Source organism: Callospermophilus lateralis, unplaced genomic scaffold, assembly GCF_048772815.1.
Source record: "Callospermophilus lateralis isolate mCalLat2 unplaced genomic scaffold, mCalLat2.hap1 Scaffold_331, whole genome shotgun sequence".
Lineage (NCBI taxonomy): Eukaryota > Metazoa > Chordata > Mammalia > Rodentia > Sciuridae > Callospermophilus > Callospermophilus lateralis.
The window spans coordinates 630113-918470 of NW_027513865.1; the positions used below are offsets into that span (position 1 = coordinate 630113).

The following is a 288358-nucleotide window of genomic DNA, read 5'->3' on the forward strand; positions in this document are numbered from 1 at the left end:
AGTCGGGTTTAGGTAATTGTTTAGTTTATGATTTCACATAATTTATGCCAGAGAACTTAAATACTTAGGATGGAAAACTAAAGAACTCTACTTCCAAGTTGGCAAGTAACTTCCCAATCATTCAGTCTTTTATTTCACCTATTTTGAATTGGGTAGCCTGGGAAAATGTCACTGTGTGTACCAGCGCATTAATTTGGACAAAGATAGTAAATCATTTTATGGTATCTGTTCACAAAACAAGATGTAAAGATATAAAATTTTGTGAATTGTATCTTAAACTTGTTTCATAATTTTCAACATCCTAACCTGAAAATTATGGTTAAAATACCTTAGGCCTGATGTGTCTGCTCTGAATAGCAGTTTTTTCCTGCTCCTTCCTGACCTCAGCCAGGACTTATTTTGAAATGCAAATAAAAGAAGCCTGCAAGCTCAGTAGGAGACTGATCTGAGGCCTAAGCAGAAAAAAAGGCAAATTGTATGGTTTTTACTAATTACTGGCCAGTCCTTTTTTCTAGGACTCTTATTTTTTTTCCTTAGATTCTTTATTTTGTTTTTTTATCTCATGATTTTGATCCTACAGACCTAAGTTAATGTTTTTCTGATCAGTTCTATCTTTGACCAACTGTGGAGTTTTTTAAACATTGCAATGGAGATTTCATCTATGAAAAGCTATAAGGCCTTTACTATTTTTATGTGTGCACACTTCTGTTATGTGTTGTATGTCTATGTATACATATATCCATATATCAAATATATGATACAAAAATTTACACATATAAAGAACGCTCATAAAAAAACGCTCATAAAAACAAATTTTAAAAAGTGGATCCAAGGATCCTTAATTCACGTGATTTAAATGGTTCAATTTAAATTGGATAAACAGATAAAAATAAATGTCTTTAAATTTAAGCTTACAAGTTTTTCTAGGTCTTCAGATATCTAATAAAATATTAATGTCTACAAAATATCTAATATGACTGGTTGTAGGACTTTTCCTTCAACAAAAAAATGGTTTACAATCTTCAATACATTTGTCTAATATTTTGATAAATAAGTAAATTAAATTTGATATGAGATTACTCATTCATGAGTACTTTTGTTAGATAGCTGATTGATTAACTAAGGTCTGTACAAATTTGTACTAAAGTCTGTATAAGATTGTAAAAATCAGTCATGTGTTAAAGAGACAAAAATTTCTTAAAACATAAGTTTACCCATAATATTGTGTTTATTAAGTTTTATTTTTTCTAGAGCTAGCAACCATAAAAATTAAACAACTGATTAAATAAGAACTGCTATTTTAGAGAACTGTACTGCAATTACTTTAAAAGCTAAACTTGGTTAATGTGGAAACATCAATGTAATTATGATGCTATTAATGTGCTCATATCTTCAATGTAATTATGATGCTATTAATGTGCTCATATCTTCCATGTACAAGTCTGTAAGATAGAAACTTAAAAGAGCATTATATCATGCTGGCGTTCTTAAGTTGTATGGTAAAAATATATATTGGGAATTTATTTATCTGTTATCATAAAGATAAGTAAAGTTTTATGTTACTTTTTACATTGGGAACAATTTAAATGTATTTTTAAGTTAATGAGAGCCTAATCTATGTAAAGGTTAAAAACTTTCAGCCTTTCTTTAATTCATGTTTTAAATGTGATATCATATGGTGTTAGCTAATGTTCATGTGACCTAAAACAATTTATGTAAACTTTGTAAAATGATATTTAAGAAAAAAAGATCAGCTTTAGAACTAAAACCCTTAAGATTTATAAAGAGACCTGCCTTACCTGAGATAAGGCTCTGTGTCCCATCTTAATACATGTGAGAATGACTATGAAAACAGTAGGTTAGATTATGTTTCATTTAAAGTTTTGTTCAAAAGTTGTTTTTTTTTTTCTGTCAAGATTACTAGGATCTATAACAGGGGATATAATTATAACTAAGCAAAAAAATTCAGGGTAGCTATTATGCAAACTAAGTATATTTACTCTTGTTAAAAAAATTTATTTTGTAATTTCCTTATAAGTGATCTAAAGATTCTCTGTTAGTGTTTTACAGAAGTGTTGCTTTAAGAACACAACATGGGTTAATTTAAGATAATAAGTCATCACCTACAAGACAGACAGAATAACACAGATTCCAATTAATAAAAAGATAAATAATTATAAAGTTATAGACATTAAAGCCCAGTACTCTTAACATAAGGCAGTTAAAATTTATTTGCTGGATATTTAAGATTAGGATTTAAAATTAAAGTTAAATGAAAAGGGACAAGAAAACTAATATTTGGCTCTTGCCCTCTGAGTCAGTCTGAATCCAGGGAACAGGGGACTTCTCTAAAGAGCTTTTCAACTCTGGGCCATATAACCTCCCCATCAGGGGGATTAATGAGACCACTGGAGAACAGAAAGCCAATCAGTGCATTTGCTAAGAAGAGGAGAGTCATCAGAGAAGGGAGACATGCCTGATGCTGCCGAGGGAAGCCACATGGTCAAGGAAGACCTGGACCCACCTAGCCCAAATGGCACTAGCAGAACTGAGAAGCTGCTCTCAAGTTTCCCCAGGAATGACAACCATAAAAGCTCAGCTGACTGTTAAGAATAGATAGAAACAAAAGTCAGTTTGACTGCTTCATCTTAAACACTTAGCAAAGACAGTTGAAAGCAAAATACAGCCATTCCTGGACATTTTAAATAATAATAATAATAATAATAATAATAATAATAATATTAATAATAATATTTTAATGTATACACTTTATATTAGCCTCCCAAAATAAGTAAGACTGGAGGCTACAAAGAAGGATTCTCAGACAGGAATGCCTGATAACTATAAAAAGACATTATCAAGAGGAGCTGCCAGAGGCAGAAATTTTTAGTTTAAGGCCTCAGATATTTCTAACCTACACGGTTAGGCTTGGTGTTGGCTAGTACGATTATCCAGCACTGAGTAACAGAATTAAAGGTTTTTCTATTAGACACAGAGGTCATTCTAGTAAAATGATTTTGCAAGATCAGATGACATTAAATTATTAAACTGTGTCTTATGGGGAGGAAAAACTGTAACACTAAATGTTAAGTATTAAGTTGACAGTCCTGATAACTGGGGATATTAAAGACTGGTGAGGGAATTTCTGTACAGTGACATGTTCTAGCTGTTGCAACATTTATTCTGTACTCATGTTTTTTGTTTCTATCATAGAAGAACCCATCCCCAGATGACTTTACAACCTGTTCTTCCCCAATGAGACTTCAAACCGAACTGACCTCTAAAAGGCAACTCATGTCCCTCATGCCGTTCCCCCTCACGTCACCCTCTCGTAGCTCAGAAGAAGCCAAAATGAGTGATGCCTCTCTTCTTACAACAGTGGAGCCCAAAATAAATAGACTATCAATATACATAATTAATTAAGTCAGGTAAAATCAGGGAGACCGGTTTTGGGTGATTTTAAAAAATAGGGAGACTGTTACATCAGAGAATAAAATTCCCTCAGTGCTCTTCACCTACCATATGAAAGATATGAAAGGGACACATTAGAAAAGGGGGGAATGATAGACCCAACCTGATCTTTTATTAAAGTTTGGAGCCATCTTGCCACAAAGCCAAGAAAGGATAATTTTTCTTAACTATTAATTACAGCAAATTTCGAACCTGTTTGGAATGCCTGCCCGTGCCTTGAACTCACCCATGGCTGGGTCTCTGACCAGATAACAGCCCTCTCTGAAACTTTGTTGACACCTCATAAATATTGGCCTTCCCTGGTCAGATGACACTCTCTGAGGCTCTAATGGTCCCCATTAATTCTGATGTTTGTGCCAGCAAAAAAAAAAAAAAAAAAAATGTAAACTACCATTAGTGTGATGCTTGTCAGAATTCTGTTATCTGTAACCCCCATTTTGTGTAACTTTCTGGGCTATAAAGCTGGGCTTTATATAAAGAAAAATGGGGGTACACTGACAAGGAAATTGTCTTCTTCTAGTGTAGAGAAAATATGTATGTCGTGTTTAGTTTTATCTGCTAAATCATTGCCCAAACTAAGGGCTCCAGGCAATCCTGTATGTGCTCTAATATGTCCTATAAAGAATGGATCTTTTCTGTCCCAGATTAAACTTTGTATAGTGGAAAACAAAGAGAAAACAGTAGAAGAAGGATTCCTCCACTTTGAACTGCTCACAGAACTTGCCTAGACTATGTGACTATCGTTTGGTACAGCGAATTGTGGTAATGCTGGCATATCTTTGCTGATGGTGTCACCAGTGATTTTTGCTGATGATGTCACCAATGATGCAATTTTTCCAAAGGAACTGTCAATTGTCGTGGCATTTCTGTATCCTCCTCCCTTCTGCTAGTGATGGTCTAAATTTGGGGGCCAATGGCTATATGCTGGACCGGTAGTCAGTGACGGGTATGATCCAATTGCAGTGGTATCAACCTAAGAGAGGAGGCTGATGCCTAAATGTCAGTTGCCTAAAGGTCAGTTTTCCGATGACGGGTAAGAACCATATGTTGAATTGGACAACCAACCAGGCACCGTCCTTAAGCCACATTAACATCACTCCCCCACTGGCACCAAGGCCAAATTTGGGGGCCAACAGAGGTGAGGCAAAGAACCTCACCCCCCCACTGGTGCATAGACCTATCCACAAATATGGCTGTATGCTGGACCGGTAGTCAGTGACGGGTATGATCCAGTTGCAGTGGTATCAACCTAAGACAGGAGGCTGACGCCTAAAGGTCAGTTTTCCAATGACGGGTAAGTACCATATGTTGAACTGGACAACCTACCTGGCACGGTCCTTAAGCCACATTACTTGTTGTTTAATCAATCAGAAGGGGGGAGATGCTGGGAGCCATCAGTCAAGTAGGTATGACAATTTCCTTGCCAGCGTACCCCCATGTTTCTTTAGTGGAAGGACTCATGGAAATAGGACATTCTGCAGGACATTGCATGTAAGGTGACCTTGCTCAAGGACCAGGGCGGATCCATGTTTAGGGTGTTCCTGGTTTAGCATAATAGGAGATTAGGGTGTTCCCCCTTTAGAATATGGCGGTTTAGCATAATAGGAGATTAGGGTGTTCCCTTTTAGAATAGGGCGTATCCTGCTGCTGAGTTCCTCTTGAGTTCTTAGGGTCAGACAGTATATTTGGGAGACAGAAGCCCAGGAGTAGTGGATTTGGGCAGAGAGTGGATTTGGGCAGAGAGTGGATTTGGGCAGAGAACATGGATTTCCCCAGAACGTGTTTGTAGACGGCCGGTGTGATTTCGGGAATAAGGAATTGCTGTTTGAATCTACAATCTGTGTGGAGACTAGTGATTTGTGCCCAGCCAGAGACTGAGGCATCTGACCGCAATTAAAACCAAAACAGTCCCACATGACCCTCATCTTCTTCCATATAGACGCTCATAATAACCTCTGACTAAAGTTTTCCATGAGGGGTGCAGCCTTAGACATTGTCCAAAATAAGCACCATTGCCCCTTATTTGCCTAAAGTGAGGGTGGCCTGGACACCCTTCCTGTGAACCAAGAGTGATCAAATATGCTGGCTATATAACTGCTCTGCTTCTCCTGAATGAGGCTTACTGACTGTATGGTATAGATTCTTTATGTGAATTGGTGTCATGAGAAAACCTAAGCACATATCGACTAGCCTCTGCAGGGTTTGAAGAACTGATTTGACCCAAAGGATACATATTCTCACTTGATGGAGGTCAGAAAGCTAACAGAGGAAGGCGAGAACCTTCATCCACAATGACTGCTCTTTTGGCCATTTTGGTTTGGATGCACACTTGGAAACTTTCTTTAGATCCATCAGGTGCTGAGAATCTGAGCCACTGTCTCACACAGGGCCAAGAGGCTGATTCAGCCACATCCCTTTCCAAAGCAATTAAGCAAAGAGCCACAGGTGATGCCCATTCATTTCCATTTGAAAACTGTTTTCTTCAGGCTTCACAAAGGGGTGGCCTGAGGCAAAGACCTTCCTGACATTCAGGACAACACAACAATAGGTAAGCAAAAAGCCCAAAGCAGTGTTTCTCCACTGAGACTTTACTGGTCACACTGATATCTGAGTTTTTTGAGATGCTCCCATTCCCTTCAGCTATCCAGTACATGGTCATGTCACAGAGATTGGAGGTGGTACATATATTGAAAACAAAACCATGAGGCTATCCTGGAGAGTGGCCAGTATTCAGGAAGAAAAGAGGAACTTAGGAAGGTAGTAGGTGTTGCCCATCCATAAGGCAAGCCACTTTCCATTCTTAAATTGGGCGGGATGAATGCTGGGTAGATTTCTACTACACAGGACGCAACCATTGATGCATTCGCTTTTCAAATGTCTACAACCACGGATACAGTGGGATACACAGACATAGAAACACTCGTGTTATCAAACGACTTTCTCGAAACATTCCAGTCCAAACAAATAAACCGCCATTCCTACCTATTCTCAGAACCTGAGACAAAACCACAAACTAACACGGACACCCACAACGGCACCGTCTTCCCCCAAGTATGTCTGTGACTATCTTGAGTGTCCTCTGACTGGTGGGCCATACTATGTTCCCCCAAAATTGCGTGTCCTGTCTCAGATCTGGTCTTTTTGGCCAACTCTTTGAAGTTGTCAGGAGTCATGGTTTAGCCACTACCTGCTTTCCCAGAAAAGGCCCCTCTTCAAAGCTCTCCTGGCATTTGGCCATCATCACATAAGTAGGTACCAAGAAAGACTGACTCTGTCCTTGGTAAATCCAAACAATTGAGACCACAGGGACTGGGACTGGGCCTTGCTCTGGGTGCCTGGCTTCCCGGATCCCAAATTCAGAGAGTTCCATCACCAAGAAAGTGTGGTAGGTCACTTCCTTCAGGAACTGAACGAGGTCACTGCCTTGGCAATCACTTTGTTCTAACAATTGCTTCCAAGGGTCCCATGAGATGGAGGCTGCCCCTACTTCATGTGACACTTTCACAAGTTAGAATGGTATATCAACCATAGGCCCCCAGGAACATCTCTCCACACAGGCCTTGTTTGGTCCATTTAATCTACATTAAGAAGAGAGAGGCTGATTCAGACACATTCCTTCATTCTGACCAGGTTGTTTAATATGGAAGTTGACATGGAGTTGACTTTTGCTCTCTCAGGTCTTTGATAGGTGAAAAGGTCGGTCGAATGTCGGAGGAAAAGACCACCAAGAGACTGTCTCATGCCACAGCCAAGGGTTTTTTGGGGGTCCAGCATGCTGGGGCTCAGAGCTCACTTCAGAGCAGCAAAGAGCAAAGAGCCCGAGAACAACTTGAGCAGGGTTTATATACATTCTTTAGAGAGGGCAGGGACTTTACATACATTCTAGCCTCCTTTTGCAAATCATCATATACCACGGGAAAATCAAATAACAACTCTAAAACATGATTAGCACATTCATTGATGGGAACAGTTCGGGCAGGGGGTGATTGGTCAGGCCTGAGAAGGGGTATACATTTAAACTGATTGGTTGAAGCCCTGAGATGTATACGTGCTGAGATGCACGGTTTCTGGGAAGGGGTTGTTAAGTAATTAGGTGGTCAGGGAAGATTTCAACACACATCTAATGGGCAGTTCCGGGAAATGTCTTAACTGCCACCGGAATTTCAGGTTCTGAGTGCAGCTTGTAAACTTTACAAAACCTGGTTCTTTACGTTTCAATTTCAATTTCTTTTATTATTTAATTTTCCACTGCGTTTTCTGACAACTTTTAATCTTAAAAATAATGAATCATAATTATTGCGGGGTCTCACATTCTATTTCTGCCAGTGGAGCGTATTTCTGTCTGATTACAATGAGTTTTACATGCCCAATCTGAGCCTGGAGAAAGGTAAATATGCTATTAAGCAAACAAGTTCCCACAGCTAGCAACACCATAAGGATGATCAGGGGTCCTGCTAAGGCTGATAGGAGTGTAGTTAACCAGGGGGACTGGGTAAACCATGACTCAAACCACCCTTGTTGAATCTCCCTTTCTCTCTGGTGCTCTTCAAGGCATTTTCTCAATTTACTCAAGGATTCTTTTACAACTCCAGTATGGTCAGGATAAAAACAACATTCTTCTCTCAGTGCAGCGCAGAAGCTCCCCTCCCTCATGAAGAGGAGGTCTAATCCTCACATGTTCTGTAAAACCACTTCAGAGAGAGAGGTTAAGGATTTCTGGAAAACTGTGATGCAGGTCTCTAACGTCTTCAAGTCTTGAGATATTGCTGTTTCTAATTGAGCCATTTGTTGTGACCCACGGATCATAGCAGCTGTTCCTCTACCAACTCCTGCAGCAGTTCCTATCCCCAATAAGATGGCTAGAGTAAGGGACACTGGCTCCCAGGGAAATCGGGTTTTTTGTCCCCCTAGTAGACCTTCAAATGTTTCTGCATCATGATAGAGCACCCTGGGGAGTATCTGCACCATTACACAATATTTTAGAGAGCTGTCCAATACCTGGTCTGAAATGCAAGGAGTTCTGACTATGTGGAGTTCAGTACAATAAAAGTTCCTTTATTTAGTTCCCAGGGGGAGGAGTCACCTGTACTCTGGACTGGAGAAGTAGGCAAAAACGGATACTGGGAAGTATGAGATGATAGAGGGGTTCTGGCAGATCTAGGCACTGGGTCCTCCACAGGGTTGGGCCTGTTTGTGACTTCGGATATCAGCTGGGCACACATAAAAATCAAGACTGGCCAGTTTACACCTGGGCTGGGGAAGATGACATCCATAATTCATGGGGTAAGGTGGTCTATGTTGCCCTGGTTTGGGTTTGTGTGGGATCTGTGTGGGGTCCTCTATGTCAGGGAGATCTGAGTCAGAGAGGCCTATGGCAAGCTGACAAATGTCCGGGTGGAGAGATGGCCACCAAGTCCATAAGGGGGCTGTATGTGAAATAGACCACACTACTTGCCCAGTAGGATTTATAACTTGCCATTGTTGCTGAACAGGCTGAGGGGGATTAGGACTGCTGGTGGTCAGGGGAAGAATCCATAGCCCTACCCACAAGACAGACACGCAACTTGAGAGGGTTACCAGTCTGTTCCAATTTCCAGCCGGAGTCTGGACAGGGCGCAGGCTTGAGATGGGAGGCATTGATCCAGGAAGTGATCCCATCCACTTTCACCACTGTAGGTGTTATAAGCAGCACCTGGTATGGTCCTTTCCAGCTGGGTTCCAGGGATGACACCTGATGCCGTCTCACGTAGACAAAGTCTCCAACTTGATATTGATGTGGGGTTCCCTCATCTCCAGGCTGATAAGCAGTGGCCAACTGCTTCCACAGGTATCGCTGGGTGCTGGGTTTGTTCAAGGGCTTTACGTCTGTCAAGCAAGGGGGTGTGAAAAAAATCATTAAGTCTCAGAGTTGGGGTTAGGTCCCTTACTGGAGGAGAAGCACCATAGAGTATTTCATAAGGGGTTAAGTTACACAAAGAGGCAGAGAGGTTATTTCTTGCACGAAACATTTCATAAGGTAGGAGCATAATCCAATTTTTTATGCCGGTCTCCAAGCTTAATTTTGTTAAGTTCCCTTTGATGGTTCTATTCATCCTTTGAACCTGTCCTGGGCTCTGGGGTCTATAAGCACAATGTAACTTCCAATTAATCCCCAGGGTCCTGGTGAATCCCTGACTTACCTGGGCTTCGAATGCTGCTCCGTTATAGGACCCTAGTACCTTAGGCAGGCCAAACCTTGGAAAATGTCTTCTAGGATCTTTTTGACCACTTTTTGTTCTCCCCAGTGTGGAAAAAGTTAAAAGAGTCACTCCGTTTAGGGCTGCCAATTAAGCTTCCTCATCTGCCCTTCTGTTTCCAACCGCCACGGCGTCGTTTCCCTTCTGGTGCCCTGGACAGTGCACTATAGCTAGGTCCTTAGGGCCCTGCACTGCTGAGAGAAGTTGGAGGATCTCATTTTTGTTCTTTATTTCTTTCCCAGCGGAGGTTAATAGCCACCTTTGCTGGTAAGTAGCCCCCTGCACATTTGCAGTGACAAATGCATAGCAGCTATCAGTGTACATGGTGGCCCTATTGCCTGTTGCTAGTTCCAATGGTTTCGTAAGGGCAATCAGTTCTGCTTTTTGGGCTGATGTCCCTTCTGGGAGACCAGAGGACCAAATGACATTAGTTTCACTAACTACTGCTGCTCTAGCCTGCTGCTTACCATCTTGGAGGAAGCTGGTGCCCTCCGTAAACCATACGACTTCAGGGCGAGGCAGTGGCTGATCCTTCAAGTCTCGTCATATACTGGTTTCCTCTGCCAGTATGTGTTGACACTCATGAGTGACGGGTCCTGATGATACTTCTGGCAGCAGTGTAGCCGGGTTGAGTGGAGCAGGGGGTCCCAACATTATTCTGTCTTTGTCAAGCAAGAGGCTCTGGTAGTGGTTTATTCTGAAGTTTGATAGCCACCTCTCTGGAGGCTGACAGATGATGCTCTCCAGGGCATGGGGGGCTATAATGGTTAGCTTCTGTCCCAAGTTCATATAGAAGCATCTTTTATTAGAAGGGTTGCCGCTGTTATAGCTCTTAAGCAATGGAGCCACCCGCTAGCCAATGGGTCCAGTTTTTTTGATAAGAATGCTACCGGCCTTTTCCAAGTTCCCAAAGTCTGAGTGAGCAGTCCCAGTGCTATTCCTTTCTTTTCCTCGATGTAGAGAGTGAAGGGTGGGAGTGCTAAGGCCGGAGCAGATAGCAGCACCTTTTTTTTGACATTATAAAAAGCTTGTTGGTGCTCAGGTTTCCATTGGACGTAGGCATTCCCCTTTATCAGTGGGTATAAAGGGGCAGCCAGAGATGCAAACCCATTAATCCATAACCTGCAAAAGTCGGCAGTCCCAAGAAACTCTCTGAGTTGTCTCTTATTATATGGGGGCGGTATCTGCACAACAGTTTGTTTTCTGCGCTCAGTGAGCCATCGTTTGCCACCCCTAAGAGAATAACCAAGGAAGATTACTTCTTGCTGACAAATTTGGACCTTATGGCAGAAGCCCTATATCCAAGCCGAGCAAGCTCAGATAATAGTGCTTGGGCCCCAGACTCATAGTTCTCCTTGGTGTCGACTGACAGTAGGAGATCATCCACATATTGGAGTAGGGCGACTTCGGGGTGTGCAGTTCTGAAGTCGTTGAAGTCCCTGTGGAGGGCTTCATCAAAGAGAGTGGGGGAGTATTTGAACCCCTGTGGGAGTCTAGTCCAGGTTGCTTGGCCAGATGTTCCAGTTTCTTGGTCTATCTACTTGAAAGCAAACAGGAACTTACTGTCCTTATGTAGGTGGAAAGCAGAAGTAAGCATCTTTTAAGTCCAGCACAGTGTATCATTCCCGCCCCAGATTCAGAGTGCTAAGCAAATTATATGGAGTGGGTACTGTGGGGTGAATGTCCTGCACTCTGTTGTTCATCTCTCTTAGGTCTTGAACAGGACGGTAGTCCCCAGTTCCTGGCTTTCCTACTGGTAGCAGGGGGGTATTCCTGGCTGATTGACAGGGCCTTAGGATACCAAGAGCCAGGTATTTCTGAATATGGTGCCTTATCCCATCCTTAGCTTCTTTGCTTGGAGGATATTGTTTAACACTGATTAGAGAGACAGAGGCTTTTAATTCTACTACTATTGGAGGTTGTTTTATGGCTAGACCTAATCCAGCAGTTTCTGCCCAGGTATTAGGATAATCTTTTATACATTTCTGTGGTAGTTTGCCTGTTTGATCAGTCCTAGGGAGCGAGAAGAGTTGTTGTTCATCTTCTGTGGACATAGTCAAAGCCGTGACTATGGGAGTTTTTACTGAAGGCTTTAGAAACTTCACTTGGGGACCATCAGAGTTAAAGGTTATTCTATCCCGGAGTTTGGTAAGCAATTCCCTGCCCATCAATGGGGCTGGGCATTCTAGGACTACTAGGAAAGAGTGGTGGACTTTTCTTTTTCCTACATCCATAATTCTCTTAGTTTTCCAAGCCCGATATCTACTGCCATTAGCCCCTTGAACAAGGGACCATTTATTTGATAGGGGGCCCAGTGGGGTCTTAAAGGCTGAGTATACTACTCCTGTATCCACTTCAAAGTTCACTGGAGTCTCCTCCACTTCAAATGTTACCCTGAGCTCGGGGAGGAGATCCGAGCCCCAACATTCCTAGTCCTCTTCTAGAGTCAGCATGGCAGGCTGGGGTGGCTGCTTCTTTTGTGGCACTCTTTGGCCCAGTGTCCTTTTTCTTTAAAGTAGGCACATTGATCTGAGGCCAGGGGCAGCCTTTGGCATGGGACCAGGTATCCCTTCCTGTCTCCCTGCTTGTTAACTTCTGGCGTATTTGCTGCTGTGAACAAAACCTTAGCCAGTGCTTTAGTCTGCCTTTTTCTCATTTCATCCTCCTTTTGTTCTCTTTCCTTCTCTCTCCTCTGTTTTCTCTCCTCCTCAGTTTCTCACTTATAATATACTTTCTCAACTTCTCTGAATAAATCTCTTAAAGTCATATGTTGTAATCCATCTAGACTTTGTAAATCTCTCCTAATATCTGGGGCAGCCTGCTCGATAAAGGCCATTGCAACAGATGCTCTTTGGTCCTCTGCCTGAGGATAAAAAGGAGTATATTTCCTATATGCTTCCATAATTCTCTCAAGAAACATAGAGGGAGACTCATTAGGCCCTTTGATAATCTCTCTTACTTTGGCCAAATTTGTCAGCCCTCTGGTGGCCACTCGGAGACCTGCTATTAGAGCCTGGCTATAAGTGGACAGATGCTACCTACCTTCAAAGGTGTTGGGGTCCCTGTTGGGTCATTTCATTGGCCCGTAAGGATGGAGAGGGAGCATCACAGGGGCTTCCGAGTTTTCTATTATCCATTGTTGGCGGTTTTCTTTAGGTGGCCCAGCTTCCTCCAGGGTCGTAGGGGCAGCTGCTACTGTGGGGAAGTCCCCTGGAGGGCTTGGGTCCGGACTAAATGCCTCTAGTGGTGGAGAGGCTGAGTCAGCGGCGGGAAGATCATCAAGAACATGTTGGGGGTTGGGGGGCAACGGTAGAGGATAAGGAGGGGGAGGAGTGTCCAGTCTTGTGACTCAGGGAGAATGAAGGGAAGAGGGGGAGGGGTGGAAGTTTTGAATGATAGGATCGTGGGGGAAGGGTTATATGGCTGTTGATCTGGGTGGACACGTGGCCCCGGCTGAAAGACAATATCTCTGACTTTTCGGGTTCGAGGGAAGTGGAAGGATCATTCTGGGGAACATCCAACTCCGAGAATGGGCTGTTAAGGTGTGTAAACAAGTCAGGATGGCATCTGTTATTTTGCCAGAGAAATGTTAGAGTCTGTAAACAAGTCTTCATGGTGCCTGGCAAAATGCCAGAGGGAGTGGTTTGTGAAGTAACAAAAGCGAGCCATTAAGTGTGGAGATTCCTTATTGGTTGACAGCTGTATCTATTTTATGCTAATTAGATTAGCTGTGTAAAATGCATAAATATCGCTCAGATCCTATAATAAATGGCTCTCATTCCTGCTGCATCAACGTACACAAGTTATTCGTCACCTCCCCGGTTATTCTGCTGCAGCTGGACTGCGGCAGATGGTGGCCCATTACGGGGAGCCCCGGGACACTCGGGGGAAAGTGACAAAAAAAAGCTGCCCGTCCATAGATAGGACGGGAGCAATCTGCTCGTCCCTAGGCAGATAGGGCGAGAGGAAAAATGGCCATTTCGAGAAAATGGAGAAGATTGATGCAGTATGTTTGTGTCTTGTTTTGTCTAGAAATGTTGTATTGTCTTTGTGACGAAAATTATGGAAGGGGTGAGATGTAAATTGATAAGGGAGAAAGGCACCCCAGTGGAACCAAGAATAATTAGGGAATGTGTTGATAAAAGCCCAGAAACTCTAGTCAGAAAGAAAAAGAAAGTTCAGAAGAAGAAAGATTATCAGGACAAAAGTTGCAGCAAAAGGCTATTACTGAATACTTTTTGTTACCGGAGAGTGCGTGAAACGACAAGGTGGCTGCCACCTGCCCAAGCTGATCATGGTGCAGCAAGAATTTTCCAAGCGGCAGTTGCTGGCTCTTCCCCACCCCCCTGCCCGGGGGAGCGGATGGCCACTGGGAGCCCAAATGTAGACCTGACCTGGAGGCACAGTCTCGCAGGCTCTTGCTCCATGTGCCCGGAAGCAGTTTGAGTCTGGGACTCTCCCCAGGGCCATCTGGGGCTGCCCGGGATGCTTCAGCTGGCAGAAGACACTACTGGCATCCCTGAAGTTTGATCATTTCCAAGGCCAGTAACTACAATGGGTCTCCCACACCAGGAGACTGATGAGTAATGAGTACTATTAAGGCTTATTTCAAATGTAAAAAACCTTGAGATAATGTACTAAATTGTTCCAAAGTTTGGTTTCTTAGTGAAATGCTACAGGATTTTCTTTAGCCATCCGGAGTTCCTGCCTTCGTTCCAGTGCTAGTGAAAACAAAGGTGAAAGAATTTACAGTGTTGCTGAGAACCAGAGGAAACTTCGGCTGAGAACCCGAGGAGACTTCGGAGTATTGCTGTTTCTGCTGCTACAACTTAAGCTAGCTGCCTGCAGAACTTACCTGGACTGTGATTTACCTAGACTATGAGTTAATCTATTGAGACACTGCTTTATCTGGACTGAAATAACAAACTGTAATCTACAACAAATTGTAACTCAATATCTTTGCTAATGGTGTCATTGCTGGTATAATTTTTCCAAGGGCTTCTTGCATGGAGCCATCAATTGGCTTGGAATTGCAACATTTTGTATCCTCCCTTTCTGTTTCTAGCAGGTTATTTATGGTGTTTCTGTAAAAAACACTATGGTCATTATTTAAATTAAACAAAAGGGGGAAATGTTAAGGTCTGTAAACAAGTCAGGATGGCACCTGTTATTTTGCCAGAGAAATGTTAGACTCTGTAAACAAGTCTGCATGGTGCCTGGCAAAATGCCAGAGGGAGTGGTTTGTGAAGTAACAAAAGTGAGCCATTAAGTTTGGAGATTCCTTATTGGTTGACTGCTGTATCTACTCTTTGCTAATTAGATAAGCTGTGTAAAATGTATAAATATCGCTCAGATCCTACAATAAACGGCTTCTATTCCTGCTGTATCAACGTACACAAGTCATTCGTCACCCCCCGGATATTTTCCTGCAGCCGGACTGCAGCAATGGGCCATTCTGAAGCACAGACAGTCTGCCAGGTACAGCGTTTTACTGAAAAAAAAAAAGATTCTGGGCCCTTGAGCGGACATCAGTCCAATGATCATGGGTAAGGTACAGAGGCGTGCAAGTACTTTGTCCCATAATGGGAATTACTCAAACAGGGACAGTGAATACACAAACACGACACAGACAAAGACAAACAGTAAACGTTTAACATGAGTCCAAGACAAAGATTAGAACTGAGTAACTGGCAAAACCTGATGGGTTAGACGATAAAGACAGACAGTAAACTCAACATGAGTTTCTGACAATGAACAAAACTAAGTAGCCGGAAAAACCAGATGGGCTGTCAAACCGAATCCTGAAGCAAAATATAACTGAGTTGAGGAAACTACTATTCCTCGAATTCCCGAGTCCTCTGGAGTGTCCTCCAGGGACGTGACCTGTGGCTCTGTTAAACATCTGTCAGCCACCGTCAGAGAGAGCTAACGCTCTTCACTGACAGCCACTTAGCCAAGCCCTAACCTGAAACCTGAAACCAGAAAGAGGCACCTTACTTACCCCGAGAGTTGTGGTAATTAAGGTGGGGTCTTTCGTCCGCCTCTGCCAGATGTCTCACCTGGGGCCTCCAGATGAAAAGATGGGCGAATGTCCGAGGAAAAGACCATCAAGAGACTGTCTCATGCCACAGCAAAGGGTTTATTGGGGGTCCAGCATGCTGGGGTTCAGAGCTCACTTCAGAGATGCAAAGAACAAAGAGCCCCGAGAACAACTTGAGCAGAGTTTATATACATTCTTTAGAGAGGGCAGGGACTTTACATACATCATAGCCTCCTTTAGCAAATCATCATATACCACGGGAAAATCAAATAACAACTCTAAAACATGATTAGCACCTTCATTGGCGGTAACACATTGGGCAGGGGTGATTGGTCAGCCATGAGAAGGGGTATACGTTTAAAATGATTGGTTGAAGACCTGAGATGTATATGTGCTGAGCTGCACGGTTTCTGGTAAGGGGTTGTTAAGTAACTAGGTGGTCAGGGAAGATTTCAACACACATCTAATGGGCAGGACTGGAAATTGTCTTAACTGCCACAGATTTTCAGGTTCTGAGTGCAGCTTGTAAACTTTACAAAACCTGGTTCTTTTGTTTCAATTTTAATTTCTTTTATACTTTCAGAACCTTACAAAGAAAGGTGTGAGACTTCATCCACAATGACTGCTCTTTTGGCCATTTTGGTTTTGGGTGCATGCATGGGATATTTATTTAGATCCATATGGTGGTGATATTCTAAGCCACAGCATCACTCAGAGCCTAGAGGCTGATTAAGACACATCCTTTTCTAAAGCAATTACTTCTCTTAGGTCAGTTACAGAACTCAGTCTCTGAGCAGAATCACACCAGAGTTCAAGCCCAGGTGTACCCAGTCATGTCTTCCAACCGCCACACAAATGGCCACAATTAAAACCAAAACACTCCCCCAAGGCCCTCATCTTCTTCCATATAGACACTCATCATTCCCTCTCGCTGGAGGTTTCCATGAATGGCACAGCCCAAGAGAGTGTCCAAAATAATCTCCCTTGCCCCTCATTAGCCTAACCTCAGGGTGGCCTGGACACCCTTCCTGTGAAACAGGATTGATCACATAGGTCTGACGTTAATGCTGCTCTGCTACTCCAGTTTGAAGCCTACTGAATGTCAGGTATAGTTTCCTTATGTGACTTGGAGTCATGAGGAAACCCAAGCACCTCTGCAGGGCTTGGAAGAACTCATTTGACTCAAAGTATCCATATTATCACTTGATGGAGGTCAGGAACCTAACATAGGAAGGCGAGAGACTTCATCCACAATGACTGATATTTTTGCCATTTTGGTTTTGGATGCACACATTAGATCTTTCTTTAGATCCATCAGGTGCTGAGAATCTAAGCCACAGCCTCACACAGATCCAAGAGGCTGATTCAGACACAACCATTTTCAAAGCAATAAAGCAAAGAGCCACAGGTGATGCCCATTCATTTCCATTTGAAAACTGTTTTCTTCAGGCTTCACAAAGGAGTGGCCTGAGGCAAAGAACTTTCTAACATTCAGGGCAACAAAACAATAGGTTTGCAAAAGGCCCAAAGCAGTGTTTCTCCACTGAGACTTTCCTGGTCACACTGATATCTGAGTTTTCTGAGATGCTCGCCATTCCCTTCAGCTATCCAGTACATGGCCATGTCACAGAGCTCGAAGGTGGTACATATCTTGGACACAAAACTATGAGCCTATGCTGGAAAGTGGCCAGATTTCAGGAAGAAAACAGAAACTTAGGAAAAGAGTAGGTGTTGCCCATGGAGAAGGCAAGCTGCAGTCCATTCCTAAAATGGGCAGGGATAATGCTGGGAATCTTTCTATTAGACAGGACACATCCACTGATAGATTCTAAATTCTAATGTGTACAACCATGGACACAGTGGTATACACAGACACAGAAACACTCGCCTTGTCAAAGGACTTTTTAGAAAGAGTCCACTCCAAACTGAACAAACCGCCTTTCCTACCTATTCTCAGAACATGAGACAAAACCACAAACTCACTCCCACACTCAAAAAGGCACCTCCTTCCCCAATAAGTCTGTGACTATCCAGAGTGTCCTCTGACTCATGGGCCATACTGTGTTCCCCCAAATTGGCCTGTCCTGTCTCAGATCTGGTCTCCTTGTCCAAGTCTGTGAAGTTGTCAGGAGCCTGTGCTGACCAGTACCTGCTTTCTCAGGAAAGGCCCCTCTTCAGAGCTCTACTTGCATTTGGCCATCCTCAAATCACTAGGTACCAAGAAAGACAGACTCTGTCCTAGGTAAATCCAAACAAGTGAGACTACTGGGAATGGGACTGGGACTGGCTCTGTGTGCCTGGCGTCCTGGATCCCAAGTTCAGCGAGTTCCATCACCAAAGAAGTGAGGTAGGTCAATTCCTTCAGGAAGGGAATGAGGTCACTGCCTTGGCAACCACTTTGTCCTAACAGTTGCTTCCAAGGGTCCCTTGAGATGGAGCCTGCCCCTACTTCCTGTGACACTGTCACAAGTTACAATGGTATATCTACCATAGGCACCCAGGAGAAGCTCTCCACACAGGGTTGGTTTTTTTCCATATTTTTATATCAAGAGGAGAGAGGCTGATTCAGACACATACCTTCATCCTGATCAGGTTGTTTGCCATGGAAAATGACTTTTGCTTTCTCAGGTCCTTCATAGCTGCCTACATCTTCTCCAGGGATCATTTCTGCATGGACCTTTGATGTTCTCAGCAGGTGGAAGATCCCCTACATTCCTATATTGTAAGACCAACTCTGTCCCTGCTCTTTTGGAAAGTTAGATCGAGGGAAGAATGTATGGTTAGGGTTAATAATATATTCTATTTGGGTTAGAAATCATTCTGCAGGAAAAATAATGATATTGGGAACCTGCGATATTCACAAGAATATTTTGGTAAAATATAAGTATGAAACCAGAAATCTAGGAACGATTTGAAGCCCAGAAGGACATTGGGCCCTTTAGTGGGATACTTAGCTTTGAATTTTGTTCTGCACAGATGTCTCAGATGAATAAATATGCAAAGGCATAGGACCTTGTACCTTGAAAGATTGAATGTCCAAGAGAACATCCAGTCAGAAAGAAATAGTTGGTAGGATTAGGAAGATAGTCAGTAGGTTTAGAAAAAAGAGTGAGTATAGGATTTGGATGAAACGTTCATTAGCAATAGGGTTTCAGGTAGAGAGTGAACATAAATTTGAGCACATATGAAGAGTCAGTCACAATGATGAACTGGGGAAAATATGTAGGAAAGCAGATATCAATAGAGACATTAGGAAATCAGCAAAGTATAATGTGAGTGATAGGATTAGACATTTTCAACATGGTTGAGGTGGAATATATAATCTTAGAAAGAAAGGAATGTGTAGTCACCAATAGGATTGACATTTGAGAGCATTAGGGAACCTGGACATGGTTGTTTTAAGTAATCCATGCTCACTTTCCATTTTGCTTTGGTTAAAGGTTAATAAAATAGGTATTTGTCTCTTCCTGTTTTTCTATATGCTTAACAAAACACTGTTGAAATCTGGAGAACTGTTTGCTCATTTTGTTCCCAGAATGTGCTGTCCCCAACTGACAAACTGCAGAATGTACTCCCTCACCCGGTTGGACGCAAACCGCCCACTCGCCCTGACCCATCAATAAATTTCTCTCCCTGCCCTCGCCAAGGAAAGTATAAAAGCTCTGTTAAAGCTGTTCTCAGGGCTCTCTGCTCTATTCAAGTGAGCTCTGAGCCCCAACATGTTGGACCCCCAAAAAACCCTTTGCTGTTGCTGAGTGAAAATGGTATACTGTTCTGTACTTAAAAGATGCTTTCATTTGCTTGCCTCTGCATAAAGAGTCAGTTGCTGTTTGCTTTCGAGTGGGTAGACCCAGAAACCAGAAAGTCTGGTCAACTAACTTGGACTAGACTCCCACAGGGGTTCAAAAACTCCCCCACTCTCTTTGGTGAAGCCCTCCACAGAGATCTCAACAACTTCAGAACTATGAACCCTGAAGTCACCCTGCTTTTATATGTGGATGTCCTGCTACTGGCAGCCAGCACCAAGGAAAACTGTGAGTCTGCGATCCAAGCACTATTATCCGAGCTTGCTCAACTCGGATATAGAGCTTCAGCCAAAAAGGCCCAAATTTGCCAGCAAGAAGTAATCTTCCTGGGGTCTTCCATTAGGGGCGGTAAATGATTGCTCACTGAGCCCAGAAAACAAACCGTTGGGCAGATACCACCCCCATCTAACAGGAGACAAAACAGAGAGTTTCTTGGACTGCTGGCTTTTGCAGGTTATTGATACCTGGGTTTGTGTTCTCAGCTGCTCCTTTATACCCGCTGTTAAATGAGAATGCCCAATTCCAATGAACCCTTGAGCACCAGCAAGCTTTTGATACCATCTAAGGACACTGACACACTGAACTCCTCAACTTCACTGAGCCCAGCCTGCAATTTCAGAAAGCCCTACACTACATTACAAATGTACATCAACTCACTCACCTTTGTTCAAAGAAACTGCGGCCATTCCTGAAGGATCAAGTACAGAGTTTTCGACTAACTCACTCACAGCAAAAGGAAATAACTGAACAGGTAACAAAAGCCTGTCGGTTCTGTCAATTGGTTAAAGCTTACCCTTCCAAGCTTCCTGCAGGAAAGCACCTACGAGGAACCATACCAGGACAATTCTGGGAAGTGGACTTTACTGAAATTAAGCCAGGAAGATATGGACATAAATATCTTTTAGTCTTTGTAGATACATTTTCAGGATGAATTGAAGCCTTTCCCAAAAAAAATAAAAAAAAAAATAACACAGCACAAATGGTGGTCAAGAAGAGCCTGAAAAATATTAAGATATTTTTCCAAGACACGGCCTTCCTAAGGTAATAGGATCTGATAATTGAACGGCGTTCATGGGCCAGGTAAGTCAGGGGTTAGCCAGGACCCTGGGGATCATTTGGTAGTTACATTGTGCTTATAGACCCCAAAGCTCAGGACAGGTTAAAAAAAATAAATAGAACCATTAAAGAGACCTTAACGAAATTAAGCTTAGAGACCCACATAAAAGATTAGACTATGCTCCTGCCTTATGCACTATTTCATGCAAGAAATACCCCCTCTGTTTCTTTGTGTAAACTCACCCCCTATGAAATTCTCTATGGTGCCTCTAGTGCAGTAAGGGACCTAACCCCAACTCTAAGACCTAAGCATCCCTTCCACACCCCCTTGCTTGACAGACTTAAATCTCTTGAAAGAACTCAGCGATACGTGTGGAAATAGCTGGCGACTGCTTTCCAACCTGGGGATGAGGGGACTCCACATTGATATCAAGTAAGAGACATCATCTACATAAGACGACACTAGGTGTCATCCCTGGATGCTACTTATAACACCTACAGCCGTAAAAGTTGACAGAATCACTTCCTGGATCCATGCCTCTAATCTCAAGCCTGCACCCTGTCCAGACTCTGGCTGCAAACTGGAAAAGACTGGTAACCCTTTCAAATTGTGTATTCGTCATGTGGATAAGGCTATAGACTCTCCCCTTGGCCATGAGTAGACCTAACACTCATCAGCCCGTTCAGCAGCAATGGCTGATCACAAATCCTACTAGATAAGAAGTATGGTCTACCTCGCATACAGCCCCCTTAGTGATCTTGTGGCCATCTCTCCACCCAGATATCTGTCAGCTGGCTATAGGTCTTTCCTATTAGGATATCCCAGATGAAGAGGATCCCACTAAAATTCCATTAAATCCTTTCCGTACGATAGATAATGGAAACAAACATTATGGATGTAGGGACACGCGAGCCAGATGCAGGTTGTCTAGCCTAGATTAGTATGTATGCCCGGCAGACTATTGAAGCCTCAAAGAGCCATGGCTGTGTGGGGGAAAAGCCAAAATCTTCTGTAAGTCATCGGGATTTCAGCATAGAGGGGTTGCCTGGTGGAACCCAAAATCCTCATTAAATTCAGTACACAGCATTGGCCATATTACCAATTAGACAACCAAAACCAAACGCCCAGAGGAGTCTCTAGATCCTCAAATTCTGTGTGACCTTTTTAACTTCTGCAAGTGCTCAAAAGGGTGAAAGGAAATTCCCCTATGTGAAGGCCTTTTCCCTCTTTCGCTCACATCCTGAACTATGCTTCTCCAATAGATCCTCACCCTCAGCCTTCTGCTCAAGACTCTCTGCTGTCAGTCCCAGCTCACCAACCTGATTTCTCTCCTCCAAATACTAGATCAAACACCCAAACCTCTGCTGGTTCTCAGACCATTGCCCCCTTGCTGAGGTAGCAGGTACTGAGGTACCCCTCCACCCACTCACTCCTCTCTTCTCCTGTCAGTGCCTGTACCGAGTCCAACCAGGTCCTCTTACCAGCTAACACAAAGCTCAAACCAGCTTAGGAGAGCCCTCAGACCCCTATCGAAGATGTAATAAAAATGGCCTTTAAAGTTGCTTTGTCATCACTAAAAACAGGTTACTTAGAATTTAAAGTACCTCACAGGCTTTTTGGGATACTCACTCCTGTCTTCCCCTCTGCTCTACCTGTTCTACTGCTCAAGTTTTAGTTGCTAGGAAAATCCCAAACCCCTTTCTCATTATTCTTTTACATCTCACCTGCCTCATTCTCAGATCCACGGAGCTGCTCTCACTCCCCGCCTTCCCCATCTTCCCCCTCTGTACCAGGCCCAGAGAAAAATCTTAACTGAACTTCTCCAGAAGTCTTCACCATGGCTGACTTTAGGACTTTCAGCAAAAGAGTCCCTACAAAAGAATTCAGTGTAGATAAACTCCCTCTTTTTCTGTTGCCCTGTTCTACTTAGCCATTGGCTGGAAAAATCAGCACTCCTAAGCTAGACACCCCCTTAATAGTTTTTCACACAATATGTGAACAAGGCCTCTGGCCTTGAGCTGGGGCTTCACAGAGATGGCTACATTTCAAAGATAAAAAATTACCAGCTGGGCTCCATGGTAACAGCTGAAGGGGGATAAAAGAAAATGAAGAAAAAGCTCTCTCCCTCCCAGGTGTCCTTGAAAAGTTAACTTGCCCAGAACAGAGGAAAAAACAGAAAAAAATTTCTTTTTGTGAAGTTCTGCACACTATGAACTTCTGAGCCTTTTCCCTTTCATGTTGGGTACAAAATTCTGAAACTACATAAACGTGGGGTTAAGGGAGTTAATTGATTACAACAGAAGCAATGCCCTCTGAATCCAGCTGCAACCAAATAGGACTTTTTCCCTGTCTTCAGTGCTATCTTATGTGCCTTGCCTTGTCCACCCCTACAATAGTAAAATCTATATACTTAAACATTTTTTTTATGTTTTCATGAAATGGTCAACAGATGTGATTAATTATGTAATGGTGCAGATGTTTCCCAAAGTGCTCTATAATGATGCAGGTTCATTAGAAGTTCAAACAGGGGGGCATAGAACCCGGTTCCACTGGGAACATATTTCTCTCACTTTAGCCTTCCTATTAGGAATAGAAGTTGCTGCAGGGGTGGGCACAGGAACCAGTGCCCTGCTCCATGGGACACAACAAATGACCCAATTAGAAGCAGCAGTAGACCAAAACTTAAAGATATTAGAAACCTCCACCACAGCTTTGCAGGAATCTTTATCCTCTCTCTCTGAAGTAGTTTTACAGAAGAGTCAAGGGTTGGACCTCCTCTTCATGAGAGACGGGGGCCTTTTGCTGCATTGAGGGAAGAATGTTGTTTTTATGGCGAACAAACTGTACTTGTAAAAAAATATTTGAGTAAATTAAAAAGACACCTTGAAGAGCGTCAATGAGAGAGACAGGCCCAAAAAGGGTGGTTTGAGTCTGGTTCATACAGTACCCCTGGTTAACTACGCTTCTATCAACCCTGGTCGGTCCAATAATAATCCTCATATTATTGCTAACTATGAAACCCTGTATGCTCAAACGTGTAATTTGTTTTCTCCAAGCTCAAATTGGAGAATTTAAACTTTTGGTAATTCCCCACTTGCAGACATAGAATGTGACACCCACCAATGATCACTTTTATGATTAAAAGTAGCCAGAAGAAGTGGTAAAAGAAAGGTTAATAAAATAGGTACTTGTAATTTCCTGTTTTTCTGTATGCTTAACAAAACACTGTTGAAATATTGAGAACTGTTTGCTAATCTTGTTTCCAGAATGTGCTGTCCCCTAACTGCCAAACTGCAGAATGTATTCCCTCACCCGGTTACACGCACACCGCCCACTCGCCCTGACGCATCAATAAACTTCAATCCCTGCCCTCTCCAAGGAAATTATATAAGCTCTGCTTAAGCTGTTCTCAGGGCTCTCTGCTCTGTTCATGTGAGCTCTGAACCCCAGCATGCTGGACCCCCAATAAACCCTTTGCTGTTGCATGAGACACTCTCTTGGTGGTCTCTTCCTCCGATGCTCGCACGAACATTACTTGGACGATTGAATGTAGAAGAGAAAATCCAGTCGAAAAGGGATAGTCAGTAGGATTAAGAAGATAGTCGGTAGGTTTAGGAAGAAGAGTGAGTATAGAATTTGGAACAAAAGTTCTTTAGCAATAGGGGTTCGGTTAGAGAATGAATGTAAATGTCAGCACATGTGAACAGTCACAATAATGAACTGGGAAAAATATGAAGGAAAGCAGATATCAATATATCAGGCAAAGTATAAAGTGAGTGATACAATTAGACATTTTCAAGAGGGTTTACTTAGAATATATAATCTTAGGAAGAAACAAATATGTAATCACCAATAAGATTGACATTTGAAAGCATTAGGCAACCTTCACATGGATGTTTCTTGTAATCCCTGCTCACTTTCCATTTAGGCTTTGGTACAATCATAAGTGTGACATTTGCGTTTTGTGTCCAGAATATTACACTGATAAAATGCATATGTAGATCTGGTGACATGAGTATTTCTTCCACCATTTCTGGGAGCAATATTTTAAAGACATATAAATGGGTATTGTGGGTACAAAGAGGTGTACACTGTGTCTATGAATATAGAGATAATGCATGAATAGACCATACAATGAATAAATAATATAAGTGTTTCCACATTAAATAATGGATTGAATTGATATCTGAAAATATATAAAAAATCTTATATTGATATACAATCATTCATTCCAACCAGTTATACATATAATATTAATATTAGGGTTATGGTTTATCATGAAGATATGTTAGTTTTGGTACAAAAGTGATTATGGAAATCGAAAATAATGTGTTTGGAAAGAGTCAGTCACAATGCTGGCAATATGTGAACAAGGCCTCTGGCCTTGAGCTGGGGGTTCACAGAAATGGCTATATTTCTAAGATAAAGAAGTTACAAACTGGGCTCCATGGTAACAGCTGGCAAGGAAAAAAGAGAAGAAAAAAAGCTCTCCATCTCCCAGGTGTCCTTAAAATGTTAACTTGCCCAGAATAGAGAAAAAAAACCGGCTTTTTGCGAACTTCTGCAGACTGTGGAATTCTGAGCCCCTCCCTTACATGTTGGGTACAAAATTGTGAAACAACCTAAACTTGGGGTTCAGGGGATTAATTGATTACAACAGAAGCAATGCCCTCTAAACCGTTAAATGGTGAGGAAGCTCATTTCAATGAAAGCTCTGGACAACAGTCCAAATAGGACTGTTTCCCTGTCTTCGGTGCTATCTTAGGTGCCTTGCCTTGCCTTGTCCGTCCCTTTTCTCATGAAAAGACCAGTCAAGAAATATGGAGGAATACATGTGTTCTGAAGCAGGAAGTGATTGATAGTGAAAGAAATGCCTATAAATTTCCTAACTTGTGGATGAAATATATATCCTCTTATGTGCATAAATTAAAGAAATAGTAATCTACCAGTGTTGAATAAAAATAAACATCAAAATACACATCATGTATGATTGGAATCTACTTGCATTGATGTTAATCTGGGTCAGTTACTGTAGAAATATTAGGATTTGTATGCACCATTCACTGAATTACTTTTCAGTACTAGGAAACAAATATGTATTTCAGGTGAATGAATATTTCTAAGAATAACCTTGTGAAAAGTTGGTTATAAATCCACATACATGAATATGAATAAATTTGGTGAGTGTAAAATAAGACACACATTTCATATTCTGAAAAATCTGGAGAGTGTATATATAAATATATGTGTGTATATATATATCTATATATCTATATATATATATATAGATATATATATATATATATATAGATATAGATATAGATATAGATATAGATATAGATAGATAGATAGATAGATACACACACACAGATACATTAAAAATAGCAATATATATGCCAATCAAAATTTATAATGAAATATATATCTTCGACAGATCCAAAAATATTTATTTTACTGAACATGGATTTATGAATAATATTGTTCAAGTAAAAAGCTCACAAATAATTTGAATTTTCTGTTCCAACATCGTTTAGGAAGAGTGATCCCTTACAATTTGTATCTGCCAAGTTAGCCACCTCACAAGAATGTGCGTGTGGTCCCAGGTAGGATTCTATGTGTGCATATAAAAATACAGGTGGTGAATAGGGTACAGAGAAAGGGAGACAGGAATTCACACAATGGTTTACTTTAAAAAACCATGGAGAACGATTTCAACAAAAAAATTGACTAGATTTATAACTCCTACCATATTTAAGGCAAAAGGCAAGTCCAACTATACACCATGCGTCCTGTAATGCTTGTATTTTTATTCTGTTTGGGTTATTTTTGTTCATCTCATTAGTATTAGTAGTCAGGGTGTAGTAGGTTAGGGGATAGTGTCAGGGATTCAATATTTCGAATGGAAAATTAGAAAATGAATCCAATGTGTATGTAAATATGTGCTACAAAAAAATGTTCCCACTCTCATCCAGAATAATGCCTTGACAGTACTTTCACCCCAACTAAAACACCAGTAGAGGAGAAGAGTTAGAAAATCAGTGTATACATATCTGGATGGAATATGCTCAGGGTTTTGAAAACTTGGAGGTGGTAGAGGAGTTTTCAAATGTAAAGGACATGCTAAACACTCCACAAACATGGAGCTCTGCTGGCCTAAAGACTTCATGAGAAACTGCCTGTGTGGTTGGGCACTTGAAATATATGTAGTTGTCAGGAGCTTTAGCTTCACTTGTAGTGAGACCATCAAAGCTGGGTCTGCATCTATGTGACCTGGAGGACATGGTTTCTTATTTTTCAATGAAAATTAGGAAGCAGTGCTGAATTCTCTCTTAGTAGGTAACCTGTGGACACTGGGGGCTAAGTGTCTCCCAGTGTGGACTGTGAAGCCATTTGGTCATCCTGCAATTTTTGTGGTGTCTCTTACTGCTGCACTGGGAGTTTGGTATTTGCTTCATGAAATACAAGGAGTTCAACTGTGTCACAGTTCTGGAGGGATTTCTGTCTGAGTGGTGGGTCAGGGTCTGCAGGAGAATGCACCAACCAGGCTTCAATCCCACATAGTTTGCTCCCTTGACCATAGCAACCTGTTTCTGAACATTGCCCTGAAACCTCTCCATATAACAAGATGCCTTTACAAAGAAGGGTCTGCTGTCTGCACCATGTCAGTCACAAGCCATTTGGAAGCCAAAAGGAGATCCATATTGCCCCACCACATGTTTTATCACACACCTGCACAGCACTGTTCTAGCCCCACTACTCAGCCGGCTCCAACTTACTGGCATCTCTGTTCTACACCACTTTCATGAAACCCAGTCAATCAAGGCACTGTCTGGCATACTCAAGATCAGCACCAGGACATCCAAAGGTTCTCCAGTGCGACCTGGTCATGGGAATTTGAAAAAATTTATGGTATCTATCTAGCCATTTTTCAAGGATGATGTTGGAGGCACTGTGGGTTTCAATATATTAAGGAAACGTTAAACGGTGAGGAAGCTCATTTCAATGAAAGCTCTGGAGAACTCTCACAGGCAAGGCTTCCAAAGAGTGGCCAAAAGGTCACATGAAGCCAGACCTATTGAGGTCTACAATGTGAGGTCCATGTGATTTTTGACTCTCAACTATGGCTGCCAAGTCTTTCAGAATAAATTCATTTGGTATCCTGGCTGAGATTCCCAGTGATATGTGGAAAGCTAACCTGGGCCTAGATCTCAGTTTACAAGGGCGACTCTCATATGTGGCCTCCTAAAATCCCAACACAATTCATGGCAATACTTCTCTGATGTCGGTTCTAGAACTAAGTCTCTAAGAGGAATCACACCAGAGTTGAAGGCCAGGTGGACCTTGTCATTTCTTCCAACCACCACACAAATGACCACAATTAAATCCAAAACACTCCACACGGCCCTAATCTTCTTCCATATAGACACTCATCATAACCTTTGGCTGGAGTTTTCCACTAGGGGTGCAACCAAAGACAGTGTCCAAAAAATGCTCCCTTGCCCCTCATTTGCCTAAAGTCACTGTGGCCTGGACACCATTCCTGTGAACCAGGAGTGATCAAATAGGCCTGCCATTAATACTTTTCCACTTCTTCAACTTGAGGTCTCTGACTGTGGGGTTTAGATTCTTTATGTGAACTGGACTCATGAGAAAACCCAAGCAACTATGGGCTACCCTCTGCAGGGCCTTGAAGAATTCATTTGATCAAAGGATCCCTATTCTCACTTGATGGAGGTCAGGAACCTGACAGAGGAAGGCGAGAGGCTTCATCCACAATGACTGCAATTTTTGCCATTTTGATTTGGATGCACACATGGTATCTTTCTTAACATCCATCAGGAGTTGAGAATCTAAGCCACAGCCTCACAGAGGGCTAAGAGGCTGATTCAGACATATATCTTTACAAAGCAATTAAGCAAAGAGCCACAGGGGATGCCCATTCATTTCCATTTGAAAACTGTTTTCTTCAGGCTTCACAAAGGTGTGGCCTGAGGCAAAGACCTTCCTGACATTCAGGGCAAAAGAACAATAGGTAAACAAAAGGCCCAAAGCAGGGTTTCTCCACTGAGACTTTCCTTGTCACACTGTATGTAAACAAAAATCTAAGTAAGATTTGAGGCCCAGAAAAGTATGAGGCCCTTGATTGGGAGACTTAGCTCTGAATTATGTCCTGCACAGATGTCTCAGATAAATTAATATACACTGGCATTGGACCTTGTACCTTGGGTGATTGAATGTTGAAGAGAACACCAATTCAAAAAAGGATAGTCAGTAGGATTTGGGAGATAGTAGGTATATTCAGAAAGAAGAGTGAGTATAGGATTTGGACCAAAAGTTATTTAGAAAGTGGGTTTCAGGTAGAGATTGAATGTAAATGTCAGCACATATGAATAGTCAGTCAAAATGATGAACCTGGGAAATTATGTAGGAAAGCATATATCAGTAGAGACTTTAGGATATCAGCAAAGTATAAAGTGAGTGATAGGATTAGACATTTTCAACAGGGTTGAGTTTGAATATATAATCTTAGGAAGAAACACGTATGTAGTCACCAATTGGATTGACATTTGAGAGCATTAGGCAACCTGGACATGGATGTTTTAGAAATACATGCTCACTATAAATTTAGGCTTTGGTACAATCAGAAGTGTGACCTTTGCATTTTGTATCCAGAATACTACTGTGATAAAATGTATATGTAGATCAGGTGACATGAATAATTTTTCCACCATTTCTGGGAGCAATATTTTTAAGGTTTATAAATGAGTATGGGGGTACAAATAGGTGTACCCTGTGTCTATGAATATATAGAGATAATGCAAGAATAGACCACAGTATGAATAAATAATATAACTGGTTCCACTTTAAATAAAAGATTGAATTGATATCTGAAAATATACAGGAATTCTTATATTGATATACAATCATTCATTCCAACCAGTTATACTTCTAATGGTAATATTAGGGTTATGTTTTATCATGAAGAGTGTGTGAGTTTTGCTTCAAAAGTGATTATGGAAAACGAAAATAATGTGTTTAGAAAGAAGTCTCATGAAAAGACCAGTCAAGAAACAAGGAGGAATACATGTTTTCTGAAGCAGGAAGTTATTGAAATTGAAAGAAATGCCTTTAAATTTGCTAACTTGTGGATGAAATATATATCTTATGATGGGCATCAACTGAAGAAATAGTAATGTACCAGTGTTGACTAAAAATGAACATCACAATACACATCATGTCTCATAGGAATCTACTTGCATTGATGTTAAACTGCATCAGTTACTGTAGAAATATTAGGATTCGTATGCACCATTCACTGAAGTTAGTTTTCAGTTCTAGGAAACAAATATGTATTTCAGGTGGATGAATTTTTCTGAGAATAATCTTTTGAAAATTTGTTTATAAATCCACATACAGTGAATATGAATGAACTTAGGGAGTGTACAATAAGACACATATATTTCATATTTTGAAAATAAAAAGTAGCAATATATATGCCAATCAAAATTCATCATGAAATATATATCATCCACTGATCCAAAAATATTCATTTTACTGATCATGGATTTATTTATCATGTTGTTTATCTATGAAGCTCACCCATAGATTGAATTTTCAGTTCCAACTGGGTTTAGGAGGAGTGATCTGTTATCCCAATTTGTATCTGCCCAGTCAGCCACCTCACAAGAATGTACATGTGATAACAGGTATGATTCTATATGTGCATATGAAAATACATGTGCTGAATAGGCTACAGAGAAAGGGAGAGAGGAATTCACCTATTTGCTAACTTTAATGTCACATGGAGAACTATTTCAACAAAAATTTGATTAGATTTAATACTACTACCTTATATAATGCAAAAGGCAAGTCCAAGTATACACCATGCCTCCTCTGAACTGCTTTTATTTCTATTCTGTTTGGGTTATTTTTCTCCATCATATTTGAATTAGTAGTCAGAGTCTAGTAGGTTATGGGTTAGTGTCAGGGTTCAGTATTTTGAATGGAAAATAGGAAAATAAATTCAATGTGTATGTAAATATGTGCTACATAAAAATCTTCCCACTCTCATCCAGAACAATGACTTGACTTTACCTTCGCCCCAAGTAAAACACAATTAGAGTGGAAGAGTTAGAAAATCTGTGAATACATATCTGGAATGGAATATGCTCAAGAGTTCACAACCTTGAAGGTGGTAGAGGAGTTTCCAAAAGTAAGGGACAGGGTAAATACTCCACAAACATGGAGCTCTGCTGGACTAAAGACTTCTTGAGAAACTGCCTCTGAGTTTGGGCACTTGAAATATTTGTTGTTTTCAGGAGCTTTAGCTTCCTTTGTAGAGAGACCATCAAAGCTGGGTATGTATCTCAGTGACCTGGAGGACATGGTTTCTTATTTTCTAATAAACATGAGGCAGCAGTGCTGAATTCTTTCTTTGTAGGTAAACTGTGGCCACTGGGGGCTAAGTCTGTCTCCGTGTGGACTGTGAAGTCTTTTGGTCATCCTCCACTTGTCTTGGTGTTTCTTGCTGCTGCAATGTGAGTTTGGTATTTGCTTCACAAAATACAAAGAGTTCAACTGGAACACAGTGCTGGAGGGAGTTCGGTCATGTGTGGTTTTTCAGGGTCTGCAAGAGAATGCACGGAACAGGCTTCTATCCCACATAGTTTGCCCCATTGACCATAGCAACCCGATTCTGAACAATGCCCTGAAACCTCTCAATATAAAAAGATGCCTTTACATAAAAGGGTCTGCTGGCTGCACCATGTCAGTCACAATCCGTTTGTAGGGTAATGGCAGATCCCCATGAACCCACCATGCTTGGTTAATCACACACCTCCCCACCACTGCTCTAACCCCACTACTTAGCATGCTCCAACTTCCTGGCATCTCAGTTCTACAACATCAAGGCACTGTCTAGTACACTCTTGATCAGGAACAGGACATTCAAAGGTGCTCCAGTGCCACCTGGTCATGGGAAATTAAAAAATTTCATGGTATTTATCTATCCATTTTTCAAAGATAAAATTGAAAGCACTGTGGTTTTCAATTCATTTAGGAACCATTAAATGTTTAGGAAGCTCATTTCAATGAAAGCGCTGGAAAACTCTCCCAAGCACGGCTTCCCAAAAAGTGGCCAAAAGGTCAAATGAAGCCAGGCCCATTTAGGTCTACAATGTGAGGTCTATGTCTGTTTTGACTCTCAACTATGCCTGGCAAGTCTTTCAGAATAAAATCATGGGATATCCTGTCTGAGATTCCCAGTTTTTTGTGGAAAGCCACCCTGGGCATAGATCTTAGGTTCCAAGGGCGAATGTCATGTATGGTCTTCTAAAACCACAACACAATTCATGGCAATATTTCTCTGAGGTCAGTTCCAGATCTCAGTCTCTAAGTGGAATCACACCAGAGTTCAAGCCCAGGTGGAACCAGTCATCTCTTGCAACCGCCACACAAATGACCACAATTAAAACCAAAACACTCACACATGGCCCTCATCTTCTTCCATATAGACACTACTCATAACCTCTGGCTTGAGTTTTCCATGAGGGGCGAAGCCCAAGACAGTGTCCAAAATAAGCTCCATTGCCCGTCTTTTCCCTAAAATCAGGGAGGCCTGAAAACCCCTCCTGTGAACCAGGTGGGATCAAATATGCCTTCCATTAATTCTGCTTTGCTTCTCCAATTTGAGGCCTACTGACTGTCGGATATAGATTCTTTATGTGATTTGGAGACATGAGAAAACACAAGCATGTATGGGCTACCCTCTGCAGGGCTTTGAAGAACTCATTTGTTTCAAAGGATCACTATTCTCACTTGATGGAGGTCAGGAACCTAACAGAGGAAGGCAAGAGACTTCATCAACAATGACTGATCTTTTTCCATTTTGGTTTTGGATGCACACATGGGATCTTTCTTTTGATCCAACAGGTGCTGAGATCTAAGCCACAGCCTCACACAGGGCCAAGAGGCTGATTCAGACATATCCGTTTCCAAAGCAATTCACAAAGAGCCACAGGTGATGCCCATTCATTTCCATTTGAAAACTGTTTTCTTCAGGCTTCACAAAGGAGTGGCCTGAGGCCAAGACCTTCCTCACATTCAGTGGAAGAGAAGAATTGGTTAGCAAAAGGCCCAAAGCAGGGTTAGTCCATTGAGGCTTTCCATGTCACTCTGGTATCTGAGTTTCTGAGATGCTCGCCATTCCTTTAGCTATTCAGTATATGGCTATGTCACAGAGCTTGGAGGTGGTACATTTCTTGGACACAAAACCATGAGCCTATTCCGGAGAGTGGACAGTATCAGGAAGAAAACAGGACCTTAGGAAAATAGTAGGTGTTGCCCATCCATAAGGGAAGCGACAGTCCATTCATCAATTGGGCAGGATGAATGCTGAGAAGCTTTCTACTAAAGAGGACACATCCATTGATGCATTCTATTTTCTAATATGTACAACCATGAACACAGTGGGATACACAGACATAGAAACACTCACCTTGTCAAAAGACTTACTAGAAACAGTCCATACCAAACCAAATAAACCTCCTTTTCTACCTATTCTTAGAACATGAGACAAAACCACAAGCTCACACCCACACCCACAAAGGCACCTCCTTTCCCCAAGTAGGTCTGTGACTATCCAGAGTGTCCTCTGACTGGTGGGCCATACTACGTTTCCATGAAATGGCCTGTCCTGTCTCAAATCTGATCTCATTGGACAACTCTGTGAAGTTGTCAGGAGTCAGCGGTGAGCCACTACCTGCTTTCTCAGGAAAGGCCCCTCTGCAGAGCTCTCCTGAAATTTGGCCATCCTCATATCAGTAGGTAGCAAGAAAGATTGACTCTGTTCTTGGTAAATCCAAACACGTGAGCCCACTGGGAATAGTACTAGGACTGGCTCTGGGTGCATGGCTTCCTGGATCCCAATTTCAGAGAGTTCTATCACCAAGGAAGTGAAGAAGGTCACTTCCTTCATGAACTGAATGAGGTCACTGCTTTGGCAACCAATTTGTCCTAACATTTGCTTCCAAGGTTCTCCTGAGAAGGAGGCTGCCCCTACTTCCTGTGACACTTTCACAACTGCGAATTGTATATCAACCATAGGCACCCGGGAACAGCTCTCCACACAGGCCTGGTTTGGTTCATCTTGTCAACATTAAGAAGAGTGAGGTTGATTCTGACACATCCCTTCATCCTGACCAGGTTGTTTGCCATGAAAGATGAGTTCTGCTCTCTCAGGTCCTTCATAGCTGCCTACATCTTCTCCAGGGATCATTAATGCATGGAACTTTGAGGTTCTCAGCAGCTGGAAGATCCCCTACATTCATATATTGGAAGACCAATTCTGTCCCTCCTCTTCTGTAAAGTTAGATTGAGGGACCATTGTATGGTTAAGGTTAATAACAGGTTCCATTTGGGTTAGGAATCATTCTGCGGGATGAATAAAGGTATTATGATTTTGCAATATTTACAAGAATATATAGGTGAAATATAAGTATGAACACAGAAATCTAGGTAAATTTAAAGCCCAGAAGGGCATTGCGCCCATGATTGGGATTCTTAGCTTTGAATTATGTTCTGCACAGGTGTCTCAGATAAATCGACATAGAATGGCATAGGACCTTGTCCCTTGGATGATTGAATGTCAAAGACAACATCCAGTCAAAAAGGGATAGTTGGTGAATTAAGATGATAGTCGGTAGGTTTATAATGAAGAGTGTGTATAGGATTTGGACCAAAAGATCTTTAGCAATAGGGGTTTGGGTAGAGAGTGAAAGTAAATATCAGCACATTTGAAGAGTCGGTCACAATGATTAAATGGGGAAAAAATATAGAAAAAAAGATATCAATGAAGACATTCAGAAATCAGGCAATGTATAAAGTGAGTGATAGGATTAGACATTTTCAACAGGGGTGAGGTTGAATATGTAATTTCAGGAATAAACAAATATATAGTCACCAATAGGATTGACATTTGAGAACATTAGGAAACCTGGACATGGATGTTTTTAGTAATCCATGCTCACTTTCCATTTAGGATTTGGTACAATCATAAGTGTGACTTTGCTTTTTGTTTCCACAATATTACTGTGATAAAATGTATATATAGATCAGGTAACATGAGTATTTCTTCCACCATTTTTGGGAGCAATATTTTGAAGACGAATAAATTAGTATTGGGGGTACAAATAGGTGTAGTCTGTGTTATATGAATATAGAGAAAATGCATGAATAGACCATACTCTGAATAAATAATATAACTGGTTCCAAATTTAAATAATGGATTGAATTGATATCTGAAAATATACAGAAAATCTTATATTGATATTCATACATTCATTCCAACCTGTTATACATCTAATGGTAATATTAGTGTTATGGTTTATCATGATGTGTATGTGACTTTTGCCTCAATAGTGATTATGGAAATCCAAAATTATGTGTTTTGAAAGAAGTCTCATGAAAAGACTAGTCAAGAAACATGGAGGAATACATGTGTTCTGAAGCAGGATGTGATGGAAAGTGAAACAAATTCATATAAATTTGCTAACTTGTGGATTAAATATATACCCTATGATGTGCATAAACTGAAGAAATCGTAATTTACCAATGTTGAAAAAAAATGAACGTCAAAATACATATCATGTCCCATAGGAATCTACTTGCATTGATGTTAAACATGGTCAGTAAGTGTAGAAGTATTAGGATTTGTATGCACAATTCACTGTAGTTAGTTTTCAGTACTAGGAAACAAATATGTATTTCAGGTGGATCAATATTTCTGAAAATAATCTTGTGAAAAGTTGATAATAAATCCACATACATGAACATGAATGAATTTAGGGAGTGTATAATAAGACACATATATTTTATATTTTGAAAAATCTGGAGAGTAAATATATATATATATATATATATATATATATATATATATATATATATATATATATATATATATATATATTTATACCTACACACACACACACACACACACACAGACATTTAAAAGTAGCAATATATATGCCAATCGAAATACATCATGAAATATATATCACCCACAAATCCAAAAATCTTCATTTTACTGAACATAGATTTATGTATAATGTTGTTCAACTAGGAAGCTCACCCATAGTTTGAATTTTAATTTCCAACAGCGTTTAGGAGGAGTGATCTCTTCTCACAATTTGTATCTGCCAAGTCAGCAACCTCATAAGTATTTACTTGTGATACCAGGTAGGATTGTATATGTGCATATAAAAATACATATGCTGAAGAGGGTACAGAGAAATGGAGACAGGAATTCACATATTTGTTAACTTTAAAAACACATGAAGAGGGGGAGGGACAGAGCCACCATCCGCGCCTGCAAGGTAGGCGGACCCTCCACCCACCGGTAGAACAGGCCTAGCGGCCCGCCAATCATAAAAGACACATCCCACTGGTTGGGGAAAGGGCAGAGCCACCGCTCCACTGCAAGGTACGCGGACCTGCGACCCACAGGCACAACAGGCCCAGAAAACCGCAGTGGGGCAGAGGCGCCCCTTGCGACATCAAGGTTGGTGAACAGCAACCCACCGGCAGTACAGGCCCAGCGGCCTTCAGAGGGGCAGAGACACCCCCCGCACCTGCGAAGTAGGAGGACCTGCGAACATGGACAGACCAGGCCCAGGGGCCCGACAGGATGGTAGACACATCACCAGGTTGGGGGAGGGTCCGAGCTGCCGCCCGTGCCTGCAAGGCAGGTGGACTTCTGACCCACCGACACAAAAGGCCCTGCAACTTGCCAGTGTGGTAGACACATCACCCTGGTTTGGGAAGGGGCAGAGCCCCCACCCGCGGCTGCAAGGTAGACAGACCTGCAACCCACAGACAGAAGAGGCCCAGCGTCGTGCGGAGTGGCAGAGCCGACAACCGCGCCTGCAGGGTAGGTGGACCTGTGACCCACTGGCAGAACAGGCCCAGCACCCGCAGAGGGGTAGAGCCGCTGCCTGCTCCTGCAAGGTAGGCAGACCTGCTACCGACCGGCAGAACAGGCCCAGCAGCCTGCTGGTGAGGCAGGCACATTGCCCCATTTGGAGGAGGGGCAGAGCCACGACCTGCGCATGTGAGGGAGACTTTGCAACTATAAAATAGAAGTGTAAATATTTAGGGGTAAAATTCAATAACACAAAAATTTGAACAAGCAGAAAGAAACGCGAACAGTATGAAAAGACAAGGAAAGAAAGGACAACAAGCAATGAAGGTCAACTCAATATTACAAGAGGTAATACCTGCAGCAGGTGATATGTCAGATAAAGAATTCAAAACATACATGCTTCAGATGATCTGGAGTCTCAAGGAAGTCATTAGACAGCAAAATCAGACAATGAAAGATCACTTTGACAATGAATTACATAAACAAATCCAAGAAGCAAAAGATCAACTATACAGGGAGATAGAGGTTATAAAAAACAAACAAACAGAAATCATAGAAATGCAGGAAGCAATAAACAAACTTAAATACTCAATTGAGAATACTACCAGCAGAGGAGATCACTTAGAAGATAGAACATCAGACAATGTATTTCAACTTGAAAAGAACAGAGACAGGTAGCAAGACTGTTAAGAAACCATGAGCAGAACATCCAAGAAATATGGGATAACATAAAGACACCAAACTTAAGAATCATTGGTATACAGGAAGGTATAGAGGTCCAAACCAAAGGAATGAGAAATCAATTCAATGAAATAATATGGGAAAACTACCCAGACTTGAAGAATGAGACAGAATCCCAAATCCTAGAAGCCTACACAATGCCGAATGTGCAAAATCCTAAGAGATCCACATTTAGACATATTATAATGAAGATGCCAAACATACAGAATAAGGAGAGGATTTTAAAAGCTACAAGAGAAAGGAAGCAGATTACATTTAGCGGTAAACCAATCATTATAACAGCTGATCTTTCAACACAGACTCTGAAAGCTAGAAGATCCTGGAATAACATTTTTCCAAAACTGAAAGAAAATGGGTTTCAACCAATAATTGTGCATCCAGCGAAATTAAGCTTCAGGATGGAAGATGAAATTAAAACCTTCCATGATAAACAAAAGTTAAAAGAATTTGCAGCTAGAAAACCATCTCCTCAAAACATCCTCGGCAAAAGATGATAGGAAGAGGAAATGGAAAATAACAATGAAAACGAACATTGGGAGGTAGTACAGTAAAGGGGGGGAAATAATCAAAGAAAAACAAACCATGTTTAGTAACATAAATAAACAAATATGGCTGGAAGAACAACCCATATCTCAATAATAACCGTAAAAGTTAATGGCTTAAACTCACAAATTAAGAGACACAGGCCAGTAGAATGAATCACAAAACAAGACCCAACAATATGCTGCCTACAGGAGACGCATTTGATAGGAAAAGACATACATAGACTGAAGGTGAACAGTTGAGAAATATCATATCACTCATATGGACTTCAGAAACAAGCAGGAGTGTCCATACTCATATAAAATAAAATATATTTCAAGCCAAAGTTTATCAAAAGGGATAAAGAGGGACACTACATACTGCTCAAGGGAACCATACACCAACAAGACATAACAATCATAAATATATATGCCCCAAACAATGGTGCAGCTATGTTCACTAAACAAACTCTTCTCAAGTTCAAGAGTCTAATAGACCACCATACAATAATCATGGGAGACTTCAACACAACTCTCTCACTACTAGACAGATCTTCCAAACAAAAGTTGAATAAGGAAACAATAGAACTCAATAACACAATTAATAACTTGGACTTAATTGACATATATAGAATATACCACCAAACATCAAGCAGTTACACTTTTTTCTCAGTAGCACATAGATACCTCTCAAAAATACATCATATATTATGTCACAGGGCAACTCTTAGACAATATAAAGGAGTACAGATAATACCAGGCATCTTATCTGATCATAATGGAATGAAACTGAAAATCAACGGTAAAATAAGGAAGGAAAAATCATACACCACTTGGAGAATGAACAATAGACTACTGAATGATCAATGGGTTATCGAAGACATCTAGGAGGAAAATAAAAAAATTCTTAGAGATAAATGAAAAGACAGACTGAACATATCAGAATCTAGGGGAAACATTGAAAGCAGTTCTAAGAGGAAAATTCATTGCTTGGAGTACTTTCCTTAAAAAAAGAAAAAGACAACAAATAAATGATCTCATAGTTCATCTCAAAATTCTAGAAAAACATGAGAAAACAACAACAAAAGAAGTAGAAGGCAAGAAATTATTAAAATCAGAGCTGAAATTAATAAAATTGAAACTAAAGAAACATTTGAAAAAAATTGACAAAACTAAAAGCTTATTCTTTGAAAAAATAAATAAAATCGACAGACCCTTAGCCGTGTTAAGGAAGAGAAGAAGAGAGAGAACTCAAATTACTAGCATACGGGATGAAAATGGCAATATCACAACAGACACTTCAGAAATACAGAAAATAATCAGAAATTATTTTGAATCCTTATACTCCAATAAATTAGAAGTTAGTGAAGGCACCAACAAATTTCTTAAGTCATATGATATGCCCAGATTGAGTCAGGGGGATATAGATAACCTAAACAGACCAATATCAATTGAGGAAACAGAAGAAATCATCCAAAGACTACCAACTAAGAAAAGCACAGGACTGGATATATATACAGCAGAGTTTTACAAAACCTTTCCTGAAATATCTTGAAAACCAATAGTTTTCAAGATATTTCAGGAAAGAGAAAAAGAGGAACAACTTCCAATTTTATTCTAGGAGGCCAATATTACCCTGATCCCTAAACCAGACAAAGACACTTCAAAGAAACAAAACTACAGACCAATATCTCTAATGAACCTAGATGCAAAAATCCTCAATAAAATTCTGGCAAATCAGACACAAAAACATATTAAAAAATTGTGTAACATGATCAAGTAGGATTCATCCCTGGGATGCAAGGCTGGTTCAATATATGGAAATCAATAATTGTTATTCACCACTTCAATAGACTTAAAAATAAGAACCATATGATTAATCCCGATATATGCAGAAAAAAACATTCGACAAAGTACAGCATCCCGTTCTGTTCAAAACTCTAGAAAAACTAGGGATAACAGGAACATACCTCAATATTGTAAAAGCAATCAATGCTAAGCCTCAGCCCCGCATCATTCTAAATTGATAAAAACTGAAGGAATTCTCTCTAAAATCTGGAACAAGATAGGGATGCCCTCTCTCAACACTTCTGTTCAACATAGTTTTCGAAACACTGGCAAGAGCAATTAGACAAATGAAAGAAATTAAAGGCATAAAAAAAAGGAAAAGAAGAACTTAAATTATCACTATTTGTAGCTTGCATGATTATGTACCTAGCAGACCCAAAAGGGTCTACAAAGAACCTATTAGAGCTAATAAATGAATTCAGCAAAGTGGCAGGATATGAAATCAACACGCATAAATCAAAGGAATTCCTGTATATCAGCGACAAATCCTCTGAAATGGAAATGAGGAAACCACTCCATTCAGAATATCCTCAAAAAAATAAAATACTTGGGAATCAACCTAACAAAAGAGATGAAAGACTTGCACAATGAAAACTACAGAACCCTAAAGAGAAAAATAGAAGAAGATCTTAGAAGATGAAAAAATATACCCTGTTCATGGATACGCAGAACTAACATCATCAAAATGGCGATATTACCAAAAGTTCTCTATAGGTTTAATGCAATGCCAATCAAAATCCCAACGGCATTTCTTGTAGAAATATAAAAAACAATAATGAAATTTATATTTAAAAATAAAAGACTTAGAATAGCAAAAACAACTCTAAGCTAGAAGTGTGAATCAGGCGGTATAGCAATACCAGACCTCAAACTATACTACAGAGCAATACTAACAAAAAGAGCATAGTACTGGTACCAAAACAGGCGGTTGGACTAATGGTACATAATAGGGGACACAGAAACAAATCCACAAAACCACAACTATCTTATATTTGATAAAGGGGCTAAAAGCATGCAATGGAGGAAGGATAGCATCTTCAACAAATAGTGCTGGGAAAACTGGAGTTCCATATGTAACAAAATGAAACTGAATCCCTTTCTCTCGCCATACACAAAAGTTAAGTCAAAATGAATCAAACAGCTTGATATCAAATCAGAGACATGGCATCTGATAGAAGAAAACCTTGGCTACGATGTACATACTGTGGGGTGGGGCTCCAAATTCCTCAATAGGACACCCATAGCACGAGAGTTAATAACTGTAATGAACAAATGGGACTTACTCAAACTAAATAGATTTTTCTCAGTAACAAAAATAATAAGAGAGGTAAATAGAGAGCCTACATCCTGGGAACAAATCTTACTCCTCACACTTCAGAGAGAGCCCTAATATCCAGAGTATACAAGAAACTCAAAAAATTAAACAATAAGAAAATGAATAACGCAATCAACAAATGGGCCAAGGACCTGAACAGACACTTCTCAGAGGAGGACATACAATCAATCAACAAGTCCATGAAAAAATGTTCACCATCTCTAGCAGTCAGAGAAATGCAAAACAAACCCACCCTAAGATACCATCTCGCTCCAGTATGAGTGGCAGCCAATATGAAGTCAAACAACCACAAGTGCTGGCGAGGATGTGGGGAAAAGTGTACACATGTAAATTGCTGGTGGGACTGCAAATTGGTGCAGCCAATTTGGAAAGAAGTATGAAGATTTCTTGGAAAGCTGGGAATGGAAACATTATTTGACCCAGCTATTTCCCTTCTCGGTCTATTCGCTAAAGAAGTAAAAAGAGCATGGTACAGGGACACTGATAAATCGATGTTCCTAGCAGCACAATTCACAATAGGAAGACTGTGAAACCAAACTCGATGCCCTTCAAAAGATGAATGGATAAAAATAATTGTGGCATTTATACACAATGGTGTATTACTCTGCATTAAAAAATGACAAAATCATACAAATTGCAGAGAAATGGATGGCATTAGAACAGATTATGCTAATTGAAGAGAGCCAATGCCTAAAAAAAACAAATGCCATATGTTTTCTTTGATATAAGGAGAGTAACTAAGAACAGAGTTGGGAGGAAGAGCATGAGAAGAAGATTAACATTAAACAGGGGTGAGAGGTGGGAGTGAAAGGAAAGAGAAGGGAAATTGCATGGAAATGGAAGGAGACCCTTATGGTAATACAAAATTAAATACAAGAGGAAGTGAGGGGAAAGGGGAATAAAACAAGGGGAAGAAATAAATTACAGTAGGTGGTGTAGAGAGAGAAGTTTGGAGGGAAGGGGATGGGAGATAGTAGATAGGAAAGACAGCAGAATACAACAGACACTATAGCAATATGTAAAACAGTGGTGTGTAACCGATGGGATGCTGCAATCTGTATACGGGGAAAAATGGAAGTTCATAACCCACTTGAATCAAAGTGTGAACTATGATATGTCAAAAACTATTTAATGCTTTGAAGATCCAACAATAAAAATTAAAGGAAAAAAAACTCATGGAGAACTATTTGAATAAAAATTGACTAGATTTATAACACCTACACTTTATCATGCAAAAGGAAGTCCAACTATACACCATGCCTCCTCTGAACTGCTTGTATTTCTATTCTGTTTGGGTTATTTTTCTCCATCATATTATGAATAGTAGTCTGAGTCTAGTAGGGTATGCGTTAGTGTCAGAGATTCAGGATTTCAAATGGAAAATAGGAAAATGAATCCAATGTGTATGCAAACATGTGCTACAAGAAAATCTTCCCACTCTCATCCACAACAATGCCTTCACATCACCTTTCGCCCCAAATAAGAAACAATTAGAGGAGAAGAGTTAGAAATTCTGTGAATATATATCTGCAATAGAAAATGCTCAGGAGTTCACAAACTTGGATGTAGTAGAGGAGTCTTCCAAAGTAAGGGACAGGGTAAACACTCCAGAAATATGGAGGTCTGCTGGCCTAAAAAAATTCTTGAGAAACTGCCTCTGAGGATGGGCACTTGAAATATATGTTGTTGTCAGGAGCTTTTGCTACCTTTGTATAGAGACCATCAAAGCTGGGTCTGCATCTATGTTTCCTGGAGGACATTCTTTCTTATTTTCCAATGCACATGAGGCAGCAGTGCTGAATTCTCACTTTGAAGGTAAACTGTGGCCACTGGGGCCTAAGTGTCTCCCCGTGTGGACAGTGAAGCTTTTTGGTCATCCTCAATTTTTCGTGGTTTTTTCCTGCTGCTGCACTGGAAGTTTGGTATTTACTTTATGAAATACAAGGAGTTCAACTGGGACACACTGCTAGAGGGAGTTCTGTCACATGTGGTTTTTCAGGGTCTACAAGAGAATGCAACAATCAGGCTTCATTCCCACATAGCTTGCCCCCTTGTCCATAGCAACCTGATTCTGCACATTGCACTGAAAATTATCCATATAACAAGATGCCATTACATACAAGGGTCTGCTCACCGCACCGTGTCAGTGTCAATCCATTGGGAAATCAATGGCAAATCCACATGGCCCCACCACAGATGATTTATCACACACCTTCACACCACAGCTTTGGCCCCACTACTCAGGAGGGTCCAACTTACTGGCAACTCTGTTCTACACAATTTTCCTTAAACCCATTTAATCAAGGCACTGTCTAGTACACCACAAACTCACACCCACACCCACAATGGCACCTCCTTCCCCCAAGTAGGACTGTGACTATCTGGAGTGTCCTGTGACTGGTGGGCCATAATATTTTCCCCCCGAAATGGCCTGTCCTGTCTCAGATCTGGTCTCCTTTGCCAACTCTGTGAAACTGTGAGGTGTCAGCGGTTAGCCACTACCTGCAATCTCAGGAAAAGACCCTCTTCAGAGCTCTACTGGCATTTGGCCATCCTCACATCAGTAGTTACCAAGAAGGTCTGACTCTGTACTTTGTAAATCCAAACAAGTGAGCCCACTGGTACTGGTACTGTGACTGGCTCTGAGTACCTGGCTTCTTGGATCCCAAGTTCATAGAGTTCCGTCACCAAGGAAGTTAGGTAGGTCACTTCCTTCAGGAACTGAATGAGGTCGCTGCCTTGGCAACCACTTTCTCCTAACAGTTTCTTCCATGGGTCCCATGAGATGGAGGCAGCCCCTACTTCCTGTGACAATTTGACTACTTAGAATTGAATATCAACAATAGGCACCTGGGAACAGCTGTACACGCAGGCCTGGTTTGGTCCATCTTCTCTATATTAAGAAGAGAGAGGCTGATTCAGACACATCCCTTCGTCCTGTCCAGGTCGTTTGCCATGGAAAATGGCTTTTGCTCTCTCAGGTTCTTCATAGCTGCCTACATCTTCTCCAGGGATCATTTCTGCATGGAACTTTTAGGTTCTCAGTAGTTTGAAGATAACCTACATTCCTTTATTGTAAGGCGAACTCTGTCCCTGCTCTTTTGTAATGTTAGATTGAGGCAACAGTATAGAACTCAATAATACAATTAATAACATAGACTTAATTGACATATACAGAATAAATCACCCAGCATCAAGCAGTTACACTTTTTTATCAGCAGCACATGGATCCTTCTCAAAATAGATCATATATTACGTCACAGGGCAACTCTTAAACAATATAAAGGAGTAAAGATAATACCATGCATCTCATCTGATCATAATGGAATGAAACTGAAAATCAATGATAAAAGAAGTAAAGAAAAATCATGCATCACTTGGAGAATGAACAATAGGTTACTGAATGATCAATGTGTTTTAGAAGACATCAAGAAGGAAATTGAAAAAATTTTAGAGATAAATGAAAACACAGACACAACATATCAAAATCTATGGGACACATTTAAAGCAGTTCTAAGATGAAATTTCATTGCTTGGAATTCATTCCTTAAAAAAAGAAAAAAAACAACAAATAAATGATCTCATACTTCATCTCAAAACCCTAGAATAATAAGAAGAAAACAACAGAAAAAGAAGTAGAAGGCAAGAAATAATTAAAACCAGAGCTGAAATTAATGAAATCGAAACAAAAGAAACAATTGAAAAAATTGACAAAACTTAACGTTGGTTCTTTCAAAAAATAAATAAAATGGACAGACCTCTAGCCATGCTAACGAAGAGGAGAGAGAACTCAAATTACTATCATACAGGATGAAAAAGGCAATATCACAACAGATATTTCAGAAATACAGAAGATAATCAGAAATTACTTTGAATCCTAATACTCCAATAAAATAGAAGATAGTGAAGGCATCGATAAATTTCTTAAGTCATCTGATCTGCCCAGATTGAGTCAGAAGGATATAGACAACCTAAACAGACCAATATCAATTGAGGAAATAGAAGACACCATCCAAAGACTATCAACTAAGTAAAGCCCAGGACCGGATATGTATACAGCGGAGTTTTAAAAAACATTTAAAGAGGAATTAATACCAATACTTTTCAAGCTATTTTAGGAAATGGAAAAAGAGGGAGAACTTCCAAATTCATTCTACGAGGCCAACATCACCCTGATTCCTAAACCAGAGAAACTCACTATAAAGTAACAAAACTACAGACCAATATCTCTAATGAACCTAGGTGCAAAAATCCTCAATAAAATGCTGGTGAATCGGATACGAAAAAAAAAAAAAAAATTGTGCACCATGAGCAAGTAGGATTCATTTCTGGGATGCAAGGCTGATTCAATATACAGAAATCAATAAATGTTATTTCCCACATCAATAGACTTAAAAATAAGAACTATATGATCATCTCAATACATGCAGAAAAAGCATTCAACAAAGTACAGCATCCCTTTATGTTCAAAACTCTAGAAAAACTAGGGATAACAGGAACCTACCTCAATACTGTAAAAGCAATCTATGCTAAGCCTCAGGCTAGCATCATTCTGAATGGAGAAAAATTGAAGGCATTCCCTCTAAAATCTTGAACAAGACAGGGATGCCCTCTCTCACCATTTCTGTTCAACATAGTTCTGGAAACACTGGCCAGAGCAATTAGACAGTCAAAAGAAATTAAAGGCATAAAAATAGGAAAACAAAAACTTAAATTATCACTATTTGCAGATGACATGATTCTATACCTAGCAGACCCAAAAGGGTTTACAAAGAAACTATTAGAGATAATAAATGAATTAACCAAAGTGGCAGGATGTAAAATCAACATGCACAAATCAAAAACATTCCTGTATATCAGCGAAAAATTGTCTGAAATGGAAATGAGGACAACCACTCCATTTACAACATCCTCAGAAAAAAATAAAATACTTGGGAATCAACCTAACAAAAGAGGTGAAAAACTTATACAATGAAAACTACAGAACCCTAAAGAGAGAAATAGAAGATTTTAGAAGATGGAAAAATATACCTTGTTCATGGATAGGCAGAACTAACGTCATCAAAATGGAGATATTACCAAAAGTTCTTTATAGGTTTAATGGAATGCCAATCAAAATCCCAACGGCATTTCATGTAGAAATAGAGAAAGCAATCATGAAATTCATATGGAAAAATAAAAGACCCAGAATAGCAAAAACAATGCTAAGCAGAAAGTGAGAATCAGGCGGTATAGCGATACCACACATCAAACTATACTACAGAGCAATAGTAACACAAAGAGCATGGTACTGGTACCAAAACAGGCGGGTGGACCAATGGTACAGAATAGAGGACACAGAAACCAATCCAAAAAACTACATACTATCTTATATTTGATAAAGGGACTAAAAGCATGCAATGGAGGAAGGATAGCAAATTCAACAAATGGTGCTGGGAAAACTGGAAATTCATATGAAAAAAAAAATGAAACTGAATCCCTTCCTCTCGCCATGCACAAAAGTTAACAAAAAATGGATCAAGGAGCTTGATATCAAATCAGAGACATGGCGTCTGATAGAAGAAAATGTTGGCTACGATCTACATACTGTGGGGTCGAGCACTAAATTCCTCAATAGGACACCCATAGCACAAGAGTTAATGACAAGAATAAAGAAATGGGACTTAATCAAACTTAATTTTATTTTCTCAGCAAAAGAAAGAATAAGAGAGGTAAATAGGGAGCCTACATCCTGGGAACAAATCATTACTCTTCACCCTTCAGATAGCGCCCTAATATCCAGAGTATACAAAGAACTCAAAAAATTAGACAATAAGATAACAAATAACCCAATCAACAAATGGCCCAAGGACCTGAACAGACACTTCATAGAGGAGGAATACAATCAATCAACAAGTACATGAAAAAATGCTCACCATCTCTAGTAGTCAGGGAAATGCAAATCAAAACCACCATTAGATACCATCTCACTCCAGTAAGATTGGCAGCCATTATGAAGTCAAACATCAACAAGTGCTGGCGAGGATGTGTGTAAATGGGTACACATGTACATTTCTGGTGGGGCTGCAAATTGGTGCAGCCAATTTTGAAACCGGTATGGAGATTTCATGGAAAGCTTGAAATGGAACCACCATTTGACCCAGCTACTACTCTTCTCGGTCTATTTCATAAAGACCTAAAAAGAGCATGGTACATGGACACTGCTACATTGATGTTCATAGCAGCACAATTCACAATAGCAAGAGTGTGGAACCAACCTAGATGCCCTTCAATAGACGAATGGTTAAAAAATGTGGCATTTATACACTATGGAGTTTTACTCTGCATTAAAAAATGACAAAATCATAGAATTTGCAGGGAAATGAATGGCATTAGAGCAGATTATGCTAAGTGAAGGTAGCCAATCCCTAAAAAACAAATGCCAAATGTCTTCTTTGATATAAGGAGAGTAACTAAGAACAGAGTAGGGATGAAGAGCATGAGAAGAAGATTAACATTAAACAGGGATGAGAGGTAGGAGGGAAAGGGAGAGAGAAGAGAAATTGCATGGAAATGGAAGAAAACCCTCACGGTTATAAAAAATTACGGTCAAGAGGAAGTGAGGGGAAAGGGAAAAATACAAGGGGGAAAATAAATTACAGTAGAGGGGGTAGAGAGAGAAGATGGGAGGGGAGGTGAGGGGAGGGGGATAGTAGAGGATAGGAAAGGCAGCAAAATACAACAGACACTAGTATGACAATATGTAAATCAATGGATGCGTAACTGATATGATTTTTCAAACTGTATACGGGATAAAAATGGAGTTCATAACCCACTTGAATCAAAGTCTGAAATAGGATATATCAAGAACTATATAATGTTTTGAACAACAAACAACAAAAGTTAAAAAAAAACATGGAGAACTATTTCAACAAAAAATTGATTAGATTTATAACTCCAATTCTACATAATGCAAAAGGCAAGTCCAATTATACACCATGCCTCCTCTTAAATGCTTGTGTGTCTATTCATTTTGGGTTATTTTTCTCCATTATATTAGGATTAGGAATCAGAATATAGAGTCTAGTAGGGTATGGGTTAGTGTCAGTGATTCAGTATTTCGAATAAAAATTAGGAAAATGAATCCAATGTTTATGCAAATATGTGCTAAAAATAATCTTCCCACTCTCATCAAGAACAATGCCTTGACATTACCTTTGCCCCAAGTTAGACACAATTAGAGGAGAAGAGTTAGAAAATCTATGAATACTTATCTGGAATGGAATATGCTCAGGAGTTCACAACTTTGGCGGTGGTAGAAGAGTTTCCAAAAGTAAGGGATAGGGTAAACACTTCACAAACATGGTGCTCTGCTGACCGATAGACTTATGAGAAACTGCCTCTGAGTTTGGGCACTGGAAATATATGTTGTAGTCAGGAGCTTTAGCTTCCTTTGCAGTGAGACCATCAAAGCTGGGTCTGCATCTATGTAACCTGGAGCACATGTTTTCTTATTTTTTAATGAACATGATGCAGTAGTGCAGAATTCTCTCTTTGTAGGTAAACGGTGGCCAATGGTGGCTAAGTGTCTTCCTGCGTGGACTCTGAAGCCATGTGGTCATCCTCCATTTTTCATGGTCTTTCTAGCTGCTGCAATGGGAGTTTGGTGTTTGCTTTACGAAATACAAGGAGTTCAACTGGGACACAGTGCTGGAGGGAGTTCTGTCATGTGTGGTGGGTCAGGGTCTGCCAGGAGAATGCACCAACCAGTCTTCTATCCAACATAGACTTCCCCCTTATCCCTAGCAACTTGATTCTGAACATTGCCCTAAAACCTCTCCATATAACAAGATGCCTTTACATACAAGGGTCTGCTGGCTGCACAATATTAGTCATAAGCCATTTGGAAGCCAATGGCAGATCCACATGACACCAACACAGATGTTTAATCACACACCTGCCCACCACTGTTCTAGGCCCACTACTCAGCAAATTCCAACTTACTGGCATCTCTGTTCTACACCATTTTCATGAAACCCAGTGATTCAAGGCACTGTCTGGTACACTCATGATCAGCAACAGGACATCCAAAGGTTCTCCAGTGCCACCTGGTCATGGGAATTTCAAAAATTTCATGGTATTTATCTAGCCATTTTTCAAGTATCAAGTTGGATGCACTGGTTTTTCAATTCATTCAGGAACCATTAAATGGTGAGGAAGCTGATTTCAATGAAAGCTCTGGAGAACTCTAAAAGGCAACGCTTCCCAACGAGTGGCCAAAATGTCACATGAAGCCAGACCTATTGATGTCTACTCAATGTGAGTTCCGTGACTCTTAACTATGGTTGCCAAGTCTTTCAGAATAAAATCGTGTTATATCCTGGTGGAGATTCCCAGTGCACTGTGGAAAGACACCCTGAGACTAGATCTCAGTTTCCAAGGGCGACTCTCATGCGTGGCCTCCTAAAATCCCACCACAATTCATGGCAATACTTCCCTGTAGTCAGTTCCATAACTCAGTCTCTAAGGGGAATCACACCAGAGTTCAGGTCCAGGCGGACCCAGTCATCTCTTCCAACCAACACACAAATGACCACAATTAAAACCAAAACACTGCCACATGGCCCTCATCATCTTCCATATAGACACTCATCGTAACCTCTAAATGGAGTTTTCCATGAGGGGCGAAGCCCAAGACAGTGTCCAAAATAAACTCCCTCCCCTCATTTTCCTAAAGTCAGAGTGACCTGGACACCCTTCCTGTGAACCAGGAGTGATCAAATAGGCCTGCCGTTAATACTGTTCTGATTCTCAAATTTAATCCTACTGATTGTCAGGTATAAATTCTTTATGTGATTTGGAGGCAATAGAAAACCCAAGCACACATGGGATCTTTCTTTAGATCTATCACGTTCTGAGAATGAAAGCCCCAACCTCACACAGGGCCAAGAGGCTGATTCAGACACATCTCTTTCCAAAGCAATTAAGCAAAGATCCACAGGTGATGCCCATTCATTTCCGTTTGAAAAATGTTTTCTTCAGGCTTCAGAAAGGGGCGGCCTGAGGCAAAAACCTTCCTGACATTCAGGGCAACAGAACCATAGGTAAGCAAATGGCCCAAAGCAAGGTTTTTCCACTGAGACTTTACTGGTTACACTGATATCTGAGTTTTCTGAGATGTTCCCATTCCCTTCAGCTATCCATTACATAGCCATGTCACAGATTTTGGAGGTGGTACATATCTTGGCCACAAAACCATGAGCCTATTCTGGAGAGAGGCCAGAAATCAAGATGTGAACAGGACCTTAGGAAGATAGTAGGTGTTGCCCATCCATAAGGCAAGCCGCAGTCCATTTATAAAGTGGGCAGGATGAATGCTGGGAAGCTTCCAACTAGACAGGAAACCTCCAATGATGCATTCTCTTTTCTAAAGACTACAACCACGAACACAGTGGATACACATACATAGAAACACTTGCCTTGCCAAACGACTTCCTAGAAACAGTCGACTCCAAACCATACAAACCACCATTCCTACCTATTTTCAGAACATGAGACAAAACCACAAACTCACATCCACATCCACAAAAGCACCTCCTTCCCCCAAGTAGGTCTGTGACTATCTGGAGTGTCCTCTGACTGGTGGGCCATACTATGTTCCCCCAAAATGGCCTGTCCTGTCTCAGATCTGTTCTCCTTGGCCCACTCTACGAAGTTGTCAGCAGGCAGCATTGAGCCACTACCTGCTATCTCGGGAAAGGCCCCTTTTCTGAGCTCTACTGGCATTTGGCCATCCTCATATCATTAGGTACCAAGAAAGACTGACTCTGTCCTTGGTAAATCCAAACAAGTTCGACCACTGGGACTGGAACTGGGACTGGCTCTGGGTGCCTGGCTTCTTGGATCCCAATTTCAGAGAGTTCCATCACCAACGAAGTTAGGTAGGTCACCTCCTTCAGGAACTGAATGAGATCACTGCCTTGGCGACCACTTTGTCCTAACAGTTGCTTTCATGGGTCTCATGAGATGGAGGCTGCCCCTACTTCCTGTGACACTTTGACAAGTTTGAATGGTATATCAACAATGGCCACCTGGGAACACCTCTCCACGCAGGTCTGGTTTGGTTCATCTTCTCTACATTAAGAAGAGAGAGGCTGATTCATACACATCACTTCGTTATCACAAGGTGTTTGCCATGGATGATGGCTTTTGCTCTCTCAGGTCCTTCATAGCTGCCTACATCTTCTCCAGGGATCATTTCTGCATGGAAATTTGAGGTTCTCAGCAAGTGTAAGATCCCCTACATTCCTGTATTGTAAGACAAACTCTGTCCCTGCTCTTTTGTAATGTTAGATTGAGGCAACAGTGTATGGTTAGGGATAATAACAGGATCGATTTGGTTTAGGAATCATTCTGCGGGATGAATAATGGTATTGGGAACCTGCAATATTTATAGGAATACAGAGGTGAAATATAAGTATGTAAACAGAAAACTAGGTGAGATTTGAAGCTCAGAACTGCATTGGTCAATTGATTGCGATACATAGCTTTAAATTACGTTCTGCACACATATCTCAGATAAATCGATATACAATACCATAGGACTTGTACCTTGGATGATTGAATGTAGAGGAGAACTTCCACTCAAACAGGGATAATCAATAGGATGAGGAAGATAGTCGGTAGATTTCGGAACAAAGGTGAATTTAGTATTTGTACCAAAAGTTCTTTAGCAATTGGGTTTTGGTTAGAGAGTGAATATCAATGTCAGCACATGTGAAGAGTCAGTCACAATGATGAACTTGGGAAAATATGTAGGAAAGCCGATATCAATAGAGACATTAGGAAATCAGGCAAAGTATAAAGTGAGTGATAGTATTAGACATTTTCAACAGTTTTGAGGTTGAATATATTAGGAAGAAAGAAATATGTAGTCACCGATAGGATTGACATTTGAGAGTGTTATGCAAGCTGGACATGGATGTTTTTAGTAATCCATGATCAGTTTCCATTTAGGCTTTGGTACAATCACACGTGTGAATTTTGCATTTTGCGTCCAGAATATTACTGTGATAACATGCATATTTAGATCAGGTGACATGAGTATTTCTTCCTCCATTACTGGGAGCAATATTTTGAAAACGTATAAATTAGTATTGGGGGTACAAAGAGGTGTACCCTGTGTCTATGAATATAGAGATAATGCATGAATAGACCATACTGTGAATAAATAATATAACTGGTTCCACTTTAAATCATGGATTGAATTGATATCAGAAAATATATAAGAAATCTTATATTGATATACAATCATTCATTCCAACCAGTTATACATCTAATTGTGAAATTATAGTTATGGTATATCATGAAGGGTGTGTGAGTTTTGCTTCAACAATTATAAAGAAAATCGGAAATAATATGTTTGGAAAGAAGTCTCACGAATAGACCAGTTAAGAAACCTGGAGTAATACATGTGTTCTGAAGCAGGAAGTGATTGAAAGTGAAACAAATGCCTATAAATTTGCTAACTTGTGCAAGAAATATATATACCCTCTGATGTGCATAAACTGAAGAAATAGTAATGTACCAGTGTTGGATAAAAATGAACGTCAAAATACAAATCATGTCCCATAAGAGTCTACTTGCATTGCTGTTAAACTGGGGCAGTTACTGTAGAAATATTAGGATAATGCCGCAGTCTTCCTGGGCACAATCAGGAGCCACTTGTCAAAAGAAACTAACTTTATTTTTAAAACCACACACGCCAAACAAAACAGCCTCTCAGGATAAACCCTCAGAGCCCCAACTGCCACCACTGGCTTCCCAAAAGCCTCTTCCTCCCACACAAGCCTCTCTCCACCTCCCACAATCCTCCTGCTCTTAAGGCCGATTGGCTGGGTCATGTGGGCAGAGCCAAAAAAGTCCCCTAATGAGCAACTCCGTGGTCTGAAAGGGCAGGGAAACAGCCCAATGAGCATCACTGCAGAGGAGCCAATCAGCTAGGTGTTGCTGGGGCCGCTGTGATCCAATCATCAGCTGACAGTCTGAAAGGGCGGGAAACATCTCAATGAGCATCTCCATTGAGCATCACCGCAGAGGAGCCAATCAGCTATATGTTGCTGGGGCCACTGTGAGCCAATCATCAGCCAGCAGCTGGAAGTTTGCTGGCTTCTGGAATTTTGCTGGGGCCCCTTTGGATGTGGCTCTCAACATCTCCCCCTCTCTGTTCAAACAACACACATGTGGCTTAGGGACAGTGCCTGCCTTAGGTTGTCCAATAGTACATATGGTCCTTACCCGTTAAGTTGGTACCATTGCAATTGGATCTTACCCGTCACTGACTACCGGTCCAGTATACAGCAACACCTGTGGAGAGGTCTTTGTACCACCGGGGGGTGGTGAGGTTCTTTGCCTCACCTCTAATGGCCCCCAAACATTAGCTGAACGATAATGACACACAGAAGAGAGGAAGATACACCAAGCCAATTGATGGCTCCTTTTGGAAAAATTGTACCACAGATGACATCATCAGCAAATATACCCGAACACTACCACAAGTCGCTGCACAAACAGATAGTTTACAATGCATACAGGTGAGTTCTCAATGTGTCTAGGCAAGTTCTGCAAGCATTTCAGTGATGGCTATTGCAGAAGCTGTAGATCGGTTTTATCTTTGATTTCACCGGCACTGGGATGAAGATAGTAATTCTGGCAATAATGGCTAAAGAAAAATTATGTAACATTCCAGAAGGCACTGAAAGAAAACAATTTTCTTAACTATTTACATTGTCTTGAAGACAATTATTAAATATAATGAAAAGGAAAGGCGAAAGAAAGGAAACAGATCTGTTAACCTCCTTTTTTTCACATTTTAAAACAAACCTCAACAGCTCTTTACCAATTTAAATTAAACCATTTAAATAATGTGAATAAAAAAATATTTGGATCCATTGTTTTATGAGCGCTCATCATATATGATATATGGACATACGAACATTCAAACATATAACACAAAACACAAGTGTGCACACATAATATAATACATACAACACATAACCTAATAGTAAAGGCCTTATAACTTTTTACACGTGAAATCTCCATTGCAATGTTCAAAAACTCTTTTGTCAAATAATAGAACTGATCAGCAAAACATTAAACTAGGTCTGTATGAGCTCAAAAAACAAAATAGAATGTGGGAAAGGGCAATAATAAAATAGATAATGAAAAAAGCATCCTGGTTCTATCTCAGATGTAAGGATAGCCAAACTGGAATTTTGGATATCAGCTGATATGGACTTGAGTCAAATCATCTTCTTTTTGGATGTGCCCTGATATGTCTTATAAAGAATGGATCTTTTCTGTCCCAGATTAGACTTTGTATATTGGAAAGCAAAGAGTAAACAGTAGAGAAAGGAGAAATCTTACAAGCATCTTCAAGGGATACTATAGCATTAACTATATACTGACTATCGGAAAATAAATTAAATACAGAATATTTAAATATCTCAAAACCTTGTAATACTGCATTAAGCTCTACCTTTTGAACTGATTGTTTGGGTACTAAAAATGTATAAGTTTTATCAGGTATAACTATATCTGCTGTACCATTATTTGATACATCAGTGAATATATTTGGAGCATTCATGATAAGTGTTTTTCTTCTCAATTTTGGAAAAATTACAGGATGTTATGACCAAAAAGACAATAAAGGGTTAGATGGTAAGTGGTTATCAAATGAAACATTAGATTGGACCATGATTATTGCCCAAGTATTTAACTCATTAGCTAACTCATCAATTTGATTCAGAGTATATGGAGTAAAAATTTTATTGGAAGAAATTCCAAACACTCCCTTTGCTGCTTTAATTCCTTTGAGTATTAATTATCCTAAAGCCTCAGGATACCTAGTAAGAATAGTGTTAGGAGAATAAGATAAATATATCCATAATAATGGACCTTCTTGCCAAAATACTCCTGTAGGAATATTTTTTGTTGGTAGTACAATAAATAATAAATTCAAACTTATATCAATTCTATCCAAAAGCATATTTTCCATATATGTTTCATTGATTTTTAATGCCTTTCTTGCTTTAGGCGTTAACATGCGGGGTGAATTTTTATCTGATAGACCTTTTAGGATATCAAATAAAGGTCCCAACTCTCCTGTTGGTATACCTAGATAAGGCCTTATCCAATTTATGTCTCCTAATAACTTTTGAAAGTCGTTATGTGATTTGAGTTGATCTACTCGTATTTGAATTTTTGGTGGACTGACCATGGTTGAGGATAATAAAACTCCTAAATAATTAATTGGAAAATTTAATTGTACTTTATCTATTGCTATCTCTAGATTATAATTTTTAATAAGTTTGTAAGTGTGGCATAACTTTCTAGCAATGTGTTTTTAGCTTTGTGTGCTAATAATACATCATCCATATAGTGAAATATTTGTAGTTCAGGATTTTGATTTCTAAGTGGCTGGATTACGTTGTTAACATAAATTTGACACATAGTTTGGCTGTTAGCCATCCCTTGAGGGAGTACTTTCCATTCATATCTCTGATCAGGACCTTCATGGTTCAGTGCAGGGATAGTTAAAGCAAAACCTGGACTATCCTCAGGATGAATTATAATTGAAAAAAAAAACAATCTTTAATATCTATAACTAAAACATACCAGGTTATTGGCAAAGCAGACAATTGAGGAATCCCTGATTGAGCAGGTCCCATAATAACCATCTCATTATTAATGGCTCTAAAATCTTGCAATAGTCTCCATTTACCAGATTTCTTTTTGATGACATAAATGGGAGTATTTTGGGGATATACAGTCGGTTGTATATGACCTTCTGCTAATTGTTGTTTAACCAGGTAATGGACTGCTTGTATCTTTTCTTTAGTCAGGGGACACTGAGGAACCCATTCTGTCTTTCTGATTTCCAGGTAATTTTTATTTTCTCAGTGGCCCTTTCTGAAAATCCAACCCATGTCTGTCTGTTCCTTGATCTATTTGTATTGGTGCTGCTATGCCTTGTTCTTGTTTTTCTAATCTTTTTCCTTTCCTAAAACCTTGTCTAGTCATAATAGTGGCTGCATTTTTGTTGATGTTATTTGTTAATGTCAAACCTAATTGATCTAGGACATCTCGTCCACATAAATTTATGGGAAGATGATCCAATACATATGGCTGTATAGTTCCTTCACATCCTTCAGGATCCTTCCTATCTAATACCATTGCACTTCTATGGGGATTAGTCGCCACTCATAGGCCTCGAAGCGTTTGAGTGGCTTGTTGTAATGGCCAATGTTTTTGCCATTCTTGACGAGAGATGATGCTAATGTCTGCATCTGTATCCAGTAGCCCATTAAATTCATGCCCTTGAATATTAAGTTTTAGCATGGGGTGAGACTCTAAATTTAAAGAAAGCATAGCCAAATCTACACCTGTGGAGCCTAATCCCTTGGAACATCTTTCTACAGTACGACTGGAAAATTTATCATGTAGGCTGGGTATTATTAGTAACTGTGCTATTCTATCTCCTTGTGAAATTACTGATATACCCATTGGAGAACTGGCTATAATTTTTATTTCACCTTCATAATCGGGATCAATCACCCCAGGACTTATCATAAGTTCTTTTAGAATAGAAGAGCTGCATCCCAATAATAAGCCTACGGTTCCTTTGGGAAGAGGTCCTTTTACCCCTGTGGGAATGATTTGAACTCCCATCTCTGGAGTTAGTACTGATCTGGCAGAGGCGCAGATGTCCAACCCTGTGCTCCCTCTGGTTTGTCTGATGAGGGATCTGATGGACAATGTGTCCTGCGCACTACCCTGATGGGGTTGCTGGGTTCCTCCAGTGCTCTGTATATTTGTGGTTTTGGGCCCCGGAGCATTGGAACACCCTGTCCATTTTTTTGGCAATTGAGCCCAATGCCTTTCTCCATGATGTCGTGGATAAACACCTGGTCCTTGTTCATTTTTTGATAATTGAGTACCCTCTATGGTGGTTTGAGAAGAGCACTCATTAGCCCAATGTCTCCCTCTATGGCATTGTGGCCAAATACCTGGTATTCTACTCCTTTGATACCTAATTTTGTTAAACCCTCCACCTATGGGCCAATTCCTTTTAAAATGTCCTGTTTCTTCACATTTGTAGGATGTTCTTGGTCTGGCATCTAAAGCCTGTTTTACTGCAGCTGCCACAATTTGCCCTTGTTCATTAATGTCTCTGGTAACTAAAGCCTGTTTTACTGCAGCTGCCATGACTTGCTCTTGTTCATTAATGTCTCTACATAATTAAATAAATGTGTTTAAATCTTCATGTTTCCATGGTCTAATGATATCTCTGCAACAACAATTTGCTTGCTCATAAGCCAGTTGTTTTAGTAATGGCATTGCTTGTTCTGTATTCCCAAAAACTCTGGTAGCTCTTTGAATAAGCCTATATACAAATTCAGCGTAAGGTTCATTAGCTCCTTGTATTACCTTAGATAATTGACCTTGTAAACCTCCATGTTCTTGAAAAGTCTTCCATGCCTTAATTGCATCTACAGCAGTTTGTGCACATACACCATGATCATATGCAGTTTGTTGCTGCTGATCTTCAGAAGGTCCCTTTCCTAATAACATATCTAGATTTCTCTGAGGATAACCAGCTCCTGCATTTCGCCTAGATGTCTCCTTGCAACATTCCTCATTGGCAACCTTCCATAACATGTATTGTCCTCTATTTAGCACAACATTACACATATTAGCCCAATCCGCTGGCTTCATGTTCAAGTTGTTAATGGATTCGACCATGATTACAGTGAAGGGTGCTTGAGGACGATAGGTTGTTACAGCCTCTTTTAGCTGCTTCACTGTTTTGAAATTTAAAGCATGGTAAACACGCTGCCCTCCTCCCTCAAATACAGGGCATGTTAATATTTGAGATCTTGTCTCAGGATCCCAACTATCAACTGCGGGAGTTGGGGGCCTCCCAGCATATGAAGGTGGCCTTGTTAGTTGGACACTTATGTCATCTGGTGATAGAAAGGTGTTAGTAGCAGTCTCCTGTAGAGGTGGTGCTGTTGGTTGCACACTTACACCCTCTGGTGATAGAAAGATGTTAGTAGCAGTCTCCTGTTGTAAATTTCCCCTGATGGTTTTTACTGTTTTACACTTTCTTTCTCTGTCTAACTAGCTTTAGAGGCCTTCTCTTTTACTTGAATTTTTTCCTCTGTCTGACTAGTTCGAGAGACGTTCTCTTTTACTTGAATAGTTTCCTCTATCTGACTAGCTCGAGAGACCTTCTCTTTTACTTGAATTTTTTCCTCTGTCTGACTAACTTGAGACACCTTCTGTTTTACTTGAATCAATATGTCTTCTCCTTCCTCTACCATTGACTGAACTGAAGGCTTTGGACTAAGCAAACAAGATATGAATGTCCACAATGGCAATGTGCCAACTGGCAGAGTCCCTGGGCTTTTCTTTTCTATTATTTTAAAATCAGCACCATGATGGTTCCATTGTGATATATTTAACAACTCCTCCTTAAAAAGCCATGGTCTACATTTTTGTATTGTATCAACAATTGCCATGACTGCTCTTGATTTTACTGGGATGCCTCCTTCCTCTAAAAATTTACTTAACACTTTTTTGGTTTGTTTTTTACTAATTTTTGATGCCATATTTCTACTATAATACAAACCAACAAGATAACACGAAACAAAAAAAGAGATAGAATGAAATAAAAATGGAACAACAAAAAATTATTATAGCCTTTCTCCCTATCTGTTCCTCAGACACAAATAGTTTTTCCTCAGATGTGAGCGGTTTTTCTTCCATCTCACTCATCTCCAGGGACAGGCAACTTAAAACAAAAGAGGAATCATAAAATGGCTACCCATCCTCTCGCCCTGCCCTCATGAGCGAGCAGTTTACTTATCAGTTACCCTCAGTCGCTCCCCATGCGAGCCACCAAATGCCGCAGTCTGGCTGGGCACAATCAGGATCCACTTGTCAAAAGAAACTAACTTTATTTTTAGAACCACACACGCCAAGCAAAACAGCCTCTCAGGAAAAATCCTCAGAACCCCAACTCCCAACACCGGCTTCCCAAAAGCCTCTCCCTCCCACACAAGCCTCTATCCACTTCTCACAATCCTCCTGCTCTTGAGGCAGATTGGCTGGGTCACGTGGGCAGAGCCAAAAAAGTCCCGAATGAGCAGCTCCATGGTCTGAATGGGCAATACCTAATGATGTGCAAATCTTTAGAAATATTAATGTACCAATGTTGAATGAAAATGAACATCAAAATACACATCATGTCTCATACAAATCTACTTGCATTGATGTTTCACTGGGTCAGTTACTGTAGAAATATTAGGATCTGTAAGCATCATTCACTAAAGTTAGGTTTCAGTACTAGGAAACAGTTATGTATTTCAGGTGGATGAATATTTCTGAGAATAATCTTGTGAAATGTTAATTATAAATCCACCTACATGAATATGATTGAATTTAGGGAGTGTATATAAGACACATATATTTCATATTTTGAAAAATCTGTAGAGTGTATATATATATATATATATATATATATATATATATATATACACACACACACACAAACACACACAAACCACACACACAGACATTAAAATTTAGCAATATATTTGTCAATCGATATTCATCATGAAATATATATCATCCGCAGATGCAAAAAAATTTATTTTACTAAACATGGTTTTACGTATAAGGTTGTTCTTTTAGGAAGCTCACCCATAGGTTAAATTTTCAGTTCTAACAGCATTTAGGAGGAGTGATCTCTTCTCACAATTTGTATCTGCCAAGTCAGCCACCTCACAAAAATATATGTGTGATTAATGTAGTATTCTATATGTGCGTATAAAAATACATGTGCTGAAAAGGATACAGAGAAAAGGTGTCAGGAATTCACATATTTGTTAACTTTAAAAACACATGGAGGACTATTTCAATTAAAAATTGACTAGATTTATAACACCTATCCTTTAACATGCAAAAGGCAAGTCCAAATATATACCATGCCTCCTCTGAATGGTTTCTATTTCTATTCTGTTTGGGTTGTTGATCTCCATCATATTAGAATTACTAGTCAGAGTCTAGTAGCGTATGCGTCAGTGTCAGGGATTCAGTATTTCGAATGCAAAATAGGAAAATGAATCCAAAGTATATGAAAACTTATGCTACAAAAAAATCTTCCCACTCTCATCCAGAACAATGACTTGACATTTCCTTCGGCCCAAGTAAGACACAATTAGAGGAGTGGAATTAGAAAATCTGTGAATACATATCTGGAATGGAAAATGCTCAGGAGTTCACAACCTTGAAGGTGGTAGAGGAGTTTCCAAAAGTAAGAAACAGGGTAAACACTCCACAAACATGGAGCTTTCCTGGAGTAAAGACTTCTTGAGAAACTGCCTCTGAGGTTGGGCACTTCAAATATATGTTGTTGTCAGGAGCTTTAGGTTAATTTCTAGTGAGACCAAAAAGTTGTGTCTGCATCTATGTGACCTGGAAGAGGTTGTTTCTTATTTTCCAATGAACATGAGGCAGCATTGCTGATTTCTCTCTTTGTAGGTAAACTGTGGCCATTGGGGGCTAAGTGTCTCCCAGTTTGGACTGTGAAGCCAGTTGGTCATCCTCCAGTTTTCGTGGTGCTTCTTGCTGCTGCACTGGGAGTTTGGTATTTGCTTCAGGAAATACGAGGGTTTCAACTGAGACACAGTGCTGGAGGGAGTTCTTTCAAATGTGGTGGTTCAGGGAGTGCAGGAGAATGCACCAACCAGGCTTCTACCCCACATGCTTGCCCCCTTGACCATAGCAACCTGATTCTGAACATTGCCCTAAAAAATCTCCATATAACAAGATGCCTTTACATATAAGGGTCTGCAGGCTTCACAATGTCAGTCAATATCCATTTGGAAGCCAATGGCAGATCTGCATGGCCCCAACACAGATGTTTTATCACACACCTGCACACCACTGCTCTTGGCCCACTACTCAGGAGGGTCCAACTTACTGGCATCTCTGTTCTACACCATTCTCATGAAACCAAGTGAATCAAGGAACTGTCTGGTACACTCATGATCAACAACAGGAGATCCAAAGTTACTCCAGTGCCATCTGGTCATTGGAATTTTAAAAATGTCATAATATTTATCTAGCCATTTTTCAAGGATGAAGTTGGAAGCACTGTGGGTTTCAATTTATTCAGGAACCATTAAATGTTGAGAAAGCTCATTTCAATGAAAGTTCTGGAGAACTCTCAGAGGAAAGTCTTCCCAAAGAGTGTCCAAAAGGTCATATGAAGCTAGGCCCATTGAGGTCTACAATGTGAGGTCCATGTGTGTTTTGACTCTCAACTATGGCTGCCAAGTCTTTCAGAATGAAATCTTGTGATATCCTTGCTGAGATTTCCAGTGCTCTGTGGAAAGCCACCCTGGTCCAAGATCTCAGTTTCCAAGGGTGACTCTCATGCGTGGCCTCCTAAAATCCCAACACAATTCATGGCAATACTTCTCTGAGGTCAGTTGCAGACCTCAGTCTCTAAGGGGAATCACACCAGAGTTCAAGCCCAGGTTGACTCAGTCATCTCTTCCAACCACCACACAAATGACCACAATTAAATCCAAAACACTCCCACATGGCCCTCATTCTCTTCCAAATAGACACTCATCATCACCTCTTGCTGGAAGTTTCCATGAGGGGCGCAGCCCAAGATAGTGTCCAAAATATGCTCCCTTGCCACTCATTTGCCTAAAGTCCGGGTGGCCTGGAAACCCTTCCTGTGAACCAGGAGTGATCAAATAGGCTTGCTGTTCATACTGCTCTGATTCTATATTTTGAGGCCTACTGACTGTCATGTATAGATTCTTTATGTGATTTCGAGTAATGAGAAATCGCAAGCACCTATGGGCTAGCCTCTGCAGGGCTTTGAAGAATTTATTTGACCCAAAGGATCACTATTCTCACTTGATGGAGGTCAGGAACCTGACAGAGGTAGGCAAGAGACTTCATCCACAATGACTGATTTTTTTACCATTTTTGTTTTGGATACACACATGGGATCTTTCTTTAGATCCTTGAGTTGCTGAGAATCTAAGCCATAGCCTCACACAAGGCCAAGAGGCAGATTTAGACACATCCCTATCCTAAGCAATTAAACAAAGAGCCACAGGTGATGCCCATGCATTTTCATTTCAAAACAGTTTTCTTCAGGATTCCCAAATGGGTGGTCTGAGGCAAAGACCTTACTGACATTCAGGGCAACCGAACAATAGGTAAGCAAAAGGCCAAAAGCACGGTTTCTCCACTGAGACATTACTGGTCACACTTATATCTGAGTTTTCTGATGCTCCCATTCCCTTCAGCTATCCAGTACATGGCCATGTCACAGAGCTTGGAGGTGGTACATATCTTGGACACAAATCCATGAGCCTATTTTGGAGGGTGGCCAGAATTCAGGAAGAAAACAGTGACTTAGGAAGATAGTAGGTGTTCCCATCCATAAGACAAGCCACAGTCCATTCACAAATCGGGCATTATGAATTTTGGGAAGCTTTCTACTAGACAGGACACATCCTTGATGCATTCTCTTTTCTAATGTCTTCAACCATGGACATAGTGGGATATATAGACAAAGAAACAACTCGTCTTGTCAAACGACCTACTGTAAAGAGTCCACTCCAAACCAAACAAACCGAATTTCCTATCTATTCTCAGAAAATGAAACAGAACCACAAACTCACACCAACACAAAAAGGCACTCCTTCCCCTAAGTAGGTCTGTGACTATACAGAGTGTCCTCTGACTGGTGGGCCATACTATGTTATGCCAAAGTGGCCTGTCCTGTCAGAGATCCGTTCTCCTTGGCCAACTCAGTGAAGTTGTGAAAAGCCAGCGGTGAGCCACTACCTGCTTTCTCAGGAAGGGCCCCTCTTCAGAGCTTTTCTTGCATTTGGCCATCCTCACATCAGCAGGTACCAAAAAAGACTGACTCTCTCCTTGGTAAATCCAAATAAGTGAGACCACTGGGACTGGGACTGGGACTGGCTCTGGGTGACTGGCTTTCTGGATCCCAAGTTTAGAAAGTTCCATCACCAAGGAAGTGAGGTAGGTCACTTCCTTCAGGAACTGAATGAGGTCACTGCCTTGGCAACCATTTTGTCCTAAAAGATGCTTCCAAGGGTCCCATGAGATGGAAGCTGCCCCTACTTCCTGTGACATTTTCATAAGTTAGAATGGTATATCAACCATAGGTACTGGGGAACAGCTCTCCACACAGTCCTCGTTTGGTCCATCTTCTCTACATTAAGAAGAGAGAGGCTGATTCTGACACATTCCTTTATCCTGACCATGTTGATTGCCATGGAAGATGACTTTTGCTCTCTCAGGTCCTTCATAGCATCCTACATCTTCTCCAGGAATTATTTCTGCATGGACCTTTGAGGTTCTCTGCAGGTGGAAGATCCCTACATTCCTGTATTGTAAGACCAACTCTGTCTCTGCTCTTCTGTAAAGTTAGATTGAGGAACAGTGTATGGTTAGGGTTAATAACATAATCAATATGGTTTAGCAATCATTCTGCAGGATGAATAATGTAATTGGGTACCTGCGATATTTACAAGAATATATAGGTGAAATATAAGTATGGAAACAGAAATCTAGGGAAGATTTGAATCCCAGAAGGGCTTTGGGCCCTTGAGTGGGATACATAGCTTTGAATTATGTTCTGCACATATGTTTCAGGTAAATCGATATAAAATGGCATAGGACCTTTTACTTTGGATGATTGAATAAAGAAAGAACATCCAGTCAAAAAGGGATTGTTTCTAGGATTAGGAAGATAGTCGGTAGGTTTAGGAAGAAGATTGAGTATAGGATTTGGACAAAAAGTTCTTTAGCAATAGGGTTTCGGGTAGAGATTGAATATAAATGTCAGCACATGTGAAGAGTCAGTCACAATGATGAACTGGGGAAAAAAGTAGGAAAGCAGAAATCAATGGAGATTAGGAAATCAGGAAAATTATAAAATGAGTGATAAGTTTAGACATTTACCACAGGGTTGAGATTGAAAATGTAATCTTAGGAAGAAACACATATGTAGTCACCAATATGATTGACATTTTAGAGCATTAGGCAACCTGGACATGGATGTTTTTAATAATCCATGTTCACTTTCCATTTAGGCTTTGGGACAATCATAAGTGTGACCTTTTCTATTTTTTGTCCAGAATATTACTGTGATAAAATGTATATGTAGATCAGTTGACATGAGTATTTCTTCCACCATTTCTAGGAACAATATTTTGTAGATATACAAATTATTATTGGGGGTACACAGAGGTGTACCCTGTGTCTATCAATATAGAGGTAATGCATAAATAGACTGTACGGTGAATAAATAATATAACTTATTCCACTTTTAATATTGGATTGAATTGATATCTGAATTTATACAAGAAATCTTATATTGATATACAATCATTCATTCCAAACAGTTTTACATCTAATGGTAATATTAGGGTTATGGTTTATCATGACGGGTGTGTAAGTTTTGCTTCAAAATTGATAATGGAAATCGAAAATAATGGGTTTGGAAAGAAGTCTCATGAAAAGAGTAGTCAAGAAACATGGAGGAATACATGTGTTCTGAAGCAGGAAGTGATTGAAAGTAAAACAAATGCGTATAAATTTGCTAAATTGTGGATAAAATATACATCCTATGATGTGCATAAACTGGAGAAATAGTAATGTACCAGTGTTGAATAAAAATGAATGTCAAAATACACATTATATCCCATAGGAATCTTCTTACATTGATGTTAAACTGGGTCAGTTACTGTAGAAATATTATAATTTTATTGGTGTTGTAATACAATTTATTTTAGCACTAGCATGCCACGGAATGTAGAGGAAAGAGCAATGGATTTTTAGTTATAGGACTAATAATCTAACATTTTATGACTATTTTGCGGAGTCTAGAAATTACATAAGGCTATGCAACATAATTTTTTTATTTAACATTCATAAAAACTTGGAATTTTGGTAATATTTCTCCTTTTTTATTTTTTATTTTTTCAGTTGTTGATAGACCTTCATTTTATTTATTTGTTTGTGGTGCTGAGAATATAACCCAGTACCTCACACATGCTAGACAAACATGTTAACACTGAGCCACAAACCCAGCCCCTCCACTTTTATCTTTTCATCAAACACTCCTCTCCCTCTTCTTTACTCACTTTCTTCCTCATTTTCCCCTTCTCTCTCTTCCTTTTTCATTTTCCCTCCATATGTATTTTTCTCTCATAGCATTACAAACAGTACTATGCTATGAAATTTACATTTAAAACTGTTTTTATAGTCATTCTTTTTTCTTGAGAAAATTTAAAAATTATAACCACCTGATAAATATATTACATTTATTATGCATATGTATCTATATTCATGCATATGTGTTACATATATTATATGTATACATATATATTTAAAAGTACTTTGATTAGCCTGTTAGAAATAATATAGACCAAGTCTTTCTTAATTCTCAAGTCTTCCAGAATTAACATCTTACAGTGAAAATCAAATAAACATATTTAAGTAAACAGGTATCATTCTTATTTATCAATACTGATAATTTAAGGTTTTATATCACATTTAGCTGTAATATGGCATATTAACTCTTTTGAATTAGAGAAATTTTTTTTGAACAACCTATTATTTAATGACCATATGCACTGACATTTTAAATGGCTTTCTTGTGACTTCACTTTCTATCAATTGTGTATTAATTGCCAAATATTTATTTTAGTAATTTTCATATTCATAATTGATATAAAGTCAATTGTTTAATTCTTTTTGTAAGTAGTTACTAATTACAGTAGGGACAGTATTAATAATTCTAAATCTTTATAAAAATGGTACAAAAATATTTTCATGCAAAATTATGTATAATTGCATGCTCTAAATGTTTGATTGTTGATACATATAATAAAGAGCTTTTGATGAGTCTCTTCCCCAGTAAAACATAAAATGCAAAGATATAGTTGGGTATGTATGTCCAAAGAAAGATAAGGAAAAATACACATTATCATCTAGAAACTATTAAATAAAAGATGAAAAGAACAATCCAACACATTGTACCAACTTGTCAGATGAGGTAGTATTCTGGAAGAATAGCCTAAGTCTAGACCTGGTCCATGTCAAAATATTCACAAAAAAATAAAATATGAAAAATATAAGAAATGCTATGAGTTTTTCATGAAGGTAAGTGGATTATCCTTTAATCTCAATTATGTGCATTTTTAAAGCCAGTTTTCTGGTAAAATAAATTTGTGATAGTTACAACACAAAACAAAGTTTCTGCTTACCAAAATGAATGCATCTCAACTCTTTTTTAGCTGATTTCTTCCCACTCAATTTTAAACCTTTATTTATTTATTTTTTATTGGTTGTTCAAAACATTACAAAGCTCATCATATATCATCTTTTATACATTTGACTCAATTGGGTTATGAACTCCCAATTTTCCCCAAATACGAGTTGCAGAATCACATCGGTTACACATTCATATTTTTACATAATGTCATATTAGTGACTGTTGTATTCTGCTACATTTCCTATCTCCTACTATTCCCTACTATCTCCCCTCCCATCCCCTCCCATCTTCTTTCTCTACCTCCTCTGCTGTTGTTCACTTCTCTCCCTTGACACCCCTTTCCCCAATTTTCCCTACCCCATTGTTTGAAGATGCTATCCTTCTTCCATTGCATGCTTTTAGCCCCTTTTTCAAATATAAGAAAGTTGTAATTTTGTGGATTGGTTTCTGTGTCCTCTATTCTGTACCATTGGTCCACCTGCCTATTTTGTTACCAGTACCACGCTGTTTTTGTTACTATTGCTTTTAGTACAGTTTGAACTCTGGTATCACTATACCTCCAGATTCATATTTTCTGCTTAGAGTTGCTTTTGCTATTCTGGATCTTTTGTTTTTCAATCTTCTAAGATCTTCTTCTCTCTCTCTCTTTAGAGTTCTGTAGTTTTCAGTATATAAAACTTTCACCTCTTTTGTTAGGTTGATTCCCAAGTATCTTATTTTATTTGAGGGTATTGTGAATGGAGTGGTTTTCCTCATTTCCATTTCAGAAGTTGTGTTGCTGACATACAGGAATGCCTTTCATTTATGCGTGTTGATTTTATATTCTGCCACTTTGCTGAATTCATTTATTAACTCTAGCCGTTTCATTGTAGACCCTTTGGGGTCTGTTAAATATATTATCATGACATCTGCAAATAGCGATAATTTAAATACTTCTTTTCCTATTTTTATGCCTTTAATTTCTTTTGTCTGTCTAATTGTTCTGGCTAGTATTTCAAGAACTAAATTGAATAGAATTGGTGATAGAGCGTATCCCTGTCTTGTTCCAGATTTTAGAGGGAATGCCTTCAGTTTTTCCACATTTAGGATGATGCTAGCCTGAGGTTTAGCATATATATCTTTTACAATGTTGAGGAAAGTTCCTGTTATCCCTAGTTTTTCTAGTATTTTGAACATAAAGTGATGCTGAACTTTGTCAAATGCTTTTTCTGCATCTATTGAGATGATCATATGGTTCTTGTCTTTAAGTCTATTGATGTGGTGAATGGCATTTATTGATTTCCGTATATTGAACAAGCCTTGCATCCCAGGGATGAATCTTACTTGATCATGGTGCACAATTTTTTTGATATGCTTTTGTATTTGATTCGCCAGGATTTTATTGAGAAGTTTTGCATCGAAGTTCATTAGAGATATTGGTCTATAGTTTTCTTTCTTTGAAGTGTCTTTGTCTGGTTTCGGGATTAGGGTGATTTATCCTCATAGAATAAATTTGGAAGAGCTCCTTCTTTTTGTTTTTCTTGAAATAGCTTGAAAAATATTGGTATTAATTCTTCTTTAAAGGTTTGTAGACCTCCGCTGTATACACATCCGGTCCAGGGCTTCTTTTGGTTGGTAATTTTTGATGGCTTCTTTCATTTCCTCCTTTGTTATTGGTCTGTTTAAATTGTGTGTGTCTTCCTGACTCAATCTGGGCAGATCGTATGACTTGAAATATTCTTCGATATCTTCACTATCTTCTATTTTATTGGAATATAGTGTTTCAAAATACTTTCTAATTATCTTCTGTATTTCTGTAGTGTCTGTTGTGATATTGCCTGTTTCATCCCATATGTTAGTAATTTGAGTTCTCTCTCTTCTTCTCTTCATTAGCATGGCTGTGGGCCTGTCAATCTTATTTATTTTTTCAAAGAACCAACTTTTTGTTTTATCAAATTTTTTAATTTTTTTGTTTCAATTTGGTTGATTTCTGCTCTAAATTTAATTATTTCTTGTCTTCTACTACATTTGCTGTTGTTTTGCTCTTCCTTTTCTAGGTTTTTGAGGTGTAGTGTGAGTTCATTTATTTGTTGATTTTTTTTCTTTTTTTGAGGAAAGAACTCCAAGAAATGAACTTCCCTCTTAAAACTGCTTTCATTGTATCCCATTGATTCCGGTATGTTGTGTCTGCATTGTCATTTGTCTCTAAGAATTTTTTTTATCTCCTCCTTTACGTCTTCTGTAACCCATTGATCTTTCAGTAGCATGTTGTTCATTTTCCATGTGATGTAGGATTTTTCCTTCCTTCTTTTATCATTGATTTCGAGTTTCATTCCATTATTATCAGATATAGTGCATGGTATAATCACCATGCTTTTATATTTACTAAGAATTGCCCTATGGCATAATATATGGTCTATCTTTGAGTAGGATCCATGTGAAACTGAGAAGAACGTGTATCCACTTGATGATGGCTGATATATTCTATATATGTCATTTAAGTCTAGGTTACTGATTGTGCTGTTGAGTTTGATAGTTTCTTTATTCAGTTCTTGTCTAGAGATTCTGTCTAATGCCGAGAGTGGTTTGTTGAAGTCACCCATAATTATTGTGTTGTAGTATATTTGACTATTGAACTTGAGGAGAGTTTGTTTTATGAACATTGCAGCTCCATTGCTTGGTGCATATAAATTCATAATTGTTATGTCTTGTTGGTGGATGGTTTCTTTTAACAGATTATAGTGTCCTTCTTTATCCCTTTTGATTAACTTAGGTTTTAAGTTGATTTTATTCCACATGAGTATGGCCACTCCTTCTTGCTTCCGAGGGCCATGTGAGTGGTATGATTTTTCCCAACCTTTTACCTTCAGCCTGTGTATGTCTTTTCCTATCATATGAGTCTCCTTAAGGCAGCATATTGTTGGATTTGTTTTTTTGATCCAGGTTACTAGCCCATTCTCTTGATTGGTGAATTTAGGCCATTAACATTTAAGGTTACAATTGAAATATGATTTGTACTTCCAATCATGTTTATTTATTTATTATGTTTTAGTTTGGCTAGTTTTTACTTTTTTGGTTATTTTCCTCCCCCTTTACTGAGATACCTCCTGCTGTTAGTTTTCGGCACTATTTATCAATTCCTCTTCTTGTAGTATTTTGCTCAAAATGCTTTGCAGTGCTGGTTTTCTGGCTGTGAATTCTTTTAGCTTTTGTTTATTGTGAAAGACTTTAATGTCGTTTTCAAATCTGAAACTTAATTTTGCTGGATACAGTATTCTTGGTTGGAATCCATTATTTTTCAGCATTTGAAATACATTGTTCAACGATCTTCTCGCTTTCAATGTCTGTGATGAAAAATCAGTCATTAACCTAATTGGTTTTCCCCTGAATGTAATCTGCCTCCTTTCTCTTATAGTGTTTAATATTCTCTCCTTGTTCTGTATGTTGGCTATCTTCATAATTATATGTCTTGGAGTTGGTCTATTATGGTTTTGAATGTTTGGGGTCCTGTAGGCTTCCAGGATTTGAAAATCCGATCCATCTTTCATCTCTGGGATGTTTTCTAGAATTATTTTATTTAATATGTTGTCCATTCCTTTGGTTTGAATCTCTATGCCTTCTTCTATCCCGATGACTCTCATTTTTTTTTATGACATCCAATATCTCTTGAATAGATTGCTAGTGGGATTTAAGCCTCTTTTCTGTGTTGATTATATTCTTTTCAAGTTGATAAACTTTGTCTTCATTATCTGATATTCTGACTTCTACTTGATCTAGTTTATTTGTAATATTTTCGTTTGAGTTTTTAATTTGGTTAATACTTTCCTGCATTTCTAGTATTACTGTTTGATTTCTTTTAAGATCTCTATCTCCTGGTAAAGCTCGTTGTTTGCCATTTGAGTTTGTTTGTTTAATTCATTTTCAAAATATACTTTTATTGCTTGGACTTGCTGCCTCATGTCTTCTCTAATATTCCTTTCCATCTGAGTTAGGTATGCCTTAAGTTCTTTCCCTATCCCTGTTTCTGATGCTTCTAGGTCCTCCTGTAGAATTAAGTTTTCCTGCATTGTTTGTACTCCTTTCTTTCCCTTGTTTTTTCATGATGTTCACGTTACTTTCCAGCTCTATTTGATTGCTGTGCTTCTGCTTTATTCTATAGATTTGTTTTGGTGTTGTGTATCTCTGTTATCTCTCCTTTGTGTTGGTAGACTATGCCTGCTAAAGTGGATTTCACTTGTAAGGAATTCCGAAGGCCGAGCTCCAGTGACGTCACCTCTCTGCTTTGGCGGGCCCAGGCTCCTTGCCAAAATGTTCGAATACGGGGATGGAACTGGACTGTCTCCAGTTGGTTTCACCTCTAGGTCACTGGCGGGTGGGCAATCACTAGCCACCCAGTGGCGCGGTCCGTCTCCTGTGGGCCGGTGTTCTCTAGACGCCCAGTCACGCGGACAGCAGGTGGACTGTCACCTGCGGGTCTGTGTTCTCCAGCTTCCCAGTCACAAGGGCAAGGCCTCTAGTCCCCTGGTTTCTCCTGCTAGTCCTGGTTTCTCCTGCTAGACTAGATTTCCCCTGAGTGATGCTTCTCTGCACTTCAATCTGTATTCTGGTCCTGTCATTTGTTGGGTGTGGAGGGTGTCTATTGGGCAGCCAGACACTCTATTGTTTTGAGGATCGGTCAGACCGGATCTCCGGTTGCACATTTCGCTTGTTTTTCAGACCCAATTACCGGATCTCAGTGCTAAAAATCTTTCTTATAGGTTTCGGTGCACCCCCATTTTGCTATAAGTTCTTAACAAGATAGTTTTTTGTGGTTCTAACTCATTATTCACCTGTGCAGTGGCGCGTTACACTGGATGTGATGCACTCTATTCGTGGCCATCTTGCAATGATGAAATATTATGATTTGTATGCAGCATTTACTGAAGTTAGTTTTCAGTATTAGGAAACAAATATGTATTTCAGGTGAATGAATAATCTGAATTTCTGAGAATAATCTTGTGAAAAGTAGATTATAAATCCACATACATGAATATGAATGATTTTAGGGAGTGTATAATAAGACACATATATTTAATATTTTGAAAAATCTGGAGAGTGAGATATATATATATATATATATATATATATATATATATATATATATATATATATACACACACACAGAAACACACACACAGACATTAAAAAGTAGCAATATATATGCCAATTGAAATTCAAAATGAAATATATATCCTTCACATATCCAAAAAAATACATTTTACTGAAAATGGATTTATGTATAATGTTGTTCAACTACGAGGCTCACCCATAGGTTGAAATTTCAGTTCCAAAAGGGTTTAGGAGAAGTGATCTCTTCTCACGATTTGTATCTGCCAAGTCAGCCACCTCAGAAGAAAGTCTGTGTGATACCAGGTAGTATTCTATATGAGCATATAAAAATACATGTGCTGAATAGGCGACAGAGAAAGGGGACAGGAATTCACATATTTGTTAACGTTAAAAACACATGGAGAAATATTTCAATAAACATTGACTATATTTATAACTCCAACCCCATATAATGCAAAAGGGAAGTCCAAGTATACACCATGCATTCTCTGAACTGTTTGTATTTCCATTCTGTTAGGGTTACTATTCTCCATCATATTAGGATTAGTAGTCAGAGTCTAGTAGGTTATGGATTAATGTCAGAGATTCAGTATTTCGAATAGAAAATAGGAAAATGAACCCATTGTGTTTGCAAATATGTGCGTTACAAAAATCGTCCCACTCTCATTCAGAACAATGCCTTGACATTACCTTCTCCCCTAATAAGACACAATTAGAGGAGAAGAGTTAGAAAATCTGTGAATACATATCTGGAATTGAATATTCTCGGTGTTCACAAGCTTGGAGGTGGTAGAAGAGTTTTCAAAAGTAAGGGACATGGTAAACACTCCACAAACATGGAGCTCTGCAGGCCTAAAGACTTCTTGAGAAACTGCCTCTCAGTTTGGGCACTTGAAATGTATGTTGTGGTCTGAAGCTTTAGCTTCCTCTATAGTGAGATCATCAAAACTGTTCTGCATCTATGTGACCTGGGGGACATGGTATCTTATTTTCCAATGAACATGAGGCAGCAGTGCTGAATTCTCACTTTGTAGGTAAACTGTGGCAACTGGAGGCTAAGGGTCTCCCTGTGTGGACTGTGAAGCTAATTGATCATTCTCTACTTTTCCTAGTGTTTCTTGCTGCTGCACTGGGAGTTTGGTATTTGCTTCACAAATACAAGGAGTTCAACTTGGTCAGAGTGCTGGAGGGAGTTCTGTCACATGTGGTGTCTCAGGGTCTGCAAAAGAATGCACCAGTCAGGCTTCTATTTCACATTGTTTGCCCCCTTGACCATAGCATCCTGATTCTGAACATTACCCTGAAACCTCTCCATATAACAAGATACCTTTACATATAAGGGTCTGCTTGCTGAACCATGTCAGTTACAAGCCATTTGGAAGCCAATGGCAGATCTACATGGCCCCAACACAGATGTTTTATCACACACCTGCCCACCACTGCTCTAGGCCCAATACTCAGCAGGCTCCAACTTACTGGCATCTCTGTTCTACACCATTTTCATGAAACGCAGTCAATCAAGGCACTGTCTGGTATACACGTGATCAGCAACTGGACATCAAACGGTTCTCCAGTGCCACCTGGTCATGAAAATTTCAAAAAAAATCCATGGTATTTCTCTAGCCATTTATCAAGGATGAAGTTGGAGGCACTATGATTTTCAATTCATTCAGGAACCATTAAATGTTGAGAAAGCTCATTTCAATGAAAGCTCTGAAGAACACTCACAGGCAAGGCTTCCCAAAGGGTGGCCAAAAGGTCACATGAAGCCAGGCCCATTGAGGTCTGCAATGTGAGATCATGTCTGTTTTGCCTCTCAACTATGGCTGCCAAGTCTTTCAGAATAAAATCATGTGATATCCTGGCTGAGATTCCTCGTGCCTTTTGGAAACCCTTTCTGGGCACAGATTTCAGTTTCAAAGGGCGACTGTCATTCATGGCCTCCTAAAATCCCAACACAACTCATGGCAATACTTCTCTGAGGTCAGTTCCAGAACTCAGTCTCTAAGGGGAATCACACCAGAGTTCAAGACCAGGTGGAGCCAGTCATCTTTTTTAACCGCCACACAAATGACCAAAATTAAAACCCAAACACTCCCACAAGGCCCTCATCTTCTTCCATATAGATACTCATTATAAACTCTGGCTGGAGGTTTCCATGAGGGATGCAGAACAAGACAGTGTCCAAATTTAGATCCCTTGCCCCTCATTTGCCAAAGTCGGGGTGGCCTGAACACCTTCCTGTGAACCTGGAGTGATCAAATAGTGTGCCGTTAATACTGCTCTGCTTCTCCAATTTGAGGACGACTGACTGTGTGGTTTAGATTCTTTATGTGAATTGGAATCATGAGAAAATGCAAGCACATTTGCACTTGCCTCTCCTTGGCTTTGACGAATGCATTTGACCCAAAGAATCCCTCTTCTCACTTGATGGAGGTCAGGAACCTTACAGAGGAAGGCTAGAGACTTCATCCGCAATGACTGCTCTTTTGACCATTTTGGTTTTGGATGAACACATGGGATCCATCAGGTGCTGAGAATCTAACCACAGCCTCACACAGGGCCAAGAGGCTGTTTCAGACAAATCCATTTCCAAAGCAATTAAGCAAAGAGCTACAGATGATGCCCATTCATTTCCATTTGAAAACTTTTTTCTTCAGGCTTCACAAACAAGTGGCCTGAGGTAAAGACCTTCCTGATATTCAGGGCAACAGAACAATAGGTAAGCAAAAGGCCCAAAGCAGGGTTTCTCCACTGAGACTTTCCTGGTCACACTAGCTACCCACTACATGGCCATACAGCAGAGCTTTTAGGTGGTACATGTCTTGGACACAAAACCATGAAGCTATTTTGCATAGTGTCCAGAATTCAGGAAGAAAACAGAAATTTATGAAGATATCAGGTGTTGCCCTTTGATAACAAAAGTCACAGTCCATTTATAAATTGGGCAAGATGAATGCTGGGAAGCTTTCTACTAGACAGGACACATCCTTTGATGCATTCTTATTTCTAATGTCTACAACCATGGACACAGTGGGATACACAGACATAGAAGCACTCGCCTTGCAAAACGACTAACTAAAAACAGTCCACGACAATCCAAACAAACAGTCTTTCCTACCTATTCTCAGAACATGAGAAAAGACCATGAACATACACCCACACCCACAAAGGCACCACCTTTGACCAAGTAGGTCTGTGACTACCCAGAGTGTCCTCTGAATGGTGGGCCATACTATATTCCCCCAAAATGGCCTGACCTGTCTCAAATCTGGTCTCCTTGGCCAATTCTGTGAAGTTGTCAGTAGCCATGGGTGAGCCACTACCTGCTTTCTCAGGAAAGGCCCCTCTTCAGAGCTTTTCTGGCATTTGAACATCCTCACATCTGTAGGCACTAAGAAAGACTGACTCTGTCCTTGGTAAATTGAAGCAAGTGAGACCACTGGGCCTGGGACTGCGACTGGCTCTGGGTGCCAGTCTTCCTGGATCCCAAGTTCAGAGAGTTCCATCACCAAAGAAGTGAGGTGAGGTCACTTCCTTCATGAACTGAATGAGGTCACTGCCTTGGCAACAACTTTGTCCAAATAGTTACTTCTAATGGCCCATGAGATGGAGGCTGTTTCTACTTCCTGTAACACTTTCAAAAGTTAGAATGGTATATCAACCATAGGCACCTGGGAACACCTCTCCACACAGGCCTGGTTTGGTCTATCTTCTCTACATTAAGTTGATAGAGGCTGATACAGACACATCCCTTCATCCTTACCAGGTTGTTTGCCATGGAAGTTGACTTTTGCTCTCTCGGCAACTTCACAGCTGCCTACATCTTCTCCAGGGATTATTTCTACATGGACCTTTGATGTTGTCAGCAGGTGGAAGATTCCCTAAATTCCTGTATTTAAAGAGAAACTCTGTCCCTCCTCTTCTGTAAAGTTAGATTGAGGGAACAGTGTATTTTTAAGGTTAATAACATGTTCGATTTGGGTTAGGAATCTCTCTACCGGATGAATAATGGTATTGGGAACCTGTGATATTTACAAGAATATATAGGTGAAATATAAGTATGAAAACAGAAATGTAGGTAACATATGAAGCCAGAAGGGCATTGGGCCCTTGAGTGGGATACTTAGGTTTGAATTATGTTCTGCACATGTGTCTCAGGTGAATTGATATAAAATGGCATAGAACCTTATACCTTGGATGCTTGATTGTCGAAGAGAACATCGAGTCAAAAAGTGATAGTCAGTAGGATTAGTAAGATAGTCAGTAGGTTTATAAAGAAGAGTGAGTATAGGATTTGGACCAAAAGTTCTTTAGCAATAGAGTTTCGGGTAGAGAGTGAATGTAAATGTCAGCATATGTGAAGTGTGAGTCACAATGATGAACTAGGGAAAATATGTAGGAAAGCAGATATCAATAGAGATATTAGGAAATCAGGCAAAGTGTAAAGTGAGTGATAGAATTAGACATTTCCAACAGGCTTGAGGTTGAATATATAATCTTAGGAAGAAACAAATATGTAGTCATCAATAGGATTGACATTTAAGAGCATTAGGCAACCAGGACACGGTTGTTTTTGGTAATCCATGCTCACTTTCCATTTAGGCTTTGATACACTCATGAGTTTGACCTTTGCTTTTTGTGTCCAGAATATTACTGTGATAAAATGTATATATAGATAAGGTGACATCAGTATTTCTTCCACCATTTCTGGGAGCAATATTTTGAAGAGGTACAAATTAGTAATGGGGGGACAAATAGGTGTACACTGTGTTTATGATTATAGAGATAATGCATTAATAGACCATACTGTGAATATATAACATAATTGGTTCCAACTTTAAATAATGGATTGAATTGAAATGTGAAAATATACAGGAAATGTTATATTGATATGCATACATTCATTCCAACCAGTTTTACACCTAATGGTAATATTAATGTTATAGTTTATCATGAAGAGTGTGTGAGTTTTGCTTCAAAATTGATTATGGAAATCGAAAATAATGTATTTGGAAAGAAGTCTCATGAAAAGACCAGTCAAGTAACATGGAAGAATTCATGTGTTCTGAAGCAGGAAGTGAAACAAATTCATATAAATTTGCTAACTTGTGGATGAAATATATGTCCTATGATGTGCAAAAACTGAAGAAATAGTAATGTACCAGTGTTGAATTAAAATAAAGGTCAAAATAGACATCAAGTCCCATAGGAATCTACTTGCATTGATGTTAAACTGAGTCTGTTACTGTAGAAATATTAGGATTTGTAAGCACCATTGATTGAAGTTAGTTTTCATACTGGGAAACAAATATGTATTTAAGGTGGATGAATATTTCTGAGAATAATCTTGTGAAAAGTTGATTATAAATCCACATACATGAACATGAATGAATTGATGGAGTGTATATAAGAGACATATATTTCATATTTTATAAAATCTGGAGAGTGTATATATATATATATATATATATATATATATATATATATATATATATACAGAAAAACACAAAAATACATTAAAAAGTATCAATATATATGCCAAACGTAATTTATCAGTAATATATATCATCCACAGATGAAAATATATTTATTTTACTGAACATGGATTTATGTATAATATTGTTCTACTGGGAAGCTCACCCATAGTTTAAATTTTCAGTTCCAACAGCATTTATGAGGACTGATCTCTTCTCACAACTTGTTTCTGCCCAGTCAGCCAACTCATAAAAATGTACGTGTGAGACCAGGTAGAATTCTATATTTGCATATAAAAATACATGTGCTGAGTAGGCTACATAGAAAGGAAGACAGGAATTCACATGTGTTAACTTTAAAAACACATGGAAGACTATTTCAATTAAAAATTGAGTAGATTTATAATACCTACCCTCTATCATGCAAAAAGGAAGTCCAACAATACACCATGCCTGCTCTAAACTGCTTGTATTTTCATTCTGTTTGGGTATTTTTCTCCATCATATTAGGATTAGTAGTCAGAGTCTAGTAGGGTATGAGTTAGTGTCAAGAATTCAGTATTTCAAATGGAAAATTGTAAAATGAATCAATGTGTATGCAAATGTGTGCTACACAAAAATTTTCCCACTCTCATTCAGAACAATGCCTTGACATTACCTTCCCCCCAAGTAAGACACAATTAGAGGAGAAGAGTTAGAAAATCTTTGAATACATATCTGAAATGAAAAATGTTCAGGAGTTCACAACCTTGGAGTTGGTAGAGGAGTTTCCAAAAGTAAGGGACAGTGCAAAATCTCCACAAACATGGAGATTTACCAGCCCAAAGACTTCTGGAGAAGCTGCCTCTAGGTTGGGCACTTGAAATATATGTTGTCGTCAGGAGCTTTAGCTTCCTTTCTAGTGAGACCATCAAAGCTTGGTCTGCACATCTGTGACCTGGAGGACATGGTTTATAATTCTTCAATGAACATGAAGCAGCAGTGTTGAATTCTCTCTTTGTAGGTAAACTATGACCACTGGGGGCTAAGTGTCTCCCTATGTAGACTGCTAAGCCATTTGGTCATCCTCCACTTTTCAAAACGTTTCTTGATACTGTACTCGGAGTTTTGTATTTGCTTCATGAAATACAAGGAGTTCAACTGGGACAAAGGGCTGGAGGAAGTTCTGTCACATGTGGTTGGTCAGGGTCTGCAGGAGAATGCACCAACAGGGCTTGTATACCACATAGGTTGCTCCCTTGACCATAGAAACCTGATTTTGAACATTGCCTTGAAACCTCTCTATATAACCAGATGTCTTTACATACAGGATCTGCTGGCTGCATCATGTCAGTCACAAGCCATTTGGAAGCCAATGGCAGATCCACATGACTCCACCACAGATGTTTTATCACACACTTGCTCACCACTGCTCTAGGCCCATTTCTCAACAGGCTTCAAATGACTGGCATCTCTTTTCTACACCATTTTCATGAAAACCAGTCAATCAACGCACTGTCTGGTACACTCATGATCAGCAACTGGACATCCAAATGTTCTCCAGTGCCACCTGGTCAAGGGAATTTCAAAAATTTCATGGTATTTATCTAGCCAATTTTCAAGGATGAAGGTGGAGACACTGTGGGTTTCAATTCATTCAGGAATCATTTAATGGTGAGGAAGCTCATTTCAATGAAAGCTCTGGAGAACTCTCACAGGCAAGGCTTCCCAAAGAGTGGCCAAAAGGTCACATGAAGCCAGGCCAATTGAGGTCTACAATTGAGGTCCATGTGTGTTTTTACTATCAAATATGTCTGCCAAGTTTTTCAGAATAAAATTATGTGATATCCTCCTGAGATTGCCTGTGCTCTGTGGAAAGCGACACTGGGCCCAGATCTCAGTTTCCAAGGGTGACTGTCATACGTGGCCTCCTAAATCCCAACACAATTCATGGCAATATTTCTCTGAGGTAAGTTCCAGAACTCAGTCTCTAAGGGGAATGACACGATAGTTCAAGCCCAATTGGATCCAGTCATCTTTTCCAACTGCCACACGAATGACCACAATTAAAACCAAACCACTCCCACATGGCCCTCATCTTGTTAAATATAGACACTCATCATAAACTCTGGCTGGAGGTTTCCATGCGGGACGCATCCCAAAACAGTGTCCAAAATATTCTCCCTTGCCCCTCATTTGCCTAAAGTCAGGGTGGCCTGGGCACCCTTCCTGTGAACCAGAAGTGATCAAATAGGCCTGCTGTTAATACTGCTCTGCTTCTCCAATTTGAGGCCTATTGACTCTCAGGTATAGATTCTTTATGTGATTTGGAGTCACGAGAAAACACAAGCACCTCTGCAGGACTTTGAAAAATTCATTTGACCGAAAGGATCCCTGTCTCACTTGACAGAGGTCAGGTACCTAACACAGGAAGGCAAGAGACTCATCCACAATGACTGATTTTTTGCCATTATGGTTTTGATTGCACACATGGTATCTATCTTTAGATCCATCATGTGCTGAAAATTTAAGCCACAACCTCATACAGGGCTAGGAGGCTGATTCAAACACATTCCTTTCCAAAGCAAAGTACCACAAGTTATGCCCATTTATTTCCATTTTAAAAGTGTTTTATTCAGGCTTCACAAAGGGGTGGCCTGAGGCAAAGACCTTCCTGACATTCAGGGCAACAGAACAATAGGTAAGCAAATGAAAAAAAATATGGTTTCTTCACTGAGCGTTTACTGGTCACAATGATGTCTGAGTTTTCTAAGATGTTCCCATTCCCTATAGCTATCAAGTACATGGCCATGTCACAGAGCTTGGGGGTGGTATGTATCTTGGACACAAAACTATGAGGCTATTCTGGAGAGTGGACAGAATTCAGGAAGAAAACAGGATCTTAGGAAGTTAGTAGGTGTTGCCCATCCATAAGGAAAGCCACAGTCCATTCATCAACTAGGCCTGATAAATGCTGGAAAGTTTTCTACTAGACAGGACACATACATTGATACATTCTCTTTTCGAATGTCTACAACCATGGACAGAGTGGGATACACAGACATAGAAGCACTCGCCTAGTCAAACGACTTACTAGAAACAGTCCACTCTAATCCAAACGAACAGCCTTTCCTACCTATTCTCACAACATGAGACAAAACCACAAACTCACACCAACATCCACAAAGGCACCTCCTTAACTCAAGTAGGTCTGTGACTATCCGGAGTGTCCTCTGAATGGTGGGCCATACTATGTTCCCCTAAAATGGCCTGTCCTGTCTCAGATCTGGTCTCCTTGGCCAATTCTTTGAAGTTGTCAACAGCCAGCGGTGAACCACTACCTGCTTTCTCAGGAAAGGCCCCTCTTCAGAGCTCTTCAGGCATTTGGCAATCCTCATATCAGTAGGTACCAAGGAAGACTGACTCTGTACTTGGTAAATCCAAACAAGTGAGACCACTGGGATTGGGACTTGGACTGGCTCTCGGTGCCTGGCTTCCTGGATCCCAAATTCAGAGACTTCCATCACCAGGAAAGTGAGGTGAGGTCACTTCCTTCAGGAACTGAATGAGGTCACTGCCTTGGCAACCACTTTGTCCTACCAGATTCATCCAAGGTTCCCATGAGATGGAGGCTGCCACTACTTCCTGTGACACTTTCACAAGTTAGAATGGTATATCAACCATAGGCACCTGGGAACAGCTCTCCACACAGGCATGGTTTGATCAATCTTCTCTACATTAAGAAAGGAGAGGCTGATTCAGACACTTCCCTTAATACTGACCAGGTTGTTTGTCATGGAAGATGACTTTTGCTCTATTAGGTCCTTCATAGCTGCCTGCAACTTCTCCAGGATATCATTTCTGCTTGTACCTTTGATGTTCTCAGCAGGTAGAAGAGCCCCTACATTACTGTATTGTAAGACAAACTCTGTCCCGGCTCTTCTGTACAGTTAGTTTGAGGGTACATTGTATGGTTAGAGTAATAACAGGTTCGATTTAGGTTAGGAATCATACTGAGGAATGAACAATGGTATTGGGAACTCGCAATATTTACGAGAATATATAGGTGAAATATAAGTATGAAAACAGAAATCTAGATAAGATTTGAATCCAAGAAGGGCATTGGGTTGTTGATTGGGATACTTAGCTTTGAATTATATTCTGCACAGATGTCTCAGATAAATTGATATACAATGGCATAGGACCTTGTACCTTGGATGATTGATTGTCAAAGAGAATTTCCAGTCAAAAAGGGATAGTTGGTAGGATTAGGAAGATAGTTGGTAGGTATAGAAAAAAGAGTGAGTATAGGATTTCGAACAAAACTTCTTTAGCAATAGGGTTTTGGATAGAGAGTGAATGTAAATGTCAGCACATGTGAAGAGTCAGTCACAATGATGAACTCAGGAAAATATGTATGAAAGCAGATATCAATGGAGACATTAGGAAATCAGGAAAAGCATAAAGTGAGGGTTAGTATTAGTCATTTTCAACAGGGTTGAGGTTGAATATATAATCTTAGGAAGAAACAAATATGTAGTCACCAATAGGATTGATTTGAGAGCATTAAGCAACCTGGACATGGATGTTTTTAGAAATCCATGCTCACTTTGCATTTAGGATTTGGTGAAAGGTTAATAAGATAGGTACTTGTCACTTCCTGTTTTTCTGTATGCTTAACAAAACACTGTTGAAACCTTGAGGACTGTTTGCTAATCTTTTTCCCAGAATGTGCTGTCCCCGACTACCAAACTGAGAATGTACACCCTCACCTGTTTGCACGCAAACTGCCCACTCGCCCTGACCCATCAATAAACTTCTCTCCCTGCCTTCTTCAAGGAAATTATATAAGCTCTGCTTAAGCTATTCTCATTGCTCTCTGCTCTATTCAAGTGAGCTCTGAGCCCCAGAATGCTAGACTCCCAGTAAACCCAGGGTAACTTTTGATGTGGAGGGGACCCCAGTAAACTTTGAAGTGGATACAGGGGCAGTATATTTAGTCCTTAAGGCCCCACTGGGCCCTCTATCAAATAAAAGCTCTCTAGTTCAAAGTGCTAACACCAGTAAATATGGGAATTAGACAACTAAGAAAACCATGGACATGAGGAAAGGAAAAATCCATCACTCCTTCCTAGTAATCCCAGAATGCCTGGCCCCATTGATGGGCAGAGATCTGCTCACCAAACTCCGGGCCAAAATGACTTTTAACCCCGAAGGCCCCAAAATGATATTTCTAAATCCTTCAGTATAAACTCCTATATTCACGGCTTTAAATATGTCAGTAGAAGATGAACAGCAACTCTTCACACCCCCCAAGACTGATCAAACAGGCAAGCTACCCCAGAAATGGATAACAGATTACCCAGATGCCTGGAAAAAAACTGCTGGGTTAGGCCTAGCCATGAAACAACCTCCAAAAACAGTGGAGTTAAAAACCTCAGCCTCCCCAATCAATGTCAAAAAATATCCTCTGAGCAAAAAAGCTAAAGATGGGATAAGGCCCCATATTCAGAAATATCTGGCCTTAGGGTCCTAAGGCCTTGTCAATCATCCTAAAACACTCCCCTGCTACCAGTATAAAAAGCCAGGAACTGGGGACTATCCCCCATTAAAGACATAAGAGAGACCTACAACAGAGTGTAGGACATTCACCCCAGTGTACCTAATCCGTACAATCTGCTTATCACTCTGAACCGTGAGAGGAAATGGTATACTGTTATGTACTTAAAAGATGCTTTCTTTTGCATGTCTCTGCATAAATATAGTCAGTTGCTGTTTGCTTGCTAGTGGGAAGACCCAGAAACTGGAACGTCTGGTCAACTAACTTGGACTAGACTCCCCAAAAGGGTTGAAAAACTCCACCACTCTCTTTGATGAAGCCCTCCACAGAGATCTCAACAGCTTCAAAACTACGCACCCCAAAGTCACCCAGCTTCAATACATGGATGACCTGCTACTGGCAGCCAACACCAAGGATATCTGTGAATCTGGGACCCAAGCAGTATTATATGAGCTTCCTCAACTCGGGTATAGAGCTTCTGCCTAAAAGGCCCAAATATGCCAGCAAGAAGTAATCTTCCTGGGCTATTCCTTTAGGGGCAGTAAACGATGGCTCACTGAGCCCAGAAATCCAACGGTTGTGCAGATACCACCCCCATCTAACAGCAGACAACACAGAGAGTTTCTTGGGACTGCTGGATTTTGCAGGTTAAGGATTCCTGTGTTTGGGTCCTTAACTTCTCATTTATACCCGCTGTAAAAGGGAGATGCCCAATTCTAATGGACCCCTGAGCACCAGCAAGCTTTTGATAACATCTAAGGACACTGACACTGTACTCCTCAACTTCACTGAGCAAAGCCTGAAATTTCAGAAAGCCCTACACTACGTTAAAAATGTACATCAGTTCACTCACCTTGGTTAAAAGAAATTGCAGGCATTTCTGAAGGATCAAGAACAGAGTTTTCCACTAACCAACTCACAGGGAAAGGAAATAACTGAACAGGTAAAAAAAGCCTGTCGGGTCTGTCAATAGGTTAATGCTTACACTTCCTAGCTTCCTGCAGGAAAGCACCTACGAGGAACCAGACCAGGACAATTCTGGGAAGTGGACTTTACTGAATTTAAGCAAGCATGGTATGGACTTAAATATCTCCTACTCTTTGTAGATATATTTCAGGATGGATTGAAGCCTCCCCCCCCCAAAAAAAAAGGCCCAAATGGTGGTCAAGAAGATCCTGAAAGATATTTTTCCAAGGTACGGCCTGCCTAAGGTAATAGGGTCTGATAATGGACCAGCGTTCATGGCCCAGGTAACTCAGGGGTTAGGCAGGACCCTGGAGATTAATTGGAAGTTACATTGTGCTTATAGACCCCAGAGTTCAGGACAGGTAAAAAAATTAAATAGAACCATTAAAGAGACCTAAACGAAATTAAGCTTAAAGAGTAGCATAAAAGATTGGACTATGCTCCTGCCTTATGCACTGTTTCATGCAAGAAATACTCCCTCTGTTTCTTTGTGTAACCTCACCCCCTATGAAATTCTCTATGGAGCCTCATCTCCAGTATGGGACCTAACCCTAACTCAAAGATCTAACGATCCTTTCCACACCACCTTGCTTGACAGACTTAATGTTCTGGAAGGAACTCAGCAATACCTGTGGAAACAGCATGCCACTGCCTACCCCTGCTGAAGAGGGTACTCCACATCTATATCAAGTAAGAGACTTTGTCTACATAAGACGACATCAGGTGTCATCCCTGGAACCCGGCTGGACAGGACCATACCAGGTGCTACTTATAACACCTACAGTGCTAAAGTTAGACAGAATCACTTCCTGGTTCCTAATTCTCATCTCAAGCCTGCACCCTGTCCAGAATCTGGCTGGAAAATGGAAAAGACTGGTAACATTTTCAAATTGCGTATTCGCCATGTGAATAAGACTATAGACTCTCCACTTGGCCACCAGTAGTCCTAACCATCATCAGCCCGTTCAGCAGCGATGGCTGATCACAAATCCTACTAGACAAGAAGTATGGTCTATCGCACATACAGCCCACTTAGGGACCTGGTGGCCATCTCTCCAACAAGAAATTTGTCAGCTGGCTATACATCTTTCCTATTGGGAAATCCCTGATGAAGAGGATCCCCAAAAATTTCATTAAATACTTTCCGTACAATAGATAATAGAAACAAACATTATGGATGTAGGGACACGCGAGCCAGATGCAGGTTGGCTAGCCTAGATTACTATGTTTGTCGGGCGGACTACCAAAGCAAAAAACAGCCACGACTGTGTGGGGGAAAAGCCAACTTCTTCTGTAAATAATGGGGATGTGAGGATACAGGGGCTACCTGGTGGAAGCCAAACTCCTCATCAAATTCAGTACACAGCATTGGCCATATTACCAGTTAGATAACAAAAACCGATGGCCCCCAGAGGGGTCTCTAGATCCTCAAATTTTGCGTGACGTTTTCAACTTCGACAAGTGCTCAAAAGGGTGGAAGGAAATTCCCCTACGTGTAGGCCTTTTCCCTCCTATGCTCAAATCCTGAAATATGCTTCTCCAATAGATCCTCACCCACAGCCTTCTGCCCCAGACTCTCTGCTGTCACTCCCACATCAGCAACCTGATTTCTCAGCTCCAGTTACTAGATCAAAAACCCAAATTTCCGTCGGTTCTCAGACCATTGCCCCCTTGCTGAGCTTGCAGGTACTGAGGTACCCTTCCACCCACTCACTCCTCTCTCCTCCTGTCAGTGCCCGCACCGGGTCCCACCAGGTCCTCTTTCCAGCTAACCCAAAGCTCAAACCAGCTAAGGAGTGGCCTCAAACACCTATCCAAGATGTAATTAAAATGGCCTTTAAAGTTGCTTTGTCATCACTGAAAACAGGTTACTAAGAATTTAAAGTCCCTCACAGGCTTTTTGGGATACTCACTCCCGTCTTCCCCTCTGCTCTACCTGTTCTACTGCTCAAGTTTTGTTGCCAGGAAAATCCCAAACCCCTTTCCCATAATTCTTTTATATCTCTTTTTCCTCATTCTCAGATTCACAGAGCTGCTCTCATCCCCTGCCTTCCCCGTCTTCCCCTCTGTACCAGGCCCACAGAAAAGTCTTAAATGACCTTCTCCAGAAGTCTTCACCATGGCTGACTTTAAGCCTTTCAGCAACACAGTTCCTATAAAAGAGTTCAATGTAGATAAACTTCCTCTATTCTTGTTGCTCTGTTCTACTTGGCCACTGGCTGGAAAAATCAGCACTCCTAAGCTAGACACCCCCTTACTAGTTTTTAACAAAATATATGAAGAAGGCCTCTGGCCTAGAGCTGGGGCTTTATAGAGATGGCTACATTTCTAAGATAAAGAAGTTTCCAACTGGGCTCCATGGTAACAGCTGGCAGGGAGGAAAAGAAAAAAAAGAAGAAAAAAGCTCTCCCCATCCCAGGTGTCCTTAAGAAGTTAACTTGCCCAGAACAGAGGAAAAAAAAAAAACAGAAACAAAAACTGCTTTTTGTGAACTTCTGCAGACTGTGAACTTCTGAGCCCCTTCCCTTACATGCTGGGTACAAAATTCTGAAACAACCTAAACTTGGGGTTCAGGGATTAATTCATTACAACAGAAGCAATGCCCTCTAAATCCGGATGCAACCTAATAAGATTGTTTCCCTGTCTTCTGTGCTATCTTAGGTGCCTTGCCTTGTCCGTCTCTACAGCAGTACAATTCTATATACTTAAACATTGTTTATGTTTTCATAAAATGGTCAACATATGTGATTAATTATGTAATGGTGCAGATGTTTTCCAGAGTGCTCTATCATGACGCAGGTACATTTAAATATCAAATAGGGGGAGGGCAAACAACCCGGTTCTGCCAGGAACCTGTATCCCTCACTTTAGTCATCCTATTATGAATAGGAGTTGCTGCAGGGGTGGGCACAGGAACCACTGCCCTGGTCCATGGGACACAAAAAATGACCCAATTAGAAGCAGTAATAGACCAAAACTTAAAGATATTAAAAACCTCCTTCACAGCTTTACACGAATCCTTAACCTCTCTCTCTGAAGTTATTTTACAGAATAGTCAAGGGTTGGACCTCCTCTTCATGAGAGAAGGGGCCTACGTCCTTCATTGAGGGAAGAATGTCGTTTTTATGCCGACCATACTGGAGTTGTAAAAGAATCTATGATTAAATTAAGAAGATGCCTTGAAGAGCATCAACAAGAGAGAGAGGCTCAAAAAAGTTGGTTTGAGTCTTGGTTCACAAAGCCCCCTCGTTAAATACGTTTTTATCAGCCCTAGCCGGTCCATTAATAATCCTCATATTATTGGTAACTGTAGGACCATGTTTGATCAACCGTGTAGTTTCCTTTCTCCATGCTCAAATTGGACAAGTTAAACTTATGGTAATCAAAAAACAATATACCACACTAGCAAACATAAAATGTGACACCCCCAATGATCATTTTTATGATTAAAAGTAACCAAAAGAAGAAGTGGGGAATGAAAGGTTAATAAAATAGGTACTTGTCACTTCCAGTTTTTTGGTATGCTTAACAAAACACTGTTGATATCTTGAGAACTGTTTGCTAATCTAGTTCCCTGAAAGTGCTGTACCCAACTGCAAAACTGGAGAATGTACTTCCTCACCCATTTGGATGCAAACCGCCCACTAGCCCTGACCCATCAATAAACTTTCCTCTATGCTCTCTCCAAAGAAAGTATATATGCTCTGCTTAAGCTGTTCTCAGGGCTCTGTGCTCTATTCAAGGGAGCTCTGACCCCAGCATGCTGGACCCCCATAAATCCTTGGCTGTTGCATGAGACAGTCTCTGGTAGTCTCTTCCTCCCACGCTCGCCTGACCTTTACATTGGTAAAATAATAAGTGTCATCTTTGCTTTTTGTGCCCAGAATATTACTGTGATAAAATGTATATGTAGATAAGGTGACGTGAGTATTTCTTCCACCATTTCTGGGAGCAATATTTTGAAGATGTATACATTAGTATTGTGAGTACAAATAGGTATATCCTGTGACTCTGAATATAGAGATAATGCATGAATAGACCATGCTGTGAATAAATAATATAATGGGTTCCAAATTTAAATAATGAATTCCATTGATATCTGAAAATATACAGGAAATCTTATATTGATATACATACATTCATTCCAACCACTAATACATTTATTGGTAATATTAGGATTATGGTTTATCATGAAGAGTGTGTGAGTTTTGCTTCAAAAGTGATCATGGAAATTGAAAATAATGTGTTTGGAAAGAAGTCTCATGAAAAGCCCAGTCAAGAAACCAAGAGGAATTCATGTGTTCTGAAGCAGGAAGTGATGAAAGTGAAACAACTGCCTATAAGTTTGCTAACTTGTGGATGGAATATATATCCTATCATGTGCATAAATTGAAGAAATAGTAATGCACCAGTGCTGAATAAAAATGACCGTCAAAATACACATCATGTCTCACTGGAATCTACTTGCATTGATGTTAAACTGGGTCAGTTACTGTAGAAATAATAGTATTTGTATGCAACATAAACTGAAGTTAGTTTTCAGTACTGGAAACAAATATGTATTTCAGGTGGATGAATATTTCTGAGAAAAATCTTGTGAAAAGTTGATTATAAATCCATATACATGAACATGAATGAATTTAGAGAGTGTATATAAGCACATATATTTCTGGAGAGTGTATATATATATATATATATATATATATATATATATATATATATATATATACACACACACACACACATACACACACACACAAAATACACACACACACAGACATTAAATTAGCAATATATATGCCAATCGAAATTTATCATGATATATATATCATCCACAGATGCAAAAATATTTCTTTTACTGAACATGGATTTATGTATAATGTTGTTCAACTAAGAAGCTCACCTATAGGTTGAATTTTCAGTTCCAACAGCGTTTAAGAGGAGTGATCACTTCTCACAAATTGTATTTGCCAAATCAGCCACCTCACAAGAATGTACATGTGATATCAGGTATGATTCTATATGTGCATTTAAAAGTACATGTGCTAAATAGGATACAGAGAAAGGGAGACAGGAATTCACATATTTGTTAACCTTAAAAACACATGGAGAAGTATTTAAATTAAATATTGACTAGATTTATAACACCTACCATTAATCATGCAAAAGACAAGTACAACTATACACTATGATTCCTCCTAACTTCTTGTATTCCTATTCTGTTTGTGTTATTTTTCTCCATCATATTAGGAGTAGTAGTCAGAGTCTAGTAGGGTATGGTTTTGTGTCAGAGATTCAGTATTTTGAATGGAAAATTTTAAAATGAATGCAATGTGTATGTAAATATGTGCTACAAAAAAATGTTCACACTCTCATCCAGAACATTGCCTTGACATTGCCTTCGTTCCAAGTAAGACACAATTAGAGGAGAAAAGTTAGAAAGTCTGTGAATATATATCAGGAATGAAAAATGCTCAGGAGTTCACAACCTCCAAGGTGGTAGAGGAGTTTTCAAAAGTAAGGGACAGGGTAAACATTTCTCAAATATGGAGCTCTGCTGGTGTAAAGACTTCTTGGGAAACTTCCTCTGAGGTTGGGCATTTAAAATATATGTTGTTGTAAGGAGCTTTAGCTTCCTTTGTTGGGAGACCATCAAATCTGGGTGTGCAACAATGTGACCTGGAGGATATTGTTTCTAATTTTCCAATGAACATGAGGCAGCAGTGCTGAATACTCTCTTTGTAGTTTAACTATGGTCACTGGGTTGTAAGTGTCTCCACGTGTGGACTGTGAAGCCATTTGGTCATTCTCCAATTTTCGTGGTGTTTCTCACAGGTGCACTGAGAGTTTGGTATTTGCTTCATGAAATACAAGGAGCTAAACTGGGACACAGTGCTGGAGAGAGTTCTGTCCCGTGTGGAGGGTCACGGTCTGCATGAGAATGCACCAACCAGGATTCAATTCCACATAAGTTGCCCCCATTTCCATAGCAACCTGATTCTGAACATTGCCCTGAAAACTCTCTATATAAAAAATGCCTTTGCATAGAAGGGTCTGCTGGCTGTACCATGTCAGTCAAAAGCCCTTGGGAAGCCAATGGCAGATCCACATGTCACCACCACACATGTTTTATCACACACCTTCACACCACTGCTTTAGGCCCACTAATGAGCAGGATCCAACATACTGGCATCATTGTTCTACACAAATTTCATGAAACCCAGTCAATCAAGGCACTGTCTGGTACACTCATCATCAGCAACAGGACATCCAAAAGTTCTCCAGTGCCACCTGGTCATGGGAATTTCAAAAATTTTATGGTATTTATCAAGCCATTTTCAAGGATGAAGTTGGAGGCTCTGGGGGTTTCAATTCATTCAGGAACCATTAAATGTTGAGGAAGCTCATTTCAATGAAAGCTCTAGAGAACACTCACAGGCAAGGCTTCCCAAAGAGTGGCCAAAAGGTCACATGAAGCCAGGCCCATTGAGGTCTACAATGTGAGGTCCATGCGTGTGTTGACTCAACTGTGGCTGCAAAGTCTTTCAGAATAAAATCATGTGATATCCTGGCTAAGATTCCCAGTGCTCTGTGGAAAGCCACTCTGGGCCTAGATCTCAGGTTCCAAGGGCAACTCTAATGCATGGCCTAGTAAAATTCAAACACAATTCATGACAATGCTTCTCTGAGGTCAGTTCCAGAACTCAGACTCTAAGGGGAATCAGACCAGACTTAAAGCCCAGGTAAACCCAGGCATCTATTCCAAGTGCCACACAACTTACCACAATTCAAAACAAAATTCTCCCACATGGCCCTTATCTTCTTCCATGTAGACACTCATCATAACCTCTGGATGGAGTTTTCCATGAGGGGCACAGACCAAGACAATGTCCAAAATAACCTACCTTTCCCCTCATTTGCCAAAAATCAGTGTGGCCTGGAAACCCTTACTGTGAACGAGGAGTGATCAAATAGGTCTGCCATTAATACTGCTTGGCTTCTCCAATTTGAGGCCTACTGACTGTGGGGTTCAGATTCTTTATGTGAATTGGAGTAATGAGAACACCAAAGCGCATATGGGCTAGCCTCTGCAGGGCTTTGAATAACTCACTTGACCCAAAGGATCCCTATTCTCACTTGATGGATGTCAGGAACCTTAGAAAGGAAGGCGAGAGTCTTCATCCACAATGACAGCTCTTTTGGCTATTTTGGTTCTGTATGCATCCATGGGATCTTTCTTTAGATCCATCAGGTGCTGAGAATCTAAGCCACAGCCTCACACAGGGCCAAGAGGCTGATTCAGACACATCCATTTCCAAAGCAATTAAGCAAAGAGCCCTAGGTGATGCCCATTCATTTCCATTTGAAAACTGTTTTCTTCAAGCTTCACAAATTGGTGGCCTGAGGCAAAGAACTTCGTGACATTCATAGCAACAGAATAATAGGTAAGCAAAAGGCCCAAAGCAGGGTTTCTCCACTGAGATTTAGTGGTCACACATATATCTGATTTTTCTGAGATGCTCACAATTCACTTGAGCTATACAGTACATGGCCATGTCACAGAGCTTGGAGGTGGTACATACCTTAGAGACAAAACCATGAGACTATTCTGGAGAGGGGCCAGAATTCTGGAAGAAAACTGGAACTTAGGAAGATTGCAGGTGTTACCCATTGATAAGGCAATCTGAACTCCATTCATAAATTGGGCAGGATGAATGCTGGGAAGCTTTCTACTAGACAGGACGCATCCATTGATGCATTCTTTTTTCTAATGAGTACAACCACGGACACAGTGAGGTAAAGAGACATAGAAACACTCGCCTTGTCAAATGACTTACAATAAACAGTTCATTCCACACCAAAAAAAAAAAAAAAAAAAGCGCCTTGCCTACCTATTCTCAGAACATGAGACAAAACCACAAATCAACACACACAAAGGCAGCTCCTTCCCCCAAGAAGGTCTGTTACTATCCGGAGTGTCCTCTGACTGGTGGGCCATATTATGTTGCCCCGAAATGGCCTGAAATGTCTCAGATCTGGTCTCCTTGGCCAACTCTGTGAAGGTGTCAGGACCCAGAGGTGAGCCACTACCTGCTTTCTCAGGAAAGGCCCCTCTTCAGAACTTTTCTGGCATTTTGCAATCCTCACATCAGTAGGTAGCAAGAAAGACATGCTCTGTCCTTGGTAAATCCAAACAAGTGAGACCACTGGGACTGGGACTGGGACTGGCTCTGAGTGCCTGGCTTCATGAATCTCAAGTTCTGAGATTTCCTTCACTAAGGAAGTGATGTGAGGTCACTTCCTTCAGGAACTGAATGAGGTCACTGCCTTGGCAACCACTTTGTCCTACCAGTGGCTTCCAAGTCTCACATGAGAAAAAGGCTGCCCCTACTTCCTGTGACACTTTCACAAGTTAGAATGGTATATCAACCATAGGCACCCGGGATCAGCTACCCACACAGGCCTGGTTTGGTCCATCTTCTCTACATTAAGAAGAGAGAGGCTGATTCAGACAGAACCCTTCATCCTCACCAGGTTGTTTGCCATTGAACATGACTTTTGCTCTCTCAGGTCCTTCATAGCTGCGTATATATTCTCCAGTGATCATTTCTGCATGGAACTTTGAGGGTCTCAGTAGGTGGAAGACCCCCTACATTTCTTTACTGTAAGACCAACACTGTCCCTTCCCTCTGTAAATTTAGATTGAGGGAACAGTGTATGGTTAGGGTTAACAACATGTTTTATTTGTGTTAGGAATCATTCTCCTGGATGAATAATGGTATTGGGAACCTGAAATATTTATAAGAATATGTATTTAAAATATAAGTATGAAAAGAGAAATCTAGGTAAGATTTGAAGCCAGGAAGGGCATTGGGCCCTTGATTATGATATTTAGCTTTGAATTACATTCTGCATTGTGGTCTCAGGTAAATCTACATACAATGGAATAAAACCTAGTACCTCAGATGCCTGAATGTCGAAGAGAACATCCAGTCAAAAAGAGATAGTCAGTAGGATTAGGAAGATAGTAGGTTTAGGTTGAAGAGTGAGTCTTTGAGTTGGAACAATAGTTCTTTAGCAATAGGGTTTCGTTTAGAGAGTGAATGAAAATGTCAGCACATATGAAGAGTCAGTCACAATGATGAACTGGGGAAAATATGTAGGAAAGCAGATATAAAATAGAGACATTAGGAAATCAGGCAAAGTATAAAGTGAGTAACAGAATTAGACATTTTCAACAGGGTTGAGGTTGAATATATGATATTAGGAGAAACAAATATGTAGTCACCAATAGGATTGAAATTTGAGAGCATTAGGTGACGTGGACATGGATGTTTTTAGTAATATATATTCACTTTCAATTTAGGCTTTGGTACAATCATAAGTGTTACCTTTACATATGTGTCTAGAATATTACTGTGATAAAATGTATACGTAGATCAGGTGACATGAGTATTTCTTCCACCATTATGAGGAGCAATATTTTTAAAACCTATAAATTAGTATTGGGGAAAAAATAGGTGTACCCTGTTTTGATGAATATAGAGATGATGAATGAATAGACCATACTGTGAATAAATAATATAACTGGACCCAACATTAGAAATTGGAATTGGAATAAATTGATATCTGAAAATATACAAGAAATCTTATATTGATATTGGAATACATACATTCATTACAACCAGTTGTACATCTAATGGTAATATTAGTGTTACGGTTGATCATGAAGGGTGTGTGAGTTTTGCTTCAAAATTGATTATGAAAATCGAAAATAATGTGTTTGCAAAGAAGTCTCATAAAAGACCAGTTAAGAAACATTGAGGAATACATGTGTTCTGAAGCAGGAAGTGATTGAAAGTGAATAAAATGTTTTAAATTTTGAAATTTTGGATGAAATATTTATCCTATGATGTGCATAAACTGAAGAAATAGTAATGTACCAGTGTTGAATAAAAATGAATGTCAAAATACACATCATGTTCCATAGGAATCTACTTGCATTGATATTAACCTGGGTAAGTTACTGCAGAAATATTAGGATTTGTATGCACCTTTCATTGAAGTTAGTTTTCAGTACTAGGAAACAAATATGTGTTTCAGGGGGATGAATATTTCTGAGAAAAATCTTGTGAAAATTTGATTATAAATCCACATACATGAATATGAATGTATTTAGGGAGTGTATAATAAGACATATATATTTCATATTTTAAAAAATCTGGAGATTGTATATATATATATATATATATATATATATATATATATATATATATATATATATATACACACACACAGAACACACACAGACATTAAAGAGTAGCAGTATATATGCCAATCGAAATTCATGGTGAAACATATATCGTCCACTGATCCAAAAATATTAATTTTACTGAACATGGATTTATGAATAATGTTGTTCAACTAGGAAGATCACCCATAGGTTGAATTTTAAGATCCAACAGCATTTAGGAGGAGTTATCTCTTCTCATAATTTTTATCTGCCACGTCAGCCTCCAAACAAGTATGTACATGTGATACCAGCTAGGATTCTATATGTGCATATAAAAATACATTTGCTGAATAGGCTACAGAGAAAGGGAGATAGAAATTCACATATTTGTTAACTTTAGAAACACATGGAGAACTATTTCAATTTAAAATTATCTAGATTTATAACACCTACCCTACATAATGCAAAAGGCAAGTCCAACTATACACCATGCCTTCTCTGTACTGCTTGTATTTCTATTCTGTTTGGGTTATTTTTCTCCATCATATTTGGATTAGTAGTCAGAGTCTAGTAGGGTATGGGTTCGTGTCAGGGATTCAGTATTTTGAATGGGAAATTGGAAAATGAATCCAATGTGTATGCAAATATGTGCTACACAAAACTCTTCCCACTCTCATCCACAACAATGCCGTGACATTACCTTCACCCCAGGTAAGACACAATTAGAGGAGAAGAGTTAGAAAATCTGTGAATGCAAACCTAGAATGGAATATGCTCAGGAGTTCACAACCTTGGAGGTGGTAGAGCAGTTTCCAAAAGTAAGGGACATGGTAAACACTCCACAAACATGGAGCTCTGCTGGCCTAAAGACTTCTTGAGAAACTGCCTCTGAAGCTGGGCACTTGAAATATATGTTGTATTAAGGAGTTTTAGCTTCTTTTGTAGTGAGACCATCAAAGCTGGGTCTGCATCTATATGACCTGGAGAACATGGATTCTTATTTTCCAATGAACTTGAGGCAGCAGTGCTGAATTCTCTCTTTGTAGGTAAAGTGTGGCCACTGGAGGCTAAGTCTCACCCCTTGTGGACTGTGAAGCCATTTGGTCCTCCTCAAATTTTTGTGGTGGTTCTTGCTGCTGCACTGGGGCTTTGGTATTTGCTTCACAGAATACAACAAGTTCAATTGGGACACAGTGCTAGAGGGAGTTCTGTCACGTGTGGTGGGTTAGGGTCTGCAGGAGAATGAAACAACCAGGCTTCTTTCCCACATAGCTTGCACCCTTGACCATATCAACCTGATTCTGATTATTACCCTGAAAGCTCTCCAAATAAAAAGATGCCTTTACAAAAAAGGGTCTGCTGGCTGCACCATGTCAGTCACAAGCCATTTGGAAGCAAATGGGCGGATCACATGGACCCACCACACATGTTTTATCACACACGTAGCCACCACTGCTCTAGGCCCACTACTCAGCAGGCTCCAACTTACTAGCATCTCTGTTCTACATTATTTTTATAAATTCCAGTCAATCAAGGCACTCTCTGGTATACTCATGATCAGCAACAGGACATCCAAAGATTCTCCAGTGCCACCTGGTCATGGGAATTTCAAAAATTTCATGGTATTTATCTAGCCATTTTTCAAGGATGTAGTTGGGAGGCACTGTGGCTTTCAAGAACCATTAAATGTTGAGGAAGATCATTTCAGTGAAACTCTGGAGAACTCTCATAGGCAACGCTTCCCAAAGAGTGGCCAAAAGGTTACATGAAGCCAGGCCTATTGAGGTCTACAATGTGAGTTCCATGTGTGTTTTGACTCTCAAGTATGGCTGCCAAGTCTTTAAGAATAAAATCATGGGATAATTTGGCTGAGATTCCCAGTGCTCTGTGGAAAGCCACCCTGGACCTTGATCTAAGTTTATAAGGGCGACTCTCATGCATGGCTTCCTAAAATCTCAACTCAATTCATGGCAATACTTCTCTGAGGTCACTTCCAGAACTCAGTCTCTAAGGGGATTCACACCAGAGTTCAAACCCAGGTGGACCCAGTCATCTCTTCCAACTGCCACACAAATGACCACAATTAAAACCAAAATACTCCCACATGGCTCTCATCTTCTTCCATATAGACACTCATCATAACCTCTAGCTGGAGGTTTCTATGAGGAGCGCAGGACAAGACAGTGTCCAAAATATGCACTCTTGCTCGTCATTTCCGTAAAGTCAGAGTGGCCTGGACACCCCTCCTGTGAACCAGAAGTGATCAAAAAGGCCTACCATTAATACTGCTCAGCTTCTCCAATTTGAGGCCTACTGACTGTGGGGTTTAGATTCTTTATGTGCATTGGGGTCATGAGAAAACCCAAGCACCTATTGGCTAGCCTCCGCAGGGCTTTGAAGAAGTCATTTGACCCAAAGGATTCCTATTCCCACTTGATGGAGGTCAGGAACCTTACAGAGGAAGGCAAGAGATTTTATCCACAATGACTGCTCTTTTGGCCATTTTGGTTTTGGATGCACACATGGCATCCTTCTTTAGATCCATCAGGTGCTGAGAATGCAAGCCACAGCCTCACACATAGCCAACAGGCTGGCTCAGACACATCCCTTTCAAAAGCAATTGCTCAAAGAGAGACAGGTGATGCTCATTCATTTCCATTAGAAAACTGTTTTATTCAGATTTCACAAAGTGGTGCCTTAGGCAAAGACCTTCCTGACATTCAGTGCCGCAGAACAATAGGTAAGCAAAGGCCCAAAGCAGGGATTCTCCACTGAGACTTTCATGGTCACACAGATATCTGAGTTTTCTGAGATTCTCACCATTCCCTTCAGCTATCCAGTACACGGCCATGTCACAGAGCTTGGAGGTGCTACATATCTTGGTCACAAAACCATGAGTCTATTCTGGAGAGTGGCCAGAATTCAGGAAGATAACAGAAACTTAGGAAGACAGCAGGTCTTGCCCATCAATAAAGCAAGCCTCCGTCCTTTCATAAATTGGGCAGGATGAATGTGGGGAAGCTTTCTCCTAGACAGGACACATCCATTGATGCATTTTCTTTTGTAATGTCTACAACCACGGACACAGTTGGATACACCGACATAGAAACACTCGCTTTGTCAAATGACTTACTAGAAACAGTCCACTCTAAACCAAAGAAACCGCCTTTCCTACATATTCTCAGAGCATGAGACAAAACCACATACACACACTCATTCCCACAAAGGCACCTTTTTCCCCCAAGAGGGTCTGTGACTATCCAGAGTGTTTTCTGCCTTGTGGGCCATACTATGTTCCCCCGAAATGGCTTCTCTATTCTGAAATCTGGACTCCTTGGCCCACTCTGTGAAGTTGTCAGGAGCCAGCGATGAGCCAATACCTGCTTTCTCAGGAAAGACCCCAATTCAGATGTTTCCTGGCATTTGGCCATCCTCACAACTGTAGGTACCAAGAAAGATTGACTCTCTCCTTGATAAATCCAAACAAGTGAGACCTCTGTGACTGTTATTGGGCCTGACTCTGGGTGCCTGTTTTCAGGGATTCCAAGTTCAGAGAGTTCCATCACCAAGAAAGTGAGGTAGGTCACTTCTTTCATGAAGTGAATGAGCTCACAGCCTTGGCAACTACTTTGTCCTAACAGTTGCTTCCAAGTGTCCCATGAGATGGAGGCTGCCCCTACTTCCTGTGACACTTTCACAAGTAAGAATGGTATATCAACCATTGGTACCGGGGAAAAGATCTCCACACAGACCTGGTTTGGTCCATTTGCTCTATATTAAAAAGAGAGAGGCTTATTCAGACACATCCCTTCATACTGACCAGGTTGTTTGCCATGGAAGCTGACATTTGCTCTCTCAGGTCTACATCTTCTCTGTCAGTCTACATCTTCTTTGGGGATCATTTATGCATGGATCTTTGATATTCTCAGCAGGTGGAAGATCCCCTACATTCCTCTTTTGTAAGACCAACTCTGTCCCTGCACTGCTATAAAGTTAGATTGAGGGAACAGTGTATGGTTAGGGTTAATAATATGTTCAATTTTGGTTACAGTCATTCTGCTGGATGAATAATGGTATTGGGAACCTGTGATATTTACAAGAATATATAGGTGAAATATAAGTATGGAAACAGAAATCTAGGGAAGATTTGAAGCCAAGTAGGGCATTGGGCCCTTGAGTGGGATACTTAGCTTTGAATTATATTCTGCACAGATGTCTCAGATAAGTCAATATACAATGAAATTGAATCTTGTACCTCGGATGATTGAATAACAAACAGAACATCTAGTCAAAAAGGGATAGTCCGTAGGATTACCAAGATAGTCAGCAGGTCTATAAAGAAGAGTGAGTATAGGATTTGGACAAAAAGTTCTTTACAAATAGGGTTTCGGGTAGAGAATGAATGTAAATGTCAGCACATGTGAAGAGTCAGTCACAATGATGAACAGGAGAAAATATGTAGGAAAGCAGACATAAATAGAGAAATTAAGAAATCAGCAAAATTATAAAGTGTGTAATTGGTCTAGACATTTTCAACAGGGTTGAGTTTGAATATATAATCTTAGGAAGAAACAAATATGTTGTCACAAATAGGATTGAATTCGAGAGCATTAGGTAACCAGGACTTGGATGTTTTTTTGTAATCCATGTTCACTTTCCATTTAGGCTTTTTTAAAATCATAAGTGTGACAATTGCATTTTGTGTCCAGAATATTATTGTGATAAAATGTATGTGTAGATCAGGTGACATGAATATTTCTTCCACTGTTTCTAGAGCAATGTTTTGTAGATGTATAATTTAGTATTTGGGGTACAAATAGGTGTACCCTGTGTCTATGAATATGCAGATTATGCATGAATAGACCATACTGTGTATAAATAATATAACTGGTTCCACTTTAAATAATGGATTGAATTGATATCTGAAAATATAAAAGAAATCTCATATTGATATGCAATCATTCATTCCAACCACTTATACATCTAATGGTAATATTAGGGTTATATTTTATCCTGAAAAGTGTGTGAGTTTTGCTTCAAAAGTGATTATGGAAATAAAAAATAATGTGTTTGGAAAGAAGTCTCATGAAAAGAATAGTCAAGAAACCTGGAGGAATTCATGTGTTCTGAAGCAGGAAGTGATTGAACGTGAAACACATGCATATAAATTTGCGAACTTTTGAATGAAATATATACAGTATGATGTGCATGAACTGCAGAAATAGTAATGTAGCAGTGTTGAATAAAAATGAACATCAAAATACACATCATGTCCCCTAGGAATCTACTTGCATTGATGTTAATCTGGGTCAGTTACTGTAGAAATATTAGGATTTTTATGCACCATTTACTGAAGTTAGTTTTCAGTACTAGGAAACAAATATGTATTTCAGGTGGATGAATATTTCTGAGAATAATCTTGTGAAAACTTGATTTTAAATCCGTATAAATCACAAAACATTATAAACACAAAACACACACAGACATTTAAATGTAGCATAGTATATGCCAATTGAAATTCATCTTGAAATATATATCATCCACTGATCCAAAACTATTTGTTTAATGAACTTGGATTTATGAATAATGTTGTTCAACTAGGAAGCTCCTCCATAGTTTGAATTTTCTGTTCCAACAGTGTTTAGGAGGAGTGATCTCCTAAATGTGTATGCAAATATGTGCTACACAAAAATCTTTCCACTCTCATCCAGAACAATGACTTGATATTACCATCGCCCCAAGTAAGACACAATTGGAATAGAAGAGTTAGAAAATCTGTGAATACATATCTCGAATGTAAAATGCTCAGGAGTTCACAACATTGGAGTTTGTAGAGGAGTTTCCAAAAGTAAGGGAGAGGCTTGATAGACCCAACCTGATCTTTTATTAAAATTGGGAACCATCTTGCCACAAGGCCATGAAAAGATAATTTTGGCTTTACTCTAAATTACTGCAAATTCTGAACCTGCTTGGAATGCCTGCCCGTGCCTTGAACTCATCCACACCTGGCTCTCTGAACAGATAACAGTGCTTTCTGAAACTTTAGTGACACCTCATAAATGTTGGCCTTCCCTGGCCAGACAACGACCCTCTCTGAGGCTCTAATGGTCCTCATTATTTCTGATGTTGGGGTCAGCAAAAAAAAAAAATGTAAACTACCATTAGTGTGATGCTTTCAAAATTTTGTTATCTGTAATCCCCCGTTTGTGTAACTTTCTGGGCTATATAGCTGGCTGTAGGAAAGGTGGGGTTGCTGTCTTGTTCCTGCCATTTTGGAAAGGAGAGGCAACCCAGCCTCTCCTAATAAGCTTGCCTTAATTTGATTTTAATTGGAGTCAGTGGTCTTTTCTTGCATGCTAGTCCAAAATTTTGGAGTTCCCCAGTGAGATGACCCTGCCCGAGCAGATCACAAAACCAGACTGCTGAAAATTCTGAAGCTGGCCTTCCCTCCAGTGCACTGGGCTGGAGAACCACTCTAGAGGGTGCACAACTTGAGATGTTCCAAGGCCTTGGAGTGAGCCGTCAGTCTGGGGAGCACTGCAGTGAACCACCACACTAAAACTATTATCAAGCCCCTGTTGGAGGAGGCCTCCATAGGTAAGTGGCGCCTTTATAACATCTGATATCTGGTAAAGGGAGATCTCTTCTGATGACAGAGAGGTGGCCTGGGGAGGCTCACATACACTCCTGTCCAGGATAGTAATGAGAATCATGCTGTCCTCTGTTCTGTTCTGTAGGGAATTGCTCTGGAAGGGTAGAGAGGTGCCGATGGGCACACACGCGCTCCTACCCTGGAGCTTTAGGAAGATGTTGCATTGCTCCTCTGTTTTTCTGTTTCGGCACTAGGATTCTGTTTTTCTGTGTTTTGTTCTGTGGTCTATAAGTTTTTTGTTGTTTGTTTTTGGGCGTTTTTTGTTTGATTTCTGTGGTAAAATCTTAAGGATATTGGACGTGAAAAAGGGTAACAAAGCAAGTAAGCCTGACACCCTTTGGACTGTGTTTTAAGGAACTGTGATGAACTTTACCCACCTTCATTAAGCAGGATGAAAGAAGCCCCTAGCTGGCTGCCTGGAGCACACCCACTGCACAGGGCAATGCCTGCTGGGGAATGAAGAACTGAGTATATCCCAGGTTAACAAGTGAAACTCTTTAAAATCCCTTGTCCCTCCAGATCATTTGAGTCACAACCTTTTGGTAGAGTCCCCTTGTTTTTCCTTTGTTAGCAAAGCAATAAACCTACATTTTCTTTTTCTCAAAATCCTGTCCTCATTATTAAATTGGCATTAATTTGCTTCAGGGTCAGAAACCGAACTTTAAGTTACAAATTTTGATACCCGCCCCCGTCCCAGAACTTTTTGAGAGCTGACGACTGAAATGTTAGGAGATGGAGCATGCTTGGAGTGGACCCGAAACAGAAGAGCTAATCCTGTAAGTAAAAGGAGGGACTGAGGGACCCCAGCAACTGCCAAAGCCCTGTTGCTTCAGGGAATTCCCTCCTTCCTTCCCTGCACTGTAAGCATTATGCCACCTCTGTCTTCTTTTAAAAGAGAAAAATAAAAAGGGGACACTAAATGCAGTAAAGTCACCATGGAGACCCTTGATTTTACATTTCAGGTAGCTCCTCTGTGAAAACATCTTGTCCCCTTGTGGGGACATCTGTGGTGCCACTGGTGTAGGAGATTTTTCTCTTATCTGCTCTGTTTTAAAGGCTTCTGTCTGTCAGCCATAGTCTGGAGTTCCTTTCTGTCTGCCTTGTGCCTTTGTTTCTGGCCCTTTAAGACATGTGCAATAATGTGTTTATATTATAAATTGTTTCTTGAGAATGATCTCAGCTGAATGTGTGTCTAAATGATGATGTTTTATTGTAACAATCTGGTATCTGAATGCGTTTTTTGAAGCATTGCACAATCTTGCAGTTAAAAGTCGGGTTTAGGTAATTGTTTAGTTTATGATTTCAGATAATTCATGCCAGAGAACTTAAATACTTAGGATGGATAACTGAAGAACTCTACTTCCAAGTTGGCAAGTAACTTCCCAATCATGCTGTCTTTTTTTCACCAATTTTGAATTGGGTAACCTGGGAAAATGTCACTGTGTTTACCAGTGCATTAATTTGGACAAGGATAGTAAATCATAGTATGGTGTCTGTTGACAAAACAAGATGTAAAGATATAAAATTTTTTGAATTGTATCTTAAACTTGTATCATAATTTTCAACATCCTAAGCAGAAAATTATGGTTAAAATGCCTTAGGCCTGAGGTGTCTGCTCAGAATAGCAGTTTTTTCCTGCTCCTTCCAGACCTCAGCCAGGACTTCTGTTGAAATGCAAATGAAAGTCTCCTGTAAGCTCAGTAGGAGACTGATCTGAGGCCTAAGGGAAAAAAATGGTAAATTGTATGGTATTTACTAATTACCGGCCAGTCATTTTTTCTAGGACTCATAATTTTTTCTAAGAATCATTTTTTTTTTTGAGTTCATGATTTTGATCCTACAGACGTAGGTTAATGTTTTTCTGATCAGTTTTATCTTTGACCAACTGTGGAGTTTTAAAAACATTGCAATGGTGATTTCACGTGTGAAAAGCTACAAGGCCTTCACTATTATTATGTGTGCACACTTTTGTTATGTGTTGTATGTCTATATATATATATATATATATATATATATATATATATATATATATATACACACACATATGTCCGTATATCATTCATATGATACACAAATTAACATATATAAGGAGCACTCATATAAAAAAGTGCTCATATAAACAAATTTTAAAAAGTGGACCACAGATCTTTAATTCATGTGGTTTAAATATTTCAATTTAGATTGGATAAACAGATAAATATAAATGTCTTCAAATTTATGTCTATAAGTTTTTCTAGGTGTTCAAAAATCTAATAAAATATTATTGTCTACCAAAGGTCTATATGGCTTTGTTCTAGGACTTTTTCTTCAACCAAAAAAATGGTTTACACTGTTCAATATATTTGTCTAATATTTTGATTAAAAAGTAAAGTAAATTTGATATGGATTTACTCATTCATGAGTGCTTTTGTTTGATATCTGATTGATATACTAAGGTCTATCAATTTTTCATACAAAGTCTGTATAACATTTTTACAATCTTATATAGACTTTCTAGTAAAGTCTGTGTAAGATTGTAAAAATTAGTCATGTGTTAAAGAGACAAAAATTTCTTAAAACATAAGTTTACTCATAACATTATGTTTATTAAGTTTTATTTTTTCCAGAGCAAGCAACCATAAAAATTAAACAACTGTTTAAAACAGAACTGTTATTTTAGAGCACTGTACTGCCATTTCTTTAAAAGCTAAACTTGGTAAATGTAGAAACATCAATGTAATTTTGATGCTATTAATGTGCTCATATCTTCCAGTTATACAACTCTATAAGGTAGAAACTTTAAAAGAGCATTATAACAAGCTGGTGTTCTGAAGTTGTATGGTAAATAAAATATATATTGGGTATTTATTTACGTGTTATCAATAAGATATGTAAAGTTTTATGTTACATTTTACTTTGTGGAACAATTTAAATGTATTTTTAAATTAATGAGAGCCTAATCTGTTTAAATGTTAAAAACATTCAGCCATTCTTTAATTCATGTTTTAAAAGTGATATTATATGGTGTTAGCTAATGTTCATGTGACCTCAAACAATTTATGTAAACTTTGTAAAAGGATATTTAAAAAACAAAGATCAGCTTTAGAACTAAAACACTTAAGCTTTATAAAGAGCCCTGTCTTACCTGAGATAAGGCTCTGTGTCCCATCTTACTACATGTGAGAATGACTATGAAAGCAGTAGGTCAGATTTTATTTCATTTAAAGTTATGTTCAAAAGTTTTGTTTTTTCTTTTTTTTTTCTCTCTCAAGTTTACTGGGATCTCAAACAGGGAATATAAAGTATAACTCACCCAAAAAATACAGGGTAGCATTACATTAACTAAGTATTTTTACTCTTGTTAAAAAAATTTTATTTTTTAATTTGCTTATAAGTGATCTAAAGATTCCCTGTTGGTGTTTTACAGATGTGTTGCTTTAAGAACACAACATGGGTTAATTTAAGATAATAAGTCATCACCTACAAGACAGACAGAAAAATACAGACCCCAATTAATAAAAAGGTATATAATTATTAAGTTATAGACATTAAAGCCCAGTACTCTTAATATAAGGCTGTTAAAATTTATTTGCTGGATGTTTTAGATTAGGATTTAAAAATTAAAGTTAAATTAAAAGGGCCAAGAAAACCAATATTTGGCTCTTGCCCTCTGAGTCAGTCTGAATCCAGGGAACAGAGGACTTCTCTAAGAGATTTGCAACTCTGGGCCACATAACCTCCCCATCAGGGAGATTAATGAGATCATTGCAGAACAGAAAGCATATCAGTGTATTTGCTACTAAGAGGAGAGTCATCAGAGAAAAAAGACATCCCTGATGCTTCGAGGGAAGCCACATGTTCAAGCAAGACCTGGACCCACCTAGCGCAAATGGCACTAGCAGAACTGAGAAGCTGCTCTCAAGTTTCTCCAGGAATGACTCCCATGAAAGCTCAGCTGACTGTTAACAATAGATAGAAACAAAAGTCAGTTTGACTGCTTCATCTCAAACACTTAGCAAAGACAGTTGAAAGCAAAATACAGCCATTCCTGGTCATTTAAAAAAAATAAATAATAATAATAATATTTTAATGTATTCACTTTATGTTAGCATCCCAAAATAAGTAAGACTGGAGGCTACAAAGAAGGATTCTCAGACAGGAATGCCTGATAACTATAAAAAGAGGCTATCAAGAGTAGCTGCCAGAGGCAGAAGTTTTTAGTTTAAAGCCTACAGATATTTCTAACCTACACAGGTAGATTTGGTGTTTCTAGTACGAATATCCAGCCCTGAGTAACAGAATTAAAGATTTCTCAATTAGACACAGAGGTCATACTAGTAAAAGGATTTTGCAAGATCAGATGACATTAAATTATTGAACTGTATCTTATGGGTGGGACAACTGTAACACTAAAATTTAAAAATTAAGTTGACACTCCTGATAACTGGGGATATTAAAGACTGGTGAGGAAACCTCTGTACAGTGACATGTTCTAGCTGCTGCATCATTTATTCAGTACTCATGTATTTTGTTTCTCTCATAGAAGAACCCATCCCCAGATGACTTCACAACCTGTTCTTCCCCAATCAGACTTCAAAACGAACTGACATCTAAAAGGCAATTCATATCCCTCAACTGACTTCAACAAGGCAACTCATGTCCCTCATGCCGTGCCCCCTCACGTCACCCTCTCTCAGCTCAGAAGAAGCCAAAATGAGAGACACCTCTAAACTTACTACAATTGAGCCAAAAATAAATAGACTATCAATATAAGTAATTAATTAAGTCAGGTAATATCAGGGAGACCAGTTTTCGGTGAGTTGTAAAAATTTCGAGACTGTTACCTGAGGGATTAAAATTTCCTCAGTGCTCTTCCCCTACCCTATCAAATATTTGAAAGGGACACATAAGAAAAGGGGGAAATGATAGACTCAACCTTATCTTTTATTAAAATTGGGAGCCATCTTGCAACAAAGCCATGAAAAGATCATTTTGGCTTTACTATAAATTACTGCAAATTCTGAACCTGCTTGGAATGCCTGCCCATGCCTTGAACTCATCCATGCATGGCTCTATGACTAGGTAGCAGCCCTCTCTGAAACTTTAGTCACTCCTCATTAATATTGGCCTTCCGTGTCTTGACAATGATCCTCTCTGAGGCTCTAATGGTCCTCATAAATTTTGAAGTTGGGGCTAGCAAAAAAAAATGTAAACTACCATTAGTGTGACACTTGTCAGAGTCTGCTATCTGTAACACCCCTTTTGTGTAACTTTCTGGGCTATAAAGCTGGGCTGTAGGAAAGGTGGGGTTGCTCTCTTGTTTGTGCCATTTTGGGAGGGAGAGGCAGCCCAGCCAATGGAAATGAGCTTGATTTAATTTGATTTTAATTGGAGTCAGTGTTCTTTTCTTACATTCTAGTCTAACAGGTAAACACTCCACAAACATAGAGCTCTGCCGACCTAAAGACTTCTTGAGAATCTGCCTCTGAGGTTGGGCACCTGAAACATATGTTGTTGTCAGGAGCTTTAGCTTCTTTTCTGGGTCTGCATCTATGTGACTGGAGAGCATGGTTTCTTATTTTCCAATGAACATCAGGCAGCAGTGCTGAATTCTCTCTTTGTAGGTAAACTGTGGCCACTGGGGGCTAAGTGTCTCCCCGTGTGGACTGTGAAGCCATTTGGTCATCCTTAGTTTTCGTGGTGTTTCTTGGTGCTGAACTGGGAGGTTGGTATTTGCATCACGATATACAAGGAGTTCAAGTGGAACAAAGTGCTTGAGAAAGTTCTGTCACGTGTGGTGGGTCAGGGTCTGCAGGAGAATTCACCAACCAGGCTTCTATCCCACATAGCTTTCCCCTTGAACATAGCAACCTGATTCTGAACATTGCCTTGAAACCTCTCCATATAACAAGATGCCCTTATATATAAGGGTCTGCTGGCACAACCATGTCAGCCACAAGACATTTGGAAGTGAATTGGACATCCCCACCTCAGATATTTTATCACACACCTGCACACCACAGCTCTGGGCCCACTACTCAGCAGTCTCAACTTACTGGCATCTTTGTTCTTCTCCATTTTCATGAAACCCAATCAATCAAGGTACTGTCTTGTACCCTCATGATCAGCAACAGAAGATATAAATGTTCTCCAGTGCCACCTGGTCATGGGAGTTTCAAAATTTTCAGGGTATTTATCTAGCCACTTTTCAAGGATGAAGTTGGAGGCACTGTGGGTTTCAATTCATTCAGGAACCATTAAAAGTTGAGGAACTTAATTTCAATGAATGCTCTGGAGAACTCCAAAGTCAAGGCTTCCCAAAGAGTAGCCAAAAGGTCACATGAAGCCAATTCCATTGAGGTCTACAATGTGAGGTCCCTGTGTTTTTTGACTCTCAACTATGGCTGCCAAATCTTTCAGAATGAAATCATGTGATATCCTGGCTGAGATTCCCAGTGCTCAATGGAAAGCCACCCTAGGCCTTGATCTCAATTTCCAAGGGCGACTCTCATGTGTGGCCTCCTAAAATCCCAACACAATTCATGGCAATACTTCTCTGAGGTCAGTTCCAGAACTCAGTCTCTAAGGGGAATCACACCAAAGTTCAAGACTCTGTGGACCCAGTCATTTCTTCCAACCACCACACAAATGAACACAATTAAAAACAAAACACTCCCACATGGCCCTCACCTTCTTCCATATAGACACTCATCATTACCTCTAGCTGGAGGTTTCCAAGAGGGGCACAGCACAAGACAGTGTCCAAAATAAGCTCCCTTGCCCCTCATTTGCCTAAAGTCAGGGTGGCCTGGACACCCTTCCTGTGAACCAGGAGTGAGCAAATAATCCTGGCCATAGTACTGCACTGCTTCTCCAATTTGAGGCCTACTCATTGTCAGGTATAGATTCTTTATGTGATTTGGAGTCATGAGAAAACCAAAGCACATATGGGCTAGCCTCTCCAGGGCTTTGAAGAACTCATTTGACCAAAATAATCACTATTCTCACTTGATGGAGGCCAGGAACCTATCAGAGTAAGGCAAGAGACTTCATACACAATGACTGATATTTTTGCCTTTTTAGTTTTGGATGCACACATGTGATCTTTCTTTAGATCCATCAGGTGCTGAGAATCTAAGCCACTGCCTCACACAAGAGGCTGATTCAGACACATCCCTTTCCAAATCAATTAAGCAAAGAGCCACAGGTGATGCCCATTCATGTCCATTTGAAAACTTTTTTCTTCAGTCTTCCCAAAGGGGTGGCCGGAGGCAAAGACATCCTGACATTCAGGGCAACAGAACAATAGGTAAGCAAAAGGCCCAAAGCAGGGTATCTCCACGGAGACTTTCTAGGTCACACTGATATGTGAGTTCTCTGAGATGCTGGCCATTCCCTTCAGGGATCCAGTACATGGCCATGTCACGGAGCTTGGAGGTGGTACATATCTTGGACACAATACCAAGAGCATATTCTGGACAGTGGCCAAAATTCAGGAAGAAAACAGGGACTTAGGAAGATAGTAGGTGTTGCCCATCCATATGCAAGCCACACTCCATTCATAAATTGCGCAGGATGAATGCTGGGAAGCTTTCTACTAGAGAGGACACATCCATTGATGCACTCTCTTTTCTAAATTATAAAACCATGGACACAGTGGAATACACAGACATAGAAACACTCACCTTGTCAAAAGACTTACTAGAAACAGTCCACTCCAAACCAAACAATCCTCCTTTCCTACCTATTCTCAGAACAGAGACAAAACCACACACCCACACTCACAAAGGCACCTCCTTCCCCCAAGTAGGTCTGTGACTATGCAGAGTGTCTTCTAACTGGTGGGCTATACTATGTTCCCTGGTAATGGTCTGTCCTGTCTCAGATCTGGTCTCCATGGCCAACTCTGTGCAGCAGTAAGGAGCCAGCGGTGAGCCACTACCTGCTTTGTCAGGATAGGCCCCTCTTCAGATCTTTCCTAGTATTTGGCCACCCTCACATCAGTCGCTACCAAGAAGACTGACTCTGTCCTTGTTGATTCCAAACAAATGAGACCACTGGGACTAGGACTGGGACTGACTCTGGGTGCCTGGCTACCTGGATCCCAAGTTCACAGAGTTCTATCAACAAGGAAGTGAGGTAGGTCACTTCCTTCAAGAAATGAATGAGGTCACTGCCTTGGCAACCACTTTGTCCTAACAGTTGCTTCCAAGGGTCCCAAGAAATGGAGGCTGCCCCTACTTCCTTTGACAGTTTCACAAGCTAGAATTGTATATCAACCTTAGGCACCCGGGAACAGCTCTCCACACAAGCCTGGTTTGGTCAATCTTCTCTATATTAAGAAGAGAGAGGCTGATTCCGACAACAACCTTCATACTGACCAGGTAGTTTGCCATGGAAGATGACTTTTGCTCTCTCAGGTCCTACATTGCTGCCTACATCTTCTCCAGGGATCATTTCGGAATGGACCTTTGAAGTTCTCAAGAGGTGGAGGATCCCCTACATTTCTGTATTGTAAGAACAAATCTGTACCTGCTCTTCTGTAAAGTTAGATTGAGTGAACAGTGTATAGTTAGGGTTAATATCATGTTCGATTTGGGGTAGGAATCATTCTGCTGGATGAATAATGATATTGGGAGCCTGCAAGATTTATAAGAATATAGAGGTTAAATATATGTATGAAAACAGAAATTAAAGTAAGATTTGAATCCCAGAAGGGCATTGGGACCTTGATTGGGATATTTAGCTTTGAATTACTATCTGTAAAGATGTCTCATATAAATCAATATACAATGGCAGAGGAACTTGAACGTTGGATGATTGAATGCGGAAGAGAACATCCAGTCAAAAGGGAGAGTCAATAGGATTAGGAAGATAGTCGTTAGGTTTAGCAAGTAGAGTTAGTATAGGATATTTAACAAAAGTTCTTTATCAATATTTTTTCGGGTAGAGAGTGAATGTAAATGTCAGCACATATGAAGAGTAAGACACAATGATGAACTGGGGAAAATATGTAGGAAAGCAGATATCAATAAAGACATTAGGAAATCAGGCAAAGTATAAAGTGAGTGATAGGATTAGACATTTTCAAAAGGGTTTAGATTGAATATATAATCATAGGAAGAAACAAATATGTAGTCACCAATAGGATTGACATTTGAGAGCATTAGGCAACTTGGACATTGATGTTGTTAGTAATCCATGTTCACTTTCAATTTAGGCTTTGGTACAATCCTAAGTGGGACCTTTGCATTTTGTTTCCAGTATATTACTGTGATAAAATGTATATGTAGATCAGGTGACATGATTATTTCTTCCACCATTTCTGGGAGCAATATTTTGAAGGTGTATAAATTAGTATTGGGGTTACAAAGAGGTGTACCCTTTTTCTATGAATATAGAGATAATGCATGAATAGACATTACTGTGAATAAATAATATAACTGGTTCCACTTTAAATAATGGATTGAATTGACATCTGAAAATATATAAGAAATCTTATATTGATATACAATCATTGATTCCAACCACTTATCCACCTAATGTTAATATTAGGGTTATGGTTTATCATGAAGTTTGTTTGAGTTTCGCTTCAAAAGTGATTATGGAAATCGAAAATAATGTGTTTGGAAAGAAGTCTCTTGAAAAGACCAGTCAAGGAACACCGAGGAATTCATGAGTTCTGACGCAGGAAGTGATTGAAATTGAAAAAAAAGGCGATAATTTTGCTAACTTGTGAATGAAATATATATCCTATGATGTGAATTAACTGAAGAAATTGTAATGTACCAGTGTTGAATAAAAATGAACATCAAAATACACATTTTGTCCCATAGAAATCTACTTGCATTGATGTTAACTGGGACAGTTACTGTAAAAATATTATGATGCGTGTGCACGATTCACAGAAGTTATTTTTCCGTTTTTTCAAATTTTTATTGTTGGTTGTTCAAAACATTACCTAGTTCTTGATATATCATATTTCACAATTTGATTCAAGTGGGTTATGAATTCCCATTTTTACCCCGTATACAGATTACAGAATCACATCACCTACACATCCATTGATTTACATATTGCCATACTAGTGTCTGTTGTATTCTGCTGTCTTTCCTAACTTCTAGTATCCCCCCTCCCCTCCCTTCCCCTCCCATCTTCTCTCTTTACCCCTCTACTGTAATTCATTTCTCCCCCTTGTATTATTTTTCCCTTTCCCCTAACTTCCTCTTCCTGAGGGTCTCCTTCCAATTTCATGCAATTTCCATTCGCTCTTCCTTTCCCTCCCACGTCTCATCCATATTTAATGTTAATCTTCTTCTCATGCTCTTCATCCCTACTGTATTCTTAGTTACTCTCCTTATATCAAAGAAGACATTTGGCATTTGTTATTTAGGGATTGGCTAGCTTCACTTAGCATTATCTGCTCTAATGCCATGCATTTTCCTGCAAATTCTTTGATTTTTGTCATTTTTTAATGCAGAGTAATACTCCATTATGTGTAAATGCCACATTTTTTATGCATTCATCTTTTGAAGGGCATCTAGGTTGGTTTCACAGTCTTGCTATTGTGAATTGTGCTGCTATGAACATCGATGTAGCAGTATCCCTGTAGCATGCTCATTTTAGGTCTTTGGGGAATAGACCGAGAAGGGGATTAGCTGGGTCAAATGGTGGTTCCATTCCCAGCTTTCCACGAAATCTCCATACGGCTTTCCAAATTGGCTGCACCAATTTGCAGTCCCACTAGCAATGTACAAGTGTACAATTTTCCCCACATCCTCGCCAGCACTTGTTGTTGTTTGACTTCATAATGGCTGCCAATCTTACTGGAGTGAGATGGTATCATAGGGTGGTATTGATTTGCATTTCTCTGACTGCTAGAGATGGTGAGCATTTTTTCATGTACTTGTTGATCGATTGTATGTCCTCCTATGAGAAGTGTCTGTTCAGGTCCTTGGCCCATTGGTTGATTGGGTTATTTGTTATCTTATTCTCTAATTTTTTGAATTCTTTGTATACTCTGGATATTAGATTTCTATCTAAAGTGTGAGGAGTAAATATTAGTTCCCAGGATGTAGGCTCCCTCTTTACATCTTTTATCGTTTCTTTTGCTGAGAGAAAAAATTTTTAGTTTGAGTAAGTCCCATTTGTTGATTGTAGTTATTAACTATTGTGCTATGGGTGTCCTATTGAGTTATTTGGAGACAGACCCCACAGTATGTAGATCATAGCCAACTTTTTATTCTATCAGATTCCATGTCTCTGATTTGATATGTAGCTCCTTGATGCATTTTGAGTTAACTTTTGTGCATGGCGAGAGAAAGGGATTCAGTTTCATTTTGTTGCGTATGAATTTCCAGTTTTCCCAGCACCATTTGTTGAAGATGCTATCCTTCCTCCATTGCATTCTTTCAGCCACTTTATCAAATACAAGATAGTTGTAGTTTTGTGGATTGGTTTCTGTGTCCTCTATTCTGTACCATTGGTCCACCCACCTGTTTTGGTACCAGTACCATGCTGTTTTTGTTACTATTTCTCTGTAGTATAGTTTGAAGTCTGGTATCGCTATACCACCTGATTCACACTTCCTGCTAGGCATTGTTTTTGCTATTCTGGGTCTTTTATTTTTCCATATGAATTTCATGATTGCTTTCTCTATTTCTACAAGAAATGCCATTGGGATGTTGATTGGCATTGCATTAAACCTTTAGAGAACTTTTGGTAATATCTCCATTTTGATGACGTTAGTTCTACCTATCCATGAACAGGGTATATTTTTCCATCTTTTAAGATCTTCTATTTCTCTCTTTAGGGTTCTGTAGTTTTCTTTGTATAAGTCTTTCACTTCTTTTGTTAGGTTGATTCCCATGTATTTTATTTTTTATGAGGATATTGTGAATGGAGTGGTTGTCCTCATTTCCATTTCAGAGGATTTGTCACTGATATACAGGAATGCCTTTGATTTATGCAGGTTGATTTTATATCCTGCCACTTTGCTGAAATCATTTATTAGCTCTAATAAATTCTTTTTAGACCCTTTGGGTCTGCTAGGTATAGAATCATGTCTCCTGCAAATAGTGATAATTTAAGTTCTTCTTTTCCTATTTTTATGCCTTTAATTTCTTTCGTCTGTCTAATTGCTCTGGCCAGTGTTTCCAGAACTATGTTGAACAGAAGTGGTGAGAGAGGGCATCCCTGTCTTGTTCCAGATTTTATAGGGAATGCCTTCAGTTTTTCTCCATTCAGAATGATGCTAGCCTGAGGCTTAGCATAGATTGTTTTTACAATATTGAGGTGTGTTACTGTTATCGCTAGTTTTTCTAGAGTTTCCCCCTATATATTTATATTGCTCTTGTATAGTGGAAAAGTCTCCATTGCAGGGGCGGTCGGCGGCTGTGCTGCTACTCCAATTGGGGTTATCTGTCTACCATGCTGACCGGCCACTGGGCCTGTTGTGCCGGTCGGTCGCAGGTCTGCATACCTTGCAGCCGTGGGTGGCAGCTGTGCTCTCCCCCTCCTCCAATTGGTGAGACGTATTTACCACACCCTCGAACCCCTGGGCTTCTTCTGTCAGTCTGTTGCAAGTCTGCCTACCTTGCAGTCATGGTCTGCGGCTATTCTCTGCACTTACTAAAATTGGGGTGACGTGTCTACCACACCAGCGGGTCACTCTGCCTGTCCTGGGCGCGTGTGGCAGCTCTGCTCTTCCCCTACTCCAATTGGGGTGATTTGACTACCACGCCGGTGGGCCTCTGAGCCTGTTCCGGACGTGGGCGGAAGCTCTGCTCTGCCCCTATTCCAATTGGGATGATGTGTCTACCATGCCGGCAGGCGGTTGGCCCTGTTCCCTCAGTTGGTCGCAGTTCTGCCTACCTTGCGGGCACGGGTGGCGGCTCTGCTCTGCCCCTACCTCAAATGGGGTGATGTGTCTGCCGTGCCAGCAGGCCGCTGGGCCTGTTCTGCCGGTTGGTCCCAGGTCTGCCTAACTTGCGGGCGTGGGTGGCAGCTCTGCTCTGCCCCTACTCCAATTGGGGTGTTATGACTACAACGGCGTCAGGTCTCAGGGCCTGTTCCGGGAGCAGGTGGTAGCTCTGCTCGGACCCTATTCCAATTAGGGTAACGCATCTACCACGCCGGCAGGCCGCTGGGCCTGATCCGCCAGTCGTTTGCAGGTCTGCCTACCTTTCAAGCACGGGTGGTGGAGCTGCGCTGCCTCTCCTCCAATTGATGTGACGTGGTTACCACGCCTGCGGACCCCTGGGCCTCTTCTGCAGGGCGGTCGCAGGTCTGCCTACCTTGCAGGCTCGGGAGGCAGATCTGCTCTGCCCCTACTCCAATTGGGGTGACGTGACTACCATGCCAGCAGGTCATTGGGCTTATTCCAGATGCGGGCGGTGGCTCTGATCGGGCCCTACTCTAATTGGGGTGACGTGACTACAACACCTGCGGTTCGCTTGTCCTGTTCCAGGCACAGGCGGCAGTTCTGCTCTGCCCTTAGTCCAATTGGGGTGATGTGACTACCACGCCGGTGGGTCGCTGGGCCTGTTCCAGGCACGGGCGGCGACTTTGCTCTGCCCTTCTGGCTTGATGACAAAGTGAGAGAGACTCAGGTGTTTGTGACTCACTTGCTCTGCCCTTCTGGCTTGATGACAAAGTGAGAGAGACTCAGGTGTTTGTGACTCACTTTCTTTACCAGGAGACCAACTGTTTCTGTTGCCGCTGGTATCGATAAAGTTACCTCCCCCGCCACTTTCTAACACCAGATCTCTGCCATGTTGGTATCCCATGTGAATGGCAGCATTTCATTCTTTTTGCCGGGTTACCAAAGCAATGGGTGAGTCCTGACCGGCCCTCACAAGCCCTGTCTCAGTCCTGTTGCCACTGCTTATGAAGGCTTGGTTGATATTTAACTCCACAGTATTCAGCAGGACCCAGACTGAGAAGCAGTTTCCGCAGGTTCTTTAGCCCTGGGCCAGAGCAGTTCTGGGACCCGGAAATCAGCCGCTCCGTGTTAGGTGTATGTTCTGATAGGAGCAGGCTCCAAGAAGTAATTTCCTTGGGTTCTTTAGCACTGAGCCTTAGTAATTTTTCTGCAAGATGCAGGCAAATGGCAGCCAGACATTACATATTCTATATCTGAATGAGCTGCGATCAGTCGAAAACAGGGATGGTGATGTCAGCTCTCCAAGATGGTGGCCGCTGGCTTCCTCTGTGGTCTGACTGGTGTGCAGAACTGAATTGGACAGCTTCTTTCCCCCGTCTCAAACCCAGAATTCAGCACTGAGCACAGTGACTGCACAGCTGGCAGGAGCCCACAGAATCCACAGCACTGTATATTTGCGTTGCTATCTCGTCGTTTCCCAGCAGGCACCGCAGACTCTAGCCGCGGGGCAATTTGCTGAATAAGCAGCGTGACCCTCCGTGCAGAAAAATCGCTCGCATTTGAGCCCCCGTAGCTGGTCCTCGTGCGATAGAAATCCTTCTTCTAGGTTCTGGAGGACCCCAATTTTGCTGGAAATTCCTAACAAGATAGCTTTTAACCATTCTAACTCGTCATTCTTCCACAAAGTGACGCAGTACACGGGGGTGATAAACTCCCTTTGCCGCCATCATATGATCCCCTGAAGTTAGTTTTCTGTACTAGGAAACAAATAGGTATTTCAGGTGGATGAATATTTCTGAGAATAATCTTGTGAAATTGGATTATAAATCCACATACATGAATATGAATGAATTTATTGAGTGCATAATAAGACACATATATTTCATATTTTGAAAAATCAGGAGAGTGAATATATATATATATATATATATATATATATATATATATATATATATGTATATATATATATATATATTTACACACACACACACACACATTAAAAATTTGCATTATGTATGCCAATCAAATTCACCATGAAATAAATATCATCCACAGATCCAAAAATATTCCTTTTACTGAACATGGATTTATTTTGTTAAACTAGGAAGCTCACCCATAGGTTGAATTTTCAGTTCCAACAGAGTTTAGGAGGAGTGATCTCTTCTAAAAATTTGTATCTGCCAAATCAGGTATCTCACAAATATGTACGTGTGATACCATGTATGATTCTATATGTGCATATAAAAATAGATGTGCTGAATAGGCTAAAGAGAAAGGGAGACAGGAATTCACATTTTTGTTAACTTTAAAAACACATTGAGAACCATTTCAATTAAAAAATGACTAAATTTATAACACCAACACTTTATCATGCAAAAGGCAAGTCCAATTATACACCATGCCTCCTCTGAACTGCTTGTATTTCTGTTCTGTTTCAGTTATTTTTCTCCATTATATTAGGATTAGTAGTCAGAGATTAGTAGGGTATGGGTTATTATCAGGGATTAAGTATTTTGAATAGAAAATAGGAAAATGAATTCAATGTATATGCAAATATGTGCTACACAAAAATCTTCCAACTCTCATCCACAACAATGCCTTGACATTACTTCGTGCAAAGTAAGATACAATTAAAGGAGAAGAGTTAGAAAATCTGTGAATATATATCTGGGAATGAAAATGCTCAGGAGTTCACAACCTTGGAGATGGTAGAGGAGTTTCCAAAAGTAAGGGACACGGTAAACACTCCACAAACATGGAGCTCTGCTGGCCTAAAGACTTTGGGAAACTGCCTCTGCACTTGAAATATATGTTGTTTTCAGGGGATTTTGCTTCATTTCTAGTAAGACCATCAAAGGTGGGTCTGCATCTCTGTGACCTGGATGACATGGTTTCTTATTTCCCAATGAACATGAGGCAGCAGTGTGGAAATTTCTCTTTGTAGGTAAACTGTGGCCACTGGGGGCTAAGTGTCTCCTCATGTGGACTCTAAAGCCATTTGGTACTAATCCACTTTTCGTGGTGTTTCTTTATGCTGCACTGGGAGTTTGGTATTTGCTTCATGAAATACAAGGAGTTCCACAGGAATAAAGTGCTGGAGGGAGTTCTGTCACTTGTGGTGGGTCAGGCACTGTCTGGAATACTCATGATCAGCAACAGGAATCCAATGTTTCTCCAGTGCCACCTAGTCATGGGAATTTCAAAAATTTCATGGTATTTATCTAGCCATTTTTCAAGGATGAAGTTGGAGGCACTGTGCGTTTCAAATCATTCAGGAACCATTAAATGGAGAGGAAGCTCATTTCAGTGAATGATCTGGAGAACTATCACAGGCAAGGCTTCCCAAAGAGGGGCCAAAAGGTCACATGAGGCCAGGCCAATTGAGGTCTACAATGTGAGGTCCATGTGTGTTTTGACTCTCAACTATGGTTGCCAAGTCTTTCAGAATAAAATCATGTGATATCCTTGCTGAGATTCCCTGTGCTCTGTGGAAAGCCACCCTGGGCCTAGATCTCAGTTTCCAAGTGTGACTCTCATGCGTGGCCTCCTAAAATCCCAACACAATTCAGGGCAATACTTCTCTGAGGTCAGTTCCGGAACTCAGTCTCTAAGGGGAATCACACCAGAGTTCAAGCCCAGTTGGAACCAGAAATCTCTTCCAACCGCCACACAAATGACCACAATTAAAAATAAAACACTCCCACATGGCCCTCATCTTCTTCCATATAGACACTAATAATAACCTCTGGCTGGAGGTTTCCATGAGGGGCACAGTCCAACACAGTGTCTAAAATAAGCACCCTTGCACCTCATTTTTCACAACTCAGGGTTGCCTGAAAACCCTTCCTTTTAACCAGGAATGATCAAATACCCTGTCATTAATACTGCTCCACTTCTTCAATTTGAAGACTACTGACTATGGGATTTAGATTCTTTATGTGAACTGGATTCATGAGAAATCCCAAGCACCTATGGGCTAGCCTTTGCAGGGTTGTGAAGAACTCATTTGATGCAAAGGATCCCTATTTTCACTTTATGGAGGTCAGGAACCTTAAAGAGGATGTCGAGAATCTTCAGCCACAATGAATGCTTTTTGGAAATTTTGGATTTGGGTGCACACGTGGAATCTTTCATCAGGTGCTGAGAATCTAAGCCACAGTCTCACACAGGGCCAAAAAGCTGATTCATACACATCCCTCTCCAAAGCAATTAAGCAAAGAGCCACAGGTGATGCCCATTTATTTCCATTTGAAACCTGCTTTCTTCAGGCTTCACAAGGGGTGGCCTGAGGCAAAGACCTTCCTGACATTCAGGGCAGTAGAATAGGTAAGCAAATGGCCCAAACACTGTTTCTCCACTGAGAATTTCCTGGTCACACTGATATCTGAGTATTCGGAGATGCTAGAAATTCCCATCAGCTATCCAGTACATGGCCATGTCACAGAGCTTGGAGGTGGTACATTATTTGGACACAAATTCATGAGCCTATTCTGGAGAGTGGCCATAACTCAGGAAGAAAACAGGAACTTAGGAAGATAGTAGGTGTTGCCCATTGATAAGGGAAGTCACAGTCCATTCATCAATTGGGCTGGATTAATGATGGGAAGCTTTCTACTAGACAGGACACATCTATTGATGCATTCTCATTTCTAATGTCTACAACCATGGACACAGTGGGATACACAGACAGAGAAACAATCGCCTTGTCATACTACTTACTAGAAACAATTCATTTCAAACCAAACAAACCGCCTTTCCTACCTATTCTCAAAACATCAGACAAAACCACAAACCCACACCCACACCCACAAAGTCACCTCCTTCCCCCAAAAAGGTCTGTGACTATCCGGAGTGTCCTCTGACTGGTGGGCCATACTGTGTTCCCCCGAAATAGCCTGTCCTGTCTCAGATCTGGTCTCCTTTGTCAACATTGTTAAGTTGTCAGGAGCCAATGGTGAGCCACTTACCTGCTTTCTCAAGAAAGGCCACTCTTCAGAGCTTTCCTGGCATTTGGCCTTCCTCACATCAGCAGGTACCAAGAAAGACTTACTCTGTCTTTGGTAAATCCAAACATTTGAGAGCACTAGGACTGGGTCTGGGACAGAATTTCGGTGCCTTGCCTCCTGGATCCCAATTTCAGAGAGTTCCATCACCAAGGATGTGAGGTGAGGTCACTTCCTTCAGGAACTGAATGAGGTCACTGCCTTGGTAACCACGTTGTTCTAAAAGTTGCTTCCAAGGGTCCCATGGAATAGAGGCTGCCCCTACTTCCTGTGACACTTTCACATGTTAGAATGGTATATCAACCATAGGCACCCAGGAACAGCTCTCCACACAGGCCTGGTTTGGTCCTTCTTCTCTATATTAAGAAGAGAGTGGATGATTCAGACACATCCCTTCATCCTGACCAGGTTTTTTGCAATGGAAGATGACTTTTGCTCTCTAAGTTCTTTCATAGCTGCCTACAACTTCTCCAGGTATCTTTTCTGCATGGACCTTTGATGTTCTCAGCAGTTGGAATATCCCTTACATTCCTGTATTGTAAGACCAACTCTGTCCCTGCTCTTCTGTAAAGTTAGATTGAGGGAACAGTGTATGTTTAGTGTTAATAACAGGTTCGATGAGGTTTATGAATCATTCTGCTGTATGAACAATGGTATTGGGAACCTGTGATATTTATAAGAATATATAGGTGAAATATAAGTATGAAAACACAGATCTAGGTAAGATTTGAAGCCCAGAAGGGCATTGGGCCCTTGATTGCAATACTTAGCTTTGATTTACTTTGTACACAGATGTCTCAGATAAATCGATATACAATTGCATAGGACCTTGTACCTTGGATGATTGATTGTCAAAGAGAACTTCCAGTCAAAAAGCGACAGTCGATAGGATTAGGAAGATATTTGGTAGGTTTATAAAGGAGAGTGAGTATAGGATTTGGACCAAAATTTCTTTAGCTCTAGGGTTTCAGGTAGAGTGAATGTAAATGTCAGCACACGTGAAGAGTCAGTCACAATGATGAACTCTGGAAAATATGTAGGAAAGCACATTTCAATAGAGACATTAGGAATTCTGGCAAATTATAGTTGGTAGTGAAAGGTTAATAAAATTAGTACTTGTCACTTCCTGTTTTTCTGTATGCTAAACAAAACACTGTTGAAATCTTGAGAACTGTTTGCTAATCTTATTCCCAGAATGTGCTGTCCCCAACTGCCAAACTGCAGAATGTACTCCCTCAACCGGTTGCACGCAAACCGCCCACTCGCCCTGACCCATCAATAAAATTCCCCCCCTGCCCTCTCCAAGGAAAGTATATAAGCTCTGCTTAAGCTGTTCTCAGGGCTCTCTGCTCCATTCAAGTGAGCTCTGAGCCCAAGCATGCTGGACACCCAATAAACCCTTTGCTTTGGCATCAGACAGTCTCTTGGTGGTCTCTTCCCCTGATTGTCACTGGACCTTTACATATGGAGGTTCCACTGAGATCCAGCAGCAGCGGACGAGAGACCCCAATAGACTCCTCTCAGGATAAGAATGGTGCCTCTTTCTGGTTTCAGGTTTCAGGACAGGGCTTGGCAAAATGGATGTCGATGAAGAGCATTCGCTCTCTCTGACGGTGGCTGATAGTCATGTCACAGAGCCACAGGCCACGTCCCTAGGGGACGCCACAGAGGACTTGGGAAATCGAGGAACAATAGTCTCCATGACTCAGTGATATTTTGTTTCAGATTCGGTATTGCCAGCCCATCGGGTATTTCCTACTACTCAGTCCTGGTCTCAGTGTTGGACGTCCATATCCTTTCTTTATTGTCTTGTCTTGTCTGTGTCATGTGTTGTTGCTTTTACTGTTTGTGTATCTATCAATATGGGACAGAGCACTTGAATGCCTCTGTCCCTGACCCTTGATCACTGCACCAAAGTTCGCTTAAGGGCTCAGAATCTTTCTTTTTCAGTAAAACGCTGGACATGGCAGACTCTCTGTTCCTCAGAATGGCTCACCATTGGATTTGGATTGCCCCTAGAAGTATCTTTCTACTTCCCACTAATTTAAAAAGTCAGAGATATGTCTTTCAGCCAGGGCCACATAGATACCTGTGAAGATGGCCACTGCCTATCAACCTGGGGACGAGGGGAATCAACATCGATATCAAGAAAGAGACTTTGTCTACATAAGAAGACATCAGGTGTCATCCCTGGAACCCCGCTGGAAAGGACCATAGCAGGTGCTAATTATAACACCTACAGCAGAAAGTTTGACAGAATCTCTTCCTGGATCCATACCTCTCATCTCAACCATGCGTCCTGTCCAGACTTTTGCTGGAAAATTTAAAAGACTGGTAACCCTTTCAAATTGTGTATTTGCCATGTGGATAAGGCTATAGACTCTACCCTTGACCACCAGTAGTCCTAACCCTCATCAGCCTGTTCAGCAGCGATGGCTGATCAAAAATCATACTGGACAAGAAGTATGGTCTATCTCGCATACAGCCTACTTAGGGACCTGGTGGCCATCTCTCCACACAGACATTTGTCAGCTGGCTATACTTCTTTCCTATTGGGATATCCCTGATGAAGTGGATCCCACTAAAATTCCATTAAATCCCTTCCATACCATAGATAAAGGAAACAAACATTATGGATGTAGGGACACGGGAGCCAGATGCAGGTTGGCTAGCCTAGATTACTATGCTTGCCCGAAGGACTATCAAAGCCACAAACAGTCATGGCTTTGTTGGGGGAAAGCCGACTTCTTCTGTAAGTCATAAGGATGTGAGCATACACGGACTGCCGGATGGAACCCAAACTCCTCATCAACTTCTGTACAGAGCAATGGCCATAATACCAATTAGATAACCAAAACCGAATGCCCCCAGAGGGGGTCTCTAAATACTCAAATTCTGCGTGACCTTTTTAACTTCCGCAAGTGCTCAAAAGTGTGAAAGGAGATTCCCCTATGTGGAGGCCTTTTCTCTCCTTTGCTCACATCCTGAACTATGCTTCTCCAATAGATCCTCACCCTCAGCCTTCTGCTCCAGACTCTCTGCTCTCACTCTCACCTTAGAAACCTGATTTCTCCCCTCCAATTAGTAGATCAAAAACCCAAACCTCTGCCGGTTCCCAGAACATTGCCCCCTTGTTGAGGTAGTAGGTACTGAGGAACACCTCAACCCACTCACTCCTCTCTTCTCCTGTCATTCCCCTCACCTGGTTCCACCAGGTCCTCTTACCAGCTAACACAAAGCTCAAACCAGCTGAGGAGAGCCTTCAGACCCTTATCGAAGATGTAATGTAAATGGCCTTTAAAGTTGCTTTGTCATCACTGAAAACAGGTTACTAAGTATTTAAAGTCCCTCTAAGGCTTTTTGGGATACTAACACCCATCTTCCCCTCTTCTCTACCTGTTCTACTTCTCAAGATTTAGTTGCAAGGAAAATCCCGAACCCCTTTCCCATTTTTCTTTTATATCTCTCCTACCTCATTCTCAGATCCCCGGAGCTGCTCACAGCCACGCATTCCCCATCTTCCTTCTCTGTACCAGGCCCACAGAAAAGTCTTAACTGACCTTCTCCAGAAATCTTCAACATAGCTGAATTTAGGACTTTCAGCAAAAGAGTCTCTATAAAAGATTTCTAAGTAGATAAACTTCCTCTTTTTGTGTTTCCTTGTTCTACTTGGCCACTGGCTAAAAATATCAGCACTCCTAAGCTAGACACTCCCTTACTAGTTTTTCACAAAATATGTGAACAAGGCCTCTGGCATTGAGCTGGGGCTTCACAGAGATGGCTACAATTTTAAGATAAAGAAGTTACCAACTGGGATCCATGGTAACAGTTGGCAGGGGGAAAATATAAAGGGAATTAAAAGCTCTCCCTCACCCAGGTGTCCTTGAAAAGTTAACTTGCCCAGAACAGAGGAAAAAAAACAGAAGAAAAACTGCTTTTTGTGAACTTCTGCAAACTGTGAACTTGTGAGCCCCTTCCCTTACATGTTGGGTACAAAATTCTGAAACTACCTTAACTTGCGGTTCCCGGGATTTAATTGATTAAAACAGAATTAATGCCCTCTGAATCTGGTTTCAAACAAATAGGACTGTTTTCCTGTCTTTGGTACTATCTTAGGTGCCTTGCCTTGACTGTCCCTACAACAGTATAATTCTATATACTTAAACATTGTTTATGTTTTCATGAAATGGTCAACAGATGTGATTAATTGTGTAATTGTGCAAATGTTTCCCAGAGTGCTCTATCGTGACACAGGTTCATTTGAAGATCAAATAGGGGGGCATAAAACCTTGTTCCAATGGGAACATCTATCCCTCACTTTAGCCATCCTATTAGGAATACGTGTTGCTGCAGGGGTGGGCAGAAGAACCACTGCCTTGGTCCATGGTACACAACAAATTACCCAAATAGAAGCAGCAATAGACCAAAACTTAAAGATATTAGAAACCTCCATCACAGCATTGCAGGAATCTTTATCCTCTCTCTCTGAAGTTGTTTTACAGAACAGTCTAAGATTGGACCTCCTCTTCATGAGACAAGAGGGCCTTTGTTTTTCATTGATGGAAGAATGTTGTTTTTATGCCTACCATACTGGAGTTGTAAAAAAAATCTATGAGTAAATTAAAAAGACGACTTGAAGAGCGTCAACGAGAGAAAGAGGCCCAAAAATGGTGGTTTGAATCTTGGTTCACAAAGTCCCCCTGGTTAACTACGCATTTATCAACCCTGGCCGGTCCAATAATAATCCTCATATTATTGCTAACTATAAAACCCTGTTTTCTCAACCATGTAATTTATTTTCTCCAAGCTCAAATTGGACAAGTTAAACTTATGGTAATACCCCACTAGCAGACATATAATGTGACACCCCCCAATGATCACTTTTATGATTAAAAGTAGCCAGAAGAAGAAGTGGGGAATGAAAGGTTAATAAAATATATACTTGTCACTTCCTGTTTTTCTGTACGCTTAACAAAACACTGTTGAAATCTTGAGAAATTTTTGCCAATCTTGTTCCCAGTATGTGCTGTCCCCAACTGCCATACTGTACTCCCTTACCGGGTTGCATGCAAACTGCCCACTCGCCCTGACACATCAATAAGCTTCCCTCCCTGCGCTCGCAAAAAAAGTATATAAGCTCTGCTTAAGCTGTTCTCAGGGCTCTCTACTCGATTCAAGTGAGCTCTGAGCCCCAGCATGCTGGACCCCCAATAAACCTTTTGCTGTTACATGAGATAGACTCTTGGTGGTCTCTTATTCCAATGCTTGCCCGACCGTTACTTGGATGATTGAATGTAGAAGAGAACATCCATTCAAAAAGGGATAGTTGGTAGGATTAGGAATATAGTCTGTAGGTTTAGGAAGAAGAGTGAGAATTGGATTTGGACCAAAAGTTCTTTAGCAGTAGGGTTTCGGTTAGAGAGTGAATGTAAATGTCAGCACATGTGAAGAATGAGTCACAATGATGAACTGGGGAAAATATGTAGGAAAGCAGATATCAATAGAGACATTAGGAAATCAGGGAAAGTATAAAGTGAGTGATAGGCTTAGACATCATCAACAGGGTGGTGTTTCAATATATAATCTTAGGAAGAAACAAATATGTAATCACCAATTAGATTGACATTTGAGAGCATTAGGCAACCTGGACATGGATGTTTTTAGTAATCCAGGTTCACTTTCTATTTAGCCTTTGGTACAATCATAAGTGTGACTTTTGCATTTTGTGTTCAGAATATTACTGTGATAAAATGTATATGTACATCAGGTGACATGAGTATTTCTTCCACCATTTCTGGGAGCAATATTTTGAAGACGTATAAATTAGTATTGGGGGTACAAAGAGGTGTACACTGTGTCTATGAATATAGAAGTAATACATGAATTAACAATACTGTGAATAAATAATTTAACTGATTCCACTTTAAATAATGGATTGATAGAATTGATATCTGAAAATATATAAGAAATCCTAAATTGATATAGAATCATTCATTACAACGAGTTATACATCTAATGGTAATATTAGGGTTATATTATATCATGAAATGTGTGTGATTTCTGCTTCAAAAGTGAGTATGGAAATGGAAAATAATGTGTTTGGAAAGAAGTCTCATGAAAAGACCAGTCAAGAAACATAGAGGAATGCATATGTTCTGAAGTAGGAAGTGATTGAAAGTGACACAAATGGAAATAATTTTGCTAACTTGTGGATGAAATACATATCCTATGATTTGCATAAACTGAAGAAATAGTAAAGTACCAGTGTTTAATGAAAATGAACATCAAAATATACAACATGTCCCATAGTAATCTACTTGGATTGATGTTAAACTGTGTTAGTTACTGTAGAAATATTAGGATTTGTATGCACCATTCACTGATGTTAGTTGTTCGTACTGGAAAACAAATATGTATTTCAGGTGGATGAATATTTCTGAGAATAATCTTGTGAAAAGTTGATTATAAATCCACATACATAAATATGAATGAATTTAGGATGTGTAAAAGAAGACACATGTATTTTGTATTTTGAAAAATTTGGAGAGTGTGTGTGTATATATATACACACACAAAAAAAAACATACACACACACACACATACACACATAGACACACAGAGACATTAAAAAGTAGCAATATATATGCCAATCGAAATTCATGTTGAAATACATATCATCCACAGATCCAAAAATATTTAATTTACTGAACATGGATTTGTGTATAATGTTGTTCAAATAGGAAGCTGCCCCATAGGTTAAATTTTCAGTTCCAACAGCGTTTAGGAAGAGTGATCTTTTCTCAAAATTTGTATCTGCCAAGTCAGCCACATCACAAGAATGTACATGTGATACCAGCTAGGATTCTATATGTGAATATAAAAATACATGTGCTGAATAGGCTACAGACAAACGGAGACAGGAATTCACATATATGTTAAATGAAAGAACACATGGAGATCTATGTCAACTAAAAATTGACTAGATTTATAACTCCTACCCTATATAATGCAAAAGGCAAATCCAACTATACACCATGCCTTCTCTGAACTGCTTGTATTTCTATTATGTTTGGATTATTGTTCTCCATCATATTAGGATTAGTAGTCAGAGTCTAGTAGGGAATGGGTTAGTGTCAGGGATTCAGTATTTCAAATGGAAAATTGGAAAATGAATCCAATGTGTATGCAAATATGTGCTACAAAAAAATCGTCCAACTCTCATCCACAACAATGCCTTGACATTACCTTCACCCCAATTAAGACACAATTAGAGGAGAAGAGTTAGAGAATCTGTGAATATATATCTGTAGTGGAATATGCTCAGGAGTTCACAACTTAGGAGGTGGTAGAGCAGTTTCCAAAAGTAAGGGACAGGGTAAACACTCCACAAACATGGAGCTCTGTTGGCCTAAAGACTTCTTGAGAAACTTCCTCTGAGGTTGGGCACTTGAAATATATGTTGTTGTCAGGAGCTTTAGCTTCCTTTGTAGTGAGACCATCAAAGCTGGGTCTGCATCTATATATCATAAAGGACTTGGTTTCTTATTTTCCAATGAAACTGAGGCAGCAGTGCTGATTTCTCTCTTTGTATGTAAACTGTGGCCACTGGGGGCTAAGTGTCGCCCCATGTGTTTGGTTAGGGTTAATAACAGGTTCGATTTGGATTAGGAATCATTCTGAGCGATGAATAATGGTATTGGGAAAGTGCAATATTTACAAGAATATATAGGTGAAATATAAGTATGAAAACAGAAATCTAGGTAAGATTTGAAGCCCAGAAGGGCATTGGGCCCTTGATTTGGATACTTAGCTTTGACTTACATTCTGCTCGGATGTCTTAAATAAATCCATATACAATGTCATAGGAACTTGTACCTTGGATGATTGAATGTCATGAGAATATCCAGTCAAAAATCTATAGTCGGTAGGATTAGGAAGCGTGTCGGTAGGTTTAGAAAGAATAGTGATTAAAGGTTTTGGAGGAAATGTTTTTAGCAATAGGGTTTCTGTTAGAGAGTGAATTTAAATGTCAGCACATGTGAGGAGTCAGTCACAATGATAAACTGGGAAAATATTTAGGAAAGCAGATATCAATATAGACATTAGGAAATCAGGCAAAGTATAAAGTGAGTGATAGGATTAGACATTTTCAACAGGCTTGAGGTTGAATATATAATCTTAGGAGATAGGTGTACCCTGTGTCTATGAATATAGAGATAATGCATGAATAGACCATACTGTGAATAAATAGTATAACTGGTTCCAAATTTAAATAATGGATTGAATTGATATCTGAAAATATACAGAAAATCCTATATTGATATATATATATATATATATATATATATATATATATATATATATATATATACATTCATTAAAACCAAATATACATCTAATGGTAATATTAGGGTTATGGTTCATCATGAATGATGTGAGAGTTTTGCTTCAAAAGTGATTAGGGAAATCGAAAATAATGTGTTTGGAAAGAAATTTCATGAAAAGACCAGTCAAGAAACATGGAGTTATACATGTGTTCTGAAGCAGGAAGTGATTGAAACTGAAAAAAATGCCTATAAATTTTCGAATTTGTGGATGAAATATATATCCTATGATGTGCATGAACTGAAGAAATCCCAATGTACCAGTGTTGAATAAAAATGAATTTCAAAATACACATCATGTCCCATAGGAATCTATTTGTGTTGATGTTAAACTGGGTAAGTTCCTGTAGAAATACAAGAATTTGTATGCACCATTCACTGAAGATAGTTCTCAGTACTAGGAAACAATTATGTATTTAAAGTGTGTGAATATTCTTGAGAATAATCTCGTGAAAAGTTGATTAAAAATACACATACATGAATATGAATTAATTTAGGGAGTGTATAATAAGACAAATATTATATATTTTGAAAAATCAGGAAAGTATGTATACACACACACACAAACACACACACACAGACTTTAAAAAGTAAAAATATATATGCCAATCGAAATTCACCATGAAATATATATCATTCACAGATCAGAAATATTTATTTCACTGAACATGGATTTTTGTGTAAAGTTGTTCAACTAGGAAGCTCACCCATTGGTTTAATTTTCAGTTCCAGCAGCATTTAGGAAGAGTGAACTTTTCTAACAATTTGTATCTGCCAAGTGAGCCACCACACAAGAATGTACATGTGATTCCAGGTAGGATTCTATATGTGCATATAAAATTACATGTGCTGAATAGGCTGCAGAGAAAGGGAGTCAGGTATTCAAACATTTGTTAACTTTAGAAATATATGGAGAACTATTTCAACAGAAAATTGACTAGATTTATAACTCCTACTCTATAAAATGACAAAAGGCAAGTCCAACTATACAACATACCTCCTCTAAACTGCTTATATTTCTATTCTGTTTCGGTTTTTATTCTCCATAATGTTAGGATTAGTTGTCAGAGTCTAGTAATGTAGGGGTTAGTGTCAGGGATACAGTATTTCGAATAAAAATTTGGAAAATGAATCCAATGTGTATGTAAATATATGCTACACAAAAATCTTCCCACTCTCATCCAGAAAAATGCCTTGACATTACCTTCACCCCAAGTAAGACACAATTAGAGGAGAAGAATTAGAAAATCTGTGAATACATATATTCAACGGAAAATGCTCAGGAGTTCACAATCTTGGAGGTGGTAGAGGAGTTTCCAAAATAAGGGACAGGGTAAACACTCCACAAACATGGAGCTCCGCTGGCCTAAAAACTTCCTGAGAAACTGCCTCTGAGTTCGGGCACTTGAAATATATGTTGTTTTCAGGAGCTTTAGCTTCTTTCTAGTGAGACCATCAAAGCTGGGTCTGCATCTATGTGACCTGGAGGACATGGCATCTTATTTTCCAATGAACATGAGGCAGCAGTGCTGGTTTCTCTCTTTGCAGGTAAACTGTGGCCACTGGGGGCTATGTATCTCCCGGTGTGGACTGTGAAGCAATTTGGTCATGATCCACTTTTCGTGGTGTTTCTTGCTGCTGCACTGGGAGTTTGGTATTTGCTTAATGAAATACAAGGAGTTCAACTGGGACACAGTGCTGGAAGGAGTTCTGTCACGTGTGGTGGGTCAGTGTCTGCAGGAGAATGCACCAACCAGGCTTCTATCCACATAGCTTGCCCCCTTGACCATAGCAACCTGATTCTGAACATTGCCCTGAAACCTCTGCATATAATAAGATGCCTTTATATAGAAGGATTTGCTGGCTGCACCATGTCAGTCACAAGGCATTTGGAATCCAATGGTAGATTCTCATGGCCGTACCACTGATGTTTTATCACACACCTGCCCACCACTGCTCTAGGACCACTACTCAACAGACTCCAACTTACTGGCATCTGTGTTCTACACCATGTTCAGGAAACCCAGTCAATCAAGGCACTGTCTGGTATACTCATGATCTGCAACAGGACATCCAAAGGTTCTCCAGTGCCACCTGGTCATGATAATTTTAAAAATTTCATGATATTTATGTAACCATTCTCAAAGATGAAGTTGGAGGCATTGTGGGTTTCAGTTGTTCAGAAACCATTAAATGGTGAGGAAGCTCTTTTCAATGAAAGCTCTGGAGAACTCTAACAGGCAAGGCTTCCCAAATAGTTGCCAAAAGGTCACTTGAAGCCAGGCCCAATGAGGTCTACAATGTGAGGTCCATGTGTGTTTTGACTCTCAATTGTGGCTGCCAAGTCTTTCATAATAAAATCATGTGATTCTCTGACTGAGATTCCCAGTGAACTGTGGAAAGCCACCCTGGGACTAGATCTCAGTTTCCAACGGCGACTCTCATGCATGGCCTCCTAAAATCTTAACAAAATGCATGGCAATACTTCTCTGAGGTCAGTTCAAGAACTGAGCCTTTATGGGGAATCACACCAGAATTCAACCCCGGTGGAACCAGTCATCTCTCACAATTAAAACCTAAACACTCCCACATGACCCTGATCTTCTTCCATATAGACACTCATCATAACCTCTGGCAGGAGGTTTCCATGAGGGGCGCAGCCCATGACAGTGTCCAAAATAAGCTGCCTTGCCCCTCATTTGCCTAAAGTCATGTTGGCCTGGACAGCCTTCCTATAAACCAGGAGTGATCAAATAGGCCTGCCATTAATACTGCTCCGCTTCTAAAATTTGAGGCCTACTGACTGTGGGGTTTAGATTCTTTTAGGGAATTGGAGGCATGAGAAAACACAAGCACTATGGGCAAGCCATGGCAGAGCTTTGAAGAAACCATTTGACCCAAAGGATCCCTATTCTTCCTTGATGGAAGTCAATACCCTAACAGAGGAAGGCAAGAGAATTCATCCAAAATGACTGCTCTTTTTGCCATTTTGGTTTTGGATGCACATATGGGATTTTTCTTTAGATCCATCAGGTGCTTAGAATCTAAGCCAAAGCCTCACACAGGGCCAAGAGGCTGATTCAGACACATCCCTTTCCAAAGCAATTAAGCAAAGAGGCACAAGAGATGCACATTTATTTCCATTTGAAAACTCTTTTGTTCAGGCTTCCAAAAGTGTTGGCCTGAGGCAAAAACCTTTCTGACATTCAGGGCAACAGAACATTATGTAAGCATAAGGCCCAAAGCAGGGTTTCTCAACTGAGATATTCCTGGTCACACTGCTATCTTAGTTTTCTGAGATGCTCGCTATTCCCTTCAGCTATCCAGTACATGGCCATGTCACAGACCTTGGAGGTGGTACATATCTTTGACACAAAACCATGAGCCTATTCTTGAGAGTGACCAGAATTGAGAAAGAAATCAGGAACTTAGGAAGATTGCAGGTGTTGCCCATGGATAAGGCAAGCAGCACTCCATTCATAAATTGGGCAGGACGAATGCTGGGAAGCTTTCTACTAGACAGGACACATCCATTGATGCATTCTCTTTTCTAATGTCTACAACCACTAACACAGTGGGATACACAGACATAGAAACACTCACATTGTCAAAGGACTTAGAAGAATCAGTTCATTCCAAACCAAACAAACCGCCTTTCATACCTATTCTGAGAAAATGACACAAAACCACAAACCCCACCCAAACCCACAAATTCAACTCATTCCCCCAAGTCGGTCTGTGACTATCCGGAGTGTCCTCTGACTTGTCGGCCATACTGTGTTCCCCCAAAATGGCCTGTCCTGCCTCAGATTTTGTCGCCTTGGCCAACTCTGTGAAGTTGTCAGGAGCCAGCGTTGAGCCACTACCTGCTTTCTCCGGAAAGGCCGCTCTTCAGAGCACTCCTGGCATTTAGCCATCCTCACATCAGTAGGTACCAAGAATGACAGACTCTGTCCTTGGTAAATCCAACAAGTGAGCCCACTGGAACTGTGACTGGGACTGGCTCTGGGTGCCTGGCTTCTTGGATCACAAGTTCAGAGGGTTCCATAACCAAGGAAGTTAGGAAGGTCATTCCTTCAGGAACTGAATGAGGTCACTGCCTTGGCAACCACTTTGTCCTAACAGTTGAGATGGAGGCTGCCTCTAATTCCTGAGACACTTTCACAAGTTAGAAGGGTATACCAACCATTGGCACCTGGGAACAGCTCTCCACACAGGCCTGGTTTGGTCCATCTCCTCTACGTTAAGGAGAGAGAGTCTGATTCAGACTCAACCCTTCATCCTGACAAGGTTGTTTGCCATGGAAGATGACTTTTGCTCTGTCCAGTCCTTCATAGCTTCCTACATCTTCTCCAGGGATCATTTCGGCATTGACCATTGAGGTTTTCAGCAGGTTGAAGATCCCCTACATTCCTGTATTGTAAGAACAAATCTGTCTCTGCTTTTCTGAATACTTAGATTGATGGAACAGTGTATGGTTAGGGTTATTATCATGTTCAATTAAAACCAAAACACTCCCACATGGCCCTCATATTCTTCCATATAGACACTCATCAGTACCTCTGGCTAGAGGTTTCCATAAGGGGTGCAGCCCAAGAGAGTGTCCAAAATAAGATCCCTTGCCCCTCATTTGCCTAATGTCAGGGTTTCCTGGACACCCTTCCTGTGAACCAGGATTGATCAAATAGGCCTGCAATTAATAATGCTCTGTTTCTCCATTTTGAGGCCTACTGACTGTGAGGAATAGATTCGTTATGTGATTTGGAGTCATGTGAAACCCAGGCACCTCGTCCGGTCTTTGAAGAACTCATTTGACCCTAAAAATCCCTATTCTTGCATGATGGAGGTCAGGAACCTAATACAGAAAGCAAGAGACTTCATCCACAATTACTGATCTTTTTGCCATTTAGGTTTTGGATGCACACATGGGATCTTTCTTTAGATCCATCAGGTGCTGAAAATCTAAGCCACAGACTCACACAGAGCCAAGAGGATGATTCAGACACATCCCTTTCTAAAGCAATTAAGCAAAGAGCCACAGGTGATGCTCATTCATTTCCATTTGAAAGCAGTTTTCTTCAGGCTTCACAAACTGGTGGTCTGAGGCAAAGACCTTCCTGACATTCAGGTCAACAGAACAGTAGGTAAGCAAAAGGCACAAAGCAGCATTTCTCTACTGAGACTTTACTGGTCACACTGATATCTGAGTTTTCTGAGATGCTCCCCATTCCCTTCAGCTATCCAGTACATGGCCATGTCACAGAGCTCGGAGGTGGTTCATATCTTGGACAAAAACACATGAGCCTATTCTGGAAAGTGGCCAAAATTCAGGAAGAAAACAGGAACTAAGGAAAATAGTAGGTGTTGCCCATCGATAAGGCAAGCCACAGTCCATTCATAAATTGGGCAGGATGTGTGCTGGGATGCTTTCTTCTTGTCTGGACACATGCATTGATGCATTCACTTTTCTAATATCTACAACCACGGACAAAGTGGGATACACAGACATAGAAACACTCACCATGTCAAATGACTTATTAAAAACAGTCCACTCCAAACCAAACAAACTGCCTTTCCTACCTATTCTCAGAACATGAGCCAAAACCACAAACTCACATCAACACCCACAAAGGCACATCCTTTACCCAAGTAGGTCTGTGACTATCCAGAGTGTCCTCAGACTGATGGGCCATACTATGTTCCCCCAAAATGGCCTGTCTGTCTTAGATCTGGTCTCCTTTACCAACTCTGTAAAGTTGTCAGGAGCCATCTGTGAGTCACTACCTGCTTTCTCAGGAAAGGCCCCTCTTCAGAGCTTTCCTGGCATTTCATCATCCACACATCACTATGTACCAAGAAAGACTGACTCTGTCCTTGGTAAATCCAAACAAGTGAACCCACTGGGAAAGGGACTGGGACTGGCTCTGGGTGCCTGGCTTCCTGGATCCCAAGTTCAGAGAGTTCCATCACCAAGGAAGTGAGGTAGGTGACTTCCTTCAGGAACTGAATGAAGTCACTGCCTTGGCAACCACTTTGTCTTAACATTTTCTTCCAAGGGTTCCATGAGAGAGGCTGCCTCTACTTCCTGTGTCACATTCACAAGTTAGAATGGTATACCAACCATAGACACCTGGGAACAGTCAGAGTCTAGTAGGGTATGGGTTAGTGTCAGAGATTCAGTATTTCAAATATAAAATAGGAAAATGAATCTAATGTGTATACAAATATTTGCTAGACAAAAATCTTCCCACTGTCCTCCAGAACAATGCCTTGATATTTTCTTCGCCCCAAGTAAGACACAATTAGTGGAGAAGAGTTTGAAAATCTGTGAATATATATCTGGAAAGGAAAATGCTAAGAAGTTCACAACCTTGGAGGTGGTAGAGGAATTTTAAAAAGTAAAGGACAGGGTAAACATTCCAAAAATATGGAGCTCTGGTGGCCTAATGAATGTTTGAGAAACTGCCTCTTAGCTTGGGACCTTGAAATATTTGTTGTTGTCAGAAGATTTAGCTTCCTTTGTAGTGAGACCATCAAAACTGGGTCAGCATCTATGTTACCTGGAGGACATGGTTCCTAATTTCCTATTGAACATGAGGCAGCAGTTCTGAATTCTCTCTTTGTAGGTAAACTGAGGCCACAGGGGTCTAAGTGTCTAACCGTGTGGTCTGTGAAGACATTTGGTCATACTCGAATTTTTCTGGTGTTATTTACTGCTGTACTCTGAGATTGGTATTGGCTTCACGAAGTACAAGGAGATAAACTGGGACACAGTGTTAGAGGAAGTACTCTCACGTGTGGTGGGTGAGGGTCTGCAGGAGAATACACCAACCAAGCTTCTATCCCAAAAAGCTTGCACCCATGTCCATAGCAACCTGATTCTGAACATTGCCCTGAAACCTCTCCATATAACAAGATTCCTTTACTTGTAAGGGTCTTCTGGCTGCACCATGTCAGTCACAAGTCATTTGGAAGCCAATGGAAGATCCATGTGGCCCCACGACAGATGTTTTATCATACACCTGCCTACCACTGCTCTAGGCCCACTACTAAGCAGGCTCCAAATTTCTGGAATCTGTGTTCTACAACATTTTCATTAAACCCAGTCAATCAGGGCACTATCTGGTATACTCGTGATCAGCAACAGATATAAAAAGGTTCTCCAGTGCCACCTGTTCATAGGAATTTCAAAAATTTCATGGTATTTATCTAGCCAATTTTTAAGGATGAAGTTGGAGGCACTGTGGGTTTCAATTCATTCAGGAACCATGAAATAGTGAGGAAGCTCATTTCAATGAAAGCTCGGGAGAACTCTCACAGGCAAGGTTTTCCAAAGAGTGGCCAAAAGGTCAAATGAAGCCAGGCCCATTGAGGTCTACAATTGAGGTCCATGTGTGTTTTGACTCTCAACTATGGCTGCCAAGTTTTTCTGAGTAACGTCATGTGATATCCTGGCTGAGATTCCCAGTGCTCTTTGGAAAGCCATCCTGGGCCTAGATCTCAGTCTCCAAGGGCAACTCTCATGTGTGGCCTCCTAAATTCCCAACACAATTCATGCCAATACTTCTCTGAGATCTGTTCCAGAATTCAGTCTCTAAGGGGAATCACACAAGAGTTCAAGCCCTGGTTGACCCAAGAATCTTTTCCAACCGTAACACAGATGACCACAATTAAACCAAAACACTCCAACATGGCCCTCATCTTCTTCCATATAGACAGTCAGAATAACCTCTGGCTGGAGGTTTCCATGAGGGGCGCAGCCTAAGACAGTGTCAAAAATAAGCTCCCTTGCCCCTCATTTGCCTAAATTCAGGGTGGCTTGGAAACCTTTCCTGTGAACCAGGAGTGATCAAATAGGCCTGCCATTAATACTGCTCTACTTTCTCCAATTTGAGGCCTACTCTCTGTAGGTTATAGATTCTTTATGTGAAGTGGGGTCAAGAGAAAACCCAAGCACCTATGGGCTACCCTCTGAAGGGCTTTGAAGAACCCATTTGAGTGAATCGAGGAGTTGGATCAAAAGTACTTTATATATAGGGTTTTGGTTAGAGAGTGAATGTAAATGTCAGCATATGTGAAGAGTCAGCAACAGTGATGAACTGGGGAAAATGTGTAGGAAAGCAGATATCAATAGAGACATTAGGAAATCAGGCAAAGTACAAAGTGAGTGATAGAATAAGACATTTTTAACAGGGTTGAGTTTGAATATACAATCTTAGGAAGAAACAAATATGTAGTCACGAATAGGAATGATATTTGAGATCATTAGTGAATCAGGACATGGATGTTGTTAGTAATACATGCTCACTTTCAATATAGGCTTTGGTACAATCATAAGTGTGACACTTGCATTTTGTGTCAGGAATATTACTGTGATGAAATGTATATGTATATCAGGTGATTAGAGTATTTCTTCCACGATTTTTGAAAGCAATATTTTAAAGACTTATAAATTAGTATTGGGGATACAAATAGGAATATTCTGGGTCTATGAATATAGAGATGATTCCTTAATAGACCAAACTGTGAATAAATAATATAACTGGTTCAAACTTTAAATAATGGATTGAATTGATATCTGAAAATATACAAGAAGTCTTATATTGATACACATACATTCATTCCAACCAGTTATACATCTAATGATAATATTAGCGTTACTGTTTATCATGAAGAGTGTGTGAGTTTTGCTTCATAAAGTGATTATGGAAATCGAAAATAATGTGTTTGGAAAGAATCTCACAAAAAAAAAAAAAAACAGTCAAGAAACATGGAGGAATACATGTGTTCTGAAGTAGGAAGTGATTGAAAGTGAACCAAATGCCTATAAATTTGTGAAATTGTGGATGAAATGATATATCCTATAATGTCCATAAACTGAAGAAATAGTAATGTACCAGTGTTAAATAAAAATGAACTTCAAAAGACACATCATGTCCCATAGGTGTCTACTTGCATTGATGTTAAACTGGGTCAGTTACTGTAGAAATATTAGGATTTCTAAGCACCATTCACTAAATTTAGTTTTCAGTACTATGAAATAAATATGTATTTCAGGTGGATGAATATTTCTGAGAATAATCTTGTGTGAAGTTGATTATAAATCCACATAAACACACATGAGTGAATTTAGGGAGTGTATAATAAGACACATATAATTCATATTTTGGAAAATCTTGAGAGTAGATATCTATATCTATATAGATAGATAGATAGATGGATAGATAATTACATAGATACACACATACACAGACATTAAAATGTAGCCATATATATGCCATTCGAAATTCATCATGAAATATATATCATCCACATATTCAAAAATATTCATTTTACTGAATATTCATTTATGCATAATATTGTTCATCTAGGAAATTCACCCATAGGTTGAATTTCTAGTTCCATCAGGGTTTAGAGGGAGTGATCTCTTCTCACAATTTGTATCTTCCAAAATAAACGAGCTCACAAGAATGTACGTGTGATACCAGGGAGAATTCTAAATATGCATAAAAAAATACATGTGATGAATAGGCTACAGAGAAAGGGAGACAGAAATTTAGATATGTGTTAACTTTAAAAACGAATGGAGAAATATTACAATGAAAAGTTGACTAGATTTATAACACATATCCTTGATAAAGCAGAAGGCAAGTCCAAGTATACACCATGCCTCCTATGAAAGGCCTGTATTTCTGTTCTGTTAGGATTCTTTTTCTCCATCATATTAGGATTAGTAGTCAGATTCTAGTACGGTATGGGTTAGTGTCAGGAATTCAGTATTTCAAATGGAAAATAGGAAACTGAATCTAATGTGTATACAAATATGTGCTACTCAAAAATCTTCCCACTCTCATCCAGAACAATGCTTTGACATTACCTTCGCCCCAAATAAGACACAATTAGTGATGAAGAGTTAGAAAATGTGTGAATACATATGTGAAAAGGAAAATGCTCAGGAGTTCACAACCTTGTAGGAGGTAGAAGAGTTTCCAAAAGTAAGGGAGAGGGTAAACACTCCACAAACATGGAGCTCTGCTGGACTAATGAGTTTTTTAGAAACTCCCTGTGAGGTTGGGCACTTGAAATGTATGTTGTTGTCAGGAGCTTTAGCTTCCTTTGTAGTGAGACCATCAACGCTGTGTCTCCACCTATGTAACCTGGGTGACATGGTTCTTTATTTTCTAGTGAACATGAGGCAGCAGTGCTGAATTCTCTCTTTGTAGGTAAACTTTGGCCACTGTGGTCTAAGTATCTAACCGTGTGGTATGTAAAGCCATTTGGTCATCCTCCACTTTTGTGGTGTTTCTTACTGCTGCACTGTGAGTTTGCTATTGACTTCATGAAATACAAAGAGTTCAACTGGGACACAGGGCTGGAGGGAGTACTCTCACGTGTGGTGGGTGAGGGTCTGCAGGAAAATGCACCAATGTGGCTTCAATCCTTCATAGCTTTTCAACTTGACAAGAGCAACCTGATTCTGAACATTGGCAGGAATCCTCTCAATATAAAAAGATGCTTTTACATACAAGGGTCTACTGGCTGTACCATGTCAGTCACAAGTCATTTGGAAGCCAATAGCAGATCCCCATGGCCCCACCACAGATGTTTTTTTCCCACACTTACACTCCACTGCTCTAGGCCCACTAGTCCGCAGGCTCCAACTTTCTGGCATCTCTGTTCTACACCATTTTCATGAAACCCAGTCAATCAGGGCACGGTCTGGTAAAATCATGATCAGCAACAGGACATCCAAAGGTTCCCCAGTGCCACCTGGTCATGGGAATTTCAATAAATTCATGGTATTTATCTAGATATTTTTCCATAATGAAGTTGGAGGAACTGTGGGATTCAATTTATACAGGAACCATTAAATGGTGAGGAATCTCATTTCAATGAAACCTCGGGAGAACTCTCACAGGCAAGGCTTCCCAAAGAGTGCCCAAAAGGTGACATGAAGCCAGGTGCAATGAGGTCTACAATGTGAGGTCCATGTGTGTGTTGACTCTCAACTATGGCTGCCAATCTTTCAGAATAAAATCATGTGATACCCTGGCTGAGATTCTCAGTGCTGTGTGGAAAGCCACGCTGGGCCTAGATCTCAGTTTACAATGGTGAATCTCATGCGTGGCCTCCTAAAATCCCAACACAATTCATGGCAATACTTCTCTGAGGTCAATTTCACAACTCAGTCTCTAAGGGAAATCACAACAGTGTTCAAGTCCAGGTGGACCCAGTCATCTCTTCCAACTGCCACACAAATGACGACAACTAAAACCAAAACACTCCCACATGGCCTTCTTCATGTTTTATATAGACACTAATCAAAACCTCTAGCTGGAGGTTTCCATGAGGGGCGCAGCCCAAGACAGTGTCAGAAATAATCTCCTTTGACCCTCATTTGCCTAAAGTCAGGGTGGCCTGGACAACCTTTCTGTGAACCAGAAGTGATCAAAAAGGCCTGCTGCTAATACTGCTCCACTTCTCAAATTTGAGGCCTATTGATGGTCGGGTATAGATTCTTTGTCTGAATTGGAGTCATGGGAAAACCCAAGCACCTATTGTCTAGCCTCTGCAGGGCTTTGGAGAACTCATTTGACACAAATGATCCCTATTCTTACTTAATGGAGGTCAGGAATCTTACAGAGGATGGCGAGAGATTTCATCCACAATGACTGATATTTTTTACATTTTGGTTTTGAATGCACACATGGGATAACTCTTTAGATCCATCAGGTTCTCACAATCTAAGCCACAGCCTCACAAAAGACCAAGAGGCTGATTCAGATACATCCTTTTCCAAAACAATAAAGCAAAGAGCCAAAGGTGATGCCCATTCATTTCTCTTTGAAAACTGTTTTCTTCAGGCTTCACAAAGGGGTGCCCTGAGGCAAAGACTTTCCTGACATTCATGGCAACACAACAATAGGTAATCAAAAGGCTCAAAGCAGGGTTTTTCCACTGAGATATTACTGGTCACACTGATATCTGAGTTTTCTGAGATGATCGCCATTCCCTTCAGCTATCCAGTACATGACCATGTCACAGAGCTTGGAGGTGGTACATATCTTGGACAAAAAACCATGAGTCTATTCTGGAGAATAGCCAGAATTCAGGAAAAATCCAGGAACTTAGGAAGATAGTAGGTGTTGCCCATGGATAAGGCAAGCCGCAGTCCATTCATAAATTGAGCAGGATGAATGCTGGGAAGCTTTCCACTAGACAGGACACACCCATTGAGGCATTCTGATTTCTAAAGTCTACAACCACTCAAACAGTGGGATACACAGACATAGAAACACTCACATTGTCAAATGACTTACTAGAAACAGTCCACTCCAAACCAAACAAACCACCTTTTTTACCTATTCTCAGAACATGAGAAATTACCACAAACTCACACCCACACGCAAAAATGCACCTTTTTCCCCCAAGTAGGTCTGTGACTATCTGGAGTGTCCTCTGACTGGTAGGCCATACGATGTTCCCCAGAAATGGCCTTTTCTGTCTCAGATCTGCTCTCCTTGGTCAACTCTGTGAAGTTGTCAGGCGGCAGTTGTTAATCAATTCCTGTCCTCTCAGGAAAGACCCCTCTTCAGAGCTTTCTTGGTATTTGGCCAAACTTACATCAGTAGGTACCAAGAAAGACTGACTTTTTTCTTGGTAAATCCAAAGAAGTGAGCCCTCTGGGACTGGGAATGGCTCTGGGTGCCTGGCTTCCTGGATCCCAAATTAAGAGAGTTCCATTACAGAGGAAATAGGTCAGGTCACTTTCTTCAGGAACTGAATGAGGTCACTGCCTTGGCCACCACTTTGTCCTAACAGTTGCTTCCTACAGTCTCCTGACATGGAGGCTGCCTCTACTTCCTGTGATACTTTCACAAGTTAGAATGGTATAGAAACCATAGTCACCTGGGAACAGCTCTCCACACAGGTCTGGTTTGGTCCATCTTCCCTACATTAAGAAGAGAGAGGCTGACTCAGACACATCCTTTCATCCTGACCGTGTTGTTTGCCATGGAATATGACTTTTTCTCTCTCAGGTCCTTCATAGCTGCCTACATCTTCTTCAGAGGTCATTTCTGCAAGGACTTTTGAGGTTCTCAGCAGGTGGAAGATCCCCTACCTTCCTTTATTGTTAGACCAACTCTGTCCCTGCTTTCTGTAAAGTGAGATTGAGGGAACAGTGTATGATTAGGGTTAAAAGCATGTTCGATTTGGCTTAGGAATCATTCTGCTGGATGAATAATTGTATTGGGAACCTGCAATATTTATAAGAATATAGACATAAAATATAAGTATGAAAACAGAAATCTAGAAAAGATTTGAAGCCCAGAAGGGCATTGCACCCTCAATTGGGATACTTAGCTTGAATAATGTTCTGCACCGAGGACTCAGATAAACCGATATACAATGGCATAGGACCCAAAACCTCAGATGATTGAATGTAGAAGAGAACATCCAGTCAAAAATGGATAGTCCATAGGATTATGAAGATAATCAGTATGTTTAGGAAGAATAGTGAGTCTAGTAGTTGGACCAAAAGTTGCTTAGCTATAGGATTTCAGTTAGAGAATGAATGTAAATGTCAGCACATGTGAAGAGTCAGTCACAATGATGAACTGGTGAAAATATAGGGAAGCAGATATCAATAGAGACATTATGAAATCAGGCAAAGTATATAGTGAGTGATAGGATTAGACATTTTCAACAGGGTTCAGTTTGAATATATAATATTAGGAAGAAACAAATATGTAGTCACCATTAGGATTAATATTTGAGAGCATTAGGCAATCTGGCCATGATACTTTTAGTATTCCATGCTCAAGTTCCATTTAGGCTTTGGTAAAACCATAAGTGTGACCTTTGCAATTTGTTTCCAGATTATTACTGTGATAAAATGTATGTGTATATCAGGTGACATTAGTATTTCTTCCACCATTACGGGGAGCAATATTTTGAAAACTTATATATTAGTACTGGAGATATAAATAGGTTTACCCTGTGTTGATGAATGTAGAGATGATGCATGAATAGACCATATTGTGAATAAATTATATAACTAGTTCCAACTTTAAATAATGGATCAAATTGATATCTGTAAATATACAGGAAATATTATATTGATATATATATACATTCATTGCAACCAGTTATATATCTAATGGGAATATTAGGGTTACGGTTTATCATGAAGAGTGTGTGAGTTTTGCTTCAAACATGATTATGGAATCGAAAATAACGTGTTTTGAAAGAAGTCTAGTGAAAAGACCAGTAAAGAAACATGGAGGAATACTTGTGTTCTGCAAGGAGGAGGTGATTGAAAGTGAACCAAATGCATATATATATGAAAACTTGTTGATGAAATGATATATCCTATGATGTCCATAACCTGAAGAAATAGTAATGTACCAGTGTTGGGTAAAAATGAATTTCAAAATACGCATGATGTCCAATAGAAATCTACTTGCATTTATGTTAAACTGGGTCAGTTACTGTAGAAATATTAGGATTTGTAAGCACCATTCACTGAATTTAGTTTTCAGTACTCGGAAACAAATATGTATTTCAGGTGGTTGGATATTTCTGAGAATAATGTTGTGAAATGTTGATTATAATGCCACACACAGGAACATGAATGAATTTAGGGAGTGTATAATAAGACACATATATTTCATATTTTGGATATATATATATATATATATATATATATATATATATATATATAGAGAGAGAGAGAGAGAGAGAGAGAGAGAGAGACAAAAACGCACACACACACACACACACATTAAAATGTAGCAATATATATTCCAATCGAAATTCATCATTTAAAATAATTCCTCCACATATCCAAGAATATTCATTTTACTGAACATGGAATAATGTATAATATTTTTCATTAGGAAGCTCACCCATTGGTTGAATTTTCAGTTCCATCAGTATTTAGGGGGAGTGATCTCTTCTCACAATTTGTATATTTGAAAATCAGGGAGCTCACAAGATTGTACGTGCGATACCAGGTAGGATTCAATATATGCATAAAAACCTACATGTGCTGATAGGCTACAGAGAAAGGAAGACAGGAATTAACATATGAGTTAACTTTAAAAACTCATGGAGAAGTATTACAATGAAAAGTTGACTAGATTTATCACACATACCCTTGATAAAGCATAAGGCATGTCCTAGTTTACACCATGCCTCCTATGAATGGCCTGTATTTCTATTCTGTTATGTTTCTTTTTCTCCATCATATTAGGATAGGTAGTGAGAGTTTAGTAGTGTATGGATCAGTGTCAGGGATTCAGTATTTCAAATGGAAAATAGGAAAATCAATCAAATGTGAATGCAAATATGTGCTAGAAAAAAATCTTCTCACTCTCCTCCAGAACAATGCGTTGACATTAGCTTCGTCCCTATTAAGACACAATTAGAGGAGAAGAATAAGAAAATCTGTGAATACATATCTGGAATGGAATATGCTCAGGAGTTCACAACCTGGTAGGAGGTACAGAAGTTTCCAAAAGTAAGGGAGAGGGTAAAGACTCCACAAACATGGAGCTCTGCCAGCCTAAATACTTCTTGAGAAACTGCCTCTGAGGTGGGGCACTTGAAATGTATGTTGTTGTCAGAAGATTTAGCTTCCTTTGTAGTGAGACCATCAAAGCTGGGTCTGCATCTATGTTACCTGGAGGATATGGTTTCTGATTTTCCAATGAACTTGAGGCAGCAGTGCTAAATTCTCTCTTTGTAGGTAAACTGTGGCAACTGGGGGCTAAGTGTCTCTCCATGTGGACTGTAAAGCCGTTTGGTCATCCTCCAATGTGCGATTCAAATTATACAGGAACCAATAATGTTGAGGAAGCTCATTTCAATGAAAGCTCTGGAGAACATTCACAGGCAAGTCTTCCCAAAGAGTGGCCAAAAGGTCACATGAAGCCAGGCCAATTGAGGTATACAATGTGAGGTCAATGAGTGTTTTGACTCTCAACTATGGCTGCCAAGTCTTTCAGAATAAAATCATGTAATATCCTGGCTGAGATTCCCAGTGCTCTGTGGAAGACACCCTGGGTCCTGATCTCAGTTTCCAAGGGTGACTCTCATGCGTGGCCTCCTAAAATCCCAAAACAATTCATGGCAATACTTCTCTGAGGTCAGTTCCAGAACTCAGTCTCTAAAAGGAATCACACCAGAGTTCAAACCCAGGTGGACCTAGTCATCTCTTCCAACCACCACACAAATGACCACAATTAAAATCAAAACACTCCCACATGGTCCTCACCTTCTTCCATATTGACACACATCAGAACCTATGTCTGGAGCTTTTCATGAGGGGAACAGCCCAAGAGAGTGTCCAAAATAAGCTCCCTTGCCCCTCATTTGCCAAAAGTCAGGTTGGCCTGGACACCCTTCCTGTGAACCAGGATTGATCAATAGGCCTGGTATTCATACTGCTCCACTTCTGCAATTTGAGGCCTACTGACTGTGTTGTTTAGATTCTTTATGTGAATGGGAGTCATGAGAATACCCAAGCACCTATGAGATAGCCTCTTCAGGGCTTTGAAGAACTCATTTGACACAAAGGATCCATATTCTCACTTGATAGAGGTCAGGAATATTACAGAGGAAGGCGAGAGGCTTCATCCACAATGACTGATATTTTTTGCCATTTTGGTTTTGGATGCACACATGGGATCTTTTTTTAGATTGATCAGGTGCTGAAAATCTAAACCACAGCCTCACACAGGGCCAAGAGGCTTATTCAGACACATCCCTTTCAAAAGCAATTAAGCAAAGAGCCAGAGGTGATGCGCATTCCTTTCCATTTGAAAACTCTTTTCTTCAATCTTCACACAGATTTAGGCTGAGGCAAAGACCTTTCTGACATTTAGGGAAACAGAACAATAGGTAATCAAAAGGCCCCAAGCAGGGTTTCTCCACTGAGACTTTCCTGGTCACTCTGATATCTGAGTTTTCTGAGATGCTTGCCATTCCCTTCAGCTATCCAGTACATGGCCATGTCACCGAGGTTGGAGGTGGCACATATCTTGTACAAAAAGCATGAAACTAATGTTGAGAGTGGCCAGAATTCAGGAAATAATGGGAACTAGAAAAATAGCAGGTATTGCCCATGGATAAGGCAAGCATCAGTCCATTCAGTAATTGGGCAGGATGAATGCTGGGAAGCTTTCTACTAAACAGGACACACAAATTGAGCCATTTTCTTTTCTAATATCTACAACCAAAGACACAGTGGGATACACAGACATAAAAACAGTCTCCTTTTCAAATGACTTACTAGAAACAGTCAACTCCAAACTAAACAAACCTCTTTTTTTGCCTATTCTCAGAACATGAGAAAAAACCACAAACTGACATCCACACACACCAAGGCACCTCCTTACCCCAAGTAGGTCTGTTACTATCCGGAGTGTCCTCTGACTAGTAGGCCATACGATGTTCCCTAGAAATGGCCAGTCCTGTCTCAGATCTGGTCTTCTTTGCCAATTCTGCGAAGTTGTCAGGAGTCAGTGGTGAGCCATTTCCTGCCCTCTCAGGAAAGGACCATCTTCAAAGCTTTCTTGGCATTTGGCCACCCTCACATCAGTAGGTACCAAGAAAGACTGACTCTGTCCTTGGTAAATCCAAACAAGTGAGAACAGTGGAACTGGGACAGGGACTGACTCTGGGTGCCTGGCTTCCTGAATCACAAAATTCAGAGAGTTACATCACCAAGGAAGTGAGGTGAGGTCACTTACTTCAGTAAATGAATGAGGTCACCGCGTTGGCCACCACTTTGTCCTAACAGTTGCTTCCTAGGGTCTCAGGAAATGGAGGCTGCCCCTATTTCCTGTGACATTTTCACAAGTTAGAATGGTACAGAAACCATAGGCACCTGGGAACAGCTCTCCACACAGGCCTTGTTTGATACATCTTCCCTACATTAAGAAGAGATAGGATGATTCAGACACATCCTTACATCCTGATCGGGTTGTTTGCAAAAGAAGAAGACTTTTGCTGTCTCAGGTCCTTCAGAGCTGCCTACATCTTTTCCAGGGATCATTTCTGCATGGATTTTGAGGTACTAAGCAGTTGGAAGATCTCCTAACTTCCTGTATTGTAAGACCAACTTTGTCTCTGCTCTTCTTTAAAGTGAGATTGAGTGAACAGTGTATGGTTATGGTTAATAGCATGTTTGATTTGGGTTAGGAATCATTTTGTTGAATGAATAATGATATTGGGAACCTGCGATATTTATAAGAATATAGAGGTGAAATATAAGTATGAAAACAGAAATCTAGGTAATATTTGAAGCCCAGAAGGATTTGGGCCCTTTTGATTGGGATGCTTAGCTTGAATTATGTTCTGCACTGAGGTCTCAGTTAAATCGATATACAATGGCATAAGACCCTGTACCTCAGATGATTGAATGTAGAAGAGAACATCCAGTCAAAAAGGGATAGTCTGTAGGATTAGGACGATAGACAGTTGGTTTAGGAGGAAGAGTGAGTCTAGAATTTGGACCAAAAGTTCTTTAGCAATAGGGTTTCGGTTAGGGAGTGAATATAAATGAAACCACATGTGAAGAGTCAGGCACAATAATGAACTGGGGAAAATATGTAGGAAAGCAGACATCAATAGAGACATTAGGAAATCAGGCAAAGTATAACGTGAGTGATAGGATTAGACATTTTCAACAGGCTTGAGGTTGAATATATAATCTTAAGAAGAAACAAATATGTATTCACCAATAGGGTTGACATTTGAGAGCATTAGGCAACCTGGACATGGATGTTTTTAGTAATCCATGTTCAATTTCCATTGATGCTTTGGTACAATCATAAGTGTGACCTTTTCATTTTGTGTCCAGAATATTACTGTGATAATATGTATATGTATATCAGGTGACATGAGTATTTCTTCCACCATTTCTGGGAGCAATATTTTGAAAATTTATAAATTAGTACTAAGGATACTAATAGGTTTACCCTCTTTTGATGAATATAGAGATGATGCATTAATAGACGATACTGTGAATAAATTATATGACTGGTTCCAGATTTAAATAATGGATTGTATTGATATCTGAAAATATATAGGAAATCTTATATTGATATACATACATTCATTTCAACCAGTTATATATCTAATGGTAATATTAGGGTTACCGTTTATCATGAATAGTGTGTGAATTTTGCGTCAAAAATGATTATGGAATCGAAAAAAATATGTTTAGAAAGAAGTCTAGTGAAAAGACCAGTCAAGAAACATGGAGGAGTATATGTGTTCCGAAGAAGAAAGTGATTGAAAGTGAACCAAATGTTTATAAATTTGTGAACTTGTGAATGAAAAGATATACTTTATGATGTCCATAAACTGAAGAAATAATAACGTACCAGGTTTCAAAAAAATGAACTTTAACAAAAACATCATATCTCATTAAAATCTGCTTGCATTGTTAGTAAACTGGGTCAGTTACTGTAGAAATATTAGGATTTGTTAGCACCATTCCCTGAAGTTAGTTTTCAGTACTAGGAAACAAATATGTATTTTAGTGGATTTATATTTCTGAGAATAATCTTGTGAAAAATTGATTATAAATCCCCATACAGGAACATGAATGAATTTAGGCAGTGAATAGAAAGACACATATATTTCATATTTTGAAAATCTGGAGTCTATATATATAGAGAGAGAGACACAAACACACACACATTATAATGTAGCAATATATATGCCAGTCGAAATTCATCATGAAAAATAACTCATCCGCATATCCAAAAATATTCATTTTACTGAACATGGATGTATGTATAATGTTGTTTATCAAGGAAGCTCACTCATGGGTTCAATTTTCCATTCCAACAGCGTTTAGGAGGAGTGATCTCTTCTCACAATTTGTATCTGCCAAGTCAGCCACCTCAGAAGAATGTACGTGTGAAACCAGGTAGGATTCTATTTGTGCATATAAAAATACATGTGCTTAACAGGCTACACAGAAAGGGAGGAGGAATTCACGTATTTGTTAACTTTAAAAACACATGGAGAATTATTTCAACAAATAATTGACTAGATTTATAACTCCTACCTTATATCATGCAAAAGGCAAGTACAACTATACACCATGACTCTTCTGAACTGCTTGTATTTCTATTCTGTTTGGGTTATTTTTCTCATCATATTAGTATTAGTAGTAAGAGTCTGGTAGAGTATGGGTTAGTGTCAGGGATTCAGTATTTCGAATGAAAAATTGGAAAATGAATCCAATGTGTATGCAAATGTGTGCTACAAAAAAATCTTCTCCCTCTCATCTAGAACAATGACTTGACATTACCTTTGCCCCAAGTAAGTCACAATTAGTGGAGAAGAGTTAGAAAATCTGTGAACACATATCTGGAATGGAAAACGCTCATGAGTTCACAACCTTGGAGGTGGTAGAGGAGTTTCCAAAAGTAAGTGACATGGTAAACACTCCACAGACATGGAGCTCTGGTGGCCTAAACACTTCTTGAGAAACTGCCTTTGAGGTTGGGCACTTGAAATATACGTTGTTTTAAGGAGCTTTAGCTTCCTTTATAGTGAGACCATCAATGCTTTGTCTGCATCTATTTGACCTGGAGGACATGGTTTCTGATTTTCCAATGAACATGAGGCAGCAGTGCTGAATTTTCTCTTTGTAGGTAAACTGTTGCCACTGGGGGATAAGTTTCTCCCCGTGTGGAGTGTGAAGCCATTTGGTCATTTTCCAATTTTTGTGGTGTTTCTTGCTGATGCACTGGTAGTTTGGTATTGGCTTCATGAAATACATGGAGTTCAACTGGGACACAGTGCTGGAGGAAGTTCTGTCACGTCTGGTAGGTCAGGGTCTGCAGTAGAATGTACCAACCAGGATTCTATCCCACATAGCTTCCCCCTTGACAATAGCAACCTGATTTTAAACATTACCTTGAAACTTCTCTATATAACAAGATGCCTTTATATAGAATGGTCTGCTGGCTGCACCATGTCTGTCTCAAGCCATTTGAAAGACAATGGCAGATCCACATGGCGCTGCCACAGATATTTTATCACACACCTGCCCACCACTGCTCTAGGCCCACTAATCAGCAGGCTCCAAATTACTGGCATCTCTGTTCTACACATTTTCATGAAACCTGGTCATTCAAGGCACTGTCTGGCATACTCATGATCAGCAAAAGGACATCCAAAGGTTCTCTAGTGCCATCTGGTCAGTGGAATTTCTAAACATTCATGGTATTTATCTAGCCATTTTTCACAGATGAAGTTGTTGGCACTGTGGGTTTCAATTCATTCAGGAACCATTAAATGTTGAGGAAGCTCATGTCAGTAAAAGATCTGGAGAATTCTCACAGGCAAGGCTTCCCAAAGAGTGGCCAAAAGGTCACAAGAAGCCAGGCCAATTGAGGTATACAATGTGAGGTCCATGTGTGTTTTGACTCTCAACTATGGCTGCCAAGTATTTCAGAATAAAATCATGTGATATCCTGGCTGAGATTCCCAGTACTCTTGGGAAAGCCACCCTGGGCCTAAATCTCAGTTTCGAAGGGCGACTCTCATGTGTGGCCTCCTGAAATCACAACACAATTCATGGCAATACTTCTCTGAGGTCAGTTCCAGAACGCATTCTCCAAGGGGAATCACACCAGTGTTAAAGCCCAGTTGGACCCAGTCATCTCTTCCAACTGCCACACAAATGACCACAATTAAAACCAAAACACTCCCACATGGCCCTCATCTTCTTCCACAAAGACACTCCTCATAACCTCTGGCTAGAGTTTTCCTTAAGGGCGCAGCCCAAGACAGTGCCCAAAATAAGCTCCCTTGCCCCTCATTTGCCTAAATTCAGGGTGGCCTGGACACCCTTCCTGTGTACCAGGAGTGATTAAATAGGCCTGCCATTAATACTGCTCCACTTTTCCACTTTGAGGCCTTCTTACTGTGGGGTTTAGATCCTTCTTTTTTAAAAATATTTGAAATTTAATTGGAAAGTTAAAAAAAATGTATTGCAGAATATTAAATTCTTATGGAAAAGCCTTCATCTTGTTTGTGAAGGAAACCTTGATGCCTTGCCAATCTGGTTATATGGAGACACTCAAAAATTTCTGTTACATACTACATGGATGAATGGCTACAGCACATAGTTTTTTCAAACTGAAAGGCAGATGACAGCAAGTACGATAACAAATAAAAGACAATTTTATTAAAAAATAAAGTTGTAAAATATCTCAAATATTGGAAATTAAATTTCTTTTTTTTCTTTTTTTTTGTATGTTCAAAACATTATAAAGCTCATGCTATATCATCTTTCGTACATTTGACTCAATTGGGTTATGAACTCCCCTTTTTACCCCAATACAAATCGCAGAATCACATAAGTTACACACTCACTCATTTTTACATAATGGTATATTAATGATTGTTGTATTCTGCTACCTTTCCTATCCCCTACTATCCACCTCCCCTCTCCTCCCATCTACCCTCTCTACCTCATCTGCTGTTGTTCAATTCTCTTCCTTGTTTTCCCCCCTTTCCCCTCACAACCTCTTATATGTAATTTTGTGTAACATTTAGTGTCTCCTACCATTTCCATATGCTTTCACTTCTCTCTCCCTTTCTCTCCTCCCTCTCATCTCCATTTAGTGTTAATGTTTTCCTCATTCTCTTCTTCCCTGTTCTGTTCTTATTTGCTCTCTTTATATCAAAGAAAACATTTGGCATTTGTTTTTGAAGGATTGGCTAGCTTCGCTTAGCATAATCTGTTCTAATGCCATCCATTTCCCTTCACATTCTATGATTTTTTCATTTTTTAGTGCTGCATAACACTCCACTGTGTATAGATGCCCCTTTTTTATCCATTCATCTATTGAAGGTCATCTAGGTTGGTTCCACAGTGTAGCTATTGTGAATTGTGCCGCTATGATCATTGATGTGGCACTATCCCTAAAGTGCGCTCTTTTAAGATCCTCAGGGAATAGTCCGAGAAGGGCAATAGCTGGGTCAAATGGTGGATCCATTGCCAGCTTTCCCAGGAATCTCCATGCTGCTTTCCAAATTGGCCTCAACAATTTGCAGTCCCACCAACAGTGTACAAGTGTACCCTTTTCCCCACATCCTCGCCAAAACTTATTGTTGTTTGATTTCATAATGGCTGCCAATCTTACTGAAGTGAGATGATATCTTAGGGTGGTTTTGACTTGCATTTCCCTGACTGGTAGAGGTGGTGGGCATTTTTTCATGTACTTGTTGATGGATTGTATGTCCTCCTCTGTGAAGTGTCTTTTCAGGTCCTTGGCCCATTTGTTGATTGGGTTATTTGTTATCTTATTGTTTAATTTTGTGAGTTCTTTGTATATTCTAGATATTAGGGCTCTATCTGAAGTGTGAGGGGTAAAAATTTGTTCCCAGGATGTAGGCTCTCTATTTACCTCTCTTTTTGTTTCTCTTGCTGAGAAAAAAACTTTTTAGTTTGAGTAAGTCCCATTTGTTGATTCTTGTTATTAACTCCTGTGCGATGGGTGTCCTATTTAGGAATTTGGAGCCCAACCCCACGGTATGTACATCGTAGCCAACATTTTCTTCTATCAGATGCAGTGTCTCTGATTTTATATCTAGCTCGTTGATCCATTTTGAGTTAAATTTTGTGCATGGCGAGAGAAAGGGATTCAGTTTCATTTTGTTGCATGTGGATTTCCAGTTTTCCCTGCGGCATTTGTTGAAGATGCTATCCTTCCTCCATTGCATGCTTTTAGCCCCTTTATCAAATATAAGAAAGTTGTAATTTTGTTGATTGGTTTCTGTGTCCTCTATTCTGTACCATTGCTCCACCTGCCTGTTTTGGTACCAGTACAATGCTGCTTTTATTACTATTGCTTTGTAGTACAGTTTGAACTCTGGTATCTCTATAATTCCATATTCACACTTCCTGCTTAGAGTTGCTTTTGCTATTCTGGGTCTTTTGTTTTTCCATTAGAATTTCATGATTGCTTTATCTTTTTCTACGAGAAATGCTGTTGGGGTTTTGATTGGCATCACTTTAAACCCGTAGAGAACTTTTGGTAATATCGCCATTTTGATGATGTTAGTTCTGCCTATCCATGAACAGGGTTCATTTTTACATCTTTTAAGATCTTCTTTTATCTCTCTCTTCAGGGTTCTGTAGTTTTCATTATATAAATCTTTCACCTCTTTTGTTAGGTTGATTCCCAAATATCTTATTTTATTTGAGTATATTGTGAATGGAGTGGTCCCTCATTTCCATTTCAGAAGTTTTGTTGCTGATATACAGGAATGACTTTGATTTATGCGTGTTGATTTTATATCCTGCCACTTTGCTGAATTCATTTATTAACTCTAGCCCTTTCTTTGTAGACCCTTTTGGGTCTGTTAAATATATTATCATGTCATATGCAAATAGCGATAATTTAAATTGTTCTTTTCCTATTTTTATGCCATTAATTTCTTGAGTCTGTCTAATTGCTCTGGCTAGTATTTCAAGAACTAAATTGAATAGAAGTGGTGATAGAGGGCATCCCTATCTTGTTCCAGATTTTAGAGGGAATGCCTTCAGTTTTTCTCCATTTAGGATGAAGGTAGCCTGAGTTTTAGCATTTATAGCTTTTACAATGTTGAGGTAAGTTTCTGTTATCCCTAGTTTTTCTAGTGTTTTGAGCATAAAGCGGTGCTGAACTTTGTCAAATGCTTTTTCTGCATCTATCGAGATGATCATATGGTTCTTGTCATTAAATCTATTGATGTGGTGAATGGCATTTATTGATTTCCGTATATTGAACTATCCTTGTATCCCAGGGATGAATCCTACTTGATCATGTTGCACAATTTTTTTTGATATGCTTTTGTATTCGATTCACCAGGATTTAATTGAGAAGTTTTGCATTTAAGTTCATTAGAGATATTGGTCTGTAGTTTTCTTTCTTTAAAGTGTCTTTGTCTGGTTTCGGGATCAGGGTGATGTTGACCTCATAGAATGAATTTGGAAGAGCTCTTTCTTTTTGTATTTCTTGAAATAGTATGAAAAATATTGGTATTAATTCTTCTTTGAAGGTTTTGTAGAACTCTGCTGTATACCCACCCGGTCCAGGGCTTTTTTGGTTGGTAGTTCTTTGATGGCTACTTCTATTTCTTCCTTTGTTATTGGTCTCTTTAAATTGTGTGTGTCTTTCTGACTCAATCTGGGCAGATCGTATGACTCAAGAAATTTATCGATATCTTCACTATCTTCTATTTTATTGGAATATAGTGTTTCAAAATACTTTCTAATTATCTTCTGTATTTCTGTAGTGTCTGTTGTGATATTGTCTTTTTCATCCCGTATGTTAGTGATTTGAGTTCTCTCTCTTCTTCTCTTCATTAGCATGGCTAAGGGCCTGTCGATCTTTTTTTATTTTTTCAAAGAACCAACTTTTAGTATTATCAATTTTTTCAATTTTTTTTTGTTTCAATTTTGTTGATTTCTGCTCTAAATTTAATTATTTTTTGTCTTCTACTACATTTGTTGTTGTTTTGCTCTTTCTTTTCTAGGTTTTTGAAGACTAGTGTGAGTTCATTTATTTGTTGGTTTTTCTTTTTTTTGAGGAAAGAACTCCAAGAAATGAATTTCCCTCTTAAAACGGCTTTCACTGTGTCCCATAGATTTTGGTACATTGTCATTTGTCTCCAATAATTTTTTTAACTCCTCCTTTATGTCTTCTGTCACCCATTGATCATTCAGTAACATGTTGTTCATTTTCCATGTGATGTAGGATTTTTCCTTCCTTCTTTTATCATTGATTTCCAGTTTCATTCCATTATGATCAGATATGGTGCATGGTATTATTTCCATACCTTTATATTTACTAAGAATTGCCCTATGGCATAATATATCCTTGAGTAGGATCCATGTGCTGCTACGGAGAAGAACGTGTATCCACTTGATGATGGTTGATATATTCTATATATGTCGGTTAAGTCTAGGTTATTGATTGTGCTTTTGAGTTCTATAGTTTCTTTATTCAGTTTCTGTCTAGAGGATCTGTCTAATGCCGAGAGTGGTGTGTTGAAGTCACCCATAATTATTGTGTTGTTGTCTATTTGACTCTTGAACTTGAGGAGATTTTGTTTTATGAACGTTGCAGCTCCATTGCTTGGTGCACACAAATTGATGATTGTTATGTCTTGTTGGTGAATGGTTCCTTTTAACAGAATATAGTGTCATTCTTTATCCCTTTTGATTAACTTAGGTTTGAAGTTGATTTTATTCCATATGAGTATGGCCACTAATTCTTGCTTCTGAGGGCCATGTGGGTGGTATGATTTTTCCCAACCTTTTACCTTCACCCTGTGTATGTCTTTTCCTATCATATGAGTCTCCTGAAGGCAACATATTGTTGGATTTGTTTTTTTGATCCACGTTACTAGCCCATGTATCTTGATTGGTGAGTTTAGGCAATTAACATTTAAGGTTACAATTGAAATATGATTTGTACTTACAGTCATGTTTATTTATTTATTATATTTTAGTTTGGCTAGTTTTTACTTTTATGGTTATTTTCCTGCCCCTTTACTGAGGTACCTCCCACTGTTAGTTTTGAGCACTATTTTTCAATTCTTCTTCTTGTAGTATTTTGCTCAAAATGCTTTGCAGTGCTGGTTTTCTGGCTGTGAATTCTTTTAGCTTTTGTTTCTTGTGAAAGACTTTAATTTCATTTTCAAATCTGAAGCTTAATTTTGCTGGATACAATATTCTTGGTTGGAATCCATTATTTTTCAGCATTTGAAATACATTGTTCTAGGATCTTCTTGCTTTCAATGTCTGTGATGAAAAATCAGTCGTTAACCTAATTGGTTTACCCCTGAATGTAATCTGCCTCCTTTCTCTCATAGCGCTTAATATTCTCTCCTTGTTCTGTATGTTGGCTATCTTCATAATTATATGTCTTGGAGTTGGTCTATTATGGTTTTGAATGTTTGGGATCCTGTAGGCTTCCAGGATTTGGCAATCCAATCCATCTTTCATCTCTGGGATGTTTTCTAGAATTATTTCATTTAATGTGTTGTCCATTCTTTGGTTTGAATCTCTATGCCTTCTTCTATCCCGATGAAGTTTTTATTTATTTATTTATTTATTTTTATGACATCCCATATTTCTTGAATAGATTGCTTGAGGGATTTAAGCATCTTTTCTGTGTTGACTATATTCTTTTCAAGTTGATAAACTTTGTCTTCATTATCTGATGTTCTGACTTCTACTTGATCTAGTCTATTTGTAATATTCTCGTTTGAGTTTTTAATTTGGTTTAAAGTTTCCTGCATTTCTAGAATTACTGTTTGAATTTTTTTAAGATCTCTATCTCTTTGTAAAGCTCGTCGTTTGCCATTTGAATTTGTTTGTTTAATTCATTTTCAAAATATACTTTTATTCCTTGGACTTGCTGCCTCACGTCTTCTCTAATATTCCTTTCCATCTGAGTTAGGTATGCCTTGAGTTCTTTTCCTATCCCTGTTTCTGATGCTTCTAGGTCCTCCTGTAGAATTAAGTTGTCCTGCATTGTTTGTACTCCTTTTTTTCCCTTGTTTTTTCATGATGTTCACGTTACTTTCCAGCTCTATTTGATTGCTGTGTTTCTGCTTTATTCTATAGATTTGTTTTGGTGTTGTATATCTCTGTTGTCTCTCTTTTGTGTTGGTAGACTATGCCTGCTAACGTGGATTCCACTTTGAAGTAATTCCGAAAGCCGAGCTCCAGTGACGTCACCTCTCTGTTTTGGCGGGCCCCAGGCTCGTTGTCAAGGTGTGCGAATACGGAGGTGTGACTCGACTGTCTCTGGTTGGTTTCAACTCTGGGTCACTGGCGGGCATGCGGTCTCCAGCTGCCCAGTCGTGCGGTCGGTGGCTGGCGGGCAGGCGGTCTCCAGCTGCCCAGTCACACGGGCAGCAGGTGGGCTGTCACTGGCGGGCGGGTGATCTCTAGCAACCCAGTGGCGCGGTCGGTCACTGGCGGGGGGCGTTCGCCAGCCGCGTAGTCATGCGGGCAGCCGGTGGACTGTCGCCTGCGGGCCTGCAGTCTCCAGCCGCCCAGTCACATGGGACTGGCCTCTAGTCCCCTGGTTTCTCCTTCTAGTCCTGGTTTCTCCTGCTAGACCAGATTTCCCCTGAGTGATGCCTCTCAGCAGTTCAAACTATACTCTGGGCCTGCCGATTGTTGGGTGTGGAGGGTGTCTATTGGGAACTCAGACACTCTATTGTTTTGATTTTTTCCGCTTGCCCCTCCCCCAGCACTGGCTAGACACGTTTCGATTTTGCCACTGATGCGAGGGGAATTGAAAGTTAGGTGTCTCTAGTTTTACCCGCGTCTTTATGCAGGCTCGCTCTCATAATCCCTCCCCCAGAAAGCCTAGGAGAGATTTTATGCGAATTCCCCGCTGTATGAGAGATGAGCTGAGTAACATACACCGGTTTTATTGTTGCAATCTGTTGGAGAGTGGCGGTAGTTACTTCAGCTCTTCAAGATGGTGGCCGCTGGTTTTCTTGGTGGAGTTTCCTTAGTGGGGGATAGAACTTTACCACTTCCTTCCCCGTCTGAAATCCTGAACTCAGCCCGGGGCTCAGTGGGGGCTCTACTGGCATGATTACACAGAATCCGCAGCAACATTTCTCCCTACTTGCAGGTCGCTTCTCAGTGGTGCCCCACCATCTGTAACAGCGGGCCTGGCTGCACGATTCAATCAGCCCAGTTCTCCGGTCGCACAGTTGGCTATTAGGAACCCCAGCATTCTATTGTTTTGATTTTTTCCCTTTCCCCTCCCCCAGCGCTGGCAAGACAGGTTTCATTTTCACCGCTGATGGGAGGGGGAGTTAAAGGTCAGTTGCCTCTAGTTTTCCCCCATTTTTATGCAGGCTCGCTCTCATCATCTCTCCCCTGGAAAGCCTATAAGAGATTTTATGCGAATTCCACGATGTATGGGAGATGAGCTGAGTAACACACACCTGTTTTATTGTTGCAATCTGTAGGAGAGTGGCTGTGGTTACTTCAGCTCTCCAGGATGGTGGCCGTTGGTTTCCTTGGAGGAGTTTCCATTTTGGGAATTATAACTGTTCCGCTTTCTTCCCCGTCTGAAATCCTGAACTCAGCTAAGGCCTCAGTGGGGGCTCTACCTGCAGGATTCCACAGAATCCGCATCAACGTTTCTCCCTGCTTATTGGTCGCATCTCGGTGGTACCACGCCGTCTGTAGCCACTGGGTGAGCCATGCGGATCAGTCAGATCGGATCTTGGATCGCACAGTTGGCTCGTGTTTGAGACTCAATTACCGAACCATGGTGCTAGAAATTCTTCTTATAGGTTTTGGTGCACACCCATTTTGCTGTAATTTTCTAACAAGATAGTTTTTTGTCGTTCTAAGTCGTTATTCACGGGTGCAGTGGTGCGGTACACTGGGTGTGATGCACTCTATTCACAGCCATCTTGCAATGACGAAATATTATGATTTGTATGCACCATTTACTGAAGTTTGTTTTCAGTATTAGAAAACAAATATGAATTTCAGGTGGATGAATATTTCTGAGAATAATCTTGTGAAAAGTTGATTATAAATCCACATACATGAATATGAATGATTTTAGGGAGTGTATTATAAGAAGCATACATTTCATATTTTGAAAAATCTGGAGAGTGTATATATATATATATATATATATATATATATATATATACACACAAACACACACACACACACACAGACATTAAAAAGTAGCAATATATATGCCAATCAAAGTTCATCATGAAATATATATCATCCACATATCCAAAAAAATACATTTTACTAAAAATGGATTTATGTATAATGTTGTTCAACTAGGAAGCTCACCCATTGGTTGAATATTCAGTTCCAACAGCGTTTAGGAGGAGTGATCTCTTCTCACAATTTGTATCTGCCAAGTCACCCACCTCAGAAAAAGGTACGCGTGATACCAGGTAAAATTCTATATGTGCATATAAAAATACATGTGCTGAATAGGCTACAGAGAGACAGGAATTCACATATTTCTTAACTTCAAAACACATGGTGAACTATTTCAATAAACATTGACTATATTTATAACTTCTACTCTATATAATGCAAAAGGGAAGTCCAACTATACACCATGCCTCCTCTGAACTGCTTGCATTTCTATTCTGTTTGGGTTACTATTCTCCATCATATTAGGATTAGTAGTCAGAGTCTAGTAGGGAATGAGTTAGTGTCAGCGACTCAGTATTTCTAATGGAAAATAGAAAAATAAACCCAATGTGTTTTCAAATATGTGCTACACAAAAATCTTCCCACTCTCATCCAGAACAATGCCTTGATATTACCCTCGCCTGAAGTAATGCACAATTAGAGGAGAAGAGTTAGAAAATCTGTGAACACATATCTGGAATAGAATATGCGCAGGATTTCACAAGCTTGGAGGTGGTAGAGGAGTTTCCAAAAGTAAGGGACATGGTAAACACTCCACAAACATGGAGCTCTGCAGACCTAAAGATTTCTTGAGAAACTTCCTCTAAATTTGGACATTTGAAATATATGTTTTTGTCAGCAGACTTAGCTTCCTATGTAGTGAGAGCATCAAAACTGGGTTTGCATCTATCTGACCTGGAGGACATGGTATCTTATTTTTCAATGAACATGAGGCAGCAGTGCTGAATTCTCACTTTGAAGGTAAACTGTGGCAACTGGGTTCTAAGTGTCTCTCCATGTTGACTGTGAAGCCATTTGGTCACCCTCTAGTTTTCCTGGTGTGTCTTGCTGCTGCACTGGGAGTTTGGTATTTGCTTCACAAAATACAAGGAGTTCAACTGGGACATAGCACTGGAGGGAGTTCTGTCACATGTGGTGGGTCAGGATCTGTAGGAGAATGCACGAATGAGGCTTCTATCCCACATAGCTTGCCCCCTTGACCATAGCAACCTGATTCTGAACATTGCCCGGAAACCTCTCCATATAACAAGATGCCTTAACATATAAGGGTCTGCTGGCTGAGCCATGTCAGTCAAAAGCCATTTGGAAGCCAATGGCAGATTCACATGGCCCCAGCACAGATGTTTTATCACACACCTGCCCACCACTGCTCTAGGCCCGCTACTAAGCAGGCTCCAACTTACTGGCATCTCTGTTGTACATCATTTTCATGAAACCCAGTCAATCACACATTGTGTGGTATACTCATCATCAGCAAACGGACATCAAAATTTTCTCCAGTGCCACCTGGTCATGAAAATTTTAAAAATCCCATGGTATTTATCTAGCCATTTTTCCAGGATGAAGTTGGAGCACTATGATTTTCAATTCATTCAGAAACCATTAAATGTTGAGGAAGCTCATTTCAATGAAAGCTCTGGAGAACACACACAGGCAAGTCTTCTAAAAAAGTGGCCAAAAGCTCACATGAAGCCAGGCCCATTGAGGTCTACAATGTGAGATCCATGTGTATTTTGATTCTCAACTATGGCTGCCAAGTCTGTCAGAATTAAATCATGTGATATCCTGGCTGAGATTCACCGTGCCTTGTGGAAAACCTTCCTGGGCATACATCTCAATTCCAAGTGTTACTCTCATGCATGGCCTCCTAAAATCCCAACACAACTCATGGCAATACTTCTCTGAGGTCAGTGCCAGAACTCAGTCTCTAAGGAGAATCACACAAGAGTTCAAGCCCAGGTGTAGCTAGTCATCATTTTCAACTGTCCAACTAATAACCACAATTAAAACCAAAACACTTCCACATGGCCCTCATCTTCTTCCATATAGACACTCATTATAACCTCTGGCTGGAAGTTTCCAAGAGGGGTGCAGCCCAAGAAAGTGTCCAAAATATGCTCCCTTGTACCCTCATTTGCTTAAAGTCGGGGAGGCCTGAACACCTTCCTGTGAACCAGGAGTGATCAAGTAGGCCTGCCATTAATACTGCTCTCTTTCTCCAATTTGAGGAATACTGACTGTTGGGTTTAGATTCTTCATGTTAATTGGAAACATGAGAAAACCCAAGCACCTTTGAGCTTCCCTCTTCAGGGCTTTGAAGAAATCATTTGACCCAAAGGATCCCTATTCTCACTTGATGGAAGTCAGGAACCTTACAGAGGAAGGCGAGAGACTTCATCCACAATGACTGCTCTTTTGGCCATTTTGGGTTTGGATGAAAACATTGGATCCATCAGGTGCTGAGAATCTAACTACAGCCTCACACAGGGCCAAGAGGCTAATTCAGACACATCCATTTCCAAAGCAAATAAGCAAAAAGCCACAGGTGATGCCCATTCATTTCCATTTGAAACTGTTTTCTTCAGGCTTCACAAAGGAGTGGCCTGAGGCAAGGACCTTCCTGAAATTCAGGGCAACAAACAATAGGTAAACAAATGGCACAAAGCAGGGTTTCTCCACTGAGACTTTCCTGGTCACACTGATATCTGAGTTTTCTGAGATGCTCGCCATTCCCGTCAGCTATCCAGTACATGGCCATATCACTGAGCTTGTAGGTGGTACATATCTTGGACACAAAACCATGAGGCTATTCTGGAGAGTGGCCAGAATTCAGGAAGAAAACAGAAACTTCGGAAAATAGCAGGTGTTGCCCTTCAAAAAGGAAAGCCACAGTCCAATTATAATTTGGGCAGGATGAATGCTGGGAAGCTTTCTACTAAACAGGACACATCCATTGGTGCATTCTATTTTCTAATGTCTACAATCACGGACAGAGTGGGATACACAGATATAGAAGCACTCGCCTTGTCAAACGACTTACTAGAAACAGTCAATGCCAATCCAAAGAAACAGCCTTTCCTACCTATTCTCAGAACATGAGACAAAACCAAAAACACACACCCACACCCACACCCACAAAGGCACCCTCTTTGCCCAAGTAGGTCTGTGACTATCCAGAGTGTCCTCTGAATGATGGGCCACATTATATTCCCCCAAAATTGCCTCTCCTGTCTCAAATCTGGTCTCCTTGGCCAACTCTGTGAAGTTGTCAGGAGTCATAGGTGAGCCACTACCTGCTTTCTCAGGTATGGCCCCTCTTCAGAGCTTTCCTGGCATTTGGACATCCTCACATCTGTAGGCCTAAGAAAGACTGACTCTGTCCTTTGTAAATTGAAACAAGTGAGACCACTGGGACTGGGACTGCGACTGACTCTGGGTGCCTCTATTCCTGGATCACAAGTTCAGAGAGTTCCATCGCCAAGGAGGTGAGGTGAGGTCACTTCCTTCAGAAACTCAATGAGGTCACTGCCTTTGCAACCACTTTGTCCTTACAGTTACTTCTAAGGGTCCCATGAGATGGAGGCTCTCCCTACTTCCTGTGACACTTTCACAAGTTAGAATGATATATCAACCATAGGCACCTGGGTACAGCTCTTCACACAGGCCTTGTTTGGTCCATCTTCTCTACACTTAGAAGAAAGAGGTTGTTGGTTTATTCAGACACATCCCTTCATCCTGACCAGGTTGTTTGCCATGGAATTTAACTTTTTCTCTCTCAGGTCCTTCATTGCTGCCTACATCTTCTCCAGGGATCATTTGTGCATGGACCTTTGATGTTCTAAGCAGGTGGAAGATCCCCTACATTCCTTTATTGTAAGACCAACTCTGTCCCTCCTCTTCTGTAAAGTGAGATAGTTGTAACAGTGTATGTTTAGGGTTAATATCATGTTTGATTTGGGTTAGGAATCTCTCTGCCTGATAAATAATGGTATTGGGAACCTGTGATATTTACAAGAATATATAGGTGAAATAGAAGTATGAAAACAGAAATCTAGGTAAGATTTGAAACCAGAAGGGCATTGGGCCCTTGAGTGGGATACTTAGGTTTGAATTATGTTCTGCGTAGATGTCTCAGATAAATTGAAATACAATGGCTTAGGACCTTATACCTTGGATGATTGATTGTCGAAGAGTACATCGAGTCAAAAAGCGAGAGTCAGTAGGATTAGGAAGATAGTCAGTAGGTTTAGAAATAAGAGTGAATATAAGATTTGGACCAAAATTTCTTTAGCAATAGCGTCTAGGGTAGACAGTGAATGTTTATGTCAGCATATGTAGTGTCAGACACAATGATGAACTGGGGAAAATATGTAGAAAAGCAGATATCAACAGAGATATTAGGAAATCAGGCAAAGTATAAAGTGAGTGATAGGATTAGACATTTTCAACAGGCTTGAGTTTTAATATATAATCATAGGAAGAAACAAATATGTAGTCACCAATAAGATTTACATTTGAGAGCATTAGGCAACCTGGACACTGTTGTTCTAGTAATCCATGCTCACTTTCCATTTAAGCTTTGATACAATCATGAGTGTGACCTTTGCTTTTTGTGTCCAGAATATTACTGTGATAATATATATATATATATATAGATAGATAAGGTGACATGAGTATTTCTTCCACCATTTCTGTTAGCAATATTTTGAAGAGGTATAAATTAGTATTGGGGGGAAAAATGGGTGTACACTGTGTCTAAGAATATAGAGATAATGCATTAATAGACCATACTGTGAATAAATAGCATAACTGATTCCAACTTTAAATAATGGATTGAATTAAAATGTGAAAATATACAGGAAATCTTATATTGATATACATACATTCATTCCAAACAGTTATACATCAAATGGTAATATTAATGTTATGGTTTATCTTGAAGAGTGTGTGAGTTTAGTTTCGAAATTGATTATGGAAATAGAAAATAATGTGTTTGGAAAGAAGTCTCATGAAAAGACGAGTCAAGTAACATGGAGGAATACATGTGTTCTGAAGCAGGAAGTGATTGAAAGTGAAACAAACTCCTATAAATTTCTGAACTTTTAGATGAAATATATATATGATGTGCAAAAACTGAAGAAGTAGTAATGTACCAGTGTTGAATTAAAATGAACGTCAAAATACAAATCATGTCCCATAGGAATCTACTTGCATTGACGTTAAACTGGATCATTTACTGTAGAAATATTAGGATATGTAAGCACCGTTTATTGAAGTTAGTTTTCTGTACGGGAAACAAATATGTATTTCAGGTGGATGAGTATTTCAGAGAATAATCTTGTGAAAAGTTGATTATAAATCCACATACATGAACATGAATGAATTTACGGAGTATATATAAGACACATATATTTCATATTTTATAAAATGTGGAGAGTGTATATATATATATATATATATATATATATATATATATATATACACACACACACACACATATATATATATATATATACAAAAAACCACAAAAAATACATTAAAAATATCAATATGTATACACCAATCATAATTCTTCCTGTAATATAAATCATCCACAGATGCAAAAATATTTATTTTGCTAAACATGGATTTATGTATAATATTGTTCTACTAGGGAGCTCACACATAGTTTGAATTTTCAGTTCCATAACCGTTTAGGAGAAGTGATCTCTTTTCACAATTTGTTTCTGCCAAGTCAGCCAACTCATAAAAATGTACGTGTGATACCAGGTAGAATTCTATATGTGCATTTAAAAAATACATGTGCTGAGGAGACTACAGAGAAAGGGAGACAAGAATTCACATATTTGTTAACTTTAAAAACACACGGAGGACTATTTCAATTAAAAATTGAGTTGATTTATAAAACCTACCCTTTATCATTCAAAGGGAAGTCCAACTATACACCATGCCTTCTCTGAAATGCTTGTATTTTCATTCTGTTTGGGTATCTTTCTCCATCATATTAGGATTAGTAGTCAGAGTCTAGTAAGGTATAAGTTCGTGTCAGGGATACAGTATTTCAAGTGGAAAATTGTAAAATGGATCAATGTGTATGCAAATGTGTGCTACAAAAAAATTTTCCCACTCTCATTCAGAACAATGCCTTGAATTACCTTCACCTTAAGTAAGACACAATTAGAGGAGAAGAGATAGAAAATCTTTGAATACATATCTGAAATGGAAAATTCTCAGGAAGTTACAAACTTGGAGATGGTAGAGGAGTTTCCAAAAGTAAGGGACAGTGTAAAAACTCCACAAACATGGAGAATTGCCTGCCTAAAGACGTCTGGAGAAACTGCCTGTAGGTTGGGCACTTGAAATACATGTTGTTGTCAGGAGCTTTGAAATGCATGTTGTTGTCAGGAGATTTAGCGTCCTTTCTAATGAGACCATCAAAGATGAGTCTGCATCTCTGTGATCTGGAGGACATGGTTTATAATTTTCAAATGAACATGAAGCAGCAGTGCTGAATTCTCTTTGTAGTGAGAGCATCAAAGCTGGGTCTGCATCTATGTGACCTAGAGGACATGGATTCTTATTTTACAATGAACATGAGGCAGCAGTGCTGAATTCTATCTTTGTAGGTAAACTGTGGCCACTGGGGGCTAAGTGTCTCCCCATGTGAACTGTGAAGTTATTTTATCATCCTCCACTTTTCATAGTGTTTTTTGCTGCTGCACTCGGAGTTTGGTACTTGCTTCACGAAATACAAGGAGTTCAACTGGGACACCATGCTGAAGGAAGTTCTGTCACGTGTGGTGGGTCAGGGTCTGCAGGAGAATGCACCAACAGGGCTTGTATACCACATAGGTTGCCCCCTTGACCATAGCAACCTAATTCTGAACATTGCCCTGAAACCTCTCCATATAACAAGATGCCTTTACATATAAGGGTCTGCTGACTGCACCATGTCAGTCACAAGCCATTTGGAAGCCAATGGCAGATCCACATGACCCAACAACAGATGTTATATCACACACTTGCTCACCACTGCTCTAGGCCCACTACTTAGCAGGCACCAACTTAATGGCATCTCTGTTCTCCACCATTTTCATGAAACCCAGTCAATCAAGGCACTGTCTGGTACAGTCATGATCAGCAACAGGACATCCAAAGGTTCTTCAGTGCCACCTGGTCATTGAAATTTCAAAAATTTCATGGTATTTATCTAGCCAATTTTCAAGGATGAAGTTGGAGGCACTGTGGGTTTCAGTTCATTCAGGAATCATTCAATGGTGAGGAAGCTCATTTCAATTAAAGTTTTGGAGAACTCGCACAGCCAAGGCCTCCCAAAGAGTGGCCAAAAGGTCACATGAATCCAGGCCCATTGAGGTCTACAATTGAGGTCTATGTGTGTTTTGACTAGCAAATATGGCTTCCAAGTCATTCAGAATAAAATTATGTGATATCCTGGCTGAGATTCCCAGTGCTCTGTGAAAAGCCACCCTGGGCCTAGATCTCCGAATCCAAGGGCGAATCTCATGTGTGGTCTCCTAAAATCCAAACACAATTCATGGCAATACTTCTTTGATGTCTGATCCAGAACTCAGTCTTTAAGGGGAATGACACCAGAGTTCAAGCCCAGGTGGATCCAGTCATCTCTTCCAACTGCCATACAAATGACCACAATTAAAACCAAAACACTCCCACATGGCCCTCATCTTCTTAAATATTGACACTCATCATAACCTCTGGCTGGAGGTTTCAATGCGGGACGCATCCCAAAAGAGTGTCCAAAATATTCTCCCTTACCCCTCATTTGCCTAAAGTCAGGGTGGCATAGACACCCTTGCTGTGAACCTAAAGTGATCCAACAGGCCTGCCGTTAATACTGCTCTGCTTCTCCAGATTGAGGCCTACTGACTCTCAGGGATACATTCTTTATGTTATTTGGAATCATAAGAAAACACAAGCACCTCTGCAGGGCTTTGAAGAACTCATTTGACCCAAAGGATCCCTATTCTTACTTGATAGAGGTCAGAACCTAACAGGGGAAGGCAAGAGACTCTTAAACAATGAAAGATTTTTGGCGATTTTGCTTTTGATTGCACACATGGAATCTATCTTTAGATCTATCATGTGCTGAGAATCTAAGCCACAACCTCATACAGGGCCAAGAGGCTGATTCAGACACATCCCTTTCCAAAGCAATTAAGCAAAGAGCCACAGATTATGCCCATTTATTTCCATTTGAAAACTGTTTTATTCAGGCTTCACAAAGGGGTGGCCTGAGGCAAAGACCTTCCTGACATTCAGGGCAACAGAACCATAGGTAAGCAAATGAACCAAAGCAGGATTTCTACACTGAGAGTTTAGTTGTAACAATGATATCTGAGTTTTCTAAGATGTTCCCATTCTGTACAGCTCTCAAGTATATGGACATGTCACAGAGCTTGGAGGTGTTACATATCTTGGACACAAAACCATGAGCCTATTCTGGAGAGTGGCCAGAATTCAGGAAGAAAATAGGAACTTAGGAATTTACTAGGTGTTGCCCATCCATAAGGCACGCCACAGTCCATTCATAAATTAGGCAGGATAAATTCTGTTACGTTTTCTACTAGACAGGACAAATCCATTGATGCATTCTCTTTTCTAATGTTTAAAACCACGGACACAGTGGGATACACAGACATAGAAACACTAGCATTGTCAAATGACTTACTAGAAACAGTCCACTCCAATCCAAACAAAGAGCCTTTCCTTCCTATTCTCAGAACTTGAGAGAAAACCACAAAGTCACACCCAAACCCAAAAAGGCATCTCCTTAACCCAAGTAGGTCTGTGACTATCCAGAGTGTCCTCTAACTGGTGGGCCATACTATGTTCCCCTGAAATGGCCTGTCCGGTCCCAGATCTGGTCTCCTTGGCAAACTATGTGAAGTTGTCAGGAGCCGGCGGTGAACCAATAGCTGCTTTCTCAGGAAAGGTCCCTCTTCAGAGCTCTTCTGGCATTTGACCATCCTCATATCAGTAGGGACCAAGAAAGACTGACTCTGTCCTTGGTAAATCCAAACAAGTGAGACCACTGGGACTGGGACTGGGACTGGCTCTGGGTGCCTGGCTTCCTGGATCTCAAGTTCAGAAATTTCCATCACCAAGGAAGTGAGGTGAGGTCACTTACTTCAGGAAATGAATGAGGTCACTGCCTTGGCCACCACTTTGTCCTAACAGTTGCTTCCAAGGGTCCCATGAGATGGAGGCTGCTCCTACTTCCTGTGACACTTTCACAAGTTAGAATGGTATATCAACCATAGGTACCTGGGAACAGCTTTCCACACAGGCATGGTTTGATCAGTCTTCTCTACATTAGGAAATGAGAGGCTGATTCAGACACATCCCTTCATACTGACCAGGTTGTTTGCCATGGAATATGACTTTTGCTCTCTTAGTTCCTTCATAGCTGCCTGCAACTTCTCCAGTGTATCATTTCTGCATGGACCTTTGATGTTCTCAGCAGGTGGAAAATACCCTACATTATTGTATTGTAAGACAAACTCTGTCCTGGCTAATCTGAAAACTTAGTTTGAGGGAACAGTGTATGGTTAGGGTAGTAACAGGTTCGAATTTGGTTAGGAATCATACTGAGAAATGAACAATGGTATTGGGAACTTGCGATATTTACAAGAATATATTGGTGAAATATAAGTATGAAAACAGAAATTTAGATAAGATTTGAATCCAAGAAGGGCATTGGGCTCTTGATTGGAATACTTAGCTTTGAATTATATTATGCACAGGTGTCTCAGATAAATCAATATACAATGGCATAGGACCTTGTACCTTGGATGATTGATTGTCGAAGAGATCATCCAGTCAAAAAGGTATAGTCAGTAGGATTAGGAAGATAGTTGGTAGGTTTAGAAAAAAGAGTGATTATAGAATTTGGACCAAAAGTTCTTTAGAAATAGGGTTTCAGATAGAGAGTGAATGTAAATCTCAGCACATGTGAAGAGTCAGTCACAATGATGAACTCGTGAAAATATGTAGGAAAGCAGATATCAATAGAGACATTAGGAAATCAGGCAAAATACAAAGTGAGTGATAGGATTAGACATTTTCAACAGGGTTGAGGTTCAATATATAATCTTAGGAAGAAACAAATATGTAGTCACCAATAGGATTGATTTGAGAGCATTAGGCAACCTGGACATGGATGTTTTTAGTAATCCATGCTCACTTTCCATTTAGACTTTGGTGAAAGGTTAATAAAATAGGTAATTGTCACTTCCTGGTTTTCTGTATGCTGAACAAAACACTGATTAAATCTTTAGGACTGTTTGCTAATCTTGTTTCCAGAATGTGCTGTCCCCAACTGCCAAACTGCAGAATGTACACCCTCACCAGTTTGTACGCAAACCACCCCCTTGCCCTTAACCATAAATAAACTTCCCTCCCTGCCCTCTCCAAGGAAAGTATATAAACTCTGCTTAAGCTGTTCTCATTGCTCTCTGCTCTATTCAAGTGATCTGTGAACTTCAGAATGCTGGACTTCCAATAAATCATTTACTGTTGCATGAGACATTCTCTTGGTGATCTCTTCCTCCGACGCTCGCCCGAACTTTACATCTAGAGGCACCAGCGAGATCCAGCACCGGCGGACGAAAGACCCCCAAGGGGCTCCTTTCAGGGTAAGTAAGGCGACTCTTTCTGGTTTCAGGTTTTAGGTTAGGGCTTGCCAAAATTGCTATCGGTGATGAGCGTGAGCTCTCTCTGACGGTGGCTGACAGATGTGTCACAGAGCCACAGGCCACGTCCCTGGGACACGCCCCAGAGGACTCAGGAAATCAAGGAACAATAGTCTCCTCAACTCAGTGATATTTTGTTTCGGATTTGGTATTGCCAGTCCATCAGGTTATGCCGGGTACTCAGTCCTGGTCTCAGTATTGGATGTCCATTGCCTGTCTTTATTGTCTTGTCTTCTCTGTGTAGTGTGCCGTTGCTTTCACTGTTTGTGTATCTCTCATTTTGGGACAGAGCACTTCAATACTTCTCTCCCTGACCCTTGATCACTGGACCAAAGTTCACTTAAGGGCCAAGAATCTTTCTTTTTCAGTAAAACGCTGGACCTGGCAGACTCTCTGTGCCTCAGAATGACACACCTTTGGAGTTGGATGGCCCCCAGAAGGATGTTTCTACTTCCCACAAATTTGAAAAATCAGAGATATTGTCTTTCAGCTGGGGCCACATAGCCATCCAGATCAACAGCCATATATCTTAACTTGGCAGGACCTCTGCTAATCTTCTCCAACATGGGAGAAGCCTTTTCTTGTCCCTGCCCCCGCTCCTACTCCTTCCACCATGATTCTATCTCTCAAACCCTCTGCTCCTCCTCCTCCACCCTCTGTCCTCCCTGAGTCTCAAGACTCTACTGGACTCTCCTCCCCCTTCTTATCCCCTGCCCTCATCCCAAAACCCAACAACCTCTAAGTGATTCCAATGCTGCTGACTCAGCCTCTCCGCCATTGGAGGAAGTTAGGCCGGCCCAGCACCCTCCAGATGACTCCCCTGCATCACACACAGCCCCTCCTTTCCTGGAGGAAGCTGGCCGGCTAAAAGAACTCAAAGAACTCCCTGGCGTTTTCACACCTGCCTACTTGGGATGACTGCCAACAAATCCTAGGGACTCTCTTCATGACAGAGGAATGAGAGAGAAACCTCCTGGAAGCTAGAAAAAAATATCCTTGGACCAGATGAGTGACCAACACAACTTCCCAACATAATCAAAGCCGGCTTCCCCTTGAACTGACACAAGTGGGACCCTGACACCTTTGAAGGTAGGGAGCATCTGTCCACTTATTGCCGGGCCCTAATAGTGGGTTTCCAACCGGTCGGTAGGCAACCAAGTAATTTGGCCAGGTTAAGAGAGAATATTCAAGGGCCTGATGAATATCCCTCTATGTTTCTAGAAGAGAATTATGGAGGCATATAGGAGATTTACTCCTTTTGTTCCTCAGGCAGAGGATCAAAATGCATCTGTCATGATGGCCTTCATTGAGCAAGCTGCCCTGGATATTAAAAGAAAGTTACAATACGTAGATGGATTACAAGATATGACTTTGAGAGATTTAGTCTGAGAAGCCGAGAAAGTATAGTATAAGTGAGAAACAGAGAGAAAGAAAGGGAGCAAAGGGAAGATGAGTGATGCAAGAGACAGACTAAGGCATTGACTAAGGTCCTGGTCACAACAATAAATAGGCCAGAAATTAAGAAACAGGGATACTGGAAGGGATACCTTGGTGCACGCCAGAGGCCACCCCTGGCCTCAAATCAATGTGCCTATTGTAAAGAAAAAGAACACTGTGCCAAGAGTGCCCTAGAAAGAGACAGCCACGCCAGCCAGCCATTCTGACTCTGGAGGATGACTAAGAAAGTCGGGGCTCAGATCCCTTCCCTGAGCTCAGGGTAACTTTTGAAGTGGAGAGGATGCCAGTAAACTTTGAAGTGGATACAGGGGCAGTATACTCAGCCCTTAAGGCCCCACTGGGCCCACTATCAAATAAAAGGTCTCTAGTTCAAAGGGCTAATGGCAGTAAATATCAGACTTAGACAACTAAGAGGACCATGGACATGGGGAAAGGAAAAATCCATCACTCCTTCCTAGTAATCCCAGAATTCCTGTCCCCATTGATGGGCAGAGATCTGCTCAGTAAGCTCTGGGCCAAAACAACTTTTAACCCTGAAGGCCCCAAAATGAAATTTCTAAATCCTTCAGTAAAAACTCCTATAGTCTTGGCTTTATAAATGTCAGTAGAAGGTGAACAGCAACTCTTCACACCCCCCAAGACTGATCAAACAGGCAAGCTACCCCAGAAATGGATAATGGATTTCCCAGATGCTTGGGCAAAAACTGCGGGGTTAGGCCTAGCTGTGAAATAACCTCCAAGAACAGTGGAGTTAAAAACCTCAGCCTCCCCAATCAATGTCAAACAATATCGTCTTAGCAAAAAAGCTAAAGATGGGATAAGGCCCCATATTCAGAAATATCTGGCCTTAGGGTCCTAAGGCCCTGTCAATCGGCCTAGAACACTCCCCTGCTACCAGTAAAAAAATCCAGGAACCGGGGACTATCCCCAGTTCAAGACCTAAGAGAGATCAACAACAGAGTGCAGGACATTCACCCCACAGTAACTAATCCGTACAATCTGCTTATCACTCTGAACCCTGAGTAAAAATGGTATACTGTTCTGGACTTAAAAGGTGCTATCTTTTGCTTGCCTCTGCATAAAGTTAGTCAGTTGCTGTTTGCCTGCTAGTGGGTAGACCCAGAAACCGGAACGTCTGGTCAACTAACTTGGATTAGACTCCCACAAGGGTTCAAAAACTCTCCCACTCTCTTTGATGAAGCCCTCCACAGAGATCTCAACAACTTCAGAACTACGCACCCCGAAGTCACCCAGCTTCAATACGTGGATGACCTGCTACTGGCAGCCAACAGCAAGGAAAACTGTGAGTCTGGGACCAAAGCACTATTATATGAGCATCCTCAACTCGGGTATAGAGCTTCTGCCCAAAGGGCCCAAATTTGCCAGCAAGAAGTAATCTTCCTGGGCTATTCCCGTAGGGGCAGTAAACGATGGCTCACTGAGCCCAGAAATCAAACGGTTGTGCAGATACCACCCCCATCTAGCAGCAGGCAACACAAGAGAGTTTCTTGGGACTACTGGGTTTTGCAGGTTATGGATTCCTGTGTTTGCGTCCTTAAATTCTCCTTTATACCCGCTGTTAAAGGGAGATGCCCAATTCCAATGGACCCCGGAGAACCAGCAAGCTTTTGATAACATCTAATGACACTGGCACTGAACTCCTCAACTTGACTGAGCCAAGCCTGCAATTTCAGAAAGCCCAACACTACGTTAAAAATGTACATCAAGTTACACAACTTGGTTCAAAGAAACTGCAGGCATTCCTGAAAAATCAAGAACATAGTTTTCCACTAACCAACTCACAGCAAAAGGAAATAACTGAACGGGTAACAAAAGCCTGTCTGGTCTGTCAATAGGTTAATGCTTATCCTTCCAAGCTTCCTGCAAGAAAGCACCTATGAGGAACCAGACCAGGACAATTCTGGGAAATGGACTTTACTGAAACTAAGCCAGCAACTTATGGACTTAAATATCTCCTAGTCTTTGTAGATACATTTTCAGGATGTATTGAAGCCTTCCCCCTCCAAAAAAATGCACAAATGGTTGTCAAGAAGATCCTGAAAGATATTTTTCCAAGATACGGCCTGCCTAAGGTAATAGTGTCTGATTATGGCCCAGCATTCATGGCCCAAGTAAGTCAGGGGTTAGCCAGGACCCTGGGGATAAATTGGAAGTTACATTGTGCTTATAGATCCCCAGCTCAGGACAGGTAAAAAAAAATAAATAGGACCATTTAAGAGACCTTAACAAAGTTAAGCTTAGAGAGCGGCATAAAAGATTGGACTATGCTCCTGCCTTATGCACTGTTTCATGCAAGAAATACTCCCTCTCTTTCTTTGTGTAACCTCACCCACTATGAAATTCTCTATGGGGTCCCTCCTCTACTAAGGTACGTAACCCCAACCCTAAGACCTAATGATCCCTTCAACACCCTCTTGTTTGACAGACTTAAAGCTCTTGAAAGAACTCAGCAATACCTCTTGAAACAGCTCTCCACTGCCTACCAACCTGTTGAAGAGGGGACTCCACATCGATATCAAATAAGAGACTTCCTCTACATAAGACAACATCAGGTGTCATCCCTGGAACCCCGCTGGACAGGACCATACCAGGTGCTACTTATAAAACCTACAGTGGTAAAGGTAGACGGAATCACTTCCTGTCTCCTAATTCTCATCTCAAGCCTGCGCCCTGTCCAGAATCTGGCTGGAAACTGGAAAAGACTGGTAACCCTTTCAAATTGCATATTCGCCATGTGGATAAGGCTATAGACTCTCCCCTTGGCCACCAGTAGTCCTAACCCTCATCAGCCTCTTCAGCAGCGATGGCTGATCAAAAATTCTACCTGACAAGAAGTATGGTCTATCTCGCATACAGCCCCCTTAGGGACCTGGTGGCCATCTCTCCACCCAGACATTTGTCAGCTGGCTAGAGGTCTTTCCTATTGGGATATCTCTGATGAAGAGGATCCCACTAAAATTCCATTAAATCTCTTCCATACCATAGACAATGGAAACAAACTTTATGGATTTAGGGACATGCGAGCCAGATGCAGGTTGGCTAGCCTAGACTACTATGTTTGCCCAGCAGACTATCAAAGCCACAAGCAGCCATGGCTGTGTGGGGGAAAAGCCAACTTCTTCTGTAAATAATGGGGATGTGAGCATACCGGGACTGCCTGGTGGAACCCAAACTCCTCATCAAATTTAGTACACAGCATTGGCCATATTACCAATTAGACAACCAAAACCGATGGCCCCCAGAGGGGTCTCTAGATCGTCAAATTCTGTGTGACCGTTTCAACTTCGGCAAGTGTTCTAAAGAATCCATCCTTTTGGAATTTCCTTCCAAGGAAATTCCCCTATGTGTAGGCCTTTTCCCTCCTTTGCTCACATCCTGAACTATGCTTCTCCAAAAGATCCTCACCCCCCGCCTTCTGCTCCAGACTCTCTGCTGTCACTCCCACATCAGCAACCTGATTTCTCCGTTCCAATCACTAGATCAAAAACCCAAACCTCCCCTGGTTCTCAGACAATTGCCCCCTTGCTGAGCTTGCAGGTACTGAGGTACCCATCCACCCACTCACTCCATTCTTCTCCTGTCAGTTCCCGCACCAGGTCCGACCAGGTCCTCTTACCAGCTAACCCAAAGCTCAAACCAGCTGAGGAGTGCCCTCAGACGCCTATCCAAGATGTAATGAAAATGGCCTTTAAAGTTGCTTTGTCATCACTGAAAACAGGTTACGAAAAATTTAAAGTCCCTCACAGACTTTTTGGGATACTCACTCCCGTCTTCCCCTCTGCTCTACCTGTTCTACTGATCAAGTTTTGTTGCCAGGAAAATCCCAAACCCCTTTCCCATTATTCTTTTATATCTCTTTTTCCTCATTCTCAGAATCATGGTGCTGCTCTCACCCGCCCCCCGCCTTCCCCATCTTCCCCCTCTGTACCAGGCACACAGAAAAATCTTAAATGGCCTTCTCCAGAAGTCTTCATGATGGCTGACTTTAGTACTTTCAGCAACAGAGTCCCTATAGAAGAGTTCAGTGTAGATAAACTTCCTCGTTTTGTGTTGCTGTGTTCTACTTGGACACTGGCTGGAAAAATTAGCACTCCTAAGCTAGACACCCCCTTACTAGTTTTTAACAAAATATGTGAACAAGGCCTCTGGCCTTGAGCTGGGGCTTCCAAAGATGGCTACATTTCTAAGATAAAGAAGTTTACAACTGGGCTCCATGGTACCAGCTGGCAGGAAGAAAAAAAAAGAGAAGAAAAAAGCTCTCTCCCTCCCAGGTGTCCTTTAAAAGTTAACTTGCCCAGAGAAGAGAAAAAAAAAAAAAACAGAAACAAAAACTGTGTTTTGTGAACTTCTGCAGATTGTGAATTTCTGAGCCACTTACGTTACATGTTGGGTACAAAATTCTGAAACTACCTAAACTTGGGGTTCATGGGATTCATTGATTACAACAGAAGCAATGCGCTCTAAATTCGGTTGCAAACAAATAGGACTGTTTCACTGTCTTCTGTGCTATCTTAGGTGCCTTGCCTTGTCCGTCCCTAAAACAGTATAATTCTATATACTTAAGCATTGTTTATGTTTTCATAAAATGATCAACAGATGGGATTAAGTATGTAATGGTGCAGATGTTTCCCAGAGTGCTCTATCATGACGCAGGATCATTTAAAGTTTCAATAGGGGGGGCATACAAACTGTTTCCAGCGGAAACCTGTATCCCTCACTTTCTCCATCCTATTAGGAATATTAGTTGCTGCAGGGGTGGGCACAGGAACCACTGCCCTAGTCGATGGGACACAACAAATGACCCAATCAGAAGCAGCAATAGACCAAAACTTAAAGGTATTAAAAACCTCCATCACAGCTTTACAAGAATCTTTAACCTCTCTCTCTGAAATTGTTTTACAGAACAGTCAAGGGTTCGACCTCCTCTTCATGAGAGAAGCAGCCTTTGTCCTGCATTGAGGAAAGAATGTTGTTATTATGCCAACCACACTGGAGTTGCAAAAGAATCTATAATTAAATTAAGAAGACGCCTTGTAGAGCATCAGCAAGAGAGAGAGGCCCCAAAAGGGTGGTTTGAGTCTTGGTTCACAGAGTCCCCCTGGTTAACTACGCACTTATCAGCCCTGGCCGGTCCATTAATAATCCTCATATTATTGCTAACTGTTGGACCTTGTTTGCTCAACCATGTAGTTTCCTTTCTCCAAGCTCAAATTGGACAAGTTAAACTTATGGTAATAAGAAAACAATATACCACACTAGCAGACATAAAATGTGACACCCCAAATGATCACTTTTTTGATTAAAAGTAACCAAAAGAAGAAGTGGGGAATGAAAAATTAACAAAATAGGTATTTGTCACTTCCAGTTTTTCGGTATGTTTAACAAAACACTGTTGGTATCTTGAGAATGGTTTGCTTATCTTGTTCCCTGAATGTGCTGTACCAACTGCAAAACTGTAGAATGTACTCCCTCACCCGTTTGCATGCAAACTGCCCACTCGCCCTGAGCCATCAATAATCTTCCCTCCCTGCCCTCTCCAAGGAAAGTATATAAGCTCTGCTTAAGCTGTTCTCAGGGCTCTCTGCTCTATTCAAGGGAGCTCTGAGCGCCAGCATGCTGGACGCCCATAAACCCTTGGCTGTTGCATGATAAAGTCTCTTGTGGTCTCTTCCTCCGATGCTTGCCTGACCTTTACATTGATAAAATAATAAGTGTGACCTTTGCTTTTTGTGTCCAGAATATTACTGTGATAAAATGTATATGTAGATAAGGTGACTTGAGTATATCTTCCGCAATTTCTGGGAGCAATATTTTGACGATGTACAAATTAGTATTGGGTGTACAAATAGGTGTACCCTATGACTATGAATATAGAGATAATGCATGAATAGACCGTACTGTGAATAAATAATATAATGGGTTCCAAATTTAAATAATGCATTCAATTCATATCAGAAAATATACAGGAAATCTTATATTGATACACATACATTCATTCCAACCACTTATACATCTAAAGGTAATATTAGGTTTATGGTTTATCATGAAGAGTGTGTGAGTTTTGCTTCAAAAGTGGTTGTGGAAAGTCTCAAAAGGGAATCACACCAGTGTTCAAGCCCAGGTGGATCCATTCACCTCTTCCAAGTGCCACACAAATTACCACAATTCAAAACAAAACGCTCCCACATGGTCCTTATCTTCTTCCTTGTAGACACTCATCATAAACTCTGGATGGAGGTTTCCATGACGGGCGAGGTCAAGACAGTTTCCAAAATAACCTCCCTTGCCCCTCATTTGCCTAAAGTCTGTGTGGCCGTCAAATCCAGACTGTGAATCAGGAGTGATCAAATAGGCCTGCAGTTAATACTGCTCGGCTTCTCCAATTTGAGGCCTACTGTCTGTGGGGTTTAGATTCTTTATGTGAATTGGAGTCATGAGAAAACCCAAGAGCATATGGGCTAGCCTCTGCAGGGCTTTGAAGAACTCATTTGACCCAAAGGATCCCTATTCTCAATTGATGGATGTCAGGAACCCTAGAGAGGAAGGTGGCAGTCTTCATCCACAATGACTCCTCTTTTGGCCATTTTCGTTTTGGATGCACCCATAGGATCTTTTTTTAGATCCATCAGGTGCTGAGAATCTAAGACACAGTCTCACACAGTGCCAAGAGGCTGACTCAGACACATCCCTTTCCAAAGCAATTAAGCAAAGAGCCCCAGGTGATGCCCATTCATTTCCATTTTAAAACTGTTTTCTTCAGGCTTCACAAAGGGGTGGCCTGAACCAAAGAACTTCATGACATTCAGGGCAAGAGAACAATAGGTAAGCAAAAGGTGCAAAGCAGGGTTTCTCCACTGAGATTTAATGGTCATTCTCTTATCTGATTTTTCTGAGATGCTCGCCATTCCCTTGAGCTATCCAGTACAGGGCCATGCCACAGAGCTTGGAGGTGGTACATACCTTAGACACAAAACCATAAGCCTATTCTGGAGAGGGGCCAGAATTCTGGAAGAAAACTGGAACTTAGGAAGATTCCAGTTGTTACCCATCGATAAGGCAATCTGAAGTCCATTCAAAAATTGGCCAATGTGAATGCTGGGAAGCTTTCTACTAGACAGGACACATCCATTGATGCATTCTCTTTTCTAATGTCTACCACCACGGACACAGTGTGATAAACAGAAATAGAAACACTCGCTTTGTCAAATGACTTACTAGAAACAGTTCATTCCACACCAAAAAAAGCGCCTTGCCTACCTATTCTCAGAACATGAGACAAAACCACAAACGCACCCCCACATCCACAAAGGCACCTCCTTCCCCAAGAAGGTCTGTGACTATCTTGATTGTCCTCTGATTGGTGGGCAATACTATGTTCCCCTGAAATGGCCTTACCTGTCTCAGTTCTGGTCTTCTTGGCCAACTCTGTGAATATGTCAGGACCTAGAGGTGAGCCACTACCTGCTTTCTCAGGAAAGGCCCCTTTTCAGAGCTTTGCTGGAATCTGGCCATTCTCACATCAGTAGGTACCAGGAAAGACTTACTCTGTCATTGGTAAACCCAAACAAGTGAAACCACTGGGACTGGGACTCAGACTGCCTCTGGGTGCCTGGCTTCATTAATCCCAAGTTCAGAGATTTCCATCACCAAAGAAGTGAGGTGAGATCACTTCCTTCAGGAACTGAATGAGGTCACTGCCTTGGCAACCACTTTGTCCTAACAGTTGCTTCCAAGTGTCCCATAAGACAGAATCTGCCCCTAATACCTGTGACAATTTCACAAGTTAGAATGGTATATCAACCATAGGCACCCAGGAAAATCTCTCCAGACAGGCCAGGTTTGGCTTCCAAGTGTCAGATGAGAAACAGGCTGCCCCTACTTGCTGTGACACTTTCACAAGTTAGAATGGTATATCAACCATAGGCACCCAGGAACTACTACCCACACAGGCCTGGTTTGGTCCATCTTCTCTGTATTAAGAAGAGAGAGGCTGATTCAGACAGAACCCTTAATTCTGACCAGGTTGTTTGCCATTGAACATGACTTTTGCTCTCTCAGGTCCTTCATAGCTGCGTATATATTCTCCAGTGATCGTTTCTGCAAGGAACTTTGAGGTTCTCATTAGGGGGAAGTTCCCCTACATTCCTGTATTGTAAGACCAACTCTGTCCCTCCTCTCTGTAAATTTCGATTTAGGGAACAGTGTATGCTTAGGGTTAATAACATGTTTTATTTGTGTTAGGAATCATTTTGCTGGATGAATAATGGTATTGGACACCTGCAATATTTATAAGAATATATATTTGAAATGTAAGTATGAAAACAGAAATCTAGGTAAGATTTGAAGCCAAAAAGGGCATTAGGCCCTTGATTGGGATATTTAGCTTTGAATTACATTTTGCACTGTGGTATCAGATAAACTTATACAAAATGGAATAAAAACTTGTACCTCAGATGCCTGAATGTCGAAGAGAACATCCAGTCAAAAAGGGATAGTAAGTAGGTTTAGGAAGATCCTAGGTTTCGGAAGAAGAGTGAGTCTTCGAGTTGGACCAATAGTTCTTTAGCAATAGGGTTTCCTTTAGAGAGTGAATGTAAATGTCAGCACATATGAAGAGTCAGTCACAATGACAAACTGGGAAACTTATGTAGGAAAGCAGATATCAATAGAGACATTAGGAAATCAGGCAAAGTGTAAATTGAGTGATAGGATTAGACATTTTCAACAGGCTTGAGGTTGAATATATAATCTTAGGAAGAAACAAATATGTAGTCACCAATAGTATTGACATTTGAGAGCATTAGGCAACCTGGAAATGGATGTTATTAGTAATATATACTCACTTTCAATTTAGGCTTTGGTACATTCATAAGTGTGACCTTTGCATTTGTGTCCAGAATATTACTGTGATAAAATGTACATGTAGATCAGGTGACATGAGTATTTCTTCCACCATTTTGGGGAGCAATATTTTTAAAACCTATAAATTAGTATGGGTATACAAATAGGTGTACCCTGTTTTGATGAATATAGAGATGATGCATGAATAGAGCATACTGTGAATAAATAATATAACTGGATCCAACTTTAGAAATTGGAATTGGAATAAATTGATATCTGAAAATATACAGGATATCTTATATTGATAATGGTATACATACATTCATTACAACCAGTTATACATCTAATCGTAATATTAGGTTTATGGTTTATCATGAAGAGTGTGTGAGGTTTGCTTCAAAAGTGATTATGGAAATCGAAAATAATGTGTTTGGAAAGAAGTCTCATGAAAGACCAGTCAAGAAACCTGGAGGAATACATGTGTTCTGGAGCAGGAAGTGATTGAAAGTGAAACAATTTTTTAAATTTTGAAATTTTGGATGAAATATTTATCCAATGATGTGCATAAACTGAAGAAATAGTAGTGTACCAGTGTTGAATAAAAATGAACGTCAAGTTACACATCATGTCCCATAGTTATCTACTAGGCTTGATGTTAAACTGGGTAACTGACTGTAGAAATATTAGAATTTGTATACACCTTTCACTGATGGTAGTTCTCATTTCTAGGAAACAAATATGTATTTCAGGTGAGTGAATATTTCTGAGAATAATCTTGTGAAAAGTTGACTATAAATCCACATATATGAATATGAATGTATTTATGGAGTGTATAATAAGACATATATTTCATATTTTGAAAAATCTGGAATATATATATATATATATATATATATATATATATATATATATATATATACACACACACACATACACACAAAACACACACAGACATTTAAAATTAGGAATATATATGCCAATCGAAATTCATGGTGAAATATATATCGTCCACAGGTCCAAAATTTTTAATTTTACTGAACATGGATTTATGAATAATGTTGTTCAACTAGGAATGTCACCCATAGGTTAAATTTCAATATCCCACAGGGTATATGAGGAGTGATCTCTTCTTATAATTTGTATCTGCTAAGTCAGCCACCTCACAAGAATGTACATGTGATACCAGGTAGGATTCTACATGTGCATATAAAAATACATGCTCTCAATAGGCAACAGAGAAAGGGAGACAGGAATTCACATATTTATTAACTTTAAAAACACATGGAGATCTATTTCAATTAAAAATTAACTAGATTTTTAACACCTTCCCTACATAATGCAAATAGCAACTACAACTATTCACCATGCCTCAACTGAACTGCTTGTATTTCTATTCTGTTTGGTTTATTTTTCTCCATCATATTAGGATTAGTAGTCAGAGTCTAGTAGTTTATGATTTAGTTTCAGGGATTCAGTATTTTGAATGGAAATTTGGAAAATGAATCCAATGTGTATGCAAACATGTGCTACACAAATATGTTCCCACTCTCATCCACAACAATGCCTTGACATTACCTTTGCCCCAAGTAAGACACAATTAGAGGAGAAGAGTTAGAAAATCTGTGAATGCATATCTGGAATGGAATACGCTCAGGAGTTCACAATCTTGGAGGTGGTAGAGCAGTTTCCAAAAGTAAGGGACATGGTAACCACTCCACAAACATGGAGCTCTGCTAGCCTAAAGACTTCTTGAGAAACTGCCTGTGAGGTTGGGTACTTGAAATATATGTTGTTGTCAGGAGCTTTAGCTTCCTTTCTAGTGATATCATCAAAGCTGGATCTGCATGTATGTGACCTGGAGGACATGGATTCTTATTTTACAATGTACATGAGGCAGCAGTGCTGAATTCTCTCTTTGTAGGTAAACTGTGGCCACTGGGGGCTAAGTGTTTCCCCGTGTGGACTGTGAAGCCATTTGGTCCTCCTCCACTTTTCGTGGTGGTTTTTGCTGCTGCACTGGAACTTTGGTATTTGCTTCACAAAATACAACAATTTCAACTGGGAAACAGTGCTGGAGAGAGATCTGCGTCATGTGTTTGGTCAGGGTCTGCAGGAGAATGCACTATCCAGGCTTCTTTCACACATAGCTTGCACCCTTGACCATATCAACCTGATTCTGAACATTGCCCTGAAACCTCTCCATATAACAAAATGCCTTTACAAATAAGGGTCTACTGGCTGCACCATGTCAGTCACAAGCTATTTGGAAACCAATGGCCGAACCACATGGTCCCACCACAGATATTTTATCACACACCCTCCCAACACTGCTCTAGGCCCACTACTCAGCAGGCTCCAACTTACTGACATCTCTGTTATACATTATTTTCATAAAACCCAGTCAATCAAGGCACTCTCTGGTCTACTCATAATCAGCAACAGGACATCCAAAAATTCTCCATTGCCCCCTGGTCATGGTAATTTCAAAAATTTCATGGTGTTTATCTTGCCATTTTTCAAGGATGAAGTTGGAGGCACTCTGGGTTTCAAAAACCATTAAATGGTGAGGAAGCTCATTTGAGTGAAACTCTGGAGAAGTCTCATAATCAAGGCTTCCCAGAGAGTGGACAAAAGGACTCATGAAGCCAGGCCAATTGAGGTCTACAATGTGAGCTCCATGTATGTTTTGATTCTCAACTATGGCTGCCAAGTCTTTAAGAATAAAATCATGGGATATCTTGGCTGAGATTCCAAGTGCTCTGTGGAAAGCCACCCTGGGCATTGACCTCAGTTTATAAGGGCGACTCTCATGCGTGGCCTCCTAAAATCCCAACTCAACTCATGGCAATACTTCTCTGAGGTCAGTTCCAGAACTCAGTCTCTAAGGGGATTCACACCAGAGTTCAAGCCCAGGTGGACCCAGTCATCTCTTCCAGTCGCCACACAAATGACCACAATTTAAACCAAAATACTCCCACATGGCCCTCATCTTCTTCCATATAGACACTCATCATAACCTCTAGCTGGAGGTTTCTATGAGGGGCGCTGGACAAGACAGTGTCCAAAATAAGTTCCCTTGCCTGTCATTTGCCTAAAGTCAGGGTTGCCTGGACACCCTTCCTGTGACCAGGAGTGATCAAATAGGCCTACCATTAATACTGTTCTGCTTCTCCAATTTGAGGCCTACTGACTGTGGTGTTTAGATTCTTTATGTGGATTGGGGTCATGACAAAACTGAAGCACCAATGGTCTCTGCAGGGCTTTGAAGAACTAATTTGACCCAAAGGATTCCTATTCTCACTTGATGGAGTTCAGGAACCTTACAGAGGATGGCGAGAGACTTCATCCATAATGAGTGCTCTTTTGGCCATTTTGGTTTCGGATGCCCACATAGCATCTTTCTTTAGAACCATCAGCTGCTGAGAATTTAAGCCCAGCCTCACACAGGGCCAACAGGCTGATTCAGACACATCCCTTTTGAAATCAATTACTCAAAGAGGGACAGGTGATGCCCATTCATTTCCATTAGAGAACTGTTTTATTCAGGCTTCACAAAGGGGTGGCCTTAGGCAAAGACCTTCCTGACATCCAGTGCTATAGAACAACAGGTAAGCAAAAAGCCCAAAGCAGGGTTTCTCCACTGCGACTTTTCTGGTCACACTGATGTCTCAGTTTTCTGAGATTCTCGCCATTCCTTTCAGCTATCCAGTACATTGCCATGTCACAGAGCTTGGAGGGGGTACATATCTTGGTCACAAAACCATGAGCCTATTCTGGAGAGTGGCCAGAATTCAGTAAGAAAACAGAAACATAGGAAGGTAGCAGGTCTTGCCCATCAATAAGGCAAGCCTCCGTTCTTTCATAAATTGGGCAGGATGAGTGTTGGTAAGCTTTTTCCTAGACAGGACACATCCATTGATGCATTTTCTATTGTAATGTCTACAACCACGGACATAGTGGGATACACAGACATAGAAACACTCGCCTTGTCAAATGACTTACTAGAAACAGACCATTCCAAACAAAAGAAACCGCTTTTCCTACCTATTCTCAGAATATGAGACAAAACCACAAACCCACACTCATTCCCATAAGGGCACCTCCTTCCCTCAAGTAGGTCTGTGACTATCTGGAGTCTCCTCTGCCTGGTTGGCCATAGTTTGTTCCCACGAAATGGCCTGTTTGTTCTCAAATCTGGACTCCTTGGCCCACTCTGTGAAGTTATCAGGAGCCAGTGGTAAGCCACTACCTGCTTTCTCAGGAAAGACCCCTCTTCAGAATTTTCCTGGCATTTGGCCATCCTCACATCTGTAGGTACCAAGAAAGACTGACTCTCTCCATGATAAATCCAAAACAAGTGAGACCTCTGTGACTGTTACTGGGCCTGGCTCTGGGTGCCTGGTCCGGGATCCCAAGTTCAGAGAGTTCCATCACCAAAGAAGTGAAGTAGGTCACTTCCCTCATGAACTGAGTGAGCTCACAGCCTTGGCAACCACTTTGTCCTAACAATTTCTTCCTTGGGTCCCATGAGATGGAGGCTGCCCCTACTTCCTCTGACACTTTGACAAGTTTGAATGGTATATCAACAATAGGTACCAGGGGAAAGATCTCCACACAGGCCTGGTTTGGTCCATTTGCTCTACATTAAAAGAGAGAGGCTGATTCAGACACATTCCTTCATCCTGACCAGGTTTTTTGCCATGGAAAATGACTTTTGCTCTCTGGGGTCATTCATAGCAGTCTACATCTTCTTCAGTGATTATTTCTGCATGGATCTTTGAGATTCTCAGCAAGTGGAAGATCTCCTACATTCCTGTATTGTAAGACCAAGTCTGTCCCTGCACTGCTGTAAAGTTAGATTGAGGTAACAGTGAATGGTTAATAACATGTTCGATTTGGGTTAGGAATCATTCTGCAAGATGAATAATGGTATAGGGAACCTGTGATATATAGAATATATAGGTGAAATATAAGTATGGAAACAGAAATATAGGGAAGATTTGAATCCAAGTAGGGCATTGGGCCCTTGAGTGGGATACTTAGCTTTGAATTATATTCTGCACAGATGTCTCAGATAAATCGATATACAATGAAATAGGATCTTGTACCTTGGATGATGGAATAACAAGCAGAACATCCAGTCAAAAAGGGATAGTCCGTAGGATTAGCAAGATAGTCATTAAGTTTAGAAAGAAGAATGAGTATAGAATTTGTACCAAAAGTTCTTTTTTTTAAATTAATTTTTATTGTAGGTTGTTCAAAACATTACATAGTTTTGATATATCATATTTCACACTTTGATTCAAGTGGGACATGAGCTCCCATTTTTACCCCATATATAGATTGCAGAATCACATCAGTTGCACAACCATTGATTTACATATTGCCATTCTGGTGACTGTTGTATTCTGCTGCCTTTCCTATCCTCTACTATCCCCCCTCCCCCCTCTCCTCCCCTCTTCTCTATCTACCCATCTCTACTGTAATTCATTTCTCCCCCTTATATTTTTCCTCCTGTCCCCTCACTTCCTCTTGTATGTAATTTTGTATACCCCTGAGGGTCTCCTTCCATTTACATGCAATTTCCCTTCTCTCTCCCTTTCCCTCCCACCACTCATTCCTGTTTAATGTTAATCTTCTTCTCATGCTCTTCATCCCTACTCTGTTCTTAGTTACTCTTCTTATATCAAAGAAGACATTTGGCATTTGTTTTTAAGGGATTGGCTAGCTTCACTTAGCATAATCTGCTCTAATGCCATCCATTTCCCTCCAAATTCTATGATTTTGTCATTTCTTAATGCAGAGTAAAATTCCATTGTGTATAAATGCCACATTTTTTTTATCCATTCGTCTATTGAAGGGCATATAGGTTGGTTCCACAGTGTTGCTATTGTGAATTGTGCTGCAATGAACATGGATGTAGCAGTGTCCCTATAGTGTGCTCTTTTTAGGTCTTTAGGGAATAGACCGAGTAGGGGAATAGTTGAATCAAACAGGGGTTCCATTCCGAGCTTTCCAAGAAATCTCCATACTGCTTTCCAAATTGGCTGCAACAATTTGCAGTACCACCAGCAATGTACAAGAGTACCCTTTTCCCCAAATCCTCGCCAGCACTTGTTGTTGTTTGACTTCCTAATGGCTGCCAATCTTACTGGAGTGAGATGGTATCTTATGGTGGTTTTGATTTGCATTTCTCTGACTGCTAGAGATGGTGAGCATTTTTTCATATACTTGTTCATTGATTGTATGTCCTCCTCTGAGAAATTTCTGTTCAGATCTTGGCCCATTTGTTCATTGGGTTATTTGTTATCTCATTGTCTAATTTTTTTAGTTCTTTGTATATTCTGGATATTAGGGCTCTGTCTGAATTGTGAGGAGCAAAGATTTGTTCCCAGGACGTAGGCTCCCTATTTACCTCTCTTACTGTTTCTTTTGCTGAGAAAAAACTTTTTAGTTTGAGTAAGTGCCATTTGTTGATTCTAGTTATTAACTGTTGTGCTGTGGGTGTCCTATTGAGGAATTTGGAGCCCGACCCCACAGTATGTAGATCATAGCCAACTTTTAATTCTATCAGACGCCATGTCTCTGATTTGATACCAAGTTCCTTGATCCACTTTGAGTTAACTTTTGTGCATGGTGAGAGAAAGAGATTCAATTTCATATTGTTGCATATGGATTTCCAGTTTTCCCAACACCATTTGTTGAAGATGCTATCCTTCCTCCATTGCATGCTTTAGCCCCTTTATCGAATATAAGATAGTTGTAGTTTTGTGGATTGGTTTCTGTGTCCTCTATTCTGTACCATTGGTCCACCCGCCTGTTTTGGTACCAGTACCATGCTGTTTTTGTTACTATTGCTCTATAGTATAGTTTGAAGTCTGGTATAGCTATACCACCTGATTCACACTTCCTGCTTAGCATTTTTTTGCTATTCTGGGTCTTTTATTTTTCCATATGAATTTCATGATTGCTTTCTCTATTTCTACAAGAAATGCCATTGGGATTTTGATTGGCATTGCATTAAACCTATAGAGAACTTTTGGTAATATCGCCATTTTGATGATGTTAGTTCTACCTATCCATGAACAGGGTATATTTTTCCATCTTCTAAGATCTTCTTCTATTTCTCTCTTTAGGGTTCTGTAGTTTTCATTGTATAAGTCTTTCACCTCTTTTGTTAGGTTGATTCCCAAGTATTTTATTTTATTTGAGGATATTGTGAATGGGGTGGTTGTCCTCTTTTCTATTTCAGAGGATTTGTCGCTGATATACAGGAATGCCTTTGATTTATGTGTGTTGATTTTATATCCTGCCACTTTGCTGAATTCATTAATTAGCTCTAATAGTTTCTTTGTAGACCCTTTTGGGTCTGCTAGGTATAGAATCATGTCATGTGCAAATAGTGATAATTTGAGTTCTTCTTTTCCTATTTTTATGCCTTTAATTTCTTTCGTCTGTCTAATTGCTCTGACCAGTGATTCGAGAATTATGTTGAACAGAAGTGGTGAGAGAGGGCATCCCTGTCTTGTTCCAGATTTTAGAGGGAATGCCTTCAGTTTTTCTCCATTCAGAATGATGCTAGCCTGAGGCTTAGCATAGATTGCTTTTACAATATTGAGGTATGTTCCTGTTATCCCTAGTTTTTCTAGAGTTTTGAACATAAAGGGATGCTGTACTTTGTCGAATGCTTTTTCTGCATCTATCGAGATGATCATATGGTTCTTACTTTTAAGCCTATTGATGTGGTGAATAACATTTGTTGATTTCCGTATATTGAACCAACCTTGCATCCCAGGGATAAATCCTACCTGCTCATGGTGCACAATTTTTTTGATATGTTTTTGTTTCCGGTTTGCCAGAAGTTTAATGAGGATTTTTGCATCTAGTTTCATTAGAGATATTGGTCTGTAGTTTTCTTTCTTTGAAGTGCCTTTGTCTGGTTTAGGAATCAGGGTGATGTTGGCCTCATAGAATGAATTTGGAAGTTCTCCCTCTTTTTCTATTTCCTGAAATAGCTTGAAAAGTATTGGTATTATTTCCTCTTTAAAGGTTTTGTAAAACTCTGCTGTATACCCATCCGGTCCTGGACTTTTCTTAGTTGGTAATCTTTTGATGGTTTCTTCTATTTCCTCAATTGATATTGGTCTTTTTAGGTTGTCTGTATCCTCCTGACTCAAACTGGGCAAATCATATGACTTAAGAAATTTATTGATGCCTTCACTATCTTCTATTTTATTGGAGTATAAGGATTCAAAATAATTTCTGATAATCTTCTGTATTTCTGAAGTGTCTGTTGTGATATTGCCTTTTTCATCCCATATGCTAGTAATCTGAGTTCTCTCTCTTCTTCTCTTCGTTAGCATGGCTAAGGGTCTGTCGATTTTATTTATTTTTTCAAAGAACCAACTTTTAGTTTTGTCAATTTTTTCAATTGTTTCTTTTCTTTCGATTTCATTAATTTCAGCTCTGATTTTAATTATTGCTTGTCTTCTACTTCTTTTGCTGTTGTTTTGCTCTACTTTTTCTAGGATTTTGAGTTGAAGTATTAGATCATTTATTTGTTCTTTTTTTTTTCTTTTTTTAAGGAATGAACTCTAAGAAATAAATTTTCCTCTTAGAACTGCTTTCAATGTGTCCCATAGATTTCGATATTTTGTGTCTGTGTTTTCATTTATCTCTATGAATTTTTTAATTTTCTCCTTGATGTCTTCTATAACCCATTGATTATTCAGTAACCTATTGTTCATTCTCCAAGTGATGCATGATTTTTCCTTCCTTCTTTTATCGTTCATTTTCAATTTCATTCCATTATGATCAGATAAGATGCATGGAATTATCTCTACTACTTTATATTGTCTAAGAGTTGCCCTGTGATATAATATATGATCTATTTTTGAGAAAGATCCATGTGCTGCTGAGAAAAAAGTGTAACTGCTTGATCTTGGGTGGTATATTCTATATATGTCAATTAAGTCTAGGTTATTAATTATGTTATTGAGTTCTATAGTTTCCTTATTCAACTTTTGTTTGGAAGATCTGTCCAGTGGTGAGAAAGGTGTAGAAATATGCCTTTAACTTGTTTCTTTTTTAAATAAGACTTTTTTTGGGGGGAAAAATCCAGTTTGAAATATAGAAACACTTTTTTGGCAAGGCAATAACCAAAATCTAAAACAGCATAAGCTACATGTCCAAATGTAGAAGGCATTGAATAAACCACAATATTTTTTTTTCTTTTTTTGGGGGGTGCATGACATACTGAACACAAGATAGAATGTCTCAACATTTAGAAATTATAATTTAAATCTTAAGGGTAAAAGCTGAAAAACTACAGAGTTCTTGTTAGATATTAAATGCACCTTTCCCTGTTTCCCCCAAATAAAATAAGAATTTATTATTTAATCACACCTCAAAGTTTGAGTTTTCTCTTGGTACAAAGCAACCACTACATACACATTAAAATACTTATTTGTTAATTTAATAATTTTTCCCTGGCTCATCCAACGTTCAATGCACATGACTCCAAAGACTAAAATTTGGGGCTAGTGTACATGAACTGAAAAATCACAACTCCAATCTTCAAAACTAGTTCTTAAAATTATTTATAGGACACTCAGATTATTTTTATTTCTCAACAAGATGTTGCACTGTCATTTGATTATCAGTCTACCTCAGCACCAAAAAATTACAGATGCCAATTTGAGGGACTAAAAAAATTCAAAAGTACTAGATTTAACAGCTCAGTAAGATCATTACAAACAAGTTTGTTTACATTCTGCTGAAAACCCCTGAATGGTCTCAGCACCTAACAAAATCTACCAGGCTCCAAGGACCATGTCAGGTTAAATGATGGCACCAGTTTTTAAAAGGAGCCAATTACTTTAGCTAAGTCATTCAGATCCCAAAATATGAAGAATGACCAAAATCAAATCTTTATTTTTATAACTGTATAAATGTGATCCAAATGTGTCCACCACTAGTTTTTCCAAAAGAAACATGCTATAAATAAGCAAACTACATTTGCTCACTGATGTGTGTATGGACTTCCTAGATGTCTCATTTGGCTAATTACAGACCACTCACAGTAATATATTTTTAGTATTAAAGTATAGCATGATGTTGAGCCATTTTAGCTTTTACACATACATGTTGCACTTCTGGCTGATAATGGAGAAAAATTTGCAGCATTACACTGTTAAGCTAGGTTGCATCCATTCTTTTAAATGGCGTCAATATCAATGTCATCATCCTTGTTGTCAGACTTCACAGTTTCAACTTTCGGTACACTGGCAGTCTTTGAGTACACCACCTCAATGTTCTCATCTTCATCTTCTTCTTCACCACCAGAAGATTCTTCCTCTGCTTCCTTCAACCACTTTATAAATGGTTCTGCTTTGACACGAATCTCTTTGGCAAGTTCTTTTGATACATATTTCTTAGAGGCCTTTTCCGACCAGCTGATGATGACCTCCTCTTCTAAAAGGTCTGCGTCATACATTTCCTTCAAGATATGTGGAATCTTAGAGAGGAGCTGAGCTTGATGCATTGCCACCACACACTCCAAACCATGAAGAAGGTATCGTTGAGCTTTTTTGTTATTGTGACAAAATCATAAGAAATGGCACCTGTATTTCTTAATCTGTTCTCTAATTTTCTCATTAAAAAGAACTTCAGTTAGAACAAGAGGGCCCATGACTTTTGCATCCAGCCTTTCTGCTTCTGCGACAATTTCTTTGTCTGATGAGTCAATGATACCCTCTTCTTTTTTTTCTTAACAAAGTCAAACAGAATATTGACACGCTCTTCTACAGTTCTTTCCAAATCATCACTGAGTGTCAGAACTTTTGCGTGGTCACTAATTTCATCCATTCTCCGCCTCTGAGCTTCTTCAGTTGAATCCTCTCCCCAATCATCATCCTCCTCTTCTTCCACAGCATGTGGAGGAGGACTGATTTCATTTGGTGGTGGTGGTGGTGGTGGTGTCTCACTGCTGGATACAGAACCATTTTTCTTATCTTTGCCCTTTCTATTTTTCTTTTGCTTTTCTTTCTTTCCTGGACCACTGTCACTATTCTCAGGTGGGTTTTTGAGATTAAATGTGCAGAGTTTATGATATGTGTCAAGCATGCCTCGGTAGTCACAGGCTTTACAAGAATTACCTATTGTTTGCTTCTTTGGATTGACATGTAGTTCTGTATCAGGATTCTCACACTCAGGACAGAGAACAAATTTTTTAATGAATCCATCCAACATGTCTTGCAGCTTATTCGCCTCATGAGATCCATTGACAATGTAACGGTAATTCTTAACATCAAACTGGGTCTGTGCTCCCAGCTCACAACCAAAATATTTGGTGGGATACGTTGGAGGCTGATTAAGCGCCTTTGCAACGTCAACCATGTTGACTATAACTGTCTTGATTCCATTTCCTTTGCCCTCAAACTTGGCAATCAGACGGGGCATCTTGTAGCGATAGAAATGGTCTGACACGCTGTGGTTGACGTTGATAGACATTTTGGCTTATTAGTGGCTTTATCAATAAGATGAAGAGATCTTTGATTGCAACTTTTTGGTATCTTCAGTCTGGAGAAGAAGGGATGACATAAACGACTGCAAGAGTTCTCGGTCTCTGACATGAAAAAATTTTCGCCGCTGAGGCTGTAAGCTTCTTGCTTGTACACTATGTTTCCCCAATACAGGTACCAATGGCTGCGCAACAGCTCGTTTTCGTCAAATAAAGACATAAACCCAACACGGCTCGCCCGGGACTGGGAGGAAGAGGCGCTGGAAACCGGGTCCGGAGCGGCGGGGCGGGCGAGCGGAGGGCGGCCGGGCAGGTGCCGCCGGCGAGCAGCGGGAAGGGCTGTCCCAGCGACGTTCATGTCCACACCGGCAGCATCGAGCCTGGCGACCTCTGGAATGTTCTCGCTCTGACTACCAAAAGTTCTTTACAAATAGGGTTTCGGGTAGAGAGTGAATGTAAATGTCAGCACATGTGAAGAGTCAGTCACAATGATGAATTGTGGAAAATATGTAGGAAAGCAGATATAAATAGAGACATTAGGAAATCAGCAAAAGTATAAAGTGTGTAATTTGTTTGATATTTTCAAACGGGTTGAGTTTGAATGTATAATCTTAGGAAGAAACAAATATGTTGTCACAAATTGGATTGATCTTTGAGAGCATTAGGTAACCAGGACATGAATGTTTTCATTAATCCATGCTCACTTTCAATTTAGGCTTTGGTAAAATCATAAGTGTGACCTTTGAATTTTGTATCCAGAATATTATTGTGAAAAAATGTATATGTAGATAACGTGACATGAGTATTTCTTTCACCATTTCTTTAGCAATATTTTGTAAACGTATAAATTAGTATTCAGGGTACAAATAGGTGTACCCTGTGTCTATGAATATGCAGATAATGCATGAATAGATCATACTTTGTGTAAATAATATAACTGGTTCCACTTAAAATAATTCATTGAATTGATATCTGAAAACATAAAAGAAATCTCATATTGATATACAATCATTCATACCAACCAGTTATACATCTAATGGTAATAATAGGGTCATGGTTTATCCTGAAAGGTGTGTGAGTTTTGCTTCAAAAGTGATTATGCAAAGCAAAAATAATGTGTTTGGAAAGAAGTCTCATGAAAAGAATAGTCAAGAAACCTGGAGGAATACATGTGTTCTGAAGCAGGAAGTGATTGAACGTGAAACACATGCCTATAAATTTGCGAAATATTGGATGAAATATATATTGTATGATGTGCATTAACTGCAGAAATAGTAATGTACCAGTGTTGAATAAAAATGAACATCAAAATACACATCATGTCCCATAGAAATCTACTTGCATTGATGTTAATCTGGGTCAGTTACTCTAGAATTTTTAGGATATTTATGCACCATTCACTGAAGTTAGTTTTCAGTACTAGGAAACAAATATGTATTTCAGGTGGATGAATATTTCTGAGAATAATCTTGTGAAAATTTGATTATAAATCCACATAAATCACAAAACATTTTAAACACAAAACACACACGGACATTAAAATGTAGCAATATATATGCCAATTTAAATTCATCTTGAAATATATATCATCCACTGATCCAAAACTATTTATTTAATGAACTTGGATTTATGTATAATGTTGTTCAGCTAGGAAGCTCCCCAAATAGACTGAATTTACTGTTCCAACAGTGTTTAGGAGGAGTGATCTTCTAAACGTGTATGCAAATATGTGCTACACAAAATCTTCCCACTCTCATCTAGGACAATGCCTTGATATTACCTTCACCCCAAGTAATACGCAATTGGAGGAGAAGAGTTCGAAAATCTGTGAATACATATCTGGAATATAAAATGCTCAGGAGTTCACAACCTTGCAGGTTGCAGTGGAGTTTCCAAAAGTAAGGGACAGGCTTGATAGACCCAACCTGATCTTTTATTAAAATTGGGAGCCATCTTGCCAGAAAGCCGTGAAAAGATAATTTTGGCTTTACTATAAATTACTGCAAATTCTGAACCTGCTTGGAATGCCTGCCCGTGCCTTGAACTCATCCATGCCTGGCTCTCTGACCAGATAACAGTGCTCTCTGAAACATTAGTGACACCTCATAAATATTTTTCTTCCCAGGCCAGACAATGACCCTCTCTGAGGCTCTAATGGTCCTCATAATTTCTGATGTTGGGGCCAGCAAAAAAAAATGTAAACTACCATTAGTGTGATGTTTTCAAAGTTCTGTTATCTGTAAGGCCCTTTTGTGTAACTTTCTGGGCTATATAGCTGGGCTGCAGGAAAAGTGGTGTTGCTGTCTTGTTCCCGCCATTTTGGGATGGAGAGGCAGCCCAGCCGGTTTTAATAATAAGCTTGCCTTAATTTGATTTTAATTGGAGTCAGTGGTCTTTTCTTGTGTCCTGGTCTAACATTTTGGTGTTCCCCTGTGAGATGACGCTGCCCGACCCGATCACAAGACCAGACTACTGAAAATTCTGAAGCTGGCCTTCCCTCCAGGGCACCGGGCTGGAGAGCCACTCTAGGGGGTACACAACTTGAGATGTTACAAGGCCTTGGGGGTGAGCCTTCAGTCTGGGGAGCACTGCAGTGAACCACTGCACTAAAACTATTAGCAAGCACCTGGTAGAGGAGGCCTCCATAGGTAAGTGATGCCTTTATAACATCTGATATCTGGTTAAGGGAGATCTTTTCTGATGACAGAGAGGTGGCCTGGGGAGGCTCACATTCACTCCTGTCCAGGACAGTAATGACAATCGTTCTATCCTCTGTTCTGTTCTGTAGGGAATTCCTCTGGAAGGGTAGAGAGGTGCCGAGGGGCATGCACGCGCTCCTACCCCGGAGCTTTAGCAAGACGTTGCATTGCTCCTCTGTTTTTCTATTTCTTCACCGGGTTTCTGTTTCTTTGTGTTTTGTTATGTGTTCTATATGTTTTTTGTTTGTTTGTTTTTGTGCGTTTTTTGGTGTGATTTCTGTGGTAAAATCTTAAGGATATTGGACGTGAAAATGGGTAACAAAGCAAGTAAGCCTGACACCCATTTGGACTGTGTTTTAAGGAACTGCGATGAACTTTACCACCCTTTGTTAAGCAAGATGAGAGAAGCCCCTAGCTGTCTTCCTGGAGCACACCCACTCGAGATGGCAATGCCTGCTGGGGAACAAAGAACTGAGTATATCCCAGGTTAACAAGTGAAACTCCTTAAAAACCCCTGGTCCCTCCAGATCAAGAGAGTCACAACTTTTGGGCAGTGTCCCCTTGTTTTTTCTTTGTTAGCAAAGCAATAAACCTCCCATTTTATGTTTCTCAAAACCCTGTCCTCATCATTAAATTGGCTTTAATTGGCTTCAAGTTCAGGAACTGAACTTTATGTTAAAAATTTTGATCCCCCCCCATCCCAGAACTTTTTAAGAGCTGACTACTGAAATGTTTGGAGATGGAGCATGCTTGGGGTGGAACTGAAACACAAGAGCTAATCCTGTAAGTAAAAGGAGGGACTGAGGGACTCCCAGCATCTGCCAAGGCCCTGTTGCTTCAGGGAATTCCCTCCTTCGTCCCCTGCACTGTAAGGATTATGCCACCTCTGTCCTCTTAAAAAAGAGAAAAAGAAAAAGGGGACACTAAATGCAGTAAAGTCACCATGGAGACCCTTGGTTTTACATTTCAGGTTGCTCCTCTGTGAAAATATCTGGGCCCCTTGTGGGTACATCTGTGGTGCCACTGGTGTAGGAGATTTTTCTCTTATCTGCTCTGTTGTAAAGGCTTCTGTCTGTCAGACATAGTCTGGAGTTCCTTTGTTTCTGTCTTGTGCCTTTTTTCTGGCCCTTTAAGACATGTGAAATAATGTGTTGATATTATAAATTGTTTTTTGAGAATGATCTTAGCTGAATATGTGTCTAAATGATGATGTTTCATTGTAACAATCTGGTATCTGAATGGGTTTTTGAAGCATTGCACAATCTTGCAGTTAAAAGTCGGGTTTAGGTAATTGTTTAGTTTATGATTTCAGATAATTCATGCCAAAGAACTTAAATACTTAGGATGGAAAAGTAAAGAACTCTACTTCCAAGTTGGCAAGTAACCTCCCAATCATTCAGTCTTTTTTTCACGAATTTTGAATTGGGTAGCCTGGGAAAATGTCACTGTGTGTGCCAGTGCATTAATTTGGACAAGGATACTGAATCATAGTATGGTATCTGTTGACAAAACAACTTGTAATTATATAAAATTTTGTGAATTGTATTTTAAAATTGTATCATAATTTTCAACATCCTAACCAGAAAATTATGGTTAAAATGCCTTAGGCCTGAGGTGTCTGCTCAGAATAGCCATTTTTTCCTGTTCCTTCCAGACCTCAGCCAGGACTTATTTTCAAATGCAAATGAAAGAAGCCTGTAAACTCAAAAGAAGACTGATATGAGGCCTAAGGGGAAAAAAGGTATATTGTGTGGTATTTACTAATTACTGGCCAGTCATTTTATCTAGGATTCATTATTTTTTCCATAGATTCTTTATTTATTTTTTGAGCTCATGATTTTGATCCTACAGACCTAGGTTAATGTTTTTCTGATCAGTTCTATCTTTGACCAAGTGTGAAATTTTTAAAACATTGCAATGGAGATTTCACCTGTTAAAAGCTACAAGGCCTTCACTATTATTATGTGTGCACACTTTTGTTATGTGTTGCATGTCTATATATATATATATATATATATATATATATATATATATATATATATATATATATATACATATGTCCATATATCATATATATGATACACAAATTAACATATATAATAAACACTTATATTAAAAAATCACTCATAAAAACAATTTTAAAAAGTGGATCCAAAGATCTATAATTCACGTGATTTAAATGTTTCAATTATAAATTGGATAACAGATAAATATAAATGTCTTTAAATTTAAGCTTACAAGTTTTTCTAGGTGTTCAAAAATCTAATAAAATATTAATGTCTACAAATGGTCTGATATGCCTTTATTCTAGGACTTTTCCTTCAACCAATAAATATGGTTTACACTGTTCAGTACATTTTTCTAATGTTTTGATAAATAAGTAAAGTAAATTTGATATGGGATTACTCATTCATGAGTACTTTTGTTTGATATCTGATTGATATACTAAGGTCTGTTGAAGTACGCATTATATCAAGCTGGTGTTCTGAAGTTGTATGGTAAAAAAAATATATATTGGGGATTTATTTACCTGTTCTCAATAAGATATGTAAAGTTTTATGTTACTTTTTACATTGTGGAACAATTTAAATATATTTTTAAGTTAATGATACCCTAATCTATGTAAAGGTTAAAAACTTCCATCCGTTCTTTAATTCATGTTTTAAATGTGATATCATATGGTGTTAGCTAATGTTCATGTGACCTCAAACAATTTATGTAAACTTTGTAAAATGATATTTAAAAAACAAAGATCAGCTTTAGCACTAAAACACTTAAGATTTATAAAGAGCCCTGCCTTACCTGAGATAAGGCTCTGTGTCCCATCTTACTACATGTGAGAATGACTACGAAAGCAGTAGGTCAGATTTTATTTCATTTAAAGTTATGTACAAAAGGTTTTTTTTTTCTGTCAAGATTAATAGAATCTCAAAAAGGGGATATAATGTATAACTCACCCAAAAAATTCAGGGTAGCTATTACATGAACTAAGTATTTTTACTCTTGTTAAAAAATTTTATTTTGTAATTTCCTTATAAGTGATCTAATGATTCCCTGTTGGTGTTTTACAGAAGTGTTGCTTTAGGAACAGAACATGGGTTAATTTAAGATAATAAGTCATCACCTACAAGACAGACAGAATAATAAGATCACAATTAATAAAATATAAATTATTATAAAGTTATAGACATTAACAGGCTGTTAAAATGTATTTGCTGGTTTTTTCAGATTAGGATTTAAAATTAAATTTAAGTGAAAAGGGCCAAGAAAACCAATATTTGGCTCTTGCCCTCTGAGTCAGTCTGAATCCAGGAAACAGGGGACTTCTCTAAGAGCTTTGCAACTCTGGGCCACATAACCTCCTGATCAGGGAGATTAATGAGACCACTGGAGAACATAAAGCCAACCAGTGCATTTGCTACAAAGAGGAGAGTCATCAGAGAAGGGAGACATCCCTGATTCTTCCGAGAGAAGCCACATGGTCAAGCAAGACCTGGACCCACCTAGCGCAAATGGCACTAGCAGAACTGAGAAGCTGCTCTCAAGTTTCCCCAGGAATGACTCCCATAAAAGCTCAGCTGACTGTTAACAATAGATAGAAACAAAATTCAGTTTGACTGCTTCATCTTAAACACTTAGCAAAGACAGTTGAATGCAAAATACAGCCATCCCTGGGTATTTTATATAATAATAATAATAATAATAATAATAATAATAATAATAATAATAATATTTTTAGGTATACACTTTATGTTAGCCTTCCAAAATAAGTAAGACTGTGGGCTACAAAGAAGGATTCTCAGACAGGAATGCCTGATAACTATAAAGAGAGACTATCAAGAGGAGCTACCAGAGGCAGAAGTTTTTAGTTTAAGGCCTACAAATATTCCTAACCTACACAGGTAGGCTTGGTGTTTGCTAGTACGATTATCCAGCCATGAGTAACAAAATTAAATGTTTCTCTAATAGACACAGAGGTCATACTAGTGAAAGGATTTTGCAAGATCAGATGACATTAAATTATTAAACTGTATCTTATGGGGAGGGACAATTGTACAATAAATGTTAAATATTAAGTTGACAGTCATGATAACTGGGGATATTAAAGATTGGTGAGGAAACTTCATACAGTGACATGTTCCAGCTGCTGCAACATTTATTCAGTACTCATGATTTTTGTTTCTCTCATTGAAGAACCCATCCCCAGATGACTTTACAACCTGTTCTTCCCCAACCAGACTTCAAAACGAATTGACTTCTAAAAGGCAACTCATGTCCCTCAACTGACTTCAAAAAGGCAACTCATGTCCCTCACACCGTACACCCTCACGTCACCCTCCCTCAGCTCAAAAGAAGCCAAAATGAGAGATGACTCTCTACTTACACCAATGAAGCCAAAAATAAATAGACTATCAATATAAGTAATTAATTAAGTCAGGTAATATCAGGGAGAGCGGTTTTCAGTGAATTCTAAATATTTGGAGACTGTTACCCGAGGGATTAAAATTTCCTCAGTGCTCTTCCCCTACCCTATCAAAGATTTGAAAGGGACACATAAAAAAAGGGGGGAATGATAGACCCAACCTTATCTTTTATTAAAATTGGGAGCCATCTTGCAACAAAGCCATGAAAAGATCATTTTGGCTTTACTATAAATTACTGCAAATTCTGAACCTGCTTGGAATGCCTGCCCATGCCTTGAACTCACCCATGCATGGCTCTCTGACCCAAAAGCAGCCCTCTCTGAAAATTTAGTCACACCTCATAAATATTGGCTTTCCGTGGCCAGACAATGACGCTCTCTGAGGCTCTAATGGTCCTCATAAATTTTGATGTTGGGGCTAGCAAAAAAAAATGTAAACTACCATTAGTGTGATGATTGTCAGAGTTCTGTTATCTGTTACCCCACTTTTGTGTAACTTTCTGGGCTATAAAGCTGGGCTGTAGGAAAGATGTGGTTGCTCTTTGTTCCCGCCATTTTGGGAGGGAGAGGCAGCCCAGTTGGTGAAAATAATAAGCTTGCTTTAATTTGATTTTAATTCGAGTCAGTGTTTGTTTCTTACATCCTGGTCTAACAGGTAAACACTCCACAAACATAGAGCTCTGCCAGCCTAAAGACTTCTTGAGAAACTGCCTCTGAGGTTGGGTACTTGAAATATATCCTGTTGTCAGGAGCTTTAGCTTCTTTTCTAGTGAGACCATTAAACCTGGGTCTGCATCTATGTGACTGGAGGGCATGGTTTCTTATTTTCCAATGAACATGAGTCAGCAATGCTTAATTCTCTCTTTGTAGGTGAACTGTGACCACTGGGGGCTAAGTGTCTCCCCGTGTGGACTGTGAAGCCATTTGGTCATCCTCCATTTAGGTGGTGTTTCTTGGTGCTGCACTGGAAGTTTGGTATTTACATCACAAAATACAAGGAGTTCAACTGGGACACAGTGCTGGAGGGAGTTCTGTCACGTGTGGTTGGTCATGGACTGCAGGAGAATGCACTAACCAGGCTTCTATCCCACATAGCTTTCCCCTTGATCATTTCAAGCTGATTCTGATCATTGCCTTGAAACCTCTCCATATAACAAGATGCCTTTTCATATAAGGGTCTCCTGGCTGCACCATGTCAGCCACAAGGCATTTGGAAGTCGACTGGAGATCCACATGGCCCCACCTCAGATATTTAATCACACACCTGCACACCACAGCTCTGGGCCCACCTCTCAGCAGTCTCAACTTACTGGCATCTCTGTTCTTCACCATTTTCATGAAACCCAGTCAATCAAGGCACTATCTGGTACACTCATTATCAGCAACAGGAGATTCAAAGGTTCTCCAATGCCAACTGGTCATGGGAGTTTCAAAAATTTCAGGGTATTTATGCAGCCACTTTTCAAGGATAAAGTTGGAGGCACTGTGTGTTTCAATTCATTCAGGAACCATTAAATGTAGAGGAACCTCATTTCAATGAATGCTCTGGAGAACTCTCAAAGGCAAGGCTTCCCAGAGAGTAGCCAAAAGGTCACATGAAGCAAGGCCCATTGAGGTCTACAATGTGAGGTCCATGTGTGTTTTGAATCTCAATTATGGCTGCCAAGTCTTTCAGAATAAAATCATGTGATATCCTGCCTGTGATTCCCAGTGATCAGTCGAAAGCCAGCCTTGGCCTTGATCTCAGTTGCCAAGGGGGACTCTCACTCTCAAAACATTGCCACATGACCCTCATCTTCTTCCACATAGACCCTTATTATAACCTCTGGCTGGAGATTTCCATGAGGGGTGCAGTGCAAGAGAGTCTCCAAAATAAGCCCCCTTGGCGCTCATTTGCCTAAAGTCAGGGTGGCCTGGACACCATTTCCGTGAACCAGGAGTGATCAAAAAGCCTGCCTTTACTACTGCTCTGCATCTCCAATTTGAGGCCTACTGTCTGTGGGGTTTAGATTCTTTATGTGAATTGGAATCATGAGGAAACCCAAGCACCTCTGCATGGCTTTGAAGAATTTATTTGACGCAAAGGATCCCTATACTCACTTGATGGATGGCTGCAACCTAATAGAGGAAGGAGAGAGACATCATCCACAATGACTGAATTTTGCCATTTTGGTTTTGGATGCACACATGGGATCTTTCTTTAGATCCATCCGGTGCTGAGAATCTAAGCCACATCCTCACACAGGGCCAAGAGTCTGATTGAGACACATCCCTTTCAAAGCAATTAAGCAAAGAGCCACAGGTGATGCCCATTCATTTCCATATGAAAACTGTTTTCTTCATGCTTCACAAAGGGGTGGCCTGAGGCAAAGACCTTCCTGTCATTCAGTGAAACAGAAAAATAGGTAAGGAAAAGGCACAAAGCATGGTTTCTCCACTGAGACTTACCTGGTCACACTGATATCTGAGTTTTCTAAGATGCTCGCCATTACCTTCAGCTATTCAGTACATAGCCATGTGACAGAGCTTGAGGTGGTACCTATCTTGGACACAAAACCATAAGACTATTCTGCAGATTGGCCAGAATTCAGGAAGAAATTTGGAACTTATGAAGATAGTAGGTGTTGCCCATCGATAAGGCAACCTGGAGTTTAGTCATAATTTGGTCAGGATGAATGCTGGGAAGCTTTCTACTAGACAGGACACATACATTGATGCATTCTCTTTTCTATGTCTACAACCACGGACACAGTGGGATACACAGATATAGAAACACTCACCTTGTCAAATGACTATCTAGAAACAGTCCGCTGCAAACCAGACATACCACCTTTCGTACCTATTCTCAGAAAATGAGACAATACCACAAACTCACACCCACAAACACAAAGGCACCTCCTTCCCGCAAGTAAGTCTGTGAATATCCGGGGTGTCCTCTGACTGGTGGGCCATACTATGTTCCCCCAAAATGACCTGTACTGTGTCAGATCTGGTTTCCTTGGCCAACTCTGTGAAGTTGTTAGGAGCCAGCGGTGAGCCACTACCTACTTACTCAGGAAAGGCCCGTCTTCAGAGCTCTCCTGGCATTTGGCCATCCTCACATCAGTAGGTAAGAAGAAAGACTGACTCTGTCTTTGGTAAATCCAAACGAGTGAGACCACTGGGACTGGGACTGGGACTGGATCTGGGTGCCTGGCCTCCTGGATTTCAAGTTCAGAAAGTTCCATCAAGAAGGAAGTGAGGTAGGTCACTTTCTTCAAGAACTGAATGAGGTCACTGCCTTGGCAACCACTTTGTCCTAACAGTTGCTTCCAAGGATCCCATGAGATGGAGGCTACCCCTACTTCCTTTGACACTTTCACAACTTAGAATGGTATATCAACCTTAGGCACCCAGGATCGGCTCTCCACACAAACCTGGTTTGGTCCATCTTCTCTACATTAAGAAGAGAGAGGCTGATTCAGACACAACCCTTCATCCTGACCAGGTTGTTTGCCATGGAAAATGACTTTTGGTCTCTCAGGTCCTTAATTTTTGCCTACATCTTCTCAAGGAATCATTTCTGCATGGAACTTTGAGGTTCTCAACAGGTGGAGGATTCCCTACATTCCTGTATTGTAAGAACAAATCTGTCCCTGCTCTTCTGTAAAGTTAGATTCAGTGAACAGTGTATGGTTAGGGTTAATATCATGTTCAATTTGGGTTAGGAATCATTCTGCTGGATGAATAATGGTATTGAGAACCTGCGATATTTATAAGAATATAGAGGTTAAATATATGTATGAAAACAGAAATTAAAGTAAGATTTGAATCCCAGAAGGGCATTGGGCCCTTGTTTGGGATATTTAGCTTTGAATTACTATCTGCACAGAGGTCTCAAATAAATCGATATACAATGGCAGAGGAATTTGAACCTTGGATGATTGAATGTGGAAGAGAACATTCAGTCAAAAGGGATAGTCGGTAGCATTTGGAAGATAGTAGTTAGGTTTAGCAAGTAGAGTTAGTATAGGATATGTAACAAAAGTTCCTTAGCAATATTTTATCGGGTAGAGAGTGAATGTAAATATCAGCACATATGAAGAGTCAGACACAATGATGAACTGGGGAAAATTTGTAGGAAAGCAGATATCAATAGAGACATTAGGAAATCAGGCAAAGTAAAAAGTGAGTGATAGGATAAGACATTTTCAACAGGGTTGAGTTTGAATATATAATCTTAGGAAGAAACAAATATGTAGTGACCAATAGGATTGACATTTGAGAGCATTAGGCAACATGGACATGGATGTTGTTAGTAATCCATGTTCACTTTCCATTTAGGCTTTGGTACAATCCTAAGTGGGACCTTTGCATTTTGTTTCCAGAATATTACTGTGATAAAATGTATATGTAGATCAGATGACATGATTATTTTTTCCACCATTTCTAGGAGCAGTATTTTGAAGACGTATAAATTAGCATTGGGGGTAAAAAGAGGTGTATCCTGATTCTATGAATATACAGATAATGCATGAATAGACCTTAATTTCAATAAATAATATAACTTGTTCCACTTTAAATAATGGATTGAATTGATATCTGAAAATATATAAGAAATCTTATATTGATATGCAATCATTCATGACAACCAGTTATACACCTAATGTTAATATTAGGGTACGGTTTATCATGAAGTTTGTGTGACTTTTGCTTCAAAAGTGATTATGGAAATCGAAAATAATGTGTTTGGAAAGAAGTCTCATGAAAAGGCCAGTCAAGGAACACCGAGGAATTCATGAGTTCTGAAGCAGGAAGTGATTGAAATTGAAAAAAACGACGATAAATTTGCTAACTTGTGGATGAAATATTATAATATGATATGAATAAACTGAAGAAATAGTAATGTATTAGTGTTGAATAAAAATGAACATCAAAATACACATCATGTCCCATAGGAATCTACTCGCATTGATGTTAAACTGGGTCAATTACAGTAGAAATATTAGGATTCGTGTGCACCATTCACCAAAGTTAGTTTTCTTTTTTTTTAAATTTTTATTGATGGTTGATCAAAACATTACATAGTTCTTGATATATCATACTCCACACTTTGATTCAAGTGGGTAATGAACTCCCATTTTTACCCCGTATACAGATTGCAGAATCACATCAGTTACACATCCATTGATTTACATATTGCCATACTAGTGTCTGTTGTATTCTGCTGCTTTTCCTAACCTCTACCCTCCCCCTTCCCCACCCCTCCCCTCCTCTCTTCTTTACCTACCCCTCTACTGTAATTCATTTGTCCCCCTTGTATTATTTTTCCCTTTCCCCTCACTTCCTCTTGTATGTAATTTTGTTAACCCTGAGGGTCTCCTTCTATTTCCATGCAATTTCGCTTCTCTCTCCCTATCCTTCCCTCCTCTATTCCCTGTTTAATGTTAATCTTCTCAAGCTCTTAGTCTCTACTCTGTTCTTAGTTACTCTCCTTATATCAAAGAAGACATTTGGCATTTGTTTTTAGGGATTGGCTAGCTTCACTTAGCATAATATGCTCTAATGCCATCTATTTCCCTGCAAATTATATGATTTTGTCATTTTTAAATGCAGAGTAATACTCCATTGTGTATAAATGCCACATTTTTTAATCCATTCATCTATTGAAGGAAATATAAGTTGGTTACACAGTCTTGCTATTGTGAATTGTGCTGCTATGAACATCGATGTAGCAGTGTCCCTGTAGCATGTTCTTTTTAGGTTTTTAGGGAATAGACCGAGAAGGGGAATAGCTGGGTTAAATGGTGATTCCATTCCCAGCTTTCCAAGAAATCTACATAATGCTTTCCAAATTGGCTGCACCAATTTGCAGTCCCACCAGCAATGTACAAGTGTACTCTTTTCCCCACATCCTCGCCAGCACTTGTTGTTGTTTGCCTTCATAATTGCTGCCAATCTTACTGGAGTGAGATGGTATCTTAGGTTGGTTTTTATTTGCATTTCTCTGACTGCTAGAGATGGTGAGCATTTTTTCATGTACTTGTTGATCAGTTGTATGTCCTCATATGAAAAGTGACTCTTCAGGTCCTTGGCCCATTTGTTGAATGGGTTATTTGTTATCTTAATGTCCAATTTTTGAATTCTTGGTATACTCTGAATATTATGGCTCTATCTGAAGTGTGAGGAGTAAAGATTAGTTCCCAGGATGTAGGCTCCCTATTTACATGTCTTATTGTTTCTTTTGCTGAGAAAAAATTTTTAGTTTGAGTAAGTCCCATTCGTTGATTATAGTTATTAACTGTTGTGCTATGGGTGTCCTATTGAGGAATTTGGAGCCCGACCCCACAGTATGTAGATCATAGCTAAATTTGTCTTCTATCAGACGCCGTGTCTCTGATTTGATATCAAGCTTTTTGATCCATTTTGAGTTAACTTTTGTGCATGGCGAGAGAAAATGATTCAGTTTCATTTTGTTGCATATGGATTTCCAGTTTTTCCAGTGCCATTTGTTGAAGATGCTATCCTTTTTTCATTGCATGCTTTTAGCCTCTTTATCAAATATAAGATAATTGTAGTTTTGTGGATTGGTTTCTGTGTCCTCTATTTTGTACAATTGGTACACCCGCCTGTTTTGGTACCAGTACCATGCTGTTTTTGTTATGATTGCTCTGTTGTATAGTTTGAAGTCTGGTATCGCTATACCACCTGATTCACACTTCCTGCTTAGCATTGTTTGTGCTCTTCTGGGTCATTAATTTTTCTATTTGAATTTCATGATTGCTTTCTCTATTTCTACAAGAAATGCCGTTGGGATTTTGATTGGCATTGCATTAAACCTTTAGAGAACTTTTGGTAATATCTCCATTTTGATGATGTTAGTTCTGCCTATCCATTAACAGAGTATATTTTTCCAACTTCCAAGATCTTCTTCTATTTCTCTCTTTAGGGTTCTGTAGTTTTCATAATATAATATTTCACCTCTTTTGTTAGGTTGATTCCCAAGTATTTTTTTTTTCTTGACGATATTGTGAATGGGCTGGTTGTCCTCATTTCCATTTCAGAGGATTTTTCGCTGATATACAGAAATGCCTTTGAATTATGCATGTCGATTTTCTATCCTGCCACTTTTCTGAATTTATTTATTAGCTCTAATAGTTCCTTTGTAGACCCTTTTGGGTCTGCTAGGCATAGAATCATGTTATCTTCAAATAGTGATAATTTAAGTTCTTCTTTTCCTAATTTTATGCCTTTAATTTCTTTTGTCCTTCTAATTGCTCTGGCCAGTGTTTCGAGAACTATGTTGAACAGAAGTGGTGAGAGAGAGCATCCCTGTCTTGTTCCAGATTTTAGAGGGAATGCCTTCAATTTTTCTCCATTCAGAATGATCCCAGCCTGAGGCTTAGAATAGATTGCTTTTACAATATTGAGGTGTGTTCCTGTTATCGCTAGTTTTTCTAGAGTTTTGAACATAAAGGGATGCTGTACTTTGTTGAATGCTTTTTCTGCCTCTATGGAGATGATCATATGGTTCTTATTTTTAAGTCTATTGATGTGATGAATAACATTTATTGTTTTCCGTATATTGAACAAGCCTTGCATCCCTTGATCATGGTGCAAAATTTTTTTGATATGTTTTCATATCCTATTTGCCAGAATTTTATTTAGAATTTTTGCGTTTTTCCTGAAATAGCTTGAAAAGTATTGGTATTAGTTCCTCTTTAAAGGTTTTGTAAAACTCTGCTCTATACCCATACGGTCCTGGGCTTTTCTTTGTTGATAGTTTTTTGATGGTTTCTTCTATGTCCTCAATTGATATTGGTCTGTTTAGGTTGTGTATATCCTCCTGTCTCAATCTGGGTAGATCATATGACTTAAGAAATTTATCGATGTCTTCACTTCTACTATTTTATTGGAGTATAAGAATTCAAAATAATTTCTGATTATCTTCTGTATTTCTGAATTGTCTCTTGTGATATTGCCTTTTTAATCCCGTATGCTAGTAATTTCAGTTCTCTCTCTTCTGCTCTTCGCTAGCATGGCTAAGGGTCTGTCAAATTTATTTATTTTTTCAAAGAACCAACTTTTAGTTTTGTCAATTTTTTCAATTGTTTCCTTTGTTTCAATTTCATTAATTTCAGCTCTGATTTTGATTATTTCTTGCCTTCTACTTCTTTTGCTGTTGTTTTGCTCTTCTTTTTCTAGGATTTTGAGATGAAGTATGAGAACATTTATTTGTTTTTTTTTTTCCTATTTCTAAGGAATTAACTCCAAGCATTGAATTTTCCTTTTAGAACTGCTTTCAATGTGTCCCATTGGTTCTGATATGTTCTGTCTGTGTTTTCATTTATCTCTAAGAATTTTTTAATTTCCTCCTTGATCTTCTATAACCCATTGATCATTCAGTAACCTATTGTTAATTCTCCAAGTGATGAATGATTTTTTCTTTTTTCATTTATCGTTGATTTTAGTTTCATTCCATTATGATCAGATAAGATGCCTGGTATTATCTCTACTCCTTTATATTGTCTAAGTGTTGCCCTGTGACATAATATATGATATATTTTTGAGAAGAATCCATGTGCTGCTTAGAAAAAAGTGTAACTGCTTGATGTTGGGTGGTATATTCTATATATGTCAATTAAGTCTAGGTTATTAATTGTGTTATTGAGTTATATAGTTTCCTTTTTCAACTTTTGTTTGGAAGATCTGTCCAGTGGTGAGAGAGGTGCGTTGAAGTCTCCCATGATTATTGTATGGTGGTCTATTAGACTCTTGAAATTGAGAAGAGTTTGTTTGATCAACATAGCTGCACCATTGTTTGGGGCATATATATTTATGATTGTTATGTCTTGTTGGTGTATGGTTTCCTTGAGCAGTATGTAGTGTCCTTCTTTATCCCTTTTGATTAACTTTGGCTCGAAATCTACTTTATTTGATATGAGTTTGGACACTCCTGCTTGTTTCCGAAGTCCATATGACTGATATGATTTTTCCAACCTTGGAACCTTCAGTCTATGTATGTCTTTTCCTAACAAATGTGTCTCATTTAGGCGGCATATTGTTGGTGTCTTGTTTTGTGATCCATTCTAGTAGCCTGTGTCTCTTAATTGGTGAGCTTAAGCCATTAACATTTAGGGGTATTATTGAGATATGTGTTGTTCTTCCAGCCATATTTGTTTATTTATGTTACTAAATATGGTTTGTTTTCCTCCTTGATTATTTTCCCCCCTTTACTGTCCTACCTCCCACTGTTGGTTTTCATTTTTATTTTCCATTTCCTATTTCTGTAATGTTTTGCTGAGGATGTTTTGAAGAGATGGTTTTCTAGATGCAAATTTTTTTAACTTTTGTTTATCATGGAAGGTTTTAATTTCATCTTCCATCCTGAAGCTTAATTTTGCTGGATATATGATTCTTCATTGGAATTTTTTTCTGTGTTTGAAATATGTTTTTCCAGGATTGTCTAGCTTTCAGAGTCTGTGTTGAATGATCAGCTGTTATCCTGATTGGTTTACCCCTAAATGTAATCTGCTTCCTTTCTCTTGTAGTTTTTAAAATTCTCTCTTAATTCTGTATGTGGGGCATCATCAGTATAATGTGTCTAGGTGTGGATCTCTTATGATTTTGCACATTCAGCATCCTGTAGGCTTCTAGGGTTTGGGATTCTGTCTCATTCTTCAAGTCTGGGAAGTTTTCTCTTATTATTTCATTGAATAGATTGCTCATTCCTTTGGTTTGGACCTCTATACCTTCCTGTATCCCAATGACTCTTAACTTTGGTCTCTTTATATTTTCCCATATTTCTTGGATGCTCTGCTCATGGTTTCTTAACAGTCTTGCTATTCTGTCTATGTTCTTTTCAAGTTGAAATACTTTGTCTTCATTGTCTGATGTTCTATCTTCTAAGTTTTCTACTCTGTTGGTAGTATTCTCAATTGAGTTTTTAAGTTGGTTCATTGCTTCCTGCATTTCTAGGATTTCTGTTTGTTTGTTTTTTATAACCTCTATCTCCCTGTATAGTTGATCTTTGGCTACTTGATTTTTTATGTAATTCATTGTCAAAGTGATCTTTCATTGTATGATTTTGCTGTCTAATGTCTTCCTTGAGACTCCAGATCATCTGAAGCATGTATATCCTGAATTCTTTAGCTGACATTCCATCTGCTGCAGCTACTACCTCTTCTAAAGTTGAGTTAACCTGCGTTGTTTGTGGTCCTTTCTTTCCTTGTCTTTTCATACTGCTCGCGTTACTTTCTGCTTGGTTAAACTGTTATGTTTTTGAAATTTACCCCCTATATATTTATATTGCTCTTGTGTAGTGGAAAAGTCTCCATTGCTGGGGTGGTCGGCGGCTGTGCTACTCCTCCAATTGGGGTGATCTGTCTACCACGCTGACCGGCCGCAGGGCCTGTTCTGCCTGTCGGTCGCAGGTCTGCGTACCTTGCAGGCACGGGTGGTGGCTCTGCTCTGCACCTCCTCCAATTGGTGAGACGTATCTACCACACCCGCGGACACCAGGGCAGCTTCTGCTGGTCAGTGGCAGGTCTGGCATAGGTCCTTCTACCTTGGATGATTGATTGTCAAACAGAACTTCCAGTCAAAAAGGGATAGTCGTTAAGATTAGGAAGATATTTGTTAGGTTTAGAAAGGAGAGTGAGTATAGGATTTGGAACAAAAGTTCTTTAGCTATAGGGTTTCAGGTATAGAGTGAATGTAAATGTCAGCACGTGTGAAGAGTTAGTAAAAATGATGAACTCTGGAAAATATGTAGGAAAGCACATATCAATAAAGACGTTAGGAAATCTGGCAAAGTATAGTCTGTAGTGAAAGGTTAATAAAATAAGTACTTGTCACTTCCTGTTTTTCTGTATGCTTAACAAAACACTGTTGAAATCTTGAGAACTGTTTGCTAGACTTGTTTCCAGAATGTGCTGTCCCCAACTGCCAAACTGCAGAATTTACTCTCTCACCCGGGTGCAGGCAAACCGCTCACTCGCCCGGACCCATCAATAAACTTCCCTCCCTGCGCTCTCAAAGGAAAGTATATAAGCTCTGCTTAAGCTGTTCTCTGGGCTCTCTGCTCTATTCAAGTGAGCTCTGAGGCCCAGCATGCTGGACCCCCAATAAACCCTTTGCTTTTGCATGAGACAGTCTCTTGGTGGTCTCTTTCCCCGATTCTAGCCTGACCTTTACATATGGTGGTTCCACTGAGATCTGGCAGTGGTAGACAGGAGACCCCAAAGGGCTCCTCTCAGGGTAAGTAAGGTGATTCTATCTCGTTTCAGGTATCAGGTTAGGGCTTGGCAAAATGGCTGTCGATGAAGAGCATGAGTTCTTTCCGAGGGTGGCTGACAGTTGTGTCACAGAGCCACAGGCCACATCCCTGGGGGATGCCACAGAGGACTCAGGAAATCGAGGAACAATAGTCTCTTTGACTCATTGATATTTTGTTTCAGACTCGGTATTGCCAGCCCATCGGGTTTTGTTAGCTATTCAGTCCTGGTCTCAGTATTGGACGTCCATTTTCTGTCTTTATTGTCTTGTGTTGTCTGTGTCATGTGTTGTTGCTTTTACTGTTTGTGTATCTTTCATTATGGGACAGAGCACTTCAATGCCTCTGTCTCTGACCCTTGATCACTACACCAAAGTCTGCTTAAGGGCTCAGAATCTTTCTTTTTCAGTAAAACCCTGGACCTGGCAGATTCTCTGTGCCTCAGAATGGCCCACCTTTGGATTCAGATGGCCCGTAGAAGGATCTTTCTAATTCTGCTAATTTAAAAAGTCAGAGATATAGTCTTTCAGCCAGGGCCACTTAGCCATCCAAATCAACAGCCATATATCTTAACTTGGCAGGACCTCTGCAAATCTCCTCCTCCATTGGTGAAGCCTTTTCTTACCCATGCCCCCGCTCTTTCTCTTTCCCCCATGATCTCTCAAACCCTCTGCTCTTTCTCCTCCTCTACCCTCTGTTTTGTCTCAGTCACAAGATTTGACTCTACTGGACTCTCCTTCCCCTCTTTATCCCCTCCCCTTGTACCCCAACCCCCAACACCCTCTAAGTGATTTCCCTGCTGCTGACTCAGCCTTTCCACCATTGGAGGAAGCTAAGCCAGGCCAGCGCCCTCCAGATAACTGCCCTGCGGCACACACAGCCCCTCCTACCCTGGAGGAAGCTGGCCGGGGTAAAGGAACTCGCCAGCGGCAAATGATTGAAAACCCTGGAACTTCCGTGATGCTCCACCTCAGTCCCTATGGGCCAATGATTGACGATGGCAATGGTGTAAAAATGCAAGCCTACCAGTACTGGCCTTACTCCTTTTCAGACCTATAAAACTTGAAGAATAACAATCCTCCTTTTACTGAAGACCCCACCCGGCTCTCAGGTCTGGTTGACTCATTAATGTTTTCACACCAGCCTACTTGGGATGACTGCCCACACCTCCTAGGGACTCTCTTCATAACAGAGGAACAAATGAGAATCCTCCTGCAAGCTAGAAAAAAATATCCTTGGACCAGATGGGTGACGGACAACTTTCCAACATATTCAAAGCTGGCTTTTCCTTGAACCGACACAACTGGGACCCCAACACCTTTGAAGGTAGGGAGCAACTGTCCACTTATCGCCCGGCTCTAATAGCGGGTATCTTAGTGGCCGCTACTTGACCAACTAATTTGGCCAAGGTAAGAGAGATTATTCAAAGGCCTGATGAATCTCCCTCTATGTTTCTAGAGGGAATTATAGAGGCATATAGGAGATATACTCCTTTCGATCCTCAGGCAGAGGATCAAAAGGCATCTTTCACGATGGCCTTTATTGGGCAAGCTGCCCTGGATATTAAAAGAAAGTTACAATGCTTATATGGATTACAAGATATGACTTTGAGAGATTTAGTCAGAGAAGCCGAGAAGGTATACTATAAGAGAGAATCTGAGGAAGAGAAGGGAGCAAAGGGAGGATAAAAGAAATAAAAGACAGACTAAGGCATTGACTAAGGTCCTGGTCACAACAAAAAATAGGCCAGAAATTAAGAAACATGGAGACCGGAAGGGATACCTGGGCCCACACTAGAGGCCACCCCTAGCCTCAGATCAATGGGCCTACTGAAAAGAAAAAGGACACTGGGCTAAAGAATGCCCTAGAAAGAGACAGCCACACTAGCCATACATTCTGACTCTGGAGGATGACTAAGAAAGTTGGGGCTCAGATCCTCTCCCTGAGCTCAGGGTAATTTTTGAAGTCAGGGGACCCCAATAAACTTTGAAATGGATACAGGGGCAATATACTGAAACCTTAAGGCCCCAATGGGCCCTCTATCAAGTAAAAGGTCTCTAATTCAAGGGCCTAATGGCAGTAAACATCAGGCTTGGACAACTAAGAGGACCTTGGACCAGGGGAAACGAAAAATCCATCACTCCATCCTAGTAATATATGAATGCCCGGCCACATTGATGGTCAGAGATCTGCACACAAATCTCCAGGCTAAAATAACTTTTAGTTCTGAAGGCTCCCAAGTGGAATTTCTAAATCCTTCAGTAAAAGCTCCTTTTGTCATGGCTCTAAATATATCAGTAGAAAATATACATCAACTCACTAACCTTGGTTCAAAGAAACTACATTCATTCCTGAAGTATCAAGAACAGAGTTTTCCACTAACTGACTCATAGTGAAAGGTAAAAACTGAATGGGTAACAAAAGCCTGTTGGATCCATCAATTGGTTAATGCTTACCCTTCCAAGCTTCCTGCAGGAAACAGACAAGGACAATTCTGGGAAGTTGACTTTACTGAAATTAAGCCAGCAAGTTATGGACTTAAATATCTCCAAGTCTTTGTAGATACATTTTCAGGATAGATTGAAGCCTTCCCCATCAAAAAAATAAAAATAAAAAAATAAAAGAAAAAAGAAAAAAGAAAGAAACAGTGCAAATGGTGGTCAAGAAGATCCTGGAAGATATTTTCCCAATGTACGGCCTGCCTAAAGTAATAGGGTCTGATAATGGACTGGCATTCGTGGCCCAGGTAGGTCAGGGGTTAGCCAGGACCCTAGGGATTAATTGGAAGTTACATTGTGCTTATCAACACCAGAGTTTAGGACAGGTAGAAAGAATGAATAGAAACATTATCGAGACCATAACGAAATTAAACTTACAGACTGGCAAAAAAGATTGGACTATGCTCCTGCTTTATGCACTGTTTCATGCAAGAAATACTCCCTCTGTTTCTTTGTGTAACCTCACCCCCTATGAAATTCTCTATGGGGCCCCCTTCTCCATTAAGGGACCTAACCCCAACTGTAAGACCTAACGATCCCTTAGACACCCCCTTGCTTGACAGACTTAAAGCTCTTGAAAGAACTCAGGGATACCTGTGAAACCAGATGGCCACTGCCTACCAACCTGGGGACGAGGGGACTCAACATCAGTATCAAGTAAGAGACTTTGTCTATGTAAGTGGACATCAGGTGTCATCCCTGGAACCCCGCTGGAAAGGACCATAGCAGGTGCTCTTTATTACACCTACAGAAGTAAAGGTAGACAGAATCACTTCCTGGATCCATACCTCTCATCTCAAGCCTGCGCCCTGTCCAGACTCTGGCTGGAAACTGGAAAAGCCTGTTAACCCTTTCAAATTGTGTATTCGCCATGTGGATAAGGCAATAGACTCTCCCCTTGACCACCAGTCGTCCTAACCCTCATCATCCGGTTCAGCAGCAATGGCTGACCACAAATACTACTGGACAAGAAGTATTGTGTATCTCGCATACAGCCCACTTAGGGACCTGGTGGCCATCTCTCCACCCAGACATTTGTCAGCTGGCTATAGGTCTTTCCTATTGGGATATCCCTGATGAAGAGGATCCCACTAAAATTCCATTAAATCCCTTCCATACCATAGATAATGAAAACAAATGTTATGGATGTAGGGACACGCGAGCCAGATGCAGGTGGGCTAGCCTAGATTACTATGTTTGCCCGGCGGACTATCAAAGCCACAAACAGTCATGACTGTGTAGGGGGAAAGCCGACTTCTTCTGTAAGTCATGGGGATGTGAGCATACAGAGACTGCCTGATTGAACCCAAACTCCTCATCAAATTCTGTACACAGAATTAGCCATATTACCAATTAGACAACAAAAACCGATGGCCCCCAGAGGGGTCTCTAGATCCTCAAATTCTGCCTGACCTTTTTAACTTCTACAAGTGCTGAAAAGGGTGAAAGGAGATTTTCCTACGTGTAGGCCTTTTCCCTCCTTTGCTCACATCCTGAACAATGCTTCTCCAATCGATCCTCACCCGCAGCCTTCTGCTCCAGACTCTCTGCTGTTATTTCCACATCAGCAACCTGATTTCTCCCCTCCAATTACTAGACCAAAGGCCGAACATCTGTCGGTTCTCAGACCATTGCCCCCTTGCTGAGGGAGCAGGTACTGAGCTACCCCACAATTCCCTCACTCCTCTCTTCTCCTGTCAGTGCCTGCACCGGGTCCCACCAGGTCCTCTTACCAGCTAACACAAAGCTCAAACCAGCTGAGGGGAGCCCTCAGAGCCCTATCCAAGATGTAATGAAAATGGCCTTTAAAGTTGCTTTGTCATCACTGAAAACAGGTTACTAAGAATTTAAAGTCCCTCACAGGCTTTTTGGGATAGTAACTCCCGTCTTCCCCTCTGCTCTACCTGTTATACTGCTCAAGATTTGTTGCTAGGAAAATCCCAAACCCCTTTCACATTATTGTTTTACATCTCTCCTACCTCATTCTCAGATACACGGAGCTGCTCACAGCCACGCGTTCCCCGTCTTCCCCCTCTGTACCAGGCCCACAAAAAAGTCTTAACTGACCTTCTCCAGAAATCTTCACCATGACTGACTTTAGGACTTTCAGAAAAAGAGTCCCTATAAATGAGTTCAAGGTAGGTAAACTTCCTCTTTTCGTTTTGCCCTGTTCTACTAGGCAACTGTCTAAAAAAAATCAGCACTACTAAGCTAGACACCCCCTTACTAGTTTTTCACAAAATATGTGAAGAAGGCCTCTGGCCTTGAGCTGGGGCTTCACAGAGATGGCTACAATTGTAAGATAAAGAAGATACTAACTGGGCTCCATGGTAACAGATGGCAGTGGGAAACAATAAAGGGAATAAAAAGCTCTTCCTCACCCAGGTGTCCTTGAAAAGTTAACTTGCCCAGAAAAGAGGAAAAAAACAAAAGAAAAACTGCTTTTTGTGAACTTCTGCAGGCTGTGAACTTCTGAGCCCCTTCGCTTACATGTTGGATACAAAATTCTGAAACTACCTAAACTTGGGTATCAGGGGATTAATTGATTACAACAGAAGTAATGCGCCCTAAATCTGGTTGCAACCAAATAGGACTGTTTCCCTATCTTTGGTACTATCTTAGGTGCCTTGTCTTGTCTGTCCCTACAACAGCATAATTCTTTATACTTAAACATTGCTTATGTTTTAATGAAATGATCAACAGATGTGATTAATTGTGTAATGGTGCTGATGTTTCCCAGAGTGCTCTATCATGACGCAGGTTCATTTGAAGATCAAATAGGGGGGCATAAAACCTGGTTCCACTGGGAACATATATCCCTCACTTTAGCCATTCTATTAGGAATACGAGTTGCTGAAGGGGTGGGCACAAGAACCACTGCCTTGGTCCATGAGACAAAACAAATGACCCAAACAGAAACAGAAATAGAACAAAACTTAAAGATATTGGAAACCTCCATCACAGCTTTGCAGGAATCTTTAACCTCTCTCTGTGAAGTTGTTTAACACAACAGTCGAGGTTTGGACCTCCACTTCATGAGAAAAGAGGGCCTTTGTTCTGCATTGATGGAAGAATATTGTGTGTATGCCAACAATACGGGAGTTGTTAAAAAATCTATGAGTAAATTAAAAAGATGAATTGAATAGCGTCAATGAGAGACAGAGGCCCAAAAAGGGTGGTTTGAGTCTTGGTTCACACAGTCCCCGTGGTTAACTACGCATTTATCAACCCTGGCCAGTCCAATAATAATCCTCATATTATTGCTAACTAGAAAACCCTGTTTGCTCAACCATGTAATTTCTTTTCTCCAAGCACAAATTGGACAAGTTAAACTTATGGTAATACCCCACTAGCAGACATAGAATGTGACACCCCCCAATGATCACTTTTATGATTAAAAGTAGCCAGAAGAAGACGTGGTGAATGAAAGTTTAATAAAATATGTACTTGTCACTTCCTGTTTTTCTGTACGCTAAACAAAACACTGTTGAAATCTTGAGAAATGTTTGCCAATCTTGTTCCCAGAATGTGCTGTCCCTAATTGCCAAACTGCAGAATGTACTCCCTCACCCGGTTGCACGCAAACTGCCCATTCACCATGAGACATCAAAAACTTCCCTCCCTGCGCTCTCAAAGGAAAGTATATAAGCTCTGCTTAAGCTGTTCTCAGGACTCTCTGCTCTATTCAAGTGAGCTCTGAGCTCCAGCATTCTGGACCCCCAATAAACCCTTTGCTACTGCATGAGATAGACTTTTGGTGGTCTCTTCTTCTGACGCTCGCCTGATCTTTATTTGGATGATTGAATATAGAAGAGAACATCAAGTCAAAAAGGTATAGTCGGAAGGATTAGGAATATAGTAGGTAGGTTTAGGAAGAAGAGTGAGTATACGATTTGAACCAAAAGTTCTTTAGCACTAGGGTTTCGGTTAGAGAGTGAATGTAAATGTCAGCATATGTGAAGTGTCAGTCACAATGATGAACTTGGGAAAATATCTAGGAAAGCAGATATCAATAGAGACATTACAAAATCAGGCAAAGTATAAAGTGAGTGATTGGATTAGACATTATCAACAGGGTTGAGTTTCAATATATAATCTTAAGAAGAAACAAATATGTAGTCACAAATAGGATTAAAATTTGAGAGCATTAGGCAACCTGGACATGGATGTTTTTAGTAATCCAGGTTCACTTTCTATTTAGCATTTGGTACAATCATAAGTGTGACTTTTACATTTTGTGTTCAGAATATTACTGTGATAAAATGTATATCTACATCAGGTGACATGAGTATTTCTTCCACCATTTCTGGGAGCAATATTTTGAAGACGTATAAATTAGTATTGGGGGAACAAAGAGGTGTATCCTGTGTCTATGAACATAGAAGTAATGCATGAATTGACAGTACTGTGAATAAATAATATAACTGGCTCATCTTTAAATAATGCATTGAATTGATATCTGAAAATATATAAGAAGTCTTATATTGATATAGAATCATTCATTTTAATGAGTTATACATCTAATGGTAACATTAGGAATATGTTTTATCATGAAGTGTGTGTGAGTTTTTCTTCAAAATTAGTATGGAAATGGAAAATAATGTGTTTGGAAAGAAGTCTCATGAAAAGACCAGTGAAGAAACATAAAGGAATACATGTGTTCTGAAGTAGGAAGTGATTGAAAGTGAAACAAATGCACATGATTTTGCTAACTTGTGGATAAAATACACATTCTATGATGTGAAGAAACTGAAGAAATAGTACTGTACCAGTGTTGAATGAAAATGAACGTCAAAATATACATCATGGGGCTGAGGATGTGGCTCAAGCGGTAGCGCGCTCGCCTGGAATGCGTGCGGCCCGGGTTCGATTCTCAGCACCACATACAAAACAAAGATGTTGTGTCCGCCGATAACTAAAAAATAAATAATAAAAAATTCTCTCTCTCTCTCTCTCTCTCTCTCTCTCTCTCTCTCTCTCTCAAAATATATACATCATGTTCCATAGAAATCTACTTGGATTGATGTTAAACTGAGTCAGTTACTGTAGAAATATTTTGATTTGTATGCACCATTCACTGATGTTAGATGTCAGTACTAGAAATCCAATATGTATTTCAGGTGCATGAATATTTCTGAGAATCATCTTGTGAAAAGTTGATAATAAATCCACATACATGAATATGAATGAATTTAGAGAGTGTAAAATAAGACATATATATTTCAAATTTGAAAAATCTGTAGAGTGTGTATATATATATATATATATATATATATATATATATATATATATACACGCACACACACACACACACACAAATATACACACAGAGAAATTAAAAAGTAGCAATATATATGCCAAGCGAAATTCATGGTGAAATATATATCATCCACAGATCCAAAAATATTTAATTTACTGAACACGGATTTGTGTATAATGTTGTTAAACTACGAAACTCCCCCATAGGTTGAATTTTCAGTTCCAACAGCGTTTAGGAGGAATGATCTCTTCTCATGATTTGTGTCTGCAAAGTCAGCCACCTCACAAGAATGTACATGTGATACCAGGTACGATTCTATATGTGCATATAAAAATACATGTGATGAAAAGGCTACAGACAAACGGAGACAGGAATTCACATATTTGTTAAATTTAAAAACACGTGGAGAACTATGTCAACAAAAAAATGACTAGATTTATAACTCCTACCCTATATAATGCAAAAGGCAAGTCAAACTATACACCATGCCTCCTCTGAACTGCATGGATTTCTATTCTGCTTGGGTTATTTTTCTCCATCATATTAGGATTAGTAGTCAGAGTCTAGTAGGGTATGATTTAGTGTCAGGGATTCAGTATTTTGAATGGAAAATTAGAAAAAGAATCCAATGTGTATGCAAATATGTGCTACAAAAAATTTTCCAACTCTTATCCACAACAATGCCTTGACATTACCTTCGCCCCAAGTAAGACACAATTAGAGGAGAAAGGTTAGAAAATATGTGAAAATATGTGAATATCTGTAGTGGAATATACTCTCGTTTTCACAAGTTTGGAGGTGGTAGAGCACTTTCCAAAAGTAAGGGAGAGGGTAAACACTCCAGAAACATGGAGCTCTGTTGGCATAAAGACTTCTTGAGAAACTGCCTTTGAGGTTGGGCACTTGAAATATATGTTGTTGTTAGGAGCTTTAGCTTCCTTTGTAGTGAGACCATCAAAGCTGGGTCTTCATCTATGTGACATGAAGGAATTGGTTTCTTATTTTCCAATGAACCTGAGGCAGCAGTTCTGAGTTCTCTCTTTGTAGGTAAACTGTGGCCACTGGGGGCTAAGTGTCTCCCCATGTAGACTGTGAAGCCATTTGTTCATTCTCCACTTTTCGTCTTGTTTCTTGCTGTTTCACTGGGACGTTGGTATTTGCTTCATGAAATACATTGAGTTCACCTGACACACAGTGCTGGAGGGAGTTCTGTCACGTGTCGTTGGTCATGGTCTGCCGGAGAATGCACGAACCAGGCTTCTATCCTACATAGCTTGTCCCCTTGACCACAGCAACCTGATTCTGAACATTGCCCTGAAAGCTCTCCATATAACAAGATGCCTTTACATAGAAGGGTCGGCAGGCTGCACCATGTTAGTCACAAGCCATTTGGAAGTCAATGGCAGATCCACATGGTCCCACCACAGATGTTTTATCACACACCTGCCCATCACTGCTCTAGGCCCACTATTCAGCAGGCTCCAACTTATTGGCATCTCTGTTCTACATAATTTTTATGAATCCCACTCAATCAAGGCCTTGTCTAGTATACTCATGATCAGCAACAGGACATGCAAAGGTTCTCCAGTGCCACCTGTTCATGGGAATTTCAAAAATTTCATGGTATTTGTCTAGCCATTTTTCAAGGTTGAAGTTGGGGGCACTGTGGATTTCAATTTATTCAGGAACCATTAAATGATTAGGAAGGTCTTTTCAATGAAACTTTGGAGAACTCTCACAGGCAAGGCTTCCCAAAGGGGGGCCAAATGGTCACATGAAGCCAAGCCCATTGAGGTCTACAATGTGAGGACCATGTGTGTTTTGACTCTAAAGTATGGTTGCCAAGTCTTTAAAAAACAAATCATGTGATATCTTGGTTGAGATTTCCAGTGATCTGTGGAAAGTCACCCTGGGCTTAGAACTCAGTTTCCAAATGTGACGCTCATGTGTGGCCTCCTAAAATCCAAACACGATTTCATGTACTACACAAAAATCTTCCCACTCACATCTAGAACAATGCCTCGACATTACCTTTGCCCCAAGTAAGACAAAATAAGAGGAGAAGAGTTAGTAAATATGTGAATACATATCTGCAATGGAAAATGATCAGGAGTTCACAACCTTGGAGGTGGTAGAAGAATATCTTTCAGAATAAAATCATGTGATATCCTGGCGGAGATTCCCAGTGCTCGGTCAAATGCCACCCTGGACTTAGATCTCAGTTTCCAAGGGCGACTCTCATGTGTGGCCTCCTTAAATCGCAACACAATTCATGGCAATACTTCTCTGATGTCAGTTCTAGATCTCTGACTCTAAGGGGAATAACACCGGAGTTCAAGCCCAGGTGGACCCAGGCATCTCTTCCATCAGCCACACAAATGACCACAATTTAAACCAAAATACCCCTACATGGCCCTCATCTTCTTCCATATAGACACTCATTATAACCTCTGGCTGTAGGTTTCCATGAGGGGCGCACCCCAAGACATTGTCGAAAATAAGCTCCCTTGACCCTCATTTGCCTAAAATCAGGGTGGCCTGGACACCCTTTCTGTGAAACAGCAGTGGTCAAATAAGCCAGCCATTAATACTGCTCTACTTCTCCAATTTGAGTCCTATTGACTGTCATGTATAGATTCTTTATTTGATTTGGAGTCATGAGAAAACCAAAGCACCTATGGGCTAGCCTCTCCAGGGCTTTGAAGAACTCATTTGACCAAAAGATCCCTATTCTCACTTGATGGAGGTCAGGAACCTAACACAGGAAGGCAAGAGACTTTATCCACAATGACTGATCTTTTTGCCATTTTGGTTTTGGATGAACACATGGGATCTTTCTTTAGATCCATCAGGTGCTGAGAATCTACAACACAGCCTCACACAGGGCCAAGAGGCTGATTCCGACACATCTATTTGCAAAGCAATTAAGCAAAGAGCCACAGGTGATGCCCATTCATTTCCATTTGAAAACTGTTTTCTTCAGGTTTCACAAAGGTGTAGCCTGAGGCAAAGACCTTCCTGACATTCAGGGCAACAGAACAATAGGTAAGCAAAAGGCCCAAAGCATGGTTTCTCCACTGAGACTTTCCTGGACACACTGATATCAGAGTTTTCTGAGATGCTCGCCATTCCCTTCAGGTATCATCTACATGCCCATGTCACTCAGCTTGGAGGTGGTACATATCTTGGTCACAAAACCATGAGCCAATTCTTGAGAGTAACCAGAATTCAGGAAGAAATCAGAAACTTAGGAAGATAGTAGGTGTTGCCCATCTGTAAGGCTAGCAGCAGTCCACTCAAAATTAGGCAGGGTGAATGCTGGGAAGATTTCTACTAGACAGGACACATCCATTGATGCATTCTCTTTTCTAAAGTCTACAACCACTAACACAGTGGGATACACAGACATGCAAAAAATCGCCTTGTCAAAAGCCTTACTAGAAACAGTCCACTCCAAACCAAACAAACCGCCTTTCCTACCTATTCTCAGAACAAGAGACTAAACCACAAAATCACACACACACCCACAAACGCACCTCTTTCATTCAAGTAGGTCTGTGACTATCCGGAGTGTCCTCTGACTGGTGGGCCATACTATGTTCCCCCGAAAGGCCTGTCCTGTCTCAGATCTGGTCTCCATGCCAAACTCTGTAAAGTTGTCAGGAGCCAGCGGTGAACAACTCCCTGCTTTTTCAGTAAATGCCCCTTTTCAGAGCTATCCTGGCATTTGGCAATTCTCAAATCAGTAGGTACCAAGGAAGACTTATTCTGTCCTTGGTTATTCCAAACTACAGAGCCCACTGGGAATGGAACTGTGACTGGCTTTTGATGCATGTCTTTCTGGTTCCCAAGGTCAGGGAGTTCCCTCACCAAGGAAGTGAGGTAGGTGGCTTCATTCAGGAACTGAGTGAGTTTACTGCCTTGTGAACCACTTTGTTTTAACAGTTGCTTCCAAGGTTCCCCTGAGATGGAGTCTACCCCTGCTTTCTATGACAGTTTCACAAGTTAGAATGGTATATCAACCATAGGAACCTGGGAACAGCTCTCCACACAGGCCTGGTTTGGTCCATCTTCTCTACATTAAGAAGAGAGAGTCTGATTCAGACACAACCCTTCATTCTGACCAGGTTGTTTGCCATGGAAGATGTCTTTTGCTCTCTCAGGTCCTTCATAGCTGCCTACCTCTTCTCCAGGGATCACTTCTGCTTGGAACTTTGAGGATCTCAGAAGGTGGAAGATCCCATATCTTCCTGTATTGTAAGACCAACTCTGTCCCTGCTCTTCTGTAAAGTTAGATTGAGGGAAGAGTGTTTGGTTAGGGTTAATAACAGGTTCGATTTGGATTAGGAATCATTCTGCGTGATGAATAATGGTATTGGGAAAGTGCGATATTTACAAGAATATATAGGTAAAATACACGTATGAAAACAGAAATCTAGGTAAGATTTTGAAGCCCAGAAGGGCATTGGGACCTTGACTGGGATTCTTAGCTTTGAATTACATTCTTCAGAGATGTCTCAGTTAAATTTATATACAACGGCATAGAAGTTTGTACCTTGGATGATTGAATGTCGAAGATAACATCCAGTCAAAAACCTATAGTCGGTAGGAATAGGAAGAGTGTGGGTAAGTTTAGAAAGAATAGTGATTATAGGATTTGGACAAAATTTTTTTAGCAATAGCATTTCGGTTAGAGTGAATGTAAATGTCAGCACATGTGAAGAGTCAGTCACAATGATAAACTGAGAAAATATGTAGGAAAGCAGATATCAATAGAGACATTACGATATGAGGCAAAGTATAAAGTGCATGATAAGATTAGACATTTTCAACAGGCTTGAGGTTGAGTATAAAATTTAGGAGGATACAAATACATATTCACCAATAGGATTGACATTGGAGAGCATTAGCTACCTGGACAGGAATGTTTTTAGTAATCCATGCTCACTTTCCATTTAGGCTTTGGTACAATCATAAGTGTGACCTTTGCATTTTGTTTCCAGAATATTACTGTGATAACATGTATATGTAGATCAGGTGACATGAGTATTTCTTTCACAATTTCTGGGAGCAAAAATGTGAAGATGTATACATTAGTACTGGGGGTACAAATAGGTGCACACTGTGTCTATGAGTATAGAGATAATTCATGAATAGACCATACTGTGAATAAATAGTATAACTAGTTACAACTTTAAATAATGGATTGAATTGATATATGAAAATATACAGTGAATCTTATATTGGTATACATACATTCATTAAAACCAAATATACATTGCTGCGCCCCTCCCCTGACTCAGGCAATGGCAAGGCCCTACTGAGGTGGATGGCGCAAGGCGTCCATCCTCTGGAGGAGCGCAGTATGTTTCTGGGAATGGGCTGATTTGTTTTTGTATTCCTTTAATAAGTATACTTGTGACTTCTCATATGACCATTAAGTATGAAGGAAAAAACATGACTTTCCCAATTAATACAACTACTTCTAAAGAATGGATCTGTTTGCTCTAAATACAATGATTCAGCTGTGGAGTGTAAATTGTTAATGTCTAATGAAAAACTCCCTGTATTCCTGTCAAGGAAGTTTTTGAGAAATTAAATTAAAATCTAGAGAAGAAAAATTAATGTTAAGAAGACAGATTAGTGCTTAGTACTGGGCAACTTGTTCTTGTTCCTGTGCACAATGGTTTGTGCTCTTACTCTTGTTTGATTAAAATTAATAACAAGTCAACCACTTGCCATAACCATGGCACCGGTTCCAGTCAGTAAGTCAAGAAAGAATAGTCAAGGTATAGGCCAATAGTTTGGGACATTTGTAATTATTATTAAAAGTTAACTAAGCAAAAACAGCTCAAAGCAAAACACGAACTGAAAGTACAAATGTTTGCTTATGTATAAGCCAAGATACATTCTTCTATTCTGATTGTAGCTATGTAATATTTTGTTTCTTTGAATAATGATTCCTGTTTTGTAACCACAAAGTACTGTGAGCCTGCCAAAATGAAAAGTATATATGATCAAGTTCACAAGTAAAGATTGGGATCAACACCTGCACTTTGGTGTCTGTGTTGTTTCTCCACCCCTCTTTCGCCGACTCCTCACCATCCGTTCGTCTCCTGAGACCCCCTGTTGGAGCTGGTCTCCGACATCTGGCGCCCCCCGAACAGGGACGATCGGTAATCCGTAAGTCTGATGCATTCATTTCATTCAGAAGTTTTCGGGTGAGGATAGGATTCTTACCTAGGGTACTGCAGACCCCTTAGCAAGGTGCTAAGTAAGTGAAGGGTAAGTAATCAGAGAACTTATTTTGAGAAGTCATGGGCCATAAGGAGTCTAAAGAAAGAGGACTCTTTATTGATATAGCTAAGCATATACTCCATAAACGGGGCATTTCAGTTTCTTCTAAGCAGTTAAGACATTTTTTTCATTTTATTCAAGAATGCTCTCCTTGGTTCCCTGAGGAAGGAACCTTAAATTTAGAAACATGGAAAAAACTAGGTAAAGAGATGAAAGTTTATTATGATCATCATGGGCCAGAAAAGATTCCTGTAGATGCTTTTGCATTATGGAATGTTTTTAAAAATGCTTTGGATCCGACCCATGAGGCAGTTTGTTTGGCTCGTCAAGTGACCGAGTCTGAACAAACCCCCTTAATTGGGGCTGCTGCTACATCTAGATTTTATAAAACTACATCCCCTCAAAAACAGTCTCAATCTGATGATAAACAAGGGGATGAAGAGGAGGATAAACAACTTTCTCCTCAAGATCAGGAGGACTTAGAGGAGGCTGCAGCTCGATATCATAACTCTGACTGGCCACCCGATTTGTTAGTTTCTGTGTCTCCAGAGCCTCCTTAGAGCTTTAAATAAAACTATGGAAACTATGGGAGCCTTACAACTGGGTCTCCCATCTCCTACTGCTATAACTAAAGATCATAACATAGTGGTGATAGACTTATAAGATCGCTTCTTTACAATTCCTTTAGCCAAACAAGATTGTAAACATTTTGCTTTTAGTCTGCCTTCCCCAAATTTACAAAGACCTTTCCAAAGATTTCAATGGAAAGTTTTGCCTCAGGGAATGAAAAATAGCCCCACCTTATGTCAAAAGTTTGTTGATGCAGCCTTAGTCTCCATGAGAAATAAGTTTCCATCTGGATATATAATTCATTATATGGATGATATTTTATTAGCTCATGCTGATTATTTGATACTCCAACAAATACTTAATTTTATGATTACAAGTTTACAAGACTGGGGATTAAAAATTGCTCCTGATAAAATTCAAACTCAGGTTCCTTTTTCTTACCTAGGAAGATTAATTAATTCCAACAATATAACTTCTCAAAAAATACAGATTAGGGTTGATTCTTTACATACTTTAAATGATTTTCAAAAACTTCTTGGGGATATTAATTGGATTAGGCCTTACTTAAAATTAACCACTGCTGACCTTAAACCTTTATTTGAAATTTTACAGGGAGATTCAAATCCAAATTCACCTAGACAATTATCTCCTGAGGGAAAGAAGGCTTTATTTAAGGTGGAGAAGGCTATTTCAGATCATTATTTACAACAAATAGACTACAATAAGCCCTGGATGTTAATAATCTTACAGACTTCACACACTCCTACTGGATGCCTATGGCAGGATGATCCTTTAGAATGGATTCATTTGCCTTCTACTCCAAAAAAGATTAATATTTCATATCCCACCCAGGTGTCATCATTGATTTGTAAAGGTAGACTTCGAAGTAGAGAGCTCTTTGGATGAGATCCATCCTCCATTATTATTCCATATAAAAAGGAACAATTAGATTTCTTATTAAATGTTAATGATGAATGGCCTATAGCATTACAGGGATTCTATGGAGAAATATTGTTTCATTTGCCTAACCACCCATTACTACATTTTATGACTAAGGTAAATACTATTTTTCCTAAAAACTTTTCTCATGTGCCCCTCGATGAGGCTTCTCTAATTTTTACAGATGGATCCTCTAATGGAATAGCTGTTACTATTATAGATGACCAAGAGCCGATAGTTCAACAAACAACTGAAACCTCTGCTCGAAGGACGGAATTAATTGCTATTATAACTGCTTTTGAAAGGGTTACACAGCCTTTTAATCTTTATACTGATTCCCAATATATAGTTAATCTCTTTCCAGCCATAGAAACATCTTCTTTGTCCTCTCATTCATCAATTATTAATATATTACAAAAGTTACAAAAATTAATATTACAGAGATCCTATAAATTTTTTATTGGACATATTAGAGGACATTCTGACTTACCTGGACCTTTAGTGGCAGGAAATGCTAAAGCTGATTTATTAACTAGGACTGTTTATAACGTTATTGAACAAGCTACTAAAGATCATCAATTACATCATCAAAATTCTGCTGCTCTTAGAGCACAGTTTCATATAACTAAAGAACAAGCTAGACAAATTGTTAAACAATGTCAAATCTGTCCTACTCACTTTCCTTCTCCACAGATGGGTGTCAACCCTAGGGGTTTATTACCTAACAAATTGTGGCAGATGGATTTTACTCATATTCAAGAGTTTGGAAAGTTATCTTTTGTTCATGTTTGTGTAGATACTTTCTCACATGTTATTTTTGCTACAGCACGTACTGGAGAAGCTTATAAGGATATTGCCCAACATCTTTTTGCCTCCTTTGCATATATGGGATTACCTCTTCATATTAAGACAGACAATGCTCCTGCTTATATTTCAAAAACCTTTAAACACCTATGTCAGACACTTAACATAGTTCATTCCACAGGCATCCCCTATAACCCACAAGGACAAGCCATAGTGGAAAGAGCTCATCAGACCTTAAAATCTCAAATTAATAAATTAAAAGAGGGGGAACTACATTATAGCTCTCCTCATCAAATTCTTCAACATGCTCTATTTGTTATTAATCATTTAAATGTAAATGATTCTAAATTAACTCCAATGCAACGTCATTGGTCTGAGCAAACAGTAACGCAAAAACCTTTAGTTAAATGGAAAGATCTTCTTACTGGACAGTGGAAAGGACCTGATATTCTCTTAACATCGGGTCGAGGATATGCTTGTGTGTTTCCACAGGACGCTACTTCACCTTTGTGGATTCCAGATCGACTCATCAGACATTATGACTCACCCATATCGCAGGCGGAGGTTCCTCCCCAAGCCATACCCAAGGATGCCATCGACCCAGGATGAAGAACTTGCCGAAGACATGACTAATCTTCACCTTCATTCCCCCCGACAGGCACGAGCAACATTGACATCAAAATTACCTTCCTGGGGTCAAATAAAACATCTGACCAGTCAGGCACAAAACTTGGTTGTTAACCAAGGTGCCTCTGCCTCTCCTGAAAAGGTGTTTCTTGCTATGCTAGCACTCTTATCCTGTCAGGTATCACTGATTTCTGCTAATCAATCTTATTGGGCTTATTTTCCTGACCCTCCTCTTTTAAGAGTTACTGATTGGGGAAAACTTAATATTAAGGTGTTTACTGATAATCCTGATTTGTTAGGAGGGATTTCTGACTCCCTTATTCCTCATAAGATGTCCTATAATATTAATTTCAAGGGTTTAATAGAAGAGACTCCTATTTGCTTTGCTACTGATAATAAATTCATCCCTCAAGGATGTATGCCTATTAATTATAGACAATATTTTACTGATTGCCCTCCTGGCTTCCCAGACATGGATGATAAAAAGAGGAGCCTTTGGCTCCTCGAAATGGTTTCTTTAGGATATTATATAGTTAATGAAACCTATGTTAATAAAACATTACCTGAAGCCATTGATCCATGTGGATTAAAGAATAACAAAAAAGATTTTTATTGGAATAATATGATTGATCCTTGGGAAGAATTTCCTCATTGGTTTCAATGTGGATTTATACAAAGGGCACAAGTCTTTCAGCCTAAGTCTTCAGATGTTAAGATCTATGATTGGTCTGCTTCTGCCCCTCATTTTGATTATAAAAATTATTTTAAGACTAAATCTCAAAAATTTAATCATACTGAAGGAATGTATACAAGTTCTCCTATTCATAGATGGTTCTCACCTGGTTGGGTCACTCCCATATTTCAGAGTGAGCTCCCTAATGGAAAGGTTTCATACTTCCCAGATCTTTTTAGATTAATTGCAGCTACTAATATGGTTCTTTTAACCAGACCTGGTAAAACTCCAGAACCTTTCAATGTTCGTGCTTGCATTAATGCTCCTCATGCTATTTTAGTAGGTAATAATAATACCTTGACAATTAATCGTAATAATAGTGTTTATTCTATTTCCTGTGATCAATGTATGTTAACTAATTGTATACATGCTAATCATGAACAGCAACAGGACATCCAAAGGTTCTCCAGTGCCACCTGGTCATGGGAATTTTAAAAATTTCAAGGTATTTATGTAACCATTTTTTCAAGGATTAAGTTGGAGGCATTGTGGGTTTCAATTCATTCAGAAACCATTAAATGTTGAGGAAGCTCATTTCAATGAAAGATCTGGAGAACTCACACAGGCAAGGATTCCCAAAGAGTGGCCAAAAGGTCACTTGAAGCCAGGCCAATTGAGGTCTACAATGTGAGGTCCATTTGTGTTTTGACTCTCAAATGTGGCTGCCAAGTCTTTCAGAATAAAATCATGTAATTATCTGGTTGAGATTCCCAGAGAACTGTGTAAAGCCACCCTGGGCCTAGATCTCAGTTACCAAGGGCGGCTCTCATGCGTGGCCTCCTTAAATCTTAACACAATTCATGGCAATACTTCTCTGAGGTCAGTTTAAGAACTGAGTCTCTAAGGGTAATCACACCAGAATTTAACCCAGGTGGAACCAGTCATCTCTCACAATTAAAATCTAAACACTCCCACATGGCCCTCATCTTCTTCCATATAGACACTCATCATAACATCTTGCTGGACTTTTCCATGAGGGGCGCAGCCCAAGACAGTTTCTAAAATAAGCTGCCTTGGCCCTCATTTGCCTAAAGTCAGGTTGGCCTGGACGCCCTTCCTGTGAAGCAGGAGTGATCAAATAGACGTGCCATTAATACTGCTCTGCTTCTCCAATTTTATGCCTACTGACTGTGGGGTTTAGATTCTTTTTGTTAATTGGAGGCATGAGAAAACCCAAGCACTATGGGCAAGCCACTGAAGGGCTTTGAAGAACCCATTTGACCTAAAGGATTCCTATTCTTACTTGATGGAAGTCAGTACCCTAACAGAGGAAGGCAAGAGACTTCATCCACAATGACTGCTGTTTTGGCCATTTTGATTTTGGATGCACACATGGGATCATTCTTTAGATCCATCATGTGCTTAGAATCTAAGCCACAGCCTCACACAGGGCCAAGAGGCTGATTCAGACACATCCATTACCAAAGAAATTAAGCAAAGAGCCACAGGAAATGCACATTCATTTCCATTTGAAAACTCTTTTATTCAAGCTTCCAAAAGTTGTGGCCTGAGGCAAACACCTTCCTGACATTCAGGGCAACAGAACAATATGTAAGCACAAGGCCCAAAGCAGGATTTCTCCACTGAGAAATTCCTGGTCACACTGATATCAGAGTTTTCTGAGATGCTCGCCATTCCCTTCAGCTATCCAGTACATGGCCATGTCACAGACCTTGGAGGTGGTAATATCTTGGACACAAACCAAGAGCCTATTCTGGAGAGTGGACAGAACTCAAGAAGAATACAGGAACTTATGAAGATATAAGGTGTTGCCCATTGATAAGGCAAGCCGCAGTCCATTCATAAACTGAACAGGATGAATGCTGGGAAGCTTTCTACTAGACAGGACACATCCATTGATGCATTCTCTTTTCTAAAGTCTACAACCACTAACATAGTGTGATACACAGATATAGAAACACTCGCATTGTCAAAAAACTTACTAGAATCAGTTCACTCCAAACCAAACAAACCACCTTTCCTACATATTCTCAGAACATGAGACAAAACCACAAACCCCACCCAAACGAACAAATTTAACTCCTTCCCCCAAGTAGGTCTGTGACTATCCGGAGTGTCCTCTGACTGGTGAGCCATACTGTGTACCCCCAAAATGGCCTGTACTGCCTCAGTTCTGGTTGCCTTGGCCAACTCTATGAAGTTGTCAGGAGCCAGCCTTGAGCCACTACCTGCTTTCTTAGGAAATGCCCCTCTTCAGAGTACTTCTGGCATTTGGCCATCCTCACATAAGTAGGTACAAAGAAAGAATGACTCTGTCCTTGGTAAATCCAAACAAGTGAGACCACTGAGACTAGGACTCGGACAGGCTCTGTGTCCCTGGCTTCCTAGATACCAAGTTCAGAGAGTTCCATCACCAAAAAAGTGAGACCAGTTCACTTCTGTCAGGAACTGAATGAGGTCACTGACTTGGCAACCACTTTGTCCTAACAATTGCTTCCAAGGGTCCCATGAGATGGAGGCTGCCCCTACTTCCTGAGACACTTTCACAAGTTAGAATGGTATACCAGACATAGGCTCCCGGGAACAGCTCTCCACTTAGACCTGGTTTGGTCCATCTCCTCTACATTAAGAAGAGAGAGTCTGATTCAGACACAACCCTTCATTCTGACCAGGTTGTTTGCCATGGAAGATGGCTTTTTGTTTCTCAGGTCCTTCATAGCTGCCTACAACTTCTCCAGGGATCATTTCTGCATTGACCTTTGAGGATTTCAGCAGGTGGAAGATCCCTTACATTCCTGTATTGTAAAAACAAATCTGTCCCTGCTCTTCTGAATACTTAGATTGAGGGAACACTGTATGGTTAGGGTTAATAACATGTTCAATTAAAACCAAAACACTCTCACATGGCCCTCATCTTCTTCCATATAGACACTCATCATAACCTTTGGCTGAAGGTTTCCATAAGGGGCCCAGCCTATATCAGTGTCCTAAATAAGTTCTCTTGCCCCTCATTTGCCTAAAGTCAGGGTTTCCTGGACACACTACTTTTGAACCAGGATTGATCAAATAGGTCTGCCATTAATACTGCTCTGTTTCTCCATTTTGAGGCCTACTGACTGTGAGGTATAGATTCTTATGTGATTTGGAGTCATGTGAAAACCCAAGCACCTCTGCCAGTCTTTGAAGAACTCATTTGACCCAAAGGATCCCTATTCTTTCTTGATAGAGGTCAGGAATCTAACAGAGGAAGCATGAGGCTTCATCCACAATGACTGAACTTTTTGCCGTTCTGGTTTTGGATGCACACGTGGGATCTTTCTTTAGATCCATCAGATGATGAGAATCTAAGCCACAGCCTCACACAGAGCAAAGAGGATGATTCAGACACATCCCTTTCTAAAGCAATTAAGCAAAGAGCCACAGGTAATGCCCATTAATTTCCATTAGAAAGCAGTTTTCTTCAGGCTTAACAAACTGATGGCCTGAAGCAAAGACCTTCCTGACATTCAGGTCAATAGAACAGTAGGTAAGCAAAAGGAACAAAGCAGGGTTTCTCTACTGAGACTTTACTGGTCACACTGATATCTGAGTTTTCTGAGATGCTCCCCATTCCCTTCAGCTATCCAGTACATGGCTATGTCACAGAGCTCGGAGGTGGTACATGTCTTGGACAAAAAAACATGAGCCAATTCTGGAGAGTGACCAGAATTCAGGAAGAAAACAGGAACTAAGGAAAGTAGTAGGTGTTGCCAATCGATAAGGCAAGCCACAGTCCATTGATAAATTGTGCAGGATGTGTGATGGGATGCTTTCTACTGGACAGGACACATGCATTGATGCATTCACTTTTCTAATATCTACAACGACGGAAAAAGTGGGATGCACAGAAATAGAAACACTCTCCATGTCAAATGACTTATTAAAAACAGTCCACTCAAAACCAAACAAACTGCCTTTCCTACCTATTCTCAGAACATGAGACAAAAATCACAAACCCGGAAAAGAGAAGATGGCGGCCAAGGGAGTGCATCAACTCCGTGTACTGCATCACTGTCAGGGAAAATGATGAGTTAGAATGGCTAAAAGCTACCTTGTTAGGAATTTCCAGCAAAATTGGGGTGCTCCAAAACCTAGTGGAAGGATTTTTATCCCACGAGAATCAGCTTCGGGGTCTCAAACGCGAGTGATCTGTCTGTACGGAGGGTCACGCTGCTTATTCAGCAAATCGCCCCGTGGTTCGAGTCTGCGGCGCGTGCTGGGAAACGTCGAGCTAGTGGCGCAGAGATACAGCACTGCTGATTCTGCAGGCTCCTGCCCGCTGTGCATTTGCTGTGCTCAGAGCTGAATTCTGGGTTTGAGACAGGTGAAGGAAACGGTCCACTTCGGTTCTCCACTGCGGTCGGACCACAGAAGAAGCCAGCGGCCACCATCATGGAGACCTGACATCACCACCCCTGTTTTCGACTGATCGCAGCTCTTTCAGCTATAGAAGAGGTAATTTCAGGCTGACATTTGCCTGCGTCTTGCAGACAAATTGCTCAGACATAGTGCTAAATAACCCGCAGAAACTGCTTCTTGGAGCCTGCTCCTATAGGGACACGCACCAAGCCCGGAGCGGCCGAGTTCCGGTTCCCGGAGCTGCTCTGCCCCAGGGCTATAGATCCTGCAGAAACTGCTTCTTGGAGCCTGCTCCTGTTGGAGCATACACCAAGCCTGGAGAGGCCGAATTCTGGCTCCCGAAACTGCTCTGGCGCAGGGATAAAGAACCTGCGGAAACTGCTACTCCGTCCGGGTACTGCTGAATACTGTGGAGGCCAAAGGGGCGGAGCAGAGCCGCCGCCCGCGCCCGAGACAGGCCCAGCGACCCGCCGGCGTGGTATCACGTCACCCCAACTGGAGTGGGGGCCGAACAGAGCCGCTGCCCACGCCCGGAACAGGCCCAGGGACCCGCCGGCGTGGCAGTCACGTCTCCCCATTCAGAGTAGAGGCAGAGCAGAGCCGCAGCCCGAGCCTGCAAGGTAGACAGACCTGAGACTGAACGGTGGAACAGGCCCAGTGGTCTACTGGTGTGGTAGACACGTCACACCAATTGGAGGAGGGGCAGAGCAGAGCCACCACCCGCGCCCGCTAGGTAGGCAGACCCGTGATGGAATGGCAGATCAGGCCCAGCGGCCTGATGGTGTGGTAGACACGTCAACCCAATTGGGGAAGGGGCAGAGCAGAGCCGCCGCCCGCGCCCAGAACAGGTCCAGCGACCTGCCGGCGTGGTAGTCACAACACCCCAATTGGAGTAGGGGCAGAGCAGAGCTGCCACCCACACCTGCAAGGTAGGCAGGCCTGTGACCAACTGGCGGAACAGGCCCAGCGGCCTGCCGGCGTGGTAGACACATCACACCAATTGGAGGAGGGGCAGAGCAGAGCCGCCTCCCGAGGCCAGAACAGGCCCAGCAGCCCACCGGCATGGCAGTCACGTCACCCCATTTGGAGTAGGGGAAGAGCAGAGCTGCGGCCCGCACCCAGAACAGGCCCAGCGACCTGCCAACGTGGTAGTCACGACACCCCAATTGGAGTATGGGCAGAGCAGAGCCGTCACCCACACCCGCAAGGTAGGCAGGCCTGGGACCAACCAGCGGATCAGGCCCAGTGGCCTGCCGGCATGGTAGACACGTCACCCCAACTGGAGTAGGGGCAGAACAGAGCCGCCGCCCGCACCCGGATCAGGCCACCAGGCCCGCCGGCATGGTAGTTACGTCAACCCAATTGGAGTAGGGGTAGAGCAGAGCCGCTGCCCACGCCTGGACAGGCCCAGCGACGCACTGGCGTGGTATCACGTCACCCCAATTGGAGAAGGGGAGGAGCAGAGTCGCCGCCCGCGCCTGCAAGGTAGGCAGACCTGTGACCAACCGTCAGAACAGGCCCAGGGGTTCGCGGGCGTGGTAGACACGTCATACCAATTGGAGGAGGGGAAAAGCAGAGCTGCTGCCTCCACCTCCAAGGTTGGCAGACCTGCGACCAATAGGCAGAACAGTCCCAGCGGCCCGCCAGCGTGGTAGACAGATCACCCCAATTGGAGGAGGAGCAGAGCTGCCGCCCGCCTCTGCAAGGGAGACTTTTCAACTATACAAGAGCAACATAATTATATAGGGGGAAAATTTTAAAAACACAACAGTTTCACCAAGCAGAAAGAAACATGAGCAATATGAAAAGACAAGGAAAGAAAGGACCACAAGCAATGCAGTTAAACTAAACTTTAGAAGAGTTAATAGCTGCAGCAGATGGAATGTCAGATAAAGAATTCAGGATATACATGCTGCAGATGTTCTGAAGTCTCAAGGAAGACATTAGACAGCAAAATCAGACAATGAAAGATCAATTCGACCACTTCGACAATGTATTACATAAACAAATCCAAGAGGCAAAAGATCAACTATACAGGGAGATAAAGGTAATAAAAAAAAAAACAAACAGAAATCCTAGAAATGCAAGAAGCAATAAACCTACTTAAAAACTCAATTGAGAATACTACCAGCAAGGTAGAACACTAAGAAGATAGAACATCAGAAAATGAAGACAAAGTATTTCAACTTGAAAAGAACATAGACAGCTCAGCAAGACTGTTAAGAAATCATGAGAAGAACATCCAAGAAATATGGGATAATAAAAAGAGACCAAACTTAAGAGTCAATGGGATACAGAAAGGTATAGAGGTCCAAACCAAAGGAATGAGCAATCTATTCATTGAAATAATAAGAGAAAACTTCCCAGACTTGAAGAATGAGACAGAATCCCAAATCCAAGAAGCCTACAGGACGCTGAATGTGCAAAATCATAAGAGATCCACACCTAGACACATTATAATGAAGATGCCCAACATACAAAATAAGAAGAGAATTTTAAAAGCTACAAGAGAAAGGAAGCAGATTATATTTATGGGTAAACCAATCAGGATAACAGCTGATCTTTCAACACAGACTCTGAAAGCTAGACAATCCTGGAAAAACATATTTCAAACACTGAAAGAAAATGGGTTTCAACCAAGAATCGTGTATCCAGCGAAATTAAGCTTCAGGATGGAAGATGAATTAAAACATTCAACGATAAAAAAAAAAAAAAAGTTAAAAAAATTTTCAGCTAGAAAACAATGTCTTCAAAAAATCTTTGGCAAAACATTACAGGAAGAGGAAATGGAAAAGAACAATGAAAACCAACAGTGGGGGTTAGGACAGTTAAGGGGGGAAAATAATCAAAAAGGAAAACAAACCATGTTTAGTAACATAAATATACAAATATGGCTGGAAAAACAACCCATATCTCAATAATAACCCAAAATGTTAATGGCTTAAACTCACCAATTAAGAGACACAGGCTAGTAGAATGGATCACAAGACAAGACCGAATAATATGCTGCCAAAAGGAGATGCATTTGATAGAAAAAGACATATATAGACTGAAGGTGAATGGTTGGGAAAAATTATATCACTCATATGGACTTCGGAAACAAGCAGGAGTGTCCATACTCATATCAAATAAAATAGATTTCAAGCCAAAGTTAATCAAAAGAGATAAAGAGGGACACTACATACTGCTCACTGGAACCATACACCAACAAGACATAACAATCATAAATATATATGCCCCAAACAATGGTGCAGCTATGTTCATCTAGCAAACTCTTCTCAAGATTAAGAGTCTAATAGACCACCATACAATAATCATGGGAGACTTCAACACAACTCTTTCACTACTGGACAGATGTTCCAAACAAAAGATGAATAAGGAAACGATAGAACACAATAAAACATATAACAACCTAGACTTAATTGATTTATATAGAATATACTACCCAACATCAAGCAGTTACACTTTTTTCTCAGCAGCACATGGATCCTTCTCAAAAATAGATCATATATTATGTCACAGGGCAACTCTTAGACAATATAAAGGAGTAGGGATAATACCATGCATCTTATCTGATCATAATGGAATGAAACTGAAAATCAACGATAAAAGAAAGAAGGAAAAATTATACATCAGTTGGAGAATGAACAATAGGTTACTGAATGATCAATGGGTTATAGAAGACATCAAAGAGGAAATTAAAAAATTCTTAGAGATAAATGAAAACACAAACACAACATATTGGAATCTATGGGACACATTGAAAGCAGTTCTTAGACGAAAATTCATTGCTTGGAGTTCATTCCTTAAAAAAAGAAAAAAAAAACAACAATAAATGATCTCATACTTCATCTCAAAATCCTAGAAAAAGAAGAGCAAAATAACAGCAAAAGATGTAGAAGGCAAGAAATAATTAAAATCAGAGCTGAAATTAATGAAATCGAAACAAAAGAAATAATTGAAAAGATTGACAAAATTAAAAGTTGGTTCTTTGAAAAAATAAATAAAATCGACAGATGCTTAGCCATGCTAACAAAGAGAAGAAGAGAGAGAAATCAAATTACTAGCATACAGGATGAAAAAGGCAAGATCACAACACACACTTCAAAAATACAGAAGATAATCAGAAACTATTTTGAATCTTTATACTCCAATAAAATAGAAGATAGTGAAGGCATCCATAAATTTCTTAAGTCATATGATCTGCCCATATTGAGTCAGGAGGATACAGACAATATAAACAGACCAATATCAATTGAGGAAATAGAAGAAACCAACAAAAGACTAACAACTAAAAAAAGCCCAGGACCGGATGGGTATACAGCAGAGTTTTACAAAACCTTTAAAGAGGAACTAATACCAATACTTTTCAAGCTATTTCAGGAAATAGAAAAAGAGGGAGAACTTCCAAACTCATTCTATGAGGCCAACATCACCCTGATTCAAAAACCAGACAAAGACACTTCAAGGAAAGAAAACTAGAGACCAATATCTCTAATGAACCTAGATGCAAAAATCCTCAATAAATATCTGGCAAATCGGATTCAAAAACATATCAAAAAAATTGTGCACCATGATCAGGTAGGATTTATCCCTTGGATGCAAGGTTGGTTCAATATACGGAAATCAATTAATGTTATTCACCACATCAATAGGCTTAAAAATAAGAACCATATGATCATCTCGATAGATGCGGAAAAAGCATTCGACAAAGTACAACATCCCATTATTTTCAAAACTCTAGAATAACTTGGGATAACAGGAACATACCTCAATATTGTAAAAGCAATCTATGCTAAGCCTCAGGCTAGCATAATTCTGAATGGAGAAAAACTGAAAGCATTCCCTCTAAAATCTGGAACAAGACAGGAATGCCCTCTCTCACCACTTCTGTTCAACATAGTTCTCGAATCACTGGCCAGAGCAATTAGACAGATGAAAGAAATTAAAGGCATAAAAATAGGAAAAGAAGAACTCAAATTATCACTATTTGCAGATGACATGATTCTATACCTAGCAGAACCAAAAGTGTCTACAAAAAACTGTTAGAGCTAATTAATGAATTCAACAAAGTGGCAGGATATAAAATCAACACGCATTAATCAAATGCATTCCTGCATATCAGTGACAAATCCTCTGAAATAAAAATGAGGACAACCACTCCATTCACAATATCCTCAATAAAATGAAATAAAATAAAATACTTCGGAATCAACCTAACAAAAGAGGTGAAAGACTTATACAATGAAAACTACAGAACCCTAAAGAGAGAAATAGAAGAAGATCTTAGAAAATGGAAAAATATACCCTGTTAATGGATAGGCAGAACTAACATCATCAAAATGGCGATATTACCAAAAGTTCTCTATAGGTTTAATGCAATGCCTATGAAAATCCCAATGGCATTTCTTATAGAAATAGAGAAAGCAATAATGAAATTCATATGGAAAAATAAAAGACCCATAATAGCAAAAACAATGCTAAACAGAAAGCGTGAATCAGGTGGTATAGCGATACCAGACTTCAAACTATACTACAGAGCAGTAGTAACAAAAACAGCATGATACTGGTACCAAAACAGGCGGGTGGACCAATGGTACAGAATAGAGGACACAGAAACCAATCCACAAAACTACAACTATCTTATATTTGATATAGATGCTAAAAGCATGCAATGGAGGAAGGAAAGCATCTTCAACAAATGGTGCTGGGAAAACTGGAGATACATATGCAACAAAATGAAACTGAATCCCTTTCTCTCGCCATGCACAAAAGTTAACTCAAAATGGATCAAGGAGCCTGATATCAAATCAGAGACATGGCGTCTGATAAAAGAAGAAGTTGGCTACGATCTACATACTGTGGGGTCAGGATCCAAATTCCTCAATAGGACACCCCTAGCACAAGAGTTAATAACTAAAATCAACAAATGGGACTTACTCAAACTAAAAGTTTTTTTCTCAGCAACAGAAACAATAAGAGAGGTAAATAGGGAGCCTACATCCTGGGAACATGTCTTTCCTCCTCACACTTCAGGTAGAGCCCTAATATCCAGAGTATACAAAGAACTCAAAAAATTAGACAACAAGATAACAAATAACCCAATCAACAAATGGGCCAAGGACCTGAATAGACACTTCTCAGAGGAGGACATACAATCAATCAACAAGTACATGAAAAAATGTTCACCATCTCTAGCAGTCAGAGAAATGCAAATCAAAACCACCCTAAGATACCATCTCACTCCAGTAAGATTGGCAGCCATTATGAAGTCAAACAACAACAAGTGCTGGCGAGGATGTGGGTAAAAGGGTACACTTGTTCATTGTTGGTGGGACTGAAAATTGGTGCAGCCAATCTTGAAAGCAGTATGGAGATTTCTTGGAAAGCTGGGAATGGAACCACCATTTGACCCAGCTATTCCCCTTCTTGGTCTATTCCCTAAAGACCTAAAAATAGCATGCTACAAAGACACTGCTACATCAATGTTCATAGCAGCACAATTCACAATAGCAAGACTGTGGAAACAACCTAGATGCCCTTCAATAGACGAATGGATAAAAAAAATGTGGCATTTATACAGCAGAACACAACAGTCACTAATATGGTATTATGTAAACATTGTGAATGTGTAACTGATGTGACTCTGCAATATGTATTTGGGGTAAAAATGGAAACGCATAACTTGAATCAAATGTATGAAAGATGAAAAAAAAAATAAAAAAATGCGTCATTTATACACAATGGAGTATTACTCTGCATTAAAAAATGACAAAAATCATAGAATTTGGAGGGAAAAGGATGGCATTAGAGCATATTATGCTAAGTGAAGCCAGACAATTCCTGAAAAACAAATGCCAAATGTCTTCTTTTATATAAGGAGAGTAACTAAGAACAGAGTAGGGATGAAGAGCATGAGAAAAAGTTTAACATTAAACAGGGATGAGATTTGGGAGGGAAAGGGAGGGAGAAGGGATATTCCATGGAAATGGAAGGAGACCCTTAGGGATATATAAAATTACATGCAAGAGAAGTGAGGGGAAAAGAAAAAATAATACAAGTGGGAGATATGAACTGCAGTAGAGGGGGTAGAGATAGAAGAGGGGAGGGGAGGGGAGGGGGAATAGTATAGATTGGAAAGGCAGCAGAATATAACAGACACTAATATGGCAATATATATATCAATGCAAGTGTAACTGATGTGATTCTGCAATCTGTATACGGGGTAAAAATGGGAGTTCATAACCCACTTGAATCAAAGTGTGAAATATGATATATCAAGAACTATGTAATGTTTTGAACAACCAACAATAAAAAATATATAAAAAAGAAGAAAAATTTAAAAATAAAAACCCACAAACCCACACCCACACACACAAAGGCACCTCCTTTACCCAAGTAGGTCTGTGACTATCTGGAGTGTCCTCAGACTCATGGGCCATACTATGTTCCCCTGAAATGTCCTGTACTGTCTCAGATCTGGTCTCCTTTACCAACTCTGTAAAGGTGTCAGGAGCCATCGGTGAGTCACTACCTTCTTTCCCAGAAAAGACCCCTCTTTAGAGCTTTCCTGGCATTTAGCCATCCACACATCAGTATGTACCAAGAAAGACTTACTCTGTCCTTGGTAAATCCAAACAAGTGAACCCACTGGGACTGGGATTGTGACTGGCTCTGGGTGCCTGGCTTCCTGAATCCCAAGTTCAGAAAGTTTCATCACCAAGAAAGTGAGGTAGTCCACTTCCTTCAGGAACTGAATGAGGTCACTGCCTTGGCAACCACTTTGTCCTAACAGTTGCTTCCAAGGGTCCCATGAGATGGAGGCTGCACCTACTTCCTGTGTCACATTCACAAGTTAAATGGTATATCAACCATAGGCACATGTTAACAGCTCTCCACACAGGCCTGGTTTGGTCCATCTTCTCTACATTAAGAAGAGAGAGGCTGATTCAGACACATCCCTGCATCCTGACCAGGTATTTTGCCAAGGAAGATGACTTTTTCTCTCTCAGGTCGTTCATAGCTGCCTACATCTTCTCCAGGGTTTATTTCTGAATGGAACTTGAGGATCCCCTACCTTCCTGTTTTGTAAGACCAACTCTGTCCCTGCTCTTCTGTAAAGTTAGATTGAGGGAACAGTGCATGGTTAGGGTTAATAACATGTTCGATTTGGGTTAGTAATCATTCTGTGGGATGAATAATGGTATTGGGAACCTACGATATTTACAAGAATCTATATGTGTAATATAAGTATGAAAACCGAAATCTAGGTAAGATTTGAAGCCCAGATGGGCACTGGGCCCTTGATTGGGATACTTAGCTTTGAATTATTTCTGCAAAGATGTCTCAGATAAATTGATATAAAATGGCATAGGACCTTGTACCTTGGATGACTTAAGGAGGAAGAGAACATCCAGTCAAAAACGGATAGGATCAAAAGTTCTTTAGATATAGGGTTTTAGTTAGAGAGTGAATGTAAATGTCAGCATATGTGAAGAGTCAGTCACAGTGATGAACTGGGAAAAACGTGTAGGAAAGCATATATCAATAGAGACATTAGGAAATCAGGCAAAGTACAAAGTGATTGATAGGATAAGATATTTTTAACACGGTTGAGTATGAATATATAATCTTAGGAAGAAACAAATATGTAGTCACCAAAAAGAATGATATTTGAGATCATTAGTGAGTCAGGACATGGATGTGGTTAGTAATACATGTTCACTTTCAATATAGGCTTTGGTACAATCATAAGTGTGACCCTTGCATTTTGTGTCAGGAATATTACTGTGATGAAATGTATATGTATATCAGGTGACTAGAGTATTTCTTCCACCATTTCTGAAAGCAATATATTAAAGACTTTTAAATTAGTATTGGGGATACAAATAGGTATACTCTGGGTCTATGAATATAGAGATGATGACTTAATAGACCATACTGTGAATAAATAATATAACTGGTACAAACTTTAAATAATAGATTGAATTGATATCTGAAAATATATAGGAAATCTTATGTTGATATACATACATTTATTCCAACCAGTTATACATCTAATGGTAATATTAGCATTACAGTATATCATGAAGAGTGTGTGAGTTTTGCTTCAAAAGTGATTATGGAAATCAAAAATAATGTGTTTGGAAAGAAACTCATGAAAAGAACAGTCAATAAACATGGAGTAATACATGTGTTATGAAGTAGGAAGTGATTGAAAGTGAACCAAATGCCTGTAAATTTGTGAAATTGTGGATGAAAGGATATATTCTATAATGTCCATAAACTGAAGAAATAGTAATGTACCAGTGTTGAATAAAAATGAACTTCAAAATACACATCATGTCCCATAGGTGTCTACTTGCATTGATGTTAAACTGGGTCAGTTACTGTAGAAATATTAGGATTTGTAAGTACCATTCACTGAATTTCATTTTCAGTACTAGGAAATAAATAGGTATTACAGGTGGATGAATATTTCTGAGAATATTCTTGTGAAAAGTTGATTATAAATCCACATACATGAATACGAGTGGATTTAGGGAGTGTATAATAAGACATAGATATTGTATATTTTTGAAAATCTTGAGAGTAGATATGTATATCTAAATAGATAGATAGATAGATAATTAGATAGATACATACATACACAGACATTAAAATATAGCCATATATATGCCATTCGAAATTCATCATGAAATATATATCATCCACATTTCCAAAAATATTCATTTTACTGAACATTCATTTATGCATAATATTGTTCATCTAGGAAATTCACCCATAGGTTGAATCTCCAGTTCCATCAGTATTTAGAGGGAGTGATCTCTTCTCACAATTTGTATCTTCCAAAATAAGCGAGCTCACAAGAATGTACGTGTGACACCAGGTAGAATTCTAAATATGCATGAAAAAATACATGTGATGAATAGGCTACAGAGAAAGGGAGAAAGAAATTTACATATGTGTTATCTTTAAAAACTCATGGAGAAGTATTACAATGAAAAGTTGACAATATTTATAACACATAACCTTGATAAAGCAGAAGGCAAGTCCAAGTATACACCATGTCTCCTATGAAAGGCCTGTATTTCTATTCTGTTAGGTTTCTTTTTCTCCATCATATTAGGGTTAGTAGTAAGAGTCTAGTAGTGTAAGGGTTAGTGACAGGGATTCAGTGTTCAAATGGAAAATAGGAAAAAGGAATCTAATGTGTATGCAAATATGTGCTACACAAAAATCTTCTCACTCTCATCCAGAACAATGCTTTGACATTACATTCGCCCCAAGTAAGACACAATTAGTGGAGAAGAGTTAGAAAATTTGTGAATACATATGTGAAAAGGAAAATGCTCAGGAGTTCACAACCTTGTAAGAGGTAGAAGAGTTTCCAAAAGTAAGGGAGGGAATAACACTCCACAAACATGGAGCTCTGCTGGACTAATGACTTTTTGAGAAACTGCCTCTGAGTTTGGGCACTTGAAACATATGTTCTTTTCAGGAGCTTTAGCTTTCTTTGTAGAGAGACCATCAATGCTGGGTCTCCATCTATGTGACCTGGATGACATGATTTCTTATTTTCTAGTGAACATGAGGCAGCAGTGCTGAATTCTTTCTCTGTAGGTAAACATTGGACACTGGGGTCTAAGTATCTAACTGTGTGGTCTGTAAAGCCATTTGGTCATCCTCCACTTTCGTGGTGTTTCTTACTGCTGCACTGTGAGTTTGGTATTGGCTTCACGAAATACAAGGAGTTCAACTGGAACACAGTGCTGGAGGGAGTACTCTCACGTGTGGTGGATGGGGGTCTGCAGGAAAATGCACAAATGAGGCTTAAATCCCACATAGCTTTTCAACTTGACAATAGCAAACTGATTCTGAACATTGGCAGGAATCCTCTCCATATAACAATATGCCTTAACATAGAAGGGTCTGCTGGCTGTACCATGTCAATCACAAGTGATTTGGAAGCCAATGGCAAATCCACGTGGCCCCACCACAGATGTTTTTTCACACACCTACACTCCACTGCGTAGGCCCACTAGTCTGCAGGCTCCAACTTTCTGGCATCTCTGTTCTACACAATTTTCATGAAACCAAGTCAATCAAAGCACTGTCTGGTACAATCATGATCAGCAACAGGAAATCCAAAGGTTCTCCCTTGCCACCTGGTCATAGGAATTCTAAAAAATTCATGGTATTTATTTAGATATTTTTTAATGATGATGTTGGTGGCACTGTGCGATTCAATTTATACAGGAACCATTAAATGGTGAGGAAGATCATTTCAATGAAAGCGCTGGAGAACTCTTACAGGCAAGGCTTACCAAAGAGTGGCCAAAGGTCACATGAAGCCAGGCCCATTGAGGTGTACAATGTGACTTCCATGTGTGTTTTGACTCTCAACTATGGCTGCCAATCTTTCAGAATAAAATCATATATATCCTGGTTGAGATTCCCAGTGCTCTATGGAAAGCCACCCTGCTCCTAGATCTCAGTTTCCAATCGCGAATCTCATGCATGGCCTCCTTAAATCCCAACACAATTCATGGCAATACTTCTCTGAGATCAGTTCCAGAACTCAGTCTCTAAGGGGAATCAAAAAAGAGATCAAGCCCAGGTAAACCCAGGCTTCTCTTCCAACTGCCAGACAAATGACGACAATTGAAACCAAAACACTCCCACACGGCCCTCATCCTCATTTATATAGACACTAATGAAAAGCTCTAGCTGGAGGTTTCCATGAGGGGCGCAGCCCAAGACAGTGTCAAAAATAATCTCCCTTGCCCCTCATTTGCCTAAAGTCAGGGTGGCCTGGACAACTTTCCTGTGAACCAGAAGTGATCAAATAGGCCTGCCATTAATACTTCTCCACTTCTCAATTTTGAGGCCTACTGACTGTAGGGTACAGATTCTTTGTGTGAATTGGAGTCATGAGAATACCCAAGCACCTATTGTCTAGCCTCTGCAGGGGTTGGAAGAACTCATTTGACACAAAGGATCCCTATTCTCACTTGATGGAGGTCAGGAATCATACAGAGGAAGGCGAGAGACTGCATCCACAATGAACGATCTTATTTCCATTTTGGTTTTGGATGCACACATGGGATATTCCTTTAGATACATCAGGTTCTGATAATATAAGCCACAGCCTCAAACAGGGCCAAGAGGATGGTTCAGACACATCCCGTTCCAAAGCAATTAAGCAAAGAGCCACAGGTGATGCCCATTTGTTTCCCTTTGAAAACTGTTTTCATCAGGCTTCACAAAGGGGTGCCCTGAGGCAAAGACTTTCCTGACATTCATGGTAACATAAAAATAGATAATCAAATGGTTCAAAGCAGGGTTTCTCCACTGAGACTTTACTGGTCACACTGAAATCTGAGTTTTTTGAGCTGCTCACCATTCCCTTCAGCTATCTAGTACATGGCCATGTCACAGAGCTTGGAGGTGGTACATATCTTGGACACAAAACCATGAGCCTATTCTGGAGAGGGGCCAGAATTCAGGAAGAATACAGGAACTTAGGAAGTTAGTAGGTGTTGCCCATGGAAAAGACAAGCCGCAGTCCATTCATAAATTGGGCAGGGTGAATGCTGGGAAGCTTTCAACTACACAGAACACATCTATTGATTCATTCTCTTTTCTAATGTCTACAACCACGGACCCAGTGGAATACAGAGACATAAAAACACTCTCCTTGTCAAACAACTTACAAGAAACAATTCACACCAAACCAAACAAACCACCTTTTTTTAACCTAGTCTCAGAACATGAGGAAAAACCACAAACACCCATACCCACAAATGCACCTCCTTCCCCCAAGTAGGTCTGTGACTATCTGGAGTGTCCTCTGAGTGGTAGGCCATAAAATTTCCCCAGAAATGGCCTTTCCTGTATCAGATCTGGTCTCCTTGGTCAACTCTGTGAAATTGTCAGGAGGCAGTGATGAGCCAATTTTTGTCCTCTCAGGAAAGACCCATCTTCAGAGCTTTCTTGGTATTTGGACACCCTTACTACAGCAGGTACCAAGAAAGACTGACTCTGTCCTTGGTAAATCCACAGAAGTGAGCCCACTGGGACTGGGATTGGGACTGGCTCTGGGTGCCTGGCTTCCTGTATCCCAAATTAAGAGAGTTCCATTACAAAGGAAATAGGTCAGGTCACTTCCTTCAGGAACTGAATGAGGTCACTGCCTTGGCAACCACTTTGTCCTAACAGTTGCTTCCTAGCATCTCCTGATATGGAGGCTGCCCCTACTTCATGTGATACTTTCACATGTTAGAATAGTATAGAAACCATAGTCACCTGAGAACAGCTCTCCACAAAGGCCTGGTTTGGTCCATCTTCCCTACATCAGGAAGAGAGAGGCTGACTCAGACACATCCTTTCATCCTGATCGTGTTGTTTTTCATGGAATATGACTTTTTCTCTCTCAGGTCCTTCATAGCTGCATTCATCTTCTCCAGAGATCATTTCTGCATGGACTTTTAAGGTTCTCAGTAGGTGGAAGATCCCCTACCTTCCTGTAATGTAAGACCAACTCTGTCCCTGCTGTTCTGTAAAGTGAGATTGAGGGAACAGTGTATGGTTAGGGTTAATAGCATGTTCGATTGGGGTTAGGAATCATTCTGCTGGATGAATAATGGGATTGGGAACCTGCGATATTTATAAGAATATAGACATGAAATATAAGTATGAAAACAGAAATCTAAAATGATTTGAAGCCCAGAAGGGCCTTGGGCCCTCAATTGGGATACTTAGCTTGAATTATGTCCTGCAACAAGGTCTCAGATAAATTGATATACAATGGCATAGGACCCTATACCTCGGATGATTGAATGTTGAAGAGAACATCCAGTCAAAAATGGATAGTCCGTAGGATTATGAAGATAATCAGTAGGTTTAGGAAGAAGAGTAAGTCTAGTAGTTGGACCAAAAGTTCTTTAGTTTTTGGGTTTCGGTTAGAGAATGAATGTAAATGTAAGCACATGTGAAGAGTCAGTCAAAATGATGAATTGGGGAAAATATGTAGGAAAGCAGATATCAATAGAGACATTAAGAAATCAGGCAAAGCATATAGTGAGTGATAGGATTAGACATTTCAACAGGGTTGAGGTTGAATATATAATCTTAGGAAGAAACAAATATGTAGTCACCATTAGGATTCATATTTGAGAGCATTAGGCAATCTGGACATTATATTGTTAGTATTCCATGCTCACGTTCCAGATAGGCTTTGGTAAAACCATAAGTGTGACCTTTGCAATTTGTGTTCAGAATATTACTGTGATAAAATGTATATGTAGATCAGGTGACCTGAGTATTTCTTCCACCATTTCTGGGAGCAATATTTTGAAAACTTATAAATTAGTACTGGGGATACTAATAGGTTTACCCTGTGTTGATGAATAAGAGATGATGCATTAATAGACCACAGTGTGAATAAATTATATAACTGGTCCCAAATTTAAATAATGGATTGTGTTGATTTCTGAAAATATATGGGAAATCTTATATTGATATACATACATTCATTCCAACCAGTTATATATCTAATGGTAATATTAGGGTTACCGTTTATCATGAATAGTGTGTGAATTTTGCTTCAAAAATAATTATGGAATCGAAAATAATGTGTTTAGAAAGAAGTCTAGCGAAAAGACCAGTAAAGAAACATGGAGGAATATATGTGTTCCGAAGGAGGAAGTGATTGAAAGTGAACCAATTGTTTACATGTTTGTGAACTTGTGAATGAAAGAATATATCTTATGATGTTCACAAACTGAAGAAATAATAATGTACCAGGTTTGAATGAAAATGAACTTTAAGAAACACAACATATCCCATACGAATCTACTTGCATTGATGTTAAACTGGGTCAGTTACTGTAAAAATATTGGGATTTATAAGCACCATTTCCTGAAGTTAGTTTTCAGTACTAGGAATCAAATATGTATTTCAGTGGATGTATATTTCTGAGAATAACCTTGTGAAGAATTGATTATAAATGCACATACAGGAACATGAATGAATTTAGGCAGTGTATAATAAGACACATATGTTTTATATTTTGGAAAATCTGGAGACTATATATATATATATATATATATATATATATATATATATAGATAGATATAGATATAGATATAGATATAGATATATAGATATATAGATATAGACACACAAACACACACGCATTGTAATGTAGCAATATATATGCATATCCAAAAATATTCATTGTACTGAACATGGATGTATGTATAATGTTGTTCATCAAGGAAGCTCACCCATGGGTTTAATTTTCAGTTCCAACAGCATTTAGGAGGAGTGATCTCTTCTCACAATTCATATCTGCCAAGTCAGCCACCTCACAAGAATGTACGTGTGAAACCAGGTAGGATTCTATTTGTGCATATAAAAATACATGTGCTTAACAGGCTACACAGAAAGGGAGGAGGAATTCACGTATTTGTTAACTTTAAAAACACATGGAGAATTATTTCAACAAATAATTGACTAGATTTATAACTCCTACCTCATGTCATGCAAAAGGCAAGTCCAACTATACATCATGCCTCTTCTGAACTGCTTGTATTTCTATTATGTTTGGGTTATTTTTCTCATCATATTAGTATTAGTAGTCAGGGTCTAGTAGGGTATGGGTTAGTGTCAGGGATTCACTATTATGAATGGAAAATTTTAAAATGAATCCAATGTGTATGCAAATATGTGCTACAAAAATATCTTCCCCCTCTCATCCAGAACAATGACTTGACATTACCTTAGCCCCAAGTAAGTCACAATTAGGGGTGAAGAGTTAGAAAATCTGTGAATACATATATGGAATGGAAAATGCTCAGGAGTTCACAACCTTGGAGGTGGTAGAAGAGTTTCCAAAAGTAAGGGACAGGGTATACACTCCACAAACATAGAGTTCTGCTGGCCTAAAGACTTCGAGAGAAACTGCCTCTGAGGTTGGGCCCTTGAAATATATGTTGTTGTCAGGAGCTTTAACTTCCTTTGTAGTGAGACCGTCAAAGCTGGGTCTGCATCTATGTGACCTGGAGGACATGGTACTTTATTTTCCAATGAACTGGAGGCAGCAGTTCTGAATTCTCTCTTTGTAGGTTAACTGTGGCCAGTGGGGGATAAGTGTCTCCCCGTGTGGAATGTGAAGCCATTTAGTCATCCTCCATTTTTCGTGGTGTTTCTTGCTGCTGCACTGGGAGTTTGGTATTTGCTTCACGAAATACAAAAAGTTCAAATGGGACACAGTGCTGGAGGAAGTTCTGTCACGTGTGGTGAGTCAGGGTCTGCAGGAAAATGCACCAACCAGGCTTCTATCCCATATAGCTTGCCCCCTTGACCATAGCAACCTTATTCGAAACATTGCCCTGAAACCTCTCCATATAACAAGATGCCTTTATATAGAAGGGTCTGCTGGCTGCACCATGTCTGTCTCAAGTCATTTGAAAGTCAATGGCAGATCCACATGGCCCCACCATAGATGTTTTATGACACACCTGTCCACCATTGAGGAAGCTCATTTCAATAAAAGTTCTGGAGATTTCTCACAGGCAAGCTTCCCAAAGAGTGGCCAAATGGTCACATGATGCCAGGCCCAATGAGGTCTACAATGTGAGGTACATGTGTGTTTTGACTCTCAACTATGGCTGCCAACTCTTTCAGAATAAAATCATGTGATATCCTGGCTGAGATTCCCAGTGCTCTGTGGAAAGCTTCCCTGGGCCTAGATCTGTTTCCAAGGGCGAATCTCATGTCTGGCCTCCTAAAATCGCAACACAATTGATGGCAATACTTCTCTGAGGTCAGTTCCAGAACTCAGTCTCTAAGGGGAATCACACCAGAGTTCAAGCCCAGGTTGACTCAGTCATCTCTTCCATCCGCCACACAAATTACGACAATTAAAACCAAAACACTCCCACATGGCTCTCATCCTCTTCCAAATAGACACTCATCATAACCTCTTGCTGGAGGTTTCCATGAGGATCGCAGCCCAAGATAGTGCCCAAAATAAGCTCCCTTGCTCCTCATTTGCCTAAAGTCAGGGTGGCCTGGAAACCCTTCCTGTGAACCAGGAGTGATCAAATAGGCTGCCATTAATACTGCTACACTTCTCCACTTTGAGGCCTTCTTACTGTGGGGTTTAAATTCTTCAATTTTTTTTTAATTTTTGGAAATTTAATTGGAAAGTTAAAAAAAAGTATTGCAGAATATTAAATTTCTTATGGAAAAGACTTCATCTTGTTTGTGAAGGAAACCTTGATGTCTTGCCATTCTGATTATATGGAGACACTCAAAATTTTCCGTTACAAACTACATGGATGAATGGTACAGCACACAGTTTTTTAAAACTGAAAGGCAGATAACAGCAAGTAAGATAACAAATAAAAGACAATTTTATTAAAAAATAAAGTTGTAAAATGACTCAAATATACGAAATTCAATTCTTTTTTTCGTTTTTTTGGTTGTTCAAAATATTATAAAGCTCATGATATATTATCTTTCATACATTTGACTCAATTGGGTTATGAACTCCCATTTTTACCCCAAATACAAATCGCAGAATCACATCAGTTACACACTCACGTTTTTACATAATAGCATATTAGTGATTGTTGTATTCTGCTACCTTTCTTATCCCCTACAATCCCCCCGCCCTCCCCTCCCATCTTTCTTCTCTACCTCATCTGCTGTTGTTCAATTTTCTGCCTTTTTCCCCCCTTTCCCCTCACAACCTCTTATATGTTATTTTGTGTAACATTGAGTGTCTCCTACCATTTCCATATGCTTTCTCTTCTCTCTCCCTTTCTCTCCCCCCACTCATCTCTGTTTAGTGTTAATATTTTTCTCATGCTCGTCCTCCCTGTTCTGTTCTTATTTGCTCTCTTAATATAAAACAAAACAATTGGCATTTGTTTTTTTAAGGATTGGCTAGCTTCGCTTACCATAATCTTTTCTAATGTCATCAATTTCCCTGCAAATTCTATGGCTTTGCATTTTTAAGTGCTGCGTAGTACTCTATTGTGTATAGATGCCACATTTTTTTTATCCATTCGTCTATTGAAGGGCATCTAGGATGGTTCCACAGTCTAGATATTGTGAATTGTGCCGCTATGATCATTGATGTGGCAGTATTCCTATAGTGCGCTCTTTTAAGATCCTCAGGGAATAGTCTGAGAAGGGCGATAGCTTGGTCAAATGGTGGATCCATTGCCAGCTTTCCCAGGAATCTCCATGCTGCTTTCCAAATTGGCCTCACCAATTTGCAGTCCCACCAGCAGTGTACAAGTGTACCCTTTTCCCCACATCCTCGCCAACACTTATTGTTGTTTGACTTCATAATGGCTGCCAATCTTACTGAAGTGGGATGGTATCTTAGGGTGGTTTTGACTTGCATTACTCTGACTGCTAGAGATGGTGAGCATTTTTTCATGTACTTGTTGATTGATTGTATGTCCTCCTCTGTGAAGTGTCTCTTCAGGTCCTTGGCCCATTTGTTGATTGGGTTATTTGTTATCTTATTGTTTATTTTTTTGGGTTCTTTCTATATTCTGGATATTAGGGCTCTATCTGAAGTGTGAGGGGTAAAAAATTGTTCCCAAGATGTAGGCTCTCTCTTTACCTCTCTTATTGTTTCTCTTGCTGAGAAAAAAAAAAAAAACTTTTTAGTTTGAGTAAGTCCCATTTGTTTATTCATGTTTTTAACTCTTGGGCTATGGGTGTCCTATTAAGAAATTTGGAGCCCGACCCCACAGTATGTACATCATAGCCAACTTTTTCTTTTATCAGACGCAGTTTCTCTGATTTTATACCTAGCTCTTTGATCCATTTTGAGTTAACTTTTGTGCATGGCGAGAGAAAGGGATTCAGTTTCATTTTGTTGCATATGGATTTCCAATTTTCCCAGCACCATTTGTTGAAGATGCTATCCTTCCTCCATTGCATGTTTTTATACTCTTTATCAAATATAAGAAACTTGTAATATTGTGGATTGGTTTCTGTGTTCTCTATTCTGTACCATTGATCCACCTGCCTGTTTAGGTACCAGTACCAAGCTGTTTTTCTTACTATTGCTTTGTAGTACAGTTTGAACTCTGGTATCGCTATACCTCCAGATTCACACTTCCTGCTTAGAATTGCTTTCACTATTCTGGTTCTTTTGTTTTTCTATATGAAATTCATGATTGCTTTATCTATTTCTAAAAGAAATGCCATTGGGATTTTGACTGGCATCGCCTTTAACCTGTAGAGAACTTTGCATAATATCGCCATTTTGATGATGTTAGTTCTGCCTATCCATGAACAGGGTACATTTTTAAATCCTCTAACATTTTATTCAATCTCTCTCTTTAGGATTCTGTAGTTTTCATTGTATATCTTTCAACTCTTTTGTTAGGCTGATTCCCAAGTATCTTATTTTCTTTGAGGATATTGTGAATGAAATGGTTTTCCTCATTTCCATTTCAGAAGTTTTGTTGCTGATATACAGGAATGCCTTTGATTTATGCGTGATTATTTTATATCCTGCCACACTGCTGAATTCAATAATTAACTCTAGCAGTTTCTTTGTAGACCCTTTTGGGTCTGAATAATATATTATCATGTCATCCACAAATAGCAATAATTTAAGTTCTTCTTTTCCCATTTTTATGCCTTTAATTTCTTTTGTCTGTCTAATTGCTCTGGTGAGTATTTCAAGAACTAAATTGAATAGAAGTGGTGATAGAGGGCATCCCTGTCTTGCTCCAGATTTTAAAGGGAATGCCTTCAGTTTTTCTCCATTTAGGATGATGCTAACCTGATGTTTAGCATATATAGCTTTTACCATGTTGAGGTAAGTTCTGTTATTCCTAGTTTTTATAGTGTTTTAAACATAAATGAATGCTGTACTTTGTCGAATGCTTTTTCTTCATCTATCGAGATGATCACGTGCTTCTTGTATTTAAGTCTATTGATGTGGTTGATTACATTTATTGATTTCCGTATATTGAACCAGTCTTGCATCCCAGGGATGAATCCTACTTGATCATGAAGCACAACTTTTTTGATATGCTTTTGTATTCGATTCACTAGGATTTTATTGAGAATTTTTGCTTCCAAGTTTATTAGAGATATTGATCTGTAGTTTTCTTTCGTTGAAGGTTCTTTGTCTGGTTTGGGGATCAGATTGATGTTGGCCATATTAAATGAACTTGGAAGATCTCTTTCTTTTCTATTTATTGAAATAGCTTGAAAATTATTGATATTAATTCTTCTTTGAAGGTTTTGTAGAACTCCACTGTATACCCATCCCGTCCAGGGCTTTTATTGGTTGGTGGTCTTTTAATGGTTTCTTCTATTTCTTACTTTGTTATTGGTCTATTTAAATTGTGTGTGTGTTCCTGACTCCATCTGGGCAGATCATATGACTTAAGAAATTTACCAACATCTTCATTATCTTCTATTTTATCAGAATATAGGGTTTCCAAACACTTTCTAATTATCTTCTGTATTTCTGTAGTGTCTGTTGTGATATTGCCTTTTTATCCCATATGTTAGTAAATTGAGTTTTCTCTCTACTTCTCTTTGTTAGCATGGCTAAGGGCCTGTCGATCTTATTTATTTTTCAAAGAACCAACTTTTATTTTTTTTCAATTTTTTCAATGTTTTTTTTTTGTTTCAATTTCGTTGATTTCTCCTCTAATTTAAATATTTCTTGTCTTCTACTACATTTGCTGTTGTTTTTCTCTTCCTTTTCTAGGATTTTGAGATGTAGTGTGAGTTCATTTATTTGATTTTTTTTTTCTTTTTTTGAAGTAAGATTTCCAAGAAATGAATTTCCCTCTTCAAACTGCTTTCATTGTTTCTCATAGAATCCACTATGTTGTGTCTGTATTGTCATTTGTCTCTAAGAATTTTTTTATTTCCTCCTTTATGTCTTCTGTAACCCATTGATCATTCAGTAACATATTGTTCATTTTCCATGTGATGTAGAATTTTTCCTTCCTTCTTTTATCATTGATTTCAAGTTTCATTCCATTATGATCAGATATGGTGCATGGTATTATCTCCATACCTTCATATTTACTAAGAGTTTCCCTATGGCATAATATATGGTCTATATTTGAGTAGGATCAATGTGCTGCTGAGAAGAACGTGTATCCACTTGATGATTGTTGATATATTCTATATATGTTGGTAAAGTCTAGGTTATTGATTGTGGTATTGAGTTCTATAGTTTCTTTATTCAGCTTTTGTCTAGAGGATCTGTGTAATGGCAAGAGCTGTGTGTTGAAGTCACACATAATTATTGTGTTAAAGCCTATTTGACTCTTGTACTTGAGGAGAGTTTGTTTTATGAACTTTGCAGCACCATTGTTTGGTGCATACAAATTGATAATTGTTATGTCTTGTTGGTGAATTGTTCCTTTTAACAGTATATACTGTCCTTCTTTATCACTTTTGATTAACTTAGGTTTGAAGTTGATTTTATTCGAAATGAGTATGGTCACTCCTGCTTGCTTCCTAGGGCCAACTATGGCTGCCAAGTCTTTCAGAATAAAATCATGTGATATCCTGGCTGAGATTCACATTGCTCTGTAGAAAGCCACCTTGGGCCTAGATCTCAGTTTAAAAGGGCGACTCTCATGCATGGCCTCCTAAAATACCAACACAATTCATGTCAAAATAAGCTCCCTTGCCTCTCATTTGCCAAAAGTCAGGGTGGCCTGGACACCCTTCCTGTGAACCAGGAGTGATCAAAAATGCCTGCTGTTAATACCACTCTGTTTCTCTAATTTGAGGCCTACTGAATGTCAGGTATAGATTTTTTTATGTGATATGAAGTCATGAGAAAACTCAAGAACATCTGCAGAGTATTGGAGAATTCATTTGACCCAAAGGATCCCTATTTTCACTTGATGGAGGTCAGGAACCTAACAAAGGAAGGCAAGAATCTTCATCCACATTGACTGCTCTTTTTGCAATTTTGGTTTTGGATGCACACATGGGATCTTTCTTTAGATCCATAAGGTGCTGATAATCTAAGCCACAGCCTCACACAGGGCCAAGAGGCTGATTAAGACATATCCCTTTCCAAAGCAATTACTACTCTGAGGTCAGTTACAGAACTCAGTCTCTGAGGGGAATCACACCAGTGTTCAAACCCAGGTGGACCCAGTAATCTCTTCCAAACACCACACAAATGACCAAAATTAAACCCAAAACACTCCCACATGGCCCTAATCTTCTTCCATATATACACTCGTCAAAACCTCTGGCTGGAGGTTTCCATGAATAGTGCAGCCCAAGAGAGTGTCCAAAATGTGCTCCCTGCCCCTCATTTGCCTAACCCCAGGGTGGCCTGGACACCCTTCCTGTGAACCAGGATTGATCACATAGGTCTGCCATTAATACTGCTCTGCTTAACCAATTTGAGGCCTAATCACTGTCAAGAATAGATTCCTATGTGATTTGGAGTCAGGGCAACAGAACGATATGTTAGCAAAAGGCCCAAAGCAAGGTTTCTCCATTGAGACTTTCCTGGTCACACTGATATCTGAGTTCTCTGTGATGCTCGCCATTCCCTTCAGTTTTCCAGTACATGACCATGTCACAGAGCTTGGAGGTGGTACATATCTTGAACACAAAACCATTAGCCTAATCTCAAGAGTGGCCAGAATTCAGGAAGAAAACAGGAACTTAGGAAGGTAGTAGGTGTTGCCCATCGATAAGGCAACCTGCAGTCCATTCCTAAAATGGGCAGGATGAATTCTGGGAAGCTTTCTACTAGACAGGACACATCCACTGATGCATTCTCTTTTCTAATGTCTACAACCACAGACACAATGGGATACACAGACATAGAAACACTTGCCTTCTCAAATGACTTTCTAAAAACTGTCCACTCCAAACCAAACAAACCGACTTTCCTACCTATTCTCAGAACATGAGAGAAAACCACAAACTCACACCCACATTCACAAAGGCACCTTCTTCCCCCTAGTAAGTCTGACTATCCAGAGTGTCCTCTGACTGGTGGGCCATACTATGTTCCCCCGAAATAGCCTGTCCTGTCTCAGATCTGGTTTCCTTGTCCAACTCTGTGAAGTTTTCAGGAGCCTGTGCTGACCAATACCTGCTTTCTCAGGGAAGGCCTGTATTCAGAGCCTTCCTCGCATTTGGACATCCTCACAGCAGTAGCTACCAAGAAAGACAGACTCTGTCCTTGGTAAATCCAAACAAGTGAGCCCACTGGGACTGGGACTGGGACTGGCTCTGTGTGCCTGTCTTCCTGGATCCCAAGTTCAGGGAGTTACATCACCAAAGAATTGAGGTAGGTTAATTCCTTCAGGATCTGAATGAGGTCACGGCCTTGGCAACCACTTTGTCTTAACAGTTGCTTCCAAGGGTTCCATGAGATGGAGGCTGCACCTACTTCCTGTGACACTTTCACAAGATAGAAAGTTATATAAACCATAGGCGCCCAGGAAGAGCTCTCAACACAGGGCTGGTTTGGTCCATCTTCTTTATATTAAGAAGAGAGTGGCTGACTCAGACACATCCCTTCATCCTGACCAGGTTGTTTGCTATGGGAGATGACTTTTGCTGTCTCAGTTCCTACATAGCTGCCTACCTCTTTTCCAGGGATCATTTCTGCATCGACCTTTGAGGTTCTCAGCAGGTGGAAGATCACCTACATTCCTGTATTGTAAGACCAACTCTGTCCTTGCTCTTCTGTAAAGTTAGATTGAGGGAGTAGTGAATGGTTAGGGTTAAAAACATATTCTATTTAGGTTAGGAATTATTCTTCAGGATGAATAATGGTATTGGGAACCTGCAATATTCACAAGAATATATAGGTAAATATAAGTATGAAACCAGAAATCTCGGTAAGATTTGAAGCCCTGAAGAGCATTGGGCCCTTTTTTGGGATACTTAGCTTTGAATTGTGTTCTGTACAGATATCTCAGATAAATCGATATACAATGGCATAGGACCTTGTACCTTGTATGATTGAATGTTGAAGAGAACATCCAGTCAAAAAGGAATAGTTGGTAGGATTAGGAAGATAGTCGGTAGGATTAGAAAGAAGAGTGAGTATAGGATTTGGAACAAAAGTTCTTTAGCATTAGGGTTTGGTGTAGTGAGTGAATGTGAATGTCAGCACATGTGAAGAGTCATTCACAATAATTAACTGTGTAAAATATGTAGGAAAGCAGATATCAATAGAGACATTAGGAAATCAGGCAAAGTATAAAGTTAGTGATAGGATTAGACATTTTCAACAGGCCTGAGGTTGAATATACAATCTTAGGAAGAAACAAATATATAGTCACCAATAGGATTGACATTTGAGAGCATTAGGTAACCTGGACATGGATGTTTTTAGCAATCTATGCTCAATTTCCATTTAGTGTATCAGAAGTGTATCATTTGCTTTTTGTGTCCAGATTATTAATGTGATAAAATGTAGATTTAGATCAGTTGACATGAGTATTTCTTTCACCATTTCTGGTAGCAATATTTTGAAGACGTATAAATTAGTATGGGGGTACAAATAGGAGTATCCTGTGTCTATGAATAGAGAGATAATGCATGAATAGACCATACTGTGAATAAATAATATAACTGCTTCCAACATTAAATAATGGATTGAATTGATATCTGAAAATATTCAGGAAACATTATATTGTTATACATGCATTTATTCCAACGAGTTATACATCTAATGGTAATATTAGGTTTATGGTTTATCATGAAGAGTTTGTGAGTTTTGCTTCAAAAGTGATTAATGAAATAAAAAATAATGTGTTTGGAAAGAAGTCTCATGAAAAGACTGGTAAGGCAACATAGAAGAATACATGTGTTCTGAAGAGTAAGTGATTGAAAGTAAAACAAATGCCTATATGTTTGCGAACTTGTGGATGAAATATATATCCTATGATGTGCATAAAGTGAAGAAATATTAATGTACCAATTTGAATAAAAATGAATGTCAAAATACACATCATGCCCCATAGAAATCTACTTGCATTGATGTTAAACTGAGTCAGTTACTGCAGAAATATTAAGATTTGTATGCACAATTCACTGAAGTTAGTTTTCATTACTAGACAACAAATATGTATTTCAGGTGGATGAATATTTCTGAAAGTAATCTTGTGAAAAGTTGATTATAAATTCACATACATGAATATGAATAAATTTAGGGAGTGTATATAAGACACATATATTTTATATTTTGAAAAATCTTGAGAGTATATATATATCCACACATACAGATATTAAAAAGTACCAAAATATATCCCAATCGAAATTCACCATGAAATGTATATCATCCACAGATTAAAAATTTCCATTCTACTGAACATGGATTTATGTATAATGTTGTTAAAATAGGAAGCTCACTCATAGGTTGAGTTTTCAGTTCCAACAGCGTTTAGGAGGAGTGAACTCCTCTGACACTTTGTGTCTGCCAAGTCAGCTACCTCACAAGAATGTACGTGTGATACCAGGTAGGATTCTATATGTGCATATAAAAATACATGAGCTGAATAGGCTACAGACAAAGGGAGACAGAAATTCACATATTTGTTAACTTTAAAAACACAAGGAGAACTATTTCTACAAACAGTTGACTAGATTTATTACTCCTACCCTTTATAATGCAAAAGGCAAGTCCAACTATACACCATGGCTCCTCTGAACTGCTTGTATTTCAATTCCGTTTGGTTATTTTTCTCCATCATATTAGGAATAGTAGTCAGAGTCTAGTAGTTTATGAGTTAGTGTCAGGGATTCAGTATTTCGAATAGATATTTGGAAAATGTTTCTGATGTGTATACAAATATTTGCTGCACAAAAATCTTCCCACTCTCATCCAGAACAATGCCTTGACATCACCTTCGTACAAAGTAAGACACAATTAGAGGAGAAGAGTTAGAAAATCTTTGAATGCAAATTTGGAATGGAAAATGCTCAGGAGTTCAAAACCTTGGAGGTGGTAGAGGAGTATTCAAAAGTAAGTGACAGGGTAAACAGGGTAAACTCTCCACAAACATACTCTGCGGGTATTAAGACTTCTTCAGAAACTGCCTCTGAGGTTGGGCACTTGAAATATATGTTGTTGTCAGGAGCTTTAGCTTCCTTTGTAGTGAGACCATCAATGCTGGGTCTGCATCTATGTGACCTGGAAGACAATGGTTTTTTATTTTCCAATGAACATGAGGTAGTAGTGCTGAATTCTCTCCTGTATGTAAACTGTGGACACTGGGTGCTAAGTGTCTCCCCGTGTAGAGTGTGAAGCCATTTAGTCATCCTCCACTTTTCATGGTGTTTCTTGCTGCTACCCTGGGAGTTTGGTATTTGCTTCACAGTTCAACTTGGACACAGTGCTGGAGGGATTTCTGTCACGTGTGGTGTGTCAGGGTCTGCAGGAGAATGCACCAACCAGGATTCTATCCCACATAGCTTGCATCCTTGAAGATATCAACCTGATTTTGAACATTGCCCCAAAACGTCTCCATACAACAAGATGCCTTTACATCTAAGGTTCTGCTCGCTGTACCATGTCAGTCACAAGCCATTTGGAAGCCAATGGCAGATCCACATGGGCCCCACCACAGATGTTTTATCACACACCTGCACACCACTGCTCTAGGCCCACTTCACAGTAGGCTCCAACTTACTGGCATCTCTGTTCTACACCATTTTTATGAAATCCAGTTAATCAAGGCCCTGACATGGTTGTTTTTAGTAATCCATGCTCACTTTCCATTTCGCTTTGATGAAAGGTTAATAAAATAAGTACTTGTCACTTCCTTTTTTTTCTGTATGTTTAACAAAACATGTTGAAATCTTGAGAACTGTTTGCTAATTTTGTTCTCAGAATGTGCTGTCCCCAACTGCCAAACGGCAGAATGTACTCCCTCACCCGCTTGTACGCAAACTGCCCACTAGATCTGACCAGTCAATAAATTTCCCTCCCTGCCCTCTCCAAGGAAAGTATATAAGGTCAGCTTAAGCTGTTCTCAGGGCTCTCCTCTCTATTCAAGTGAGATCTGAGCCCCAGCATGCTGGACCCCCAATAAACCCTTTGCTATTGCTCAGTGAAAATGGTATACTGTTCTGGACTTAAAAGATGCTTTCTTTTGCTTGCCTCTGCATAAAGATAGTCAGTTGCTGTTTGCTTTCCAGTGGGTAGACCCAGAAACTGAAACATCTGGTCAACTAACTTGGATTAGACTCCCACAGGGGTTCAAAAACTCCCCCACTCTCTTTGATGAAGTCCTGCACAGAGATATCAACAGCTTCAGAACTATGCACCCAGAAGTCACCCTGCTTCAATATGTGGATGCCCTGCTAGTGGCAGCCAACACCAAGGAACACTGTGAGTCTGCGACCCAAGCACGATTATGCAAGCTTGCTCAATGGTGGTATAGAGCTTCTGCCAAAAAGGCTCAAATTTGCCAGCAAGAAGTAATCTTCCTGGGCTATTCCCTTAGGGCTGGTAAATGATGGCTCACTGAGCCTAGAAAACCAACCGTTGTGCAGATACAACCCCCATCTAACAGGAGACAACTCAGAGAGTTTCTTGGGACTTTTGCTGGCTTTTGCAGGTTATGGATACCTGGGTTTGTGTTCTTAGCTGCTCCTTTATACCGCTGTAAAATGAGGATACCCAATTCCAATGGACCCCTGAGCACCAGCAAGCTTTTGATAATATCTAAGGACGCTGACACTGAACACCTAAACTTCACTGAGCCCAGCCTGCTATTACAGAAAGCCCTACACTATGTTAAAAATGTACATCAACTAATTCACCTTGGTTCAAAGAAACTGCAGACATTCCTGAAGGATCAAGAACAGAGTTTTCGACTAACCGACTCACAGCAAAAGGAAATATCTGAATGGGTAACAAAAGCCTGTCAGGTCTGTCAATTGGTTAATGCTTACAGTTCCAAGCTTCCTGTAGGAAAGCACCTACGAGGAACCAGACTAGGACAATTCTGGGAAGTGGACTTTACTGAAATTAAGCCAGCTAGGTATGGACTTAAATATCTCCTAGTCTTTGTAGATACATTTTCAGGGTGGATTGAAGCCTTTCCCACAAAATAAAAAACAACGGCCCAAATGGTGGTCAAGAATATTCTGAAAGATATTTTTCGAAGATATGGCCTGCCTAAGGTAATAGGGTCTAATAATGGAACGGCGTTCATGTCCCAGGTAAGTCAGGGGTTAGCCAGGACCCTGGGGATTAATTGGAAGTTACATTGTGCTTATAGAACCCAGAACTCAGGAAAGGTAAAAAAAATAATTAGAACCATTAAAGAGACCTTAAAAAAATTAAGCTTAGAGACCGGCATAAAGGATTAGACTATGCTCCTGCCTTAGGCACTGTTTCATGCAAGAAATACTCCCTCTGTTTCTTTGTGCAAACTTACCCCCTCTGAAATTCTCAGTGGGGCCCCTCCTCCAGTAAGGGACCTAACCCCAACCCTAAGATCTAAAGATCCCTTCAACACACCCTTGCTTGTCAGACTTAAAACTCTTGAAAGAACTCAGCTATTCATGTGTAAACAGCTGGCCACTCCCTACCAACTTGGGAGGAGGGGACTCCACATGGATATCAAGTAAGAGACTTTATCTACATAAGACGACATCTGGAGTCATCCCTGGAACCCCGCTGGAAAGAACCATACCAGGTGCTAATTATAACACCTACAGCACTAAAAGTAGACGAAATCACTTCCTGGATCCATGCTTCTCATCTCAAGCCTGAGCCCTGTCCAGACTCTGGCTGGAAACTGGAAAAGTGTGGTAACCCTTTCAAATTGCGTATTCGCCATGTGGATAAGGCTATAGACTCTCCCCTTGGCCACCAGTAGTCCTAACCCTCATCAGCCCGTTCAGCAGTGATGGCTGATCACAAATCCTACTACACAAGAAGTATGGTCTTTCTCGCATACAGCCCCCTTAGGGACCTGGTGGCCATCTCTCAACCCAGATATTTGTCAGCTGGCTATAGGTCTTTCCTATTGGGATATCCCAGATGAAGAGGATCCCACTAATATTCGATTAAATACCTTTTGTACGATAGATAATGGAAACAAACATTATAGATGTAGGGACACGCGAGCCAGATGCAGGTTGGCTAGCCTGGATTAGTATGTTTGCCCGGGGGAATATCAAAGCCACAAACAGCCATGGCGATGTGGGGGAAAAGCCGACTTCTTCTGTAAGTCATGGGGATGTGAGCATACAGGGGGTGCCTGGTGGAACCCAAACTCCTCATTAAATTCAGTACACAGCATTGGCCATATTACCAATTAGAAAACCAAAACCAATGGGCCCCAGAGGGGTCTCTAGATCCTCAAATTCTGTGTGACCTCTTTAAATTGTGCAAGTGCTCAAAAGGGTGAACGGAGATTCCCGTATGTGGAGGCCTTTTGCCTCCTTCACTCACATCCTGAACTATGCTTCTCCAATAGATCCTCACCCTCAGCTTTCTGCTCCAGACTCTCTGCTGTCACTCCCACCTCAGCAACCTGATTTCTCCCCTCCAATTACTAGATCAAAAACCCAAACCTCCACCAGTTCTCAGACCATTGCCTCCTTGCTGAGGTAGCAAGTACTGAGGCACCCCTCCACGACTCACTCCTCTCTTCTCCTGTCAGTGCCTGCACCGGGTCCCACCAAGTCTCTTTCCAGCTAACCCAAAGGTCAAACCAGGTGAGGAGAACCCTCAGTCACCAATCCAGGATGTAATGAAAATGGTCTTTAAAGTTGTTTGTCATCACTGAACGCAGGTTACTTATTATTTAAACTCCCTCACAGGTTTTTTGGGAACACACTCCCGTCTTCCCCTCAGCTCTATCTTTTCTACTGCTCACTTTTTTGTTGATAGGAAAATACCAAACCCCTTTCCCATTATTCTTTTACATTTCTCCTTCCTCATACTCATATCCACAAAACTGCTTTCACCCCCCCCCCCGCCTTCCCCGTCTTCCCCCTCTATATCAGGCCCAAAGCAAAGTCTTTACTGACCTTCTCTAGAAGTCCTCAACATGGCTGACTTTAGGACTTTCCACAACAGAGTCCCTATAAAAGAGTTCAATGTAGATAAACTTCCTCTTTTCATGTTGCCTGTTCTACTTGTCCACTGGCTGGAAAAATCAGCACTCCTAAGCTAGACACCCCCTTACTAGTTTTTCACAAAATATGTGAACAAGGCCGCTGACCTTGAGCTGGGGCTTCACAGAGATGGCTACATTTCTAAGATAAAGAAGGTACCAACTGGGCTCCATGGTAACAGCTGGCAGGGAGAAAAAAAAGAGAAGAAAAAAGCTCTCCCCATCCCAGGTGTCATTAAAAATGTAACTTGTCCAGAACAGAGGAAAAAAAACACAAACCAAAACTGCTCTTTTGCGAACTTCTGCAGACTGTGAACTTCTGATTCCCTTCCGTTACATGTTGGGTACAAAATTCTGAAACTACCTAAACTTGGGGTTCAGGGGATTAATTGATTACAAAAGAAGCTATGCCTTCTAAATCAGGTTGCATCTAAATAGGACTGTTTCCCTGTCTTCCGTTCTATCTTAGGTGCCTTGCTTTGTCTATACCTACAACAGTATAATTCTATATACTTAAACATTGTTTATGTTTTCATAAAAAGGTCAACAGATGTGATTAATTATGTAATGGTGCAGATGTTTTCCAGAATGCTCTATCATGATGCAGGATCATTTGCATATCAAATAGGGGGGCATACAACACGGTTCTGCTGGGAACATGTATCCCTCACTTTAGCCATGCAATAAGGAATAGGAGTTGCTGCAGGGGTGGGTACAGGAACCACTGGCATTGTCCATGGGACACAACAAATGACCCAATTAGAAGCAGCAGTAGACCAAAGCTTAAAGATATTAAAAACCTCCATCACAGCTTTACTCGAATCTTTTACCTCTCTCTCTGAAGTTGTTTTACAGAATAGGCGAGGGTTGGACTTCTTCTTCATGAGAAAACTGGGCCTTCGTGCTGCATTGAGGGAAGAATGCTGTTTTTATGCCCACGATACTGGTTGTAAAAGAATCAATGAGTAAATTAGGAAGACAACTTGAAGAGCGTCAACGGGAGAGAGAGGTCCAAAATGGGTGGTTTGAGTCTTCGTTCACACAGTGCCCCTGGTTAACTACACTTTTATCAGCCCTGGCCGGTCCATTAATAATCCTCATTTTTTGCTAAATGTAGGAACCTGTTTGCTCCATCGTGTAGTTTCATTTCTCAAATGGGACAAGTTAAACTTTTGGTAATCAGAAAACAATATACCCCACTAGGAGACATAAAATGTGACACCACCCAAAGATCACTTTTATGATTAAAAGTAACCAGAAGAAGTGGGGAATGAAAGGTTAATAAAATAGGTATTTGTCACTTCCTGTTTTTTCTGTATGCTTAACAAAACACTGTTGAAATCTTGAGAATGGTTGCTAATCTTGTTCCCAGAATATGCTGTCCCCAACTGCCAAACTGCAGATTGTAATCCCTCACCCGGTTGCACGCAAACCGCCCACTCGCCCTGAACCATCAATAAACTTCACTCCCTGCCCTCTCCAAGGAAAGTATATAAGCTCTGCTTAAGCTGTTCTCAGGACTCTCTGCTCTATTCAAGTGAGCTCTGAGCCCCAGCATGCTGGACCCTCAATAAACCCTTTGCTGTTGCATGAGACAGTCTCTTTGTGGTCTCTTCCTCTGATGCTCGAACGACCTTTACATTGGTACAATCATAAGTGTGACCTTTGCTTTTTGTGTCCAGAAAATTACTGTGATAAAATGTATATGTAGATCAGGTGACCTCAGTATTTCTTCCACAATTTCTGGGAGCAATATTTTGAAGATATATAAATTAGTATTGGGAGTACAAATAGGTGTAACCCGTGTCTATGAATATAGAGATAATGCATGATTAGACCATACTGTGAATAAATAATATAACTAGTTCCAGCTTTAAATAATGGATTGAATTGATATCTGAAAAAATACAGAAAATCTTATATTGATATATATACATTCATTTCAATGAGTTATACATCTAATGGTAATATTAGGGTTATGGTTTATCATGAAGAATGTGAGTTTTGCTTCAAAAGTGATTATGGAAATTGAAAATTATGTGTTTGAAAAGAAGTCTAATGAAAAGACTAGTTAAGAAATATGGAGGAATACATGTGTTCTGATTCAGGAAGTGATTGAAAGTGAAACAAATGCCTATAAATTTGCTAAATTGTGGGTGAAATATATACACTATGATGTGATTAAATTGAAGAAATAGTAACGTACCAGTGTTGAATATAAATTAACATCAAAATATACATCATGTCCCATAGGAATCTACTTGCATTGATGTTAAACTGGGTCAGTTACTGTAGAAATATTAGGATTTGTGTGCACCATTCAGTGAAGTTAGTTTTCAGTACTAGGAAACAAATATGTATTTCAGGGGAATGAATATTTCTGAAAATAAACTTGTGAAAAGTAGATTATAAGACAATGTACATAAACGTGAATGAATTTAGGGAGTGTATATAAGACACATATATTTCATTTTTTGAATAATCTGGAGAATGTATATATATATATATATATATATATATATATATATATATATATATATATAATAACAAAACTCACACAGAGACATTAAAAAGTAGCAATATATATGCCAATCAAAATTTATCATGAAATATATATCGTCCACATATCAAAAAAAATTTCTTTTACTGAACATGGATTTATATACAATGCTGTTCAACTAGGAAGCTCCCCATAGGTTGAATTTTCAGTTACAACACGTTCAGGAGGAGTGATTTCTTCTCACAATTTGTATCTGCCACGTCAGCCACCTCACAAGTATGTACGTGTGATACCAGGTAGGATTCTATATGTGCATATACAAATACATGTGCTGAATAGGCTACAGAGAAAGGGACACAGAAATTCACAAATTTGTTAACTTTAAAAACACATGAAAAACTACCTCAATTGAAAATTTACTAGATTTATAACTCCTACCCTATATATATTGCAAAAGGCAAGCCCAGCTATACACCATGCCTCCTCTGAACTATTTGTATTTCTATTCTGTTTGGGTTATTTTTCTCCATCATATTAGGATTAGTAGTCAGAGTATAGTAGGGTATGGGTTAGTGTCAGGGATTCAGTATTTCAAATGTAAAATTGGAAAATGAATACAATGTGTATGCAAATATGTGCTACACAAAAATCTTCCCACTCTCATCCAGAACAATGCATTGACATTACCTCAGCGCCAAGTAATACACAATTAGAGGAGAAGTGTTAGAAACTCTGTGAATACATATCTGGAATGGAATATGCTCAGGAGTTCACAAACTTGGAGGTGGTAGAGGACTTTCCCAAACTAAGGGCCAGGGTTCACATTTAACAAACAGGGAGCTCTGCTGCCCTAAAGACTTCTTGAGAAACTGCCTATTAGGTTGGGCACTTGAAATATATGTTGTTGTCAGGAGTTTTTGCTTCCTTTCTAGTGAGAACATCAAAGCTGGGTCTGCATCTATGTGACCTGGAGGACATGGTTTATTATTTTCCAATGAACATGAGGCAGCAGTGCTGAATTATCCCTTTCTACGTAAATTGTGGCAACTGGGGGTTAAGTGTCTTCCCATGTGGACTGAGGAGCCATTTGGTCATCCTCCTATTTTCATGGTTTTTCTTGCTACTTTCTTTCTTGGTATTGCTTCATGAAATACAAGGAATTCAACTGGGACACAGTGCTGGTGGGAGTTCTGTTACGTGTGGTGGGTCAGGGTTTTCAGGAGAATGAACCAACCAGTCAGCTATCCCACATAGCTTGCCCCCTTGTCCATAGCAACCTGGTACTGAACATTGCCCTGAAACCTCTCCATATAACAATATGCCTTTACATAGAACTGTCTGCTGGCTGCACCATGTCAGTCACAAGCCATTTGGAAGCCAATGGCAGATCCACATGGCCCACACAGATGTTTTATCATACACCTGCCCACCTCTGATCTAGGCCCACCACTCAGCAGGCTCCAACTTACTGGTTTCTCTCTTCTACACCATTTTCATGAATCCCAGTCAATCAAGGCACTGTCTGGTACACTCATGATCAGACATAGGACATTCAAAGGTTCCTCAGTACGACCTGGTCATGGGAAATTCAAAAATTTCATGGTATTCATCTAGGCATTTTTCAAGCATGAAGGTGGAGGCACTGGGGGTTTCAAATCATTCTGGAACCAATAAATGGTGAGGAAGCTCATTTCAATGAAAGCTCTGGAGAACTCTTACAGTCAAGGCTTCCCATAGAGTGGCCAAAAGGTTACATGAAGCCAGGCCCATTGTGGTCTACAATGTGAGGAACATGATTGTTTTGACTCTCAAATATGGCTGCCATGTCTTTAAGAATAAAATCATGTGATATCCTCAGATTCTCAGTGCTCTGTGGAAAGACACTCTGGGCCTAGATCTCAGTTTCCAAGGGCGACTCTCATGCGTGTCCTCCTAAAATCCCAACACAATTCATGGCAATACTTCTCTGAGATCAGTTTCAGAATTCAGTCTCTAAGGGGAATCACACCAGAGTTCAAGCCCAGGTGGACCCAGGCATCCCTTACAACCACCACACAAATGACCACAATTAAAACCAAAACACTCCCACATGGCCCTAATCTTTTTCCACATAGACACTCATCATAACCTCTGGCTGGAGCTTTCCATGAGGGGCGCAGCCCAAGAGAGTGTCCAAAATAAGCACCCTTGCCCCTCATTTGCCGAATGTCAGGATGTCCTGGACACCGTTCCAGTGAACCAGAAGTGATCAAATAGGCCTACCATTAAAACTGCTCTGCTTCTCAAATTTGAGGCCACTGATTGTGGCGTTTAGCTTCTTTATGTGAATTGGAGTCATGAGAAAACCCAAGCATCTATGTTCTACTCTCTGCAGGGCTTTGAAGAACTCATTTGACACAAAGGATCCAGATTCTCACTTGATGGAGATCAGGAACCTTACAGAGCAATGCGAGAGACTCCATCTACAATGACTGCTCTTTTGGGCATTATGGTTTTGGATGCACACATGGGATCTTTCTTTAGGTACATCAGGTGCTGAGAATCTAAGCCACAGCGTCACACAGGGCCAAGATGCTAATTGAGACACATTCCTTTCCAAAGCAATTAAGCAAAGAGCCACAGGTGATGCCCATTCATTTCCACTTGAAAACTGTTTTATTCAGGCTTCACAAGGGGTGGCCTGAGGCAAAGACGTTCCTGACATTCAGGGCAACAGTACAATAGGTAAGCAAAAGGCCTAAAGCACGGTTTTTCCACTGAGAGTTTACTGGTCACACTGATATCTGAATTTTCTGAGATGCTCCCCATTCCTTTCAGGTATCCAGTACATGGCTATGGCACAGAGCTTGGAGGTGGTACATATCTTGGACACAAAACCATGAGCCTATTCTCGAGAGTGGGCAGAATTCAGGAAGAAAACAGGAACTTAGGAAGGTAGCAGGTGTTGCCAATCATTAAGGCAAGTTGCAGTCCATTCATAAATTGGGCAGGATGAATGCTGGGAAGCTTTCCACTAGACAGAACACATCCATTGATGCATTCTCTTTTCTAATGTCTACAACCACTGACACAGTGGGATACACAGACATAGAAACACTCGCCTTGTCAAAGGACTTACTAGAAACTGTTCACTCCAAACCAAACAAACCGCCATTCCTACCTATTCTCAGAACATGAGACAAAACCACAAACCCTCACCCGCACCCACAAAGTCACCTCTTTCCCACAAGTAGGTCTGTGACTATCCAGAGTGTCCTCTGACTTGTTTTGGTTAAAGACCTGGAGGACATGGTTTCTTATTTTCCAATGAACATGAGGTAGCACAGCAGATTTCTCTCATTGTAGATAAACTGTGGCCACTGGGGGCTAAGTGTCTCCCCTTGTGGACTGTGAAGCCATTTATTTATCCTCCACTTTTCATGGTGTTTCTTGCTGCTGCACTGGGTGTTTGGTATTTGCATCACAAAATACATGGAGTTCAAATGGGACACAGTGCTGAATCTAGTTCTGTCACGTGTGCTGGGTCAAGGTCTGCAGGAGAATGCACCAACAAGGCTTCTATCCCACATATCCCTGAAACCGCTCCATATAATAGGATGCCTTTACATATAAGTGACTGCTTGCAACACCATATCAGTCACAAGACATTTGGAAGCCAATAGCACATCCACATGTCCACAACACAGATGTGTTATCACAAACCTGCAAACCACTGCTGTAGGCCCACTACCCAGCAAGCTCCAACTTTCTGGAATCTCTGTTCTACACCCATTTTCATAAACCCAGTCTATTAAGGCACTGTTTGGTACACTCATGATCGGCAACAGGACATCCAAAAATCTTCAGTGCAACCTGGCCATGGGATTTTTTAAAAAATCATGGTATTTATCTAGCCATTTTTCAAGAATGAAGTTGGAGGCACTTAGGGTTTCAATTCATTCAGGAACGATTAACTAGTGAGGAAGTTCATTTCAATGAAAGCTCTGGAGAACACTAAAAGACAAGGCTTCCCAAAGAGTGACCAAAAAGTTACATAAAGTAAGGCCCATTGAGGTCTAGAATGCGAGGTCCATATGATTTTTGACTCTCAACTATAGGTGCCAAGTCTTTCAGAATCAAATCATGTGATATCCTGGCTGAGAGGCCCAGTGCTCCGTGGAAAGCCACCCTGGGCCTAGATCTCAGTTTCCAAGGGCAGCACTCATGCGAGGTTTCCTAAAATCCCAACACTATTCATGGCAGTACTTCTCTGAGGTCAGTTCCAGAACTCAGTCTCTAAGGGAATCACACCAGAGTTCAAGAACAGGTGGACCAATTCATCTCTTCCAACAGCCAAACAAAAGACCACAATTTAAACCAAAACACTCCAACATAGCTCTCATCTTCTTCCATATAGACACTCATAATAACCTCTGGCTGGAGTTTTTCATGAGGGGCACAGCCCACGATCGTGTCCAAAATAAGCTCTCTTGCACCTAATTTGCCTAAAGTCGGGGTGGCCTTCTTGTGAACCAGGAGAGATCAAATAGGCTTCCCAACAGTACTGCTCCACTTCTTCAATTTGAGGCCAACTGACTGTGGGGTTCAGATTCTTTATGGGAATTGGAGTAATGAGAAAACCCAAGCACCTATGGGATAGCCTCTGCAGGGCTTTGAAGAACTCATTTGACCCAAAGGATCCCTATTCTCACTTGATGGAGGTCAGGAAAGTTACAAAGGAAGGCGAGAGACTTCATCCACAAAGACTGCTCTTTTGGCCATTTTGGTTTTGGATGTACACATGGGATCGTTATTTGGATCCATCAGGAGATGAGAATCTAAGCCACAGCATCACAAAGGGCCAAGAGGCTGATTCAGACACATCCTTTTCAAAGCAATTAAGCAAAGAGCCACAGGTAATGCCCATTCATTTCCATTTGACAACTGTTTTCTTCAAGCTTCACAAAGGAGTGGCCTGAAGAAAAGACCTTCCTGACATTCAGGGCAACAGAAGAATAGGTAAACAAAAGGCCTCAAGCAGGGTTTCTCCACTGAGACTTTCCTGGTAAAAACTGATATCTGAGTTCTCTGAGGTGCTTGCCAATCCCTTCAGCTACCCAGTACATGCTCATGTCACAGAGCTTTGAGGTTGTATATATCTTAAACACAAACCATGAGCCTATTTTGGAGGTTGGCCAGAATTCAGGAAGAAAACAGGAACTTAGTAAGATAGCAGGTGCTGCCCATCAATAAGGCAAGCTGCAGTCCATTCATAAATTGTGCAGAATGAATGCTGGGAAAGTTTCTGCTAGATAGGACACTTCCATTGATGCATTCTCTTTCCTAATGTCTCCAACCACGGACACAGTTGGATACACAGACACAGAAACACTCACCTTGTCAAACGACTTACTAAAAATAGTTCACTCCAAACCAAACAAACCTCCATTCATACCTATTCTCAGAACATGAGACAAAACCACAAACGCACACCCACACCACAAAGGCACCTCCTTCTCTCATGTAGGTCTGTGACTATCCGGAGTGTCCTCTGACTGGTAGGCCATACTGTGTTCCCCAGAAATGGCCTGTTCTTTCTCAGATGTGGTCTCCTTGGCCAACTCTGTGAAGTTGTCAGGAGCCAGTGGTGAGCCACTACCTGCTTTCTTAGGAAAGGCCCCTCTTCATAGCTTTCCATGCATTTGGCCATCCTCACATCAGTAGGTCCTAAGAAAGACTGAGGCTGTCCTTGGTAAATCAAAATAAGTTCAACCACTGGGATTGGGACTGGGACTGGCTGTGGGTGCCTGGATTCCTGGATATCAAGTTCAGAGAATTTCATCACCAAGAAAGTGACGTGAGGTCACTTCCTTCAGAAACTGAATGAGGTCACTGCCTTGGCAACCACGTTGTCCTAACAATTGCTTCCAAGGGTCCCATGAGATGGAGGCTGCCCCTAATTCCTGTGACAGTTTCACAAGTTAGAATGGTATACAAACCATTGGTAACCGGGAACAGCTCTCCACACAGGCCTGGTTTGGTCCTTCAGGTCTACATTAAGAAGACAGAGGCTGATTCAGACACATCCCTTCATGCTGACCAGGTAGTTTGCAATGGGAGATGACTTTTGCTCTCTCAGTTCCTTCATAGCTGCTTACAACTTCTCCAGGGATCATTTTTGCATGGACCTTTTAATTTCTCAGCAGTTGGAAGATCCCCTACATTCCTGTATTGTAAGACCAACTCTGTCTCTGCTCTTCTGTAAAATTAGATTGAGAGAACATTGTATGGTTAGGGTTAATAACAGGTTCGATTTGGGTTGGAAAGGAAACTAAACGGTTGAGCAAACAGGGTCCTACAGTTAGCAATAATATGAGGATTATTAATGGACTGGCTAGGGCAGATAAAAGCGTAATTAACCAGGTGGACTGTGTGAACCAAGACTCAAACCACCCTTTTTGGGCCTCCCCTCTTTGATGCTCTTCAAGTCCTTTTCTTATTTTACTCATAGATTCTTTTACAACTCCAGTATTGCCAGCATAAACACAACATTCTTTTCTCAATGCAAGTACAAAGGTTCCCTTCGCTCATGAAGAGGAGGTTCAACACTCGCCTGTTCTGTAAAACAACTTCAGAGAGAGAGAGAGAGGTTAAAGATTCCTGTAAAACTGTGATGAAGGTTTTTAATGTCTTTAAGCTTTGGTCTATTTCTGCTTCTAATTGTGTCTTTGTTGTGTCCCATGAACTAGGGCAGTTGTTCTTGTGCCCACTCATTCAGCAACTATTATTCCTAAGAGAATGGCTAAAGTGAGGGATACAGGTTCCTGGTAGAACCGGGTTTAATGCCCCTCTATTTGATCTTTAAATGATCCTGCTTCATGATAGAGCACTCTGGAAAACATCTGCATCATTACATAATTAATCACATCTGTTGACCATTTTATGAAAACATAAATAATTTTTAAGTGTATAGGATTATACTGTTGTAGGGATGGACAAGGTGAGGCAACTAAGATAGCACCAAAGACAGGAAATCAGTCTTATTTGGTTGCATCTGGATTTAGAGGGCATTGCTTCTGTTTTAATCAATTAAGCCCCTGAACCCGAAGTTTCGGTAGTTTTAGAATTTGTACCCAACATGTAAGGGAAGGGGCTCAGAAGTCCACAGTCTGCAGAAGTTCACAAAAGCAGTTTTTGTTTTTGTCTTTTTTTTCCTCTGTTCTGGGTAAGTTAACTTTTCAAGGATACCTTGGAACGGGAAATCTTTTTTGTCAATTTATTTTCTCCCTGCCAGCTGTCACCATGGAGCCCAGTTGGTAAGTTTTTTATCTTAGAAATGTAGCCATCTCTGTGAAGAACAAGCTCAAGGCCTGAGGCATCATTCACATATTTTGTAAAAAACTAGTAAGTCGGTGTCTAGCTTAGGAGTGGTGATTTTTCCAACCAGTGGTCAAGTAGAACATGGCAACATGAAAAGTGGAAGTTTATCTCCATTGAACTCTTTCAGAGGGACTCTTTTTCTGAAAGACCTAAAGTAAGCCTTGGTGAAGACTTGTGGAGAAGGTCATTTAAGACATTTCTGTGCACCTGGTACAGAGGGGGAAGATGGGGAAGGCGAGGCTGAGAGAAGTTCCGTGGATCTGAGAATGAGGAAGGAGAGATGTAAAAGAATAATGGGAAAGGGGTTTGGGATTTTCCTAGCAACAAAAACTTGAGCAGTAGTACAGGTAGAGCAGAGGGGAAGACGGGAGTGAGTACCCCACAAAGCCTGTGAGGGACTTTAAATTCTTAGTCACCTGTTTTCAGTGATGACAAAGCAACTTTAAAGGCCATTTTCATTACATCTAGGATAGGGGTCTGAGGGCCCTTCTCAGCTGATTTGAGCTTTGGGTTAGCTTGTTAGAGGACCTGGTTGGATCTAGTGCAGGCACTGACAGGAGAAGAGAGGAGTGAGTGGGTGGAAGGGTACCTCAGTATCTGCTACCTCAGCAAGGGGGCAATGGTCTGAGAACTGGTGGAGTTTGGGTTTTTGATCTAGTAATTGGAGGGGAGAAATCAGGTTGCTGAGGTGGGAGTGACAGCAAAGAGTCCAGAGCAGAAGGCTGAGAGTGAGGGACTATGGGAGAAGCATAGTACAGGATGTGAGCGAAGAAGGGAAAAGGACTCCACATAGAGGAATTTTCCCTTTTTGAGCACTTGCCGAAGTTAAAAATGTCACACAGAATTTGAGAATTAGAGACCCCTCTGGGGGACAGTTTTTTGTTGTCTAATTGGTAATATGGCCAATGCTGTCTACTGAATTTTATGAGGATTTTGGGTTCCACCAGGCGGCCCCTGTATGCTCACATCCCCATGACTTAAAGAAGAAGTCGGCATTTCCCCCACACAGCCATGACTGTTTGTGGCTTTGATAGTCGCCCGGGCAAATATAGTAATCTAGGCTAGCCAACCTGAATCTGGCTCGTGTGTCCCTGCATCCATAATGTTTGTTTCCATTTTTTATGGTACAGAAGGGATTTAATGAAATTTTAGTGGGATCCTCTTCATCGGGGATATCCCAATAGGAAAGACCTATAGCCAGCTGAAAAATGTCTGGGTGGAGAGATGGCCACCAGGTCCCTAAGGGGGCTGTATGTGAGATAGACCATATTTCTTGTGTAGTAGGATTTGTGATCAGCCATCGCTGCTGAACGGGCTGATGAGGGTTAGAACTACTGGTGGCCAAGGGGAGAGTCTATAGCCTTATCCACATGGCGAATACGCAATTTGAAATGGTTACCAGTCTTCTCCAGTTTCCAGGCAGAGTCTGGACACGGCGAAGGTTTGAGATGAGAGGCATGGATCCAGGAAGTGATTCCCTCTACTTTTACCGCTGTAGGTGTTTTAAGTAGCACCTGGTATGTTCCTTTCCATCAAGGTTCCAGGGATGACATTTGATGTCGTCTTATGTAGATGAAGTGTCTTTCTTGATATTGATGTGGAGTCACCTTGTCCCCAGGTTGGTAGGCAGTGGCCAGCTGTTTCCACCGGTATCGCTGAGTTCTTTCAATGGCTTTAAGTCTATCAAGCAAGGAGGTGTGTAAGGGATCTTTAGGCCTTAGAGTTAGGGTTAGGTCCCTTACTGGAGGAGGGGCACCATAGAGAATTTCATAGGGGGTGAGGTTAAACAAAGAAACAGGGGGAGTATTTCTCGCATGAAACAGTGCATAAGGCAGGAGCATAGTCCAATCTTTTATGCTGGTCTCTAAGCTTTATTTTATTAAGGTCTCTTTAATGGTTCTATTTATTTTTTAAACCTGTCCTGAGCTCTGGGATATATAAGCATAATGTAACTTCCAACTAATCCACAGGATCCTGGTTAACACCTGAGTTACCTGGGTCCATTATCAGACCCTATTACCTTAGGCAGACCATATCTTGGAAAAATATCTTTCAGGATCTTCTTGAAAACCATTTGGGCCGTTTTTTTTGTTTTGTTTTGTTTTTTTTTTTTTTTTTTTTTTTTTTTTTTGTGTGTGTGTGGAAGGCTTTAATCCATCCTGAAAATGCATCTACAAAGACTAGGAGGTATTTAATTCCATACCTTGTTGGCTTAATTTCAGTAAAGTCCACTTCCCAGAATTGTCCCGGTCTGATTCCTCGTAGGTGCTTTCGTCTAGGAAACTTGGAAGGGTAAGCATTAACCAATTGATGGACCTGACAGGCTTATGTTACCCGTTCAGTTATTTCCTTTCGCTGTGAGTCGATTAGTGGAAAACTCTGTTCTTGATCCTTCAGAAATGCCGGCAATGTAATTGAACCAAGGTGAGTTAGTTGATGTATATTTTTAACGTAGTGTAGGGCCTTCTGTAATTGCAGGCTGAGCTCGATGAAGTTGAGGCGTTCAGTGTCAGTATCCTTAAATGTTATCAAAAGCTTGCTGGTGCTCAGGGGTCCATTGGAATTGGGCATCTCCTTTTAACACTGGGTATAAAGGAGCAGCTAAGGACGCAAACCCAGGTATCCATAACCTTCAAAAGCCAGCAGTCCCAAGAATCTCTCTGAGTTTTCTCCTGTTTGATGCCGGTGGTATCTGCACAACGGTTTGTTTTCTGGGCTCAGTGAGTCATCGTTTACTGCCCCTAAGGGAATAGCCCAGGAAGATTACTTTATGGTAGCAAATTTGGGCCTTTTTGGCAGAAGCTCTATACCTGAGTTAAGCAAGCTCGCATAATAGTGCTTGGGTCCCAGACTCACAGTTTTCCTTGGTGTTGGCTGCCAGTCATCCACATATTGAATCAGGTTGACTTCGGGGTGCGTAGTTCTGAAGTTGTTGGGATCTCTGTGGAGGGCTTCATCGAAGTGAGTAGGGGAGTTTTGAACCCCTGTGGGAGTCTAGTCCAAATTACTTGACCAGACGTTCCGGTTTCTGGGACTACCCACTTGAAAGCAAACAGCAACTGACTATCTTTATGCAGAGGCAAGCAAAAGAAAGCATCTTTTAAGTCCATAACAGTATACCATTTCCGCTCAAGTTTCAGAGTGCTAAGTAGATTGTACAGATTAGGTACCGTGGGGTGAATGTCCTGCACTCTGTGGTTAATCTCTCTTAGGTCTTGAACGGGTGATAGTCCCCAGTTCCTGGCTTCTTTTACTGGTAGCACAGGACTGTTCCAGGCCAATTAACAGGGCCTTAGGACCCCTATGGCCAGATATTTCTGAATATGGGGCCTTATCCCATCTTTAGCTTTTTTTGCTTAGAGGATATTTTTGACATTGATTGGGGAAGCTGAGGTTTTTAACTCCACTGTTATTGGAGGTTGTTTAAAGGCCAGGCCTAACCCAGCAGTCTTTGCCCACGCATCTGGGTAATCTGTTATCCATTTCTGGGGTAGTTTACCTGTTTCATCAGTCTTGGGGGGTGTGAAGAGTGGATGTTCATCTTCCACTAATATAGTTAAAGCCATGACTATAGGAGTTTTTACTGAAGTATTTACAAATTTCATTTGGGGCACTTCAGGGTTAAAAGTTATTTTGGCCCGGAGCTTGCTGAGCAGATTTCTGCCCATCAATGGGTCCGGTTATCCTGGGATTACTATGAAGGAGTGATGGATTTCTCCTTTCCCCAGGTCCATGTTCCTCTTATTTGTCTAAGCCCGATATTTTTTTCCATTAGCCCTTTGAACTACAGACCTTTTATTTGATAGAGGGCCAATTGGGGCCTTGAGGGCTGAGTATACTGCTCCTTTATTCACTTCAAAGTTTAGTTGGGTCCCCTCCACTTCAAAAGTCACCCTGAGCTAGGGGAAGGGATCTGAGCCCCGACCTTCTTAGTCATCCAGCAGACTCAGAATGGCTGCCTGGCATGACTGTCTCTTTCTAGGGCACTCTTTGGCCCAGTGTCCTTTTTCTTTACAGTATGCACATTGATCTGAGGCCAGGGGTGGCCTCTGGCGTGGACCCAGGTATCCCTTCCTGTCACCCTGTTTCTTAATTTCTGGCCTATTTGCTGTTGTAACCAGGACCTTAGTCAATGCCTTAGTCTGTCTTTTGCTTCTCTCATCCTCCATTTGCTCCCTTTCTTTCTCCCTGTTGCTCTCTTATAGTATACTTTCTTGGCTTCTCTGACTAAATCTCTCTTTTAACATTTTTTAATAACCATGGCAGCTTGCCCAATTAAGGCCATTGTGACAGATGCCTTTTGATCCTCTGCCTGAGGATCGAAAGGAGTATATCTCATATATGCCTCCATAATTCTCTCTAGAAACATAGAGGGAGATTCATCAGGCCTTTGAATAATCACTCTTACCTTGGCCAAATTAGTTGCTCACCTAGTGGCCGCTTGGAGCCCTGCTATTTGAGCCTGGCAATAAGTGGAAAGATGCTCCCTACCTTCACAGGTGTTGGCGTCCCAGTTGGGTCGGTTCAAGGGGAAGCCGGCTTTGAGTATGTTGGAAAGTTGTGTCGATCACCCATCTGGTCCAAGGATATTTTCTTCTAGCTTCCAGGAGGTTTTTCTCTCATTCCTTTGTCATGAAGAGAGTCTCTAGGAGTCGTTGGCAGTCATTCCAAGTAGGCAGGTGTGAAAACGCCGGTGAGTTTTTTGAGTTCTTTAAGCCGGGCCAGCTTTCTCCTGGGAAGGAGGGGCTGTGTGTTCCATGGGAGAGTCATCGGGATGGCAGTGGGCCAGCCTAGCTTCCTCGAATGATGGAGAGGCTGAGTCAGCAGCAGGGGAATCACTTAGAGGGTTTTGGGTGTTGGGGGACAAGGGCAGAAGATAAGGAGGGGGAGGAGAGTCCAGTAGAGTCTTGAGATACATGGAGAACAGAGGGTGGAGGAAAAGGAGCAGAGAGTTTGAGAGATAGAATCATGGGGGAAGGAGTAGGAGTGGGGGCAGGGACAAGGAAAGGCTTCACCCATGGAGGAGGAGATTTGCAGAGGTCTTGTCAAGTTAAGATATACGACTGTTGATCTGGATGGCTTTGTGGCCCCGGCTGAAAGACAATATCTCTGACTTTTCGAATTAGTGCGAAGTAGAAAGATCCTTCTGGGGGCCCTCTGACTCCAAAGGCGGGTCATTCTGAGGCACAGAATCTGCCAGGTTTAGCGTTTTACTGAAAAAGAAAGATTCTGAGCCCTTAAGCAGACTTTGGTCCAGTGATCAAGGGTCAGGGACAGAGGCATTGAAGTGCTCTATCCCATAATGAAAGATACACAGACATTGAAAGCAACGACACATGACACAGACAAGACTAGACAATAAAGACAGGCAATGGACGTCCAATACTGAGACCAAAACTGAGTAGCCGGCAAAACCCGATGGGCTGGCAATACCGAATCCAAAACAAAATAGCATTGAGTCGAGGAGACTATTGTTCCTCGATTTCCTGACTTCATTCCCCAGGGACATGGCCTGTGGCTCTGTGACATGTCTGTCAGCCACACTCGGAGAGAGCACACTCTCTTCACCGATAGCCATTTTGCCAAACCCTAACCTGAAACCTGAAACCAGAAAGAGGGGCCTTATTTACCCCCAGAGGAGCCCGTTGGGTGTCTTTCGTCTGCGGTGGCCGGATCTCGCTGGGGCCACCAAATGTAAAGGTTGGGTGAGGGTCGGTGAAAGAGACCACCAAGAGACTGTTTCATGCAACAGCATGAATGTATGTATACCAATATAAGATTTCCTGTATATTTTTAGATATCAATTAAATCCATTATTTAAAGTTGGAACCAGTTATATTATTTATTCACATTATGGTCTATTCATTCATTATCTGTATTTTCATAGACACAGGGTAAACCTATTTTTACCCCCAATACTAATTTATGCATCTTAAAATATTGCTCCTAGAAATGGTGGAAGAAATACTCATGTCACCTTATCTACATATATATTTTATCACAGTAATATTCTGGACACAAAAACCAAAGGTCACACTTTTGCTTCTACCAAAACGTAAATGGAAAGTGAGCATGGATTACTTAAAACATCCACCTTCGGGTTGCCTAATGCTCTCAAATGTCAATCATATTGGTGACTACATATTTGTTTCTTCCTAAGATTATATATTCAATCAAGCCTGTTGAAATTGTCTAATCCTATCACTCACTTTATACTTTGCCTGATTTCCTAACATCTCTATTGATATCAGCTTTCCTACATATTTTCACCAGTTCATCATTGTGACTGACTCTTCACATGTGCTGACATTTACACTCATTCTCTACCAGAAACCCTATTGCTGAAGAACTTTTGGTCCAAATCCTATACTCACTCTTCTTCCAAAATCTACCGACTACCTTCCCAATCCTGCCGACTATCCCTCTTTGACTGGATGTTCTCTGCTACATTCATACATCCAAAGTAAATGGTCCTATGCCATTGTATGTCGATTTATCTGAGACATCTGTGCAGAACGTAATTCAAAGCTAAGTATCACCATCAAGGGCCCAATGCCCTTCTGGGCTTCAAATCTTACCTAGATTTCTGTTTTCATACTTATATTTCACCTTTCACCTCTTCTTATAAATATCACAGGTTCCCTATACCATTATTCATCCAGCAGAATGATTCCTAACCCAAATAGAACATGTTATTAATCCTAGCCATACACAGTTTCCTCAATCTAACTTTACAGAAGAGAAGGGACAGAGTTATTCTTACTATAGAAATGTAGGGGATCTTTCACCTGCTGAGAACCTCAAAGGTCCATACAGAAATGATCCCTGGAGAAGATGTATGCAGCTATGAATGAACTGAGAGAGCAAGAGTCATCGTCCCTTGCAAACAACTTGATCTGGATGGTCTGAATGAGCCACTCTCTTCTCAATGTAGAGAAGGTGGACCAATCCAGGCCTGAGTAGAGAGCTGTTCCCGGGTGGCTATGGTTGATATACCATTACAACTTGTGAAAGTGTCACAGGAAGTAGGGGCAACCTCCATCTCATGGGACTCTTGGAAGCAACTGTTAGGCCATATGGTTACCAAAGCATTGACCTCATTCAGTTCCTGATGGAAGTGTCCTCACCTCACTTCCTTGTTGATGGAACTCTCTGAAATTGGGATCCAGGAAGCCAGGTATCCAGAGCCAGACCCAGTCCCAATTTCAGTGTGCTCACTTGAATGGAATTACCAAGGAGAGGGTCAGTCATTCTTGGTACCTACTGATGTGAGGATGGGCAAATACCAAGAAAGCTCTGAAGAGGCTCCTGTCCTGAAAAAGCAGGTAGTGGCTCACCCCTGGCTACTGAAAACCTCAGAGAGTTGGCCAAGGGACCAGATGTGAGACAGGACAGGCCATGTCTGGGAAAGATAGTATGGCCCACCAGTTAGAGAACACTCCAGATAGTCACAGACCTACTTGGTGGAAGGAGGTGCCTTTGTGTGTGTGGGTGTGAGTTTGTGGTTATGTCTCATGTTCTGAGAATAGGTAGGAAAGGCGGTTTGTTTTGTTTTGCCTGGACTGTTTCTAAAATGTCATTTGACAAGGCAAGTGTTTCTATATTTGTGTATCCCACTGTGTCTGTGGATGTAGACATTAGAAAAGAGAATGCATCAATGAATGTTTCCTGTGTAATAGAGAGCTTTCTAGCATTCATCCTGCCCAATTTATGAATAGAGTGTGACTAGCCTTATTGATGTGCAATACTTGCTATCTTCCTAAGTTCATGTTTTCTTTCTGAATTCTGTCCACTCTACAGAATACGCTCATGGATTTGTGTCTAAGATATGTACCACCTCCAAACTCTGTCACATGAACATGTACTGGATAGCTGAAGGGAATGGGAGCATTTCAGAAAACTCAGATATCAGTGTGAGCAGGAAAGTCTCATTGAAGAAACCCTGCTTGGCGCCATTTGCTTACCTAATGTTCTGTTGCCCTGAATGTCAGGAATGTCTTTGCCACATGCCACCCTTTTGTGAAGCCTTAAGAAAACAGTTTTCAAATGGTAATGAATGGGCATCACCTGTGTCTCTTTGCTTAAAATGCTTTGGAAAAGCATGTGTCTGAATAAGGCTCTTCACCCTGTGTGAGGCTGTGGCTTAGATTCTTTGCACCTGATGGATCTAAATAAAGATCCTATATGTGCATCCAAAACCGAAATGGCAAAAAGATCAGTCATTGTGTATGAAGTCTTTTGCCTTCTTCTGTTAGGTTCCTGACCTCCATCAAGTGAGAATAGGGATCCTTTGGGTCAAATGAGTTCTACAAACCCCTGCAGAGGTGCTTGGGGTATCTCCTGACTCCAAATCAAATAAAGAATCTATACCTGACTGTCAGTAGGCCTCAAATTGGAGAAGCAGAGAAGTATTAATGACAGGCCTATTTGATCACTCCTGGTTCACAGGAAGGGTGTCCAGGCCACTCTGACTTTAGGCAAATGAGTGGCAAGGGAGATTATCTTTGACAATGTCTTGAGCTGCGCCCCTCATGAAAATTATGAGCCGGAGTTAATGATGAGTGCGTATATGGAAGAAGATGAGGGCCATGTGGGAGGGTTTTGGTTTTAATTGTGGTCATTTGTGTGGCGGTTGCAAGGGATGATTGGGTCCACCTGGGCTTGAACTCTGGCGTGATTCCCCTTAGAGACTAAGTTCTGAAACTGACCTCAGAGAAGTATTGGCATGAATTATGTTGGGATTTTAGGAGGCCACTCTTGAGAGTTGCCCTTGGAAACTGATCTAGGGCCAGGGTTGCTTTCCACAGAGCACTGTGAATCTCAGCCAGGATATCACATGATTTTATTCTGAAAAACTTGGCAGGAAGAGTTGAGAGGCAAAACACACATGGACCTCACATTGTAGACCTCAATGGGCCTGGCTTCATGAGACCATTTGGCCACTCTTTTGGAAGCCTTGCCTATGAGAGTTTTCCAGAGCTTTCTTTGAAATGAGCTTCCTCACATTTAATGGTTCCTGATTAAATTGAAACGCACAGTGCCTACCACTTCATCCTTGAAAAATGGCTACATAAATACCATGAAATTATTGAAATTCCCATGAACAGGTGGCACTGGAGTACCTTTGGGTCTCCTGTTGCTGATCATGAGTGTACCAAACAGTGCCTTGATTGACTGGGTTTCATGAAAATGGTGTAGAACAGAGATGCCAGTAAGTTGGAGCCTGCTGAGTAGTGGGCTTAGAGCAGATGTGGGGAGGAGTGTGATAAAACACCTGTGGTGGGGCCATGTGGATCTGCCATTGGCTTCCAAATGGCTTGTGACTGACATGGTGCAACCAGCAGACCCTTATAAGTAAAGGCATCTTGTTATATACAGAGGTTTCAGGGCAATGTTCAGAATCAGGTTGCTATAGTCAAGGGGGCAAGCTCTATGGAATAGAAGCCTGGTTGGTACATTCTCTTGCTGACCCTGACCCACCACACGTGACAGAACTCCCTCCAGCACTGTGTCCCAGTTGAACTCCTGGTGTTTCGTGAAGCAAATACCAAACTCCCAGTTCAGCAGCAATAAACAAAAGGAAAATTCGAGGATGACCAAATGGCTTCACAGTCCACGGCGGGGGGGGGGGGACACTTAATTCCCAATGGCCACAGTTTGCCTTCAAAGAGAGAATACAGCACTGCTGACTCATGTTCATTGGAAAATAAGAAACCATATCTTCCAGGTCACATAGATGCAGACCCAGCTTTGGTGGTCTCACTACAAAGGAAGCTAAAGCTCCTGACAACAACATATATTTCATGTGCCCAAACTCAGAGGCTGTTTCTCAAGAAGTCTTTAATTCAGCAGAGCTCCATGTTTGTGGCCTGTTTACACTGTCCCTTACTTTTGGAAACTCCTCTACCACCTCCAAGGTTGTGAACTCCTGAGCATGTTCCATTCCAGATATATATTCAGAGATTTTCAAACTCTTCTCCTCTAATTGTGTCTCACTTTGGGTAATGGTTATGTCAATGCATTGTTCTGGATGAGTGTGGGAGGATTATTTTGTAGCACATATTTGCCTTCCCATTGGATTCATTTTCCATTTTTTTTTTTTGGAAATACTGAATCCCTGACACTACCCCATACCCTAATAGACTCTGATTACTAATCTTAATATGATGGAGAGAAAAAACCCAAACAGATTGGAAATTCAAGCAGTTCAGAGTAGACATGGTGTACAGTTGGACTTGCCTTTTGCATGATAAAGTGTAGCTGTTATAAATCTAGTCAATTTTTTGTTGAAATAGGTCTCCATGTGTTTTTAAGTTAACAAATATATGGACTCCTGTCTCCCTTTCTCTGTAGCCTATTCAGCATATGTAATTTTATATGCACATATAGATTTCTACATGGTATCACATGTACATTCTTTTGAGATGGCTGATTTGGCAGATACAAATTGTGAGCAGAGATCACTCCTACTAAACGCTGTTGGAACTGAAAATTCAAATTATGGGTGAATTTCCTAGTTGAACAACATTATACATAAATCCAAGTTCAGTAAATTAAATATATTTGGATCTGTGGATGATATATATTTCAAGATGAATTTCGATTGGCATATATATTGCTAATTTTTAATGTCTGTGATATATATATATATATATATATATATATATATATATATATACACACACACACACACACACACACACACACACACACACAAACACACACACACACTCTCCAGATTTTTCAAAATATGAAATATATGTGTCTTATTATACATTCTATAAATTTATTCATGATTATGTGTGTGGTTTTTTAATCAACATTTCACAAGATTTTTCTCAAAAATATTCATCCACCCAAAATACGTATTGTTTCCTAGTACTGATAACTAACTTCAGTGAATGGTGCATTCAAATCCAAATATTTCTACAATACCTCACCCAGTTTAACATCAATGCAAGTAGATTCCTATGGGATATGATGTGTGTTTTGACATTCATTTTTATTCAACACTGGTACTTTACTATTTCTTCAGTTTATGCACATCATTGGATATATATTTCATCCACAATTTCGCAAAATTATAGGCATTGATTTCACTTTCAATCACTTCCTGTTTCAGAACACATGTATTCCTCCAGGTTTCTTGACAGGTCTTTTCATGAGACTTCTTTCCAAACACATTATTTTTGATTCCCATAATCACTTTTGAAGCAATACTCACAAACCCTTCATGATAATCCATAACACTAATGTTAACATTAGATGTACAACTGGTTGGAATGAATAAATGTATATCAATATAAGATTTCTTATATATTTTCAGATATCAATTCAATCCATTATTTAAAGTGGAATCATTTATATTATTTATTCACAGTATCATCTATTCATGCATTATCTCTATATTCATAGACACAGGGTACACCTCATTGTACCCCCAATACTAATTTATACGTCTTCAAAATATTGATCCTAGAAATGGTGGAAGAAATACCCATGTCACCTGATCTACATATACAATTCATCACAATAATATTCAGGACACGGAAAGCAAATGTCACACTTATGATTGTACCAAACCTAAATGGAAATTGAACATGGAATACTAAAAACATCCATGTCCAGGTTGCCTAATGCTCTCATTTGAAAATCCTGTTGGTGACTCCATATTTGTTTCTTCCAAAGATTATATATTCAAACTCAACCCTATTGAAAAAGTGTAATCCTGTCATTCACTTGATACTTTGCATGATTTTGTAATGTCTCTATTGATATCTTCTTTCCTTCATATTTTGCACAGTTCATCATTGTGACTGAATCTTCACATGTGGTGACACATACATTTACTCTCTAACTAAAACCCTATTGCTGAAGAACATTTGTTCCAAATTCTATATCCACTCTTCTTCCTAAACCTACCGACTATCTTCCTAATCCTAACTTCTATCACTTTTTGACTGGATGTTCTCTTCTACATTCAATCATCCAAGGTACAAGGTCGTATGCCATTGTATATCGATTTATCTGAGACATCTGTGCAGAACCTAATTCAATGCTATGTATCCTAATCAAGGGCCCCATGACATTCTGGGCTTCAAATCTTACATAGATTTCTCTTTTCTTAATTATATTTTACTTATATATATTGTTATAAATATTGCAGGTTCCCAATACCTTTATTCACCCTGCAGAATTATTCCTAACCGAAATCGAATCTGTTATTAACTCTAACCATACACTGTTCCCTCAGTCTTACATTACAGAATAGCAGGGACAGAGTTGGTGTTAAACACAGGAAAATAGGGGATCTTACTCATGGTAAGAACTTTGAAGGTCCATGCAGAAATGATCCCTGGAGAAGATGTAGGCAGCTATAAAGGACCTGAGAGAGCAAATGTCATCTTCCATGGAAAGGAACCTGGTCAGGATGAAGGGTTGTGTCTGAATCAGCCTCTCTCTTTGTAATGTAGAGAAGATGGACCAAACCAGGCCTGTGTAAAGAGCTGTTCCCGGGTGCCCATGTTTGATATACCATTCTCACTTGAGAAAGTGTCACAGGAAGTAGGGGCAGCCTCCATCTCATGGAACCCTTGGAAGCAACTGTTAGGAAAAAGTGATTGCCAAGGCAGTGACCTCATTTAGTTCAGGAAGGAAGTGACCTCACCTCACATCCTTGGTGATGGAACTCTCTGAACTTGGCATCCGGGAAGCCAGGCACCCAAAGCCAGTCTCAGTCCCAGTCCCAGTAGTCTCACTTGTTTGGATTTACCAAGGACAGAGTCACTCTTTCTTGCTACCTACTGATGTGAAGATGGCCAAATGCCAGGAAAGCTCTTAAGAGGGGCCTTTTCTGAGAAAGCAGGTAGTGTCTCACCGCTCACTTCTGACAACTTCACAGAGTTGGACAAAGAGACCAGATCTGAGATAGGACAGGCCATTTCCGGTGAACATAGTATGGCCCACCAGTCAGAGGACACTCTTGAGAGTCACAGACCTACTTCGGGGAAGGAGGCGCTTTTGTGTGTGTGGGTGTGGTTTTGTGGTTTTGTCTCAAGTTCTGAGAATAGGTAGGAAAGGCAGTTTCTTTGGATTGGCGTTGACTGTTTCTAGTAAGTCGTTTGACAAGGCGAGTGCTTCTATATCTGTGTATCCCACTCTGTCCGTGATTGTAGACATTAGAAAAATGAATGCATCAATGGATACATCCTGTCTAGTAGAAAGCTTCCCAGCATTCATCCTGCCCAATTTATCAATGGGCAACACCTGCTATCTTCCTAAGTTCCTGTTTTCTTTCTGACTTCTGGCCACTCTCCACAATAGGCTCATGGTTTTTTGTCAAAGATATGTACCACCTCCAAGCTCTGTGACATGGCCATGTACTGGACAGCTGAAGGGAATGGGAGCATCTCAGAAAACTCAGATATCAGTGTGACCAGTAAAGTCTCAGTGGAAAAACCCTGCTTTGGGCCTTTTTCTTACCTATTGTTCTGTTGCCCTGAATGTGAGGAAGGACTTTGCCTCAGGCCACACCTTTATGAAGCCTGAAGAAAACAGTTTTCAAATGGAAATGAGTGGACATCACCTGTGGCTCCCTGCTTAATTGCTTTGGAAAGGGATGTGTCTGAATCAGCATTTTGGCCCTGTGTGAGGCTGTGGCTTAGATTCTCAGCACCCTATGGATCTAAAGACAGATCCCTTGTGTGAATTCAAAACAAAAATGGCCAAAAGAGAATTCATTGTGAATCAAGTCTAACCAACTCAACTAACCAACTCACAGTGAAAGTAAATAACTTTTGAAGTGGAGGAGACCCCAGTAAACTTTGAAGTGGATACAGCAGCAATATATTCAGCCCTTAAGGCCACATTGGGCCCTCTATCAAATAAAAGGTCTCTAGTTCAATGGGCTAAGGGCAGTAAATATTGGGCTGTGACAACTAAGAGGATTATGCACCTGAGGAAAGGAAAAATCCATCCCTCTTTCCTAGTAATCCCAGAATGCCCAGCCCCATTGATGGGTAGAGATCTGCTTACCAAGCTCTGGGCCAAAATAACTTTTAACCCTGAAGGCCCCCAAGTGGAATTTCTAAATCTTTCAGTAAATACTCCTATAGTCACAGCTCTAACAATGTCAGTAGAAAATGTACATCAACTCAATCACCTTGGTTCAAAGAAACTGCAGGCATTCCTGAAGAATCAAGAACAGAGTTTTCGACTAACGGACTCACAGAAAAAGAAAATATCTGAATGGGTAACAAAAGCCTGTCGGGTCCATCAATGGGTTAATGCTTACCCTTTCAAGCTTCCTGTAGGAAAGCACCTTCGAGGCACCAGACCAGGACAATTCTCGGAAGTGGACTTTACTGAAATTAGGCAGCAAGTTATGGACTTAAATATCTCCTAGTCTTTGTAGGTACATTTTCAGGATGGATTGAAGCCTTCCCAACCAAAAAAAAAAAAAAAGAAAAGAAAAAAGAAAACATGGCGCAAATGGTGGTCAAGATGATTCTGAAAGATATTTTTCCAAGATATGGCCTGCCTACAGTAATAGGGTCTGATAATGGACCGGCATTCATGGGCAAGATAGGTCATGGGTTAACCATTACCCTGGTGATTAATTAGTAGTTACATTATGCTTATAGACCTCAGAGCTCAGTACAGGTAGAAAAAATAAATAGAACCATTAAAGAGACCATAATTAAATTAAGCTTAGAGACCTGCATAAAAGATTGGACTATGCTCCTGCCTTATGCACTGTTTCATGCAAGAAATACTCCCTCTGTTTCTTTGTGTAACAGCTCCCCCTGTGAAATTCTCTGTGGTGCCCCTCCTCCAGTAAGGAATCTAACCCCAACTCTAAGACCTAACGATCCCTTACACACCCCCTTGCTTGACAGACTTAAAGCTCTTGAAAGAACTCAGTGATACCTGTTAAAACAGCTGGCCATGGCCTACCAACCTGGGGACGAGGGGACTCCACATTGATATCAAGTAAGAGACTTCATCTACATAAGACGACATCAGGTGTCATCCCTGGAACCCCACTGGAAAGGATCATACCAGGTGCTACTTATAACACCTACAGTCGTAAAGTAGACGGAATCACTTGCTGAATCCATGCCTCTCATCTCAAGCCTGCGCCCTGTCGAGACTCTTGCTGGATACTGGAAATGACTGGTAACCCTTTCAAATTGCGTATTTGGCGTGTGAATAAGGCTATAGACTCTCCCCTTGGCCACCAGTAGTCCTAACCCTCATCAGCCCATTCAGCAGTGATGGCTGATTACAAATCCTCATTGACAAGAAGAATGGTCTATCGTGAACACAGCCCCCTTAGGGACCTGGTGGCCATCTCAACACTGAGACATTTGTCAGCTGGCTATTGGTTTTTCCTTTTGGGATATCCCTGATAAAGCGGATCCCACTAAAATTTCATTAAATCCCTTCTGTATCATAGATAATGGAAACAAACATTATGGATGTAGGGACACGCAAGCCAAATGCATGTTGGCTAGCCTAGATTACTATGTCTGCCCAGCATACTATCAAAGCCACAAACAGCCTCGGCTGTGTGGGGGAAAGCTGACTTCTTCTGTAAGTCATGGGGATAATAGCATACAGGGACTGCCTGGTGGAATCCAAACTCCTCATCAAATTCAGTACACAGCATTGGCCATATTACCAATTAGACAATGGAAACCCCCTTGCTGAGGTAGCAGATACGGAGGTACCCCTCCACCCAGACACTCCTCTCTTCTCCTGTCAGTGCCCGCAACGGGTTCCACCAGGTCCTCTTAGCAGCTAACCCAAAGCTCAAACCAGCTGAGGAGAACCCTCAGACCCCTCTCCAAGATGTAATGAAAATGGCCTTTAAAGTTGCTTTGTCATCACTGAAAACAGGTGACTAAGAATTTAAAGTCTCTCACAGGCATTTTGGGATACTCATTCCCATCGTCCCCTCTGCTCTACCTGTTCTTGTGCTTAAGTTTTTGTTGCTAGGAAAATTTCAAACCCCTTTCCCAATATTCTTTTACATCTCTCCTTCCTCATTCTCAGATCCACGGAGCTGCTCTCAGCCTTGCCTTCCACGTCTTCCTCTCTGTACCAGGCCCACAGAAAAGTCTTAAATGACCTTCTCCAGAAGTTTTCACCATGGCTGACTTTAGGACTTTCAGCATAAGAGTCCCTATAAAAGAGTTCACTGTAGATAAACTTCCTCTTTTCGTGTTGCCCTGGTCTACTTGGCAACTGGCTAAAAAATCAGCACTACTAAGCTAGACACACCCTTACTAGTTTTTCACAAAATATGTGAACCAGGCCTCTGACCTTGAGTTGGACTTCTCAGAGATGGCTACAATTCTAAGATAAAGAAGTTACCAACTAGGCTCCATGGTAACAGCTGTCAGGGAGAAAAAAAAAGCTCCCCCCGTTTCATGTGTCCTTGAAAATTTAACTTGCCCAGAACAGAAGAAAAAATAACAGAAACAAAAACTGATTTTTGTGAACTTCTGCAGACTGTGAACTTCTGAGCCCCTTCCCTTACATGTTGGGTAGAAATTCTGAAACTACTTAAACTTGAGGTTCAGGGGATTAATTGATTACAACAGAAGCAATGCGCTCTAAATCCGTTTACAACCAAATAGGACTGTTTCTTTGTCTTTGGTGCTGTCTTAGGTGCCTTGCCTTGTCCGTCCCTACAACAGAAAGATTCTATATACTTAAACATTGTTTATGTTTTCATGAAATGGTCAACAGATGTGATTAATTATGTAATGTTGCAGATGTTTCCCAGAGTGCTCAATGATGATGCAGGTCCATTTAAGGATCAAATAGGAGGGCATACAACCCAGTTCCACCGGGAACCTGTATCTCTCACTTTAGCCATCCTATTAGGAAGAGGAGTTGCTGCAGGAGTGGGCAAAGGAACCACTGCCCTAGTCCATGGGATGCAACAAATGCTCCAATTAGAAGCAGCAATAGACCAAAACTTAAAGACAATAAAACCTCCATCACAGCTTTACAGGAATCTTTAACCTCTCTCTCTGAAGTTGTTTAAAGAACAGGCGAGGGTTAAAACATCCTCTTCATGAGAGAAGGGGGACTATGTGCTGCATTGAGGGAAGAATGTTGTTTTTATGCTGACCATACTGGAGTTGTAAAAGAATCTATGAGTAAATTAAGAAAACGCCTTGAAGAGCGTCAACGAGAGACAGAGGTCAAAAAAGTGTGGTTTGAGTCTTGGTTCACACAGTCCCTCTTGTTAACTATGCTTTCATCAGCCCTGGCCAGTCCATTAATAATCCTCATATTATTGCGAACTGTGGGACCCTGTTGGCTCAACCATGTAGTTTCCTTTCTCCAAGCTCAAATTGGACAAGTTAAACTTATGGTAATCAGACAACAATATACCCCACTAGCAGAAGAATAAGTGGGGAATGAAAGGTTAATCAAATAGGTACTTTTCACTTCCTGTTTTTCTGTATGCTTAACAAAACACTGTTGAAATCTTGAGAACTGTCCCCAACTGCCAAATTGCAGAATGTACTCAGTCACCCGTTTGAAAAGCAAACCGCCCACTCGCACTGACCCATCAATAAACTTCCATCGCTGCCTTCTCCAAGGAAAGTACATAAGCTCTGCTTAAGCTGTTCTCAGGGCTCTCTGCTCTATTGAAGTGAGCTCTGCGCCCCAGCATGCTGGACCCACAATAAAACCTTTGTTGTTGTATGAGACAGTCTCTTGGTGGTCTCTTCCTCCTATGCTGACCTGATCATTACAATATTTCACCGCTATATTCTTATAAATATTGCAGGTTACCAATACCATTATTCATCCAGCAGAATGATTCCTAACAAAAATCGAACAAGTTATTAATCCTAACCATATCATCTTCCCTCAATCTAACTTTACAGAAGAACAGGCACAGACTTGGTCTTACAATACAGGAATGTAGGGGATCTTTCACCTGCTGAGAACCTCAAAGGTCCATGCAGATATGATCCCTGGAGAATATGTAGGCAGCTATGAAGGACCTGAGAGAGCAAAAGTCATCTTCCATGGCAAACAACCTGGTCAAGATGAAGGGATGTGTCTGAATCAGCCTCTCTCTTCTTAATGTAGAGAAGATGGAACAAACCAGGCCTGTGTGGAGAGTTGTTCTCGGGTGCCTATGGTTGATATACCATTCTAACTTGTAAAACTGTAACAGGTAGTAGGGGCAGCCTGCATCTCATGGGACCCTTGGAAGCAACTGTTAGGACAAAGTGGTTGCCAAGGCAGTGACCTCATTCATTTCCTGAAGGAAGTGACCTCACCTCACTTCCTTGTTGATGAAAGTCTTGAACTTGGAATCCAGGAAGGCAGGCACCCAGAGCCAGTCCCAGTCTCAGTCCCAGTGTTCTCACTTGTTTGTATTGACCAAAGACAGAATCAGTCTTTCTTGGTACCTACTGATGTGAGGATGGCAAAATGCCAAGAGAGTTCTTAAGAGGGGCCTTTCCTGGGAAACAAGGTAGTTGCTCACTGCTGGCTTCTGACAACTTCACAGAGTTGGCTAAGGAGAACAGATCTGAGACAGGGCATGCCATTTTGATGGAACATACTATGGCCCACAAGTCAGAGGACACTCCAGATAGTCTCAGAATTACTAGGGGTAAGGAGGTGCCTTTGTGGGTGTGGGTGTGGGTTTGTGATTTTCCCTTGTTCTGAGAATAGGTAGGAAAGGCGGTTTGTTTGGATTTAGTGAACTTTTTCTAGTAAGTCCTTTGACAAGGCGAGTGTTTCTATGTCTGTATATCCCACTGTGTCCGTGGTTGTAGACATTAGAAAAGAGAATTCATCAATGAATATGTCCTGTCTAGTAGAAAGCTTCCCAGCATTCATCCTGCCCAAATTATGAATGGACTGCGACTTCCCTTATCGATGGGCTACACCTGCTATCTTCCTAAGTTCCTGTTTTCTTCCTGAATTCTGGCCACTCTCCAGAATAGGCTCATGGTTTTGTGTCCAAGTT

At 40.2% G+C, this 288358-nt stretch overlaps 1 protein-coding gene across 1 annotated transcript; it reads right to left on the bottom strand.

The window, feature by feature from the left end:
* Positions 1-187499: 187499 nt before the first annotated feature.
* LOC143382159 (eukaryotic translation initiation factor 5-like) lies at positions 187500-188874 on the bottom strand. Its single transcript, XM_076836090.2, is given in 2 exon segments — positions 187500-188130; positions 188133-188874. Coding segments are annotated over 2 exon segments (1293 nt in total). The 3' UTR covers positions 187500-187579.
* Between the last annotated feature and the right edge of the window lie 99484 nt (positions 188875-288358).